We start from the raw sequence: 259,682 nt of genomic DNA, 5'->3' as shown, positions 1-259,682 counted from the left end.
TCTACGTGTCTACATGACACTTCTACTTATATCCACTCAGCTAGAACTTAGACATATGGCCACTTCTGTCCACAAGGGAAGCCAGGAAATGTCGTATTTATTCTGTGGCTATGTATCTAGCTAAAAACAGGATATCTATTGCTAAAAAAAGAAGAAAACAGATATAGGAGCCACTAGGAGTGGCAGTTAGTGTCCTCAGGGTTGGACGATATAAATATTCAGGAGGCAATGCTTTTTAAAATTATGCTATAATAGTAATAATGACTTTCCTAAAAGGTCAAGTGGCTCTCATTTGTTACTCTAGGGCACAACATTGCCACTGGTCAGAATGCAGAATAATTTCCCAGAGAGACGCAATGCGCCGCTGGAGACAGGGAGGAATGGATTTTCAGAACACAGTTGGGCCCACATCCAGCCTGGTTAGCGTCAGTGGTCAGGCAGAAGAAACACAGCCTCCTCCGTGGTGGTTCCCAGCACCAGCTGCTCAGGTCATCTGCTTCTTATCTCTTGGAATCAAGACAAATCATGAGCTTTGATGCCTCGAAACTTGAGCTGTGGGGAATTTAAAGGAGCCTGCAATGTTCAACATCAAATGAGCACATTAGGGTAACGACACAGGTTTGCGTCCTCTGGAAGACCAGTGGCTAATCCCTGCTCACTGTGCCGTGCGCCAACCTCACGTGGGGGCTACAGCTGTGTGTTTCATATGCTAGAATTTATTCCACTGAAATAAAGATGAGTGGTCAGAAATATGATTATACCTTCAGCTGGTAGTGAAAAGTGGCTTGCTTTTCAATGAATCTTTTCCCCAGATTGAACTATAATTTGGAAACGGATTCATTCGCTGGTTTGTTCATTCACAGATCAAGCATTGCTTGGATGTCTCTGAGCACTTGGCAGGTACACAGAGATGACCTTGAAAAGTTTGGTCAATTCTGATAGATTTGCAGGTGTCCAAGGTTTCTAGAGAGTGACACTATAAGTTTCTTGGCTCTTTATTCAGCTGAGAAGGCAGTGTGGTGGAAAGAGCATTGAGTCAAGAAACCTGAGTTGAAGCCCCCATGAAATCTTGGGCAAGTCTCTTAACCATTTTGGAGCCTGGTTTCCTCACCTGTATGATTTATGGTTGAGTTAGAGAAGAGGTCTCAAGTGGAATTTCTGCAGTGGTGAGGCATGTAACATCAAGACGTGAAGTGGACCTGGCTTAAGAAAAAAGAGGCAGGGGGCTGGTTTGCTTTCTTCTTAACTCAGGTTTAAGAAAAACAACAGTGTGAGCCCAATGATCAATGGTCACTAACACTCAGCTTCAACCCAGAAAAGCGGCAGGGAGCAGGGGGCCTGGGGTGACCTGAAGAGGACAAGCCCCTTCTGTGGGGGTGGGCGAGGGAGGGCCGCTGTTGCTCATCTCCAGTTAGGAATGTGGCCTAAGCACTGCCAGGTCTCCTGGATTTTCAAGAGCATTGAGAAATATGGACTGTTTTTCCTTTGTGAAATTTAATTTTTAAATTTTTTTTCATTGAAGTATAATTGACATACCATGTTGTATTAGTTTCAGGGGTACAATGTACTGATTTGACACTTACATACATTATGAAATGATCACCACAGCAAGTCTAGTTACCGTCAGTCACCATACTAAGTTATTGCTGTTACTGACTATATTTCCCTATGCTGAAACTTACACCCCAATGACTTATTTTATAATGAGAGTCTCTGATTTTTGGGTAACTAATTCAAAACTTTTAAAAACCCTGCGCCACAACAGCCAAGACTTGGAAGCAACCTAAGTGCCCATCAAGGGACGAATGATGAAGACGTGGTATATATACACAATGGAATACTCCTCAGCCACAAGAAACGATGAAATCCAGCCATTTGTGACAACGTGGATGGACCTTGAGGGTATTATGTTAAGCAAAATAAGTCAGAGGGAGAAGGTCAAATACCATATGATCTCACTCATAAGTAGAAGACAACAACAACAACAAACACATAGAGACAGAGAAGTGGTTACCAGAGGGGACAGGGGAGGCAGGAGGGCAAAGGGGATGATTAGGAGCACGTGTGTGGTGATGGGTTGTAATTAGTCTCTGGGTGGCGAACATGATGTAATCTATGCAGAAATAGAAGTATAACGATGCACACTTGAAATTTATATTATGTTATAAACCAATGTTACTGCAATAAAAATAATAGAATAAAATAAAAATAAAAACTCTGTGCCAGTCAATCTTCTATAGGCCAAACTAAAACAAGTTTGGTTTGTAGGGCTGCCCATTTATGGTTTCCGGGTTACTGTAATCACCAGAGTGGTAGTACTAAAGTTGAGATCTCTAGACCCACCAAGAGCTTCAGCAGGTCGAAAATCCCCAGAAATTACACACTAGATTACATTTTTTGAGGGACAGGACCCATAAGTTTCACTGAAGTTAAGAACCCATGACCAGCAAGCTTTTAGGATCCACCTATTAGCCCAGCACAGGTTTCCAGCATTTACTTTTCAGAATGGCAGGCAATTAATGGTGTAATCAGACACTCGGCTCACTCGCTCACTCATTCATTCAACAGCAGGTCTTGAACACTCGCTATAGTTGAGGCATCTTCTAGGCATTCGGAACAGAGAAGCGAATAAAAGAGGCAGTCTTCGTTCTCAAGAAATGTATGTTCTAGCGGAGGGACACAGATAATATCTCCAAAAGCAGAAGAGGAGCATGTTATGTCAGGCTGTGTTGAGGGCCACCGAGTTAAGAGGAGAGAGTGACAGAGTGGGGCGGAGGGCGTCTTAGGTAGAGGGAAGAGAAAAGGCCTCTGTTAAGATTTCACCTGAGCAGAGACTGAAGTCAGGAAGCGAGCCACACAATTTTCTGGAAAAAGCATTTCAGAGGAGGGTGAAGTAAAGACAAAGGCCGAGGCAGGGGCATCAAGTGGTCTGTTTGTGGAGGAGCAAGGTTAAATGTACCTACCAGTGGGGTCAAAGGAAGGCTTTGAGAATTTTTTTTTTAATAAAACAAAGAATTCCTTCAAATTGTTTGCAACCATTTTATCTCCTTATGTGGAGAAAGCCCAGTTTAGAAACAGATCTAAGAAGAGAGGCATGCACTCACTGCTGGCCGGGCCATAAACTGGCTCCGTCTTTCCTGAGAGCCATCTAGGACATTTAACAAGAGCCGTAAAACTGGTCACACCCATCGACTGGGTCACTTCACTCTGTGGAATATTTCTATCAGGCAAAAGGGGAAAAACCCCAAGTCTACCAAAATGTCCTTAGCGGGGCCTTGTATAATGCATGTGAAAAATTTCAGGTAATCCTAATCCTCAAAAATGGAATGAAAATAAGCAAAAATAAATAAACAATGAATTTCAACATTCTTAGATTCTATAAAGCTGTTAAAATGACACATGAGAACAATATTAATGAGTGGAAATGTGTTATCTGAAAAACGTAAAGTGGAAAAGTGTATTTATGCTGATCAAAATTACTGAAAAGGTATTGCGGCCCATTAACAAAGACCGAAAGAGAATTGGGAGGGATTCAGAAAATCTGTTGTCCTGCCAGCGTTCTTTCTGGGTGGCGTTGCTTACATTTGTAACATCTTTAGTTTTTTTTTTTCTGTTGTTGGGTTACGTGTCAGATTTTTTTAAGCTGAGGTTTACCACCTGTGAAGTCCCATCTCCGAGTGATGCCCTGGACGGGACAGGGCTGTTCCGCGGCGCTGAGCTCACCGGGCAACGGTGGGAAGCATGTGGGGTCCCCAGGGCTTGGTTGGCAGTGCCGTCACTGGAGCTGCGTGACAGCAAGGTGCTTCGGGTCATGGGTCTAGTGTCCGCACCACAGACAGACTCACTCACCAGGGCCGTTCTCGCGGAGCCCGCTAGAACTGTAAGCTGCCGTTTCAACTGTGGCAGCGTGTGGAAAGCTCTCTCTGCTGTGACAGTCCCCACGCCCTTCCTGAGGCTGCCCAGCATCTAATTTTGTAGTTGTCTCCTTGTGGGGGGAGGGGGTGCTCTGCTCATAGAGTTTCAAAGCAAAACACTATCTATTCCAGACTGGGCTTTCAGACACATTCTTGTCACTCAGGTCAACGTCATCTCTTCAGAGAGGGCTTCCCTGGCCATTGGATCTAAAGTAACTCCTACTCAGTGATGGAGGACACGTCACCTGCTTCGTGTTCTGTGCATTAGTCCTGCATACAGTCTTACAGAATCTTGTTAATTTACTTGTTTACTGTCTGTCTTCTCCCATTATAATGTAGGATCCTTGAAGATGTGGAGAACCACACTGTCTTATTTCCTGTTGGTGCCTACAATGATTATTTTTTTAGTGAATTAATAGATAGACTTGCAACAATCAGCAATCCGGGGTCTGTGGACCTCCGCAGCTCACCTGGATGTCATTTCTCAAGCCACCCTGAGTGAAGGATTTTACATTGGAAAATGACAACACAAAACTTGGCCTCTGCGTTCATTAGAATCTCAGCAGGAACGTCACATCATCTGGGGCCCAGGAAAGGGCTGCTCTGGGGAAGGAGGGTGCCTGCTTCACTTCCCCTCCTCGAAGAGCCCCCGTATCCCCACAACCCCACCCTGCCTTCTCCCTCTCCTTCCTTTGCCTCTTCTGGAGAATGAAGGCCAGCCGTCAGGTGAGCGATGGTGGAGGGGAGGGAAATCCCTCTCCACATCTTCTTCTCCAGCAGCTGCGGGGCCCTTAGAGAGGAGAACAGCACGCATGCGGGGTGTGATGGGGAAGTGGTCACTCAGGACATGCAGATTTGTGGTTGTTTAATTCTTGCGCCATTTTAAACAAAGAGCTCACAAAATAGCTCAAGACAAAGGAGATAACGTCTCCTTCATTCCACAAAGGGGAACCCAGCCTCCGAACGTCAGCGGGGAGTGTGGGCTCCTGCATTGCCATTATCAACACCAGGCTGGTTTCTGTCGGGTGGGCGGGGAAATGCTGTCCGACTCTCACGTGCTAAAGCAAGTCTTCACCTGACCAGCTGGGCTTATTGCTCTGGAATGTCTGATATGCTGCTTCACAGTGTGTGCAGACGAAAAATGCGGCGACTGAAATGAAGGCTAAGAATCCATGTCTTTCTACGTGTTCTTGTCAAGAGCCAAGACATTCAAGGATTTTTTCTAGTCAATCATTTTCTGATACCGTAAACTGAATTGTTGAAGATATGCATGACTTTGGTAACAATTGCTCACATTTATTGAAACCTTACTACGTGCCTGGCATTGTTCTAAGCGCTTTACGTGAACTCAACAATCCTAAGAGGTAGTCAATCTTCTTTTTTGTTGATGAAACAACGGAGGCCCAGAGCAGTTAAGCAGCTTGTCTGAAGTCATTCAGCTGGCAGTGTCAGAGCCAGGAAAGAGATCCAGAAAATTTGACTCCAGCATCCACGCTCTTATCCTTTAGAGGGAGGGCTTTACAGGGAGAACCCAATTTTCAACCATGTTGGCTTTTTATAAAGCTTGAGTTATGGAAGATTTTAAGAAAACTTTGCTACTAAGAAAAAAAGAATTAACAAAGATAATGTACATAAAGCACCAACCCTCATGGGTTGGTGGAGCTCAACCAATGGCAGCCATTGTATCATAAGGAGGTCTTGGAAAAGAGCATGTCCCTCTCCCTTAGAGATTAATTTCCTGTGCAACCAATTAAGGGCAAGTTGCCTTTTCTGAATTTTCTTTAGTGACTTTGGCATTTAAAATCATACTTATTTAGGAAACTGGGGTGAAACCCACTTTAGAAGGAATCATAAAAATGCTGCCAAATAGGGAGAAGTCAGATATACATAACGAGTTCAGGAGGATGTATGAATGCCAGACAGAAGACTGGGAGGGGAGTAGCCAATGGTGTGATAATCAATAGATGAGCACAGGGTGATCTGGGGAAGGCAGTGTGTCCCTAGTCTGGCCCCTATTTGACACTGGCTGCTACAAACATTCTTGTATGTGTCTTTTGGTGCACATATGCAAACATTTCTATCAAGCATATACCAGGGAGAGGAATTCTGCACTGTAAGAGGTGTATACCGTCATTCCTTGGTATCCTCAGGAGATTGGCTCCAAGAACCACCCCGGATATCAAAATCTGCAGATGCTCAAGTCCCTTATATAAAATGGGGTAGTATTTGCATACAACCTATGCACATCCTCCTGTATACTTTATTTACTTATTTTTTTTAATTATTATTATTTTGGAGGGGGGTGAGGAAGATTGGCCCTGAGCTAACATCTGTGCCAGTCTTCCTCTACATTGCATGTGGAATGCCGCCACAGCACGGCTTGATGAGTGGTGTGTAGGTCTGTGCCCGGGATCTGAACCCGTGAACCCCTGGCCACCAATGCGGAGCATACGAACTAACCACTACGCCACTGGGCTGGCCCCCTCCTGTATACTTTAAATCATCTCTAGATTACTTATAATACCTAATACAATGGAAACGCTATGTAAATAGCGGTTATACTGTATTGTTTGGGGAATAATGACAAGAAAAAAAGTCTGTACATGTTCAGTACAGACACAACCATCATAGTAGGTCTTTCTGTCCGCAATTAGTTGAATCTGAGGATGTGGAACCCATGGATATGGAGGGCTGACTGTGCTTCAGCTTTAGCAGATGCTTCCAAATGCTTTTCCCAAGTGGTCACACCAGTGTACCCTCCCACCAGCAGTGCGGGTTCCTTGACGACAGCTGCTTGTCAACACTTGGTATTATCAGTCTCTTACCTTCTAGCCATTCTTGGGGGTAACTAGGGATATCTAATATGGTTTTATTTGCATTTCTCGGATGACTCTTGAGATTGTTTTCATGTGTTTAATGGCCATGTTCTTCTGGACATTTTGTGAAGTTTCCTTTGAAGTCTTTGCTCCTTTTCTATTGAGTTATCTGTCTTTTTCGTACTGACTTGTAGGAGTTCTTCATCTATTCTGGATGAAAGTCTTTTGTTGGTTATTTGAATTGCCAATATCTTCTCTGCGGCCTGCCCTCTCACTCCTTCAGTGGTTCCTTTTGATCTGATGAATATCAAAGATACACAAAAATGAATTCCAGCTGAATATAGAGCTAAATGTGAAATGAAAAACAATAGAGCAGCTAGGTGAGGAGAATGTCATCATGACCTTGGGATAGATAGAGATTTCTTTTATATGATCCTCAAAGAACTAACCTAATATGGAAAGATTGATAAATTAGATTACATTAAAAATAGGAACTTCTGTGCATCAAAAGACACCATTAAGAGAGTGTGTGCACTCTTGCATTATATCATTCAGTCCTTTCAAACGGGGATACAAGTATCCCTGTATTACAGACGAGGAATCGAGGCTCAGGGAGGTTAATGAACCTGCCCTGGACCACAAAGCTTACGAGTGGAGGAGCTGGGATTGAACTCAGGTCTGACTCAGTCTAGAGACCACACTCCTGACTCCTAGTGGTGCTGTGCCTCCTTTCCTACCTCCATAGTGTCCCCTGTGGGGCCTGGCACAATGTTGGGCTCCAAACAAGTGTCGCCATTGGCTTCCCATGTGCCTTCTTTCCTGTAAACTATTCATTCCCTCACCTCTGCTTCGTTAGCTTGGTCTGATGGGAACCGTGGCTCTTTGGTCTTTTTTTTGGTCCCAAGGAAGCAAGACTCCTCTGGGCGGGATTCAAGGCAACTGCACTTGGGAAAGACTTACAGGACCATTCTGCCTCTGGGGCTTCTCAGATCCAGCAGGATGAAGGGCAAAGCCCCGGGGACCAGGGGAAGAGGCAGCTCTTGACAGGTAGTGCCAGGTCGGCCAAGCCTTGCACTGTGTAGTCAGGGGCTGCTGGAGGCAGTGAGGTCCCAGTATCTTGGCCTGCGGGCCACTGCTTCTGCCTTCATTTCCTGGTGGCAGAGGCCCTCCTTGGAGCTGGGCATCTGGACACCTGGGCAGGGCACTGTGCAGGCTGTCTTTGTGGGACTTGGAACCAGAGCTGGGTTTGGGGGCGGTGGGTGAGTCACCTGGAGTTGCTGCCAGGGTCACCACGGGCCCAGGCAATGCCTTTGACAGTAGAAGGTGAAGGTTACCTGGTCCTGTAAGAAGTCTTGTGAGAACTAGACAATGCCAGGACTGCACCCTATTTGAGCACTTCAAGGGAAGCTGGCTCCCATGATGACTGCATCTCAACATCCCCAGGTGAAGGGACTGCAGACCCGCCTCCAGGAGTAGATTTGAGCCAATCATGCTAATCATAGTGGCTACCATTTACCGAGGACTTATGTACCAGGCCCTTTGCCAAGCTTTTTATACACATTTTCTGCATACTTACAAACCTCAGAGAAATACAAGCTATCATCATTTCTAATGTATAGTTGCGGAAATGAATACTCAGAAAGACTAATTCTAGCTTCCTGCCTGCCCTCATAGCTGCTTCAGGATTCGAACCCACATCTGTGTGACTCCCAGACTCAGAGGAGTGTTTACCACGAAGCTAATGAAGCTCAGGCCTCAGAGCCCCCCATTTGCACAGGTCCCTTCCAAGGCACTGGGAGAGCCCTAGCAATGTGTTCACATGGTCATATGTTCTTTAAAAATTTGCAAAACTAAAAACAAATTGCAAAACTAATAAATTATTTTCTTAGTTATCATTTCTTTCCACTTCATCTCTCCTGCCTCAAACTCTCCTGAGTGTTGTGTGGAGCTAGGTGTTTTGGGGATCTAGTTAAGAGGAATTTGAATTGGGGATATATTCAATTGGGTTTGGTGGGATATATTGATGTGGTTCTCAATCCCTCTGCGATTGTGACGTCACTGCTAGCTGTCCCACTGAAGGAACGGCTTCCAGACATACTCTGCTGTCCATCGAGCCCACTCACTTGGCCTCATGACCCGAACGTACAGAGCCAGAGATGGGATTGCGGATAGGAACATGGCCTGCGCCTTCAGCACAGGAAGTATGTGAGAAGTGGAGAAGAAACACGAAACTTTCAAAGAAACTATTAGCAATCAAAACTAGTTTTTATCTTTCTATTCTCTCTATAGGCAATGATATCACAAAACTGTTGTCATAGGAAGAGACAATCAAAGAGTATATAGCCAAAAAATACAGGGAAAAATTATAGAGGTGTGTCAGGCAGTTAATTAATAAAAATATTATATTATTTTTCTGGATTTTGGTATGCTCTGAGATATTTATCAGTTGTCTTTTTTTTGGGGGGAGGAGATCATCCCTGTGCTAACATCTGCCAATCCTCCTCTTTTTTTGCTGAGGAAGACTGGCCTTGGGCTAACATTCGTGACTGTCTTCCTCCACTTTATATGGGATGCCGCCACAGCATGGCCTGTCAAGTGGTGCGTTGGTGCGCGCCCAGGATCCAAACCGGCGAACCCCGGGCCACCGCAGCAGAGCGCGCGCACTTAACCCCTTGCGCTACCGGGCCGGCCCCCGATATTTGTCAGTTTTTAAAAATTTGTAAATTGTGGAGGTTTCTTTTCTCATTATAAATGGTTACTTTTGTAGCTCACTTTTTGTTTTTAATTTTGTATCATTTTTCTTAAAGAGGACCCCCAAACCTGGAATTGACTCTGCCCAAACTCATGCTCTTAGCAATGGTGACATTCTGCCTCCTGCTTCGGAAGGTTCACAGTCCCCAGCATGGACGGAGAAATGGGGCCTCGAGGTCTGGACTTTACAGGACTTCCAGGACTTTACAAAGTGCCACAGGCATCCTCTAATGTCGGTGGGAGGCTGCAGGCATCCTTTGGGCAGGAGGCTGAGGAGGGTGCGACAGCACAGCGAAGCCCCTGAGAAAGGGGCACCGGCAGCCTGCAGTGGGGTACATCCCACGTTTGCAAGACCAAAAGCGGGAGGCAACTTACAAATCACTTAGCCTTTCATCACATGCAGGAGCTCTCTGCACAGCCCCATCCCAAACTGAACCTGCTGATGAGATTTCCTAGGACATCTCAGTCCAACAGGCTGAGCAGTGAGGATGCAGACGTGAGCAAGTGTGAAGGAGTGGGGCTGCGGCACACGTGGTCTGTTTTGCCTCCCCGTGGGCTCTTGGGCAGTGGACACAAAAACAAGACGGAAAGTGGTGGCTGCTGGTGCACTTGGAGTCAGGGTTGGAGCTTACTGTGTCCTCCGGGAGCCCGACGACAGCACCTCATTCATTCTGGCCCCGGGGAGGTTTGGGGCCACAGGGCTGAGCCTGCCTTGGCCTCAGGAACGTGTCTCCTTCGTGGTTTTCACTTCTCCACCTGGTGTCTGGACTGCAAATTACAGGAGACGATGATGTATCTGTTCTCCCCACCGAACAAAGGGACTGCAGTAGTGACAGGCTGACGCGGTCCACCCAGGCTCTAGGAATGCTCCTCTCCCTGGCTCCCCTCGCAGCCAGCTAGGGCACACGAAGGTCATGGAGGCCACGGTCATGGAGGAAGCTTCACGGGGGACAGGCCCACAGAGGGGCTGCTTTGCTCAGAGACTGTGGTACAGGGTGGGGAATGATGGCCCCATCGACTCCAGGGTTAAAGAAAATTATTGTATGGAGAGAGCAAGGTCTCATTTGGAATTCTAACAAGCAGAGAGGCTGAAGGAGGCAAAGAGCCACTGGTCTAAGAACAGCCGGGCTAGCCTGCCCCAGGGTGTCCCCAGAGTTATCTGTTCCTGGCTTATGAGTGCAGGGCCGAAGGGTTATTTCTCAACCTCTCTCTCTCTATGTACCCCCCTGAATGAAGGGCCCACACAAGAGTGAACACATATACACAGCCTTTGCTACTCTCCCATGTGACCACAGGCACGTTCAATCACATTCAATCACATTTTGTATACAGCATACACACACAATACAATTCTACACACACTATACATACACATAAAATAAGTAGCATTTGCGATAATGTTATGGGCTGAATTGTGTCCCCCCAAAATTCATATGTTGAGGTCCTAACCTCCAGTACCTCAGAATGTGACTGTATTTGGAGACAGGACTTTAAAGAGGTGATTAAGTTAAAATGAGGTCATTAGGGTGGGTCCTAATCCTACGACTGGTGCCCTTACTAGAAGAGGACACAGACATATCCAAGAGAAGACCTTGTGAGGACATAGGGAGAAGACGGCCATCTAAAGCCAAGGAGAGAGGCCTCAGAAGAAACCAGCCCTGTCTGCATTTTGATCTTGAACTTATAGCCTCCAGAACTGTGAGAAAACAAACTTCTGTTGTGTAAGCCTGTCCCAGTCTGTGGTACTTTGTCCTGGCAGCCCTAGCAAATTAATATAGATAAGGATAACAACTTCATCTCATGGGACATCAATAAGCAGGAAAAGATATTCCTTCAAGACCGACGTTGCATTGTTTTAACACATGGATTGCTAGGAATTTCACATTTCGGATTTTGCAGCCACTGACCCGGGCCAGGCCTGTGGATGCTTCCCTCAGACTTCACAATGATCCTTGCCAAATGCATCTGTATCCCAGCATCTTCTGGTGAGTTCCCACGCTTGCCATCATCCCCGACACTACAGGGGTTTTCAGCCTGGGGAGTCTTCTTTTCCCCTCATGTAAGATCCTCATCATGAACCAGAAGGAAAGGAAAGGGGGCAGATGGTAACTTTTCTTAAATACTGGATAGGTTCTAGATCTGGTGGGCTGGGCCCTGGAGAAAGGGTGAAGGCCTGTGTGGTGTGATGGGCTGGGTATTTCCAGTTTGCTGGGGAAAGGAAATGGGGGGAAAAAGTTGCAACAGCAAAAAGAAAGGATCTAGCGGTGCGGGGAGAGAACAAGGCCCGAGGAGAAGGAACAGCTTGCAGAGGGAGTGAGTGCTCTGCCTGCAGGGTGGCGCTATCCAACAGAACTTTCCATGATGATAAAATGTTCTATATCTGCACTGTCCAATATGGCAGCCGCTAGTCACGGGGTAATCGAGCACCTGAAATGTGGCTGAGTATGACCCAGGAACTGAATTCTTAATTTAATTTTAGTTATTTTAATTATAAACAGCTACATGTGGCTACAGTGTTAGCATGGTTCTAGAGCTCATGGCCCACTGCTACTTGCCTACTCAGTAGCTACCTTTCTCTTCCTTGCTCACTAACCCCAGTTGTGCTTAGGCAGTCAGGAGCCATGTGTTTCAGGAGAGAATGAGCTCCTTCAAACTCTCTGGGGGAGGTGAATCTTGATTAGTCTCAGCCAGTTACAATAATTATATTCCCCTTGCTAGTGACTGGTTTAGGAGTAGGCGAATGATTCAAATCCAGCCAATGAGACACAGGCGGAAGTCTGCTGGAGGAGTCTAGAATGTTCTCCTTGATCTTAAAAAGTGTCATAAAGAGGGCATAGTCTCTCTGCTGGCCCTCAGGTTTTTGTGTGGGATCTGATGCTTGGAACTGCTGGCACCATCTCACGTCCCAGCACGAAGGGACAAAAGCCAGTGTGCTGAGGATGGCTGATCTAAAAGACGGAAAGAACCTGGGTCTTCAGTGATGTGGCCAAGGCACATCATAACCAGCCTTGGGGCTGTCCTCCTCTTCTGTTATGTGAAATAACGATTCCCTTAGTTAGAAAAGATACTTGAAGCTGGGTCTTCTGTTAAATGCAATCAAAGTATTCTTTTGGGATTAGCAAATCCATAGCAGGCAGTCCATGTTTCTGCCTCCAATGCCAAGGCAATAAAATATAGCACTTTTATCTTTCTTCTCAAACTAATGTTCCAAGCAGCCACCGCCAATCAACTGAAGTTAATATGCAAGGTAACAATCTGTTTGCTATTCCTGCTCTAGGGCCAAAGAACACGAGTATCTGCTTCGCCACAAACTTCCCGACAAACATTCCCTCTCCAGTGGTCCTAGCTAACAATCGGCAAGTGTTCCCGCAAAATGAACAATAAATACCTCAATGCCCACGACATACCAGCCCCCAGAAACAATTCAAATAAGCCCGAATCAAGGGAAACAGGTTTTCTTTATGTCCAAGGACATAAAAATAGTACTTATTTTTTAAGGATCAATTTGTGCTTGGAAGGGAAGTCAGTCACAGGGTAATCTTTATTTGAATACAATGGACCAAAAAATGCTCTTTTATTAATTTGATGTACATTAAATATCTTTGCAGCTGTTACATGAATGTTAGGTATCTGGCACATAAATGTGTACACACTTCCACATTTGATAGATTTAGGCCGTACACGAGCCCTCCCGCACGGAGCATGCCCTTTCACAAGGATGCACAGGGCTGTCTTAGGACATTTGTTACAACACACTTGGTCAAACATTTTGGCAATCGGGAATCAGACACAGAGGAGCATACCAGAAAGATGAATTCACAGCAGGACCAGCTGTACTTAAGATGAAAACTCCAGAAACCTGAAACAGAGTTTATTGGGGTTCACACATGCAGCACACAGACAGTACAATTGGGGTGACTGGAATATTCACAGCAGAAGGTCTTACAGAGCAGTAAAAACAGAAAAGAAACAAGACAAAACAAAGCGAAACACCCAAATGCCAAAACCAAGGGCAGGACCACTGCCAAGATCTCATTGCAAAGGAGAGGATTGTGGTTTTAGCATGTGTCCAAAATGGAGGTTTACCTGAAAGAAAAACTCTTCTAGGACTTGGTTTACAGCATCTAAAAGTTAGTGAAGGAATATGATCTGTTCAACACGTTCCTGGGTCAGGGTGAGGATACATAACCGCATTCTGGGTGCTATGAAAGCACAGACCAAGAAAGAACATTTCTTTTTTTCTTCTGTTTGATTTAGGACCCAGATTCAGTACAATAAACATATAACGATAGTGCTGGAAATGAGATGAAGCCAACCTGTCCAGTTCTATTTAGGCAGGCCTGGTGAACATCAAAGGCAATGAAAGAGTTTCCTTTCGGATACCTACTTAGGTGCGAGAGGGGAAACACCTTTGTAACTTCAAAAGAGTTTATTTTTGTTTACACAGCATAACAGCCAATTTACTGTACATTCTCCCTGAAGGAACAATACCCATAGAAAGTGGTGGACTCTCTGCACGGTGGGTCCTATTCCGAGTCAACACAAATGTAGCAAGAAAGCCTTTGTGTTCTGACGTGATGTTGAGCTTGCTCAGTCTTCCCTTCCTTTGGGTTTAGGGGCAATGCTGGCCCACAAACCCAGGGGATTCAATTTGCTGTGGCCTGGGTCTCCGCAGTGGGATGCCACCTATCCGTCAGGGCTTTTGGTAGCAGTGTGCAGGCAAATGAGGAGTCTGATTTGTAGTGTTTGTCGATTTCTGTGGTACAAGTACTCCCACCATGGCTGATTTCAAGCTACAAATGCGATGTCACCGATCCTGGAGTTGGGAAGATGTGTACAGTATTTCTACCACACAAATACAACAGGTGTATATTACCCCAAGGTCATCCATGATACTAAAATGTAGCAATTAGAAAGGGATGAGTTTTGAATATTTATTACCCTTGTTTTAAAACACAATTTATTTAGTTGTAAGTTGACACAATTTAATTTTTATAATGGCTGTGTTTCACTGGCTCACAAAATCCCTGAAACAGTTGGCTCTGAGGCACTGGCTTGAGCTTGCTCCCCCACATCACTGGCTTTCGAAGGCTGTGGCCCCTGCGAGCAGCCTCGGCCAGTCACTCTTCAGGCTGCTTCTAGGGTGGGCCGCTGGTGGTGTGAAGCCCTGTCTGAGTCTACGCAGAGGCTGAGGCTGCTTTCTCCCCCACCAGTCCTGGGCACTCTTGGCTCTAAGGGGACAGGGCATGTGGCAGGGTAGGCAGAGAGGGGGCAACCTCTGCAGTTGCAGCATTTAAATCGGATTGGAAAGCACCCAGCCTTCAGCACCAAGTAAGCCCCTCTGCAGGCATGGGAGGTAGTCCGCCTCCCACAGGTCGATGACTTCCGAGAACCTCGCTGTGGCTTCCTTGTCTTTCAGGAGTCAATGGCGAGCTCTCAGACTTCTGCCCCTGAGATGGGCCTCTCAGATTTCACACCAGTGATGCCCAACCTATCCCCCACAGGAGTTGAGAAGCAGCTAGAAACCTAGCCCAGTACAGGGAGCCGTGGCTTTGCCACAGCCTAGAGCTCACACCCCTGCCCCTACTCCTGGCCAACACGTCCTCCGCCCTCTGGGCCTCCACCACACTTACAAGTGCCCCAGTAAAGCTCGGCCTTGCTTTTGCACACTGCTAGAGTCAAGAGGTGACAGCAGGAGGAAAGGAGGAAGAAGAATGGAGGGGAAAGAAAGGACGGGCGTGTGCACTGCCCGGGGTGGGGGTGGGGGTCGGGAGGAGAGCGCTGGGGGGCTCTGGGGGGGCGCTAACAACCGCCCTCTTTGCTCTGCCTCCCTCGGCCCCAGAACCCCAAAGGGCCTTGGCAACTTCAAGACACTTTGCAACAACCATGCACGGGTTTTAAAGTGAAATTTGAAAATCTCCTGCCACTGACTGTCAGAACCGGTTTTCTGGGTGGCTTATCTGCTGAGGGTCCAGAGGGGAAAGGGTGCTTGAGGAGATCCACAGACAGTCAACTCAGACGTCTCCACCATCAGAAAGGAAACACCGGGCGCTAGGGCCAGGGGGCGAGGCAGCAGCTGAGGGATTTGCTGACTCCGCTCAGGAGGGAGGGAAAACTCCAGCGCTGCCTGCTCTGGAGCAGACTTGCCAGACCCCGCCTCGCGTTTCAGGCCATGAAAAGAACACCTCGGAAGAAAAGGGGATTTCAGAAATGAACGTCTCCATAAAGATGGGGCTCTCTTCACAGGGTTGTTGGTTCTTTTCCTTGAATCATACCTTCGTGGGAATTCCTGTTGAGACTTTTAAAGAAATAGCACGTGTGGCTCCATTTTTCTCCTTTTCCAAGGACTAGTCATCCCTCCAACAGAGGACAAGAAATTGAGGGGCTTTCGACTCCTGTCAAAGATTTCCCAATTTCTGAGTAGTTCCTGCACTGTCCTCATAGGCTATTACTTCTTTTAAATTAGGAAACATAACACTTTGTGTTTGTGGGGAGGGGTAATGACGTCAGCACGAGGCCCCCATTACAGAGAGTTTCTCTTTGAGCCCGTTTCCCCCGCCCTCATGTAAGGGTTGACGACCTGCAGGCAGCACAGAGCCTCAAGCTAGCACAGAGAGCTGCTCCTCAAACACTTACTGAAGGATCCCACGAACTGACAAGGGATCAGGGAAGGCTCTGCCCAGCTCTCGCCCCCACCCAGCCCTGCCAGCAGTAAACAAGGGCCTAAACAGACCATGAACTTCATCCTTGTCCCTCCAAATCCTGGGGTGCTACACCAGCTCTAGGCATTGTCTGAGACAGACTGAGGAAGCGCTGGCCCTGGCGAGACACCGCTGATGGGAGGACCGGTCAGGAGCTGGAGCAAGAGGAGATGCCATGGAGAAGTGTCCTCCCCACCTGAAACAACGGGGACACACAGCCCATCTAGGGGACACGGACAGTTTTCTTTTTCTGCATTACACAGATTACGAGAGAAGCTTTACTCAAAACATACTTTGCTTGGCAGAAACAAAAACTGTAAGAAATGTATAGTCCATTCCAGGGTGCCCTATTGCGTAGATTTCTCTTTGTTGTTGCAACATGACTGGTGTTTTTGTAGGTTTGGTAACTGGGCTAAGGTCAGCGTGACATGGGGTTAAAGGAAAACTAAATACAGCCAAGATGCACCTTAACAATCAACCAGTTGTCTTTATGTGATACCAGGTAAAGGTCAAATCAGACACTCTGGCTTCAGAGCCTGTAATGCATAAACAGGTGAGGTGTTTTACAGAAAAAACAGGTAAAGGCTACTTTGATATTAAACAGAAAAAAATTGGAGAATATCATATTCTATTTTGGTTGGCAGAGGGAATCAAAAGTCATTCCCGGGGAATGTTTCTAAACTGATCCCAGGGCTTAGAAAGTCTCAACTGTGCCCTAATCTCTTCCCTGGAACCTTCTCAAGGATATCTTAGACTCTCTCTTCTGTCTACATTTCCTATCTCTCTCTTGATATCTCAAGACATCCAGAAAGTTGGCCAGGCAGTTTTTGGTGCAAACCTGAACTCTGATTTGGTGAGATTTATAAATGAAGGTGCATTTGCCAACATTGGTGAAATCACTTAAAAACTCTTGTTTCTGAAGGCCTAGGTCTACTTAAGACCATGTTTCAAGAATAAAATGGGGTACAGAGTCAGGAGAGCTGCAGGACACAGCCTTTGTGATCGTGTTGTGATCAGAGTGTTCTAACTGTGTGTATCTGGCAGGGTGGGTCCCTTTCCTGGGCAGGCAATGATAACTGTCAAACTGGCGTAGAACAGAGATAATGCTCAGGATCCTAAGAAGCTGGCAGCACAAACACCACTGGAGCTATGTTTTCTGGACTATTCCACAGGGGCTTCCCAAACAACTTCCTGATGTCTGGCATGCTTGCCTATTTCCTAATTTTTCAGTTTCTAAACTAAACCTATTTGGTGCCTGTAAAGATGAGTTGAGCATCAGAAGAAGGTAGATAATAAAATGAAGCCATTTGCATTCTAGGATCCTCTAGAATCTTGGACTAGTCCCAAGCCCGTACTCAAGAGATAGGGAAACTGAGGACCAGAGATGTTCAAATGACTTACATTCTCCCCAGAAAGGTCTGGGTCTCACTGTTGGTTGGCGGGGAGCTTGGGCTAAGACCCTTCTGTCTTATCTCTCTGGGTGTAAGGTGACCCCTGGCTGCTGGACTGAATGTGAGCTGGGTGAGTAAGACCCATTACTTGGGGTGTAACGTGGTACAGGATTTACAGTTTAGAGCAGCTGGGTTTTTTCCTACTGAGAGAACCCAGTGATAATAACAGCATTTGGGAGCATTCTGGATCCATTCCAAAGAGCTGTGAGGAAATTTTAGATAGAAAGGGAGTTAGAAATATCAGAGCAAGGAGGACTGTTTCCTAGGATCTCACTTTGCACATACTCTCATTTTCCTTCCACTGTAGATGAAATGAGAGGCTGGTTGCTCGTCCTGTGCTAGCAGCCTGCTACACTGATAGACCTGAGAGTTTCTATTTAATCGCACGGCTCTATCTTACTCCAGCTAACCCAGAACAAGCCAGACAGGCCACACCACATACTTTGGGAACAACCTGAGCTCTCTCATAGGAAATCAGGGTGATGGGAACAACGTGAGGGACGCAGAGAAAACTGCACGAAAGATGGAAAGGTGGTGACCAAGAAGGTTTGTGACCACAGACTGTCCAGGGGATTAGAATAGATCCCTCTTGGGCCACCAGGGAGGCTTGGATTAGGTGACAAGAAGGCCAAGAAGGCCCTTCTGAAGGGGAGGCATGGTAGCAGGTCTCAGGAGGTGGGGTTCTGCTGGTTTATCCTATTCTGACCCAACCCAGTGTTCAAGTAAGACTCTCGTGAACCGTGCTCTGAAGCTTGGGAGATATTTTATGCATTTAGAGCTACAACAGACACCTGAGACATTTCTCAAAGTACGGTAGTCCAGTGAGCAAAGTTAACCACCACGGAAGACCAGACAGAGCGGCATCCGTGCACATTTCTCTTTTCTTTTGAATGGGCTGATGGGGACACACATCCTACTTTTGCAGTTATCACTGCATTGCTACATTCAACTAAAAATGCTGCTCAGGTCCCCAGAGATGTCTTTTTTAAGAGAAATCAAGGGGCAGGTAGGTGGGGAAATGAGTATGTATGGAAGAGGAATAACATCCAGGGTGCCATCTGGGGTTGTCTGATGTTCTCCAGCAGATCACAGGAGGCAGAGGGGGAGCAGGTTCTGTTCTTCCCTGCTTTGCTGATAGCAGTCTCATAGATCTCGTCTAGTTTTCATTGATTTCCTTCTTCCTGCCACCTCTGCAGCTTTTGGCTTGAGCTTTCCTGATGTTCTGGCCCTGAGCCCTAGTCCCCAGGGAAGCACCCTCTTCCTGCCAGCCCCCCACGCTGCCCCCTCTACAGACCCAAACTACTTTATGGGGGAGGCGATTAATGGCTTATGTTAACAAAGGAAGCTTTTCACAGAGTCTGAACTCTGCAGTCTGGAGCTCTAGGAGGATCATTAGGAAGGGGAGGTGGGGAAAGGGAGGCAGAGTGGCCTCTGGGGTTAAGACATCTTCTAACGTAATGACTACTGGAACCGAAGGGTGTCCCTTCCCGGAGGCCCCAGGGCTGCCGCCTGCTGCAAACGCCTATAATAAGTAACGAGGATAACCGTCTAACAAGACAGAGAGTAAAAAAGGAATACTGTTTCAATACGGGATTTATTCCTGGCGGCTGGTCATCGCTGCAAGTCTACAAGGAGGCTTCCAATTTCAAAGATGAGTAAAAAGAGCGAGCTTGGAGGAGGGGTAGGCCCGAGGGGTGAGAAGGTCACGTAGCTGCCAGCCCGTGGGAATGTCCTGCTGATCTCTCTCTTCCAGGCCCGGCAGATTCAGAGGTAAAATGAGCAGCCAAAACCCACCAGGAGATGCTGCCCTTGTCTGCCAGAGGGCCCCTTGTAGGACAGCAGGCTGTGACTTCACACAGAGCCAGCAGCCAGGAACACACTGACCGGTGCACCAGCCCAGAGGAAGCTGGAGGAATGGGACCTGCTTCAGTGATGCCAGCCAGAAAGTCCAATGTCAACTACCTGAGGGCACCGTCCCTTAGGAAGGTGGTACCTTCAGGGTATCATTTTGCATTTCCCAATGGCTTTAGGTGTGAATTTCTTCCTAATTTGCAATTTACAACTTAGATGACTGACAATCTCTAGACTAGAGAGAGTTTGAATGACTAGCAGACTCAGGTAGGCAGACCAGGTTTTAGACAGTGGCTTTCTTTCCTTGCCTCTGCTCCCTGGCAAGCTCAAGGGCAGCTGGGGGTGACGTGGGGAGCTAGGGGGTAAATGGAGGCAGAAGCTCTCTCTCTCTGATATGAATTTCTAACATTCTGAACCACATGCCACAATTACAAACACTGACGGTCCCTTTTCATCATATTTTTCAGAAGTTTAGTTGGGCTTTCTGGCAGAAATCTTGCAGATGCAGCTCACTCAGATCTTTGCTGCCAACTGCACAGCCCTTATTTTTCTTGTCAGCAGAGTCACCTCAATTGTCATGCCTGAAAGAGCCCCACCCAGCTCTGTTTGGTGCCACATGGTTTTCTTTGAAAGGCCCTGCTGTCACAGCGAGAATTGCTGGGTGTCCTTTTCTACGTAAACAGGAAATATCACTCTGAAAAAAAAAAAAAAAAAAAAGAATCCCTCTCCTCAGCACAAATGCAATAATATGCCCACTTATATTTCCTGCGAATGTTGAAACAGGAGCAGGATCTATTTCTCACAGCAGCACAGTGCTCTCCTTAGCTTCTAAACCTTTAGCGAGCAGAATTATAGGGAGGCTGTAGCATCACAGTTAGGAAAAATAACACATGAAAAAAATGTGCAAAATCACACTAAGGGGGCAAGATGGCATGCATCTGAATTTCAGTCACAGCAAGAGTTAGCATTCTGATATTTGACCACCTTTCTCTATCTGAAAAATCTGAAGCCTGAGTCAGTCAGGAGGGTTGACACAGGGCAGGAGAAGGAAACGCAGGAGGGATGGCTTTGTTCCCGTTACATCAGGACCTGGGTTCGTGTGTCGGGCAGGCGCAGCCCCACCAGTCCTCCGCACACGAGCACGGTGGAGGCCAGCAGGATCGGGATGGCTTTGGTGATGCTGACCAGGGAGCCGAAGATTAAGTTTCCAAGGACGGTCGCTGCTTTGCACAGCGCATTCAAGAAGCCAAAGCCTGTTGCCCTGCAAAGGAAAGAGATATGGACACGGTTGAGAAAGTGACTTCCAAGATTCCAACTTTAGACCGAAGTGTCCTACATGGTAATTTTCAGTGATCTTCAAGTAGATTGTTTTGTATATCATAGAGATTATTTATATCATCAATAAATAAATGCTTGTGAACACATCTGGAGGTAGAGAACCCAAGCTGTCAGTATTGTCCCTTCAGCCCTCTGTTGACTTTCTCACCACCTCAATTGATTCTTATTCTGCTCATGAGTTCCAATTTATCAGGAACAGAAAGAGAAAGGAAATTTCAGAGTAAAAATGTCTCTTCTCTCTTGCAGAGTTAAATTAAAATGTATATTTCTTTAGATTATTTTTATAGTCCCTATTTTCTCTTAGCTTAATTAACGTGCAAAGTTTTAAATAATGAAATCCCATGGAATTTTCAGAGAAAAGCAAAGATGCCTGGGTTGTATTCCTCATCTCTCTGGTACCATGGAGATGAATGATGCTGCTCTCTTCCCAAGCATTTTTGGTAGCAGGCAGGAACTGGACACCAATCTGGGCGGCCCACCAAGGAGCTGGTGTAACGTTTCTTCGACCCTCATCAGAGTTCCATGTGGGAAATCAAGTCCAAGAAAATCTCACAGAGAAGAATCAGACTGTAGGCCTAGAGAAGATCTTGCTTACTCTGCTGGCATTTAGGATGTGTGGGTGGTGCATACATAAGACACATCCCATATCTGATGACAGTCTTTGCAAGAGAAATATTTTGCTATCTTCACGTGCGTTGAATGTGCTCTTACTGTGGTCTTCTCGGCAGGAAACTTCACTTTGTTTAGGGAGTACCAATACCACAGACGTCACAAGATAATATCAATTTCCTCCATCTTTATGCCAGCTCACGGTTTCTGTCTGTCCCTGGGTGCATGTGTGTATTACAGGCACATTGAATGCGGGGTAATTGTTGGAAACATTTTTCCCCTTCCAGAGGGAAATGCATTTTAGTTGCTATAAAATGCAGTGTTTCGTACACATCTTTCTTTGATTTGTAAATTTGTAAGTGTGGGTTTTCCTTGGGCAGTCACAACAACGACTCACCACTACTTGTGCTATTCCTAGTGACATTTGCTACAATGTGCAGACACTTATTGTGGTTATTATCCAGCCATGCCCCTGCCCACACCATTGGAAAGGAATAAACACGCCTCCCGCGCTGCAGGAACTAGCCCGTGCTCAGTGCAGGGCCAACGATTTCTTGGGTTAGATCAGACCCGAAAGGGGGCAGCACGCGCTGACTTTCTTTCTCGCCATGACACCCAGCAAGCAGAGCGAGCGGGTTCTGCAGTGTGGCAGAGGTGCCAGCTGTCTGAATGTGGATGGGGTGTAATGGAACCTCTGACTGCGAAACAGGAACTTCTTGAGAAGAGGGTAAAGCTAATTTTGTACTCTTCTTCTTTTTAGTTTGTTTTTAAACACAGAGACTAGTAATAACAACCACCACCAGAAAGACAAGGAGATTTAATATACTGATAACTATTTTCAAACGAAATTGCTTGAGGCCACACGTTGGGTACCGCAGAAGACTTAAGTAGAATGACATCATCATCCCTCACCTCCCCCCCTCCACGGAGACGATGCCAGGAGGCTGAACTGGCTTTTTTTTTTTTTAATTAATAAACGTTTTTGAGCTGTTTCAGGTTTCCAAAAAAAATTGAGTGAAAAGTAAAGAGAGTTCCCATACATCCCCTCACCCCCTCACCCCAATTATTAACAATCTTAGAGTGGCACACTTGTTACAATTGATGTAAGAACTGATGTAAGCCAATATTAACCCAGTATTATTAGCTAAAGTCCTTAGTTGACATTAGGGTTCACTGTCTGTGTTGTATAGTCTATGGACTTTGACAAATGTATAGCGGCATGTATCCACCATTAGAGGATCCTACACAATAAGTTTCACTGCCCTACAAATCCCCTGGGCTCCCCCATTCATCTCTCCTCTCCCCCATAACCTCTGGCAACCACTGATCTTTTTACTGTCTCCACAGTTGTGCCTTTTCCAGAATGTCATATAATCGGAATCATAGTATGTAGCCTTTTCAGACTGGCTTTTTAAAATTTTTTTAAACTACATTTTAGTTTCTAGGTTCTAGAGTCATAAATTACCAAGTACATCTTGTGGTAGTAAGATAAGCTGGATTGTTCTGGGAAAAATGGCTAGTGTGTATGTTGCTGATAAGAGAAAGGAAATCATCCTTCTGTGTGAAGAAGTCTCTCGACACTGAGACTGCAGAAGGACCCATGCAGAATTTATATCTGGGTTAAAATAACCATATTTTCCCAAGCTATAAACCTCAGGTATAACCCAGAACAGGGTATAAGATTCGGCTGGCTATCTCCTTCTGTTACTGAAACTGTAACTGAGGAATGAATGACTTCCTGAGATTCTGGGCAGCACTAAGAGAGACGCATCAGAGCATCTGGTATCTGAAGTTTCTAAAAAAAGACCATCAAGTCCTTATTTCCTAAGAATCTCTATTTTCATTTACCAAGCAGAGGCAGTTTTCAGATAAAAATCCGCTGTGGATGCAAAGCATACAGGCTAAATTAATGTTGGCATTCGAGAAAACGTGACTGTCCTTTCCTTGGATAAATAATTATTTCTTCAAATACTTGCAGCTGGAGGGTGTAATTTTCTATGCATGGAAGGCACAGCTGTATGAGAAAAATCATTCTCAACTGGCTATCCCTTGGGGGTTATCTGTTTATAAAGTAAATAAGCTTTTACTTCCTTTATTCCCTTGTTCTTACTTAAAGACAGGCCATTAACCTCTGCAGACATGGAAAGCACAAGTCACCTTGTACTCATCAAGTCCTTTGAGGGTGGGGCACTCAGAGCTTGCAAAGCCCCCACTTGCCGACTTCTCAGCAGCAGGACAAGCTTCCGCGTTCAGATCCATGTTCCGTGCCTTCTCTTAACCAACGAGCACCCAAGAGAAAGAATGACACGATCTGTTATCTTTCTATAAGCTCCAGCCCTTGTTCCCCTACCTGTGCAGCCGGAATCCTTTGTTTTCAATTCTTGCTCAATCTATCTGTTTAAATCTTTTAAGTGGAAATTCTTTTCCCAAACGGCAGCCCGTGACTGCAGCCCCGTTCCCGATCCACTTCGGCGGCCCGTCTCCCTGCACCGTGACCCCTCGTCTGAGAAGTGGGTGCTGGTGCAGGGAGCTGGCTGGCTCAGTGCTTAGCCTCAGCTGAGGGGGTACGTGGCAGCCAGAGTGTCCCCCCCCCCACCCCATCGCAGCAGGACTGTGGTTCCCTCTCCAGGGCCTTCACAACTCAGCGAGCTCGAGTTCATTTATACAATTTTATGTTAATTGGTGGCCAGGAAGAGGAAACCTCGGGCTCCATGCTGGACAGAGTGGGGATAGTTTTGCCCTCACATCCGGCCTGTTTCTCATTGGTTTTCTGACTTCGGTGCAGGGTCAGCTGTGGGGTCTTTGAGGCTCCTGGGAAGAAGAAAAGGACACCAGATAACGGCAGCGCTTAGCAGTGCCTGGCACACGGTCGGCACCAGGCCAGGATCAGCCACTGTTTTAAACACTGGCTGAAATATCTGCCCCATCGACCGATGAGATTGTTAGGGAAAAAAAGTTAAACGCCACATTTTGAAAAGGCCTGAAACGGTGTATATGCAGACTCAGCTCACGGCATGTACCTGTTAAAGGGTAAAATGTGAGCTTCTCTTTGTCTAAACTTTTGGAAAGGAACTTTTTTGGACAGCTCAGTCAAATCATGGGTAGAAGTTACTCAGTGTGGGGCATTTTGGAAAGTACAGGCTGTTCTTAAATCAGGAATACATTGTGATCTAAAGATTCATCTGGAAGTTGGCTATTTAAAACAGAATGAATTTCATTTTTCTCACAGAAACAATATTACCAATGATGGCTGGGTTCCCAGGTTAACCGAAAAAAGTGATTTTAACACTGACTCCATCTGAGCTACGGGACTAATGCCAAGAGGACTAGACAGCCCTTGCGTATTCGTCTAATAAGCAAGTTGGTCCTTAACATCGTCTTTATTTACACATTCTCCCAGGCGTGTATTCATTAAGCATCTATGTGCCAAGCACTGCACTAGGCACAGGGACCCCAAAACGAGTAAGAGGAAGTCCCCTTTTGCACTAAGGATGCAGAGAGAGCATGCTAACACAACCTGCTGGGTGCAGTGAGAAAGACACCCACGGGGCACTGTGTGTGTTGCGGGGGAGCTCAGAGGACGGGAAGGGACCTCAGGTGGGGGCGGTTGAGGGACGGCTTCTCAGAGGGCGTGGATGAGAATAGAAGTGGTTTGAAGGAAAGGGAGGAGCTTGCCAGGTGGAGGCTGGAGTGTGGGCAGAGGTGTTCTCTGGCTCTCAAAATACCCCCACATCTCCCTAACTTATCTCTGTGGTACCCCACTCAGGTCTGCCCTAGACACTCCCTCCAAAGGCTTCTCAGGTGCTAAATGGCCTGCCTCCCTCCAGTCCCCAGACAAGTCTCCCACTTTCTCATGCAGCTGTCCTCAACTTGGGGAGAGGACAGCAGTCTGGTGACCCAGGGTGCACAGACGTGTTTAACCATAGCCTCACCCAGTGGTGCTCAGACGCCGGTGCATCAGTGTCACCTGTGCAACTTTAAACATCGAGATGTGGCAAAAGCAACGCCTGGGGCCACACCCGCAGGAAGTCTGATGTCACCGCTCTGTGGGGGGCCTTCACTGTGTTTCCAATCACAACTGGATTTTTACAAATCACAGGATTTATACAGTTTTGCTTTCTACTTTCTTCCAATCATTAATAACTGTCCCAGGTTGTTCATGTTTTGTTTGAAATGAAATGACTGAGCATACAACTACTATTTCTGTAACCACAACTTTGGATTATTAGGAGCTTTCCAAATCTAGGAGAACATACATGATATTGCAATGAGCACCTTCACGTAGAAGAGCTCCTTGGTTTGGATGTGCTCATTAGGGAGCATCAGGCTGGGTGACACAGCCAAGGAGAATGTTGAGGATGTGGTGACAGGAGACTGAGGGCACAGGAGGAGAGAATCCAGTCCAAAGCTTCAACCGCTCTCTTCTCCCTGCTCCTGCTCTTAAGCTCTCCTGTTTACTCTGCTTTTCACAGCTCATTCTCACCAGATGCAATCAGTTTCTCACCCAGCCTCAATCACTTCCTTCTCGTCTAACTCTTGTTACCCAACCTCGGCCACAGGCGGGACTCTGGGCAGCCATGGAGGCTCTCCTGCTGGATGAGGCCCTCCTTCCCTCGCCCCTCCCGAGGGTTGGCTGCACCCGTCTCACGGCTCTCCTGTCGGGATGTAGCCTGATTTAGTCCCGGCCACATCTTTGGGTGGCGCCGTGTGGTCTCTACACTCTCTCATCACAGCCCCTTTCAGGATTGTGTATGATACTTGTGAAGTGAACTAAAGAATTTCCCAACGTTTTCAAAATATGTTGGAAGTAGATTTCTGTCTTGGGCATTTTAATGGGCATGAGTTGAGCCGTGTTTGTTTACTGATGCCAGATTATCATCTTGCTTTTTCAGAGGAAGAAACTCTAATTTCACATTCTTACGTCAGAAAAGACTGAATTCAATCGCTGTCTGATCTTCAAAGAAAGAGAAAGTTTGTGTCATACAAGTAGGTAGTGGGTGTAAGCGTGTGGTCTGTGTGTGCTCCTTAACCTGAGAAGAGGCATCCTACACCACTGCAAGCAGGGCTGTCCTTACACGTGGAGAAGGACTCACCTAGGGGTTGTGAGCAGAGAGGAATCCCTGGCCAGAGTGGCCCTCCCTCTCCCTCCTGTCCCCACCACCATCAAGGGTCTTCCTATTGCTTGTTCCTCTTGAAACGCAAATACTCACGGACAAGTAATAATGAAAGTCTTCGTGTCTTATCGTTTATCTGATAAGCCGAGCTGGGAAGCGAGGGCCTGGGCCAGGGTAAGCAATGACGGTGAAACTGAGCACTGGGAGGCAGCAGGGAGTTCATCTGAGGCCGTGGTTCATGAACATGGCTGTATGTCCCAACTGCCAGGGGAGCTTCTTGGAAACTGATGCCCAGAGCTCTGCCCCAGACTTCCTGGGAGCAGGTAGGTATGCCTGTGCCAGGAGTAGCATCGCACAGTCACACACCCGGGCCTGAGGCTGAGTGATCCGGGGCAAGTTACTGCCCCTCTCTGTGCCTCGCTCTCCTCACCCAAAAATGGAGTAAAACTCCCTTCTCTTGTAGGATTGGGAGTGAGAATTAACTAGGGTTAAATGAGGTCATCTAAACACTCAGCACAGAGCCTGCCTCACCCTTCATTTCCACCTTCCCCCAGAGGAGGAAACCACCCACGGAAAGATTAAAGGACTGAAGTTACCCAGCCCTTTTCTGGCAGCGCCTGCACCTGACTCAGGTCTCCACACTGTTTGTTGATGGAGGAGGGGAGGAGGGGGGAAGAGGGTTTCCAAGAGGCAGTGCTGTATGGGGAAGGGGGCGCTGACAGCGAAGGATCGCAGGTCACAGGCTGTGGGTGGCAGGAGTGGGAGAGGGACACGGAGGGAGGGCAGCCAGAGGGAGCTGAAGAGCAAGCTGCCTCATCACACGGGTCCAGCGAGCCCCCCGTGGAGAGCGGGGGCTGGGCCCACACAGGGAGCTGAACTACAGCCCACATCCAGCTGAATTTTGAAAAGCATCTTTCTTTCTGTCTTTCTATCTCATTCATTCATTCACTCACTCACCTGGAGTAATGGTAGTAAATAAGGAAAACAAAGTCCTGTCCTCAAAAGCTCACATTCTAGTGGGTGACAGATAGTAAACAAATTAACATGCACTCTACCAGCACAGGGTCTGGGCAGTAACTTGCTTTGAAAGTATATAAAGAAATTGTCTCTACACCTATAGAATTTACAACATGTTAATCACGAATCAACAGGCCAGAGACGGTTATTTAGGGCTTTAAATACCATTTTAGAAATCTGCATGAGGTCTGTTAATGAACAAGGAGATGATTTTTCACTGGATATGAGAGGTTGCTATGCAGCTGATTGGAAAGAATGTTCTGCCCTTAGCAAGATGGATGGACAAGCATCCTCCAGGCCCAGCAACCTCAAATGGTACCCGTGGCGTAGACTCCAGACTCTAGAGGCCACGGGTCCTGCACCCCGATACTTGAAGGTGCGCTCTGCTGCCTGGCCAGCCCCCGGTCTGGTGGTCCTGCTGTCCACATTTCATGATGTCCAAGGCTTGTTCAGGACCCAAGGGCAGAGAGATGGCCACCCTGGAGTCAAGAACAGGCTGGATGACTGTTTTTGTGCCTATCTGCACACCTGGTAGGATTTGCTGCCACTGTAACACCCCACCTGGGGGTGAGATGGTGGGTGAAGGGGACATGTGCTCCCCACCCCTCACTCTCCACTTCTAACTGCCAGAGACAAAAACGATCTGATATTTGCTGAATGGCCAGGGGACTCCGGTCAGATGGAATATAAACGTATAAAATACAGTGATAAGGCCTGCAAAGAAAAACACAGCAGGTACGGAGACATGGCGGCATGCAGGCTGCTTAGTTAATGAGATTCTTTCATCTCAAACCTTCAGATAAAATAAGCGAGGTCTTGATCTTCATGACCACAGATGTAGAATCTCCTCATTTTCTCTCTCAAACACCTGAGGCACAGCTCTGCTGAGTGGTCCCCCTGAGGCCACACAGCTGGTCAGCCAGCGATCCAGGACTAAAGACCCTCAGGATGGAGCTCGGGGAGGGAATGAGCAACTTCTCTGTCTAAACAAAACAGTCCTAAGAGGAGGGGCTTAGGTTGGTTAATTCTGGGCAGATGTTTTGACGTTAGTTCATCAAGGAAGAGGACCATCCCACAGCGCTGGGTGACAGCAGCAGCTGCCCAGGACGAGCAGAGAATAGCAGGTGGGAACAATCAGGGGTTTCCTCTCCAATCCTTTCTGAGGTCATGTCTGACACTGTGCGTGTGTGAGGGGAAGGGAGGAGGAGGCCAGTGGTGGGAGAAAGACAGGAGCCTGCTGCTGAGAGAAGACCCGCGACTCCGGCCTGCCGGGCTGAGGGACTAGTGCAGGGCTGGAGGCCAGCAGGGAGAGCCTGGCTTTCATCGCCTACAACGTGGGAGCTCCTTGCCCTCAGCTCCATGGACGAGGGGAAAAATGGCCACTGGGCCATAAGGACACGGGAAGTGTGAGCAGTGGAGCTCCGCCACGCCCACAGGGTGGCAAGGGGAAGTCACTGCCTGGACGCAGAAGGACACGCGGGCCAGAACTGAGAACCAAAATGAGCCAGAGCGTGTGTCCTAGTACATGAGGTGGGCTATGTTTACGACTTCCAGGGGGTTTACAACCTTGACCAAGAAGGAGAGAAAAAGAAGGGAGGTGAAAGATGGGGTCAATAAACGGTGGATAAATCTAGGTCAACCCACCATTACATATTCTCTACTCTTTGAAGATTCCAAGAGATGAGGGAAAAGTTATTATTTTTCTTCCTAGTTATAATATACGGAGTGGGACTCCAACCAGTGCTGACTGAACCCAATAAACAGAATGTCTCTTCTGTTGGCATCTCCCAGTCCTATTCCCAAAGAAGGCTGAAAGCAAATTAGGTGGTGGCAGGACCTGAGCCTGGAGAAATGATGGAAAAGGGAAGCTCCCCTCGACCAGTGTGTTAGACGGGTGGGACTCTCTTTCACATTTCTGGCAAGCTGGGAAATCTGTTCTCTCTCTGGCACAGCGTCACATTCATATTTTCCATCTATTAGGAGACTCTCACACTCTACCAGTTGCCCATTATCTACATTATGTATAACAGGCTCCCTGCTTACTTTTGACATAGGAGAGAGGCTGATGTGAGTGGGGCTGATGTAAAATTATCAAAATACTGTACAATGACTTGTATATTCAATAATGCCCAGACTTCAAAGATCTATCATTTTGCTCTGTTCTCCATTTCTTTCCTTATAATGCTTCTCGAAGCAATCCTGTCTTCCCAGTCTCAATACTTGTCCCAACCTCAAGGACAAATACCCAGACTACAGCTATTTGCTTTTCCACCTTCCCAACTTCACCCCACTGATCCCTGCAGAACTGCAAGTCTTCCTCACTCCTTCAAGGTCATGCCTCAGAATTAAGAGTCCAAGAGAGAAGTGTACTGCTTGGACCACTGAGTCTCAATTATTGTGGTAGGTCCTTCCCATTGGGAAGCTGGCCTTGGCAAGAATCCCCAGCGGTTACTGCAGAGTTGGGAGGAAGGTAGAGGATCGAGAAGGGATGGTTGGCCAGGGTGAGTGCATGAACAGAGAGGCACCTCCCTCTCCCACAATTCCCACTGCAGTTAGCTCTGCCATGTTGCCTTGGCCTTACGCTAGTTCTGGCCCTGGGGAAGAGTCAGTCCAATGAACATGGCTGGGAACCAACTGCAAGCTATTACTGTCCTACCGTCCTAAGTGGAGAGTTTATAGAGAATTCTAACTTGCAAAGCCTTTCCTCAGGGTCAAGCCCCATTTTTGCAGGTCATGACACCTCCTCATTACTTTGACCACTTGTTTACGGGCCAGCTTTTTGGTCTCTAGTCTCCCGGCCTGAGTTTCTGGCCTGTTGAACCCTTGTCTCCTGGCCTGGTATCCTAACCCTGCTGCCATGCCTGCCTAGTCCAGGTCAGTGGTAATTCTGGATCTTCTTCCCTTGATGGATTCACCCCCAGTCTTGACTTTTGCCTTCTCAGACACATTATTCCTTTGTGGGCCTCTGTTTCTGTTTCCTTTGACTTGAACTACCCCCAGGTCTCCCTAACCTACTGCTTGATCTCCGCATACTGTCACCAGCCCAGCTGCCAGAAGAGTCACGCCACAAGAGCGTGAAAGAACACAAGGACAGCTGGTTGTCTTCATGCATGCATATGCATACACTTCCTGACTGTCCCTGTGGTCCTCCCATCTTTACAAGTGGGGCCATTTATCTCCCACCTACAGATTCGGCCCTGCTTGGGGCTCAGAAGTCAACTGAACCCCAAGGTAGTGTCAAGCCCGGGCCTGTCTCAGGATCAGCTGTTGCCCTGGATGTGGGTCTGGCCACTGGGCTTTTGCCTTGATGCCAGTGAGCAGGTCCCTATCTTTACCCAGTGCCAGTAATGTAGTTGCTGTGTAACCTTCAATGCTAGTAATAAATTCCCCTCATCTTTCTGATCCATCAGCAGCATCTATCACAGCTGGTTGTTCCCTCCTCCTCGAATGCCTTTCTTCCCTTGGCTTCCAGGAACTAACACCTGACCCTCTTTACCTCACTTGATGCTCCTCAGTCTTCTTTCCTGGCCTCTCCTCGTTAACTTGACCTCTGAATTTTCTAGTGTCTCAGGACTGAGTCCTCAGAACTCCCCTCTTCTCTATCTACACTTCGTCCTTTGGTGGTCTCATCCACCATCATGACTTTAAATTGCATCTATATATAGTCATGTGGCACATAACATAGTTTCAGTCATTGACGGACCTTATATACAATGGTGGTCCCATAAGATGAGCACCATACAGCCTAGGTGTGCAGTAGGCTATATCATGTGGGTTTGTGTAAGTGCACTCTATGATGTTCACACCATGAAAGTGCCTAATGGTGCAGTTCTCAGAACGGATCCCCATGGTTATGCGACGCGTGACTGTACTGAAAGGGCTCAGATTTTACCTCCCACCTAGGCCTGTCCCCTGAACTCTGGTCCCACATATCCAACTGCCTGCCTGGCAGCTCCACTTGGATATTTAATAGCATCTCAAACTTAAACAAAACTGAGCTCCTGATTCCTCTTCCTTAACTTCCTCTTCTCACAATCATGTCAATAAAGACAATTCCAGCCTTTCAGTGGCTCTGGTCAAAAACCTTGATGTCATTCTGAACATCTTTTCCCCGCTCATACCTCACATCCAATCTTTCAGCAGTGCCTGTTTGTCTTCAACATATTTTCAGAATCTAACCAATTCTCACCACTTCCACTGGCACCATTATATCTTACCACAGTTATTGCAGTGGACTCCTGACTCATCTCCCTGATTCCACTTCAGATCCTCTGTAGCAGACTGTAAACACAAAAGCCAGTTCTCCTTTTTGACATAAATCAGATCACGTCACTCCTCTGCCCCAAACCCTCCAATGGGTTTTCATTTCACTCAGCATGAAGACCAAAGCCCTTTTGGCATCCACTCTGACCCTATCACCTCTTAACTCTACCCTGCTTATGCTGCTCCAGTCTGACAAGCTTCTTTCCCCTCTCCAACTGGTCTCCTACACTTACACCTCAGGGCCCTTGCACTTGCTGTTGGCTCTGCTGTGAATGCTCTCCTCCCAAGTATCTTCCTGGGTCTTTCCTCAAATGTCACCTTTACAGTCACATATTCCTAGACCATCCTATTAATAATGACAACTCCCCTGGCCCCAGTACTCTCTATGCCCTCATGTAGCTTTATTTTTCTGTAGCACTTAGCACCATCTGATGTATTATAGCTACTTTATTTACCTAATTGTTTACTGACTGTCTTCCCCAAACTAGAATATAAGCTGCATCAAGCTAGGGCTTTCTGTTTTATTCATTGCTGTAGCCCAAGGACCAGAACAGTTTCTGCCACGTGATACATAGTCCAAGATCACTTGTTTAATGAATTAATGAGTGAACGCTCTATGCCCAGCTCAGGTGTCTTTCCGCATCCAAGCATAAATATTCGAACGCCTATCAGACAGTGCCAGTTAACATGAAAACCCAACAAGTCCAAAATGGAGCTCACCGCATCCCCAACCCCCACCCAAATCTGCTCTTCCTCCTGCATCCCAGTCTCAAAACTGCCACTGCCATCCACTCAACTGCACAAGCAGAAACTGGAACCATCTGTGATGACCTCTTTCCTCGCCCCGACATCTAAGCAAGCACCCAGTTTTGTTTATTCTCTAAATATCTGTGAACATGTTGAATGTTGACCTCTCTCCTTTCCCGCCTACATTTTTCTAGTCCACATCACCAGCTTGAGTGTCCTAGTTAGTCTCCCTGCCTCCTTTCCGGCCACTAGAGTGCGCTCTCTAGCCCAGGACCTTGCCACTTCTCCCTAAAACACCTCAAGGGCTCCCCACAGCCACAGGCTAATGCAATTTGCAAGATCCTTCATGATCTGTTCCTTGCTTAACTCTGGCAACTCTTTTGTTTGCAGAGCTTTCCAGGTGGTATTTTCTCTGACTGAAATGTTCTTTCTCCCTCTTTTTGCCTGGCTATCACCTACTATTCTTCAGGTCTCAGCTCAGACGTCACTTCTGCCAAGAAGCCCTCTCTGCTGCTTTCAGAACACTGTGGACTTCCCTCCCAACAACCCTGACCACCCCACGCTGCACTTGATGTTCATTGTCCTTAAGCTCTATCACAAATGGATTATTCATGGTTGTATCACAAGCAATCAAAAAAAGTTGAGTAAATAAATGAACATATTAAAATTCATACTGAGATGGAGTAGACGGTCTTTCTTTTTTTTTATAATTTTATTTCTTTATTTTTCCCCCCAAAGCCCCAGTAGATAGTTGTATGTCATGGCTGCACATCCTTCTAGTTGCTGTATGTGGGACGCGGCCTCAGTGTGGCCGGAGAAGGGGTGCGTTGGTGCACGCCCGGGATCCGAACCCGGGCCACCAGTAGCAGAGCGCACGCACTTAACCGCTAAGCCACGGGGCAGGCCCTAGACGGTCTTTCTTATTCTTCCCGCTAAGTACAGCTAAAAATTCTGAACATTATAAAACATAAAGAGACTGAAAGAGAAAAAAGGCAGAGCAGCTAGAGATCACGGAATGGTGAGCTCCTTGCATATTCTTTTTGCCTCACAGATCTCAGACTTGGAACTGAAGAAGGTGGCAATGTAGAAATGCCAACAGGTACAGATTTTAAAAGAGCCCCAACAAAAGCCTGCTCTCTGTAGCCAAAGGACTAGGATAGGGGCAGCCTAGCAAGACAGAAAATGTTTAGACAATAACCTCTCTCCTCTAACTGAACACCAGAAAAAACTGTCTAACGGCCAGCCACACCAGCAGAGGCCGAGTGGAGAGCCTAGACCTCCACCCTCACAAACTCTAACAAGGTGCCTCAACATCACCATTGGGGTGGTGTCAGGCAAGGCTGAGCAGGGAGCTGGGACTTGCATCCTGCTGGCCAGTAACGAGCTCCTGCTGCTTCCCCTGTACGGTATCCGTGGTCAGGAGTGGAGCCTGGACTCCCACCCCTGCCCAGCAGTGACGAGGACACCCCTCTCAGGCGTCAATGGAGGCTGAGTGGGGAACCGGACATCTACCTCCACCTGGCAATAATGGGGCAGTGCGCCCTCTCTCCTCCCAGAGAGGCCTCTGAGAGAGCCAACCAAAACTGAAGGCTTAAATGAGATCCAAAGTCTCATTACATAATATGAAAAACACTGCTTTCAATTGAATACCACTCATCATATGAAGAACCAGGAAGATCTCAAACAGAACAAGAAAAGATAATTAATAGATGCCAACACTGAGATGACAGAGACGTTAGCATTATCTGACAAAGATTTTAAATCAGTCGTGATAATAATGTTTCAATGAACAATTATGAACACACTTGAAGCACATGAAATACAGAAAACATCAGGAAAAAATAGAAAGCCTCAGCCAAGAAATAGAAGATATAAAGAAGAACCAAATGGAAATTTTAGGACTGAAGAATACAATAAGCAAAATAAAAAGCTTAGTGACTGGGGTCAACAGCAGAAAGGAGGAGACAATGGAAAGAATCAGTGAATTGGAAGATAGAACAATAGAAATTATCCCATCTGAAAAATGTAGTGCAAATGACCGAAAAAAAATTAACAGAGCATCAGGGATCTGTGGGGCTCTAACAAAAGATCTAATACTTATGTCACTGGAGTTCAGGCAGGAGAAAAGCATTCAAATAAATAATGGCTGAAAACCTCACAAATTTAGCAAGAGATATAAGCCTATAAATTCAAGAAGCTGATTGATCCCCAAACATGATAACCCAAAGAAATCCACACCAAGAAATCCTCTGAGAGCGACCAGAGGAAACAACATCTTACCTATGGGGAAAACACTGAGATTGCTAGAGCCCCCTCTAAAAATGTCGTACCTGTTTTCAGAATCCCCACAACAGTTTCTGAGCACTAATTCCACTCTCACCCACTGTAGTTAACACTGGGTTTATCAATGTTTAAAATCTTGGCTTTTCTGCATAATAATAGAAAACTACGTATCATCATGGCTTTAATTTAAGGGGCTCCTAGATAGCTTCTGAATGGGGGCTGGACTCCAGAAAAACCAACCACGTGATTACAGGGTTGGAACTTCCAGTAACCCCCCACCTCTGGGGAGGCGATAGGGGCTGGAGATTGAGTTCAATCACCAACAGCCAATGCTTTAATCAATGATGCCCACATAATGAAACCTCCATAGATCCAGAGAGCTTCTAGATTGGTGAATGCATCCACATGCCGAGGGTGGTGCACCCCAACTCCACGAGGACAGAGGCTCCCACACTCAGGACTCTTTTGGACCTCGCCCTATGTACTTCTTTATCTGGCTGTTCATTTGTATCCTTTATAACAAACTGTAATAGTAAGTATAGCATTTTCCTGCATTCTACGAGCCATTCTAGTATATTATCAAACTTGTTGGGGGGCTGTGGGAATTCCCGAATTTGCAGTTGGCTGCCAGAAGTGTGAGTAGCCTGGGCACCCCATTTGCAGGGGCAGCTGAAGTAGGGGCAGTCTTGTGGGACTGAGCCCTTTAACTTGTGGGATCTGATGCTGACTCCAGGCAGACAGCATCAGAATTGGAGAATTGATTGGTGTTGGAAAAGACTCCCACATATTTGATGTCAGAGAGTATCTTAGAATATACCTAAATCTTCCCTAAGCTTCTATTCCAAGAAACTGATCCCCCTACATCTCCATAAACAAGTTGCATCTTACAAGGACCCCACTAAAATAATCCGGTGGGGATGCACTCCGAGCCCAGAGTTCTCATGAGTCTGTGTGGTAGGTAAAGCTGCTTGTTAGGGTCCTTCTACTCCTTTCTGTGCCCTTCAAATTATCACGTGCCGGTCACCGACCACGATCTTTCTAACCTGGGGAAAAGCAGAAGCATCTTCACCGGGCGTCTGTTTAAGGCTCTGCCATCCTTATGTTACGCTTATCTTTGATGCCGAGGTTTTGAGGATAGAAGAATGGTGGCGACATTTACACAATGGAAAAGTGTGGTATAAGAGATATATTTGGTCTTTGTCTCTGGTTCCTAGCACAGAGCTCCTAAAGCCTGAGTGATAGTAGTGTTTTCAGGTGTTCATAGAAGCCCCTTTCCATCACACCTGAGTTTACACTAATGAGGTGACTTGGTTGGGGTCCCTTGATACCTCAGGATGGAGCTAGTCACTGGAAAGAGCAAGTGATTAGAGAGTTGGAACTGAGAAGGGGGGTAGGGTTGGAGATTAAGTTCTATAAAAACTCTTGAACAACAAGATTTGACGAGCTCCAGGTTGGTGAACACACAAAAGTATTGGAGGGTCGTGCACCTGGAGAGGGTGTGGAGGCTCCCCGCCCCTTCCCCACACCCTACCCTGTGCATTTCTTCCATCTGGCTGTTCCTGAGTTGTATCCTTTATAATAAATTGGTAAACAAGTGTTTTCCTGAGATCTGTGAGCCATTCTAGCACATTATCGAACCCAAGGAGGGGTCATGAGAACTCCAGTCTATAGCCAGTTGGTCAGAAGTACAGGTGACAACCTGACTTGTGTTTGGTGTCTGACGTGGGGGCAGTCTTGCAGGACTGAGCCCATTACCTGTGGGCTGTGATGCCATCTCCAGGCAGAGAGTGTTAGAACTAAGCTGAATTGTAGGACATCCTGTTGTGTCTGCTGTGAATTAGAGAATTCCTTGGCATGGGAGAATCCCCCACATTTGGTGGCCAGAAGCAAAGAATTGAGAGTAGAGGGAGAAAACAGAGCTTTCCCTTACAAAAAGTATTTGCGATTATAGTTTTGTTTCATTTTTCAGGCACAGAAAAAGCGCTGCCCAATAAGTACATGTAATTTTAATTTCAAAATATCCTGCCTCTTTATGAAACGATTTAGGGTAGCTTATAAAAGACACAAAATTAATAAAATGGGAATGAAGGAGGGCAAATGAGGACGAGGAGGAGCGAAGCGAATATCTGGACCGTGCAGAGTTAGCACAGACACGGGCTCCCTGCCTCCTGGCTGCACAACAGAGAAAGAACAGTGGAGAAGGACCCGTTTTTATCGTGTGAAGGGAAGAGACAGAGCAGCTTCTGGGAGGGGGGTGCTGGACTCTGCAGAGAGGGAAAGGGGCACCACGACGGGCAGTGTCCTGTCCTCAGTGGTGTTTTCTCAGTGAATGCAAATGTAACCCCTAGTAAAACTCAAAGGTAGAATATCAAAGGTAAAACCTGTCATGTGGTTGACAGATGTGGTTTCCAGCGTTATAATCTCATGGCACTTGGACTATACTCAAATGATGTTCCCCCGAGATCATCATTTGACTGGGATTTTGATAGGAGTTGGCTGCTAAATGGCTCAAGAGGCTATAAATTTTAGCTTGAGCTGGAATCACAGTGTCCTATTCTGATCATTAAGGACAGAGTCTAGAAACTGGGCAAGGAGTTGGCAGTGCTCAAGTTCTATCATGAAAAGTCAGAGCCTCTAACCAGAATTCTTGTCAAGACGTATTCTATCCTACCTCCACGGGGACAAGAGGGTATTGGGCACCTGCGCATGGAACAGCTGGGGTTTTCCTCCAACAGCTGAGCCAGAGAGCAATGACTTCCTCACGTGACCCAGAGGAATAGGGCAGAGACGGGGGAGAGGGTCTGAGCCTGAAAGAGAGTAGGGGTAATTCACCACGGCCCTGGCAATGCTGCTCTGGAGGACATGTTCTTTCTCCAGCTCCGAAGGAAATGACTTCCTGCACGTTGTCTGATAACCTCTGCTTCAGCGCTGGAGAAGGTCCCAGCAACAAGCAAGGCTGTGGTGAGAACGCACCTCGGGGACCTGCAAGGCATGGCCTCTGATGTGCTCTGAAACTCACTGCCACGTTGTGCTGCTCTGGTCACTGAACGGGACAGGAATCCTACAGCAGGCTGGTTCCCGGGACAGGCAGCTTCAGACTCCTCTGAAGCTGACATTCTCAGACTGCTGGTGGGCCCGGCCCTTCGGCCCCTTTGCAGGTGCTCAGGCTTAGGCTTGCACTCAGCTCTCCCAGACTCCGTGTGCTCTCACAAGGCATCTCCCCTGATAAAACCTGGGCATGTTTAATCACACCTTGTCCTCTGCCTCTCGGAGGAACCGAGCTAACACAAACAAATTTCTGTTTTTCTCTTAGTTGATAGTTAACCTTTCTGACAACAGAAACAACAGGTCCATGTTTCTCATAGGATGGACCTGCCCAGTCCGTGTTTAGTTTTGTTTTGTTTTTAAGCCAGGTTTTTGCCATAGGAGAATACTCATCCTTCCTTTCCTTCTGGCAGAGGGGTAAGTAGCTGGTTCATCTAAAATAGTATCAAACTCGTAGATGTAAAACAAAAAAGGTAGCAGGCTATGACAGAGACTTGCCTTAACATGGAGGGGTTTATTTTAAATGTAGCGTTTAATCCACATCTGGGCGCTGTTCGCAGGAGGAGAGGCTGAAGAAAGAAAGCTGCAGTCTTAATCTTGTTTTGAGCAGCACCCTCATCCCAAGGCCCGTGGCACGCACCCCAGAAGCTTGCCCACAGAAGAGAACTAACGTTTGTTGAATGAATGAAGGAGATGCCGTACATGGGGTGTCTGGTTCCTTTCAGAGCCCAAATGTTCAGTAAGAGGTTACGGAGGGTCTGGATTAGAACTTCGATAAGCAGGCATCCATAAGAGTTTCAGATATTCTGCAGGGGGATGGATACAGGAGTACCTATAGGTTCCTATAAGCTCAGCAATAGATGTTCGTGAAGAAGAAATAGAAGTTAGAGAGTCTGGGTAGGCAGAGAATGTACCCTACTGGGGTCAATAAGCAAAAGGAGGGATTCAAGATTAGTTGAAAATGGATATCCCAAATGTCTCTGCAGAGTTCTAGAAAAAATCCTCCTCCATTTCAAAGTCCAGAGAATACTGAGGGGTCTTCCATGGTGACAGAGCACACACAAAACAAAAGAAGGCAAGGCCATTTGTCTTCACTCACGTCGAACGGCAAAATAGGGCTTCTATTCTTTTAATTACTCAGCTGCTCTACCCCAAAGCCCTACCTTCTAGCCCCTTCTCTGATATAAGGTACAAAGTCTCTGTCTCCACTTTGGGACCAGACGCATAATTTTCTTCGAATAGAAATCTTTTTTTTTGGAAACTGGAAATGTGATGGCTTTCCTCAAACAGACCAGGAAGGTCAAGAGGTACATTCTAGAGACCTCTTTATGGTTGCTTAATGCAGAGCTCATGCAGACACTTGCAAGTGTAAGGTAAGGACCCTCCCAGGACTGATCAGCAGCTCCAAGTGTGGGCCAAGAGAGGCTATTAAACCCACCCCCCACGGCTCTGTTACAGCTTCCTCACGCTGTCAGCCAACAGACTAAGCCACGGACACAATGAGATTCCTTCACTGGTTCACGGCCCTATTAACTCCTGCTAGCCACTATATTCCCCTACATTTTCTTTCTAAAAGATAAGAATGGAACCTACAACTTCATAAGCCAGATAGTTTTCGGATTTTCACTTTCTTGGGGAAATGACAGTTTGGCTTATTTTCTATGATTTTCAGTGGTGCTGTGGGGCTCAGAGTGCCTCTTCCTGGAGGCCCATTTCAACATACCTCCGGTCTGTGGGGTACAATTCCACTGTGACCACATCGAGAGAGTTCCAGGCCGAGATGGTCAATCCATTGTACAGACACAGCATGCCTATCATCATGGATTCACTGGTGCCGAACCAGAGGAAGAAACAGCTGATCCCCGAAAGCACCATAGAGCCACCTGCCAAGGAAGCCGACAAAGGCCGTGATGTTTCCCGCCATCTCAGCAGAGCCAGGAGCCTCGGGTCTTTGACATCTCGAAGCAAAACTGAATCCCCAGGGGAAGTTGGAGCCTGGGCTCCGTAAAGCTCAGGTATAGGCGTGTTCACCTGCATGAAGGTTTGCCTCTCTGCCTGCCTCCTGAACGCAGCAAGTGTGAAATGCACGTCATCAGTTACTCAGCTACTTAAGTGGAAAAATATACATCAGTCGCGCACAATTACTTTTTCAGTCTGCTAACTCACGGAAGCTGCTCAAATGAAATGTAACTAGACATAATTTTCACTAAAATTTAGTGCTAATGAAAGGTCTTAAGGGATTTCTCCTCATCTCTGCGGGATGCAAAACCCTACGGGGGCAGGGAGTACAGTGGGAAACAGGCTCCTTCTAGATTGCAGGGGCGGCTCTTTATTTTACATGAAACAGGCACATACCTAGCATCGTTAAGCGCCCGATTCTGTCCATCAGGAGAGCAGACACGATGTTCCCTGGCAACACCGCCAGTGTCCCCAGGAAGTTGACAAAATAAATCCAGTAGGCGCTATAGTCATCATCAAAGGTAATCTGGCATCCCGTCTTGTTGCGAAAAAATGAGCAGTTGTGAAATTCGCTGTCAATGAATTTATATGGCTCAAAATCTGTGGACACAAAGAAGGACAATTCGTCAGGCTCTCCACAGCTGTGCACCAAGAATTCAGAATTCAGAGAAGAATCACGGTATCGTAGGCTCTTTGAGGGCGTCAGGGCCTGGCCACAGGACAGGGTCTGGCCCAGGACCTCACGTTACAAAGTAGCTGAATGAAGGAACACCTTTGTTGAATAAAGAATACATTCAAGAGCCCAGTTATCTTCTGATTTCTTAGGGTTGGCCACTGCTCATTGTATTACGTGCTTACTCCTTTACGATGTTACTTGGTTCTAATTATCATGTTACCTAAGGACCATCAGGATAGTACTAATAGCTTCCATACTACAATTACAAAAAGAATTGGTTTCCAAATGTGCATGAGTCAGCCTTATTATTGCCAATCTACGGGACTCTGAGGCACAGAGAAGGAACAGGACTTTCCTGGGGTCCTGGAGGCTGAAATTATAAGTAAAGGCCTAGGTGGAGGAGCCCCCGGGGAACAAGAGCCAGTCTCCCTGGAAGACCACCAGCACTCACTGCTGGTGTTTCTCTTGAACTTGGATCTACCCAAGAAGGGGTGCAGATGATGGTGGGTTCTGCTAAAAGGCAGTGAGAATCAAACCGTATTGTCCTTGCTGACCAAGATCTGCCTAAAAAGCTGGCCTTCTGGGGGTGAGTGAGTGAGAAGCCAGTGATGGCACCAGCACACCTGACTCCTTTCTCATGTGGAGCTGGGCCCAGCTGGCTCCGGTCTGAGCACCAAAGCAGGAGCGGCAACAGCGTAGGCCGCTGCTCCTGCCAGTGTCGGGCTGTGATCCCGGACCGACAGGACAGGTGGACCAACGTGTGCAGGTGGGAAAGCACGGGCTTTGCAATCAGATAAACCTGCTTCAAATGTCCGCTGTTTCTAGTTCTACGATTGCGGCCAAATTACTTCTTTTTCTAAGCCTCAGCTATGGTGAAAACTCAGTGAGGTGGTGAATGTCTGCTGACCTAGAGTCGGAACCAGCATACAGTAGGTGCTCTACCAATGTTTGTTTCTCCTCCTTTTTTTTTCCCTGGGGAGTTTTCCAGACTCCATTAAATGGACTGGACTGAAAAACTGTCTCCGATTAGCACAACCACGTGTCGTCCGTCTCGGCTGACTGTGGTTCAGGCTTGCTCACTTAAGCAAACACCAGATTGTGAAACCAGGATTATCAAAACAAACAAACTACAGGTTAATTCTTTGCTTTAAAAATTATTCACCAAAGGATTTTTTTTTTCAACTTTGAACTTCAGCAAGTCCCATTTGCACTAAATCTGACAAAGACAAATAATACAAACTTAACTTGGATCCAAGCTGATCGAGGAATCCATTCATTTACACTTTAATCTCCACTTCCCTCAGAAGCCTGGGGGTCACGGTTCTGCCAAGAACTGGGCCCTTCGAAGAGGCCCCAGGCAGGGCTATGTAGCACCTACCTGTGTGGTCAAAGACAGTATCAATAAACGTGCAGTTCTTGAAGTAGGTGTTCACTGAAGTCACATCCTCAAAGGTGCAGGACTTAAAAACCGAATCTTTGAAAGTTACGGATTTGAACTTGACTCCTATGAATCTGCCCAACACACAAAAATTCATATCAATGACTATGTCCATCAGGGTTCAAAGCTAAGTCAAACAGGTTTAGAGATGTGATGCCCCACTATGGACACTCTTATTTTTAAAGGACATTGGCTCCTAGCCTTTCTAAGCTCTTAGCTTTTCTCTTTTCCCTCATGCAGCCTGTCTTTTGGCTATCTCATTGCTCACCAATATTATTTTCCACTGGAAGAAGAGATGGCATTCAAGAGAACTTCATTCAGCTTTTTGCAATGTCGGTAAGAGGTTTTCTGGGGTATGCAATTGAAGGTAGAGAGTTTGGAGATTACCCTGGCTATTGATTCTTTATTTTTCAATCCTATCCTCTTGTTCCTTCACATATACCTTTATTTGAAAATTCCCTACTTGGCGTTAATGGCTCTAACTTGAGGATGTGCTCCCATGCTCACTTTTCATGAAAGTCTGTTTCCTGAGCTGAAAACCCAAGGCTTCTTCATTCTCGTGTAGGGACTTCCGGTTAGCCTGAAGACAGGAAGTGAGAATCCTGCTTCATTTACATGAGGAATGATCGACTTAGCGGTCAAGAAATCCACAGGTCACGCTCATTTCCAAGATTTGCCTTCTCACGGCCAACAGGCATGCCTTGAACCACACAGAATGATGAGAGTTCTGCTTATTTTTGGAAACGTGTAGAATGTTGAAACCTGCTCGATACATTTTTGGGTGCTGCAAGGGGTAATTCTAGGTGGTGAAGATGATAACAGTCATAATAATCCTAATATCTTAAAGTAGTCTATGATACAGATCCGTCTGTGTTGATTGAGACTCCCAGGAGACACAGATAAATATTCATCGATGTATCTCGGTAATTTATTAAGAAACTATCAATGTATATTCAGCCAGTCACTGAGAGGAAAATGCTTGTTCAGCTGAGGAAGAAGTTCTTATACCAAATACCACTCTAATTAGGGGCAGAAAGGAACTGATCCTCTCAGGCAAGCGAGCTGGCTGACTCAAAAGCAATTCACTATTGAGAACTTTCAAAACTGTTCTCGCCTTAACGCCTGCCTGCATGTGTCAGGTCCAAGTGCACTGTGGCCTAACAGACCAACCATCTTAAAAACTCATCTTATTTTAACTCCTACTCCAGGGGCCAGAGTAAAACCACCTATAAATTTACCACCAAAGGAGGGTACATAATGGCACATTTTAAGAAGATTATCAATTTTCTGAAAGGAAACTGAATTCAGAAAGGGGAAACAATTTTATTTTTTTTTTGAATGGATAATACAAACACAGAATACATATGGTATAAAACTCAAAACGTGGGAAAAGGAAAAAGTAAGTCTTTTCCTGCCATCCTCAAGTCACCCAGTTCTTTTGCCCAGAGATAACACTGCTGTCAGTTTCTCATGTGCTCCTTCCAGAGCATTCTAGATCTAGGGTGCTGGAGACAGTTCTACACCTTGCTTTGTCTCCTGATAGCCCACCTCTGAGGTTATTCCACATCAGTACATAAAGAGTTGCCATTTTATGATGTGGAATAGGAAAGCTATTTTTAAAAAATGAGTTAGCTAGTGGTATTTCAAATTTCCCTGAAAGATTAAAAAAAAAAAATTCTATCACCTTCTAAAAGAAATGTATATGTTTTACAAGGATTTTAATCCTATTAAAATTATTAATCATTATATTGCTAATGTAAAAAATTTCTTAGTGATGACTAAATATCCAACTTAGAACTGTAACCAATATTACTAAAAATACGACTTGTCAGAGACACATATATTAGAAATTTCTAATGGAGTAACGAGACTTTTTTAAATAAACGAGGTAAATTTTCACCCTGGAATCACAGAGCACTTGACTCGTCAGTTTCTTCGGAAAAGCAAATGCAGATTCGAGTCGGTATTTTCTGTGGGAGAGGGAAGGTGACCCTGTGTGGCTTGGACAGGGATTGGCACCCCACTGAACTGCCAATTCAACCAATTATCTCCTGGTTAGTAACTCTGCTTTTCATTTCACAGACCATAAGCATCCCACAGAATTCTTTTTCATCTTTCCAAACTGGTTTTTGCCCTGGGAAACTTTGTTCAATTATTTTAGATTTTTACTTTTATCACTTCTGAAATTGGGACAATTTCCTAAGAATGATGTAAGCCATCAGGAACTGATAACGAGCAATGGACAGAAACAGCCACCTTGTCTGTCCCTTTCCCTCTCTGAAAGGATGAACCAGAATCACCTTCAAGAGCCAGTTCTCTCCTCGTCAAGAGGCATTCCAGATTCCATACTCAAAGATGTCCTTTGCTAACTTATTCCATATTTTCAACTTACCTTTGAGGACTCATTCCTGTTCTCTAATTGAAACGCTTCCCTATACAATTTAACGCCAATTCTTGATCCAGCACCATGGAGAAGGAATTCTGAGAAGTGGTCCCTTTTTCAGGGGCAGAAGACAGGCATCAAGCCACACCTCAGTTTTCTTCTCTGAATTAAATAACGCTATAACCCATCTTATTTTTGCACACTCTTCACTCTTCTGTAATTTCCTTTCCTCGCTTTCCAGGGTCTCTCTAAATTTTCTTTTCACACCAGTCAGTTCCACTACTTCATACACGTGACTGGCTCCCTGTAACATGACGAGTCATCAGACAGGGAAGTTTCAGACGTGAAGGGAAGTAACTGGCACGTGTATACCCTTTCTTTAAAGCCCATTTGGAAGTATGCAAATTCAGTCTGAAAATGACTGTACAAACTGAAAAAAAAACTACACATGGTTCAGCGAAGGGAAGGCTAATAAGAAATACATTTTTGAAAACAGGTAGCAAATTTAAGTTATTTCAAAGTTTCTGGACCTGCCATTGTCGTATTCCATTCCGGTATGAATCTGATTTTGCATCGTAAAGTTAATACTAAAATTTGCATATTTCTCTCTCGGCACATCTTTCATTGGCAATGAAACTGACTGCAGATGTTTAATGACATCAGGGAACCAAACAGACAATCCATAGTACCTGCAAAGACAAAGAAACGTGAGTTTGTAAAGACACCAGCACAGCGGCAGCGATGTGCACCTGCCTGCCATTTTCAGGGAGGTCGTGGTTCTGCAGAAGCACTTCTGAGCATGACTGGCTCCCTGTAACATGATGAGTCATCAGACAGTAATCTACACTGCGCCCTCCTCCTACGATTAAGTCTGCAATAATCAAGCTAGAGAGATGGCCTGGGGTTACCTGGACAACCAGGTATGTAATTCCTGAATGCTTCCTTTAGGAAGAGGCATCCCTAAGAATCCCATCCTATGCCAACACATGGCCTCTGCACTATCACCCCAGGCTGCACTAAGGAACCCCATCTCCTGGCCAGGTGGTACTAACTCCGAGGATCCAAAAACTGTGAGGGCCCTGAAGAATGCCCCCTTTACTAATGGAGACTCTTTCTGGATTCCTACACTACTCTGATACTGCTAGCCTGCGGGTAGAGCCTCATTTCTCAAAGTGGTTCGAAGCTGGGAAAAGGCTCTCCGGTTACTATCTGAAAATCCAAGTGATTTCCACTTTCTGCCTCTTGGCCTCTAATGGGTTATTGTCACAGGTGTGTGACTGGTGTGCTCCTGTGATCTTCAGGACTGCAGCCACTACCCACAGCTGGCTCCTGAGTGGCTGAAACGTGGCTAGTCTGAATGAGATGTGCTGTAAGTATAAATACCAAATTTGAAGACTTATGAAAAAAAGAATGTAAAATGAAGTCAATAAAAATTAATGATTTTATATTGATTATATGTTGAAATGACAATATTTTGGACTCGATGAGTTAAATAAAATATATTATTAAAATTAACTTCACCTGTTTCCTTTTACTTGTGTGTGTGTGTGTGTGTGTGTGTGTGTGAGTGTGTGTAGCTGTCAGAAAATTTAAAATGACACATGTGGCTTATATTTCTATTGCCAGTGCTGCTGTAAACTGGTGGTTCCCAAAGCAGGGTTCCTGGAGCAGCAGCGTCAGCATCCCCTTGGAACTTGTGAGAAATGCAGACCCTCAGGTCCCACCCAGACCCACTGAATCAGAACCTCTGGGGGTGGGGTCCTCCAAGTGATTCTCCTGACACACACTCAAGTTTATCCCCAGTCACACTGGGTTACACAGGGAAAGCAGCGGTTATAAGCATAAACTTTTGCAGGTGGACACGCCAGGTGTGAACCCTGGCCTGGCTGCCTACCAGCCAGGGGGATCTTGGGACAGTTCTCCAAGCTTCAGTTACTGCATCTCTAACATCACAATGATGATCATATCCACTCCTGGGTGGTTGCTCGGATTAAATGGGCTGTAAACTACCTAGCACACAGTGAGCGCTCAAATCTCTGCCTCAGGATTCCACAGATCCCAACGCCTTCTCTTCACAGATCACGAATTAATTTCTGCGGGGCGTGAGTGGTGGCCACCAAGCAAGAAATGACTCCAGAGTGCAACGTCCATCGCATTGCTCTCTAGTGACACACGTAGGACAAAATCCTTAAAAATGGCAACAACGAGGGAAGCATGCCACCCTGGAACATCCATCATCAGTGACGTGGGGAGTGTCAGCTAACTTCTCATTTGTCCAGCAAACATTTACTGAATATCCACTGAATGCTGGGCACTGTTTGAGGTTTCAGGGATATTATAAGGAAATCTTAAAGCTTAAAATGTGGTCAATAATAGCAAACAAACTAGATCATTATTATCCTGTAACTCCACATCTTAGAGGAGCACTTTCTCTTGCTTATCTTGGGACCTGGCCCAGTGTTCAGCACATAGTAGGCACTTACACATGTTAATTTTCAGCCCTCTCTTCCTTCATAGATTAATGGTTTTTCTAGAACTTGAGTGGCAGTTACTTTACATATTCTAAATCAACCTCTCAATTTAGAAATAAGAAACTAAAACTGACTAGTGTCCCCGAGTCACACAGCAAAATAGGCTGTTAGGTCTCCTGACCCCACTCTCCGGTCTCTCCCTTTGTTATCCCTCCCACACTGAGAAAGCTCAGTCATTTCTGACCACCCACCTGCTTTAACTTAGGGATGGTAAGAGACAGAACTTGCAGCATAAATGTTGGGCTGTACCAGGCACTAAGAGCCTAGTGACCTGAAAGTGTCAGGTATTAGCTAATAGCAAATTAGGCAAAAATAGAGCTGTACGCACAAATTCAGAAGTGACTATGTCAATTATTAGCAAATAAAATTCTGAAATGTTCTCCCTACCTCCTCTTTTCTTAGAGCACATACATGGTGGTTCTCTTCACTTGACAACTATTTATTGAGCACTTATTATGTGTGGGGGACATACACCAGTGAACAAAACAGTTTACAGTCCCTATTCTCACAGAGCTTCCAGAGGGGGAGACTGAGCTCCATTCTTTCCAGAATAAAAAAGCTTTTAGCGTATTAGAAGATGGAAGGTGCTAAGGAGAATAATAAACCTGAAAAGGGGATGGTGAGTGCTGAGGGGCTGTGATTTTTAAAAAAGGTGCTTTGAGGGGCTGGCCCAGTGGCATAGCGGTTAAGTGCGCGCTCTGCTTCAGCGGTCAGGGGTTCGCAGGTTCTGATCCCGGGTGTGCACCGATGCACCGCCTGTCAAACCGTGCTGTGGCGGCGTCCCATATAAAGTAGAAGAAGATGGGCACGGATGGTAGCCCCGGGCCAGTCTTTCTCAGCAAAAAGAGGAAGATTGGCATCAGAAGTTAGCTTAGGGCCGATCTTCCTCCCCCCAAAAAAAAAAGGTGCTTTGAGGAAGTGTCACTGAGAAGGTGACATCTGAGGGAAGACTCCAAGGAGGCGAGGCAATGAACCAGGTGGTGTCTGGGGCAACACAAAGGCTTGAGATGGAATGATTCTTGCACATTCAAGGACCAGCACAGAGGCCAGTGTGGCGGGGCTGAGCAAATGGTGGGGAGGTGGGAGTCATTGGGACAAGTCACCCAGGGTCTTGTTGGACTTTCCAAATACTACTGGTTTCACCCAAGCTTTATGACAAGATAAATAAAATGACTGGTTTATAAAAACCACAACTGTCAGCAAATCTAAGCTGAAAAAAATTCTTTCCTAGAAGGTTAACAGCATCCAACAGAATAATAAAAGAAAGCAGCATGATTGGTGGGAGTTACAGCGTAGAAATTTAAAGATTTCACTCACCAAGAATTTAAATATCACTTACCCAAAGGACAGGGTGAACCAAACAATTGCAAGCTTTATTGTGTTTTCCCTGACTGGGTAGTTGAAACATCTCCTAAAAGTCAACCAAATCTGTGAAATATTAGAGAGTTAGTTTTCGTCTGCTGTTATCTAGTCAACCTCACTTCCCAACCCCCTCCAACAAATTATAGAAAAGTTGAGTTTTCTTTGGGCTGGATTCATTTGAACTTAAAATGTAAAAGCTAAAGGCTATAGGAAACCAAATACTGGAATTGTCATTTATTGGCGTCCTGGAGGCCAATGGACAAAGTAACTCAAGACTTCCGTGCACCTGTCATTGCCAAGAATCCCTGCCTAACACCTTCCCTTCCCAAAGATGGAATGTTTTGGCTACCCCGCTGATCCCAAGGAGATCCTATTACCTGGTCCTATGCCAGGAGTCAGGTGTCCTGGGCAGAAGGGGGAAGAACCACATTCGTGGGAATGGTTGAGTCAACCCTGCTTCTGACTAACCTCAAATGCAATAAGTTGGCCCAAAAGCCAGGGCGGGCTTGCTACTTACTCCGTACAGTTCTGTGCGGATCCGAACAAAACACCTCCTGTACCATGTTCCTGTGTCACTCTCAATTTCGATCAGCTCATCTATTTGTTTTGGGGTTTTGATTCTATTTACCTGCAAAGAGCATGAGAGGGCAAAGTGCTGAGTTCTCTTCTTGCAGTTGCTGAGTTGAGGCTTACAATTTGTTCCTAAAGGAGCAGAAGCTGACTCCAACAAAAAGGAAGCAGGTGTTTGATAATCACGCTGTACACATATGAGACCACTGGTGTAAATATACAGACCCAAACGGCACCTAAAAGCACTGAATAAAGAATGAATGGGAGGGGTAGCAGCGAGAAAGGGCAGAAGAGCAAGTAGTAATGGAATAACATGAAGCTAAAAATGCCTCTCTCTGAATCGTCACTACGAAGGCACACATTAGCAGATAAGACATCCAGATAAATGAGCTTCTAGATTAAGAATTATTTTACTTGGACTAAAGCGACTGTACACACTTTTCTTTGGAACCTACTTACTTGATGAATTTGGCCCCTTTCTGAAAGCCTTTCCATCAAACTTTCATTCTTAGAGCATCACTCTGACCCTTTCCTCCTCCTCCCACAGGGCCTGCTCAGCAAACACCCACAGGGGGCCGTGATGCAAGGCCTAGGGAATGAGCTTGGATTGTAAGCATCAACACTGATTCCTCAGCAATCAAAAGGGGAATAAGTGATGGAGGTTCAGCATGAAAGGCCGTACTACGACTTCAGTTCACCTCCTTTTGCTAAGAAAAGAACCAAGAATCAGGAGAAGCAATGCTTTCAGCACAGAGAATGAAGTCTGAAAAGAGGAAAAAAGGAAGAATGGTTGCATTGTGGACCTGTTCCATCTTACTGTTAGTCAACATTTACCCGCTTTTGATAAATCTGAGAGAGGACACAGAAATGTTCACACGCGTTACCCCTGCCAGGGATCACTTTTGAACACATTTTTCTGGAGATTCTGCCAACAACCAAAGCAGCACTTCTATGTGAGAATCTAGGTACCAAGGCTGGCTTCTGACAGAGGTGTTTTGGGGACCCTCACTATCTTTCAACTTATACCAAGTAAGCAGTAGCCTCTTCCTATGTTAACAGAGATGCCTGTATTTAACGAAAATAAAGTCTGAGTTAAATATGGGATTCCAAATAGAGTCAGCTCAAAATAATCCATGCAGCATTATTTTGTGACACTTTAGATATTTGTTTTAATCACAGGGGTGTTCTTATCACTCAACATATTACTTCTGGGAGGCTTCCTCTTCTCCACACATCAGTGTCTGTTTGTTCCTTCATTCATTGGCCCCTGTGGGCGGCCAGGCCTGGCACTAGACCCTGGAGATACAAATGTACATCATCATACCCTCCAAGCAATTACCATACAAAATAAAAAGTTGTCTACTGGAAGTCTATGTCAGACAGGAGAGAAGTACCGTACAGAGGACCCAAGCTGACCTAGGAGTGAGAGAGAAGGTTTCATGGACTGCAGAATTTGAGCTGGGGCTTATGGAGAAGTATGTCATTTGCCATGTGTGCAAACTACTTGGAGGGCATTCCACACCACGTGCAAACGTCCAGAGGTGTGAGTGAAAATAGCATTTGGGGAAACTACGAAGAGTTTGAGATTCCTGAAGACAAGTCCAAGGGCAGAGGGCAGTGCGTAATGAAGGCTGAACCAAATCCGTGGCAGTGAGGGTGGAAAGTAAGGGACAATGAGGAGTGATATTTAGGATGGACAATAATAGGACACAGTGATTTCTTGGATACAATGGAGAAAAGAGGAAAGAAAGAAATAGGATGTTTTCAGGGCTCTGGTTTGGGTGGTGTTGGTGGTACTTGCTGATAGAATTTAGGACAAGGAAGAGGCTTGGAGAATGTTAAGGTGATAAGTTCAGATTTAGAAATTTAGAATTTGAAGGGCCCACAGAACATAGAAGGATGGCCACGAAGCCCTTCAACACGCATGTCTGAAGCTCAGGAGATTTGTCCGTCAGGAGATACAGGTAGAGGAAGTAGCTGAGAACAGCTAAAGAGAGGATGTAGGGTTAAAGAGAAGTTAGCTGAAGATAAGCCCTGGAAAACAATATTTAAGGCAGGGGCAGAGGATGAAGAGCTTAAAAAAAGAGACCTTGGAGGAATGCATGCAAATTCACTGTACTGTAGATGAAACAAAGGAAAAAACAGATTTGTCCTATCGAGTCATGTAATGACTTTGAAAGTCACATATAAAGTACTTTGAGATTATCCAGTCCTTTTGGAGTGTTCCCACCTAGTCCAGCCTAACCTTTATATGATAACATTAACATGGTTGACCATGAGTGGACTTCATAGCTCAGATCTTCTGGGAGAAAAAGCAGGCAAGCAGGACAATGAGGCCCTACAGAAACACCTTCTCAGAAGTCCTTGGAAAAGTTTACCCTCCTCTGGCTGAGAAGGATAAGTGACACTGAGTATGCAGCTGATGTCTCAAGATTCCTCCAGCCTTATGATCCTTTCATTTAAAAATATTCGTCTCTATTGTGTACCTACTCAAAAGAAGGGCCTACTCAAAGGCTTCCAGGTCCTCAACGGAGGACATCCATTACCGATCTTCATTTCTCTACTATACTGCATAAAAAATTTTGCTAATTAAGAATCCATGATAATTTGGATAGAAGCAAGAATGAAGTCTATCTTTACACTATGAAAAATAAATAAATAAAAATGAATAAATAAAAATGAATGAATAAATAAGATGTCAAGAAGACTGTTTAATCAGGGACTATTTTACATATTTAAGAACTATAATTGATATTATTTAGAAGACACTGAAGATCTTACTTATGTCCCCCTTTACTGTATGTCCCCTTAAACATTTTTTGTCTAATTGTATGCTGCATATATCAAAAGATTTAAAAACCATTGTTCCTTCCAAAAAATTCCATGCATCCAATTTTCATTAATTCAGACTAGTTTTCCCATTGAGAATACACTCTGTAGCTAGAGGATGGAAGAACATTTCATGCAGAGGGAACAGCACCTGTAACAGCAGGTAGCAGCTTATGTAAAATGGCAAGTATGAGAAACTGAAAGACAAGTGTAGTGGTGCAGAGAGAGAGGAATTTACAATCTGGCCTTTCCAGAAAAAGCTTCCTGACCCTGGCATAGGGGATTCGCTGAGGAGCAGTACTTACCGTGAAGACCTTCTCAGACTGGCCCCGTGCTCTCATGTTTGTGTCATGAATTAACTTCAGAATCATCCACGCTTCATCATGTTTTCCAACCTAAGAAACGTGAGCAGACAGTGAAGCGCTAGGAGGTGAAACTCTCATACGCCCTGATTTTCTCATAACTATCTTGTATTTTCAGATCAAATTGAGTGTAATTGTGCAAATGGATTTAGATACGACCCACTGGAACATACCGACTACTTGGATATCTTGAGTACATCAGCAGTTCAATGTGTCTATGATGAGAAATAGCACCTCTGGATGGTAAAATTTCATTTATAAAACAATAAGCCATGTTCTCTTCACTGAGCAAAAAGTTACTTGCTTGAGGAGGAACAGTAGTGCTTTCTGGCCACCAAGCAGCTTTTTCACACACTAGTTGCTGAAAACACGCCTCCATGAAACCAAACCCTCCATAGTTCCATAGCAGGAAGGAAAAATGCACCTCCCAAAGATGCAAACATACTTTCCTAGAATTAACAAGGAACTCTTTCCAGTGCACATGGCTTCCTTGAGTGCCTGTATGACAAGTGTTACCTCCAACAAGAAGCGCGGGCTTTCCGGCATGAACGTGAGGGCCACCACCGAGGAGACACAGGGGAGCGCGCAGACGATCACGAACACACGCCAGCTGTGAAACTGGTAGGCTGACCCCATGCTGAAGCTCCATCCTGCAAAGGAGGCCAGGCAGAGTGAGGGAGAGCGCCGCCCAGTCCATGGTCTGGGAAAGCGAGGACTCCACTGTCACTGCCAGCGTCTACACCGCAAGTCTATTAGCCAAATCTTACTACCCACAGAAGAATGAGTTGATCTGGGCATTAGCCACAGTGACTGGCTCAACTTGAAGACCACCAATAGCAGTGCTGAGGAGAAAGGTGCTTGGAACCAAACGGGTCAGCGCCTAAGTATGGGGGTGCATGTATGTTTCCATACAACCCACTTCCAAAGGCCAAGAAAAACTCATTTGGGATAATAGTTTTTCCAATGGAGCCCTCTGCTCCGTATCTTCTGTTTGCTCCTCCAGATCCCTCTCCTCTCTTCTCCACCCCACTATGGGCCAGGAAATGGACCTCTATGGGCCCTTCAACTGGCTCCCTCGCGCACCGGCTTCCGTTGGGTTTGAATAAAGGAAGTGCTGGCAGGAGAGCAGAGCGGGGAGCAGGGCTCAGGACATTTGTTTTCCTTGCTGCCCTTCTCCCTCCCCCTGGCCAGGTGGAGGTTTGACAGCAGGTGTGCTCATCCCCTGGAAGCTTCTCCTACAGCCACAGCTCCTGGCAGGTTCTCGAACTCCCTCCCTCCTCTCGCCCTCTGAGGCAGGGGTGGGCACAGGATGCCCTCTTGCTCCTGGCTCCGAGGTGCTTTATTATTCCTTCCTGGTTTCTCTTAACTTTCCCACATAACTCTTTTAATGGCCCCTTTGGAGGGTGTCATTGGTTTCCTGCCAGCACCCTGAGCAGTACAATTATTTAGAATTGGCAGTTGTGGTATCTCTCCACATGCACACGTTACACAACAGATCAAGAGAATTTTAAATTTCTAAATAGTATTTTTATTATAACATAATAAAAACAAGCATAATGGAAAACAGAAATCTCTTCAAGAACTAAAAGAAAGCCAATACTTAAATGAATATAAAAGGGTTGAAACCAAAATTCAAACATGATTCAAAATTAGAAATAATGAGGCATATCAAATCTAATTGAAAACAGAGAGGAGATTTATAGAGGCAAAGATGAATTATGTGAGGCAAAATTTTAATTTTTGGCTATGCTTGGTATTTATAAGGCTTTTTGTAAACAAAAGTCAGGTAGTCTACACTCCATCCCCAGGAGAGCCGTATAATTATTCATTGTTTACACAGGAGCCAAGTGAGATTCTGGAGGTGACATAACTTCCTCAAGACCAGGGAGCTAAAGTTATGTATCAGAATCTTCTGCACCAGGATTTGAGGCAGCATCTTATACCACACACGGCCTCATGTCTATGCACACTCACTCTTAAAACACTGAATTTGTTGACAAATGATGTAAACATCAATGACATGCTATATCAATCTTAGATTAATAAACATTTTCTGGGAATTTAATACATGAGGATTATGTGGATTGCTAAATTAACTACACCATAAACTTTAGGAGGGGCTGTCTACTCTCAACATCTTAAGGAGCAGAAATTCACAAGTCTCAAATATCCAAAACATGGAGAAATTCTATGACGGAACAGAGAAAACATACCTTGTTCATTTCACATTTGATCTGAGAGCTTCACATAAAGAACTCCTGTTTTAAAAGCTCTAGATCCTATTATTTTTCACACTGGATGAAAAAGAAAAGCTTTAGATGGCTGAGTTAAGCAAACGCAATGTTTTCAATTTCAGGCCACTGCACAGTACGTGGGGAAAGAGCAAAGACAACAGAGGAGAAGGTGCCTCCACTAAAATTAAGTTAGTTCAGAAGGTACGGTTTTATAAACAAAAATAGGAAGAATTATTTAACCAAGGAGAAAGTCACACTAGTGGACCAAGCAGGAAGCTTCTTGTGGTAGACAGAACAATGCTTCCTCCCCGTCCAAAGATGTCCTCGTCCTAACGCCCAGAACCTGTGACTATGTTACCTTACACAGCAAAGGGACTTTGCAGGTGTGATTAAGTTAAGGATCTTGAGACAAGGCGATTATCCCACACTATATGGTGGGCCCAGCATAAGTAAAAGTGTCTTTATAAGGCAAAGAGAGGGGCAGGAGGGTCAGAGTGAGACGAGCCATGATGAGAGAAGCAGAGGTCAGACTGGAGAGAGATGTGAAGATGCTACAGTGCTGGTTTTGAAGAAGGAGGAAGGGACCACAAGCCAAGGAGTGTAGGTGGCTTGTAGAAGCTGGAAAAGGCAAAGACATGTATTCTCCCCTCGAGCCTCCAGAAGCCCTGCCAATCCATTTAGACTTCCGACCTCCAGAATTGTAAGATGATAAATTTGTACTGTTTAAAACCAATAAGTTTGTGTTGTTTTGTTACAGCAGCCACAGGAAAGTAACATACTTCTCTTTGTAGTTATAGCTCTGTTGCTAACTTGACTGAGAGAAATTAAATTGGAAAATTTTAGCTCTTCTCTATGAAACCGCAGGCTCCTTGCTTTTGCTCGGACTTCCCCAGATGCCTCTCCAAGGACTTCAGGCTCCTTCTTGACAGCTGGTCTTAGAAATATTGCCCTTCACTCTTACTGCCCTGGAACATAACATCCGTGGGGGAGAGACTGATTGCAAAGTGATTCCGATTTGGCAGTTTCCAGCCTACAGAGGAAACTGCACTACATGTGGAATCTAAACGCAGAGGAGAACTAGCTGGTCCACAGCCAAGCTCTCAGCTTGGAACGGAGCTTCTTCAGGTCTAGAGGCTTCTGTCCAGCAGCTGAAGGTCAGCCTATTTGTTGCTGTGCAGGTCCGTCTCTACTTCATCAGCTGTGGCCCCTTACTTGGTGTGTGTGTGTGTGTCTGTGTGTGTACGTGCACGCACACATGCATTGTGGTGGTCTCACTCTATAAGAAGGGTGTGTCGTCCACCCATTTCTCTCTCCATTTATTTGCAACATGCCTTTCCTGCAGCCTCCAAAACTACTTTCTACCCTTTTCCCGTCTCTCTTCAAATCTCTAGCAGCCTACCCCACTCCTTGCACTTGACCTCACCCCATTTCTTCGAGAAAACAAACACAGAGAAAACTACATACATCTCATCTTCTCACTCATGAATCTCCCCACCACCTGCACCTGTCTGCATCTCTCTGCCTTCCCTTTGGTTACTACGGATGTACTATCCATGCTCCTATCTAAGACCAACCTGTCCACGTGGGCTCTGGAGCCCAGCCTTCTCTTTCTCTCAAGGACAGAACTCCTGTAATTATCTATCCCTCCTCTCCAGCCCTCATCATCGTGTTCTCTCCCCTTACTTCATGGGCCATTCCATCGGCACATCCATCTCCACCATCTAAGTCAAAACTCTCCCTTGACCCCCACGTGCCTCTCCAGCTGTCACAGAAGACCACTCTCAAAATAATGCTCTATAGCAACTGTCTCTACCTGCTCACCCAATATTCTCACCGCAAATAGGCTTCTGTCTCATAATTCCACAGAAACTGTGCTAGTCAAGGTCATCTGTCTGGCCAAATTTAATGGTCACTCTTCTGTCCTCATCTTACTCCAACTCTCTAAATCATGCCATATAGCTGACCATTCCCTTCTCTTTGAAGAACTTTTTTTCTCTTGGCTTCCTCAACACTACATGTGCTAGTTTCTTTCCCATCTCACTGGCTTTCCTTCAGTTTTGTTAGCTGGCTCTTCCTCTGACTGGTCCCCCAAAGTTGGTACACCCCAAATATTGGTCATCAGTCCTCTTCTCTGTCTACAGGTTCCTCCTAGGTGGACTCATGGATTTTCATGACTTGAAGTACTGTCTATATTCCATTGTTTCTGAAATACAGACTGTTTTCTTCCCAGAGCTCTGGAAACATATCTCTACCTGCCTGTTTATATCTTCACAGAGATGCCTGATGGGCTTCTCAAAGTTACTGTGTCCGAAACGGAACTTTGGATTTCCTGCCTTGCTACCAAAGAAAACTCTCGTTTCTCCTTCAATCTTCCCTATTTCAGCAAATGATACACTGCCAGCCACCCAGATATTCATGCCCCAAAGCAAGACCTCATCCTTGATTCCTCTTTTTTCCCTCACTACCCTCGATGTCCAATCTCTCAGCAAGTTCCATCTCTAAAATATGTCTCAGAGCCACCCACTTCTCCCTATCGCCACAGCACCACAGAGCTTCCAGCTGGCAACACTCTCCCCCGACCTTCAGCAGGAGCCTCTCTCTCCTGCCTCTCCTGGCCCTCCCCAGGTCACCCTCCCCACAGCAGCCAGACTCATCCTCTCAAAATGTCGACAAGAACACTGGACTCTGCTGCTGGAAAGCCTCCCACAGCTCCCAGTACATCTGGAATGAATCCAAGCATCTTCCCACAGCTTCCAGTGCCGACGGAAACTGATCCCTACCTACCAGTTGTATCTTAGCCTGCCTTTCTATGAGTTGTGAGGTGAGAGGGTTTTCAGTATATCTCACCCTCAGTGTGAGTCCCCTCAGGGTCTCTGCATTTGATATTTTCCCTGCCTGGACTGCTCTGCCTGAGTGTTTGCATACACTGATGCCTCCTTCTCACCTCCTGGGGGTCAGTTGAGGGTCATCTCCTCAGAGAGGCCCACACACTCAGTCCCACTCTCCATCACCACGGCCTGTTGGACTGTCTCCACAGCACTCACCACTGTCGAAAGCTGTTACATTCACCCATCTTTCACTTGTTTACTCTCTGCCCCTCCCCACCACTGGAGCAGGAACTCTGCTGTTGTTACTCGCCTACACCCCCGGTGCCTACGGCAAGTCCGGGTTCACCGGAAGTGTTCTTTAAATCTTTGTTAAATGAATACACAAACACACAGTGTATTAATGTGTGTACAGGAACATGTGCAGTCACAGCAGGCTACTGAGACAGTAGGTACTCAGGTTTTCTTTTGACTTTTTTCTGAATTCACACTAAACAGCAAACAATCTTGGTTTACTTTTTCAAATTAAACTAGTACTTTATATACAGTAAAATTTATTATTACTCTTGTAGTTATACAGTTCTATAATTTGATAAATGCACAGTCATGTAATCACCCTCATAATGAGGATACAGACAGTTTTATCACTCCAAAACAGTCCTTCCTGCCGCCCCTTTGGAGTGAACCCCTCCTCCATTCCGAACCCCTGGCAACCACTGGTCTGTTCTCTGTCCCTATGGTTTTGCCTTTTCCAGAATGTCATATAAATTAAATCATACTGTACACAGCTTTTTGAATCTGGCTTCCTACACTGAGCATACCACATTCATGCAGATGGTTGCACATAGTAACAGCCTGTTCCTTTTCACTCCATTTCATTCATCATGTGGATATGTCACAGTTTGTTTACCTACTCGCCAGTTAAAGGACAGCTGGATTGTTTTCAGTTTTAGGTGACTACAAATAAAGCTGTTATAAACATTTCAGACAGGTTTTTGTGCGTCCCAAAGTTTTCCCTTTCTCTTGAGTAACTACCTAGGGGTCGGTTAGTTGAGTCGTATGATAAGCATATGTTTAGCTTTACAAGAAACTGCCAAACTATTTTCCACAGTGGCTGTACCATTTTACACTCCCAGTAGCAGTGTCTGAGCATTCTAGCTGCTTTATATCCTTCTCACCACTTTTCGGTTAGTTTTATTTCTTAAATTTTTGGCCATTCTAATAGGTGTATAGTGGTATCTCATCAAAGTTTTCATTGCATTTCCCTAATGCCTAGTGATATCTTGGTTTACTTCTGTTCATTCATTCATACTTTTACCAAGTGCCTATATGCACCAGTCACAATGCTGTGACGTGGAGGCTGATAAGACTTATCCTGTCCTCCAGGAGTTAGAGTCCAGCAGGAGAGGCAGATTTGTTAACACATGATAAACAGTATGCCCCATGCTAGAACAGGTTATGAAGACAGTGCAGTGGAAATACAGAAGAGGTGGAGGGATCTATCCTAAGGAGTCTTCTCTTCTCTCAAGAGCCCTAGTCAAATTTCTTTTCTGATTTGGGTCCGTGAACAAAGAGAGCAAATTCCTAAATTTCTAACACCCACATTAGAGATGCAACTCAAATCAGCACTGAAGTAGATGAGACCAGCCAGGACTGCTTGGTCAGGCCCGATCCCCAGCTCTTTCCCACTGCATTACAACCCCTGACCCAGAGAGAGGGAGGAGAGTCCTGGGGTGGTAGGAGGGAGTCCTAGAAAGGGAGTTTGACCCTACTCCCCTTTTAGGATGTGCCCTCCTGGGTGGAGGGGTGGTCAAAGACTGATGGATGATATTCTGTGGCCTGAATGAGGGATAGACACAGGGAGGGTCTTGAGAAATGACCCTGCAGATGCTTTGTAAAACTAAAATACCATTATCTGGATTAAAAATGAATACAAGAATGAAGGGAGGAAATATGGCCCACCATAACCACTCAGCCATGAGTTCCTGGGACCCTCCCCAGCTCCACTTCAAGATGGCTTAGATTTGAATTAGAGAGTGACACAAAACCTAAGCCACGAGCAACAGGAAGTGGAGACATCAACATGGAGTGAAGGACAGGAATGTGAAACAAGCCACATGCAACCGGGAAAGCTGTTGCTGCTTTAGGATGCTCATCTGTGCTTGGTAACATGGGTTCTCTCAAATGAGCCCTGTATGTTGGCACCGCGCCTTTTTTGTCTTAAAAAAAAAAAAAAGATTCTTGCATAGGCGGTGGTTCTAATTGTCCTTTCGACTTTGTTAAAAATACCCATTAAAATGTCACACTGAGGGATTTATCTACACATAATGTAAATTCCGTGCCAGGAAGGACCTCCACTGGGGTATTGCAGAAAGCAGCTCCTGCACGGCGCTCATCAGCGTGGCGCAAATCAGAGCATTCCACGCCTCGCATAATGATCAAGGCCATTACCAGGCTCACACTGACGTGCTCTGTGCTGAAGGAGCCAGCTGCCGCCCCAGCTGTCGGACGGTCTGAAATCTTTCAAAGTGCCAAGGCAGCAGCATGTGAGGCACACAGAAGAATGCTGGCCTTCACGTTCTCTTCTGGGCGCTGTCCCAGATGCACTGCTGGACTAGCACCTACTTTACTGATCAAAACTTGGTTGCCACTTATGCGATATTGTGATCTAATGCTCTAAAACATTAATATTAATTAATTAACATTAAAAAATCGATATGTGAGACCAGTTTTCAATAGCTAAGAAGCAAATCACCTATTTTTATTTGTTGGTGGTCTTCACTCACAAGGCACGTAGCCAACTAAAATTCTCTTTGGAAAAGTGGCTCAAAATCCATTTTCTCAAGTGGCCAATAAGCTGAGGGAAGGAACAATGATCAGATGAATTTCTGATTTTATTCCTACAGAAATAAAATTGTATTCCCTCAGATTGTCACTGGTTTAAAATATAAATACTGCTTAATCAGCAGGAAACATTAATTCTTGGCTAGAAACTCAGGTTGTCATGCATCTCGTATCATTTGTGACGCCACAAGACTTAACTAGACGCAGCTGGACAGGTCCTGTTGCTGCTATCAGCAGAGAGTTTCACCTCCTTCTCGTGTGTTAAAAAAAGAAAGAAAAAAAGCAGGGATGAGAGGAATAGTTAAATAACTATGGTACAGCCACGCAATAGAATACCATTTAACTACTGGCAAAGAATGAGGTAGATCTTTCTGAACTAATATGGAAATGGTCCAAGTTACATTGCTCAGTGAAAAAAAGTTCTTTTCAAAATAGTGTAAACAATAGTGATTCCATTTTTATATACACATAAAACATATCATTATACCTAGAAAACAAAGGGGAGGAAAATACGCTAAACTATCTTAAATGGTTACTCAGGTAGGGAGTGGGAGCCAACAGGGACTTCCACTTTTGGCATTATGTCTTTAATTTTTGAGTTTTATATCGTCTTGTACTGTTTTTACCCAAAAGGGGAAAAAAACTTTTCTAAGAGTTACAAGCTGTTGATTTTTCTGAAGTCGAAGGTCTGATGGAAGAAGAGAGAGGATAAGGAAACTGGAATGATAATGGGACACTATTCAGCAACCATACAATTTTCAGAACTGAACTAATGTTAATTCTGATTGGGAGGAATCTAAACACTGATGCTACAGTGCTCATTTATGGATAGCAACGAGAAAGTGCCAGAGACTACTCTGGGTCTCTGGGTGGGAAAGAAAATGATATTCACAGACCTCTAGTCTTTAAACCTGCAGCTTTAGTCATAATCTGATTTTGGATTCTTGGGGCAGAGGGTGGTTGCATCCTGAGCCGCAATCGTGTAAGCCCATTGCCAACAGCGATACACAAAGCAATCACAATAAAAAAATTGGCAGGCTCTGCCTGCAGCACATAATCACGGCTTCAAGAAGTGAGAGCCAACTCAACTGGAATTATACATCCCTAGGAGGGGGTCCAAGGGTTAAATTCCAAGGAACTGCAGTGGTCCTCCGTCTCTAAGAGCAGGCCCAAGCAACAAGCTGGCCTTTCCTGCTGGTTTGTCTATTTCTGTTTCCAAGCTCTGGTCCTACCATTTGGAATGCACAGAGCAAGCGGCCAACAGCAGAAGGAAGTCACATGATGCCTCTGGTTCCTGAGTCTGACTGTTGACCCTAAATATGCTTTCGAAGAAGCAAATTTCTCGGCAGCTTTTGAAACTTAGAAATTCATGGGCTTATTTTTCAGGGTTATTTTCTCTGGAATATCTTCTGTGAGTGCTCCAAATATGAAAAGAGTGAATGAGAGGACCTTTCCAGAAAGAGTACCTGGTGCTAGCATGTAAGACTCATCCAAGCATGGCGCATCCCAAGCTCCGCAGAGAGAAATCCTGAGTCTGAGGGTTTGAAAAAAGCTGGCAGCATAAAATGTGCCTGTGTGCATGTGTGTGTGTGTGTCTGTTTTGAACAAAGGTCCTTTGGGATTTTCTTTTGTAGACAGACAACAATATACTATTAATATTATGATAATGTAGGTCAATTAAAATTTTATCAAATATTTTTTATACAAATATATACTACAATAGCCTATAGAATAGTCACATTTTGACCACATACAAATAGAGCTTATATCATAAATGCATGTAAAGGCAGCTCATTACTCTATAAATACACATTGTATATATTCATATTTACTACAGTATATATATAGGCACACATTAACTTTCTCTATTTCACTCACATAAATATTTATTTAAAACGAACTGTATAAAGTTTTGCAGATTTATATTAACATATAAACTCTTATATAAGCTGATGTCCATGGACGAATAACAATAAATTAATTATGTTCATTTTGTGAAAAGATATAGTCTCAAGAAACTGAAAAGCAAACAAAACCAAATACTGGGAATTCTTACATTAGGTAGAAAGTTGGACTAACAGACTCTAAACCCCATTCCAGGGCTGAAGTTCTCTCTAATTCTAAGATCTTGTGTCTGGACCAGATGAGGCCACAAGAAACTCTCTCGAGTATAGATCCACGGTAAGAAATGGAACACTTTCAACATGAAACAAAACAAACTTGTAAACCACAGGTAGTTCTGACACAAGTGCCCAAAGGTTGGTAGAGGACTTGTAGCAATAAAATACTTATTCTGTACATTAGCGACTCAGTCCATCTGCTTTCAGAGTAGCTGTCCTTACAGTACCTTTTTTCTAAACAGGGCTCCATACAAGTTCATGGTCCCTATTCTAGTCCAGATCAAGATTTCTTTTTGTTCTTTGCCCACGGCCTCAGCAAGTCTTGCTCATGATCAACAAAAGCTCTGTGTCCACTCCCAGAAGATTTTGAATGATACAGCACACAAGAGCTAAAGGAAGCCATTCTCAGGTGAAGGATCTTCCCCCTGGTGGGGGGATGAGGGGGCTGCAACATTCCCAGCGCTGTGACAACAGAGGTCAGCTGGGCGCTCTTGGTGCTGATGCCAAAGGTCACACTCGCACGGCTCGGCTAACTGCTGACTTCTCTACCTGCTCCTATTTTTCTAGCCCCATTTCTTGCCTTGTAGCCTCTGATCCACAACAAATCACTTAACACTTGACAAGCGAAACAGCTGCTTAGCTCATGATTCAGGACCAAAATGACCCTCAGAGTTTTGTCATCTATGTCAAAGAAATTCCTTCTAACGGGCTGGGCATACATGCCACCACAATGACCTGGGAGCTCCGGTTCCCTGGTCTGAGACTCAAGGAAGGGGACTTCACACCCTCCTTCCTAGTACAGCAATGGAAATACGACTCTGGAGAGGTCGGCTCTACTAGCCCACAGCCAGATGCTGCTCACTTGTATCCACTGCAACCCCGCCGAGAGAACGGCCTTCAGATCATCCCAAGTTCCTGAGGTTTACTGTCGTCAGATGCTTCTGGAAGGCCCCAGCCCAGTGGAGACACTAACCTTCCTCACAGCCTTCCAGAAATGTGGGAGTCAGCCTCTACTCTCCTCCTCCCCAGTGTCCAGTTGATCACTGAGAAATGCAATTCTATTTTCTGTATTTCTCCCAAACCTGTTTCTTTCTCTCCATCTCTGCTTTCATCGAGGCCCTTACCATCCCTCACCTAGCTCACCCTAATAGGGCTGATCTGCAGCAGGCATGGGTCTGGATGGAATCCTGAAGTACGCATGTCACAGTCAGTGCCCCGAGCCCCAAGCCCTGGATCCCTCCGCCGTCCAGCAATGGAAGGGGCAGTGCCTGGCCCAGCAGAGGCTCAGGGACGGGGCTCTAGTGCTCTGGCTTTCCTCTCTTCGGACTAGCCAACGCCCTGTTGTTAAATAATTTTAATACTACCTCTCCTTAACAGAGCTCCCGGCTTCCAATCTGCCTAGCCTGATCTATCCTCCACGTACCTTCAAGAGATCTTTATTTCTCTCCTTTTTGCTGAGGAAGATTGGCCCTGAGCTAACATCTGTGCCAATCTTCATCTATTTTGTATGTAGGATGCCACCACAGCATGGCTTGATGAGCAGTGTGTAGCTCCGTGCCCAGGAACCAAACCCAAGAACCCCAAGCTGCCAAAGTGGAGCGAGTGAACTCAACCACCAAGCCACTAGGCCAGCCCCCAAGAGATCTTTCTATAATAAAAACTGGATCACATCACTCATCAGCTTGAAACCTTTCAGTGGTTCTCCATGGCCCTTCAGGATTGAGTCCAGATTCTTCAGTGTGGCCACAAGGCCCTCCTAGACCTGGCTCCTGCCCATCTCTCCACCTCATTCCTCACAAGTCCCTCCTTCTACCCTTTGCTACCTGCTGTGCAACATCTTTGCATCTTTACCACTCTCCACCCTTGTCAATTTGGAGAACTCCAAAACTCAATCTTCTATTAACCTAGTAGAAATGAACATCATCTGTGAATTCTTCCAGACACAGTGAAAGGTCTTCACTTCCCCCACTTGGTATCCTACGCATTCCCACAGCCCTCAACACGGGGCCTGACATAAAGAAAGGCCACTTGAGATCCTCAGGACTTGTTCATCTTATAACTGAAAGTTTGTACCCTTTGAACAACATCTCCCCATTTTTCCAGCTTCTAATGTCGTCTGAAGATAAAATGTAGGGGCCCAAGTCAGTCCACTTGTTGGCGGAGACCCCATTCCCTCTTGCCCATCCCGGATTTACGACCCTGCAGGAGACGCACAATGGCCAGCCCACCCCCTTCCCTTTTGTTTCAAAACGTCAGGCGTCTACCCAGAGTTAAATTTCCCCTTTGCTCTCAGAAAGCCTGGCTGCTGGGGTCATCAATCTCGGCCTAGAAAGAAGTTCCTAGCTGCTACCGACTGAGGGAGTGATTGGTCTGGTGCACCCAGGGAAGGGCCACGGCGCCAGAAAAATCAACCAGAGCGACTGAGTCTGGGGCAAATGCAGCGGTTTGTCATTCACTATCACCTTCTCTGGCTGCCACTTGGGGGAAATGATCTAATAACTCAGGGAGCCCAGCGACAAGGCACGAGAGCACGAGCAGATTGACGCTCCAGCAGAGGCGGCTGCAGAACCAGCTCTGACTGCAGCGCTGGTTCCCAGCACTTACGGATTCACACGGGGGCTCCTCTTCTCCCCCCGCTCTGATTACAGCTTTGGTAGAGGATGGGAAGCTTTGAGTACCGACTGCTGCCTCCAGGAGGGACACTGGTGGAGTGGGTTCAAGGCCTGCAGCAGATTCCCGGAGTATTTACAGCACACCTACCGTGCACCAGGCACCTCACACACATCAGCTTGTTTAATGCACCAACAATCCTGTTGCCTACTCTCCACCCCCTGGTAGAGGGGCCAGATAAAACACAGGCCACCAACCAGCTAAATCTGATCTAAAAAAAAATTTTAGTATAAGTATGTCCCATGCAGTATTTGGGACATACTTATACTAAAAAATTATTTATTGTTTATCTGAAATTCACATTTAACTAGGCACCCTGTATTTTTATTTGCTAGATCTGATAACCACACCCCAGGGGACATGTGGCAATGTCTGAGACATTTTTGATTGTCATGAGCTTGAGGGAGGAGGGTGACTGCTGGCATCGAGTGGGCAGAGCCCAGGGATGCTGCTAAATGTCTTACGATGCACAGCACAGCTCCTCCGCCCCCAAAGAATAATGCAGCCCCAAATGTCAACAGCGCCAGCATGAGAGATCCTGCTGTACACTCGTCACTGGGCCTGTCTGTGTCACCAGGACTCCAAGTTAACAGAGCTAATGAGGATACAGAGGTTTGGAAACAGACTCTCAGGAGACTGGAGATTTCGTTCCTGCATGAATGCATTTTGTTTTTATGTTAGTTTTTGTTATTAAGTTATAAGCTCTTTTGATTTTTTTTTTTTTGCTATAAAATTGATCTATAGGGGGTTGCCATTTTTCTCCTTTATACTTTTAAATGCACCCTAAAGAATAAGTAAAGGTGGCACATAATAAGACCAACAGAGAAATGCTTGTCCCCCGGGGTTTTGAAAGAGTATAGCATTCTCCATCAAATGCTTTCTGATGACACCCACAGCTTATAAATGGTTATTACCACAAAAAAGGGGAATAACTATATGTCTCCTAAAGCGTTTGTATTCTTGTTTCATAAAGGGGAGGTTTGCTCTTAAAATTCCCTGCTAATCCTCAGTAATGGGGAACCAGCATCCTTAGTAAAAGTACCTGGTTGCACCCACGTGTCCCTGCAGGGTGACTCCAATAAAGTCGTGCGGTCACCAGGAGGGGCCCACACTGGCTTCCCCAGGACCTGCACATAGAAGTCTGGGAAGCATGCATTCTCTTCCGTCCCTCCCAGCTCCTGCCTCCTGGAGTCCACCTCTCCGTGCCCATTTGTCACCGTGCCCCGTGACATCACCATCACCAAAGTGCACTACCTTCTCTCAGCGCTCAGACCCACCATCCACGACAACTCCCCTCATCCTCCCTCCTGCAGATCTCTTCTCCCACCCCCTGCGAGTTAACCATCCAGCCTCCTGGAGGATGGCTCAGTGAAACCACACCAATAACGAAATGCTCTGCAGTCGCAACATTTCCTCCCCCTCCCACCTCCTCCAGAATTTGCCCATTAGCCATTCCCTTTCTGTGTACCTGCTAAAACAGCTGCCTAGAGTACAAGGCCCTTTGCAACCTGGCCCCACACTCATCTCCAACCTCGTGCTCCCCATGCCAGCTCAAGGGTGCAATGGAATCACAAGGGGATTGTGTTGAAAAGGCACATTCCCAGCCCCTGTTACTAGAAACATCCCTTTAGGAGGGTTGGGGTGGTAACCAGGAATCTGCATCTCAGACAAGCACCCCAGGTGGTTCTCATGCACCCCAGGTGGTACTGTACGTCTACACAGTAAGAAACACAGCTTCCAGCCTTAATGGATTACTCTCTCTGCTTGCACCGCCCTTGCCATGACACCCTTTGTGACTTAGCTCAGGCCCTTTTCTCCTCATCCCTGTTATCTGCTTGGAAAATTCCTATTAACACTTCAGGGCCCACATCAACTGTCACTTCTCTAGAGCCTCCCTGACTGCAGCAGACCTGCCCAGAATCAATGGCCTTGTCTTTGGGGTTCCTACAGTGATTTACACGACCCCCTCGTCCAGCAGTTACCGCAGTCTACGTATTTGTTTACAATATGTACTCCACCAAATTCCAGAGGCTGGAAACATAATCTGTTGAATCATCTTAAGTAGAATGGAATAAACAAAAGGGTACTTTAAATTCTAGTATAACCTCCACAGCCAAAAAGGTATGCAAGATACAAGTCATCAAGTAATTAAAAAATAGTCGTATTGTACTTGGACTTCATATATACGTATTAATTGTAAATTACACACCTGTAAAGCTTCACTTCCGTAACTATTATTTCTCTGGCTACACCAGGTATTTTTTTTAAATTGGGTTACAATAACCACATCACTCACTCATCCCCAGCTGTTATTGTGAGCTGTCCAGCCCTCTGCTACTATGTCTGGGGATGCCCAGGGAACATCTCATATGTACACAGGAATGCTGCCCCTCCAGTCACCCTGTGGTGTCTTTCGTTTCTCTCCTCTGGGAATCTACTGCCAGAGATACAGGCCTTCACTATCCAACAAAGCCCTAAGATGCCCTGCCCACTGGTGCCACCTCCTGACTTTGAAGCATCTCTGGAAAGGGTGGATAGTTCAGGCTCTGAATGGACCACCTGAATTTGAATCCTCATTCTGCTGATTACTAGCTGTGGGACCCTGGACAAGCTACTTAACTGCTTCTTTATGGGTTTTCATTATGGTAACATATACATAACATAAAATCTACCATTTAACCACTTTTTTAATGTACAATTCAGTGGCGTTAAGTGCATTCACATTGTTGCACAACCATCACCATCATCCATCTCCAGAACTCTTTTCATCCGACAAAACTCAAGTTCTATACCCATTTAATGATAACACTCCATTCCCCTTACCCCCAGCCCTTGGCAACCATCATTCTATTTTCTGTCTCTATGAATTTAACTGTCTGTAATGGAATCATACACTATTTGTCCTTTTGTATCTGGCTTATTTCCCTTAGCTTAATGTCCTCAAGATTCATCCATGTCGTAATAAGTCAGAATTTCATTCCTTTTTAAGGCTGAGTAATATTCCATTGTGTGTATATGCCACATTTGTTTACCCTTTCATCCTTTGGTGGACACGTGGGTTGTTTCCATCTTTTGGCTATTGTGAATAATGCTGTTATGATCGCTGGTATACAAATATCTCTTCAAGTCCCTACTTTCAATTCTTTTGGGTATAACCTAGAAGTGGAATTGCTGAATCATATGATAATTATATGTTTAATTTTTTTGAGGAACCACCATACTGACAACCATTTTGACTCAGTTTCCTTGTCTGTATAATGGGGCTGTGGTAAGGATTCACCTGAAAGGATTAAACCAGTGCTGTGTGGGGCTGAGGTCACTGCTGTGCTGGACACTGGTCCTGCTAACGTTACTGACAGGCCTGGACCTGAAGGCTCCTTTGCCCAGTGTTGAGATGCCCTCTCTCCTATCTCAAGCTGCATTAGGTTCAATGATATCCATAAGATTCCTTCAGGACATCTTCCTTAGTTCACTTGCAGCTCCCTCCCATTGGTGCTCATTCTAAAAAAGGACGAGCTAAAATCTGAGGGAACAGAAGCTGTACTACCTCCGATGGCCCAAGAAGGGCCATTCTCTTCCTTGACAGGCCACACGGCCAGGCTTGTCTCTCGGCTCTCTCTTTTGCTCAGTGACCTTCTATCCCAGGGGGCTTCTCCTCCCCAAGTGGTCCGAGTCCTTGTGGGCACACACTGATCAGCCTTTCGGACATGCTCAGATAACACACCCAGCTGAGGCTCCACCGGGACACTGCTACGCCCCACCTTGTAGAGTAAAAAAAGGGAAGATTTAAAAAAATCAGGCTTAATATTGAATTATCATTGTTCTATATCGTTGTCTTCAGAGAAATGCAAATTAAAACCACAATGAGATACCATTCCACGCCCACCTAGCACTGGTGAGGATGTGAGGCAATCGGAACTCGCACACACTACTGGCGGGAGTGTAAAGTGTACAGTTTAGAGAACTGGCAGCTTCTTACAAAGTTCAACATACATCTGCCCTGTGACCCACAAATCCTACTCCTGGGTATCTACCCAAGAGGAATGAAAACATAAGCAGAGCTGAAGCTGCTCAAAAGACCTGTGTAAGAATGATCAGAAAGCAGCCTTTAAAAAAATGAAAAATTATGGGGCCGACCCAGTGGTGTAGTGGTTAAGTTTGCATGCTCCGCTTTGGCGGCCCAGGGTTCGTGGGTTCGGATCCCAGGTGTGGACCTATGCACCGCTCATCAAGCCATGCTGTGGCAGGCATCCCACATATAAAATAGAGGAAGACGGGCACACATGTTAGCTCAGGGCCAATCTTCCTCACCAAAAAAAAAAAAAAAGGAAAAATTAACCCCTCTCCCCCAAAACAAACCCACAAAAAACTTGAAGCAACTCAAATGTCCATCAACAGGAGAACAGAGGAACACATACCGTGTATCTATATAATGGGATACTATTTTGCAATAAAAGGAATGAACTACTGATACTTGCAACAACATGGATGAATTTTTAAAACATACTGACTGAAAGAAGCCAGAAGCTTCTATACTTTATTTATATGAAGTTCAAGATCGGGCAGAAAAAACTAATCTTTGGTGATAGAAATCAGAACAGTGTTTGCCTCTGGGGTGGGAAGTGGAGAGACTGAAGATGGGTGGGAGGGAACTTTTCAGGGAGATGGGAATGTTCTATTATCTTGATTTGGGTGGTGGTTACACGGATGCATACAATTGTCAAAACCCATTGAACTGTACACTCAAGATTCTTGCATCTTTTCATATGTAAATTATAGCCTCAGTTTAGAAAAGAGTGGTCAGAGGACCACAAGATTACATCACCAGCAATATCCCAGAGCCCCAGGCACAGACTCCATTCTTTACACACTCATCTGATTTGAAAGCTTCCACTTGTATTGCTCTGGGCTTAGCACTATCTCAACTGGTTGCATTTGAGCAGACAACATTCTTTTGCTCCTCACAGCAGAGGTGACCGCCAGGCAGGGCTCAGGTTCCACACTGAAGCTCCTCCCACCCTCTCAGCCAAGCTGTCCCAGACTAAGGCAACTCCTAAAGAGGGAGTTCCCAGCCCAGGAGAGCGAAGGAAGCCAAGCCAGTCCTCCTTGCTAAAGGGAGATTTCCTAAGCCTGTCACCCTCTGACCACAACCCTGCTGCCCAGTGAAGAATGTAAATTATGTTAAAAATTTAATATGTTAACACCTTAAGGGGCAGTTGGGGTGAGTCTTCTATGAATAGAGTCTATCGATCCCAACTGACTCTGTTCGCGGAAGACTCACCCTAAACTGTTCAGAGAAAATTGAGAACAAGGGAGTGCTACAGAGGGATAAGTTTGGGAGGGTCGGGGTGGAGGGGGGCCAGATGGGGACATGTGTGTGCACCTTGATAGCTGTTTCGCGCCGTAGCAATTCGCGCCATAAAATGTAACTGTCTGAATGTTTTGAATTAACCAATCATGTAAAACCGCGCCAACCTTTTCCCGCTTTATGCTCCCAAATCCTATAAAAGAACTTGCCCCCTAAGGCTCGGGGTCGACCCCTCTGTCTCCTGCGAGAGACACGAGTCGACCCGGAGCTCCGTTCAATAAACCTCTTGCGTTTGCATCAAGTTCGGTCTTCTGTGTCTGTGGGCCCGCGTCATCCCGAGACCTGGTGAGTTGGGATTTCCCTCCCCTTCCCCTTGGGAATCCAACATTTGGGGGCTCGTCCGGGATCCACGCGGTAACCCCAGACTCCGAAGACCCCTTGGAGGTAGGCCTGAGTGACTGAGTGTGTGAGTGTGTGCGGCGCCGCAAAGTATTGTTTTATTGTTTTGGTTTCAGTATCGGGCAGCCGCCGCTTCGGGCCGTGAGGACCGAACGGCTGCAGTGGCAGACGTGCTAGGGACTGCAGGCTGCAACCCTGGGGGACGCCCCAAGGGATAAGGGGAGTCAGGAAAGCCTGACCAACCCCCCTTCCAGGTGGGAAAAGGAGCGATACCTTTTCCCGGGGAGGACTCGGAAACCCCTCCCGTCTGAAGCCGCCTTCGGCTGGCTTGTAGAGACGCCTTCCGGGCAGGGTTGTCTGTGTTTTAGTGTGTCTTTAGTGTTTATTGTTCTGTTTTTGTTCGTTACGTGGACTTCCTTTGACGGGATGGGACAGACTGTGACGACCCCCCTTTCCTTGACCCTAGACCACTGGACTGAAGTGCGAGCGAGAGCGCACGACTTATTGGTAGAAATAAAGAAAGGGCGCTGGCAGACTTTTTGCACCTCTGAGTGGCCCTCCCTCAATGTGGGTTGGCCCCCTGAGGGGACGTTTAATCTAACTATTATCCTCGCGGTGAGGGCTATTGTTTTCCAGGAGAGACCGGGGTCCCATCCAGACCAACGACCATATATTACAGTGTGGCAGGATCTGGTGCAGAACCCACTCCCGTGGGTTAAGCCATGGGTAAAAGCAGAAAAACTAAGCCCCCGAGTCCTGGCGCTGCAGGATGCGGAGACACGGCAAAAATCGAAATCAACTCGAACAGCGGAGTCGGAGACCCCTTCGGCCCCCCCGGGGTCTACCCTGAGATTGACCCTCCTCCCGAATGGCCCCCTTTCTCGCCTCCCCCTTACCCCTCCCCCGCTCCAGGATCGCAATCAGGACGGAGGGCGACTGGCTCGGGTCCCTCCGCTGGAACCCGAAGCCGCCGCGGAGCCACTCCGGACGGGCCTGATACCACGGTGGCGCTCCCGCTAAGAGAGTATGGAGCTCCTGCGGGGCCCAACCAGCTGTCACCCCTCCAGTACTGGCCTTTCTCTTCCTCAGACCTGTATAACTGGAAAAATAACCATCCCCCCTTTTCAGAAAACCCCGCCGGATTAACTGCCCTGATAGAGTCCCTAATGTTTTCCCATCAGCCCACTTGGGATGATTGTCAACAGCTCTTACAGGCACTCTTTACCACGGAGGAGAGAGAAAGAATCACACAGGAAGCAAGAAAGAATATCCGAGGCACCAACGGGCAGCCGGCAACGATAGCGGAAGCGGAAGAAGGGTTTCCGCACAACCGGCCCAATTGGGACTATAACACGGCTGAAGGTAGGGAGGCGCTGTCCGTTTATCGCCGGGCTCTAGTGGCGGGTCTCCGAGGGGCCGCAAGGCGGCCCACCAATTTGGCTAAGGTAAGAGAGATCCAGCAGGGGCCCACTGAACCTCCCTCCGTTTTCCTAGAACGATTGATGGAGGCTTACCGCAGGTATACGCCCTTCGACCCATCCTCGGAAGGGCAAAAGGCCTCTGTCATTATGGCCTTTATTGGACAGTCTGCCCCAGATATAAAAAGGAGATTACAAAGGCTAGAAGGGCTGCAGGACTACGACTTGCGGGATGTGGTAAAGAAGGCTGAAAAGGTGTATCATAAAAGAGAGAGTGAGGAGGAAAAGCGAGAGAGAGAGAGAAGGGAGGCTGAAGAGAGGGAAGATAAGAGAGATAGGAGACAAGAGAAGAAACTGACCAAAATACTGGCCGCAGTGATAAAGGCGACAGGGCCAGATCATAGGCAGTCAGGGAACCTGGGCAACGCCCCACGACCAGGCTCGCTCAGACGACAGCCCTAAGACAAGGACCAATGTGCCTATTGTAAGGAGAGAGGACACTGGGCAAGAGAATGCCTGGTTCCTTGCCGGTCTCCTTGGAACACCCCTCTCCTGCCTGTAAAAAAAGCCTGGAACCGCTGATTATAGGCCGGTCCAGGATTTGAGGGAAATGAACAAGAGAGTGCAGGACTTACACCCTACTGTGCCAAACCCATATAGCCTACTCAGCTCCCTCCCCCCATCACGGAAATGGTATACTGTCCTGGACCTGAAAGATGCATTCTTCTGTCTGCGGCTGCACCCAAAGAGCCAATTCTTTTGAGTGGCGCGACCCTGATATGGGGATCGCTGGACAACTGACTTGGACAAGACTGCCTCAAGGGTTTAAAAACTCCCCCACCCTGTTCGATGAGGCCCTCCACAGGGATTTGACTGACAATAGGGTTAAAAACCCTCAAGTGACTCTTTTACAGTATGTAGATGATCTACTGTTGGCGGCGGAAACCCCGGGAGACTGTGAGGAAGGAACCAAGCGCCTCCTGGCCGAGTTGGGTGAGTTGGGGTACCGGACGTCAAAGAAGAGGGCACAATTGTGCCAGGAGAAAGTAGTCTACTTAGGCTACACACTAAAAGACGGCCAAAAGTGGTTAACCGACGCCCGGAAAAAGACTGTGACTCAGATCCCGGCCCCAACCTCCGCTCGCCAGGTAAGGGAATTCCTGGGGACGGCCGGTTTCTGCCGGTTGTGGATCCCAGGGTTTGCTACCCTGGCTGCTCCACTGTACCCATTGACTAAGGAAAGTGGGAACTTTGTCTGGACTCTAGAGCACCAGAAGGCTTTTGAGACTCTAAAACGGGCATTATTAGAGGCACCCGCGTTGGCCCTACCAGATTTGACCAAGCCCTTCACCTTGTATGTAGATGAAAGAAAGGGAATCGCCCGGGGAGTCCTAACTCAAGCCCTTGGGCCCTGGAAGCGCCCAGTCGCATATCTATCAAAAAAACTGGATCCGGTAGCCAGTGGATGGCCTTCCTGCTTAAGGGCGATTGCCGCCACTGCCCAGCTGGTAAAAGATGCAGATAAGCTAACTCTGGGCCAACAGATAACCATAGTAGCCCCCCATGCCTTGGAGAGCATTATCAGACAGCCTCCAGATCGATGGATGACTAACGCCCGGATGACTCACTACCAAAGTCTGCTCCTAACTGAGAAAATTACCTTCGCCCCACCGGCCATCTTAAACCCGGCCACACTACTGCCCGAAGCAGATGATGAAGTACCTGTTCACCAATGCGGCGACATCTTAGCATCAGAAACGGGGACCCGACCCGATCTGCCAGATGAGCCATGGGCTGGAGCCCCTGATTGGTACACCGACGGCAGCAGCTTCATGGCAGAAGGTAAGAGGATGGCTGGGGCGGCTGTGGTAGACGGGAAAAAGACTCTGTGGGCAAGCCGCTTGCCGGAAGGGACTTCTGCACAAAAGGCTGAGCTTATCGCCCTGACACAGGCGTTAAGGTTAGCTGAAAATAAGACTGTGGCCCAGGTCATCAGAAAGGCACCGACCCCATAGCTCAAGGGAACCGCCTAGCCAAGCGGGCGGCACTAGGACCTATGGTCCTGGCTCTCCAGGGAGCTAAGGTCAGCAAAGCTGCCTCCGGTGGGGAACTAACTAAAAAAGAGAAAGTCCTTTCCGTTGCAGAAGGGCGAGAATATCTATCACATCTACACCGGCTAACCCACTTGAGCCCTCAGAAACTAATTGAAATTATCCAGGCCTCCCCGTACCAGGTACCAGATTTGAAAAAAACGGCTGAAGAAGTTTATAAAAATTGTAGAGCCTGCGCTCTCACAAACGCTGCAGTTTCCAAATGCAGCACGGGACACAGACTCCGGGGAAATAGGCCAGGAGCCTTTTGGGAGATAGACTTTACTGAAATCAGACCGGCCCGGTATGGAAATAAATATCTTCTAGTATTTGTAGATACCTTCTCGGGATGGGTAGAGGCTTTCCCCACCCGAAAAGAGACTGCCTCTGTAGTAGCCAAGAAGATATTGGAAGAAATCCTCCCGAGATTCGGGATCCCAAAGGTAATTGGATCTGACAACGGTCCTGCATTCGTTGCCCAGGTAAGTCAGGGACTGGCCAGTCAACTGGGGATCAATTGGAAATTACATTGTGCTTATAGACCCCAGAGTTCAGGCCAGGTAGAGAGGATGAATAGAACAATTAAAGAGACCCTAACTAAATTGTCTATGGAGACCGGCGATAGTGACTGGACAGCCCTCCTGCCCTTTGCCCTGTTCCGCGTCTGGAACACCCCACAGGGACCCTTAAAACTTACACCCTTTGAGATCCTCTATGGAACCCCTCCCCCTTTGGCACAAATAGGGATACATGACCCTGACATTGTACCTTCTATACCTTTGTCAGCCCGCTTGAAAGCACTCGAGGCTGTCAGGCGCGACATCTGGAACCAGCTAAAAGAGGCTTACCAGCCTGGTGATCTGCTCATACCGCACCAGTTCCAGGTTGGGGACTCTGTCCTTGTGAGACGACATCGGACGGGGTCGCTAGAACCACGTTGGAAGGGGCCCTACGTGGTGCTCCTCACTACACCCACAGCAGTCAAGGTGGACGGTATAACTTCTTGGGTTCACGCCACACACGTGAAGAAGGCACCCCAGAATGCAGCAGATCTTTGGAAGGTGGAAAAGACTGATAACCCTCTTAAGCTGCGTTTGCGTCATGGGGACGGCAGACAGACCGTCCAATCCTAACCCCCACGCTCCTCAACTGCTCACGTGACAAGTCGTCTCCCAGGTAGGAGATATAACCTGGTCAATCCAAAAAACTGCTTCCCCTTGGACATGGTGGCCAGACTTACACCCTGACCTTTGTAAACTGGCTATAGGAACCCCCGACTGGGATTTCATGGGTCGACGAGGGGGGGGCAAAACAAGCCGGAGGATGCCACTCCCCCCATCGCAAGGGTAAACTAAAGGCATACCCCTATTTTTGCGTGCTTGTGCAGTTAGTGCCTAGAATTTACTATCATACTGCCAATAGTTTCGAAGATGAGTTTGATCAGAAATCTATACTAAGGAAAAGAGAACCAATATCCCTCACCCTAGCTGTGCTCCTGGGACTGGGAGTTGCCGCGGGCGTAGGAACCGGCACTGCAGCCTTAGTTGCAGGAGAGAGAGGATTAACTGCCCTGAGCAATGCTATAGATGAAGACCTCAGGACTTTAGAGCAGTCCATCTCTAAGCTAGAAGAGTCCCTCACCTCCCTGTCTGAAGTAGTGCTCCAGAATAAAAGGGGATTAGATCTGTTGTTTTTAAGGGAGGGAGGGCTCTGTGCAGCTCTTAAAGAAGACTGCTGTTTCTATGCAGATCACACAGGAGTAGTCCGAGATTCAATGCAAAAATTAAAGAAGAGATTGGACATGAGGCAGCGAAGCAGGGAGGCCCAACAAAGCTGGTTTGAATCCTGGTTCGCTAAGTCCCCCTGGGTGACGTCCTTACTATCCTCCCTAGCAGGGCCTTTGTTAATTCTTTTTCTACTTTTGGTTTTTGGACTGTGTGTTTTCAATAGAATTACTGCTTTCATAAGAAAAAGAGTCAATGCAGTGCATGCTATGATGCTCCAACGCCATTACCAAGCTCTCCCACGCCATGAGCCACTAATAGTAGACACCGAAAACTAAGTTCTAAGATTAGAACTAGGGACAAAAGAAGAAGTGGGGAATGAAGAATGTAAATTATGTTAAAAATTTAATATGTTAACACCTTAAGGGGCAGTTGGGGCGAGTCTTCTATGAATAGAGTCTATCGATCCCAACTGACTCTGTTCGCGGAAGACTCACCCTAAACTGTTCAGAGAAAATTGAGAACAAGGGAGTGCTACAGAGGGATAAGTTTGGGAGGGTCGGGGTGGAGGGGGGCCAGATGGGGACATGTGTGTGCACCTTGATAGCTGTTTCGCGCCGTAGCAATTCGCGCCATAAAATGTAACTGTCTGAATGTTTTGAATTAACCAATCATGTAAAACCGCGCCAACCTTTTCCCGCTTTATGCTCCCAAATCCTATAAAAGAACTTGCCCCCTAAGGCTCGGGGTCGACCCCTCTGTCTCCTGCGAGAGACACGAGTCGACCCGGAGCTCCGTTCAATAAACCTCTTGCGTTTGCATCAAGTTCGGTCTTCTGTGTCTGTGGGCCCGCGTCATCCCGAGACCTGGTGAGTTGGGATTTCCCTCCCCTTCCCCTTGGGAATCCAACACCAGAATGGTCCAGAGCAGCCGTCTGGATGAATCAAACACCAAGCACATCCTGTTTAACCACCTCACCGTCCACAGAGGGTTAGGGGCAGAGTTACTGTTTCCAGGGGTTCAAGCCACAGAACAGGTCGTTCTGACGTTTGTGATCTCAGTGAGTACTTCACCTCCCACCATATCCCTCACAGCTGAACTCCTTATACATGCGCGCGTGCACAGGAGAATATTCAGCCCCAGAGGCAGCAATAATTGTGAGACTATTGAATAAGATTATATGTTAATTAGTAAGATTAATAAATAAGTGGGAAAAGCAAGGAATTTCTTTGCTCAACGCAGTGGCTCTCGAAGTTCGGAGCACACAGAACACTTGGGGAGGTTCTGAACACGGCCGATGCCTGGAGGTTGGGGAGCTGTGCAGTCTGACAACCTGCCTGAATAGACAAAACCGAGCTGTGCTTTGAGATCGAGGTGGACTAAGGAAGATAAAGAAAGATGCTCAGAAGTCTAGAAGTCGTTCTCATTCGGCAGGAGGCAGGTGGAAGAAGTTCAAGTGCAGTTTTAGAGACATAAGTCTGATAACAAGGAGGAACTTGTTGATCGAGTCTGTTTTATAAGTGCCTCTGCCTTCCGAGAGCAAAGTGAAGATGTGACTGGCAGGTGTTTGCTAGTTGTATGAAGGTCTCGAAAAGATAAATATGATGACATTTTAAAAGGGAGGCAGATTAAAAAAAGATTCGGGAGCGGTTGGGATTCTGGGGAGGAAATGAATTCCCGTGGAAAAGGCTCTCCTTCAATCAGTATCCAATTTGCACAAAGGCAAGCCGAAGTGAGTTTTTAAAAATACCTCCCAGGCCCTCCGACAGACAGAATTTCCAGAGGTGACAAAGGCAGGAGAAGCTTCCGGCAGGAAATTAGGACTGACAGCAATAACAAAGCTAAAGGCCTGGCTCTCATCCACCCCGGGGCTGTTAAAGAAACGGCGAGCTGTTGATTCCCCTAGTCGACACTGGGGGGCGCCCTGGGCTCACAAGAGATGGGCGCTTTACAAGCCTCTTCCCTGGTGACTTGGACTCGCCCGTCCGAGGGGAAGCTGGAGGCAGCTAAGACCGTGCCGTGCCTGTCCTCAAAGCTCGGGCAACGGAGGCTGCTGGGCCCTACTCTCTCCTCCAGGGGTCTCAAACACTCGCCTTCTAAGTCAACCACTGTACCCTTAGATTCAGCCTGGCAAGGTACCCACGGCGGGGATAAACACCGAGATTGAGATCTGAAAGGCAGGGCCTGCCCTCCAGCTCTGAGGGCCAGGGGCCCAGCCAGGCACAGCAGGGCACAGAGCAGTGGACCGCGAGGTCAAGCCCTTGGGAGCAAGGGCTGGAGAGCAGAAATTCTTGCCCACCACCTCACAAAAACACCCTTGCACATATTCTGCATCCTCACCCCTCTGGCAGGTTTGAGTTTTTAAAAACAGATTAGGAAAAAGGACCTGACAGTGTGTGTCGTTCCTACACCAGGTTCTAAAGAGAATCTCCGTCCTTCTTCTCCTGGAAGGTCTGAGATGGGAGCCAGAGTGAAGGGAGAGGCAGGAAGGACAAGATGATTCTGGACGTTTGGTGGGAGGTGGCTTCAGAGATGGGGGGCTGAAGGAGGCAGTCCCTCCTCCAGTGGCCCAGCAGCTCAGCAGAACCAGAGGGATGAGCAGGGGTGGCCTGGCATGACCCCTCTGATAAAGATCTCACAGGGTGAGGGCGTCGGTTCTCCTGGGCACGGGCGGTGCTGCAGATGGAAAGGTTACTTGAAACCAACCCCCTATCTGGGATCTGGGCAGGCCAAGTCTGACAGAGCAAAAGAAAGCCTAGCAACACGGACACAGATCTAAGCTAGGACAGAGGGCCCAGGGCAACTCCGGATCGCAGTAAAGACAGAAGTGGGAGTCTTTGAGACAAAGACGCTAAAACCAGGGGTGAGGGAGAGGGACCCATGGATGTGCCGGGGCAGAGGAGGACAGGGCCAGTGCAGGGGACAAACAGACGACGTGGGGAGATGGCCCAAGACCCACTGGTCCTGGATCCAAACCACTTGCTATAATTATGAACAGAGTACAGCAGAGAGCATTCACGAATCCTTGTCTGGGAAAACAGGTTAAACAGGAAAGATGGAGCTGGAAACATATCTTAAGAGGTAAAGCCTTATGGATCTGATAATTCCTGGCAGGAAAAAGCTTTCTTTCATCTGAAAAAAAATCTCTGGTCACTTTGACTTATTAGAAATTAGTGGAGAGAGCCACAGAACTTAATAATGGTCTTGAATGATATTGAGTGATCACTAGTAGTATACTGAACAGCTGTTTTTCCTCTTCCCGTAGGATAAGGAAAAGCTAGAAATCTTGGGTCAGCAGAGAATTTCTTGACAGTGAGTATTAAAAACTGTAGACAAACTAAACTATTGGGCAGGGTGGGGGGCTGGGGGTAGCTTCATAAAAGCAAATAAAAACTGACCCTGAGAGCCTCATGTGTCTGGAATGAGCTAGAAAGAGGGTAGACTGAAGTCACTTCACCTGCTTAGGATTCCTTTGATCATTTTCCTTTACCTTCAAATAGCAGTTTTGTTGTTGTTTTCTAGTTATAAAAACAATACATGCTTATGTGGCAAGTTCAGGCAATATAGAATATAATTTTTTAAAAAGCAAATCACCCCAAGTTTCATTACTCAGAGATAAACATAATTAACATTTTGGATTTAGTACAATTATTAGTATTTAATTAAGCCATGAGAAGATTTAGTGAGAGTTTTGGGAAAAGTAGGAGCTTCATTCACTAACATCTTTGAAATACGAATCTTGCTTCACAATATGGTGGGGGCAATCTGCGTATTTCACCTTGGATAGTCAGACATATCTGCATTAGACCTTACCTATATACCTGGAAATTTCCATAGAAAACAGACAGTTCATAAGGGCCAAAAGAGTGAGATCAAGAGAGACACATCACAAAGCTAAGTAGAGAGGCTGGAGTAACACTCGCGTTATGTGGCGCTCCAGCTGGGCTTCTCAGAACCTGCTTCCACAGCACTCTCGAGGCATGAAAGAAAAAGCAGCGACCTGCTAATGCTGTTCTTCAGCCACGCTGGCTGGCTACATCTGCAGATGCATTACATTTCTACCTCCTGCCAAATCTGATGAGGAAAGCAGTTTGGATTTTTTAAAAAAATCAATGAGAATACTCTGCAGTAATTTTTCATCTCAAGATAGGAAGAAAGTTGAGTTATTTTTTCTTCTTATAACATACCAGAATAAGTGTTCCTAAATTAAATTATGCCCATAGGTAAAGCTTAAAGATTTCAACTTCGTGATTAAAGATTCTGACACCAATTCTGATGGGGGAGGGGTGTTTCCCCACACATCCAAGCAATTCTCAGACACCAGCTTGCTGTCCTACCATTCAACTCAATTCTGACCGTATCTACCCAGAGGGAGCTTCAGATTGCACGTGTTAAGGGCTCAGTCCCACAAGAATGCCCTCCCCCAGTTCAGACACCAATCGCAAGCCCAGGTTGTCACCTGTGCTTCTGACTGACTGACCAGCTATAGATGGGAGGTTCCAAGGACTCCCTCCTTGGGTTTGAATAATTTGCTAGAGTGGCTCACAGAACTCAGAGAAACACTCTATTTACTAGATTAGCGGTTTATTATAAAGGATATAACTCAGGAACAGCCAGATGGGAGAGACGCACAGGGCAAGGGATGGGGAAAGGGCTCGGAGCTTCCATACTCTTTCCTAGAGCGCCACTCTCCCCAATTCTCCACGTGTTCACCAAGCCCGTCCTTTTGGATTTTTATGGCAGCTTCATTACATGATTGATAAATCATTGACCATTGGTGTTTGAACTCAATCTCCAACCGCCCCCCCCCCCACCTCCCCTGTAGAAGGGGAGGTGGGGTGGGGGTAGGACTGAAAGTTCCAATCACAAGGTTGGCCCCACTGGCAACCAGCCCCATCCTTAGCTGCTGTCCAAGTCACCTCATTAACATAACAAAAGACACCTTTATCACTCTCATCATTTAGGAAATTCCAAGGGTTTCAGGAGCTCTATGCCAGGAATGGGGTAGAAGACCAAATATTTATTTCTTATTAAAAATCACATCACAGTGATAAAACCAAGAAACATTCATTTCACAAAGATCAAATCCTCATGGTAAGAACAGTAAGACTTTCGGGAGATGGGAGGAGACGTGGTGGGAAGAGGAAGAGAACAGTCGCAGAGACACTCAACTCTGGGGAGGTCTGCGGCTCACTCAGTGTCAGGGAACCAGAGGTGAAAACGGAGCTGAACTTTATGCTCATCTAACCTCCAAGAGTTTTGAGAAACCATGCCCCTCCCTTCTAAATTGATATTTACATTTTCATCTTAGCTCTGGATGTATCTATCGCTAAGGGTAAAATTTCTGGCATATTATAAGTAATGGCAACCTTAAATAAAACAGTGACATCACTCTCGAAAACACAGCCAAGGGACTCTGAACACCACAGCAGTTTGGACCAGCGTCAGCCACTTAACCACAGGGACAAACTTGATTAATCAAGGAAATTTTACATGATCCCCTTTTCTCCTTGAACCTGAAACTCTATTTCACTTTCCCCACGTAATTCTAATGTAAGTATATTTTTATGCGTGAATCATGCATTTATGATTTTATTGATCAACCTATTATATTTCTCTGCAAACACATGTTCTAAATTTAAAATTCAAAACAATATCCTGTGACCACAAGCTTTCTAAGTGATAAAAAGCATTATATTGACTGAGCTATTACTACAATTATTACACAACTGATCAGTATAACAAAATGTATTGTATAGTTTGTAAGTCTGTGACAATTTTTAACTAAAAAAGAAAGCTTTATCGGAAGTGAATCTTTTAGTAACATGAAATGGAGGGGTGTTTTTTCCCAATTGGTTCATGTATCCATGGGTGAATATTACCTATTGTTAAAATGAGATAGTTTATCATTAATTCTTATTCATCTAAATAAGTGTGAATGGAGGAAGTTTTATTTTTAGCCACATCACTCAATTCTGTGAACTCTCAGTCCTCTTAGTTATCTATTGCAGGGAGCAAAGTTTGCCACCCCAAAATGTGTCTCTTTGGTGTGAGGAAGTTTTCCTTTTACCTCCTCCTTAAGTGCCTAAAAGAACGTAGAGAAAGGGCCTGTTCCAGGAAGAGCCACCACCAGAGAGATCCACAAAGCATACCAGCTAGTGTGGTCAACCGGGGGGAACTTGGCGGGGCCTGTCGGATCCAAGTCCTCTCTGGGTCCCATCGGCTCTGGACGGCCCAGCAAACATTTGTTTACCACACATTTCCTCTTTTCATTCTTCCTGTGAATTGCCTTCCTTCCCTTTGAAATACCAGACCCTTGCCCCCTTCTCCTTAGCTCAGGGTGGCATAAAAACCCCAATTGCCCAACTGTCGGGGAACCACATATCTTTGGGGTTCCTATTCATACAAAATTAAATTTTATTTTCCCTGTTAATCTGTCTCATGTCAATTTAATTCTTAGACCTGCCAGAAGAACTCAGAAGGATAAAGGAGAAATTTTTCCTCCCCAACACTATCAAACATTGTTAATGATCTACCAGCTTCCTTGATTAGTTCCTTCAATTTTAGTAAAAGCAAAGATTAAAAACCACCTGAGTGCAAAAGCATTTATTACTTGCTCATTAGAGTCATATGCTTTCCCTCCACCTACACCAGTATTTAGATTTGCCCCCTTATTCAGAATCTAGAGGTGACCAGCTGAGGGCGCTAGTGAGCACTACACGTCTCTTGCCCTGCAGGAGAAGGGTGTGCGAGATCTCAGGTGGATCAGTGTGAGGAGACAGTGCTCATGGAGGTGGAGCTTCCTAACATTGGCTTTCTTAAAACTCTCCTGGCACCTGTCCTCCTTGGACAGTGAGTCGGCATACCCTAGTCTGAAGACCACACGGCTCTGAAGTCAGCCTGGGAACAGCCCTCAATCTACTACCTTGCTGACCTCAAGCAAGGCACTCATGCTTTCTGAACCTCAGTTTTCTCTAATAATAACAACATCCTCTAATAATAATAAGGCTTGAAGTTGTCTGGAGGCTTGAATGAGGTAATGGGAGTAAAAATGCTTTGTAAACTGTAAAATTCTATGTCCATGTTAGGTACTGTTGTTAAATTTCTTCAACTAGGGGCCGGCCTGGTGGTGCAGTGGTTAAGTGCGCGCTCCGCTGAGGCTGCCCGGGGTTCGCAAGTTCGGATCCCGGCGTGCACCGACGCACCGCTTGTCAAGCCATGCTGTGGCAGCATCCCATATAAAGTGGAGGAAGATGGGCATGGATGATAGCTCAGGGCCAATCCTCCTCAGCAAAAAGAGGAGGATTGGCATCGGATGTTAGCTCAGGGCTGATCTTCCTCACAAAAAAAAAAAATTTCTTCAACTATATCAAGAAAAGTCCAGACCTAACTAGTTTAAAAATAAAATGTCTAACATGCTATCATTTAACTTGGTTTTTTGTTTCTTACATATGCTGTTAACAAAAAGACTCTTTATGTTTTAAAAAGACTTACTTTAAAGTCAACCTATCCGAGGTGCTCTGACTGAAAGCTCGCTTCTCTTCTGGAGGACACTGTGGTTTCGTGCTGTTGCTGTCACTTCACTTTATTTCCTTTGCACTACATAAGCATATGAGCTAGTGTGGTGGACTGGGGGAACTTAGCAGGGCCTGTTGGATCAAAGGCCTCTCTGGGACTTCCACAAGCATCCTGTGGAAACAGCATCCAAACCCCATTAGCCTCCAGTACTTCTGGACATCCCGCTCTGCTTTTGTGGAAGAAAGGAGCTCTACATCCACTTGGAAAAAGGGCTGCATCCTTCCTATATGAGCCATAACGGGCTGGGGCCCATCCCTGCCCCACTGAAGACAGCCTATTCTGCGTGTGATGGAGATCTGAAGAAAAGCAAGAGCCGAAACAAAAGAAGAGCCAAAGGAACACCGAATAGAGACTGAGCCAAAGACAGGGCCTCTGCTGATGTCTCTTCTCCACAGAGGTAACCTTTGAAACACAGTAGCACAAAGAAGAATTCCAGTCACCAACCATTTTATTTTCACATCTGATTTCTACTTTTCGGAGGCAGTGACTTTGAAAGAGAACAGAAAGATCACTCTACAAACCAAATGCTTAGAATAAAATGTTCTGGTTGTGTAGCCAACGCCACAGTAACCCACTGAGGGTTAACATGAAGCCAATACCATTGAAAAAACCTCATTACGAGGATTGTGGCCCAAAATTGAGCTGCTGTGTGGTTGACTGGGTCGAGACTCCGGAGATTTCTATACCCCATGGTTCTGCCGTGTCTTCAACCGGGTCTAGCTCAGTGCGACCTCTGACACCACACACAGATGACAGCCACGTGCATCAGCGACACACCTGCCTGTCGTCATTTTCCTAACAGCAGAGTGACATTCTCGCACTGTCTGATCAGAGAAGTCTGTACAAAGGGACTTCTTAATAACCAAATATATTTTCATCAAAGATATAAAACCAGTCATCTTACTGATCAAATAAAAGCAGCCGCTGGTATTCACACGATTCTTCACACCTCACGTCATACCAAACTGCTACCCAACTGGCTTTAAATTACAATGTCACAATATTTTTCAAAGCCAACACTGAATATTTATTGGATAATGGGACTGCATCATGTAGTTTTCCACTTTACTTTCCATGGCGTTTTTTTTTAAACTTTGTGACTATGAGGGGAATGTAAAATTGATAAATGTTTTGCATCTGGCCTAAGACATTTCCTGTTTGTGAGAGTGTGTTAAAAATAACAATGGACCCCAGAGTAAACAAGCTACTACAGGAGCTTCCAACCTAACGTTTTCATCAACTCCGAACAGCTGTTGCTCCATCAGCTCCGAGTCATGATATGTGATAAAAGCAGTTGTGGAGATCTGCAAGTGCACTTCAAAGACAGACTATCCAAGTCCTTTCTCCTTGGCTCTTTACAGTTAATCTAGAATTTTAGTTTTCTTCAGGTTTAATAGTGATATAACTATTTTTAAAAAACAGCTTGCTATTTTCTCAGCCACAGCATTGCCACACTTTTGCTCCTACCTGCTCTTTCCTCTCAGCACAGAACTTCTGGTTAATATGTCTTCATTCAGTCATTCAACAATTACTTACCAAACCCCTACTATGTGTAGGGCCCTGGGCTGGAAAGACGGCTGCCGTTAGGGCTGAATTGTGTCTCCCCAAAATGCACAGGTTGCAGCCCTAACCCCCAGTACCCCAGCATGTGACTGTATTTGGAGACACGGCTTTTAAAGAGGTGATGAAGTTAAAATGGGGTCGTTAGGGTGAGCCCTAATCCAGTACAACCGGTGTCCTTAGAAGACCGGGCGCCTTAGAAGAAAGGGGAGATTCGAACACAGACCACACAGACAGGAATCACCACGTGAGGACACAGCGAGAAGGCGGCCATCTCCAAGAAAGGAGGGGCGCCTCAGAAGAGGCCAGACCTGCCAACACCTTCAAGTCAGACTTCTAGCCTCCAGAACTGTGAGAAAAATTTCTGTTATTGAAGCCACCCAGTCTGTGGTATTTTGTTATGGCAGCAACAATACAACTGCCTTATGCACATGTCTGCTCTGCATTTGAATGACTGCAGATGGTCATCTGATAAAACGTGCGTGTGGAAGGCCAAGGGACACGATGATGTGGCCTTCCCTTGAGAATATGAGCAGTTCTGCAGCATTTTTAAGGCAAATAGGACATGCATATAACTTGGCCATCAGTAGCTCTGAACCAAGAACTTGCCCAGCTCTGGGCAGTTAATTTCCTCCCTTCGATGAGGCCTTGCTTCTCTTCTTCCAGGCACCTAACAATAATCACTGTGCTCAACCGCCTCATGGTGGGAGGGACAGGCGGAGACCCGCTTCACTTGCACACTTGACTCTCTGCTTATTTATAAAGTACCAAATGCATGCAGTCTTTGAATTTCAAATTTCATCTCAGAAGCTAATGATAATGGCATGGTGGGGACTTTGGGTGGTTTAACTGTTTTCAGTTTTAATATAAAAAGGAAAACTTTTGGTCCACAATTTTAAAAATTTCTGACTTAAATTCAGAATTCAAGTGTACAGATTGCCGACTTTTCTCCGGTTTTTAGAACCAACCCAGTTCACAGATGCGGTAACTGTCCTCCCCCGGTATGTAGCAGTTTTCACATCGGCTTCCGCGTGCCAGCGTGCAGCGATGGGAAGAAGGAACAGGTGTTGCCAGCGGTAATAACTCATAATCTGAAATGAGCACACAGATACTAAATAACCATGTCACAGGAGAAGATGAGCTGTCCTCAGCGAGGGTAACTTTTTCTACTTCTCTTCCACAGTTCACAGTATCCACTTCTACCCCTAGATGTGGAGAGGAGAGTTGGTTTTGAGTGAGTGACAAGTACAGACTGATAAGGAGTGAACGTGGTGAGTGAATGAGGGGCATACGAGTAACTGCAGCGTACGCCCACGGGAAAACACTGCTCAGTTACAATATTAGCCTGCAAAATTTTAGGGTCACATTGTTGCACATGGCAGGTCATCCGACACAATCACTGTTCTGACTTGGTTATTTCCTCTCGTCTTTAGCATTTCCTTAGGTCACACGGCACCCTGATTATTAGGGCATCCTTTTTCAAGATGGGTCAGCGTCACTGGCCCCCCTCCTACCAATGAGGAAACTGGGGCACTGGCACTAAAAGACTCTGAGTTTCTGATTTTTACGGTCTGGTTCTTCAATTTCCATTCTGTAAAGGTGATCAATACACCTCTCGGCAAATAAATCATTTCTAATCATTTCCTTGCTAAAGAGTTTCAAAGGGAAAGTAAGGATGCCACTTGATTCTCTCTGTAGCCTCCACTCTTACCATCCACCCACGGGTCCTAATTCTACGGGTGTTTCACTAACTCAGACTCTGATTTTTAAAACCATTTGGCTGGCACAGGTGGCTGGAGTTAGGGCAGAAAATACAAGTGCATGTGAGTGGTAGTGTGTGTGTGTGTATGTGTGTATGTTGGGGTGGGGAAGGGGGACAACGGTGGGGACACTGAGTCTTAGTGTGTACAGGGGAGAGGGAGCAGCACCACTATTTCTTAGTTGGGCATAATCTGCATCTATACAAAGTACTTCAAAGCACTCCCTTGCCACCCTCCCCTCCTGTCCTGATTTTCCAAGAAGAGTGTCCTTTCTGCAGTCTAGAACTCTCTACCCTGCCACAGTTGCAGGTAAGGTGCAGAAGGAAGAGGGGTGTGTGTGTTGCTGTTTAGGATTTGTGGAGCATGCACCCAGGAAATGCCTGTTTACACAGTCTCAATGAGTCAGAAGATTTTTCTCCTGAAAGGACTGAACTAGACCAGTTGTTTTGACAGTCTGCAGCAACTGAAAAAATATGTCTAGGTGTCTGCCAGAGTGAGGCATTCAACAATAAATAAGACAGTCTGCTGGGGAGGAAGAATACAAGACACGCTCAACACTGATGGCACAAATCAACAGTTGTTCAAGGCAATTATATTATTGATTGTCATTGTTCTATTTAGATAAACACTAGGACATTGTGACTTGCATCCTGGTTTCTCAGTGCCAGTAATTTTGGCGAAGGGAACCAGAGGCACCACAGTGCAAGGCAAGTGAGGGAATACTCAGGGAACCAGGAAGGCTGAGATTCACACGGGGGCCTTCGAGATAAGCGAAAGGAATTGCTTTTTTTGCAGCCATTCCCCAAACGCCCAGGAGCTCTCATGATGCAAACTTGGAGTTAGGGACTTGACATTTGCTGATGGTGGTGGATGCGGTTATGCAAACTTGAAAGACAAATACATGCCCTTGAAAATCCCCACCCACAATCTCTGTACGTTGGAAAACATCCTTTTACGTCCTGTGTGTACATTTTATTTTAAACACACACACACATACACACACACACACACACACACCCCCCTCCCTTGACTCATGGATGGAACTAGAGTCCTTTTTTCAGTCTTTATTGCAGTGTTTTAGTGGGCCATTTAGTAAATTGTCTTCTTTGATTAATCACCTCTCTCTTCCTGGCTCCAATAATTCCATCCTTGAAGTATCTTTAGATCAGATGCCCGTTAATCACACAGCTCCTGAGCCAGCTACAACCGCTCACGATTTCAATTAGCACAGAGACTTAACAGCTGTCATTAGTGGGGACGGCAGTACCTGGAAGGATCGAAGCTGATCAAACATTTAAGAATGGGCTCTGGTCCAGGGCCCCAGTCTACTCACCACATTTAAAATATCCACCACTCTTAAATCAGGGATGTCTGTGAACTTACGAAAAAGTGTTGAGCTTAGGTTTGCTTGAATGTCTCACCAGACGCCCATAAAAACGGTCTCCCAGTTACTAAATCTTTTCTTAGCTGTCATCCCGACTCCTCAGAAGCGCTTGACACACTGGCTCAGCTTTCTGAATGAACCGAGCTTCTGTCTTGGCCCCCAGTCACCGCATCGTTCCGGTTCCCCACTCACACCCTGGCTTCCCGGTTCTAACACGGTCAGTTCTTCCTCCTTTTCCTCCAAGGTTTGGCCATTCAATTAATCCATTCATAGTTAATTTATTCATTCCACAAATATGTATTGAGGGCCAGGCACTGGGGAATCAACAATGACAGCTTCCTGGCCACATGGAATTTACAAACTAGTGGAAAAACAGATGAAATATATGGAAACCAATTAGAACACAGCACGACAAACTGAAGGACATGCAGGGAGTGCTGAGGGCTTGCAGTTGAGGGGGCTAATCTGATTTGGGGGTCCCAGCAAAGGCTTCCTGGAAAGGCTGACATGTAAGTTGAGTCCTAAAGAAAGAGACAAATTCTTGTCAGGAAAAGGATGTGTGCCAAGGCAGCATTCGGACCTTGGATCTCTTCTTTATACGAACTCTTCACGAGAGTGTTCACTCTCCGCGTTCACAGACCTTACCTGTCCTGCTAACCTGTGCTGTGCAATGTGCAGCCACTCACCACATGTGGCTACTGAGCCCTTGAAATGCGGCTCGTGTGACTGAGGAACTGAATTAGGAGTTTTAGTTATAATGAATTTAAATTTAAAAACTGACACTCGATTCAGTTATTAGAAAACTGTCAAGTATGTTTGGAACAACTTGGGTGCGAATCTACTTTTTCAACTGTCAACTTTAAGAAATCTAAATACAAAGCAAGCATTTCCAATGAAAACTTGCATCCAAATTGAGATGTGCTGTAAACTACATACCAGATTTGAAGACAGTACCAAAAAAGAACGTAAAATCTCATTTTTGTATATTGGGTACATGTTGAAATGATAATGTTTTTGGATATTTATTAGGATAAATAAATTTTAATAAGTTATTAAAATTAATTGTATGTTTCTTTTTACTTTTTAATGTAGCTACTAGGAGATTTAAGATCACATATGAGGCTCAAAACTCAGGAACAGAGAATGCCGAGAAAACCCACTGCTTACCCTCCTACCCCTGCCAAATCCCATAGCCACTACCCTCAGAGATGCAAGACAACATAACACAGCCATGAAACAAGAAAAGGCTGCAAAAAAAGGGCCAAAACACACACATAGATTTCTTAGTAATTTAGAAAAACAGTAAGAGAAGAAATGAAAACTCAATAGAATGGTTGGAAGATAGAGCTGAAGAAAGCTCCTAGAAAGTAGAACAAAAAGACAAAGAAATGGACAGTAGGAAAGTGGAGGTCAAAATATCAGCAAACCAATCCAGGTAGTTCAACACCCAACACACAGATGCTCCAGAAAGTGAGAACAGACGGTGGGAGGTAATCACTGAAAAACATGACATGAGGGCATTCCCCAGGACTGAAGTACATAAGCCCTCAAATTGAAATGGCTCAAAAAGTCCCAAGAAAATGAGACAACAGACACACATGAAGGCATATTATGATCTTATGATCATGACACCATGGGTAAGGAGAGGAACTCACAAAAGAAAATACAGGTCGTATACGGAGCAAAGGGACTCAGGCACCAGAGTTATCGACAACACTGGATGCTGGCTGATAGTGGAGCAGTATCTTCACACACTCAGAGGCAAAGTGATTTTCAACCTAGAATTCTATTCCCGGCCACACTATCAATCTAGTATATGGTATGATAAGGACCAAAAAAAAAAAACAGAGAGAGAAAAGGGTGCAAGTCAAAAGGTCGAGGGGTCCCAGAAACAGGGAATCAAACTCAAGAGAGCAGTAAGGAGAGTCCCCGGATGACAAGTGTGCAGCAGACCCGGGAAACAGAACCACCCAGGACTCCAGGAGGAGCGTCTTCAGGAAAAAGTAGTGGAAATGACAGGGCATCTAATACATTTCAGTGGGTTGGAAACTATATGGAGAGGCTGTAGATGTGGAAAGAATTTGTGAAACACGTATAGAAAACCAGGCAAATGAAAACAATATAATTATTAATTCCAGGAAAGGCAAAAATTAGAGCAGAAAGAAATCATGCTCACAAAACACTTCTTGACTGAGCAGGAATCAGACTGATGTAAATTCTGATTACTGATTTAACCAAACGTTATGAGTTACTGTATTGAGAACGTAGGAGAAGGAGAATTTGGGGGTGGGGTGAGGGTATAATAACACTTATTCTCAATTTCCATGCTAGTCAACAGATAATGTGTATCATAGATACATCAAGGGAAAAACAGTGTATCTACATAATTTAGAAAAAAGGAGGCAAATGCAGAGGAAACAACTCTAAGAGTCGAGGAGAAGGAATGGAGGAGAGGGGAGGGCAGGGCAGAGAACTGCTACTTTTTGTTATAATCTCTTAGTGGTGTTTGATTTTTAGGACTATGGACAAATGATACTTTAAAAAAATTAACTGAAAATGACAAAACATATTCTGAAGCTCAGAAGTAACTTGTGTGTGTTTATTGCGCCACAGCGCCTGTTTTACTTGATAGTTGAGGAGTTACAGTAAAAGTCTCTGGTAAAAGCCATGGTGCTGACATGGTGAGTGGAGCATCTGCCACAAAGAAGGGGACTCATTTTATCCTAGAGGAAAAATGGCTCAGCAGAGGCAAGGGGTTTATTTCTCTGCAAGAAAACATGAGTCCCGCCACTGAACCCTGAAGCATGCAATTTCCAGGTGAAGATTACTCCGTCTTCTAAAATAAACGAATCCTTTAATTTCCCATAAAATGGGAGGCGGGGGGACAGCTCATATCACCAACTGTTTCTTCCCCACTTTAGTCAATGTAGATGCAAGAGGAGTCATGCTCATGGGTAGGAGACAATTAATGGAATGTACTAAATGTATCTATGAGCTAAATAGAAAACAAACAAATGGGGCTTTGTAAAATCATGATGTTTTTCTCTGGATCTGAAAATGGATCTGACGTTTTATTATGTTTATTATTTTTATCTTAATTCATCTTTTGCACTAAGTAAATGTCATATGAAATTGATACCCTGAGGTTTTCAATATAAGCTCTCACAGTACACCTCAATGACAAGATTCTGTGTCCTGAGTTTCTGTCATGTTGCAAACAGTCGCATTATAGTACTGTTTGTATTTAAAATTTTATAGTGATTAGATTTTTATTTTTTTATTTTCTGGAACTTCAAACTTTCCTTCCATAAATATATTTAGCATCATATTACAATTGTCCCAACTTTGAAATATTTTCTCTCAGGACTGGAATACAGAAAGCTTTGCTGTATTTCCCTTTACCAGCTGATGTATATCACGTCTTAGAAAAATCCATAACATAACAGGAAGAAAAGCTAACGAAGCCTGGTTTCCCTTGCCAAGACATTTCATGGAACCTCTGCAGTTCACTAAGGATATCCATTTATTCCTTGACTTTGTGTCTTCTGAGATATCATAAAATGTCTCATCACAATTTTCTTATTTACTTTTCGTTTTTTTGCCCTTTTCTCCATGAATAAATCTCCCCTTGTTTTGTCTTTTTTCTGACTCTTCTATGGAAAAATACTACTTACATCATACATAGGTGATTCGATCCTGAAAGGCCAAATTAATAACCACAGGAAAATCTGGATGTGAGCTGGCTTTAGAAACAAAATGAAACATGAATTCATTGCGATTTACCTATGTTAGTTCTTCCTAACTAGTAAACTGATCTTGTAAACTGATCAAACGTCCCCCTCCCAGGCAATGCGGTAAGTGATTCTGACCAAGTCTGGCCAGCGTGTGTAGCTGCTCTGGCTTTTCTCTCTTGATTACAGTCACTGCAGGACGAGCAGTGTGAAATCACTCACCGGATCACCTTTCATTATAAATCAGGGAAACGCAGGCTGCCCTTTTGATTGGCTATAATAGACTGCATAAAGGAAGCTTCCATTTCTCACTACAGCCTGCACCAGAGGGAGAAGGGGGGAAAAGAAAGCAAATCAATAACCTTTTCCCTAAATAAAACTATGATTCACAATGCTCTCACAGAGCGCCAGGACGCCTGTGCTTTAGGACGCTGGCAGGGACGCTGTCAGCAACCAGTGATCACAGAAGCCTGAAGTCAGGCTGCTATTTGCTGCTGCAACCACTGCTTTATAGAGGAAACAGAACAATATATCAGAATAAAACTTCACGTCTTTCCATCCCTCCGATTGGGAAATCAGCGTACCGCAGACACAAAGCATTTGATTCTCTTTGAGTTAAAAACCCCAACTAACTCTTCCTCTGAAAATCTGCTGTACCTTTTGTATAAGACCTTTGCAGGCAACCCTTGAATGTGCTAGACTGCGTTTGACAAAATGGGTACGTTATTTTCAATTGTGCTTTAGAATCTGAATCATAATTTTCTCCAGAAACATGCAAAACGGGTATCATAGGGACTGTATTGCTCAGTGTGAATTTTTGATACATACACTTAATTTTGTTGGAGGCCTAAAGGGGCAAATATTAAATTACTGTGGCTGGGCAGTTCTAGAAACATATCGTAGGTGCTTCTTAATTACTGGCTCCATTAAATTTAAATATTTATTGGATAACACATCACAGCCATACAATCAAACTGATATGCCCATTTACATCCTGGCTTATAACAACGCACGACACTTTAAAGAAGTAAAACGGCATTCATTTAAAAGAACTATACATGCAGAAGCCTTCCTAATAGAGCTTGTCCCTCCACATCGTGAATTACTGCAGTTTCATTGCTGTGACATAAAAGTTATTTCAATACCAAGCTTCCCAAGACCAGAAGACGTAAGACCAGCCCTGAGCTACAGCAGCGCCAGTGCACTGACAACTGTGTCCTTGAGACCAGAGCCGAAACAGCTGAGCTGGAGGCAGGTGTTCGGGGACCTTGGCAATGACCGACTTACTACATTCACAGGTGCTAGGGAACCCCGCAGATTCCTGCACTGGACAGATCTTTCATGCCGGGAGCTCCTAATCCATTCCCCAGCCTTTACAAATTACCTGCCATAGGACCACAGAATGTTCTGTTGGAATGAAGGGGGCAGCAGACATTTTCTAGCGCACTCTGTCAGGGACTGGGGCTGGGAGAACCCGAGGGCACGGGGGTGGAAGTAAGAAAGACGGCCTCTGCCTCTGAGTCCAGGGTTCCTGTGCTACTTTCTCTCTGCTCCTCACATAGCTTATGCTCAGAAAGTATTTAGTAAATGAATAATTAAAACAAACTCCAGTGAAACCCTTGACATTTTCTTTTGTTTTCCACTGAATTAATTACCCTCCCACCACCACTCAATCAACAGCATCGTGCAAATACTGTGCGTCTTTGTCTCCCCTTTTACCAACATTCCCCACTGTCATTCCCTCCACCACCACCCCCACAGCCAACGTGTTTTAATTGTAAATTCGAATTTGAATAAAACCCGTGTAAAATAAGTAGTGTGTCTTCTCGCTTACAGAATGGCGACATGCAAGAGTCCTCACTTTTTTCTTGTTCTTTTCACTCAGCATTGTTTTATGATGTATCGTGTTGCCACCATTGTTTCTCATTGAGGCAAAGTATCACCACCTTCTGCACACCCATACCTCTAGTGATGGACAGATTGATCCAACCACCTCCTTGACAAGCAACAGTGCTGTGAACATCCTTAGACATGGCCCCTTATGGGGCAACATATGAATGTCTCTGGGTATTTACCAGGGATGGAGTATGCTAGGTCAGTGTGCATTCATACATTTGACCAGCATCATCTGATTGTTCTGCAGAATGGCTGCACCAGCGCACACTCCCCACACACTTTAGAAGAATCCCAGTTCAAGGCTCCCCACCCCAAACCTCATCCTCCCCCTCACTCTGTTTTTCATCATCAAGGCCCCAGCAACAGCATGGCTCTGAAGAGGAGGGAGGGCTTTGTCTCCTGCCATGTGGCCCCCAGGGGATGTGGGCACTGTCCACATGCATCACTACTGGACACACATCCTCTCTCCTCTGCTGGGCACCGTCCTGCCTTCTCTGAACAGGAAAAGGTAGGGGTTAACTACACGTTAGCTTGGAACTTGAAGGCTCAGAACTGAAAAAGCAGGGATTTGCGTGTAGGTGAGTATGAAGAGGGGAGAGAGTCTTAAAGGAGTGAGGGTCAGCTCACATGGCTCCCGGTAACTAAGCTCCCTGGAGGGCTTGCATCCCGAGTCCAAATGAAGTAAGAAGTCAAGAGTCTGGGCTGACTGCCTGGAAAGAGCAGTTGGCCTTTGTCTATTTCACTACCTTCCTACTCACGTCTAATTGCCCAGCCCGAAGGAAGGCAGGAACTTGAAAGCTGAGAGCAAACCTCATCTGTCCGAGGAGATCCTCGGGCTCTGAAGCAACAAATGGCATTACAAAGTTGGATGGGGTGGGGAGAGCTCTGAGCAGCCAAACTGCCTTCTCTACCCAGGATGTTGATCCTCAGTCTGGCAGACACATGGGGTGGGGGTGGGGAGGGCAATGGGGTTTCCATTTTCAGCCACAGTTTATGCAAATATTGGTTCCAGAAATTTCTCTGCTCTCCTGGCTAAACCATATGGAAGATCCATCCTGGAAGAGGAGGAGGAGGAGGAGGGGGATGAAGGGCACTGCCCTTGAACTTGGAGAGTCTGACGGAAAGCTGGGCACGAGCGGCTTCCGGGTATCAGCGCAACAGAACGGGAAGCACTACCGTGAAGCCACCAAGGAGGCGGGTGTGGAGGTGTGCTGCACCGTTCTGAGCTCCTGCTGCTCCACTGCGCCAGCTGGGTGACCCTGGAAGTCACTCAACTTCTCTGGGCGTCGGCTTCCTCACCTGTAAAATGTAGATAACGATAGTACCTCCTCATGGGATAGTTGTAAAAGTTAAAGGATAAACGTGTTCACGTCTCCAAACAGTGTATGGTAAATGATAATTGCTCATTAAATGTTAGTAAAAACACTGACACCACATCTTTTTTCCAGGAGGTGAGTGGGGCGTACCCCCCCCTGCTCCCACCTCTCAGTTCCGCCCATTCTCCCGGGAGAGTGACCTCAGCCTCAAAGGTTAAACCACAGAAGTCTGGAGGCAAACTGATGGTTTTCTTGCCTCTTCTTTCTGGCTGCTCAGTTCTGGATTTTTCCATCCTCCCCACTCTCGTGGAGTGCAGCATGAGGCAGCCTCCTCAGACGACAGTTAACTTTAATTTTCCGAAGCCTCTCCACCGTGAGGTTCCTCCTCTGTGAGCCAGAAGCGCTCAGGTCACCGAGGCCCAGCTTCTGCCCCGTCACTCTCCAATCAGGCGTCTTGGTGCTCTTCAAACCCTCACCATGCTGACAGGCTTTTCTTCAAGAAACGCCAAAGTGGATCTGATTTGGCTAGAACTGATTCTTAATAGCAGGGAAAATCTCCCTGGTGGCGCAGTCGAATGAATGCCTGACACTTTACTAAATGCCACAGTCTGGATCCATTGAGCAGCCTGCAAAGGCCACTGACACAATGCTTTAGAATCGAAACGTGAGTCACAGGCCAGAAAACAAGGGGGGAGAGAGAGAAAGGGAGAGAGAGAGGGAAAGAAAAACAACCTAGAGGCTTGAGAACCACTTTCAATGACAAGAATGTAGCAGTGGCTTAGCCATGACAAACCTCGGGTAATGGGAGAGCTACTGATAAGTCTGCTATTGTAAGTAGGAGCTCCAACAGAGGTCTGAGCTAAGTGAAATGTGACGGAACAAACAAGTTCCTCCCCTTCAAGTTCCATCAGCCACAACCATTACCAAGATGGGAACCCGTTCCTAAAAATGCTGATTCACAAAGGAAAAAAAAAAAAGTAACGTCACAGCACAAGCTTATTCAATGACACTAATTAGAACGGGGAGCAACTGTCTTTAATCAGATGTGTGGAGGAGTCTACGACCCCTGTCCAGGTCTTTTATTACATGGATCTGTGACTCAATTCAACAAAACACTCATTGTGGGCTAGGCTGGGTGAGACATTGTATTTGGCACTACGGAGGTTATAAAGATGACTAAGACATGATCTCTGGCCTCAGAGAGACCAGAAATTGCTTTGAGTACTCAAGAGTTTCTTTCTTTCTTTCTTTCTTTTTTTTTTGGTGAGATTAGCCCTGAGCTAACATCTATTGCCAATCCTCCTCTTTCTGCTGAGGAAGATTGGCCCTGGGCTAACATCTATGCCCATCTTCCTCTACTTTTTTATATGTGGGATGCCACCACAGCATGGCTTGATAAGTGGTGCATAGGTCTGCACCTGGAGTCTGAAGCTGTGAACCCTGGGCCACCAAAGCAGAGTATGCAAACTTGACCACTATGCCACCAGGCCAGCCCCAAGAAATTTTTTTATTGAAGCTCTGAAGAAAATTCTAAAAATTCTGGACCCAAAATAAGGCAAAGGTGTGCACTGGGCACAAGAAGGGCGTGAGAGGATGCCCCAACGAGCCCTGGGTTAATGGTTCTTCCTATTTGGTTCCATTGGTACCACCTTTGGGTCACAAAGGGGGAAATGCCCCCTTCCACAGTCTTTCTTTCCTTTCCCTCTCTCTCTCATGGTTCTCTACGCTCTTTCCCCTGTAAGAAACATTCTCACTGGCCTGGGGCATCCTTGAGCACAAACCACAAATGGCAGAGGAAAGGTGGTCATGTGAGGAGCTGGTCCTGTGCCTAGTCACCCTGGTGTCTTCTGCCTGCCAGCTCATGTGCAGAACAAGTGGTCACATAATTTGACTTTCATCTATGTCATGAGATGATGCTTCTGAAAGTCTTCATAAGCCGCCAAGGGTAATTCTCATGTGAGATGACGATACCTGCCAATTAAACATTTTGCATCCCACCATCCCTTCAGAAGGTCCCTGTAGTTCTTTCTTGTCCCCAGCAGGCCATGTTCAGGCCCTGCCCTTCTGGTGTCCCTAGCTCACTGCCCACCTCTGACCAAAACTAAGCTCTTGCTTTCTCTTGTCACTGGGACTCTTCCCCAGAGGGACCAGCTCCACGCCCTTTGGTTTAAGGGCACAGCTGCCCTGCAGGTACCTGATGACCTGGAGTCCCACCTGCCTTTCTCCTAATTGTGAAAATCTTGCTCCCACTCAGGCTTCCAGAAAGGTGCCATCTCTCCATCAGCACAGGTTGACAACCTGTCTTCTCTCCTCCAGGCCAGCTTAGCTCTCTCTGGCTTAAACCTGACAGCTCCTGGGCCAAATTCGGCACCTGGCCTACAAGTGTGTTTGTTTGGTCCATACAGTGTTCTGAAAACCTTTTGAAAAAATTGGGTGATTATGGTAGAACCACTTTGGGAAACAGTTTAGCAGTTTCTCATCACATTACACATACACTTATACAAAACAATCCAGCAATCCCTCTCCTAAGTATTTACCCAAGAGAAACGAAAAGTTTGCTCACACAATGACTTCTACTCAAATGTTCACAGCAGTATTATTCATAATAGCCCAAACTGTAAACAATCAAAAAGTCCATCCACTGGTGAATGGATCAACAAACTGTGGTCCACCCATAATGTGGAATACTACTCAGCAATAAAAAGGAATGAAGCACTGAGACACCCAACGACATGGACGAATCCCAAAGGCATTATGCCAAATCAGAGTCCAGGCACAGAAATTACATACTGGATGTTTCCATTTATATGAAATTTTACGAAAGACAGAAAGCACAGCTTTGCTTACCAGGGGCCAGGCATGGAGTGACGGAATTGACAGCAAAGGGGCACAAGGGAACCTTTTGGTGATGGAAACATTCTACATCTTGATTGAGGTGGTAATTAAATTGCATACCTTTGTCAAATCTCATCACTTAAAACTGATGAGTTTTATTGTATGTTGTATTCATTTTCTATTGCTCTGTAAAAAATTACTGCACGCCTGGTGGCTTAAAAACCAAATTTATTATCTTACCGTTTTGGAGGTTAGAAGTCCAAAATGAATCCCATTGCACTAAAAGCAACGTGTCTGCAGGGCTGGGTTCCTCATGGAGATTCGAGAAGAATCTGTTTCCTTATCTTTCCCAGCTTCTCAAGGCTGCTCACATTCCTTGGCTCACGGCCCCCTTCTTCTATCTTTAAAGCCAGCAACATCAAGCCGAGTCTCACCCATACTGTCACTTCTCTGGTTCTCTCTTCCTCCTCCGTCTTAAGCTTTTAAGGACCTTTGTGATTCAACTGAGCCCACCGGATAATCCATAACATCCCTATTTTAAGGTCAGTTGATTAGCAACCTCAATTCTACCTGCAACCTTAATTCCCCCTCGCCATGTAACCTCACATATCCACAGGCTCTGGGGGTTAGGATATGGACATCTTTGGGGGTGTCATTATTCTGCCTACTACCGATGCAAATTGTATCTCTATAAGGATAAAACTAAACATTGGTAGACTAAAAATTGGAAAGACTTCGCATAAATATCCAGAATTTTCTGCCATCTGGTAAATCAGACCTGGCCACACGGGCTTCAATAGCTGCATGGCTAAATCTGTGGCAGCGAGTGGCTGCCAACACTCTAGAGAGGGCACAGCCTCTCCCCTTTGCTTCAGTCATCTTTCTTGCCAGCTTCACTTATTTATATCACCTGCTTGGTCGCTGAGACATTTTAAGTTGGCCATCTCAGTCTTAAACTGTTAAGTCAAATGAAACCAAGACTCTTCTGACTCTTCCCAGCTCCTCTTCCCTTCTCGCCCCACCCATTCCCAGCCCTCCACCTGACCTGTCAGGCTGACGTGCTCCCTCCATCCAGCTCATAAAACACCCTTTGTATGTTAAAGAACACAGCCCCAGCAAGGCTGAACTCCCAAATCCGTCACAGTATTTGAGAATGGGGTGCTTTCCTATAGGCTGAAACAGGGAGGATGAGAAGCAAAGCTTTAATTCAGGGCTCTTCATTGTTACTCAAGACCAGATGTTGCTCTACACTCCCACCTTAGCCTGGAAGCATCCCTGGCTTCCAACATGGGGCCAGGCACAGAGTAGATGCCCAAAAAATGTTTGTTACACCCAAAGTGCAGTGTCACACCTCATCAAGAAAGTTAAATGAAGGCTCAATTTCCATTTGTTTAGTGGTGATAGGGACAAAGTCCTAGGATCCACTTCTTTGCAGGATAATTTAGACTCACACAGAAAAAATATAGTGGTTCCATAACCCTCAATCAATTTCCCAGCCCTGGCCAGCCATCTCATTAAGATGTGCTTCGAACTGCAGAGAGGACTGGCAACGGAAGACACGAAGGGCTGAAACAGCTCGCCACTACTACTGGATTGAACAACCGGCAAGAGCGTTTTCTTGTTAGGACGGCTCGGTTGGTTAAGATCTCAGTAGCCATCCCATCCAGCTGTAGCACACACTGTGTTCTTTTGCCAGATTTCGCCTCCCTTCATTTAGCCAGAGTTAGAGCCCGACCACTGCCGTCTCCCCACCACACAGTTCTCAGGCTCACTGTTCCAATCTCTTTGCAAGTGTCCTATCGCGGCCGTCTTTTGACTCATACATTCCACAGCTTGATGGGCAGCGCGGGTGAAGAGCTCATTGAGGGCTGAGTGTGAGAATGAGAAATAAGTGGACAATGCAATTTAATCTGTCCTCAAGTGGAGACGTGCTCCAAGGTTACACAAAAGATGGGGCACTTCCTAAGGAAGAAGCACCTTCCAAACCTGAGAAGTATCCCTTTAAAAATTACTTAATTGCATAATTAGATTCCCCCACCATGGTCTCAACCTCAAACTCTGTCCTGCTTAACAACCTATTCTTCTAAGGCTCTATTCTAGGCATTAATTGTGCATCTTATGGAAATAGTGACAGAGGTCTCCGCAGGGTGGTCCAGTTGTGTTGAATGGCCACGTTTGCTAAGATGCCACACCCTGGGTCTTTAACTGGGATTGCCCTGAAACCCTCTAAAAGCAACTCAGAGAAAGTCTAAGCTCCATTTTGATAGAGAGACAGCTGCATAAAATATAAGCACTAAATCAGCCCATAAGACAGTAGGAACTTCCAAGTCATTTGGCACCAATGCCTCTGCTGGTAGGTTATGTAAAAATTAAAGTTTGGTTTACTCCTTACAAATGAAAGAATTTTGCACTTGTGAAAAACAGATGGGCAGCTCTACAACCTTTCACCTTAACAATCCAGGCAAGAGAAGGGAGTATTGCTTTTGGGGCCCCCACTATGCACATGAAAGAAAAATGATGTCCAGGGTCTGTAGCCTGTAGACTCAGAGAACAGGGAAGCCATCTCTATCTTCACAAAACTGTAACTATCTCTTGCCCTCTAAGCCAGTTCAATGGTATTGATGGAAATCTGGGGAATGATCATATGCTCAAAAAGGAAGATTTTAGAGACGATGACAATTTTATGTCCCTCCAGGTGAAAGTTAATTTAGAAGCACTGCAGTTAGTCAACAAGACTTGGTAATAGTGCTAATTGTAAGCCTTGGATAAAGGATCTAATTAGGTTAATGACGAATTCAGCCCAGGAAGGGCATTTTCACAACAGTTCTTTTCAAAGACACACACACACACACACACACACACGCATTTTGTCTAGTTCAGAATATAGAAATGTTCAGAGAAATGAGGTGGGCAGTTCTTATGGAACCATAAGGATATCATAAGGCTTATTTAAGAGAGAAAAAAGAGCAGTGTTTCTGAGTTAGGTTCGCAGTAGATATACAACAAGAAAAACAATAGAAAAAATTAATAACTTCCAATGCCTTCAAAGGGTTAGTGGAGGGGGTGCTTCTGATAACTGGGGACCCTTTATTTGCTAAGACTACAATGCGTGGTGCTATGGACAGAACTGTCTCCCCAAAATTCATATGTTTAAGCCCTAACTCCCCATGTGACTGTATGTGGAGATGAATCTTTACAAAGTAATTCAGGTTAAATGAGGTCTTAAGGCTCTAATCGGATAGAAGAAGAAGAAGGGGGTCGGGAGGCAGGAAGAGATCCCTTGACTGGAAACCAAATCGACTGGCACCTGGATCTTGGACTTCCCAGCCTTGAGAACCGTGAGAAAATACATTTCTGTTGTTCAAGCCACCCACTCAACGGTATTTTGTTATGGCCGACTGATACAGCAGACTAATAGAGGTGGGGTATGCAAGTTTGGGGTTGGAAGCTGGGCAGAGCTGCATTTCTCTGCATAAGAAAGAAGAGTGGGGTGGGCAATGCAATTAGATTCCTGGAGGAAGGAGACAAGCCCGTGAGGTCGCATGCTGTGCGGGGAGGGGGAGAGAGAAGACGAATGTAGCCTCTGAAGGAAACACTAACGTCAAATGAGGACTGATGAAGCTGTGGGTTATAACGCATGTCGTGTAAAAACCTCTATTGTCTCTTCCAACATTTTCAGAAAGAAAATTTAAAAAATTACAGAATTCTGCGTGTGACTGGTTTTTCTTATGGCAAATGATGGAGGCTTAGGTCTTAGACTGCTTGGCAAGAGGCTGTGACAGCATCACCCAGACAGAGGCGGGGACGGCGAGCTGCCATATGGCCCACATTCGCCCACTGTAGAGACCGTTACGATGGTTCCAAACAACCTCTGTGTTGCTCTTCGAGAACGTTTCTCAGCACTGTCACATCTGGAAGACGTTTTGAAGAAATGAGGATCAGAAGACTGGTTCTAATTTCCAATCTTCCGTCTTCTGTGCCACTTTGGGAAATGACAAACTTTCTATGCAAAAGGTTCTCCTTTCAAAAAGTGATAACAACACCTACTGTTTTGCTCCCAAGAGTATTAGAATAAATAAGACGATATAAGTAAAAATACCCTTCAAATATGGTACTAATTTTTTGTACTTTTTATTTTGAAATAATTATAGAGTCACAGATACTTGCAAAGATAGTACAGAGATTCCATGTACCCTTCACCCACCTTCCCTCAATGGTCAGAAATGGTTAGATCTTAAATACCTAGAGGCCAGTATCAGAAGCAGGGAATTCACAGCGGTATAATGTGTGTGTATAGTTCTACGTCATTTTATCACACGTGTGGATGTAGGTAACCACCTCCACAATCGAGACTGACACGATTCCATCAACACAAAGATCTCCCGGGGGCTACCCCACCACGGTCACACCTGCTCCCCTCTCCTCACCACCTCTAACCCCTGCCAACCATTCATTTGTTCTTCATCACCATATTTGTCATTTCCAGAAGGTTACGTAAGTATACCTTTCAGACTGGCTTTTCCACTCAGAAAAATGTCCTTGAGGTCCAGACAAGCTGTTGTGTCAATCATCCATTTCTTTTTATTGCTGAGTAGCATTCTACAGTATTGTAGGACATTTTGGTTGTTTCCAGTTTGGGGCTATTACAAAAAAAGGTGTTATGAACAATTATATACAAGTTTTTGTGTGGACGTAAATTTTCATTTCTCTGGGATAAATGCCTAGGAGTGCAACTGCGGGTCATATGCTGGTGTGTTTAGTTTTTTCAAGAAACTGCCAAACTACTTTCCAGAATAGCTGCACTGTTTTGCCTTCCCACCAGCAATGCATGAGACATGCAGTTTCTCTGCATCCTCACCAGCATCTGGTATTGTCACTAATTTTTTAAATGAAATATTTATACTATAAAATGTATCCACTATTGGTTCTCAAGGCAAACCCTAGTGTCAACAGCTCCTAGAATAGGCACCTGTATCTACAGTAAATGAAACCAACTTCTCCGGTTTTGTTTATTGCAGATATAGGTGCTACTGTCTCTACTGGAGACCAAGCTCTCCAGGATTCGTGGAAGACCCGGTCTGGTAGTCAGACTGGGATTCATATTTGCTTTGGGCAGGACGCAGGGGTCTAGTCAACTATGATCTGAGGCCCAGGGAGGTCCGGTCAGCTGAAATGCTGCAGAGGATTCACATCGGCTAGGACTCTGGAGAGCGCTGTACCCACATTATCTGAAACCAACATGTAAAGGCCACACTAGCCCAAACTGTCCCGACCTTCACACGGGCCCAGCTTCTCCGTGACTCACTCAGTGTGTGCCCAGCAGCTTATCTGAGTGAAACCTGGGACACCTTGTCTATAATGTTACCTGTTGGTAATTACCATCTTCTAACAGCAGGTGGCGCCCCTAAGGACTGCAGCTCGCATAGAAAACAACTCTCTCCACCACCTTTGAAGAACAAGTGAACCAACATAAAAAGCTCCTTGGTGCACTGGAAACCGAAGCTGTGTGAATTGAGCTAATTTTTCTTAGACTGTAAGTGTTTTCTTTGGGTCCAGGTGCTAAAATTTGAGTTTGGGCATGGCCCTGCCAGCCACTTTCTTTAAGAAAGAATTCCCTCAGCTCCTGCCGTTTTCTGAGCCTGGTTGCTGACCATCCTACTCACTCAATAGCCTTCCAATAAATTCCTGTTCTGGGTAAGTTAGCCAGAGTTGCTTTCTGTCACTTGCATCCAAAACCTGACTGATACAGAAGGGTCATACTTAAACTTTAGATTGAGAACTACATGAACATTCCTGGAAGATTTTCCAGAGGAAGAATGAGACGGAACAGCAGAGATGGCTAGTTGTCTCCCAATATTCACTTTACCCAGATTTGTATTCTCCTTGCTGCTTGGAACAGAAGACGACTAAACACTTCCAAGACCCTCTTACAGTTAGGTATGGCCTTGAGTTGAAGTTCTAGCCAATGAGATTTAAGTGATCTTGTGTGGGACTTCCAGAAGATTCTTCATGGGCCCACAGATATACCCTTACACATCCTTCCTGCTTTGTGCTGCCTAGAATGTGGTTGGAATGTGCTAGGAATGGTGAGACAAAGGAACTGGGGCCTTTGATGATGACTGTGGAGCTACCATCCCAGCCTGGACCGCCTCCATCCAGGCCTTTATGTGACATAAAACAAATTTATAACTTGTTTATGCCTGTTACTTTGTTTTTTTCTCTTATATCCAGTCAAGCCTAATATTAATTCATACAGTGGATGAAGATGGAATGTGGGGTTCTGGGGAGATCCTAGAGCCCAATGATTTCCTAGGATTAAAAAAAAACGTTGATTTCAGCTTCTACACCATACCTACTTCAAATTTACAGTAGCTACTAGACCTGTCAACAGGTGTTGTTACTTAATATGTTAATACATCTTGATAACTGTATTTTGAAACAATTGGTTTCACTTATAACCCTATTTATTTCATTCTCTGCATTTACCAACATTCTTCTGAACGGAGGTCTGTGGACCTCACCCGACTACCCGAGGGACGGGTCACAAACCCCAGGTCTGCAGCGTCAGCGGCACAGGAGCCTACAGTTTTGACAGCAACACATGAGCAGGAAAACTGCCACAGTTCTAAAACCCATTCCTCGGACTTGAGATCATGTGTGTAAGATAACTTGCCTGGTACAATGCCTGGGACAGAGAAGGCCCCCAGCAAATGACTGACACCTCTCCCTTTCCGGGGAGCTTGAAAGGAAGAGTTAAGGCCTCAGCCCCGTGGTAACTGGCTCAATGCACAAGAGAAGAGGTAGCTCCTCTAAGTTCACTATTCAAACCTCAAAGGTCGGAGCGAGAACGTTGAAAAGCACTTCGCAGAATGTGCAGAACACTGGATCCCTCGAGAAAGGAGATATGTTTTGGGAGGGGGAAGGGGAAGCTATCCGCACCCTAGCCGATAAACACGCTTCCCCAGGTGACACAGTTGGGTTGAGGACAGAGACGAGAGGGCTGGGGGTGGGAGAGCTGGCTTGTGGCTGTGTCTAAGAACGGGAGACTTCAAAACACATGAACAATGAGACATACTCACTCAAAGAAATGGCCATACACTTAAACATAATGTCTTCTTGATGTCACATCCATTTCTTAAGCCCTTAAAGACTTTATCATTATTATTATTATTATTATTATTATTGGCTGATTTATCTTATTCCTGCATGGGGAAAACTGAACCATAGAGTGAAGGAAGTCTGAGCCCAAGCGTCATTCTGTTAAAATGAAAGATCGGACTGATCCTAAAATGGACAAATTAAGAGATCATACTGGCATACCTTGATGTACCAAACTGATTCCCCTTGCAGTGTCTTACTCAGACACTTGAGATAAAATCTTCAGGGCTGTGACATTCAGTGAAATATGGCAAAGCTGGGCACCAGGGCTTGGGGCCCCCAGCACCTGCCTGTCCTGGCTGGTGGGGTGAGTGGGACCCCAGTTCTCAATTTAGGCCTCCCCTGCCTCCCTGAAGTGGAGGCAGAAGATTTGGCATGCCTCACAACGTCCACATTCCTGTACTTTCCCCTTTTTATCCATCACTACAACCTTTAAACGATAAGCGAACAGCTGAGAAAACACGGTTAGGATAGGTGAGTAAAGTCTTCACCATTCCAGTTTCTTCTTCCTCCCCTCACCTCAACTTCAGCCCCATTTGTGGAAAGACAAAGACTATACTTAATGAACATTTGGGTCAGGCACCGTGCTAAATAACCACTTTTTGTGTCAAGTCCTTTAACACAGCAACCCTATGGGGTATTATGCCCATTTTATAGATGAGGAAACTGAGGACCAGAGAGTCCAAGTAACTGTCCTAAAGGTGACCAAGCTAGAGAATGCAGCGCTGGCTTGGAACACGGTCCATCTTCCATCTGAGCCCATGCCATTAACCACTCGGCCAGCTGCCTGTGTCGAGTGTAGGCCACTGAGACAGAGCTTGGCTCTGGTGCTGTACCGGTAACCGCAGGGTCGATGGTGACACTTGCCATCAGGTGAGGGTCATCAGGTTCTCTCTACCAGGGGAGAGTGGCCCCCTGGCCTTTAAGATGGGTCTTTATATAATATGTGCCCTTCGAATATTAACTCATCCAACAAATACATGAATGGAGGGTTCTGATTCATTGGGTTCCGGGCAATCAGGGTTTTACAGTCTTATTTTTCCCTTGATTCTCTCTCATTATCTTAACTTCTACCCTGTTTTTTCTTTCCTCTGACTCCTCTGATCCTCTCACCCTCCAGGTGAAGTGTATGCAGTTTGCACATCTGGCGCATAGCTCCCCCGCCTTTTCCTGCAGCTCTGCACTCACACTGGGCTGCACGGGCAGAGTCTGGGCGTTCGATGCAGGATAGGAACCTGACAGCAATAGTAGTCACGATTTTTGAGCACTAATTATGCACTGGGTGCTCTAACATGATCGTTACGCTAATCCCCACCACAATGCTGACCAGGAAAGTGGGGCCGGGGAGACTGAAAAGCTTGACAAAGCTCACACGCCCAGCAGCAGTGGGACTGAGCCTCGAAATCAGCTCTCGCCGCCCCTCTTTCCCTTGGCCATGGTGCCTTCCTTCTTGTGAACAAAACGTACACAGCCTTCCCTGTGTCCTTCTTCACCCAGACAGCCATTTGACTATGCCCTCCTCCCCCCACCCCCGTTTCACCACTAGGGGAAGAAATTCAGTAGCTCCACACATCTTGTAACCAAAGGAAGTAGCGACATCTTGGTAATTCCGACAACCTCAGGAATACGTGTATTTTCTAAGCCCAGACATCTCACTGTGGCTGCAGGGGGAGGCTGGGGTGGGCTCGGGCTGTATGGGCACCCCCACCTCGCCCTGTGGGGTCTGCAGTGAGGGGTGGCCCAGAGGGAGGCCGTGGCTGCCCCTGTGCTGAGTGCAGCCCTGGTGCTGGGGGCTTTCAGAGGAGAGACATTCTGTGCTGAACTCAGAACCTTCCCACTTAGCTAACTGAACATCCTTGCCACACACACAGTCATGCTCTTCCGCAGGGGACAGCACCTCGTCTTACGTGCATGCGAATTTAAAAGAGAAAATGATGATGGAGGGTTTAGCGGAGCAGACAGCACCGCAATCTGGCAGCAGCTCCAGAGCCTGGGCAGGAATGAAGCTCTCAGCCAAGCAGGGAAAGCACTCGTGATGCCCCGACTTCCTTCCTGCTGGGTGACAACTCAATGCTCCGTACAGGTGGCTGTGCTCAGAGGTCTCCTGAATGACGGAGGAGGGAGGGGCAAGGACCTGCCCGCTCTTGTGGTTTCCACGGGCTGTGGCATCATTTACACACAGCCGAGTCTCAGAGGAAAAATAGAAAGCTTTTTATTTTTTCAGAGGCTGCAAGGAAAGTAGAAGGACTTTTAACCCCTTGTCTATTTTAAGTAAGTTAAAAAGATGTGTCATTGAAAAGAAGAGCTATCCAGATGTCAAAGTTATTTTTAAGTGTGAGTCTAAACCGCATGGCAGGAAGCCCTTTAGCCTGGATGAAACCAACAGTACCGAAACTCAAACACTGACAAGGCCACTGGGCAGGTCAGGCTCGCTCCTCTCTTGCTCCCATTCACGGCCCTCCCTGGATATACGTATGCGGCCCTGGGGGGCTTCGAGATCACCCACTGGCAGAGGCAGGGGAGCTGAAGAATCTCAAACCAGGCTGCACGTGAGAACCACCCAGAGGCTTTAAAAACTATCCATGCTGAATCACCAGCCCAGAGAATCCGATTTGATTGATCTGGTGTAGGACCCAGGCATGGGCGTTTTCGGGGGTGGGGGAAGTGGTGAGCTTTCATTAAAAAGTGTTTATGAGAAAGTGTAAGATCCATATACTGATGTGCACAAATCTTAAGCACCCGCTTAATGAATTTTTATAAATGAATACCCCTGAACCCCCCCAACAAGATACGTAATATCATCATCCCCCAGAAGCCTCAGCATAGGATTTTTAAAGTTAAACTCTTTTATTTTGAAAAAATTAAAACTCTTCAAGTTGCAACAATAAACGCAGCAAAGGTATTTTAAAAATCTCCCCCGTTGACTCGAATATGCAGACAGGATTGATTGCAATAACGTGCTGTTTTTGCCACACTTCTGGCCATGGAAAGCCTTCAGTGAAGCACGGGCATAAGGTTTTAATATCCTGTTACTGATTTCTTAACCAGGTCACTATCTCTCAAGACTCCTTCAGCAGAGAAATTAACGTCTGCCTCAGATACATGTAATTTCGTTGTATTGTAATGGGTTTTGTAACTTCCCATGCATTGTTTATGAACCTCCCCTCTTTCGAGTTCTATATGGTTTAGGGAGCCCTTTTTGCTATAAACAAGAATATCTTATGTGTGCTGGAGAAAAATAAAGGCAGGGATCACGCTAATGTTTTGCGGGTCAGCCACTGACTGCTGGTTGGCAAGGCCAGAGCCAGAAGCTGGAGTCCTCCACAGTTCACGGCAGGGACCTGTGAAAGGCAGGAGTCTGAGGAACTAAACACCAACTGAGGAAAAAAAACCCAAAACAAAAGCAATCAGGCCCAGGCCTGGTGGGAACGCGCAGACTGCAGAAGCCAATCTGAGTTTTGATTTTAGGAAGGCCAGAGGGAGATCTTCTGAGACACACGGGAAAGGTGGACCAGGAAGGGGACGGCAATACTCCCAGGAGCCGAGGATCTGCGCTGTCATCAGAGGCTGAGACGTAGAATGAGGCTGGCCTCAAAAGGAATCCAGCTGCCGAGTAAAGTTGCCAAGTTGTGCCCTGTGAGTACTCGGCAGAGGTGGTCATTGGGGCTGCAACTGTGTCCACCTGGACGAGGCACCTTATTTTAATTTGCACAAAGTCCACACATGGACTAACGGCAGCTCTGGGAGCAATGCTGGGGAAAGCTGGACACTGCCCCAGCTCTGCATCTCCTTTCTGCGTCCTTTTACGTAGTTCCCAAGAAACAATTCCTTACATGGCAGCTAAGGGGCTTTTCCACTCAGAACAGCCAGCTGAGCGAGGCAGGGGTTAGATGCTGCCCTGCAGAGGAAGGTTCTGAGGGAGGCTGAGGTCCTCAGGTCCCAGACGAAGGAGAAGAATCTCCTGTAATTCCTCGGATGGTGGCAGAAGGCAAGCTTCTGGTGGACACAGGTAACTGTGTATGAAGGCATCTTTGCCCCAGAAGTGACCAAAGAATCTAAACATGAGAAACCCATCACTTGAGCTTGGCACTCGGAACTCAACTTAAGTGTCTGGCAAAGAAAAGCGCTCTTCGGTCCAAGTAACCAATTCCTAATGTCTTATTTTTGTTGTTACTGTTATATACAATTTGGGTTTGCAGGCAATTTTTTCAGTTTATTAAAAGAAAGAGTGTGACAACGTGACTTTTGTAACTCAGTATGGTAAGACATTACAGTGCATCTGAATACTGAAGGCTACATGTTCTCTTCGACTTGAGTGAGGAATCCAATTCACTTAAGGTTGTTCCCTAATAGAACTACGCTTCAAAATGAAAAATTGCTCTGTTCTAAAACAAAAGCAGACAAATAGAAAATAAGCAAAGATTGAATTTTTGAAATCTAATTCTTTAGATTTTGGATAGAAGAAAGAGTGAGTTTCTGAAGTCACATGTGGTTCTAATTTATACAGTATTCCTATTTTGCAAACTTCAGCCTGTCTGCATACACACACACACACACAAACGTGACCAGAACACCTCCCCTCCCCTTTCCTTATATATTGAATTTGATTCCTGATTCTGTTAACCTTTCCCTGCATTTCACTGTCTGTAGGTGAAGCAAGTGGGGGCTTCTGGCTTCTAAGTAGGAGAATGCTGCTCAGCAACAGGAAACCTTCAAGGGTTCTGAGGTGGCGGGAACACTAAGTGCTTAGGAGAAACTCAGCACGGGACCTGGGAGCAAGGACAGTCGAGTCACCTCTTAAGTTCTGCAAACTGACAGTCCATGACAAGACAGGATTCTTCCTGCCCTCAGCCCAGTGCTGAGCTGCTTCTGGCTGACAGGGCGGGGCTGACATGGGGCTCAGCTTTGGACCAGGCCCAGAGGGGATGAATAAAGGCACTTGTGTGTGCCTCGTGTATGACAGTCCCAAGAACAACTGTAACTCACGTTGCCTTATATGCTGATTATGATCTGTGTATCCTTTCACCAACTTACATGAGACCCCAGAGTTGCCTTATATGCTGATTATGATCTGTGTATCCTTTCACCAACTTACATGAGACCCCAGAGTTGAAAGCTCAAAGAAAACAAATGAAAACAACAGCTTTAAAAGCAGCAAAATGCAACAGGATTCATAAAGGACCACTGGCGCAGTCCTACATATCTCTGTACAGGGGGAAAAAATCCTAGACATTACAAAAGGGAGAAACATGATGATGACGGTGTTGTTCTCAAACCAGCATTTACAAGAAAGGAAAGGGATGGGAACGGCTGCTCCCATGCAGCTGGTGCAAGGCCAGCCTCTTACCGTAGTGAGGGATGATGGCCCAAGCCATGGCAGAGGCGTAGATGCCGCCGATCATCCAGAACATGCAGAGCCAGCTCAGATGCTCGCCCCGCTTCTCCCGGGCCAGCACTTCAGCAAAGTAGGAGAACACGGTGGGAATGGCTCCTCCAATCCTGCCAAGAGGTACAGAGAATATATGAGATCAGGGCCTATACAGCCAACGTGAGATACGAAGGGCAGAACAAAAACAAACTCAAACAGCACATGCTCTCTTTCCATGCCAGCATACTGAGGAAGGCATATTTTCTACCATTTAATAACTTTAATATTATAGTCTCTATGTTTAATATAGGTTTATTACCTCTCAAAAAACTGGAACCTGCAATTAAGCTCTGTTACCGAAAGGTGGCAGTGGTGCCCTACTCATGTGATTTCTAGAGCTTAGTTTAAGATTCCCATGGGCTTTCTGCTCAGCGTTGAATGTTCTACATGCTATTTATAAAAAAATTACAATATTTGGTATGATCTAGTGAATATTTTAATTAACACATTATAAAAATGAGATACTCTGATATGTCCCCCATGACGTGCTGACTTTGGAAACAGCCTCAAACACTTGTGGGAGGCTGTCTACAACGGTACTAACTCACCGCTACCCCACAGCAGCTGGTCCTGCAGCCTAGCCAGGCTGACGTGTTGACAAACACAGGACTAGACTGGCCCTGGCCCCAATCCAGTAGATATGGTTCTGAAGGAGTGCATGCGAAAGGGCACTGGTAGACTGAATAAGGAGCTGCTGGTTTAGATCCCGACAGAGGGGCCACCAGCTTCCCTCCACTCAGGGTAACTATAAGAGAGGCTGGCTGAGCTCTGGAGAGATGACAGCAACAGTCACCTCCACTCAGGGTAAGGTTCCCAAATGAGCGTCTATGGAATAAAAATTTTGGTCATTCTAGGGAGACGGGCCATAGATCTCATCAGAATTTCAAATAGGTCTTGACCCTCAAATTTTAAGAAGCACTGCCTAAGAAAGTAAGGTAGTATGAGGAAAGATTACTTACTTTCATTCCAAACAACATATCTTTTTTTTTTTTTTTGGTGAGGAAGATTCACTCTGAGCTAACATCTGTTGCCAATCTTCCTCTTTTTTTGCTTGAGGAAGGTTAACCCTGAGCTAACATCTGTGCCAATCTTTCTCTATTTTGTATGTGGGTTGCCGCCACAGCATGGCTTGACAAGTGGTGTAGGTCCACGCCCGGGATCCAAACCTGTGAACCTGGGGAGCCAAAGTGGAGAGCACCAGACCTAACCACTACACCAGAGGGCTAGCCCCATATATCAATTCTTAAAATAAATATTTTTTAAAAAGATGTATAACAATATAAGCAAGTTGTAGAGACAATACCTAGTGAGATAGTTTAAAAAAATGTACTGATTCCTTTATGTTTAGATTTCTGTAAGGTAAATTGCTATTGACATTTTATGTAAATTTGATGTCAAGGAGTAAAACATATTTATCCATTTAGCAATAACTGATTTCCTTAGAGCCTTTGATATGATAAAGAAGTATTGGCAGTGACCTTAGCAAATGCAATTTAGAGAAAGGCCACATCCGTAGCAAACTGGATATACCAAACGAACCGCGGGATTCATGATGTCACTCTGTATCAACTGGTAGGTCAAAATACGGCTCCATTTCCTGTGGTCGCCCTGCTTCAGGTGAGTCGGTAGTTATCTACTGCTGGGTATGGGCAGACCACTGAGGCCAGTGTTTTTCAATCCGTGGGCTACAAAATTAACTTAGTAGCTGTAAATAGCATTTTAAAAATTGAAACAGAGATGAAACTATTTGAGTGTAACTCAGTCACTAACTGAAAGCATCTCTATCTGTTCCTCTGGCTATGAATGCAGCAGTTCTACCTAAAGTCCCTACAAATATGACTGCACAGGCTTTCAGCTGCAGCACATGGCGATTTAGCGCCATCACGCCAGAGGTAGCCAGCCAGGTCCAAGTCCATCAACCAGACCCCCAAACAAGAAACAAATGCACATGACGGGCGGTCAGAGATGGCTCTGTCCCACACCACGTCAGACTCACACAGCTCTCTGCCTGGCTTCCTGAGGACCTCATACCATAGACAGACACTTGAATTTAAAAATTCAACAAAGTTTTGACAAATTTAAAATGGTTTCATTACAACACACAATTTTAATGGGAAATAAAAATGTCTGGGTCATAAACCATTTAACGCTACTCCTTTTTTCATTTGACATGAAGAATCCGTTTCTCTGCACCATAAAGTCCCTGGTCCCTAATCTGTGCCTTCACCTCTCAATGCATAAAAAGAGGCCCAGGTTTGGCTGACTTTTCATGCCCTAATTAACATTCCATCAGGATTCTGGACATTCCGTATGTAGGAGCCATAACTCACACTTCCTGAAGGCTCATTGGCATGTCAAGATATGTCAGGCCGCTCTGAACCGAGATAAATGTACTCCAGGGTAGCTAAGATGGCAAGTGGAAGACTGTAGACTTGCCCGTTAGTTTTAAACAAATCATAAGTTGACCTTATACAAATCTCCTGCATAAGAGAATACCAACTTTTAGAGGCTTTTAAGCAATCCAGCTGGTTTTGATTCAATGCCTCTTTTTAAGGTGGTTATTTTTGCATGAATGTCTCTCAATACCCATTTGTAAAGCAGACTGCAAGGAACTCTAATATCAAGGGATACATGAGCCTGAAAAATGGGAGAGGGAATCTATTTAAATCCTTTGCGAAGTTCTTCAGACTCAGAGACCTATAAAACCAACCGAGCATTCACACATCTTACTGCGGGCTGATCATCTATCTGGGGGACAACATGACTCCTCATCTTACTGTGACGCCCCTTAAGCAGAGAAAAAACATGACAGTGAGCTATAACGTCAACTATGACTAGGACTTCACACCCCACGAGAGTTCTTCTACATTGTTTACACTGGACTGAAGGCTCCTTGAGGGTGAGGACTACATTGTGTTCGTCTCTGAATCCCATTACCTGGCCCAGTGGACGTGCACTAAGTGTTTCCTCAGAAGAAGTGAACTTCACAAAGTCTCTCCAGTGTTGGAGGTGGCACTCCAAGCCTACTGTAGGAATCTGTTCTGATGCCCTAAGCATCTCTGGTGAATGGAAACATATCTTATGTCCTGGGTCAAGATGACCTCAAGTGAAGTCAGGAGCACTGGAATGGAAGTTCTGAGAGCAATGGAGCCCCCAAAGAGTTCCTGAATTCCTCTATGTCTTAGTTGCCATCCTCCTCCCATTGTAAGTAGGTAAAAAACCCCCAAGTTTCCCATTACTATTCTACCTTAATATTTTGTATGAGGGGCTAATACATTTCCTCATTTGTTTTATTGTACTAAGATACAATTTCTGAGAATACAATTTCTGAGAATACAGGAAGAGATAAGAAATATTTAAATGGCAGATCTCAAATTCTCATGTGTCAGTGGTTGTTAATAGAGCTGAGGTTGCGCCCCCCTCCCCGCAGACATTTGGCACTGTCTGGAGACATTTTTAGTTGTTACAACTCAGGGGTGCTATTGGCATAGAGTGGGCAGAAGTTAGGGATGCTGCTAAAAATCCTACAGTATACAGACAGCACCTTTCAACAAAGAATTATCCACCCCAAATATGAGCAGTGCTGAGCTTGAGAAACTCTTGCAATGGGAATTTAATATGGAAAATATAACTTGCTTTATATGAAAAACCCACAATATAAGGCATAAAATGGTTATCTTTTACATTACCTGATAGGTAACGATCTTTAAATCCAGTTAACATGGAGACCTTTTTATTGGTCACTATATAATGATCAGTTAGCTACCACTGAAATTTGTTCAAGTTCATTTTTGATGGAATATTTACATAAATGAACAATCAGATCAGGGTGGTTTATAAAGAATTTTTCTCAGGATAAGATATTAAGTCTATTTTATTAGCTGTCAAAAGGGGTCAAATCTTAATTATTCTTGGCAATAGGAGGCACAAAGGGAATCATGATTGACATCCACACTCTATGTAGGGGGAAGACTGGCTGGATTCAAAGTAATTGAATTGACACAAATGAAACAGAATGTTGATATTTGGAATTTCAGAGTTGGAGTAATATTAATTTTAGGGCTTTACAACTTTAAGCACAGAAATATAAAGAAAATTTTAAAAAACTGTATTAAACCACATTCTTAGAAATAAGTTGGGACCCCTCCTCCACTCCATTGCACGTACGTGTGCACATGTGCAGAACACACACACCCGGTATCTCAAAAGGTCTGCAAATGACTCAATACTAGGCATCTGGTAAATATCATGAAACATATTCATTTTCTCCAATAATCTAAGACGAATTCATGAGTGAGATATTGCATAAGACAAAGAGTGTGTCAGCTTTACAGACAAAATTTCTCCTCTGTTGGGTACACGAGACATGTAAGTTAAACCAGGCTAGCACAGGAGGATGAAGGAGAATGCCAAATATTACTGTCTGCACAATCTCATTGAGAAACTGGGAGCCTGACTGTCCTACGTCCTGCAAATTTCACAGCCACCCCTCATATTACCCCAGTTCAGATGGCGACTCATGGATTACGTCTGTCCCTGCACCTCATCACACTGATTTATGCTGGCTAAGAGGCAAAGATGGGGAGGGGTTCAGGTTTCTGCAGTGAAAGAGGGAGGCTGTAGATAAAAAGACTAACTGTGCTTAAAATGGCTTGAAGTATGACATTTTAGGGGAGAAATTACGGGATGTTTGATGACTTCTTGTCCTGAGGAGGAATTCCACTGAGTAACTCAGTTGTGCTTTCTAACTTCTTTCTCCATGTGCTTGTCAAACAGTCCTCTACCTCGGTCTTCCACTGGGAAATGGGGCACTAGACAAGAACATGATTAAAGAGGGAGGAATAACCATTGTAAAGTCACGTGTCCACACAGATACTAAGCAGAGGGCAAAGTCCACCAAGAGCTGCCGCTGGCAGCTTTTATTAGGACAAATATTATGGGTTTATAGAAAGAATAATGAATGGTGAAGCCTATGCCAGGAATCACAATTACTATTAACTTGCATGAAGCATATCAGAATCAACAAAAAAGGAAGGAAGACACTAAACTGCCAGGCAAATTGCATAGCAATTCAGAACAGATTCACTGTGTTTTAAATTGGACTCAGAAATAAACAATTAAAGCAGCAGCCCCCGAGACGGACTTTTCAGTGACTTCCTTTTCATGAAAGCAAATGGACTGTCACAGACCCGAGGAGGCTGTTCAGAGGCGTAGACGAAAGAGCACAGATCTAACGGTCTCTGATGGGCTGGGCTGGCACAGCAAATACGAGTGCTGTATCGATTAGAAGACACACATCTATTATGAACGGTCAGATGGAAACAGCAGAAGAACACTCACTGGTAACCAAATCAATCATCTAATCAAGAATGGGACTCTCCTGTGCCAAGTGGCAGTGCTGAAGGATGGCTGGTTCCGGTAGCTTTAGTCTTCCAATCTCTAAAGCCACAGTTTAAAAAATAATAGTCTTTGATATGGGCAGTTTTTATTTTCTCAGTATTATACAAACTATGAATAGAATAATCGGTAGAAAACTTGACTATTTAAAAAATATTGAGATGTAAACATATAATTTGGGTAAAGTTGTGTTTCTAAGAAAACATAGCTTTGATCCAATTCCCATATCCCTTGTCTGCAATCAGGTTGGTGCCCCTAACCCCGTGGAAGCCTATGTATTCGCAGCAGCAGACCAGGCGCCACTGTGGGGGAAGGTGGGTCATAGATCAGGAGTCTAATGCTGTCTTGAAAAAAAATTAATCTAGCTATTGAGAGAGCTGGAAGAATGCATTCCCACAGCACCTAAACAGTTTCATGAATAAAGATGGTGATGATCATTATGGTGATCTGTAAAAAATGATGACAAAAACATCAGACTTTTCCAGCCACTTGCTGTATACATCTACTCATCCATTCCTGACTCACCCTCCCACCCACTCGCCCTTTACCCATCCATCCCTCATCCCTCCATCCACCCGCTCACCCAGCCAAACTCTGGGCCACGCACATCACCAGTTGCTGAAGGTACAGGCAGGAAGAATATAAGTTCCTGCCCTCAAGAGCTCACAGAGCCAACTCTAGAGCGCCGGTGGCTAATTTTTCACAATTATACATTGTGAGTCTGGAAGATCTTTTGCTGTGTACCTTTGCCAAAGGGAATACTGGGAAATAAAATGTGTCCAAAAGGTCAACCTTTATGTTGGAAATTCTTGTAAAGGGCATTGTCTAAGACAGTGCTTTCCAGCAGAAATACAATGTGAGCTGCAAATATAATTCTTAAATTTTCTACAAGAGATATTAAAACAAACCAAAAAAAAAAACAGGTAAAGTTAACTTTAATACATATTCATTTAACCTGATATATCCAAATATTATCATTTTATCATGTAATCAACATAAAAATTATTAATGAGATATTTTGCATTCTTTTATAAACCCAGTGCTATGTATTTTGCACTTACAGCACATCTCAATTTGGCCACATCTCAATTTGGTAGCTATACGTGGCCTGCTGGACAACACAGACCTAAGAAAACACTGACCCACTGTTTACAATTTGGGTTTGCCATTATTTTTGGACTAAAGATAATTTAGTCTGTCTGTCGCCTCATTTTCCTAATTGGGAAAGGTCTTTCCATTCCATGCTCTGTGTCAGAAATCTTCCTGAACTGATGTGTTCCAAACATTTACTTAGTGCTTATCATGTATCGGGCATTGTGTTGTATGAAATCAGACATTTCTCACCGAATCTGAGACAGCACAGCCTGGTGATTATGAGCCTGGGCTCAGACTGCTTGGGTATGACTACAACATTTACTGGGTGACCTTGGACAGTTACTTAACCTCTCTGTGCCTCAATTTCCTCACCTATAAAATGGGCATAATAAATAGTATCTTCCTTACAGGGTCACTGTGAGGTTTAAATAGTCAATATATATAAAGTGCTCAACAGCATCTCCCACAGGGCAAGCACTATATGGGTATTTGATAAAACACATTTTAAAAGTTTTGAAAATGATAAAATGGGTTTGCATTTTTCCAATATGATAAGGAAGTAAAACATATCTTAAGAGAAAGACTACTTTGAAAGGAAAACCTTATAGTTCAAACTTAGACTAAAAATCAGAAGACCTGGGAGTCTATCTAACATTTGGAAGTCACTTAATCAATCTGTGTTTCAATTTTCTAATTTAAAAAGGGATAATATTTTTTCATTCTTAATTATAAAAAAGTGTGGTGGGACTATATGAGATGCTACATATAAAACACATTGAAGAGTTCCAGTGAATGGTGACCGTTTCTACAAAGCCGAGGGAGTCTGGATATTGTAACTTAATACAGTTCACGGATGGATGTTGCAAATAGCTAGGAAGTATGCATTTGTGAAGCTCCATTTGCAGAGGGAGAAATGACTATTTGTTCACTTACGATACACAGACACATTGAAATTTCATTTAATTTCTGTTGCTGTTGTATTTTTCTCCTGACCTTCATGCTTAGCAGTGCCAGGCCCTCAGTGAGAAGCTCCCATCTCCGACATTGCCCGGCATCTGAAGCACCATCATTCCCATAATTAACAGTGACTGGAAACAAATAATTTAATTCTGGGGCAAATGAAAATGAATCAATGGTGTCAACTCCATTTCCCATCTTTCTAATTTTCTGTAACAAAAGAGGAAAGGGAAGTGTCTGTTCCCTGGTGTGAGATCACTTAGGAAAGGGAGAGACAGATGAATAATCGGTGATGCCCTATTCCTTATTCCCACAGAACACTGTTGCCCCGCAAGAAAATCATTCTTTGTTCTGGATAAATACTTAAAGCACATGGAATATGGCAGCTGGACATATTTATGTTTCTAAGAAGATATACTCATGACTTGGTGTGGTGAATTAAGAGGAAAGCACATTTAGAGGCAATGAAACCATAAACCCCAGTAGACCTCAGGCTAAAACAAGAGCTCCTTCCAGTCTCCCTTATATGCAGAAACAGGAATATAACACAGTGCTGCTAGTGGTGCTTCAGCAATGAAATAAGATAGAACAACAGAAACCTGCTGCATTTGCAATAAAATCAACACAAAGGCATCTTAACCTTGGATTCAGAATAGACAGTTTACTTGTTTACAGAGTTGCTAGTTCAAAAGGACTTAATTGCAACTTAAGTCCTAGCTGTGTCATTCCTGGTTCCATCACTGAACCTTAATCTGCAAAATGAAGGGTTTGGACTGTGACCCAGAAATACTCTTCCTCCTCTGAAATTCCCAGTGTGTGGAACTGGTGGACAGAAGCTGTACCAACGTGGGATTCTGTCATTTGTGATGTCTATTCCAATTCTGCAATCTAGAACTGGGAAATAACCCCAGGATGGATTCAGGGACCCACTGGACCCACTTTGAGAGGGACCTGACTAAAACTCCATTGATGACCTGATCACCATCAGCCCCTCCTCTGACTGGTGGACCACAGTGAGATTTTGGGTCTCCTGGAATTCATGTCAGTCCAGAGCTAGGGCCTAGTAAGCCTCCAAAAGTCTCATTATTTCCTTTTCCCTCCTGCACAGTTCCCCTGGTAAAAGGCCATAGGTCCCCTGGGGAAGTCTGGGAGAAAGATGAAGAGTGTAAATTTTTGTTAGTGTACTGGGGGGTCCTTCCTCAAGGGACCCGGCCTCCCCTTCATTCAAGGAGCTCTGGGTCTGTAAATTGGCTCAAGTCTGGGAATTGACTGAGGGGCCATGCCTCTCTGTTTTTATGATTCAAGTTAAACTTTTGTTCACTTGACCTAGAACTCTTCCACTTTTAGAGATCAAGTGAGACTTTAGCAAACTTCATATCTATTTCCCTTCTAGGAACACCCTGATCACATATCGCCAAAGCCACAGGTCTGTGCAAGTCAGACTATTCCGACTGCTGCTGTGACTGTGTCCTCTAGAGTAACCACCTTGCCTTGGGCGATGAGGCAGTAAAGAGCAGACAGAACTGTCTGGTCCACCCCTACCCTCTTGGAATTTACATGCTGGTGGAGGAGAGAAATAAACACGAAAAAGCAAGTATTTTCAGGCATGGATAAGCTACCAAGAAGACAAAACAGGGCTCTGTGATGAGAGCCGCTGGGGCAGGTGGGCTCAGCATGGGTCGCTCTGAGGCCGTGAGTGCTGAAGGCTCTGGGAGAAGAACCTTTGAAGCGGAAAGGATGGCAAGAGCGATGCTCCTGGGAAACACGTGGAGCGTTGATGGGGCCCAGGAAAGAAAAATTCCCAACATTCTGAAACCTTATCTCCTTGGTCATGTAGTTTTCCTCGCTTTAAAAACTACATCAGATGTGGATGGAGGGAGCTGTTTAACTAAGTAGATACAACAAGATCTCTTATTTAAGGTCTCCAGGATGAAAGTCTTAACTCTGGCTTCAGTTTTTTTTTTTTTTTAAAGATTTTTTTTATTTATTTATTTTTCCCCCAAAGCCCCAGTAGAGAGTTGTCTGTCATAGCTGCACATCCTTCTAGTTGCTGTATGTGGGACGCGACCTCAGCATGGCCGGAGAAGCGGTGCGGCGGTGCACGCCCAGGATCCGAACCCGGGCCGCCAGCAGCGGAGCGCACGCACTTAATCGCTAAGCCACGGGGCCAGCCCTTTGGCTTCAGTTTTAATAAAGAAAGTTTAAATTAAAAGGGACTATATCAGAACTTCAGCTGCTTATGTACTGAGTTCGTAAGTAATGGGAGTGAAAAGGGTTTAAACATTATATGCCTTTAAAAACAAGAAGAGCCTTTAAGTGAAAATCCGTCTCTCATTCATGATTTTGTCATTGCTTTCTCCTTCTTCTGTGAGGCTGGCAGGCCCCTAGTTGTTCTCTCTCTCTGGGCACTGACTAGTTCTTCGCAGGTGGAAAATGGGAGAGCTGTCCCTTTGTCTTCCCTGGACGACTAGATGGGAAGCATCTTGGGGCCAGGGCTCATCTACACCCATGAAAGGTCCAGCATGGTTTCAGGGGTAGAGCAGGTGCTGAAGTGGCTCTTGAGTTGAACCAGAATGGAACTGGAGAAAAAGAGTCTTGGCTGAGACCGCCCAGAGATTCAGAGGCCAGGCATCCAGATGAACTCTAGAGCTGCTGAGAGACCCCTCTGTCAGGGAGGTGGCAACTTACATGTTACATGTCGGTTACATGGCCCATAAAACTCAGCCAAGGAAGGAAGATAACTCCTCATTTTCCTCAACAACTTCATTCCTCAGGTCCCCTCAGCTGCTGGATCCTATACAACCCTGGGTGTTTTGCCACCGCAGCCCAGGTGAGTAAACTCCAGCCCCACCCCCCCCCGCAGCCCCGCCCCAGCCCAGGCTCTGTCTGTTCTGGAAGCAGGGATGCTGGATTTCAGCGCCCTGTTTTCTCCCAGGTCTCTTCCCCATGACTAGTCCTTTCTGTTTCCCTCATGGGCAAGACTTGAAATTTCAAAGCCAGAAAGAGGCCTCCTTTTCCTTCCCCCGCTGCTGTCACTCTGAGGCCATGAGCACAGGACGGCTTAGCTCCATGAATGGGAGGAAGAACAGAGAGCAGGAGATGCTAACCCATGGGGCATGTTTCTAGATATTATCCCACATTTCCTCCACTACTAGGTACTTTTAATCCACTATCTCACTTGAGCCTCACACTCCAAGGTAGGAATGTAAGGTACTGTTATCTCCCTTTTACAAGAGACGAATGAGGCAGAGAGCCTGAGTGACTTTCCCAAGGACCCACAGTGAAGGGCCGGACAGGTGGGCTTGGATCTCTGGAGCCCAGTCCTGTGCCAACTTCCCAAAGGCATCGTGCGTTACCCTCTGGTATCACAGTTTATAGAGCCTGGCTGAGTTAGCAATACACAGTCTGTGCTTTGCCAGGTAAATTATGTTCTCTAGAGGTCAGCAGCCCTGAGCCGCTGGCTAAAGATGATTTGTCTGTGACAGGGAAGAGAATGGTATCACGAATACACCCAAGCAGTCTCTGCTTCTGTGCTGCCCTTGAATTAGGTTCTGGACAGTCCATTAGTTTGGAGTATTCTGTAGCCACCACAGAGGCCCTTTTCTCTGCAGTCAATTGGGTCGACCATGTCACAATCCAGACTGGCAATTAAAATTGCCATAATAATTTGACCACAGTCAGGTACTTCTGCATCTGTGGATATCACTGAAATTTCCTGGATAAGACTGCAAATGGAAAGGACTGGAAAGTTTAGAACTGAGGCTATTAGCCTTCTCCTGACAGGCTGCTGGTATTACATAGGTAATAGAAAGCAGAAGGAAGACTTGGCCTTTCCTGGAGGCAAGAATGTCTTATCCTATGGACCCTGAGAAGGTCCTTTAACAAGCAGCCCTAAAATAACACCTGTTCTTCCTCAGGTGTCTCAATTCACTCAGCATTAGGTCTGCTGCAGCCCCCCGAATCCATGATCGAAATTACCTCCCCAAGTCGGCAGTGTATGCGGCTAATCTCACACAGAGCTCTGAGCACCAAGGGTCCCCTCTGCGGAGGAAAAGCCCCTTTCTCCATTATTACAAAGCAAATTATTGATTACCATAATCTTTTTCCAAGAAAAAAATATTTTTACACTTTCCCAAACTTTCCAACCCTCTTGGTTTACTGGAATGGTTAGTGGAACATCTTCACTCGGAGGAAAGCTCCTGAAATTTGTGCCACTTAGACACACGCTTGCAAAGTGCCCACTGTGTGCAGAATGTAGCATATGAGGGGCAATAAGAAGATAAAAAAGAACATTAGAAAAACCTGTGGATAATCCACCAATCTCAATATATGCACAAATCTTGTGGCAGAAAATGATATAAAAATTTAAAAATATTCTGAACAAATTATAAAAGTGACCCATTAGTCTACATGGGGAAATCTTTGTACTCTCGAAGTAACCCACTTACACAGTCTTATAAAAGTGACCCATTAGTCTGCATGGGGAAATCTTTGTACTCTCGAAGTAACCCACTTACACAGTCTTTCTCTCTGATGCCTTATACTCCTATTAGTCCTAGCCCTGATTTGGAAGCACTATAATATGTAATTCAGAAAGACACGTTGCTGTTCCTTGACTTTCTCTTTTGGTAAAACTGTGTTTTGCTGTGTGGGTACCACTACCATCAACAACCACAACTGATATGGTTCTCAAATTCATAACCCAGCGCTGTCTCCTTCCCTTTCTTCATTTACTTTATTTTATTTTAAATTATTCCTATAAAGTCATCTTATGCTAGACACCTCAGAAAGAATGTCTCTCATGAAAATAAAGTTCTCAAGCATGAATCAGAAATTTTATATTTTTACTATTTTTTTTTTCCTTATCAAAGCAGAGTTACTTGGACTCTCCTAATTGAGCTATTGGGTTTTCCTAAGCTGTGGCTTCACTTAATATAGTAATAAGTGCTTCAAGCTCAAAAAAAAAAGTGACTACACCATGGGCTGTACTATGCCATTGCATTTGCCTAATAGCACACTTTCTGTTAATTCAACAAAAAGAACCTACTACATCTCAAGAAGCAGCCTTCCTAGCTAGTTAAATATTCTGTTAGCACAGATCAATAAAACAACATTTGCTTGAGATACTGTCATCCTGGATTTAAGAGCCTGAATGGTTCGAATCTTTAATTAGTTCATAATAGGTAGGACCAGAGCTATTTCTGGCTTAAATTAAATTTTCAGAAGAAAAATAAATTTATGAATGTGCTCCACCACAGAAACAGCATTCCACTTAAAACAATACCCATTTCCTAGAAGTAAAACACTAAAAGACTCATCCACGAGAACACTGATGTGTGTTCCCTTCTCTTCTGGATTTAAAAGTTGATAATTATATTTCTAAGAACCAGCACTGTGGCTTGTAAGGTTGACATGAAGATAGGGAAGGAGATGTCTTAGGGGATAATTTCTTGGTAATGAGTTCCTCTAGAATGCAGAACACGTACAATTACGAAGAATAAACACATTACTATAAAATATGAAGGAGAAACCTTACCCGAATCCAGAAAGCAAGCGACAGAAGAGAAAGAAGCCATAACCTTGGACAAATGAAGAAAGGAAGGCAAAGAATCCGTTGACAGACATGCAAATCAGAAGAGACTGTCTCCTTCCCACTTTGTCTGCCAGGCCTCCCCAGAAGAACGCCCCCACCATCATCCCGAGGTACACTATGCTGCCTGCAACACACAGAAAACAAAGAAACACGTCAGAGATCAGGAGTAAACGACACACGTAACAGCAAAAGAACAACAGACAAAGTACATTCCAGCATTTTGCATGGGAAAAATTTCCTTTAAAAATATTTCCTTCAGGACACACGAGTCGGTTTTCGAGTTAGACAGTGAGCTCTGTGGGGACCTCTGGCTGCATGACCAATGGTAAGAGCAAAAGACCAAGCAGTCACATTCTCCCAGCCTCACGGGGATGGGTCCGCAGTGGGCAGGCAGAAGGAGTCTCCACAGAGAACAATCCTGGAGTACGACTCACAGTCATGTCACCTTTGGTCCGAACGCCCAGCTCAGCACCATGACAAGGTCAAGATGGGAGACTGAGCCAAGGGCTCCCAGGTCAACGTGGATTCCCCCACCTGCTTCTAATCTCTGCCTGTAGCAGATGGCCTGAGCCAAGGCCAGACTCTTGGGAACCCTCTAAAGAATTCCAAGGGTTCTTTCTCTCCAAGTCCCTTTGAAAGCCCTTCCTTCCAAGGAAGGGAAGCTCGGGAAGGTGGGTCTAGAGATTATGAGAGTTAATCTTAAAATAGTCTCAAACTCTGTTCATGAGAGAAAACTTCTTTTTGGAGTCAGGAGCTTAAGGAGCCTAAGGAGAAGGGAAATAGCTGTTAGTAGCTTGAGAATTATTAAACTTATCAGGGTTGGCTTTGCTTCCATAAGGGAAACAGATGGAAAATCAAGAGTTAGATAGATGTCCCTCTTGGTGTCACTGTGAGTCTATACTTGAATTTTCTAATTCACTTGATTCTTCTAAAAAACCAGGCTCCATAAGCCCTGCCCAGAATCTTTCTCAGGATGAAACAATATCAGGTATGGCAAACGTTACTTCAGGGAGGTCTCTAAAGGGTGTGCAATGTCTAGGGGAAATGTCATAATTAATAAATGAAAGTTGCTATATCCACATGTGGTGTCAAAAAAGCTGCTACTACATCTCTCATCCATTGCTCCTTTGTCCCTTGCTTCACCAAAGCACCATGTGAACAGTCCTTTTCAAAGGTACAGTCACCATACTCAGCAGCATCTAAAGAACAAGCTAAAAAACACTGGTTTAGCTTTACATTAGCTTGGGAAAATCCTATTCAAATATTCACTGCGAATTCATTTGTTTAACATACAGTTAATGCATCAATAGGAGACCCAGGAGGAGAACATCTGGCAAAGTCTGGTGACTCTCACGTCAATGACATGCATGGGTTGCTTTGCACATAGCCGCGTACAGACAGCTACAGTGGACGGCGCAATTACACCATAAGACAACACAAAAGCTGCTTTTATTAGGCTGGGGTACTGCAAAGAGGTGGGTGGTCATCCTTTGCCTGGCTGGGGATGGCATGTTTTTCTCTGTAGTATGAGGCTGACCATACACAGATCATCCATCTCCATAAAGAGATGCCTCATAGCATGAGGCCCAGTGCATGTCCAGGAGACAACCGAAAGGTGCCAGCACAAGGCAAAGGAATCCCAAAGCAGACAGATCCACCCAGGGAAACGCACGTGCAGCACATCTCCTATTTCCAGCACAAGAGGCTCACGTTCGACACGCAGGCTTCTCAGAAGAACAATCGGCAGCTAAGCGTCTTCATAATGACATCTGTGTCTTTAAAAAGGCCTGCGAATCAGAAAGTGAGCCCCCACAGATCCGCAGTGGCCCATGGCTGCTGCAACCTGAAGCCTGGGAATCCTCCATGTCGCTCCAGCCCAGGAGCCCCTGCCAGCTCCAAGTGCTTGCGGGAATTAACTTAATCCTCACGACAACCCTCTGAGGTTAACGCTACGGAGGCCAGTTCACTGGTGAGGAACCCAAGGGACAGAGGCGTGAATGACCTGACCACAGAACAGTGAGTGGTGACTCCATCTGTCGGAAGTTCTTTGTATGATGTGGTTGTGATTCCTCTAACCATCCTGGCTGCCCTCCCGTGAAAACATTCCAGTCTGTCCAGGCTCCTGTGTGGCGGTACCATCTAGAACTGAAAGCAGTTCCTCAAATGTCTCTGAGGTGCCTTCTCCCTGGGCACACCCTCACAGAATCAGAGTTAAGTCCAGGGTAGCAGAAAATGATAGACGGGAGTTAGGGAAAATGCTGCTTCGTCCTACCCAAGCATTGACAGGGGTGCACTAGTCATTCTCAGACATAGGGGTTGGTGTTGAAAACAGCTCGGTGGTGCCAGAGGGAAATGAAAATCCAATCTCGCTGGAAAGAACAGGCTCCTGCACCATGTTCCAAAGCAGGGCGGCTCTCTTGCTTCCCGGGTGCAGGAGGGATGATGCTCCTGCTGGGCTGGTCTCCATATTTTTAGAATGGAATCTCCATCATTCCCCTTCTTCTGGGCAGTCGCCAGCAGCCTCGTCCTCATGAAGCCACACCATAGCCAGGTGAAGTGATGGTTCCAGCACTTCAAGGGCTCATACTGGAGCTAGATTTCCCCCACCCAGCAGGAGTGTGAGGCACAGCCCCATCCCGGGGCCTCTCACAGCTCCAACATGGTAACGGCTGAGTGAGCCGGGCTCACCCTTGACTTCTGTGATGGAGATGACGTATGACTGACAAGGGGCAAAAAAACCCTCATTTATCATTAGCACTGTGTATGTAAGCCACTTGAAAATAAAACTTAAAAATAATATTTAAGGGTTTTAATATGTAGAAGAGTAAAATAAAAATGGCCCATCCTTCAACTCCCCAAGATATCCTTATTAACATATATATACATATATATATATTTTAAAAACACAAATATGCCTACATGGCCAAAAATTGAACCACATAGAAATGTACAAAATGAAAAGTCTCCTTCTCCCCTATCCCTTGACCCTCTTCCCAAAGGTAACTATTATCAATTTTTTTCTAATTCTTCCAGAATGTTTATACATATAAATATATAAAATGGATACCCTGTAGGAATCGCCTGTTAAATATAGGGTTTTTTTTTCCCCTGTGTAATGTTTTTCTTTTCTCCTCTTGTGTTTAGGATTTCTAAACTAAGCAAACCAGAAATAAATCTCCACCACAATTTTAATAACTCTTCAAAATACATTTTGTATATTTCAGGAAAGCATTCACTATCAGCTATTAAGGGAAAACCAAACAGTTATTTCTCCATCTTGCATTATTTCTATGCCTAAAATAAATACATCCCAACCTCCTTAAAAGACAGGATATTAAATTCAATTTTAAAGAATTTATGGAGCACCCACCATGCATGACTCTTCCTGAAGTGCCAGAAATATAAGGATTTATAAGTCATGATCCCTGACCTTAGAGAAGGAATAACTTGAGCCAACCTTTGTCGGATGCCTACTCTGAAACAGGAGAGGGGTGAGGCGGTTTCACACCCATTATCTCACGCAACCCTCCCAACAACCCCATCTGATCACGGCCACTACAGAGGGGGGCATCCAGGCTGGAAAATTCCATGGCCTCCTGGGGACATATGACCAGGTCAGAGCAGTGCTGAATTATGCACTCAGGAACATGGGCTCCGAGTCCCTGAACTCTCTTTCTACTCCATCAAGATGGCCTAAGGAGCCCATAATTCAGGAGGGAGACGAGGCACGTAACCTAACAAGCCCAACCATGAGGCGTGCGCTGCAATGCAGCCACAACTGGGAGCAGAGGGGCTCGAGTAGCAGAGAGGCTACTAATTCTGACTGTGGCCTTGGGGAAAGTTTCACTGAGAAAGGAACATCTGAGAGGATTCTGAAGGACAAGAAAGATTTCAAGATGGTACGAAATTCCTCCACAACTGACAGGTTTAGCAAACAAATTGTAGCATCAAGCTATATCTTCACTTCTACTCTGGTTAAAAATATGTTTCAGATCTAAAGGTAATAATCTTTTTTTTTTTTTTTTTTGTGAGGAGATCAGCCCTGAGCTAACATCCGCCAATTCTCCTCTTTTTTTTATTTTTTTTTTTGCTGAGGAAGACGGCCCTGGGCTAACATCTGTGCCCATCTTCCTCCACTTTATATGGGACGCCGCCACAGCATGGCTTACCAAGCAGTGCGTCGGTGCGCGCCCGGGATCCGAACCAGCGAACCCCGGGCCGCCGCAGCGGAGCGCGCGCACTTAACCGCTTGCGCCACCGGGCCGGCCCGAAAGGTAATAATCTTTTATGCCTATGTTGGATTATTATTGGTAATTAGACTGTTCTATTGGGCAAGCTATGGGCAGAATTAAGCCTACCCAATAGCTTATTTGAGACAAACAGCACAATTAGAAGGTTCATTTGTTGATCGTGTGATGTAACTAAAGCCAAACCTTTGAATGTCAGCCAAGGCACAATGTGAATAAAACTGGGAACACTCTGGGATTGTCTGAATACAAATTGTATTTCTTGCCTTGTTTGTTTCCATATGCCCATTTGTCTTCACCGTGTTACAGTGAGGAGTCCTTGGAAACTCAGAGCCGGGACACGCTCTTCCTGTAGACCAGTCTTCTCTGTTCTCCTCTCCATGATGCTGCTGATGGTGAGAACTAATAGGCATTTTAGTCCAAAGTCCCTTTTCTCACAGGTGGGAAAACTGAGGCTGTGAGAAGCCAGTACTTGAAATCAGGTCTTCTAGATCCTTGCTCCTCAGGGTATGACTCCTGGACCAACAGCACCGGCACCCTGGGGGAACTTACTAGAAATGCAGACTCTAAGGCTCCACTCCAGGCCTACTGACTCAGCATCTGCATTTGAACAAGACCCCCAGGTGATCTGTGTGCACTCCAAGAAAGCACTTAGGCTGGTGTGCTTTCCATTAAAACACATAACCCCTCTAATACACTGTTTTTACTTAAAGTTGGTATTTGTCTAACACATATTTGAGGAGCAGAGATGCAGGCTACAGCATATTTTAATCCCAAAGACACAGAACAAGCAAGATCTCCGTCCAGGAGCCAGAGATCGCACAGGGCAAGCAGGAGCCGTGCACTTAGGAGCTCTGCGCCTCTCCTAGGACCTGCTTCCTCAGACTAGAGGCAGCCCTCCAGTGCTGAGAGAGGTCAGCCTCTGATTCTCGGATCCTCTCATGGATTTAACGAAGATTTTAATTCAGCTGGGCCTTCAGGAGGTTGAACCTGACCTGAGAAATGAACGGGGCTGAGGTTCGCTCCACTCCTCCCACCACAGCTGGCCCGGCATTCTGGGCCAGCCCAGCCTCTGTCTTTCAGAAGACACAAAGAGGCCTCAAGCACAACTTTCCCATTACAGTGTTTTCTAACATGGGGGCTGATTCCACTTTATTTAATCATACCCTCATTTCCCCTGATAAATGTCACATTTCCACTTCTGTCTCTTTGCTAAGCTGCTTTTGATTCTTTCTGACAATCTCTAAGGAGCATATCATTTCCCCCAACACCATTTTAAACCACATTTAAACTAAATAGAACAATTTTAACAAATGGTATATGATGTTTTTCTCATAGTAATTTCTAGGCAATAGGTTTTTAAAAATTGTTTTAAGCACTTGAGTTATCCATGGCTACACATTATAATTCATTGCACCATTTATTTACAAATTGATTTTCAAAAAAACATTCTGTGGTGGTATTCTGCATTCAATGATAAATAATCTCCACGAGGCGATGATCGTGCTCACCTTTTATAAGGGGACTTTCGTAGGTTAAAACCGATTTTTAAGTCAAAGTAAAATAAAAATAAATCTTTAAGAATAACAATGACAGTTCTGGAAATGGTTGTTGAAAAGAATAACATAATATGATCTATTGTATGCACAGGATTGAGAAAAAAATACTTTATTGCCTAATTATGCTCATTATTTTTTAGATATTACTCCTTTCACGAGAGGCAGGTGAATTTATTTTCCCAAAGGTAGGGTTTTCTCCCACAAATTTGTGTTATACTTACAGTAGAAACCCACTTAGCCAATTTTCACTTAACCAACTCAATGGGTTAACCAACCCACCCACAGACACACCAAGAACCATTTCCTTGAACTCACCCCATCTTCCTTCTGCTTCCACCAGCAGTGCCTTAGGCTTCTCGTGTTTATTCCCAACCTGTTTATGTCAGTTTTGCTTGTTATTAATTATGTATTTAATTAAATATCAATCACATAAATAATGAAATGTGAATGTGAAAGGAAGGGGAGCTTCTTCTATGAAAACTAACTTAAGAAAGACTTGGGGGAGACGAGTTGTGAAAGTAAATCTGTGCTATTAAATAAATGTGAGCAATACGACTCTAAAAGATTGAGAAAAACCATAAAGAGACAAGATTCTGTGCTCAGACTGAAGCATATGTGTCTTTGAGTCCTCACTCCACTTTAAAGAAATTAAAACTGAAAATCAAAGCCACATAAGGGCTGCGGTGATGCAAGAAAGACGACGGGGTACTTCAGTCTGAAGATCGCTACTCAGAGGCAAGTCTTTGCTCCTGCATCCAAAGATGGTCACATGAATGCATGCTTACATGTTAAAACACAGTGTTTAAGTCCATATGTATATTGTACATGTTTTCCTGCTTTTACCAACTTTTACGTTAACTGACCAATTACCAGTCCAGATTTAATTAATGGGGTTTCTACCTTGCCTCAGGGGACCCTGAAGACATGCTTTGTGCTTAAAGAAATCAGGCTGGGGCCGGCCCCGTGGCTTAGCGGTTAAGTGCTCGCGCTCCGCTGCTGGCGGCCCAGGTTCGGATCCTGGGCGCGCACTGACGCACCGCTTCTCCAGCCATGCTGAGGCCGTGTCCCACACACAGCAACTGGAAGGATGTGCAGCTATGACATGCAACTATCTACTAGGGCTTTGGGGGGGGCAATAAATAAATAAAATCTTTAAAAAAAAAAGAAATCAGGCTGCATGGCCACTGGAATAGTCATCGATGACCCCCTAACTGGTTTATCTTATTCCTGAGGGCAGCACTGAGAACAGCACCCCCTGAGGGTCAGTTCCAGTGATCACAACCTCCCTCTTCCCCTCAAAGATTCCTTTTTTTTCACTGTACACCGGACAAACCCTGAAGTGAGGGCCAAGATGCCCAGGACTAGTTCCAGTCTTAAACCCTGAAGTGAGGGCCAAGATGCCCAGGACTAGTTCCAGTCTCCCTCTAACTAGTTGTAGACATCAGGCCATACTTTCAGCTTCCTCCAGGTCAAATGCTCGGGCTGGGCTAGGTGTTGTCAGCCCTGCAAATCTGGCCCAGTCTTTCTCTTCTGTTTGCGATTCTGTTTGAACCTCTATCCCTTGCTGGCCCCTTATGGAACCTCCCCACCCACCCACTGATATGGAAGCTTTCACAGCTGCTGCCCTGTGGTTGCTGCTCTAGGACCCCCAAGATGGTTGGCTAAGAGTGTGGCCACCCCTCAGCCAGACCCCACTGCAGTCCGTAAAGGCTGATTCCAGGGACCACTGTCGCTCCTCAGCTGCCCCTGCACCCACCCGATGCAAAGAAGGCAGCAGCATCTCTCTCTTTAATATCTACAATTTGCTATTTTTCATCATTACTGGTTTCAAATTCTGGGCTTGAATTAGAAAAATCTCATAAAATCTCAAGTGCAGTACTTGTTCTGTTGGATTCTTTCACTGAATGTGGTGAGAAGCGTACTTATTACTAAAGCCATGGGGTTGTGGGGAAAGAAGGAGAAATTTTTTTTTTCTAACCAAACACAATATCCTTCATCTCCATTCCACTACTGTTTACCCCTCTGAACTTTGGGTCAAGCAGCAAATAGGTAAGAGTCCACGCTTCTGAAACACAGGGCCTAGATCTGAAGTCTTTTTACTCGCTGTTTGATCTTGGCTAAGTTACTTAGTTTCTTTGGGCCTCAATTTTCTCCTCTGTATAACGGGGTTAAATGGGACAAAGCACTTGGCACTATGTGAAACACAGTTGTTCAATAAGAAACAACAACTAACATAACTGCTGGTGTGAGGGAAGGAGAGAAGAGTAGAGAACAGAACGGTGATGGAAAAGAGATGACAGGAAGAAAGGGAATGGGCTCTGGAAGGGTGCAGAAAGTGAAATTACAACTTTTGGCCTCTCTCAGCTCAAGTTCTGGAAAGAAACCACCTGTAACAGAAGTGGAAGAGTAATTTAATTTTTTAAATCTCAAAAAGTTACTTTTTCTCAGCTTGAAACTATTTAAATAATTAATTAATGGGCTTCTCCTAAAACCAACCCCTTACTTTTTCCAGTTACGATTTTTAGTAGCTACAGGTAAGGGCCATTATGTGTTCAAATGCATCCGTGGACTTTCACACAAGTAAAATAAAATAAAAGTAAAGGAAGTGATAATATCAAAGGCATATGTACAAATGAAAAAAAAAACTCCTTTCTAATTTGCAATGGAGAACACTTGCAACAAAAGTCAGCTCACCTTTGCTAGAAAGAACTGTAAATATCAGATGTAGTCAACAGCACATCTCTGACTTTTACATTTGGAAAGTCTGACATTTAAGTCCGTCGGTCCAGGCAGAGACTGAGGTAGCTGCTCATATGGGCAGTCATGCCATATCAAGTGACATCGCTACCTGTGACCTAAGCACACCTGGGCACTAACCGGCCTCTGAAGCCCAAAGACACTTTCACTGAATCCAGAGAGCCAACTGCAGAAAGAAAGTCCTAAGAAGCAAGCCAGTCTATTCCCTAACATCTTTCCTCGAATGACTAGCACACAGCATGCCCACTGGATAGGGGAAGAGACACTAAAACATTTTTGCATGTCCAGCTCTGCGGGCTCAAAGAAGGGCATTACAGCCACTTGGTGTTCAAAGCAGTAAAGGAACCAGTCTTGGGAAGCAAGAGCGCTACAGCGAGTCATCTGTGGTGCGCCACCAATACCACAGGTCAGTTCCACACCAGTGGGCTCCGTCTCTGCAAACTTCCCCCACGCCAAGGCCTGTGCTGGGGGAGAGAAGTGGCACCTGACTGAGCCCTGTCTTCAGTAACCACAATCACTGAGCCAACAAGGGAAGCAGGCCATCAATAATTCCACAGCTCCTCGTGGAGCTCCTGCTGTAAGCCAGGCGTCTTGCAGGGTATGAGGAGAGGGAGGAGAGGGGAGAGCGTGGAGCAGGGAGGGGAGGTCCACAAACAGGAAACAGACGTGGCCCTTCCTCTCGAGCAGCTCACAGTCTGTCTGGTGCAGTGGTTGTAGACAGTGGCTGCACACTAGGATCATCTGGGAGCTTTAGGAAAAAAGACAGTGCTGCCCAGGCCACACCAGAGACTCTGGTTCTGTGGGCGACAGCTCCCCGAAGAAGTGACAGCACTTCTAATCTTCCCAAATGATTCTAATACGAAGCTGTGGCTTTGAACCTTTGGCATCCTGGGAGATTAAAAACATGCAAAACAGGGACCAGCCGGTGGTGCAGCCATTAAGTGTGCACGCTCTACTTCGGCGGCCCGGAGTTCACAGGTTCAGATCCTGGGTGCGCACTGATGCACCGCTTATCAAGCCACACTGTGGCGGCATCTCATATAAAGTAGAGGAAGATGGGCACAGATGTTAGCCCAGGGCCAATCTCCCTCAGCAAAAAAAGAGGATTGACATCGGATGTTAGCTCAGGGCTAATCTTCCTCACCACAAAAAAAAAAAAAAAGCAAAACATTAATTACCACAAAATGAAATACATGCTATAATTAAGGTGAGTACCTTATGCTTAAGGGGAAAAAAGGAGTGACTTAATTAGTTCCAGGGAATTCTGAAAAGCTTCCCATAGAAGGTAATGGTGAGTTATGCTGAGTTTTGAGCAATGACTAAGAATTCTCCAAGAGGGGAAAGTCCCAAGGGAAGGAAGAAGATCATGTTCAGGTTTGGAGGTGTGTCACAGCACAAGACACTAAGGGGACTCTAGGTAGCTTGGGTGGGTGGAACGCAGAGTTCACGTGTGGGGTGAGAATGGCAAGAGATGAGGCTGGAAGGCAAGTTGGAGTCAACCTGAGGAGCTGGACTTTATCCTTGAGGAAACTAAAAAGCAGACTGGACAACATCCACGCCTGAAAAGATCATTTCACCAACTGTGTGGAGGATAAACTGCAGGGGGGTAAGATGCGGGGGTGGGAGGGACTAGGGAGGCAGCTGAGGCCTGAGGGGCCTGGAGCACAAAATTTAAGGAAGCACTCACTCCCAGGGGCCAGCTGTGCACTTGCCGGACCCTGAGAGTGAGTGCTTCCTTAAATGCGTGCTCCAGGCCCCTCCTCCTCACCCTGGTCCTGGTCCTGGTCCGCTCCGGAAGGACAGCCAGCTGCTGGAACATCACTGGGAAGGTAACTCCAGTAGCCCAGGGAAGCAACATGGAGCCTGACCCAACACAGGAGCAGCAGGCTTGCAGAAGAGGGACAGGCTGGGGGTATTTCTAGGAGTCAGAGTCCACAGTTCTTGTCAACTGAGGGGTGAGGCAAGGAGGAGTGGAAGCTGACACTGAGGATTCCGGCTTGGGACAGGTCACAATAAAATTAGTAAGGAGAGGAATACAAGAGGAGGGCAGGCCTGACAGGGCAATGTCTTAAACAAGTGAGGACGATGTTCTCATGAGTAACCCTGTTATGCTGTCTGTGAACAGGGGAGCGTAGGCCAGTACAAGCAATACGTCCAGATCAATAAAGCAATGATCTATGACACAGCTGGTCATCAGGAAATGCTTCAGGAAGGGAGCAGGGCTTGAGTTGAGCCTCAAAAAAGAACAAGGAGAATATGCATAAGAGCAGGCAGAGTGGCATTTTTGCTTCCTCTCAGACACACACAGCAGCGCGGGGAAAGGTCTGGAACCTGAGAAGTTCGGGTAGGTTAGGAGAGCGAGGAGCCTGGTTAGTGCGGCTGGGTTGGGTACGTGGAGAAAGACAAGTAAGAGAAAATCCTTAAACATGAAGCCAAGAAATTTTTAATTACTTGTGTGGACAACAAGGAGCCACTTATGGGTTCCTGAGTGGGGGATCAACACAATCAAAGCCCTAGTGTGAAAAGACAGGGACACTTTTGAGCAAGTCGGGCACACCTCCTACAAAGGGCCAGGTAATGAACATCTGCGACTGCAGGCTGTACGCGCTCGATGAGCTCCTCACCTCTGCCGCTGCAGCGCGAAAGCAGCCACAGAGGACACAGAGCAAACGGGCATGGCTGTGTTCCAACAAAGCCATTTACACAATCAGGAGAGGGCCGGGTTTGCCCGTGGGCGGTCGATTCAGCCCCCGGCTTTGAGGAGAAGTTGGCCTGTAGCAGTGCTGGGGGCAGGTGGGCTGTGACTGAACAGGGGAGGGGATTATCTGAGAGGCAGTACAAAGCTCAACACCAAGGCTGGGGTGACAAGAGAAGAGCGTGCTCGGGAGGTGGCAGCACAGAGAGGCAGTGAGAGCCTCGTGAAAGGGGATTTCTCTGCCAGGATGAAGGAGAGGAGACAGAGGAGCCACCCTTGAGGAAAAGCCACACTTAGAGAAGGAAAAGAAGTCAGAGATGAGAAGTGTGGGCAAGGAGATAGGAAGAGGGGGCGGGCAGAGGAGAGAACACCTCAGAAGACACGGAGAAGAGGGAAGGCTGCTCAGCACAGGGACTCGGGGAGACCTCCCGAAGGGGCGATCTCCGTGCAGCAGTCAGGACCAAGCAGAGATGGGGGGGACCACAGTGAGGAGGTGCAGGCTGGGTGTAGCCATGCACCCCTGCAATTCACAGGGCCAAAGGCGCACGTGGGGCTGGACCGGAAAGAAAACTGGAACAAATGCACCAGCACAGGGGAGCAGTGAAGACAGACAACAGCATCGTCAAGCATATGAACACGGATGTGACTGCCCTGAAACCACAGCCACAAACATAACGGAGCAGAGCACGGGGCTCAGCCACCGAAAGAACAGGCTGTTTTGGAAGAACAGTGCTATCATGTGTCTCATTTCCAGAAAGTGCATGAAAAACAGGCTTATGAGAGATTTATTAATCTCCTCAAGTTTAAGTAGTATAACTTCAAGCAATGAAAGGAATTTCTCAGAGAAGTCTCTTTTCTATCAGCACAAATAAAGCATAAAAATCTACAAAGAACTGTTATTTTACAGGAGCTAGTATTTTAGAGGAACAGAACAAGAAAATAATCTTTGAACTAAGTCCATATTATATCTTTAGATATTTTAAGCAGCAGAAGGCCTGGAGGGGAAGGACGCCTACAGCTTAACTGAGGCCACTTCCAGACCCGGGGATGTGACCAAGCATGGCAGGCAAAGAGGTCTGAAAACGGACTCAAAGGTCACAGCAAGCTTGATCAATATTGGCTGGAAAGCGACTACACAAGGCCTCCACGCTCCCTTTCGTGGGAAATTATCTGTAAGTTTCTTCATTGCTGCTGTTTTTTTTAAGTTTAGGTGGCAGATACCACAATAAAACCAGACTAGATCATAACAGATCCCAGGAAATGTCTAAAGAAAAAAATCAGTAGCCCATTTCTGACGCTCCAGCATGATCTTCTGTTTCCCAACATGGGCAGATACCTACGCTGTCAGCCCAGAGCCACGAGTGAATAAACATCGGGACCTGCCTTGGACTCATGGATGCTGGTCCTAATCCATTACTGCCGGCGAAGCCGAGGTGAACTCAGTGCGGCCCTTCTTGACACTTGAGATTTATTTTGTCATTAGTGACGAAACATCAATGCAAGGGCTCCTCAATCCCAAACTGTCAGCAGTACACGAGGTCTTTCAGGGAAGGTCATCCAAATGTTCAGGCGCCAACTCACAGACTGAAGCTGGTATTTAGCAGCTGATTATTCTTATTATGATTATAAATGTTTGTGTCTAGCATGAGCAGTTAGCCATCTGCTTCTCAGATTAGGAAGGGAAAAATGTGATCACTTTGAGAGTAAGAAAAAAGCAGGAATTTTAATCAATTCTTATATTATGGCTCCAAAACAAAACCATTTTGTTTTCACCTCTAAAACCTAAGACAGGGCATGTTAAAAATCAACCCACCCCCAATCCCTCAATGTCCCTCAAACACACCATAGTCATTCCTGTTTTTGAATCTTTATCCAATGAACTTTACCTGAAGCATCTTCTCTTGCTTTTCATCCAAATCCTGTCCTGGAACTTCGCCTCCACATTCTTTGTGAGAACACCCCAGACTACTCGAGTTATCACGAGTAACTTGTACACATTCTCATCCACATTCTGACTTGTATTCTTCGTCAGTATTTCATGTGCATCAGTCTTATTTCTAAAACTAATTTACAATTTGACCCTTGGTATGCACCATATCTTATGGCGTCTTATTCTGAAACTTCATGAGACTATATTGCTCTAGGCACATTTTAAATAATTAGTAAAACCTAGCTAATTTAATTTGAATTTAACCTAGGAGGTCTAACTCAAACCCTAGTACCTCTCACATACAGCTAAGCAATTGATGGAACTAACGTAAATCTGAAATTCTGACCATCAGATCTTGAGTGTCCCTGGAAAGGGTGATAAACGGCATCCTTGAGACCTCTTGTCTAGAAGAGTGATTCCCAAATGCTCATCTACAGAACAGGCTTCATGAGAAACTGTCCACCCGCCTACAGCAAAATGAGAAAAACAAGGAAAATGAGATGCCTTTTTCATAAAGATAAATTTATTCAATTGAAAGGAAGCTCCTTTACACTAAGGATCTGTCCTTCCTATTACTTTGATGTGAACATGCCTTTTGTTTTCTGAAATGAGAGTGAGTATAAAGAGTAGTGGATGTGTTATTACAATTATTGCTATTTTTAAATGACCTTCCTTAGTAAAATAAAAAGCTGACTTCTCTGTGTCAATCCTCCTCATTTTTTTAATTGGACTTTATAATCCAATCGACTGGGAGCCACTAGTATAAACTCCAAATGGTGGGAACAGTATTTTGGAAACACTGCACTCTGAAAAGGGGTTAACAGAAGAAAATTAATTTACTAAATCATGGCTCATAAAATGAACGTGTAACGTGTAACAGAATAGAGATGTCTCCTTGGTGCATGTGAGATGATTATACAACACGGTGGCAAATTCCTCAACGCTCCTCCCATTAGGAGGTGGAGTGGATGTTGCCTCTCCTTGATTCTGGGTAACCACTGGACCAACAGAGTGGGACAGAATGATGCTGCGTGACTTCCAAGATCGGGTCATACAAGGCCATGCAGCTTCCATCTTGCTCACTAGAACACTTGCTCTTGCATCCTTGAGCCACCATCTAAGAAGTCTGACTACCCTGAGAAGGCCATGCTAAAGAGGTCACAGGTCGGCCCTATCCTCAACAGTCCCAGCTGTGCCCTACCGAGGTGTCAGCCATCTTGGACCCTCCAGAACAGCCCATTTACCAGCTAACCAGCACTGAGGGACCTCCGATGGCACCACGAAGAACAGAAGGCTCACCTAGCCAAGCCCTGCCCAAATTCCTAACCCACAAAAATATGAAATATAATACAATGGGTATTATTTAAAGCCACTAAGTTTTTGGGTAGTTGTTACACCATAACACATATCTGGAATAGCATATTCCCTAAAACACTTCCAAAATCATTTCATTCACTGGGATACCCAGAGTATACTGAATACAGAATTAAGAACCATAAATCTTTCTACATTTTCAGTTTTAAGGAGGATTAAAATGGATTAATTGTTACTATTTCTTTTAGTACTGTAAATCATTTCAAAAGAAGAACATAATAAGCAAATCCATTAAGGCATTCCCCTTTCACCCCTTAATTCCAGCCACAAACTAAACAGTGAGTAGGGGGCCAGAAATGAAGCTAGAAAGCTCTCCCTCTGGCTCCTGTCGAGCCTTTTTCCAGGAAATTCTATGAAAAATTTTTGGGGTTTTTGCTTTTTGTTTTGTTTTAATGAGTGTGTCTTAAAAGCAGAGGAAAGAGAGGAATTGAGTAAATGGGGACCAGGATTGAAGAGGAGGGTGTTTTATGGCTGGTGGTGGTAGCCGGTGATTTGGTTTAAGATGCCAGACTTGAGCATGAACACAAGAAGAAGAACATGTAGAGAGCACTTTCTCCCCGGCCAAGTATGTGAATTAGCTCCAGAAGGGAGGAGCACAAGGACACACGCTCCACGTGCTCTGGGGCATGCCCACCGCAACGTGGCGGATGACTACGGCTGGCAGGCAGCGGCAAACAGAGCCGGCTCTTCTGGGGAAATTTGGGCGCAGATTCGCTACCACGGTTCTCCCCGCGCAACCGCCCTCCCCCAAACTGCCCTTTCCCATCTTGAGACTCCAGAATGCGGTAAACGGGTAAGCACTTCAATCTCACAGCACAAACTAGACTAAACGTGGTAAAATTTGACTCACTGTTGGGGGAGCAGGAAGAGAGCACCATGCACACAGGGTTGTCACAAATAACAACTGCTCCTTGGGGCCAGGCTGGAGCCTCACAGCTGTGTGTGTGGATAAGCAGAGCAGAGTCGCGTGCAGGGATGGAGGGCTCTGTGCTACATTCACGTTCTCATTCAGACCTCAGGACGCCGCCCTCGCCGCCCACCTGCGACCTGCCCATCCCAGTGGAGAGAGGCTGACACATGCGCAGGGGTGCTGCTGGACAAATCTGACACGTGTGCCCATTGCCTTTGTGACTGGTTCAACCCTGTCTCTCTCAGTGGCCCACACACCGACTTTCCCAAAGAGAATGTGACTCATTAAACCTCCAGCTTGTATGATTCATTTTCATTTCAAAAGTTCCAATTTCAGCTTTTGGAAATAATGAATTTTATGTAGGTTTCTAGATCTTATGTCTTAATTATTTAGCAATTTAAAACACAATCACAGATAACTTTTCTAAAGTTCAGTGCACTCAGGACGAGTGTTAAGAGTGTCCCGTCAGCAAATCAAGGTGCACGTGAAGTTGTCTAGAATGTGGAGAAAGTTGAGCACTATTTAACCCTTCTATGTTAGATCTGGTTTTCTCTCTGTACTTTTAATTAAAACTACATATATATATCCTCCTACTTTAAAGGATAAATTCTCTTCTCAAGTGAATTATACGTATCCCTGGGCCATATAAGGAAAATCTTCTCACGGTCAGATTTCCTTTTGTTTTATAACAAAGGGTGATAAGAGTTAACCATTTGTGTTTCAGTACCTGACTGTTGTTGGCAAACTCTAGCCTCTAGGGGGAGCCAAAGTCTCCCCCTCATTTCACCGAACAAGGAAGAAGAGCTCTGATTCTGTGAAGGACAAAAGGGAAACTCTGGAGGCTTAAAAATGAGGCCAGTGTAGTTGGGGTGGGATATGAGCTCTTCATTTGGATCATCTCTCGTCCATGTCGTGTTTTTCTCTTGCATCATCTCCTGCCCCTATGCTCCCTTCCCTTATCTCTCTCTCCCTCCAGCCTCTCTCAAGAACTGTGAGATTTCACCTTGCTTGAAAGCTAAGTTAGCCTCCCAGTTTCATGGATGCAGGTAGAAGATGTGAGGCTCCTGGCTCTGAGACAATGGACTTTCATACTCACAGCAATAGCAATCGGCAGCGTATCAGCATTTGTGCTGATCAAGAAGGAATGGGGCAGGCAGCTATAGCCTGCCTCTGGCCTTAGCTAGACCAAGAGGAGCCCAGCTCATCAGGGGAGGAGACCACATCCAAATGTGGTGACTTATCTTAGCTAATAACCAAGAGTGTACAGGTCCACAGCAGGGGTTGACAAACTATGTTTTGGTATAGCTAAGAATGGTGAGCTAAGAGTGTTTTTTACATTTTAAAAAGGTTATAACAGGGAAGAATATGTGACAGAGACCATAGGTGGCCCCAAAAGCCTTAAGTATTTACTATCCGGCCCTTCACAGAAAAAGTTTGCTGACCCCTGGTCTATAGCATCTTCTGTACTTGGGGCCCTATGGGAGTGGAGGGGTGACAGTATGGCAAACTGAGGACTCAGGATCTCTCCTGTTTCTTGCTCCATCAGATCCACAAATGGCAGGTCTGATGCAACAACTGCATTAGGAGATTATCTTGCTCTCTCATTATCACTCCCATCCCCAACATAAACATTAGAGGCGTACAGATTTCATGAGATGGAGTTGAGATGATGGCTGATTGTCACATCAACATTTTTGTCAGCAAGGGTTTTTTGACCAGCATCCTTCTTGTGCAGCTGATTTCTAATAGCTGCCACCTGGCCCTCCAGAAGACATCTCTGACTCTCTTTCAGGAAACCACTTCTTTCCTACCAGCCACAATATTTCTCCAGAAATCAACACCACTATTCCACCAGCATGATTTCCGTAGCCAGACAAATTATCTGGCTACCTAGCAAGCTGATTCACCTAGTGCCACCTTTCTCAAGCCCCTCAAATTCCATGTGCTATTGTTGCTAGGACTGGTTTCCCAGCAGCATCAGCAACATCTGGTAGCTTTGCTAATAGGTTCCACGTAAAGGAACCAGTTAGAAACATTATTATCGCCAACCTTCAGTCGACACAGGATTCAACCAAACCTTTGCTAATCGGGTAATGGTTTCATGAGGTTGATGAATTCCCTGGTGCTACCGAGGGACTTCCCAGTTTTGTTCTATCTTCTTTGATCCAGTAGCTCTCTCAGCTTTAGAAAAAAAATCCTAACTGACAAGCCTGAGATAAAATACACCTACTTAAGCCTTTCTAATACCCCTAATTCCTAGATTTTCACCACCCTGCCACAGTTTTCAGCCACAAGCAAGAAGGTTCCTCTGAATACTACGTCACGTTTAGATGCCAAGTACAATGCACTAGTCACAGAGATCTGAGCCAATCTTGTCACACCAGTAAATTGGAATGACAGCCATCATATTGCCACAGTAATTCTGGGGACTGGAATGCTTCTAAATGGAATCACTAGCTGAATCTCACCAACTACTAACCATCCAATGTTCCTGGATTAATTCATTTTTAACATATATTCAGAATTCTGCCCCAAAGGGTTTGATGGGATAATTGTTCATTATTCATCTACTTTGCCCAATAAAATATATTTTATGCTTTTATTTTGTTATGCTTTTCTTTCATGCCCAGTTAGCAGAACTGCCTGACACGGGAACAGAGTTAAGTCAGCAATACTTTAAATAACAGTTCATTAATTACTAGTGACAAATAGGGGGAGACTCACTAGAGAACTCACCACAGCTACGTTAGCACCAATGAGTTCCTCAAGATGATTCGTTACACCAGAAGAATTAACTAAGCCATCACGTCTGTATGGCAGTCTTAGCAACAAAGGAGCAGAGCAGGGGATTTTCTCTTCAGGGTTAAATTCGTCCCTAGAGCATCCCTGGACATCGTGTCAGAACTACTAAAACTCCCAGAGCCTACATATTTTCAGAAAAGGAATTGTTTTATATTTTCTGAGAAAATCGGCGAGAACCTGTGTTCTCTGAACTTTCCCATGTGCACTTATTAGAATGTAATTTAGGAGGAGAGGTGAGGGCTGACAAGGAAGGGAAGATATATTCACCTCAGGGAATCATGATGTGAGAGAGCCAGGCGGCACAGGAAATGCAGGGGAGAGAACCACCCAGCCCGAGCGCAGACCCGTGGCTGGCCTGGCATTTGGTGAGAGAGCACCATTACCCTTTCAGACGCCACCTCCAAAAGGAGATGAGGAATGTAGTGAATACTTTTTCACTTAATTACTGTTTATGGATCCGTCACACACGAACACGTCTAAAATTTTATAGAATCTTTTTATACTTTCTGCTTTTTGGCTTGCCTGCTTTTGTTTTTGTGATTAAAGGCAGTAAAGGAGTTTTAGCAGTTGTTGTCTGACCTGGATCCAAGGTGAGGATGGGATCCAGTGTGAGGAGTTCTGGTGGGCAGGAGGAGTCTGGCGAGCGAGGAGGTGAGTCAGCTAAAGCACAGAGCGACAGGTAGGGCCGCGGGGAGCAGAGGCCTGGAGTTGGGGCCACACGGGCTGTGCCGGCAGGAACCCTCCAGCACAGGACAGTCAGGACTGGGAGGAGTGACTCTGGGCCCATGGATTCTGATTCTACCAAGACGAGGTCCATGGTTTACGTGCAGGGTCGAGAGGCCCAGGGGCGTTTGGACGCTTGAGCATTTATGCAGGAAACTCAGGGACCCTTTCCCCAGCGTGTCCTAACCAGGACGTACAAACAGTTGCCTTTCATTGCAAGGAGAAAGCAATTAGAGGCTGTATAACAGGCGTACACGTATCATGGGTCTGGATACCGTGACTGTGGATTCCATGAATTCTGCCTCCAAATTAGAAGCAGTTTCCTCTGTCTCACACACTGAGCTCCTGTCTTTCCCATGTCGTTTTAGGACAAAAAGTGGTGTGAAGTGCATCCTCTAGGTTGGGATTAAAAAAAAAAAGCCTAGGAATAACTCAGTTGATAAAGATTCTGATTCCAATTCCTGGGTCTGAAGACTCTTCACCACCAGCCACTCACTGGAGTCGGACTACATGCCTTCTACCCAGACTGACACTTATCAGTCATGCAACCTTGGACAAACTAATTAACCTCTCTGAGCATCAGTTTCAACATGTGTAAAATAGAGATAATAACAGTACCTTCTTCATAGGGTTATTATTAAGATAAAAGGAGTTAAATCTTGTAAACTGCTGAGAACTGTTTCTGGCACGTAGTAAAACCTATAGAAGGGGTCCATAGTTTACAGCCTTTATTTGCCTCTATTATTACCCTCATTTCCCCATCTGTAAAGACAGGCTAATGCTGTCTTCCTCGTGCTCACAACAATAATAAGAATGCACACACTCAACTCGGAGAGAATCATGGCAACTTGGGGCTTTTCCCTTCATTCTAATCCGTCATATTCAAGGCCACCAAGACACAAAGCCTAGGAGGACATAGAGCTAGAAAGGATATGAGATGTTGAGTCAAACTACTCATTTTTCAGAGGAAAAACTTAAAAACTAAAACTTGCTATGGTCCTAGAGTCAGTTTGACAAAACAGAACCAGGAATGGAATTTAATAAAGTGAATTTGCCTGTGTCTGAAGGTGCAGGTTCGCATACTAATATCAGGTCCTGTCCAGTCAGTATTACCACTCCTTATTGTCAGCCCAGTCTGTGTTCCTTCCAGTGGCATGATCAAATGGAAAGATGTCTCAAGTTCTGCAGAAGAGGGTCACTATGTAATCATGAAGGAGTTGGCTAAGGGTCGGGCACACCCATGATGCACAACTCATTCAAATAGAATCGACATGGCCTGACTTCCTCTCCATATTCTAACTCTGCATCATGTATATCAAGTAGAGAGGGGACTTTCTGTGTCATGGAACTCCACACCCAAGCATCCTCTCTTAGGAGATGAACCCTTTACACTGGCAAACGTGACCTTGAACGCTGGATTCTATTTAAATGGCAAAAGAGCTCTGCTGTAGAAAACCTGGGCCTGTGGCGTTGAAGAGAATGGGGTCTGTGGATGCCTAAACAAGGGCTCTCTTGTTAGTCAACATAATCCAAATCACTTCTCTCGTCTTGTGGAAGGAGCATAAGTGGGGGCCCACATACTGCTACATTCCCGAACTTGAAGGTGAGGGGAAAATAACTCAGTGAAACATGTTCTGAGGTAGCATTTAACAGGTGCAGCTGTCTATCGGTTTGACCCCAGCTCACAGATATTTGCAGGATTTATTACCATAATATCAAATGATGACTTCTACAAAGGTGCCTTTTTGTTGCAAGTCCCATTCCTTCCATCACTTTACAATCGGATCTGGGCTAAGCAAAGATCTTTAACTGCTCAAATAGAGCTTTGTTGATTCTAATTATAAACTTGGAAGCCCAGTTTCTACTTCTTCCCTTTTCTCTGCCTTTAAAAGGCTTTGGAATTTGAGCCAAATCACCTCGGATTCCACCCTGCAGGGATGTGGGATGCTGCTGTGTCATTATCTGCTAGGTCAACTGAGGGCATTTCCTTTACTTTGAAAAAATGCCTAAAACTCTTGTCCATGAAGGAATTCGCATCCCTACCCCTTGTCTTCATTTCTATTCTGAGCGTGATATTGACACAAGATACCTCAAGGCAGAAACAATATCAGAGGACTCAGGGCTTCATCTAAAATCATATAGAATTTAGTGTCAAGTTTAAAAAGCGTTGGTATTTAAAAAAAATAAAAACAAAACAAACTGAACTGGATAAGTCACATGATTTAACCTGTGCTGTCTTCAGCTGGCAGACCTCAAACAGTGGGCACATAAAATGGAGATGACACTCAATTTAAACGTGTCACATTACTCAAATCAGGCTGGCTTTCCTTGTGGCAACTCTTTTCTACCATGTAGTTCTTATTCTACTGCGCAGATTATAAATTTCTCCTTGACATGAACAGCAGTCCCTAACACACATGACTATCATGTGGAATATGATCTCGAGACTCTCTGGAAAAGGAACAGGGTAATTCTCTAACAATTCATGAATTCCTGAAAGGTATCAGAGAAGCCAGTAAAAGAACCCTTAATATTCCCAAATAAGATTAGAGTATTTAAAGGAAACATGGCACCTTAAAAAAAAATTGTTCTCACATGACTTGAGTACTTCAAGGGCTTTAAGAAAGGAGGTGGATGGATTTTTTAACTTTGACTTGGCAACTGATTTAAGGCAGACAAGGTAAGGAAGACAATCCCCATCCTTATCTGCCAAGAAAAGGCAAATACGAATAAACACATCTACCCAATTCTCATAAGACAGCAGGATAAAAGTATTCATGGCAAACCTACGGATTGTGAAGACTGCAGGAGGGTGTGCCATCAGGAAGCTTTCCAGCGTGAGCGTCTGCCCTGCTGTGCCTAACTTGAGGCTCCAGGGACATGTGCTTTGCATTTGTAGAGATTCCTTCCATACGCTCTGAGCAGGAGCTTACAGAAAATCAAAATGAATATATGAGTTCACTCCTCCTTCTTAGGACAGGAAGGAAAGCATGAGGTTCAGGAGTCCAAAGAAGGCACTGGCCTTGCAGTAGGACATTTATAATGATGGTTATCATACGTCTAACTTGGTCTTAATTATGAAAACTCTTCGCGTTTGATCTGTGTGAGAGAAAGAAAGAGCTTGAAGGGCAGAAGGAGATCTGCTTGTGAGGCTGGAACTACAGGCTAATGAAGAGCCAACACCGAGCTGGCGCAGGTCAGGCCAACGACACTAATAAAGTAGCCGGTACCACTAAAGAGCGTTATAAACTGGCTGGGGTGACAGCACCCTTGAGATCTCAAACCTGAAACTCTTGGGGAAATCATTAACAGCAGAGCTCATTTATCTTATGCAAGCTTAATGCATAACTATTGATTAGAAGAGAGAATAGCTTGGGATAGTCTACCATGGACACATTTATTTGTTCAAACAATCACTAGTTCTACAAACGTTTTTTTCAATAATAACTACGTGCCAGGCTCTGGTGACCCAAGGATGAATAAACACAGAGCAACCAAAGAAGGCTTCCTGGAGGCAGTGAATTTTGACATTGGTGCAGAGGTGTCCAAGGCAGGGGCCTCTAACCTGGAGACCTCTGAACTCTAATTTACTGAAGTGTTAATATGTGCTCCGTGAAATAAAAGGTTTCACAGTTAAATCACTTTGGAAATGTTGTATTAATTGTCTCAATCTTGCATATTAAAGGTTCTGAGAAGTCCTACAGTAAAGGCTTTAATGCCTCACAGGATCCAGTCGGGGAAACAGTGCTCCCTGCATTACAGAGGTGGAGGGAGCACAGGCACCCACAGTGAAAAGATAAGGTCAAGCAAGTCATACCTCACGTCTCTTGAAACATTCCAGGGCTCAATCCATGCAAGCCAGCCAACTTCCAGAGATGTCACTGCATCTAATCGTCCAATAGGAAGTCACATGATGTGTAGGCAGGATTCTTACCAACCTTCTTCTGCTTAAGCCACACAGAGATAATTCGTCTTTCACAGAATCTCAGCATCATAGAGGGCTGGAGCTGAGAAAACTGTTGGGAAACCTCTGGTACAATCCTTTCGTTCTACAGGTGAGTCTGGACAAAGCTCTGATCTAAGGTATAGATCCTCTTTTTTGCTGAGGAAGACTGGCCCTGGGCTAACATCCGTGCCCATCCTCCTCTACATTATGTGGGACGCTGCCACAGCATGGCTCGATGAGCGGTGCTTAGGTCCGTGCCCGGGATCTGAACCTTCGACCCCAGGGCTGCCAGAAGCAGAGCACGAGAATTTAACCACTACACCACCGGGCCAAAATCCCAGCTGGGATTTTGACAGTGATTTTGTTGAATCTGTGGATCAATTTGAGGAATACTGCCATCTTAACAATATTGTCTTCTAATCCATGAATGTGGGATTTCTTTCCATTTATTTAGGTTTTCTTTCATTTTTTTCAGCAATTTTTTTGGTTCTTAGAGGACAAGTTTTACACTTGTTTGTTTAATTTATTCCTAAGTATTTTATTCTTTTTGGTGCAATTATATAAATGGAATTGTTTTCTCAATATCATTTTCAGATTATTCATAGCTAGTGTATAGAAATAAAATTAATTTTAGTATATTAATCTTATATCCTGCAACCTTCCTGCTATGGGTTGAATTGTGTCCTCCAAAAAATATATGTTGAAAAAAGGACATGTTGAAGTCTCCCAGTACCTCAAAATGTGACCTTATTTAGAAATATGGTCATTGCAGCTGTAATTAATCAATATGAGGTCATACAGGAGTAGGGTAGGCCCTTGGTCCAATGTGGCTGGTTTCATTATAAGGAGAGGAGAGAGACTCACAGGATGAAGATTTTCTATATACAGGATCATGTTATCTGCAAATAGTTTTACTTCTTCTTTTCAATCTGGATGGCTTTTATTTCTTTTTCTAATTTAACTGCCCTAGCTAGAAGCTCCCGTATAAAATTCTAGAATGTAATAACTATAAAAATGTAATGTTGGGCTTGTTATACATGTCATATGTATAACAATATCACAAAAAGGGGAGAAGGGAATAGAGCTATATAGGAGGAACATTTCTATATCTCACTGGAATTACGTTGGTGTAAATCTGAAGCTAATTCTAGGACACATTACCAAAACTGACTCAAGAAGAAATAGAAAATATGAATAGATCTATAAAAAATAAAGATATGAATTAGTAATCAAGAAAACTACCCACAAAGAAAAGCCCAGGTCCAGATGGCTTTACTGCTGAATTTTACCAAACATTTAAAGAAGAGTTTTGTTTTTGTGAAGTAGAACTTGTTTTGTGAAAAACTGTTTATTTTTGTGAATCTGAGTTACCATTTTGAGTTATTTTCTTAGCCCAATACAGCTTTGTTCCATGCACATCCTTTGTGCTGTTATTGGCAAATATGTTACATTTCTATAAGTTATAGGCCCAACATTATATTTTATACATATAGTTTTATGCAATTTTTTTTTTTTTTTTGGTGAAGAAGATTAGCCCTGAGCTAACATCCGTTGCCAATCCTCTTTTTGCTGAGCAAGATTGGCCCTGGGCCAACATCCGTGCCCATGTTCCTCCACTTTACATGGGACACCACCACAGCATGGCCTGACAAGTGGTGCATCAGTGCGTGCCCGGGATCCGAACCCCGGACTGCCGAAACGGAGCGCACGAACTTAACCGCTATACCACCACCAGGCCGGCCCCCTATACAATTGTTTTTTAAATCAGTTTAGAGAAGAAAGGAGAAGATATACGCATTTATACTATCTTTTACAATTACTTTTACTGGTGATCTTTGTTTTTTTCATGTGGGTTCAAATAACTTGCTTTCAGCCTGAAGAACTTCCTCAGTGTTTCTTGTAGGCAGACTGTTATCAACAAATCCTCTCTCTATTTTTGTTTATCTAGTACTATCATTACGTTGCTTTCATTTTTGAAAGACAGCTTTGCAGGCTATAAGATTTTTGGTTAATAGGTTTTTTTTCTTTATGCACTTTGAATATGTTGTTCCACTGTCTCTGGTCTCCACTGTTATTTTTTTGTTTTCTGTTTTTTATTGAAGTAACAATGGTTTATAACACTATATAAATTTCAGGTGTACATCATTGTATTTCGATTTCTGTGTAGACTACATCATGTTCACCACCCAAAGACCAATTACAATCCATCACCACACACATGTACCTAATCACTCCTCTCACCCTCCTCCCTTCCCCCTTCTCCTCTGGTAACCACCAATCTAATCTCTGTCTCTATGTGATTGTTTGTTGTTATTGTTGTTGTTTTTATCTTCTATTTATGAGTGAGATCATACAGTATTTGACTTTCTCCCTCTGCCTTATTTCACTTGGCATAATACCCTCAAGGTCCATTCATGTTGTTGCAAATGGCAAGATTTCACCTTTTTTATAGCTGAGTAGTATTCTATTGTGTATATATACCACATCTTCTTTTTCCATTCATCTCTTGATGGACACTTAGGTTATTTCCAAGTCTTGGCTATTGTGAACAATGCTACAATGAACATAGGGGTGCATATATATCTTTATGCATTCGTGTTTTTGTGTTCTTTGGATAAATACCCAGCAGTGGAATAGCTGGGTCATATGGTGGTTCTATCCTTAATTTTTTGAGGAATCTCTATACTGTTTTCCACAGTGGCTGCACCAGTTTGCACTCCCACCAGCAGTGTATGAGGGTTCCCTTTTCTCCACATCATCTCCAACAGTTGTTAAGAAATTTCTTGTCTTGTTAATTACAGCCATTCTGACAGGCGTGAGGTGATATCTCATTGTAGTTTTGATTTGCGTTTCCCTAATAATTAGTGATGTTGAACATCTTTTCATGTGCCTCTTGGTCATCTGTATATCTTCTTTGGAAAAATGTCTGTTCGGATCTTTTGCCCATTTTTAAATTAGGTTGTTTGTTTCTTTGTTGTTGAAATATATGAGTTCTTCACATATTTTGGATATTAACCCCTTATCAGATATATGGTTTGCAAATATCTCCCAATCGTTAGCTTGTCTTTTCGTTTTGTTGATGGTTTCCTTCGCTGTGTAGAGCTTTTTAGTTTGATGTAGTCCCATTTGTTTATTTTTTCTTTTGTTTCCCTTGGCTGGTCAGACACGGTGTTTGAAAATATGCTGCTAAGACCAGTGTTGAACAGCATATTGCCCATGTTTTCTACATGGTTTCAGGTCTTACATTCAAGTCTTTAATCCATTTTGAGTTAATTTTTGTGTATGGTATAAGATAATGGTCTACTTTCATTCTTCTGCTTGTGGCTGTCCAGTTTTGCCAACACCATTTATTAAACAAACTTCCCTTTTTCCATTGTATATTCTTGGCTCCCTTGTCGAAAATTAGCTGTCCACAGATGTGTGGGTTTATTTCTGGGCTCTTAATTCTGTTCCACTGATCTGTGTGGCCTCCCCTGTTTCTGATAAGAAGTCAGATGTCAATCTGGATCTTGTTTTTTTACCAACTATGACAATATCTACCTTTTGATTGGATTGTTTAATTCATAAGTATTTAACGTCATTGATATAGTTGAATTTACATCTGCCATTTTACTTTTTTGCTTTCTATGTCTCATGTCTTTTATTCGCTCTATCCTACCCTCATTGCTTTCTTTTGCATTAAGTTAATATATTCTAATATGGCATTTAAATTTCTTTCTCACTACATTTTTCGAATTATTTCCTTAGTGATTGCTCCCTTGTAAGTGGTGAGTCATTTTTCTCTTGCTGCTTTCAAGATTTTCTCCGTGTCAAATATTTGCAAATCATGTATCTGATAAAGGGTTAATATCTAAAGTATATAAGGAACCCCTACAATTCAACAGCAAAAATAAATAAATAAATAAGCTGATTAAAAAGTGGGCAAAAGACCCAGATAGACACTTCTCCAAAAAGACAAATGCCAACAGGTTCGTGAAATGGTGTTCAACATCACTAATCATCAGGGAAATGCAAATCAAAACCACAATGAGATACCATCACAAACAAGAATGGCTATCATCAAAAAAAACACAAAAGATAACAAGTGTTGGTGAGAATGTGGAGGAAAGGGAGCCCGTGTACACTGCTGGCAGGAAAGTAAATTCGTGCAGCCATAATGGAAAACATAATGGAAGTTCCTCAAAAAAATTAAAAAGAGAACTATTATATGACCCAGCAACCCCTCTTCTGGGTATATACCCCAAATAATTCAAGTCAGTATCTCTAAGAGATATCTGTACTCCCATGTCATTGCAGCATTATCGACAATAGCAAAGACATGAAAACAACCTAAATGTCTATTGACAGATTAATGGATTAAAAAATGTGGTATATACATAAAATGAAATATTATTCAGCCTTAAAAAAGAAGAAAATCCTGCCATTTGCTACAACATGAATGAACTTGAAATACATTACGCTACGTGAAACAAGCCAGACAGAAGAGCGAATACTACATGATCCCACTTATATCAGGAACCTAAAATAGTCAAACTCATTGAAGCAGAGAGTAGAATAGTGATATCAGCAGCTGTGGGGAGGGGAATAGAGGAGGTGTTGATCAAAGGGTACATAGTTTCACTCAGTCAAGATGAATAAGTCCTAGAGATCTACTGTATAGCACGGTGCATATCGGTAACAATATTGTGTTGCATACTTAAAAATTCGTTAAGGCAGAGGCTGACAATGGTGGGGAGATGTATTTATCAGTACTGTCTGAGTACTAGGTGCTCTTCATACAGTGTCTCTAATCCTCACACCAACTCCCTGAGGTGACGTTTTTTAACTACAGCTGGCTGTACGCTATTTGCAGTTGGCTGGTACAAGGACAGAAGAAACGTTCCAAGGCACCTGAGGCCAGTTTTAAGTTGTCCACGACTGCTAGCAGGTCACCAATAGAGTTTGAAAGTCTTCACCCCACTTATTCTTGTCTGCTTGTTGACACTCCCAGATCATGGACAGAGAATAAGGGGCTCTGGAAAAACAATGGTCACAGTTTTTTTTTTTTTTTAAATCTACAAGATAAAAATACTATTTTTCTTTTTCCAGATTAGTTAACCAAAGCTCAGAGAGCTTAAGAAACTTGCCCAAAGTCACACAACTCCTAAATGATAGATCTAGGATTCAAACCCAGCTCTGCCTCGAAGCCTTTGTCCGTCCTGTGCTTCTTTCCTGCACATCCTAATGGGAATATATAACCAGACGTTTGGAGCCACAGGCCTGGAAATCATCAGAAAAGTCTAGGCTGCTTCTATTGAATCTCTCCAGCCCTGACCTCTCAGAGCACTAACCTTTCCTCCTTAAGAATCTCCCTGGTATAGCATCTGTAACAACTAGGTGCCCTAACCTGTCACAGGCCTGTCTCCCTCTCTGGCCTGTGAGCCCCCGAGAGCAGGGACCACGTCTTCACAACTCCAGCACCTCACCTGGAACCTGGCACAGAAAAGGTGCCAGGTAAGTGTCTGCTGGATGACTGCACAAAGAAAGGCAATCTGAGTCACAAAACACACACAGACAACAAATTCCCAAGGGCTAAGTCTTGGGAAGACCCTCTGTAGGGGGCAGAGAGAAGAACATAGGAGGAGTATTAGGAGAGCTGAGAGATGTCCAGACGGACGCTGAGCTGCTGAGGTCGCAGGAAGATACAACTTCAGGAAGGAGGAGGTGGTTAACATTTTATTGGGCTCACTCTCCAGACTCGAGTCAACCCATTTGACTCGAGGAAGCTTAGGGAAAGAGCCCACCCCTTTCAGGATCTGAGCCAGGGGAAGTGCTGGGGTCTCTACCAAAAAGGAGCAGCTCGGGGCACTCCAGGGGTCAGAGGCAGCACCTTCCTCACTGAGGAGAACCTGGAAATCTCCCGGCCTTTCCTGGGTTTTCCCAGGGGCTTCACAGCGGTCCATCCAGGATGCACTCCCATGTCACAGCTGTAAGAATTTATTTCTCCCCGCGGGGGGAACTGGCGTCTCTGGGGGAACAATGCATTGCCTCGTGACTGAGAAAACGTGATCTGGGATCCTACACACCGTGTGATGTGCAGTAGGAGTCCCCAGGAGCCACCACCACATGCCTAGGGCCTCACATGGTAAATGTAGTGAGCCCAGTGTGGGGAAGCGGGCGGGGACAGGTGGCTTCTTGACTGATCCAGCAGAAACCCAGGGGCAAAGTTGTAGGGTGTGGTCTTAGAGGATCCTCTGGCTGCGTCAGCTCACCCCAAGGGACTGGTCAACTGGGAGCTGCTCTTCCCCTCTGCACCCCTGCCCTGGGCAACTCTGTGCCACTTATCATTGCTATTTGTCAGCTTAAACGTGAACATTTCAACACAGTTCATTATGTTGTTAAATCCAGAGGTACCAGTAACTCACACACGTTTTCAATTTGGAAAAATAAATAAAATGAGACAGCAGCAGCTAACCCAGTCCTCTCCTTGTTTGCCCACTTATCTCCTATATACATTCCGGATGTGATTATTGGCACATAATGACGCAGAAGGACTCGATAATGGCTACAAATCTGTAATTTCTCCCTTGCAGAAGATGATTAATATTTTTTCAGCTGCTCCAATCAATGGTATAATTACGTTATTAGAAGTATTATCCAAAACAAATATACCACAGTACCTTATAACCAATTTTTAAACACTGATTGGCTTCCTTCCCTTTAAAAATACAGATTAAAACTCAATTTGGCAGTTAATGTGACGTCCGTCCTATCCACTCTCTGGAACAGTTTTCTCGTTGCCATGGCCAACGCCCTTTCCTCAGTCATGGCCGCCTGAAGTGCTCTCGGTTACGACCACTCCTCCATCCTGAGACCCTTTCTGCTCTTGGCCTCCAGGGAGCTGAGACTTCTCTTACCTTTCACCATTTATTTTCTGCCTTTTCTTCTCTCACCCCCTAAGCATTCACTAAGATCTGTCGCTGGACCCCCTCTCTTCCTCATGCCCTCCCCTTCAACACACCATCCCCACCTGTGGGCTCTGCATCTCTACTCAAAGATGTCTCCACTGCCCATTTCTAGGGCTAGTTTCCCCATCAAGTCCCAGAACCCACTTCCGAATGCCCTCCTGGACAGTGCTTCCTGAGCAGCCTGGTTAGCACCTCAAACTCCACAAAAATACACTGGGTACCACTTACCCCCAGGCTACGCACTACGTGCTAAGTGTAGTCTGTGAATAGTTTTTGTGCTTACAGTACATGTAACTAAACTCATCTTCCTTCCTATACATGGGCTCCCCCACCTCCCCACCAGTCCCAGAACTCCAGTTTATATCTAGGGCACTGTTACCCAACAAAACACCTGGGCATGAAGCCTCAGTGCCAAACGATATGTTTCTCTCCCTTGCTCCCATTGCTAGCCAGTTGTGAGGGTCCAGGAATTCACTGGAAAACACCCTCTCATCCACAGTCCCTCTGCCATCACCCACCTATTGGCTGGACCATTCAAATGTAAATGAATCTTAACTGATCACCAGCTCGCTCCACTCCAACCCATTCCAAACACTGCAGTCTCCCAAATGAGAGTTCCCAGAATATCACTTCTCTGCTAACTCATAAGGGCTCCCCAGTGCACCAGAATACACTCATTTAAGGCTCTCCATGAACCGGTAGGGCCCCCCACAACCTTTCCAACTGCTCCCCTTTGTGTATGTTCCACTGCAACAACACTGAACCACAATCTATTCCCCACACTCAATCCAAGGCTGTCCTGCCTGTGTGCCTTTGCTCAGTCTGTTCTCCCTCCCAGAGGCACCCTTTCTCCACCCCCATCGCTGAAAGTCCCAATTCTACCCACAGTTCAAAGCCTGGCTCAAATAGCGTCATCTCCTGAAACTTTTTTTAAGTCCATGCCTCCCTCAAACAGAATGAATCTCTCAGTCCTCTGGTTCCCAACCGTTTTGACGACAAGTGTCTTGTGCACAGAGCTTTGTCTGGCTGATCTCTGTGTCTGTCACAGGGCAGAGTGTAGTGTCTCGCCCCAACTCAGCAAGGATTGGGTGAACGAATGCATGGACGAGCTGCTGGTGTCCTTTCTGTGTGAGAACTGCTAAATTTTAAAAGGTGGCATTTCACAAAGACATCTCTAATCTATTAATTATAAAAATAAATAGATAATTAAATAAACAGAAGACACTGAGAAGCCAGCCACCTCGCACACATAAACCTGCCTCCCTGTGGGTGGGTGTGTGATGGCTGAACTGATTCCCGCAGGACTTTCTTTTGTCCCTGTGAGCAGTTTGGATAACTCTTCCAGTTTTCAGTTCTTTTGACACAGTAGTACTTTTAATATTTCTGATTTAACTAGATTCTGCTTAGAAAACTAAGCTACTCTCAGAGAAACCATTTAATGTCATGTAGATAGGAGGGGAAAAGAAACCTGACGGAGTCACATTATAGTTTTATCACCAAGGCTCTGGCACTGAGAAACGATTTCCACAAAGCAGAGTCACACTGCGCCCTGCACATCTGGGGTCCGTTCTGGGATGCACGGCTGCCAATGTAGTTAGAGACTGTGATGCTCCCCACCGTGTAGGAGAAAGACCAGCATAAGGAAGTCAATACCCATTTCAGTGGAGAAAAAAACAAATGTGCATTCCTCAGCTGTCGATAAGAGATTCACTTTTTGGAAAGAAAACCTTTCCTCAAAAATGGCACATAAAGCTCCCTTGTAATGCAAGTTACTGCATATTGGTGAATAAGGAAAACACCCCCACTTACATTATTATCCCCCCTCCATTGTTTAAAATCGTAATATCATTTATAACCTTCACTATCACAGTTTTGGGGGATGCTGCAGCTTCATGGCTGAGGGGGCCTAAGACAGTGCTGCTCAAAGTGGGGTTCAGAACCACAGCTCCAGCCTCACCTGGAAGCTTGTTGGCACAAGGCCGCTCAGGCCCCGCTCCAAGAGTGCCCTATCAAAGCCTGCACCCTCGGTGGCTTGTCTGTGCATCTACAGCTGAGAAACACTGGTCTAGGTCACGGTGTTTCTGAAACTTCCCTTTGAATGAGAATCGCTTGGGATGCTTATAAAACTTATATACTTTCCCAGGGCCATCGCCCAGCACGATTCAGAAAGTCTGGGATTGGATGTGATTTAGATTAAATGAGATGGTGAAGTTAATATGATTGACATGATGCCTGACACACAGAAGGCAGAGAACGAACTCTAATCCCTCTGTCCACCGCGGTCACCACCACTGCCAGCAGGGTTGTCAGATTTAGCAAATAAAAACACATTCTGCCCAGATAAATTTGAATTTCAGGTAAACAAATAATAGCTTAATATAAGTATATCCCAAATATTACATGAGACATATTTTTATTAAAATATCTCAAATTCAAATTTAACCGGCCATCCTGTATTTTATCTGCCAACTCTAATGACCTTGATTTTGGAATATCTGGAGGAGGGGAGTGGGTGGCAGATAACACTGGAAAAGTAATTAGACCCAGATTGTGGAGAGCTTTGAATGCCATTCTAAGGAGTTTAAATCAATCTATATACTAACTGGCCAACATTTTGAGCAGGGACGTGATGTGACCCAGCCGTCCACCCCCTTCCCCCCAGGAGTGATCAGACAGCAATGTCAGGTAGGCTGCAGAGACAACAGTCTCCATCCCAAAGACCCTTTAGGAGGGGAGCCCAGAGGGAGAAAGGATCATAGTCATGGCCAGGGACCATGTCACAAAGAATAAAGAAGTTAAAATTTCAAAACCTTAAATTTATGTTATATTAATCCTAAACTCTTAAACCATTTATTTACCCCCTGCCCTGACTCATAAAAATAATGTAAACCAGCTACTTGACTTTTCTTTTTTAAGGAATAACTGGTGCACAGCTGAGCCCTAGCCTTATTTACAGAGAGCTATTTGCAATTGGAAAAAAAGATACAGAGTAACACACCAAAAGCTAAACTTCCAACATCCTTCCAAGTGCCTTCTCTGCCAGAGCCTTGAACCTGGTTTCTGGATATCCCAAATACCTGGTTCAATGCCCCGCTGTAAAGCTGAGCAAGTCCTCGGGGGCTCTCAGCTCCTTCTCATGGTCTATTTGCTCTTATGTAACATGTAATTCTTAACAATCCTAGTTATCTAGCTTCCTCATCCACAGCACCGAAACCTCAGGGGATGAGTTAGAAGCAGGTAAAATGGCAGCAGTGACAGGATGATAGAAAGGGGTAAAGGAAAAACAAAGTATTGTATAAAGAATAAAAGTGGATACCCTGAATCATCGAGAAGCATTTAAGTTGTATATGATAAATTTAGAAATCACATAAAACATTTTGATTTCCACTTAAAAGACAGGCTTAAACAAGCAGAGCTTTGACTTTTGGAAAGGTAAGCTTTTTTTATCTAAAGTAAATACCTCCCTTCTCAAAAAAGTTACATAAGCGAAGTCACGCTTCCTAATCTAATGACTATTTATTTGACTCCAAGTGAACTAAAAATTGCCTACAGAATGTTCCAGCTTATATGTTTGTTCCCCTCTGATTTTTTAAGTAGCATTATTTGTCCCCACCCAAATCCCTCCTCCACTCTCAAATACTCCCCAGGAAGTTCAACTGGAATTCAGCAGTCCAGAACATTCTTACGCAAGAGGCCAGCATGGCAAACCCATGCCCAGAATTACTCTGGAACCCCCGAGGAAGCTACAGGAGCAGCTGCTACTGGCCAAGTCCTGGAAGCCCACCAGGACCCTGATTGCTGCGAAACTGCAAGAAACAGGGCACGAAAAGCTCTGTTCTTACATTTTTATCTGTCTGGGCCTCACTGCCAGTTCCAGCACCTCCTCCAACACAGGAGACAGGTGAACCCAGCCAGCTCTGTAGGCGGCTCGGAGCACCCAACCACCTCCAAAAGGGCTTCCTTCTAATTGTTTTCTGTCTTTTCTTTTTGTATTGTGTTAAAATTTATATAGGATAAAATTTGCCATTTTAACTATTTTTAAGTGTACAATTCAATGGCATTAATTACATTCACATGCTGTGCAACCATCACCACCATCTCTTTCCAAACTTTTTCATCACTCCAAACAGAAACTCGAAATATTAAGCAGTAATTCCCCAATCCCTCTCCCTGCAGCTCCTCATAATTCTAATCTACTTTCTGTCTCTATGAATTTGCCTAGTCTAGATAATTCACATAAGCAGAATCATACAATCTTTTGTTCTTTTGTGTCTGGCTTATTTCACTCAGCATAACGTTTTCAAGGTTCATCCATGTTATAGCATGTGTCAGAATTTTTTTTCTTTTCAAAAGTTCTTTTAAAAAAAGAATGTAACTTATTTTCTGTATTGATCTTTGGTAATTCAAATGCTACAAAAATATTCCCAAAATGCTTGTTTCTCTGAAGAACAATAAAAAACCTTAGTCTCTTAGAAGAAAGCTTGAAAGTACCTTATTAACATCCCACGCTACCACCCAAGGGCACCTCACCCTGGCCTCCGCCCAAGGACCCTCCTTCGGAGGCTGAAGGGGGCACTTCTTTAATATGCCCATTCCCCTAATTTTAGTTTTGGCCGCACTTCTTGCCCCTGAGATGCCAGATACAGAGGTTACTGTTGGAAGGAAAACCCAGCTACGATCAAGATCAGATCAGATCTGGAAATCCCCTCCCATGCTGTCCTCTGAGCCTTGGGGCTTCCCAGCTCTCCCCCCAGTCTCTGGAGCACCAGCCTGTCTCTGCAGGATGGGAAGAGGAGGCTTATGCTGCCTCACTCAGCTCAACACAGACGGCGGCTGGTCTCCCTACAAAAGCCAAGTGCCACCAGTCCTGCTGAGCCAAACAAGCCCCAGGTGGAAGGGACTCAATCATACTGCCTTACAGTCAAAGGAGTTTCCCTCCCATTCCTTAGAGAGAAACTTTCTGGTGTCAGATTTTGGAATAAGTAAAATAGGAACCTTAAGACAATGAAATCTATGATTGATGGAAGTTGTAAATGTCATTTCCTGGTAATTTTTTTTTTTCCCCAAAACAAAACTCAGCAATTTCTCATACACTCATGCTCCCTGGTTGGAAGCAGGACTGAAGCCCTCTGATGAAAGCATTTTTCGTAGCCCCAGAGTCCCTTCTAGATCCATTCTCTCCAACTCTATTGTTCTGAGTCATTAAAATGCAGTGCAAATATCTTCTCCCAATTCGGCGGTTGTCTCTTCGTTTTGTTGATGGTTTCCTTTGCCATGCAAAAGCTTTTTAGTTTGATGTAGTCCCATTTGTTCATTTTTTCTTTTGTTTCCCCTCTGGGCAGACAAATTCAAGAAGATACTGTTAAAACCAAAGTCAAAGAGCATACTGCCTATGTTTTCTCCTAGGATTTTTATGGTTTCAAGTCTTACATTCAAGTCTTTAATCCATTTTGAGTTAAATTTTGTGTATGGTGTAAGATAGTGGTCTACTTTCATTGTTTTGCATGTGGCTGTCCAGTTTTCCCAACACCGTTTATTGAAGAGACTTTCCTTTCTCCATTGTACGTTCTTGGCTCCTTTGTTGAAAATTAACTGTCCCTAGATGTGTGGGTTTACTTCCGGGCTCTCAATTCTGTTCCACTGATCTGCGTGTCTGTTTTTCTGCCAGTATCATGCTGTTTTGATTACTACAGCTTTGTAGTATACTTTGAAATCAGGGATTGAGATGCCTCCAGCTTTGTTTCCTCAGGATTGCTTTGGCAAATCTCTTGGGAAAAGATATCTGCAAATCATATATCTGATAAGAGGTTAATATCCAAAATATATAAAGAACTCATACAACTCAACAAAAACAACAAAAAAACATGATTGAAAAATGGGTGGAGGATGGGAACAGACATGTTTCCAAAGAAGATATACAGATGGCCAACAGGCACATGAAAAGATGTTCAACACCACTAATTATTAGGGAAATGCAAATCAAAACCACAATGAGATACCATCTCACACCCATCAGAATGGCTGTTATTAAAAAGACAAGCAATAACAAGTGTTGGAGAAAAGAAAAACCCTCATACGCTGCTGGTGGGAATGTAAACTGGTGCAGCCACTATGGAAAACAGTATGGAGGTTCCTCAAAAAATTAAGAATAGAACCACCATATGATCCAGCAATTCCACTTCTGGATATTTATCCAAAGAACACAAAAACACCAATTTAAAAAAATGTATGTACTCCTATGTTAACTGCAGCATTATTCACAATAGCCAAGACTTAGAAACAACCTAAGTGTCCATCAATGGATGAATGGAAAAAGAAGATGTGGTATATATATAATGGAATACTACTCATCCATTAAAAAGATGAAATCTTGCCATTTGCAACAACATGGATGGACCTCGAGGGTATTATGCTAAGCAAAATAAGTCAGATGGAGAAAGCCAAATACTGTGTGATTTCACTCCTATGTGGAAGATAAAAAAAAAAACAACAAGCAAACACACAGACACAGAGAATAGATTGGTGGTTACCAGAGGAGAAGGGGGCTGAGGGGAGAGTGAAAGGGATAAAAGGGCACATGTGTACAGCGATGGATGGAAACTAGACTTCTGGTGGTGAACACAATGTAGTCTACACAGAAGTCGAAATATAATGATGTACACCTGAATTTTATATAATGTTATAAACCCACATGACCTCAATAAAAAATAAATTTAAAAATAGATAAATAAAAATAAAATAAAATTCAGTGCATTTACAAACATGAAAGTCCTTCATTTCTCAAAATTTCCCAAATATTTTAAGCTAGCTAGATACATGATGTGCTAAAACAAACCTCTTACTAATCTGACTGTACTTAATAAACAACAACTGTAACTGCTTATGTGAGCATTTCCTGAGTTATATTTGCACGTTAGTTACGTTTTCTCTTTGATCTTCTCCCTCTTATGAAGATTCTGAATCTGCCATAAGTTCCTGGGAAGGGTAAGACCAGGGTTTCTCATCTCCCTCTTCCTTTTGAATCTCCTCAGGTACCCCACTCCCTGATGTTGAGCCCCAAGTCACAGAGCCTCCTGGCACAGAAGGCACCTCTATGTTCACTGGGAAAAGGTGCTCATCTGGGAGGGTGAATGACAAAAAGGAATCTCCTCGAAGCGGAAGAGTTAGCAAAAATCACCCCTTCCTCCAGGCAGGTGGAAATAGCCCCAAGCCAGGGGGAATGGCGTGGTGAGTAGAAAGAGGGCTGGATTCCAGCACCCCCTCACCACCAGCCAGGTGCCTTTGGGCAGATCACAACCTGCACAACTGTACATGGCAGTCTCACAATGTAAGTTGGCTATGGAAAGTGCTTCCATTAGGATTCAGCAGTTTCTCAGCTGTCAGCTTCTCTGTTTCCAGGCTCTGCCTTGAGAGTGGAAAAAAAAATTTAATGGCAGAAATAAGCAATCTTCCAATATTTAGAAATATTTGCCCATTCCTAATATGCACAGGAAGACTGCATTTTTTTTATTGTGAGAAAATACACATAACATAAAATTCATCATCTTAACCATTTTTAACAGAGAGATGTGAAAATAATTTACAGGTCATTACATTTTATTTTTAAGCAAATTCCTTACATTAAAAAATTTTAATGGGAAGAAATCATTGCTTCCTCATCACTTTGTATTTGACTAGAGACCTCAGTTTTGAAATTGGAGGTAAGAACTATACTCAAGGATCTCTTTTTACTCTTTCTTTAGAAGGCCAGTAAGAAATTTCTAAGAGGGTAAGGTAAAAATGTCAGGCTGCAAATACATGGGTTGGGAATATTTAACTGCAGTAATTTATCAGACTAATTCCTCAAGATGACTGTAATCAATCAGTTTCCTAGTCTCTGAAGCCTTCTGCAGGCAGCTGAGGTCCTATAAAGCTTGTGTATGTGGGAATATTGAGAAGTTGGATTTCCTACAAAAGGGTGCAACTGTGTCTTGATGTTTGGAATTCAAACCTACACGTCTGTATTGTTTGTATGTGGCTCGATGCAGCTGTTAGATGATTAACAATCCAGATTGCCTTATTTAAACCAAAGTCCACAATTAACAAATTATCCAAACTGACAACACATCAGCAAGTTCTCCAGTGACTTCAGGGAGAGTCCAGACTGAATCAGGATGTGTAGGCCAGTACTCCCAGTGAAGCAGAATCCTCATCCAGGAGTTCCCTAGGATGTAGGGATATGGGGATTCGGGATGTAAGAATCAGCCTCAGGTTCAAAGCTGTATTGTGGGAAGACCCCCAGTGACCCCCAGGTGACAGAAGGGCTTTTACTATCACACCCAGTCTCAGGACACTGCTTATTGGCAAGATTGAGGAATGCGGCACGGGGTTTCTGCTCCCTTCTGTCCTGTGAAAATGGATTGCTGACTCTCTGGATGGAAAAATCTTTTCAAACTACTGGCCCAACTCCATTCGGATGTCAGAAACTTTGCTTCTCTCAGGAGAATGTGAAAGCCCAGAGGAAACAGGACTCAGGAATATAATGGTGATGAATTATTGAGCCTCCTTTTCCAATTTGGCAATAATGAATCCAAATAAGATTCTGCTAGTGTTGGTGGACGGGATGTTCTCTAGGAGCCAAGAACTTTGTAATTCCAATTAGGACCACTGTGACAGCTGAGAAGCTAAACAGAACCCGAGAGAGCACACGAAACGGAGATCAAACCTCCCTCCAAGATCCCGAGGCAGCCGTCGGTGACGAAGGGATGGGCAGGGTACAGAGCTGCTGGTCCTGAAACTTCAGCCTAGACTTTTATGGTACAAAGCTCTGGGTCTTAAAATTTAAAGCACACTCAGATGCCAAATGATCAAAATCTTGGAATAAAGCTAAAAGGTAAATTGCATCACTCTTTGTTATCAGCTTGGCTACGCTGGTCTCCCTGGCAGCCCTGGGCAGGGCAGATGCCGCCCAAACAAAGACGGGTTCGATGCTCAGCGAGCCAGTCGCTGCACTCTGTCTGCAGTCTAGTGGCAAACGACAGTCAAGGGGACTAAAAAAGGAGATCTCAGAAACTTGAAGCTGGGTTTTAAAAAAATACAGACAGCTAGAGATAAAGCAGCCAGACATCCCCACAGAGTATTTCTTGTGTTAATACCTAAAGGCATAGGGAGCATATGGAGGGATGCAGAAAAAGAAATTAGGTACGATGGTTCAGGCCAGATCCATCCAGCTCAGCCTTTAAGGAAACCACTCTTTCTATATGTGGCAACAAAGTGAAAAAGAGAGAGAGAGAGAATTCTGCATGTTCCAAGGAATTCCACCATCCAGGTAAAAACTATAGAAAGAGAGGTTAAAAGACATGCTTAAGGTCTACCAGAGACTGTTTTTCATTTTACTCACTATTATATCTTGAAGGTCTAAAACAGTGCTTGCCATATAATAGGTGCTCAATAAATCTTTGTTGAATGAACATTATAGTTGTCAATAGAAGATATGGCTCCATTTCTAGCCAAAAATGTGTCCTAAACTCACAAAAATATATATTTATTTTAGAATTATTTAGAAATATTTTTTAAAACTTTCAGGAGTTTCTAAAATTGAAAAAAAAATGTCAAGTAAAATTCCATTCATATCTACAAATAAACTCTTCCTAAAGCTTTGATGTTCTTGGTCTACCTCTGTTTTTGCCCAATATGCCAATCACTCTAGCCAATATTGTAGATGTTTTAAAGGAAAACCAGTATGTACTGCAGATGGGATATTTCTTTGGGAATCCCAGGTGACCACCCAGGTAGGCCTCTGAGGGTGCTAGCCACTTTGGCCCAGTCCTGGTCTGGACCTTGGTCCTACACATTCAGAAACCGGACATGTCAGCACACTCAGGACAGATCCATCTGAGAAGGAGACTCCTAATAGCCAGCCTCACCAAGACAGAAAAAACCGGAATGCCAACTGGTTAATTAAAATGAAAAACAGAATTGCCAAGAAGACTGGCATCCTTTGGCAAGCACATTCTTGATGGGCAAACTCTAGAGAAAGCTGAATTTGAAATCTGCTAGTTGCTTTGAAGCACTAGAACGAGAGGTCTTTGCTACGGATTCATGTCTTCATGGACTCCAGGCCTAATGCCCCCTTCCTTACAATAGGGATACATGTGGCTTCAAAACCACATAGGTTAAACCCTCAGTTCAGGGAACCCCAACCCTGAGAACCATTTAGAAGGGTACTGCCAACATCTGCATCTATAGCTTTCCATTCTGTGTTCCTCCACTACTGATGAATTCCCATTTGAAATAACACATTCTTACTTTAAATAAAATCCCATCTATATCTTCAATGAGGTCTCAAAGTATTAATGATCTCAGAGGCTGTCATTCATTCATTCAACCAATATTTGTTGAGATTCTATTACGTACCAGGCACTGATCTGGGCAGGGGGGACACAGTAGTGAACAACACAGACAAAACCCCTGAGCCCATGGGGCTCACATTCTCTCTCTTTATTTTAACTTTTGCTGCTCTGCCCTTTTAAGATGACTTTGCAAAACGGCTGATTTTATAGGTTAAATCTCAGAGGCAATCAAATTTCTCATTTTGTGACTGTTGCCATTATATACTGCCTATAAATACAAAAAACAGGTGATATCTTCGATTAGGTTTTGGAAAAGGGAGAAAAATGTGTAAGTTCAAGAGGTGATTATAATGCTGGAGTCCACAAACAAAAGGTGAATTTCGAGGTCACTGCTTGAGATACTAGCATGGTATATTTTCACAAATAACTAAGAGTCTTGTATTCTCCCAGGAGTAAACCCAGTGAAGAGGACTTTAAATGGAAATGGGAAGGAACATGGGATTAAGAGTTGGGAGAGTTGGGATATGTGTTCTACAGTCTGCCTCAGCCAATACCCAGCCATGGAGGAGGCAAGTCACCCACAGTCTCCAGGTCTCCTACCCTCATTTTAAGATGACAAGGTTTGCCTAAAGTACTAAGGCACCAACAGCTGGAAAATACCATGATTTCCCCTGATAACAGGAACCAATCCTTACTCATCTCAATCTCCCTTACAGGGCCTTGGGCCACGCCCCACACATAACGGCCACTCTATAAATTCTGCTTTATCAAACACAGAACCTATTGTAACTCCAGAGTGGCAGCTGAAGTCACTGATATTCCAGACAAGATGTTTAAATTTTTTGTTGTTATTTAGCTACAGAATCCTTGACTCACCTCTCCTTGCTCCTTGTGTTCTTCTTAAGAGCCATTTGCAGCACCAATAACTTCTTAAATGCCAGACCTGAGAATCCCGTTTCAGCCTTTACTGCAAGCCTAACAGTTACGTACCACTTCCTTCTTCCAGCAACTTCCAGACCTCCCCTCTCTCCTGCCTGCTCCTCCTTCTAGCTTCTCTTTCTCAGTTCCTCACCACCAGCCCCATAAATAGTGTTCAGCAGGAAACCGCCCTTTCCCTGGTTAAGGTCATGGGCAGTTTCTTCTTAAATGAGATGGCTCCCAAATGGAGCCATAGCCCACTGGGCACTCCTCTTTGGACACCCCCAAGGGTCTCAAAATGAGAAGTCTAAAACTAAACCTTTCATCTTTCTCCCTCATGCTAAAACCTACACTCTGCATTACTTAATTTGATGAATTGCCTTCCTTTCATCAACCACTCCCTTCCTCCCCCTTCCAAACTAATTGGTGACCAAATCCTTGTTGACTCGACTCCTGGAACAGCTCTCAAATCCATGCCTTCTCTCCATGGCCTCAGTCAGGTCCTTGCCGCTTACATGGTCTCCCAGCCTGAAGTCTCTATGTACACTTCTCTTATGGCTATTGATACACGCTTCCTTGTCCTGGCAATCTGCAGATATCTGTGAATCCTCCACACTAGACTATAACTTCCTTGGATACAGAAACCTTGTCTCTTTTTGTCCTATTATCCCCTGCGGTAACACTGTGCTCTGTACATAGTAAGTGCTCGATAAATAGACTTTGGCAATAGAGAATGGATTACCTTAGAGTGACTGTGCTTAATGCCCCCAAAGAGCAGGTCATTAGATCATTATTTACCCTAACTTCTTCCCGCCCAATTAGCAATGTTATACAGACACCTGCACACATGGTGTGCCCTTAGACTCCTTTAAGTCAATCTACCAAACACAAAGAGAGGCTCTATCTCCCAAATAATTAAAACATAAACTGGTTCATATTTTTTGTTTCTGGTCTTCCTTGAGAAAGTGACACACTGCTCAGTAGCAAATGGGAAATTATTTTGCAAATCTATATCCCCAAAAGCCAGCAAACATGGGTCACGCATCTTTCTTTCATTTTGATCTCATTGCTGTGACTTAGTGTGGTAATTATATTACAAAGCTATTATTCGATGAAATGAATATGGCAAAACAATTTAAATGCTTGTCTAAAAAAGACTGTGTTAGAATGCAATTATAAGTGAAATTACAATGGCAAAATAATTGAAATGCAAGTCTGGAAGGCACAGTTATAAAACCATTAAAATGCCTCTGCTGGGGACTCACAACATTGAGTGAAACTAGGCACTCCTGGGGACACATTTTTAATTCACTAAAGCAGGCAACATTTATGGACAGATGAAAATGTCTGGGCTCCAATTGTTCCACAGCATTATCTACACTTCTGAATGCCACCTGGGGTACATAACAACATGAGGGTTTCCAGGTTCATGGGACAGACTGATACAAGAGAACCACATGCGACCCTGTGCTTCTATTCCGTACCAAGAAGATACAGGCACAAGGAGAAGCTTAGCTTAGATTTTTCTGAAGTGTTTCCAATACAAAAACTAGGATCATAAAATGAAAAGGTTTTTATTCTAAATGTAAGCCTGCAGTTATTAAACATTTGTGTGGATGTATTTCTAAGGATCTATCTTCTTGAAGTATTCTGCTGATATACTCCTTAGCAAAATCTTTGCCCAAGCTTACGATGGGAATACTTGTTCACTAGAGGAAAAAAACAAAATACAGTGCTAGATACAAAACAGATACGCTGAAAAGAATGGAATTTGACAAATGAGGACACTCCTTGGAACCATGTTCTGCATTTTGATGGTTGAACACACAAATGATTCTACCAGCAAAAATATGCCCCCTCCCACCCCTTCGCCCCTCAGAGTCTGCTTTCGTGGCTCTGTCTCTTTCAGTAAAGTGATTAAAGAAACAAATGCTAGGAGAGGATCATGTAAAAGACACATGTGTTAAAGGAATAAGATGCAAACCCTTTTCTCATTCATGATTCTCTCTCTTGTCACAGGGCAGGTTAGGAACTGGTATTTAATTTTTTTTCAGACAAAAAATTTCTCAGCATCCATGATTATAACATCACTTAATAAAGTTACCAGGTTTCCATAAAGAGCTGTATATTTTTGTTTCTCAAGCTTTAGTTTTAAAAAGTCCCTTGGAAATAAAGATACTAAGTATTCTTACTCTCTTTCACAGACTCTGAAACACATAAAGATTGAATATGCTCATAAACACGTTCTCTGAGGCATGCTTAGCAAAAGGGGTTTAAAGTCCTCGTGACTTCGTGTACCGAGTGTCTGCAGTGGACTCTTACGTCGTCGGGGATATCCCGCTGTGCACGTGTTTCTTGGCCTTTTTATCTTCCCTCCCACAAGGGAAATAAGTGGGAGTGTTAACTACAGCTTTGTAGCAATATGAGCATTGAGTGCACGGTAACTTTAAGACAAAAATCAAACCTGCTATCTAGATATTTTGTAGAGAGGTCACATTATTTTTAACGCATATAATTTAAATATTAATATGATTTGAAATAGATTTTTAAATCAGATGAGGAAATTAAGTTTTTCCAGTTTAGGCACAAAGGTGCAAACTTTGAAAAGGACAGAACAAGTCATCTAGAGAAAATTCTATGAAGAAGGCTAACTGAAAAAATCAACAAGCAAACATACACACAGATTATAGTAAAAATAAAAATTAGCAGGTTCTGCAAAGTATTTAAACCATAGTATTATACATAAAATTTGAAATTTGGAATTTGAAATCACATTTGTCAAGGTTTTGTAGAATTAACCTCTGTATTTAGACAGGTGTCAAATAAGTTTCATATAAAGCATTATTAACTTCCAAGGGTATATCTTTGGAAGTTAATAAAGGAGAAACCAACGCAACATTTATAATAGTATAAGTTAAAATATATTGCTGTAACTTACTTTGAAATGCACAAAAATATAAGTTGGATTGATGGATGGATAGAAAGATAGATGGACAAGCAATAAAGAAAATACTGTAAATGTTAACTATATAATCTAGGTGGTGGATATATATGGGCATCACTGTACAATAGTTTTTATTCTTTTGTATGTTTAAAATTTTTATAATAAAGTGTTGGAAAAAAATGCAGCATTCTAGATGAAAAGTATTTATTCCATTTGTTAACTGCTCAACAAATAAACCAGTTTCAGAATTTGTCTCACTGACATGAGGCACTCACCTAGCCAGCCGGATCCTGAATTTGGTATGCATAGGTCTGTCTCAGCACTGGGCAACACGAAGCCAACGACAAACACCTCCACGCCATCCGCCATAAGGGCCATGCCCAGGACGAAGAAAAGGGCCCACTGAAAACGGCCGTGACCACACTCCTGGATTATCAGCTCATACTGCTGGGCTAGTTCTTCCTCGTCAGCCCTCCTCTCTGACTCCAGCTCCCGGCGGTCCTTGTACTCATCGCCCTTGGGCTGCCTCACCGACACGATGCTGTCTTTCTCTTGGCTCATACTGGGGATTCCCTGATACTCCCCTTCGTAGATCTCATCATCTTCATCATGACCCTCAGTAGCTTCACTGGAGCCTTCATCATCATTGGCCTCCCCATCATAGGTTTCTCCGGGCGGGTAATAGTCATCGTCCTCTTCTTCGTCTTGGAACCTACTGTAGGACCTCTGGGTATATTCATCCTGGGCCCGGTCCACTGCTTGATTCACCTTCTTTACTGTTTGCTTCTTCACCTCTCTGGCAATGTCCTTGGCACCCTTCATCAGTGAAGTCCTGTCCTTGTAAGAGTCTTCCATCTTATCTCAATTGATGGCCAACGAGAAGATGGGAGTTTTTCAGACTCTGGTCAGTGGTTCAGCCCTGACAGCATCATCCACTTTGGGTTCAAAATGGAACTACAAGAGAAGAAAAACCACCAGAGAGATTATTCTTCTTTTCTCTGCCTTTTTCACCATCTATTTCTTGGTCTCTTTTCACTGCCCCTCAGACTAAGACACAGACTTAGCTTTTCCTGTCTTTGATCTCACGGTACACAGGCACACCAGAGGCTGGTTCTCTGCTCAAGGGTCATCAGCACTTGAGTATTTAGGGTTTTTACTGTTGTTATTATTGTTTGTTTTTAAGGAACTCCGCCCCCCAGGTAACTTTGCATAGAATGCACAGGCATTCCCCCGAGAATACAACAGGGCATCTGGCACCATTAAAAGTACATCCAGGGGCCGGCCCAGCAGTGCAAGCGGTTAAGTGCACGCGCTCCACTTTGACGGGCCAGAGTTCACAGGTTCTGATCCTGGGCACGCACCGACGCACCACTTGTCAAGCCTGCTGTGGCGGGGTCCCATATAAAGTAGAGGAAGATGGGCACGGATGTTAGCTCAGGGCTGATCTTCCTCACACACAAAAAAAAATTTAAAAGTAATCCAACACATATTGAAAGTGCTATAAAGGTATACTCTGACTGAGAAAAATAATATTGCTCACAGGCACATACACACTGCAAAGGCAAAACCAGAACACAAGAAGAATCCTGTCTGACCTTATTTCCTTATGTTGAAAAAACCAAAACAGCAGGCAAGCAGCCCTATATACAATGCTAGCAAATCATACATATTTATAAAATGCATTTCCCCTCTACTTTCACTGTATCTCCTTCCAATAAATGGTAAGAGACTCATATGCACCCAAAACTGACAATGAGTACCTCCCCTAACACAGCAGTCGCATCTGTAGGAAATTGGCAAAGTTCGTCAAATGACTGCACAGATGCCTTTGATAACCATTGAACTAGAACATTTGGCTTGTCTAGTGGGGGTCTGCCCTTCCAGAAACCACCCCCAGGCCAGCAGGGACAGGTAAGCCACATGCGACCACAACCCCACCCTATAAGTGCCCCAGACCTTGTCTCTACCTTCTTCATCTCTGGACACACACAAACACACACACACACCCCTGTCCTACTCCAGTTCACTGCTGTCCGGGATACCAGAGTCGGCAGTCTCCCATAACCCATCACGTGGTCTCTTTCTCACTGATGGCCCCTATGTCTTGGTTCATTACGTTTGGGCTGACCTGATGGTAGCTGATCTTTCACTTGTCTATTGAGCATCTCCTCTGGTGGCCCAAGTGAGCCAGTGTTAGGCCGACCCTTCTAGATAGATGATATAAAGGGGAGAAAGTCATTTCCCCCCATCATTAACTCCCAAAGCCCTATACCACGGCAGCATTCCAAACACTGATTTATATAACAGTCATTTCTACTTTTTCCTTTTGTACCCAGTGTAAAATACTTGGTAAGTGGCTATTACAGACATATATTTAAACTGCTTGTTCACACATCACAAACAAACCCAGCAATAAAGAAAAAAAGATGTTTGTTTATAAACGGACTGTGTGTCATTACCACTGAATACCTACAAATGCCCAGCAGGCAAAACAGAGGCAGAGCTCTGCACAGGCCTGGGTTTGGAAGACAACAAAAGGAAGTTTAAAAAACGTAGGGATACAAGGCTTTTTGCCAAATGTCTTAATAAAGGATTTCTCTGTTTGTTCTCCCTTTTTTTCTTTTTAGAGAGCTGAGACGCAGGGAAGGGAGAGATGGGAGGATCCGTGAGGAGAGTAAGAAAAGGTGGGAAAGCAGTGAGAAGCGGGCTGAGGATGGTGTGCTCAGAAACTCAAGAGGAAGGTGGAAAAAAGAGAAGTGAACGGGAAGGCAGACGACCACAAACAGTGTTGGAGATGGAGAGACGTTTGCTACTTCAAAAATTAAAAGCAAAATTAAAACATTTCACACAATAAATAAAGCCAACTGCTCTACTATCCATAAATTGGAGATCATAACAGACACGGCACACCAGCTGCTTCCGTAAACCCCGTCCGTGAGACCCAGAGACGGGGTGTGAAAGCAGAGCCCGAGCCGCCGCGAGGCACCGTCCTGTGCGGGTAATGGAAGCTTCCACAAGAGCCTGTTCCAATAAATAGTAAATAAAAATTGACTGCATTTGGCTTTCCTGCTTGTGTTCCCAAACACGACTATTCTTACCACATGCTCTAAGAGGCTCTCAGCCCCAAAAAGGCCCTTGTGTGGGAGCCGCCTCTACGAGAGAAACATCATGCTTAGGACTGGAAAGTGGGTAATTCTAACTCCCTAAGTAATCTAATCACGTGAGCAAGGAAAAAATAGAAAAGAATCTTACAATTAAACATTTCAGTTTTGAAATAATGCTTCCTGTAAAAGTCTCAGTTTTATTTCTGGGCAAAACAAGGAACCTGTGTACATAAGTTCTCCTTTGAATCAAGGTTCCTCACGCCCAAAATCGAGGCTCCAGTGGATTTTCAGATCCTTGAAAGACACTGGGTCTTGTAGTCTGACTACAGCAAAGAAGATTTTTTAGTGCTTTTGTATAAGGGCAAGTATGAATATTTACTCAAAAATTCTGTTTAAAATCAGATGTTTGTAGACGTTGCCATTGGGGAAACTGGGTGAAGGGCACAGGGATCTCTCTGAGTTGTTTCTTACAAGTGCATGTGAATCTACAATGATCCCAAAGTAAAATGTTAAACAAGAAAACAAGTTTGTACCATCTTTACTAAGCAATCTTGGCAAATGTGCGAGATGCCTAGCTAGTGGACAGATGATCCAGGGGGCAGAGCTGTATGCTACGGCCATTCCTCTCTCTGGTAAATGGAAAAATGCTAAAAGCTTGGCTCACTCCAGAGATCGCCAGGAAGATGGCAGATTGGTGTCCGTGTAGGAAGGCCACACCTGCAGTGAAGCAGCAGTTCTCCAGGTGCGGCCTATACAGCAGGCGTGGCCTGCGAGGAGGTCCACGAGCAACTGCTTATCGCTTCACCAATTCTGCAAACAGTGCACCTCTGTTTTGGGGTGAATCACTGTGTTACACCACGTAATATGTGTCACGCACCATTTTAATGAAAAACAGTTTGATTTAGTGCTGACTCTATGCCAGGCACTATGCTGAGAACTTTATATACATTCTTTTCTTTAATCCTTATTTCAATCCTACAAAATAGATATTATAGTCTCCATTTTACAGGTGAGAAAATTAAGGTTTAGTGAGATTAAAAAACTAGCCCAAGATCACAAAGATTGTCAGAGGAGATGCTGGGACTCAAGCTCAGATGCGTCTGACCCCAAAGGCTTGCCCCTTCTCCCCGTCTGCCTCACCCAGCGCTCTCACTGAAGTCTTATTAAATGCAGTAGGTTCTTCCTAGTCATTCTGGTAACTTGTTTTTCCTATACGAAAATGGTTTTATAGCCCCTTTGCTAAATTGTCTTGTAGTTTCCGAAATAAGGGGAATTATTGTGATATCTTTCATCAGCGATGCACTTTATATGGATAATAATTCAAAATATGGTCTTGTTTGTTCAGATAACCTACCCTAAGGTGGTGGCTGTACTTCAAAAGATAACAAAGTCACGTTAAATAAGATGTCAGTGGGCAGGAGGGCAGGAAAGAAGGCAAAGCCACGAAACTCTAACCACTTCTGGCGAAGTTCATGCTGCCCCTTCTCCCCCTTATTCAAGTCGGTGCACTTCTCCACAAAATAAAGGTAATGGTAACTACTTTACAGCACCGTGAGGACTAAATGAGTTGGTGTCTACACTGTGTCCAGGACAGAACGTGACATATGTTTCCTTCAGGTTCCCCAGAGGCAGACGCTGTGATGAGGCGGCAGGTGCGAATCATTTATGGAAGAAGGACTGGTGGGGGTGGAGGGAGCAGGGGAGGGAGGGATAGTCGAGGCAGGACTGCAATTTCAGGCAGGCCTGTGGGGCGAGCTCCAGCCTATCCTAGGCCACTCCTGACAACGCAGGAACATACGTTATGCCCCAGAGCTATTCCCACTCGAGGCAAAGGTGCTGGGCCCTCACACTCCCACACCTGTCCACTGCTGGCTCAGGGCCACCCAGGGCGAGGATGGAGCCTAGGCACTTCCAGCTCTCTGCACCCAAAGGCAAAGCAGTTCTAGTCGCCCAAGGCAGGCCTCTGAAGAGTACCAGGTGCTGGTGGAGGCAAAGGCACACTGGAGCCAGCGGAGGAGAGCTCAGAGACAAAAGGGATCCAGGAGGCGCTGGGCAGAGTGTTAACCATATCTCCTACAATCTGCATTTAGTAAATACTTGTTTATATGCCCTGCTAATCATGCTGAGCGGTAGGTCCCACAGCTGATTAGAAACTATATTTATAGAAGTGGTTGTTACAACTGAATAATATTTACAGCAAAGTTAATCTGATATATTTAATGATATGCAAAATCATTGTGTATGTCAATAATTCTGTACAAATAATGTTATACACATAAATCAGAGTTATCCTGGAAAAATACAGTTTTACTTCTTCTTTTTTCTTTGATGGTTCATGCCAAACAGCATGGATCCACGAGCAAACACCACACACTATTTCAAAACCATCCTACACGTTCCCATCATGCACAACCCACATGTACACACACCGATGTTCCTCTGTTTCCCCACACTGTGCCCCAACCTCCAGTCCTTCCTTCTGCTTTACCCCTCATCATCAAAAGATCTTGGATAGCTCCTCCTTCCCAAAACATTCTAGAATTTTCTGGAGGCTGGGAGAGTCCATCGTTTTAATAACTGTATTATGCAGCTTTAAAGCCCTTGTGCACTCACAGAGTAACGAGAGCAATAATAATAGCTCACCTATTATTATGTCAGCCACGTGCTAAGCACTTCAGATCTCTTACTGCCTAAAAATAATCCTCACCACAGTCACATGTGGTAGGTACTTTTAAAATCCCCATATCATGGGGCTGGCCCCATAGCATAGTGGTTAAGTTCGTGCGTTCAGCTTTTGTGGCCCCGGAGTTCGCAGATTTGGGTCCCGGGTGCGGACCGACGCACCGCTTGTTAAGCCATGCTGTGGCAGCATCCCATATAAAGTAGAGGAAGATGGGCACAGATGTTAGCCCAGGGTCAGTCTTCCTCAGCAAAAAGAGGAGGATTGACAACAGACGTTAGCTCAGGGCTAATCTTCTAGATAGATAGATAGATAGATAGATAGATAGATAGATAGATAGATAGGTAGGTAGGTAGGTAGATAGGTAGATAGATAGGTAGATAGATAGGTAGATAGATCAATAAAATCTCCATTTCACAGATGGGGAAACTGAAACCTGCCCAGTAAGGATTCAAGCCTAGATAATCCTTCTCCAGAGCCCAGCCACTTACTCACTACATCTACTACCTGTTAGTAGAAATGGGAGCCTGTGGTGGACACAGAGATCTGAAACAACAAAGCTGCAGTAGAAGACAGCCCCCACCTCCCTCGCCAGGACATAGGGATCCTCTAAAGCACTTGCTGATCACCGGAGTGTTGGGATTGGGGAGAGGAGCTCACTGTAGAACAACCCTCTTCCCCTCCTAAATTTGGACCTAATGGAGACATTCAACACAGCAGACAAATGGCCATCAATTGCCAGCTGATGGAGAATCGTGCCCACACTTCATCACTGACGCCACACCTTCTTCCCAGTGCAGGCACGCTGGACCACGCAGGACTCCTTGTGTGTGTTGGCCGTTGAGAGAGCTTCCCAACTCCGCAGACCTGCAGAGAGCATCTCCCCCTGGGCTGAGGCCAGCAGCCCAAGGTCTTCCCCCCAATTCACCAGAGAAACCGCTCCTTCTCTCCTGGGGAGGAGTGGGGGTATGTGTGTGTGTCGGGGGGGAGAAGCTATACGTGTTTTACCCATTTTTGTCTCCCTGGGGAGCAGCGGAAATTCCTGTACCTGAGTGGAAACCCGAGAAGTGGGGAGTAATGTTTCGCCTTAACTCAGTGCTGTATGATTCTGATCAAGACTTGAACAGAGCACACGAGCTGGCTGAAGGAAAGCCAGATCACTTTCCATCTCTTAGGGCTATAACATAAGACTGACCATATGTGATGACATTGTAGTAATGTCACAAAATAGGGCTGCATTAAGATAAAAAGGCAAGGAAGTGAACATCTAAAACTTGCAAAAAGTCCAGAAATATTTTGAGGGATACTGTAATGCATTATTCCAAACTAATACACATTTTAACGTATGATTAATGTCCGAAAGAAACACAATATTTACTCTTCACCACCCACATTGCAAGGAGGGCTGATTATAAACAACTAGACATCTTTTTATTAAGGCTGTTTCATATATGTCTGAAAATGGTGATTTTTTAAAAAGCTTAAAATCAATTTTATTGATGTATAATTTACATTCAATAAAATGCTCTGGTTTTGTATGATTATTAAAAGAGTCCAAGAGATTTGGTGCAGTACACCATCTAGATTATGAATATGCTTATTCTGGCAAGAAGTGTTCGTTGAAAGGCTTATTCAGCACAGATTTGAAACCTCTGGCCCTTATATTAACTGTCCACAGAAAAGATCAACATGCTGAGCTCTGGACTTTGATGGGCTGTAGACAGGCTCTGGAGAGAGCAGAAAGATAAGAAGATGGACATGGCCTTGTAAGAGCTCTAAGTGCTTCATAAAAACATCCACATTGCTACTTTATATAGCCTAATCTTGTGAATAGCGGCAATATTTGAAGGTGACCAGCATTAAATGCAAAACTCCATACCTGCAGTGAGACAGCATTCTAAAAAGAAGCTTTTGGGAGAGAGGAGGGCACATTTTGAGAAGAAAAAATAGATACTGACCCATCATCCCAGCCTGTCCAAATCTTTGACAGCAGACTTTTATCATTTAAGGATGCCTCTTGCCCTCCAAACCTCTAAACTTATGTGTAAATTCCCATTCTTCAAGGGGCAGTTCAACAGCCACTGCTTTCATGAAATGATTTCTTTTCATTACTGCTTTAACCTAATCACGTTCCCAGTGAAGCATAGTTGGTTTCCTCCTGACACTGAATCATGTCTTCCCTTGTAGTTATCCATGAATGCAACTGGTTATCCATGAATGCAACTGGTTATCCATGAATGCAGTTGGTTGACCATGAATGTGACTGGTTATCCATGAATGTGACTGGTTATCCATGAATGCTATTGGTTATCCATGAACGTGACTGGTTATCCATGAATGCCATGATCTTCCCTATCGGAGTGTAAGCTTCCTGAAACCAGGAACCTAGTAAAATAAAACACTATAGAGCAATACTATTAAATGAGGACACAAGCACCATGAGGGGCCAACTCTCTGATCCCCCTTCCTCATGAGGGAGTTGTCTGGATCAGCATTTCACCAAAGTGCAATCCACAATACGTGGTCCTACTAGGTGCTCTGAGAGGAAAAAGTTCTATGGTCAAATAAATTTGGGCAGTTTCCATCTCATACTTCGTATGTCCTTCTCTAGGAGAGTCACAGTGCAAAGCTTGTTCTAAAGAACCTTGTTTAAATGTTACCCAACCTTTCCTAATGATACAACGTCCCCACCCTCAACATGAGAATACTGTATGAAGATAAAAGCAAAGATCCTTTAAAATTCTAATGTCTCTATTGTAAAATACCATAAAACTCACTAATTAGAATTAATTGAGGGAAGCAGGATGAAAGGCAGAAAGTCTACATTAAAATAATATTTCTAAAACGAAATTCAGTATTTATTTCAAATCTATCAAAAATTGAAATTATGTTTTCAAAATGTAATCTCTTGTGATTTTTAAACAGACTTGCTACAAAAATAAAGTGTATTTAGCATATCTGCATATTTTTAAGTAATAAGTCATTCAAAGAGCCTGGAAATTTTGATTTTAAGTATGTTAACACTCTTTTTATGCAATTTGACACAATTAATTTGCTTTAAGCAGAACAGATCTCTTAAACCAGGGTCAACTTGGCCTCAGCAATTGTCTAAATCTCTAGAAATTCCAGATTAGTGAAATTCAAAGGCGTTATCCAAATAACTAACCTATTTACATATAAGAACTTTTCAGAAGGTCCTCGACCTCTTGATAGGAGGAATATTCTCAAGTGAGTCAAAGTGAGCAATATTCTCTTGAAGAAGTATCTGAATTCAATTTAGTACAGCAATATTCTTTCTGATTACAAAACTAAAACATGCTCAAGAAAGAAGTGGAAAATTCAGAAAGTCACAAGAATAAAAGGAAAACCGTATGTATTTCTACCACCCAGAGACCCCCTACTCTTAACAATTAGCAATTATGCTTCCAATCTTTAGGCTATGCAGATGCTCGAGCATGTGATTAATTCAGATCATACTGCACAGCTGAATCTGAAGTCCTTCTCAGATTACTCAATTTTCTCTAACTCTTTTGGTGGGAATTTTCCCATTCACTGGGTTGGTGGACCATCTCCAAAACTACAGGACTTCATTACATGTTTAGCAATTCTTGACTACGAGCATTCTTCTACAGCAGTGGTTCTCAAAGTGTGGTCTGGGGATCCCCTGGAAAACCCCAAGACCATTCAAGGAATCTATGAGGTCAAAACAATTTTTACAGCAATCGAAAGATGTTATATGACTTTTTCATTCTCATTTTTTCATGAGTGTATAGCGGCATTGTCCAGAGGCTACATGATGTGTGGTGACATCACTGCTCTGATGGTTCACAGAATGTATACTTGTAGGTTCTTGTGTTTTAAAAGTTTCTCAATTTTTATTTCTAATATGATAAATAACAATAGATATAACCCAAAAAAAGGACAGCTCTTTTGTCCCTAATAATTTTTAAGAGTGAAAATTGGGTCCTGAGACCAAACCAAAAAATTCAGAACCACTGTTCTCTAGGAATCCTCTCTGCTTGGACCTGGAGTTGTTGAGCGTCCCTGTAGGAGTTTTTCCCCTCTGGGGTTTGGGGTTTGCCCCTGCTAAAGCCCCATAAGTTTCACAAAGGCATGAACTAGTTTTTCTCTCAGTGGCTCTGTTCTGATTTCTACCCTGTGTGGAGACACTGGGTAGGCTCAGGGTTTCCGTCTCAGGTGGGTGGCATCCCAGCCCTATCCACGGTGGACAGTTGTGGACTGCCCTTTCCCCCAGGCGGGGATGGACAGTGTGTTCCTGGCCCCCTGTTGCCTGCTGCCCATGTCCTGCTCACAACTTGGAAGGCACAGCGTCAACTCCCACACACTGCTGTGTCTTTTCTTCCATTTCTGGAACCTGAGGATTTCTTTTTCTTTGTTTTGAGGTGAGCTACTTACTACCAAAATAATATTTTGATATATCATCGATGTATGTGGAATAGGGTATATGGGGTCGGGGACGGGGGATTTACCATGTGCTCAATCCACCATCTTCACTCCGGTTGGCACCTTTATAACCTGCTTAAATCATACATTTTATATTGAAAAATTCCTTATGCTTTTAGATATCCTCTACCACTTCTAGTTATGGTATACCATAATTCACTTAACCTGTCTCCTATCATTGGGCATTTAGGTTGTTTACACTATTTTAATATTATTAATAATGTGGTGATGCATACCCTTCGGTAGATCTTATTGAGAATTCCTGAGGTCAAAGGGAGGACCTACTTTTGATGATTTTTATATATAATATCACATTGTCCTTCAGAAAGATTGTGGCAGTTCATAATTTCCAGAAGCAGGCAGGAGAGCCCCTATCTCCTTGTGGTCTGACCTATACTAGAAATTAGCAGTTGCGATTTCTGCCAAATTAGAGAAAAGTAGTGTTTTATCATTTTAAGTTGCATTTGATTACTAGTCAAATTTAACATCTCTTTCCTTGCAAAATCTTTTGTCCTTTGCCCATTTTGTACTGAGGTTTGCAGGGTTTAATGGTGCCCCCGAGAAAGATATATTCACGTCCTAACCACCAGAACCTGTGAATGTGACCTTTTTTGGAAAAAGGTGTGATTAAGTTAAGAATCTTGAGATGAGACCATCCTGGATTATCTGGGTGGGCCCTAAATCCAATGGCAAATGTCCTCATAAGAGACAGGAAAGAAGACACAGAGGAGAAGGCCACGTGAACATGGGGGCAGAGACCAGAGTTATGCAGCCACAAGCCAAGGAATGCCTGGAGCCTCCAGAAGCTGGAAGAGGTACGGAAGGGTTCCTCCCTCTGGAGAAGCACGGCCCCACAACATCTTGATTTTGTATTTCTGGCCTCCAGAACCGTGAGAGAATAAATTTCTGCGTTTTAAGCCTCCCAGTGTGATAACTTGTTAGGCAGCCACAGGAAACTAATACAAGGTCTTTTTATTATTGAATTTTAAGAGCTCTTTATATAGTAAGGATCTAAACTCTTTTGGATCTAAACTCTTGTTCTGTATATTGTAAATTCTTTTCTCTGATGGCCTTGTCTATGGTGTTTTTGCCATGCAAAGCTATTAAACTATTTTTATATAGTCTATTTAAAAGGTTCTTCTTTGATGTTTGCTGCCTTGTGTTAGTTTATTAAGGCCCTCCTGAACTTCCAAAATATTCATTTATATTTGTGCTAATTACTTTTAGTTTCATTGTTTAATGTTTAATTCTGGAATTTATTTTGCTTTATTGCACAACAATGGGATTTTTTAAAAAATAGATAACCAAATATTCCAGAAACATTTATTAAAATATCCCTTTGATGAGAGACAAAATTCCTACCTGTATTAATAGCTCTTCACTTCTGAATTCTGCTCCACTGGTATGTTCATCCACTCTTGCCCTCAAACCGTTAGCTTTAAGTTTTATCACTTTGCTCTAGGTTTAATATCTATCAGTGCATGAACCCCTTGTGACTCATCCTTCGCAAATATTTATTGATTATTCTCATCCACTTTCTCTTCCAAATGAACTTTCCAAGAAAATTGTCATTAGAATTTTAGATGGAATTGTACTAAGTTTGTAAATTAATTTCAGGGGAACTAAAAGTCTTAAAATAATCATCTCATCCAGAAATATATCTTTCTATTTCTTCAAGTTTTCTTTCATGTAACTCAGTGAGGTTAAGATGTTTTCTTCTCATTGTGCCAGTTATTTAATGAACGAGATTCATACATACAATATATGAGTATATTTTTTTAAATTTTTTAGTCATTTGTATATTTGTTTATTGGTTTCTCTGAACCATGATATACATTCTGGCCACAAACTTTAGTTTCTGTCAGATCCATTCGGTGGGCCAGCAAGTGCACTCTCTCCTGCAGCACAACACAGGTTCAGTGGGGAATAAACTCACTGAACTCGGGTGGTGGAGCAGAGCAGACGAGCTGCAAGGATTGGGTCAGACGTGCTTGAGGGTAACTCAGAAAGGGAAGGAAGGTCCAGAACCATTCGACAGTCCTGGCTCAGCTTTCCTCTCTAGACCCTTCTGTGGACCTGGGCCCTTCTCTAGGAAAGAGTTTAAAGGACCACCTCTATAGGGAAAACTGGCAAGCGGACTCGGGATGTCCTCAGTGGAGCCCAGAAAGAGTGCTCCTGGATTCCGTCCCCAAGTGGCCACCAGCATATGTCGCCCCCTGAGGAAACCAGATGCCTGAGAAACATCAGAACCACCTGCATCATTAAGTATAATCAGTCACAAAACTGTCATCCGCAGTCCCTACTCTTATGTAACAGGGCAATATTCTCGTCCACGAAATGACCAAAGACATCTCCTTGGCATGACACAGAAGCTGCCCAATTTGAAAGGGCCCATCTGGATGGTGGCAGCAGCCACTCAAGGTGAATGTGCTCGGCTCTGCTTCTTTCACTGGGACTTGTGAACCATGTGAGGGAAACTCGAAGAGAGACAGAGCCAGGATTCCTCCTGGCAGCACACGGGTTAACAGGAAGGCTCTCAGGGATGGGAAGGGCAGAAGGAGAGCGACTTCCCTCAGCAGCTCTGCTCATCTCCCCTGGGATTAAAAGAGGCCCCAAGATCCAGTCATCCACTTAACAAGCAGTTATCATGCACCCATGATGTGCCAGGCACTCTTCAAAGAGCTCAAAGTAGGAGATCGAATAAAACACACAACCTCCCTGACTATATGGAGCTTCCTTTCCAGTGACAAGACAGATAACCAAACAAATAAATAAATAATTCCATGTAGAGGTGAGTGTCACAAATAAAAATAAAGCAGATAAAAGTTTAGAGCAGTGCTGTCCCAGGGAACTCTCTGTGATGGTGGAAATGTTCTATGCCTGTGTGTTCAATAAAAACATGGCAAAAATTTAAATTTAAATAACCACACATGTCCAGTAGGTACCCTACTGATAGAGGGTTAGAAAGTGCAGGGGGCTGCTAGTCAAGGTGGGAGCCTCGGGCCGGCCCCGTGGCTTAGCGGTTAAGTGCGCGTGCTCCGCTGCTGGCAGCCCGGGTTCGGATCCCGGGCGCGCACCGACGCACCGCTTCTCCCACCATCCTGAGGCCCCGTCCCACATACAGCAACTAGAAGGATGTGCAACTATGACATACAACTATCTACTGGGGCTTTGGGGAGAAAAAGGAAAAAAAAGGAGGAGGACTGGCAATAGATGTTAGCTCAGAGCCGGTCTTCCTCAGCAAAAAGAGGAGGATTAGCATGGATGTTAGCTCAGGGCTGATCTTCCTCACCAAAAAAAAAAAAAAAAAAAAAAGGGAGCCTCTGAGCAGAGGACACCTTCAAAATAAAGGCAGCCATTTATTACACGGCTTAGAAGACAGGCTCGAGGAAGGAGGAGGACAGGTGGAAGAAAAGTTCCTCAGTATGGACAGAGCAATCAAAGAGAAAAAGCCACCCCTCCGACGTCCCTGGCGGGTGCTTAATAAAGATCTGTGATCATTTACTCTTCTCCTCATTCACTCAGCCTCTCATCAGAGCTATTACAAAATGAGACAAGCTGCAGTCGCCTCTGCTTGCCCATCACTGGAATTAGAAGAAAAAGAAATGCATCCAGGCAATTTATAAATTAGGTAGTCCTATCTTGCACATTTAAAAGTTGGCTATGGAGCCAGTCAAATGCTGGTGCCGGGAAATTACTTAGACCCACGACGGAACACTAAAAGAGTCACGTCATCCATACACCATGTAAGTGCAACAAACACACGGCGGTTCCTAAATTTACACAGAAACTCCACGACACCCCTCAAGCAAACAGGTGTCCTAGACATATTAAAACAACCTAAATGATTAGACACCAACAGTGGTCTCCCTGTGAGTCACACACACCCGGGTTCCAATACTGCTGTGCCTCTTACTCGCTTTGTGACACCAGTTATTTATGGTCTTCAATCTGTAACTGCATCATCTGTAAAATGGGAAATAAAAGTGCAGTTGGGAGGATTAAATAAAATAACATCAAAAGACAACACTTGGTACATGGTACCTACTCAGTAGGTGCTAGTTTACTTGACATTAAAGAATAGAAGAATGTAATTTATAAATATAATTCACCGTCCAGGAGCTACAATGCTGGCAATTTCCTTTTTTGAAAGGAAAAATGACCGTTAAACAGGTTGGCCTGCTATTCTCTCTCCAGGAACACAGGCTGGGGAGTCACGAGGCAGCTCTTTCAGAAAAGACTCACGCACGGTGTTTGCGTCTTGTTCACGGCTGTTGCTGAGATACACACCCTGAGGTTTTGCTGCAAGGAAAGCTCCAAGAAGAATGTCTGTCGGTCTTTTCTGAGCGAGTCAGGCAACGTGATTAGCAACCTCGCAGAGTTTTAACGCAATTTAAAGGCACAGCTGGATTCATCAAGTCTGCATCATTCATATTACATCAATAACAGCAAAACACTTGCTCCTGGACTTAGTTAACTCCCTTGGATGTCAACAGAGGAGGGAACAGACCCCCCCCAAGCCTCACACTGTTCTCCCATTAACGTATTTTCTCTTTCTGCTTTGTCCACATTTTACTTAGGGGCAGCTTTGAGGCCGAGGCATTTGAGTAGTGCCTGAAGTCCTATGATTCCAAAGCAAGAGAAGTGGAGTGTTTGTTCATTGACTCAGCGGTCTATGTTCTGCCCAGGGTTCTTTTAGTACAAAATACTGCCACGTGCTCAGAAAGTGCCACTCAAGGCAGGTCTCTAGTGCCACAAACCCGGTGTGTGTGTGTGTGTGGGTGTGCGCGCGCGCGAACGCGTGTGCACGCCTGTGGGGAGGGAAGCACCAATGTGCAAATTAGAAAGAGGAGCATTCAGGAAGAGATCCAGGTAGCCACTGAAGAATGGGTGCCCTCGTCTCTTTTCCAACAAAACCTTCTCCTTTACTGTCCCTGGGAAAAAGAGCTGCTTGACTAATTCACACACAGCACATAAACGAAGAGCTAAGGAGTTCCTGAAGTACCCTCCCTGTCCTGAGGTATTTCTCTTTAATTCCTTAGTCCAAGGAAATGTGTAAATGGTGGAATTCAAGCTCAGTAATTGGGTTTATAAGTTAGATGTTGGGGAACAGGAGGGACTTCTTGATTAAAATCCTCCCAAGTGGGGCCTACTAAATATTCCACCAACATGTTTGAGCAGACCCGGGCTAAACAGTCACAAGTCAGAATGCATCCAGACACTCCCCAGACCACCGGTTCTTTCAAGGAAGAGACGGTGTTTTGTTTCATCTTGTATTCTTAGCGCCCAAGGCAACCCTGGACACTCATTCATTCACTCTTTCAACTAACAGCTGTTTTCCACCTACTCAATAGCAGGATCTAGACTGCCCCTGACTCCAAGCATACGGAAAGCAAAGGCCCAGGGCTTTGCCATCAAGGAATTTTCCATTTAGTGGAACATCCAACAAACTCAACAGAAGACTGTCTTCCAATGTGGTAGGAGCTATGCGCTGGCACATGGCATTAGGATATTATGGGATAGAGTGGGGTCTAAACTGAGTTGACCAGGCAAAAGGTGGACACGGAAAGCATTCATAGACCAAGGACTTCGCTTATTTAAAGGCCATAGTAGGAACTCAGCATACATTGAAATAAAACAACACAAGCATGCAATGAGAGCCTTTTGCACACCTGCACCTGTGTCAGATCTGGAACAAACAGAAGTGAAACCAAAAATGGATTTCCAATGCCTTCTCCGAAGGTCACACCTCTGGGGCCAATAATGAGAATCATGACCATATTTGCTAAAATTCAAACGCTCAGTTTCTTCCATTAGCTTTTGGTGTCTCAGCTCTCTCACATTGTTATCCACGATGAGTTAGCACCAGGGAGGGGGGTATAAAAGCATTTTCCTGATTGACAGAAATACATGATCGACATCTGATTATATACAACAGAGTTTTCAAAAATGCATTCCAAGAAACATGAAAAAGTGTTCCTCAAAAGGAGAGTTTATGGCCAAATAAGATGGGGAAACACCTGTCACTTTCTCACCACCTCCACTGCTGGTCTCCTGGTCCCAGACACCATCTTGTCTCACGGGGCACACTGGAATGGCCTCCTCACTAGTCTTTCTGGTTCAATCTTTTTCCCTTATAGGCTCTTCTCCACACAGCAGCCAGAGAAATCCCTTCCAAAGGTAAGGCAGACAATACCACTCCCCTGCTAAAACCCTGCAGGGGCTTCCTTCCCACTCCCTTTGACCCTACACAGCCTGGCCCACCTCCTCTCTGGTCTCATCTTCCACCACACCTCCTCACTCTACCCCAGCCTGCTCCAATATGCCAAAAACTCTTCTGCCTCAGGGCCTTTGCACGTGCTATTCTCTCTGCTTGGAATGCTCTCCCCCCAGACAACTGCTGGCCTCCCTCCCTCACTTCCTTCTGGTCTCCTCTCAGATGTCACCTCCACATAGAGCCCTAGACCACACTATCTAAGACAGTGCCCCTACATCATCAAGCCCCGACTCTTTATGCTGTTTTCTTGTGTGTCATCTACCACCATTTGACAACATATTATATATTTTTGTATTTATTTTCTGACTCTTTCCAAAAACTATAAACTCCATGAGAAAAGGAACTTTTCTGTTTCGTTCTTGGCTAAATTCCCAGCACCTACAAGAATGCCTGAAACATCCTAAAATTATCTGCTAAACAAATGACTGAATGGAACACTAATTAAGCGAAATCAAATCTTTTGGTTGTCCTTGTTTTTACAGGCCTTCTCAGAGCCTTTGATGTTCTGGCGTGCATTGTGTGCATCTTTCCTCCAAGAAAAGGAAAGAACGACATCCTCCAAACTTATCTGACCCTGCAGCCCAAAATATCTTTCCAAACAAGCATTCTCAGGACTAGCACTGGGGAGCCCTCACCAGGGGAGAAATGCATCAGGGGTGAAAACGTTTCTTCTGGTGCCACCAACAAGGAGCAGGCTCCCTCCAGACAGACAGGGGCCTTCTCTTGCTACCAAATCCGATTCCCACAGTACAGGAGCAGGATGGACTCCACTGCCTCTCAATGCAATCCCAGGAAAGCAAATTAATTTTCATGTTTCTTGGTCTACTCTTGGGAAGGCAAATTAGTCTGATGCATCACAGGGTAGGGTAGTCTGATGCATCACTGTTCTGTCACAGCCAGTGTGGTCTGCAGAGAGATGCTGGTCTTCGTCCTCCAGTCTCCATCAGTTGCAATGGAATTTAATTATAACCGTCCCAGAGGCCACTCTCCAAATGGAAATACACTGCTGGAAATACTCAGGGTGAAGGGAGACGACAACATACATTTCTTTCTGGAAAAGTGCCTTACTTTACCCTCTCAGTCTTCTCATATAATTCACACACGGTAATTTTAAGTATTCATCATTAATAATCACCTTATAATTCACATGCAGTAATTTTAAGTATTCATCATTAATAATCACCTTTGCTATAGTCATGAGGAAATCACATGTGATTCTTTAAGAAAGAAATGTCTAGATTCTTTAAGACAGGTCGAGATGAAAAAGAGGAAGAGTTAGTGAAGGAATTCATCATTCAAAGGGCCATTAAAAAACCCCACTCCCTAGGCCATGGTAACAGTTCATCTAGTACACATTTATTGAGTGCCTGCAGCATGCAGAACCAGGCAGTGGGAGAACGTTGGTAGGAGAGGGATGGGTGGGAGACCAGCCTATTCCCCCTGAAGTCACTCTCTGGTGAGACTCCAACCCCAGTGCCACTAGCTGGAATACACAGCACACTGCGGGGTGTGCTGAGCACACAAAAAGCCAGGACAGGAGGAGGAGGGAGGATGCATTCTCTAGCCTGCTGGAAGGCAGAACAGTCTACGGGCTCAGGGGGACTCTACCTTAGATTTGGTTCTTTTTTAAAGCAAGCCAGCAGGTGTGTGAACCAGACTTGGAAAGACTCCTCACAAAAGTGACCAGTGACTTGGGCTTTGACAGACTATGTGGGACATCTGGGCTTTGAGGACTAGCCCTATGTGTCTGAAAGGAAAGAAAAAACAACTGCAGTAAGTGGATTATCTTCTTCCTAGCCGGAAATGGTGTCATCTATTCTAAATTGAATTTTTTACTTAAGTGAGAGCTTTTGGTCCTAGTGGTTTAAAAGATCCTAAAAGGTTCTCCAAATGTGAGCAGAGTCAATCAGGCTTATCTGCCAACCCCCCTCCCTCCCCCAGGGGTCCTCCCTTGGTGCAGAAGGCAGGCGGTGCCACACAGCAGCAATGCTCAACACCAGCCCTGGGTATTCAGGGAGGTGCGGTCACGGCGTCTCATGTGTATAGCACATTAACATTTATAGAGTAATTTCACATACATTATCCTGTTAGATCCTCCTTTGTTCTTAGAGTGGATTTTATAGACAAAGTTGAGGTTGAGAGAGGCATTGGGACTGGCCCAGAGTCACAAGAGCCAGTTCAAATATGAAGCCAAGACTAAGACTTCGGGCTCTGAATTCTGTTCTCTTGCAGCTGCTGAGCCATGCTGAACTTCAGACACTCCTGATCTTTGCACCTTTATGGCAAGCAAGCCATGCTGTGCCTGCTTTCTGATGTGTTTCACCCCACTCTGGCTTCCAGAATTCAGCTTCTAGTTTCTCCATGAAGTGCCCATGAGGAGGCAAACTGAGAGCAACAGAGCATCCACGGTGCTGGAAGGCTGCGAGGCCGGCTCGCTCCCACAGCTCGATTCTGCACACCAGCCTCGCAGCCCTGTGGTCCATTAGCACACTTACTACAAGTCAGAGGCCTGGGGGACTGCTTTGACTGTCCATTCCCAAAATGTGAACTCCACAAACCCTGAGGGTCTGCTGAATTAGATTAGCAGCTCCTTCAGGAGCATGCCTTTGCTGGAGGGAGCACCCTGCCTACTGATTTTACACGCAAACACAGCAGTTCTACCCACGCGCACTCCTACTGATGCTGCACTGCGAGGATATTCATCCCCCACTTGCTGCAGGCACAGAGGAGGCCTACCAATGCCACTCCACGCCCTTGACTTCCAGCAGGGGGCGCCCCCACGCCTTCCCTCCCACCTCCTCTGCCCTCCTCTAGTGATTCTAGAGATTTCTACAGATGCCCACAGCTTCTCTCCTGTTCAGCAGCGTTCTCTTCCTAAAGATCTCAAGAAACATAAAAGTAAGTCCTTCCTGACATGTACGTCTGAAAACACTTCACTGTTTGATACAGACAGACACCAGGTAGCAGTTGCTAGGCGATTAAAAATACTGTGGGTGGTCATTCCTCTGAAGAACAGTTGTAACTGTAATTAGGTAACAAAATATAACCCCTAATTGTTATTTTATTTCTATGGAAAACTGAGTTGACTTTAGTCATTGTGTCTTAAAATACCTTTTCCAGGCACAAATCATTGCATTAGTTTCCTAAGACAATATATCTTAGATACAGAAAATCCTAAGGACTCCACTAAAAAACAATTCAAACTAATAAGCAAGTTCAGGGCTGGCCCCGTGGCCTAGTGGTTAAGTTCGGCTCTCTCTGCTTCAGCCACCCAGGTTCGGTTGCCAGGTGTGGACCTACAGCACTGGTTGGCAGCCATGCTGTGGCAGTGACCCACATACAAAACAGAGGAAAATTGGCACAGATGTTGGCTCAGAGAAAATCTTCCTCAAGCAAAAAGAGGAAGATTGGCAACAGATGTTAGCTCAGGGTGAATCTTCTTCAGCAAAAAAACCTAATAAGCAAGTTCAGAAGTATATCAGTTTCCTAGGGCTGCCAGGACAAAGTACCGCAGACCAGGTGGCATTAAACAACAGAAATTGATCATCTCAAAATTCTGGAGGCTAAAATGTCTAAAATGAAGGTGTCAGCAGGGCCATGCTCCCTCTAAAATCTGTAAAAGAGAATCTTTCTTTGCCTCTTCCTAGCTTCTCATGGTGGCCACCAATACTGAGCAGTCGTTGGCTTGCAGCTGCATCACTCCAATCTCTGCCCTGTCGTCACATGGCGTTCCCCCTGTGTGTCTGTGTCCAAATTTCCTTCTTCCTATAAGGACACCAGTCCTATTAGGGTCCATCCTAATGACCTTATCTTAATTTGGTTACAGCTGCAAAAACCCCACTTCCAAATAAGGTCACATTCACAGGTACCTGGGGTTAGGATATATCTTTGGGGGGGGGGATGCAATTCTATTATAATTATTATTCTATTCTAATTCCATTCGGTTAGAAATCTGACTGTATATGAAATGAACTCATATATTTGATTATACTTAAGAATTGTAACGTATTTCATTAGTGTTTTCCTGTAATCATTCCTCTCAGATCTCTAAAATGAGGTTTGCAGATGCGTGTCTCAGAGAGACAGTGTCCATCTGACATAGCAAATGGCACAATTCTTATATCCTTATACTTATATCCTCTATACTTAGCCCTTTACATCTCCCCTGATATTAGAGAGAAAGAAGAAAAACAGACTATGTATGAACACACGTGAAACACTCCTGTCACTCTCCTTTCTCTCATGCCTCCTCCTTCACTGCAACCTCCATGGATCTTACAGTCATATATAATATTACAGAGAGTAATTACAACTTGAAAATTAGTTTTTGAACACAAATTCTTCTTTTGAGTCTCCCCCTCCAAGTGGTTGACAGCAAAAAGGCTGGTTCCATAATCATAAATTCACAAAGACCCTCAAAAGGAAAACAAGTCAGCCTGCACACACAAACCCAGTTCCTCAGTTACCAGCTGGGGGATCCCGGGGGGAGTCACTTCACCTCTATTGTCAACAGGACGACGGCAAAAACACCACAAGCACATAGCTAATTAGTCAGTCAACCTCTTCTTTGTCTACACAATGCTAGGCAACCAAATCAATTTTGTTTTCACCACAATCAACCAAATTAACAAGTTCTCTCTATTTCCTTTAGGATGAGATTATATCCTTGTTTATTCCTTTTTTTTTTTTAAGATTTTATTTATTTATTTTTTCCCCCGAAGCCCCAGTAGATAGTTGTATGTCATAGCTGCACATCCTTCTAGTTGCTTTATGTGGGACGCGGCCTCAGCATGGCCAGGGAAGCGGTGCATCGGTGCGCGCCCGGGGCCGCCCGCAGTGGAGCGCGCACACTTAACCGCTAAGCCACGGGGCCGGCCCTATCCTTGTTTATTCCTATGTAGGGAACACCACTCCCATTTTATCTCTTTTAACTGATCACATTACAGAACAGAAGTTACTTTAATATTTTCATATTATTTTTTAATTGTATGTCTTTGTTATTACCTTTTAAAAGCAAGAATTTTTAAAAATGCTTTCTAAATACTTCAAAAAAATCCTTAAATTGCTTTCACATCACGTGATCTTTAGTTGATTCCCCACCTTCTGCCAATCATGGGTCAGTGGTCCTAAAAAAAGGTTCCCTATGCTCAGTGGTAGACAAACATTTCCAAAAAAGTATCCTGAAAAACAAATATCTTCAACATTTGCCTGCTGTGTTGTGTAGACTAAATGGGAGTGACCTTTTCTTGAAACATGGTTTTTGCATACTTAGGTGTAATGTAAAGTTTAAAAGGATCTGTAGATATTCTACTGATTTCAAGAATTAAACATTATTTTAAAACTGCTGATCTTAACAAAACACTGTAAAAATGAGCTCTTTTGAGAAAATTGCTCCTTTATGGGTCTTCAAATGCTCCTCATATATAATATGTAATGAATTCTTAACTGCCAAACATAGTATCAGATGAAAATGTAATTGAAAATAATCTGGAGGGCCGGCCCCGTGGCTTAGCGGTTAAGTGTGCGCGCTCCGCTACTGGCGGCCCGGGTTCGGATCCTAGGTGCACACCAACACACCGCTTGTCCGGCCATGCTGAGGCGGCATCCCATATACAGCAACTAGAAGGATGTGCAACTATGACATACAACTATCTACTGGGGCTTTGGGGAGAAAAAGGGGAAAAAAAAGGAGGATTGGCAATAGATGTTAGCTCAGGGCCCGTCTTCCTCAGCAAAAAGAGGAGGATTGGCATGGATGGCATGGATGTTATTAGCTCAGGGCTGATCTTCCTCACAAAAATAAAATAAAATAATCTGAAAACTATAGGTATTATTTGCATGTTATATCTAAACTATATATGTGCAAAATTTGACCTTGTGCCCGTCTGTTATTCTATGGCAGCATTTCCTAAATGTGTTCAGTAGGTCAGAGGAATATTAATAGGTGTTATTATATAGTAAACATTTAGAATTCACAAAAGCAACAAGGTCTCATTGCTTTCAAATTGTCGGAATTAAGCAAAAAGTTTATAATCCTCACATTTTGCAACACTCTGTTGCTCTCGAATTAGAATACTTCAAAACTTGTTACTTATTTCAGTTTTGGATCACTTATTGATTTTCCTAAGAAGCCTAATGTCAGCAGTGTTTATTTTTCCATTGGATTATTTGGTCATTTCTGGTAGGATTTAATTCCTCTGTGTACTATTTTTTGTGGTCAATTTAACCCAAGTGTGCAGCATACTTCTTGAGCTTCTGTTGGTAATCTATGAATACTCTCATTCTTTTAACATTCAGCAGGGATTTACTGCCTTTATGCTGTGTGTCAGGCACTATTCTAGGCAGTTGGATGCAACAATGACAGGCAAGACCCCTGCCTTGTGGAGTTTTCATGCTAGCATGGGGAGAAACACAATAACCATACTAAAATAAATCACATAGTTTATTAGAAGATAATCTATGCTATGAAAAATAAAGAGCAAGGTAAGGGGGACTGAGAGTGGGGAGGGGTAAGTTGTAGTAATAATTAGGGTATTCAGGGTTGACCCCACTGAGATGAGATCTGGGCAATGACCTAAAGGAGGCAAGAGTCACCCAACAGGATATATGGAGAAAGAACATTTAGGGCAGAGAAGACAGAACAAAGTCCCTAAGTCAGGACCATGCTTGGCTTATTAGAGGAACAGCAAGGAGACCAGCCTGTGTGGACAGAGTGATAAAGGAGAAGAGAAGGAGAGGGACTCAGAAAGGCAACGAGGGGTCAGACAATGTACAGCCTTGTGGACACCTGTAAGGACTTGGACTCTTATGCTGACTATGATGAGAAGCCACTGCAGGGATATAAGCAGAGAAGGGACATGATCTGACTTCCTTTTAAGAGATCTCTCTGGCTGCTATGCTGAGAATGGACTCTAGAGGACAAGAGTGGAAGCAGAGACCAGGTGGGCAGCTACTTCAGTAACTGCAGTGGTTCAGACAGGGGTCAGGAGAGCAGCAGTGGAGATGTTAAGAAATGGTCAGATTCTGGATATAATTTGAAAGTAGAGGCACAACGACTTCCTGATGTGGAGTGTGAGAGGAAAGAGAGGAAGGGGAAGGATGGATTTTCCAACAAGTGAGATGGAGTAGGTTGCAGAAGCAGCAGGTTTTGGTGGGGGGTGGGCAGAAGGGATCAAAAGTTCAGTTTTGGGACATATTAAACTTAATGTATTGATCAGACATCGTATTGATCAGACATCCTATGGGGATGCTGAGTACATAGTTGAAGTTCAGGGGACAAGGGTTTGGGCCAAAATTATATACATTTGGGATTCAACCGCATACAGATGGATTTTAAAGCCATAAGAATGGAGGAGATCACCAAGAGAGTGAGTATAAGTGGAGAAGAGAGCAGAAGAGAGGAGAGGAGAGATGGAGAGGAGAGATGGAGAGGAGAGATGGAGAGGAAAAGAGATGAGAGGAGAGGTGGAGAGGAGAGGAGAGGTGGAGAGGAGAGGTGGAGAGGAGAGGAGAGGTGGAGAGGAGAGGAGAGGTGGAGAGGAGAGGAGAGGTGGAGAGGAGAGGAGAGGAGAGGCGGAGAGGAGAGGCGGAGAGGAGAGGAGAGGCGGAGAGGAGAGGAGACGTGGAGAGGAGAGGTGGAGAGGAGAGGAGAGGTGGAGAGGAGAGGAGAGGTGGAGAGGAGAGAAGAGGTGGAGAGGAGAGGTGGAGAGGGGAGGAGAAGTGGAGAGGGGAGGAGAGGAGAGGTGGGGAGGAGAGGAGAGGTGGGGAGGAGAGGAGAGGTGGGGAGGAGAGGAGAGGTGGAGAGGAGAGGAGAGGTGGAGAGGAGAGGAGAGGTGGAGAGGAGAGGAGAGGTGGAGAGGAGAGGAGAGGTGGGAAGGAGAGGTGGAGAGGTAGAGAGGAGAAGAGGGGAGGGGAGGAGAGAGGAGAGGAGGGGAGTGAAGAGGGGAGGGGAGCGGAGGGGAGAGGAGGGGAGAGGAGGGGAGGAAAGGAGAGGAGAAAGGATTGCACCCTGGGTCATTGAAAGTTTAAGAGATTGGAGAGAAGAGGATAAACCAGCAGAGTAGATTGAGGAGTGACCTCATTGGCAGGAGGAAGTCCAAGACAGTGTAATTTCATTGGAAATTCATGATGAGAGTATCAGGGAGGTGTGTATCAGTCAGGATCCAGTCAAGAGACTGAAATGAGAGAATTTAATGTGAACAATTACAGTCATGTGTCGCATAATGATGTTTTGGTCAATGACAGACCGCGTATATGACAGTGGCCCCATAAGATTAGTGCCATACAGCGTAGGTGTGTAGTAGGCTATGCCATCTAGGTTTGTGTAAGTACACTCTATGATATTTGCACAATCACAACATCGCCTGTCACATTTCTCAGAACGTATCCCCTTCGTTAACCAACGTGTGACTATATATAAGTATGAAATTGTTAATCAGGTAACAAAAAAGATGAAAAGAGAACTCTAGGGCATCATGAAGGTAGGACCTTCAAGAAAAAACAACCACCGCTAGGACTGGAGAAACAAAGGAATGAGGTTTGAATCACTAAATAAGCTTAAAGGAAGGGCCCCACATAGCGGGGCTCAGCCCCAGAGAAGGAGGTGCTGCTCAGCGGGTGCTGGTGTTTCTGAGCTCAAAGGAGGGACCCCAGGGGTCTGGGAACCATTTTCTAAAAAGAGGCTGTCAGCCATCTGGTGCTCGTGTCTCTGAGGGGCTATGACAAGGCGGTGGCAGTTTCCCAGGGCTGCCATACAATTACCACAAACATGGTGGTCTAAGACAGCAGAAATTTATCCTCTCACAGCCTGGAGGCTTGAAGCCTGAAATCAAGGTGTCAGCAGGGCCACGGTCCCTCTGAAGGCTCTGAGGGGGAACCTCTTCCTTGCCTCTCTCCTAATTCCTGGAGGTTTCCAGCAACTCTTGGGTTCCTTGGCTTGAAGACACATCCCTCCAATCTCTGCCTTCTTATAAGGACTTCTTAGAAGGACTCCAGTCATTGGATTTAGGGCCCACTATAATCCAGTACGACTTCATCTTAACTAATTACACCTGCAAAAACTCCACTTCCAAATCAGGTCGCATTCTGCGACCTGCAGAATGTCTCCCCCGGACCTGCCGGTTCCGGGGAGACACGAATTTTGAAGGGACACTATTCAATCTAGTACAGGCAGGTTCTGTGAGTGTTGGGAAAACTGAGAACTGGAATCATGTGTGGGAACAGGAAGGACGGTCACTTCTGGGCTGAGGAAGTTTTTCTAAGCCGTGACACTCACAAGAACCACATGCAGACAGGAAGCCCACCGGAAGCAAATGAGAAGGAGCAAGCCCCTCCTTCCTCCTCCAGCGTCTCAGTCTCTCTCTAGTGTCTTCCACGGGCAGAGCCCAGCATGGAGCCATCTCAGAAATCTCATGCAGCCTCATCTCCAGCATCACAAATAGAATGTACAAAGATGGGTTTGGAGCTGAGAGACAATAGCTTAGTAGTTAAAACAAGGAAGAAACAGTCAACTGTGTCAAAAGCTGCTGACAGGCACAGAATGATGAGAACTGCGCACTGGATTTAGCTTTAATTGTTCCATGATCAAATAAGTTCAGGAAGTGCTGTTCCAGGACTTTCCGTTGGACTGGCCAAGCATTTCAGCACTTTGGCCAGTTCCTTTCCAAACGAGTTCAGCCGATTCTGACTGACAGAACAGTTAGTAGCATCATATCCACGCGGACATCTAGAAAATGCTTACAGTGCTACCCACAGCCACCATACATCCTGTCACTCCCCTCTGCTGAATTTCATTTTGATATTTGCAAATGAGTTACAGTCTCCTTGGAAATGAACATATTCCTAGGGCAGTCCACAGACTACACAGAGAGCCTATCAAGTAAAATCCGGCCACAGACCTAAAATAAAATGAAAGTTTAGTTCCCTCCCTCTTCACTTCACCTCTGTAATTTCAGTAAGAAGTCCACGGATGGCTGAAAGCAGGTGTTAAGGATCTCTTAGTCTATTTCTTTGAAAGGTGACAGAAGCAAGTAAAAATATAAAAAGAAATTGTTTTGGTAAATGTGAAGCAACACCATGCACATTTTAGAGAACAAGACGCATCCTTGATACCTCATTTATTTTTCTGAAAACACTTTCTGCTCTTATTTAAATTAAAACTTATACAACATGCTGATGTCCTGAATATTTAAAAATTACATAACACAAAATAAAAACAAAGAGGAGACAATATAAAGACAGCATTGAGCTACGAACGAAGCAGCTCGCATTTCAACACTGCCTTTGTTACTAACTAGTTATGTAGCTTTGGGTAAGTGTTTTAACAGTTTTGATCTGTTTTCTTCATCTATTAATTAGAAGGCTGGCATAAAAGATCTTAAAAAAGCTGTCAGCTTTTGACTTGTATCATGTAACTCCTAAAGCTAGCATGTATGGTTATTATGTGATTACTATCAATTTTGACAGTGGAAATTAGTTGAGGAATTTACTTCAATATCTAAATTACTACTTTTTTTGCATTTTTCACAGAAAAGTGACAGTAGTCAACAAATGTACAAGCTAATAGCAAACTAAAACACTGAAAGTCAAATTTGAGAGAGAATGCCCCAGTTGTCTATTACTGTTATTTATTACTTATTCGCCATTAATAACTTTCTCTTCTTTCTTAGAAATTAACTGGTTACTGTGTCTAAAATAAATAGTAAAACAGAACCAGAAGCACCTAGTGTATATCTGCATTTGTCCAAAACTGACAAAAGGAGATAACAATATGGACAAGGCACAGAATAAATCCATGTAGGACAGGCCATTAATCTAATTCAGCTCTACAAGGAAATACAGAGTCCTGACTTCTTTGTGTTGAGTTTCTATGTGTCTAGCAATTTCATTTTTTACATTTCTGATTCATCTCTCAGAGTCTAGAACTATCCAGAAGAGCTTCCTCTACACTGTGCTAAATGCAGAAGGTGTGGGGAAATTGATCCAACTAGAATTCCACTAGAACATGTATCTAGTCGCACACAACTGACAGAGAAACAGTAACCATGGGTATTACTTAAATATCTTAATTTGGAATAGTATGTTTCCTGCTGTGTGTTTTTTTTTTTTTTTTGTGAGGAGATCAGCCCTGAGCTAACATCCGCCAATCCTCCTCCTTTTTTGCTGAGGAAGACGGCCCTGGGCTAACATCGGTGCCCATCTTCCTCCACTTTATATGGGACGCCGCCACAGCATGGCTTACCAAGCAGTGCGTCGGTGCGCGCCCGGGATCCGAACCAGCGAACCCCGGGCCGCCACAGCGGAGCGCGCACACTTAACCGCTTGCGCCACCGGGCCGGCCCCTGTGTGTGTTTTTAAAATAACCATTTCCATTTGGTGATAGTTATCAACCTTTAATGCAAAGTTATAATAGAGGTTATATTCTCATTTAATATCTGAAGCAGAAAAACATTTTCTTTAAAATTACTTGAAGAGAAACTGCTTGCAATAATCCATTTTCTTTTTTGTGCACAATATAACTATTTCCTTCAAGCTTTCTTACACTAAAGAGAGGCAATGAATGGTCCTATCTGCCTGTGGCTGCATAGATCTCATCAAGAAATATAGAGAGTAACTTTTTCCCTATTATTTTTATTTAATTTTCCCACTATTTTATTTAATTACTATGAAGCAACAGATCTCCATTCTAGTGTCTCATTACTTGAGTGTCTAGCAATCAGATGCGCAGTCAGGAGCTTTGTGTTACCAACAATCCAAGTTCCCAAACTGGCCAGTGACTTTCAAAGGTCTCCCCTTGAGCCTTGCTCCTCCAAGACGGGTCTGTGGACCAGCAGCACTGGTATTATCCGGGAACCTGGTAGAAATGCAGAATCTCAGGTGCCACCCCAGACCTACTGATTCAGAATCTGCATTCTAACAAGATCCTCAGGTGATGTGCATGCACAGTAAAATTTGAGGAGCACTGCCCTAAAGTATCAACACTCATATTCGTTTCCATCCTGATACAGCTCCTTGAGTAGGAAAAAAAGGAGCAGAATTATAGGTATCGACCAGGAATTGTAGCTGAGTATGCCCATAGCAGTGTGCAAGCAATTCATGAATAAAAATGAAGAACTGCTTATATAGCCACTTCTAACTTAATTTAAAAGTGGATATGAATAACTATTGGCTATCTGAATAGTATATCTGTGCCATGTAATTAGGGCCACCACATATCTCAGATTCCTGGGACGGTCCTAGTTTACACCTGATATTCTGGAATAATTATTAATAGTACCCCACTCCCTTTTAAACTAGAAAACATCCTCATTTGGACAATAAATTATATGGTCACCCGAATTATAATATGCTGCAAAATTCATCCATAACAACTTCCCAAAAAGAAGATTTAATTATAAGAATATATGGTATTTGGGCTTCACTAGTCACCAAATTCTGCTCCTGTTTAACATTGATGAGCTGGAGAGAGATGGTCCACTGCTAACGCAGCAAGGCAACCATTTCCCACTTGACAGAACGAAAAAAGGGTTGGTTGTAATCTTCTCATCTTAACTTTTTATTAATTTTCTTCTTATACCACTAGTATTTGATACGGCTTATCATTACTAGAATCTGGTACAGGGTCTGACTTAGGACAAAACTGCATGTTTATTTATTTTAATCTTAATATATCAATATGTTTACAGTCTTGCAGAAAGAGCACCATGACTTCCAACTAACAGAACTGTTTGGAGAATCACAGCTTCCGTCTCCCATGAGCAAAAACACCACTCAGTAAACTTCCCGTCTGGGTATGCTAAATGGACGATAGGCACACCGTGTACACTAAAAACCCAGATAAAGAACAAGAAAACTGGACACCATCGTTCAGTGTCATGGGTGAGCCTGGGGAAGCAAACAAATGTCAAGGAGAAAGATGGAGGGAATCTATCCTCTTCCAGGTAGACAGGTAAAGAGTAAGAAACTGCCATTCTCTGGCTTCGGGCAGAGTGCAATGAGATCGAAACAGGGGTTTGCTAGGGATTAGCTCTGGGGAAGTCAACTCTGCCCAACTGATCAGAGGAGGACAGTGCCTGGGCGGAGCCAGGTAATTAGCAAGAGCTAGAGTCCATTCAGAGAGCAACGTGGGGAGCCAGGAGAAGAGCCAGTTACTGAAGACAAGGATAGGAGGCGCCAGGGAGCAGGGAAACCAAGTCACAAACAAATCTAGATTATGTGGAAAAGCAATGTGGAGAGACAACACGTTCAACTGTTTTAAAATCTTTTGTTAAGGTACAATTTACATACAGTAAAATTCACCCCGTATGGTGCATAATTCTGCAAGTTTTGATGAACAAACAACACGTCACAATCAAGATACAGAACAGTTCTGCCACCCCCAAAATTCCCCAAGTCCATCTGCAGTCAGCTCTTCCCCGGACTCCAGCCCCTGGTTACCAATTTCTTCCATTTCCAGAGTGTCATATCAATATAATCATACAGTATGTAGCTTCTGTATCTCGCTGCTTTCACCTTGCATAATGCATTTGAGATTCATCCTTGTTGTTGCATTTATCAATAGTTCATTTCTTTTTTATTAACGAGTAGTATTCCATTGCATAAATGAACCACAATTTGTTTATTCATTCACCAGTTGAAAGACATTTGGTTGTTTCCAACTTTTGGACACAGGAATAAAGCCTATATAAACTTTCACATACAGGTTTTTGTGTGAACATAAGTTTCACTTGAGTAAATATCTAGTATGGGGATCAATGGACCATATGATAATAGATGTTAAACTTTATAAGAAAGTGCCAAACTGTTTTCCAAAGTACCATTTTGCATTTCCACCAGCAATGTTTCCAAGTGCTTCCTATCTTTGCCAGCTCTTAATATTGTCTGTTTGTTTTATTTGAGTCATTCTAGTAGGTGTAAACCTCAGGCCACACCTGTTTTAATCTCCCGTGAATGAACACCATACAATAAATTCCCATCTGTATGTGTGAAATGGGCAACAGGTGCATGTGTGGTTTTAATTTGTATTTCCCTAATGAGAATGATGTTGAACATCTTTTCTTGCGTTCATTTGTCATCCATATATCTTCTTTGGTGAAGTGTCTATTCAAATATCTTGCCCATTTTTTTACTGGGTTATTTCCTAATTTATGAGTTTTGAGAGTTATTTATATATTATGCATACAAGTCTCTTATTGGATAAATATTTGGCAAATATTTCCTCTTAGTCTATGGTTTGTCTTTTCATTATCTTAATAGTGTCTGAAAAGAAGTTCTTAATTTTGATAAAGGCAAATTTATCAAGTTTTTCTTTTACGGTCCATGTTTTTTATTTTATATCTAAGAAATCCTTTCCTTACTTCACATCACAAGTATTTTCTCTTATATTTTTTTTCCAGAAGATTTATATTTATGTTTTACAATTACTTTTAGAATCCATTTGGAGTTAGTTTGTGCATACAGTGTAAAGTATGGATTGAGAGTTTTCTTGTTTTGGGTTTTTTTGTTTTTTTTTTTTTTGGCATTTGGATATCCAAAGATTTGAGTACACTTGTTAAAAAGATGATTCTTTCTCCATTGAATTGCCTTTGCACCTTTTTCAAAAATCAACTGGTCATATACGTGTGGGCCTATTTCTAGCATCTTTATTCATTTCCATTCTTCTATATGTCTGTCCTTTTGCCAATATGACACTGTCTTGATTCGTGTAGCTTTAGAGTCAATCCTGAAGTCAAGTAATGGGAGTCTTCCAACTTTGTGCTTTTTCAAAGTTGTTCTGTCTATTCTAGTTCCCTTGTCTTTCCATACACATTTTAGAGTCAGCTTGTTGATTTATATAAACAAAAAAAAAATCCAGCTCAGATTTTGATTGGGATGCATTGAATCTACAGATTAGTTGAGAGAAATTTACGTCTTTACTGTATTGAGTGCTCCAATCCATGGACACAGTATAATTCTCCATTTATTTAGAGCTTTGATTTATTTCATCAATGCTTTGTAGTTTTCAGCATAAAGATATTACACATATTTTGCCAGATTTATAACTATTTCTTTTTGTGTGCTATTGTAAGTGGTACCGTTTTCTTAAATTTGATTTTCCAACTGTTTGTTGCTAGTACATATGAATATGACTAACTTTTGTATATTAGTTTTAGTAGCTTCTTGTGTGGATACTTTGGGACTTTCCATGTAGATAACTATATCATCTGTTAAGAAAGACAGTTCTATTTCTTCCTTTCCAATCTGCATGCCTTTTATTCCTTTTTCTTGCTTTATTGCATTAGCTATGGCTTCTATACAATTTTGACTAGGAGTGGTTAAAGCAGACATCCTTGCCTAGTTCCCAGTATGAGGGGAAAAGCATTCAGCCTTTCATCATTAAGTATTATCTTAGCTGTAAGCTTTTGTAGATGCCTTTTATAAGGAAATTCCTGTTTATTCTGAATCTGCTGAGAGTTTCCTAAATCATAAATGGATACTAAATTCTGTTAAATACTTTTTCTGCACCTATTAAACTGCTGATATGATACATTACATTGATTAACTTTCAAAAGTCGAAACAGCTTTGCATTCCCAGGATAAACTTGGTCATGATGTATTATCATTTTTATAAATTTCTGACTTCAATTTGCTAGCATTTTGTTAAAGATACTTTTGTCTATGTTCATGAAAGATATTGGTCTGAAGCTTTCCTTTCTGGTAACGTCTTTGTCTAGTTTTATTAGTAGGGTAATGTTGGTCTCACAAAATGAGTTGGGAAGTGTATCCACCTTTGCTATATTCTAGAAGAGCTTATGCAGAATTGGTATTACTTCTTCCTTAAATGTTTAGTAGAATTCACCAGAAATTAAAACTTAATTGTAGCCACCCCATAGAATTGTGAGCATTAAATGAGATAGTGTATGAAAACAGCCTATACCAAACAGCACCCAGGCAATAATAAGTATTTGCTATTATTATTAGTCTGTTAATCCAACTTAATATAGGCAGTTAGCGTATTGCTAGAAGAGCATGCACCTGCCCAGTGAAGAAGCTTATATGCCGCAGGCTGACATGCAAACCCATCTAGGTTGGCCAGAAGTGATAATGCCAAAAACCCCAGAGATTAGCCAAGATTTTAAGGAAAAGAACATTAGGTTTCTTTGCTACAATCATTATATACCCATTTAAGGTACACAGTGAAAGGGTATTAATATTCAAAAAGAATTTCAGCATTATACTATTTAAAATATTTTGTTTTATAATTGTTCTTTAAATTTCTATATGCTCAAGAAATACATGTTACTATTTACTAGAGTCATAAAATTAGGAATGCTTAGATGCAGATGAATAGTATAACAAAATTCCTCTCTACTTTGTACACTTTGCATTTCAGTGACCACAAAAAGGCATGAGGACTAAATAAAGAATGGTAAATAATGAACCAAAGGTGCTGTGATTTTAGAAATCTATTAAACAACATACTGAATATTTTAGTGGTTTCATTTATGCATTATTACATACTCCATAGTTTTTTCACACATCCTTACATGTTTTTGCAGACTAACATTATAACAGAATTGGGAGGGGGCAGTGAAGCATACCAGGTACTGTAACAAAAAGCACTTGTGTAAATGTCTAATAGAATATTAATGAATTAAACCAATGAAAAACAAAATCTAGCTCTTCCAAATGCTAAGGTTTCACTGGACAACGGACAGAGAGGACTCAAGCCTTGGCAGTCGTAGGCTGGCAATGGTCACAGACGCACACAGATGGAAGAGACCGCTAAAGTCAGGGTCTTGTCTCCTGTTTGACTAATAATGAATATTTATTGAACATCTCTCAGCAAGGCTGCAAGAGAACCATCTAACCAAATGAGCCTCTATAACACTCTTACAGAGCTCCACAGAATACACAGATTCCCCTGGTGTATGGAGAGAACCTGGGTTTTTTAGCCCCACAGGTATAAATCCACTATGTATTTATAGCTCTGTGACCTTGAGTAAGTAACATTTGCTCTCTGGGCATCAGCCTGTTCATTTCTGAAATGCATTACCCCCTACTGATTCATCCCACAAACATTTCTTGATTGCACCAGGCCCTGTGTCACCTGCTGGGTCCACAAGGGTGGTCCTTCAACAACCCAGGCAAAGAAATGAGCATTCACAAAACAGAGCAGCGAGTGTTGTCACTGGATAAGGAGAAGGTGCGCCAGCCGCGTGATGGAAGGACGCCTAAACTGGGCCTGGAAGATCAGGTAAGACTTCCCTAAGGAAACCACCTTTAGCTGAGTCCTGAAGGATGAGTGGGAGTTAGCTAGGTGAGCTGTAGGGTGAAGGGTGAGGTGGAGAGCCTTGAGGCAGGCAGAAAGGCTCAGAGGAGGCAGAGGGAGAGCATGGCGCCATCAAGGACCTGAGGAAGTTCACTGTGGCCCTGGTAAGGAAGTACTATCTGATTTTAGGGCAACAGGAAGCCACTGGGGATTTTTAACATGAAAATGGATGTGGTCTTTTGTGTTTTACAAAGCTCACTCGAGTAGAATAATGGATTGAAGAGGGACAAACTGAAGGCCAAAGGGCCTGCTAGGAAACTGCTGCGTTATTCCAAGTGTGAGATGATGGCGGCTGGACTGGGGTGTGACGAAAACTAAATAACAAGGGCCAAAAGCATAGCTGGCATGTGCTGGGAGCCCAGCAAACGTTAGTTGCCTTCCTTCTTCTTTCCCTTGTAACCTGCCCCACTGTTCTACAAGGGATTGTCCAAATGGCCCAGGAGCCACTCAAGCAAAATCCCTCCCCGATGAACACATTTACAGAGAGAGAGTCTTCATAGCAGATACTTTCAGATGTCAACAGGGAAGAAATACATTCTATTTTATGTCTATTTTTGGCCACCTAGGAATGAGATTTCTAATAATTGCTGAATGTAAATGCAATTTCATGGCAACACAACTGTTAGTATGTCTTAGTTAATTAAAGTAAGTTTCATCACTAATATTAGCAGCCTCTCTAGTCACTGACCATCACATCAACTACGTTACTATCTCCGTACAGTTTAAGCACTATTTTAAAATCATTTTGACGGTTTCATTTTTCTTTGTTTGTTGTGTGTCTCCTCGCCCTCTGGAATGAAAGCTCCCTGAGAACTCCCTGTCTTGCTATCTGTTCTCCCTCCAGCAGCTGGAGCAGTGCCTCGAAATAAATAGGTGTGGGCTGATCCTCCACAGAACGGATGAAGAGTAGGGTCATCCACATGAAGTGACTGAAACTGGCCTCTCCTAACGGGCACCTCCACCTCAAGGCTCTCCCCTCTCAGCCATTGTACGCCTGATTTCAAATTCATCTTTCTGAACGTGTAGTTCTGACACAGATAATTCCCCGCCATCAAATTGAGCCCAAATGCTGCATCTGACCTTCAAGTATCCCCACCCACCTTGAAGCTCCCTCTCCCACCACTGCCCACCTCCCCGTCCTCACGCAGCCTCTCTCCCAGATCAACAGGATCACTCTCCACTCCGCAGCTGCCCCGAGTACGCTCCTCCTCCGCCTCCAACACCCCACCTCTCCCTGTCTGCCCAGTAAAATCGCACCTCCCCTTCAAGGTTCATCTCAAATGTGATTGCTTTCAAAGTTTTTCCTTATTCCTTACGTCAGTGGTCCTCAACTGGGGGATTCTGAATGCTCTCTACTCCTACCCGGGGGACTTCTGGCAACGTCTAGAGACATTTTTGGTTGTGACAACCAGAGGGAAAAACACTACTGGCATCTAGAGGGTAGAGGCTGGGGATGCTGTTAACCATCCCACAACATACGGCACAGACCCCTGCAACAAAGAAGCATCTGGCCACGTGTCAGTAGTGCTGAGATTGAGAAGCCCTGCCTTAAGCAAATGTCCCACTGCCACCTTGAAACCACCATGGAGTGTTGGACTGTCTTCCTGAGCTCACACTCCTTGTTTTACAGTATGTATAGCCCCTCTCCCCACCCCACCCCCCGCCACAGGTCTGCATGCTTGAGATCACCGGCTATATCCCACCCATATCCCTTTTCCTAATGAGCACAGCATGTCCCTTGTATGAGGGAGGTGATCAATTTGTTGACTGAAATTAAATTGAAAGTGATCAATTTGTTAACTGAAATTAAATTGAAATTTCTATTTCATTTTTTGAAGTATTTCAATTTTCTACTCAAGTCTATTTTCTCCTGTTTCCTGTTAAGAAGAAAAGAAAAGGTAGGCACCATCTTTTCTGCATTTAACCTTTAAATACTTAGAGACTGTTACTTAAATAACTTATCTGTCTTCTTATCTCCAGATAAATTCGAGTACGTTTTATGATCTCATAGGAAAGAGTGCTCTTTAAGAGCAAGAATTGGTGCCAACTTGAATTAAATGTAGTTTTTGTTTTTGTTTTTGTTTTTTGGTGAGGAAGATTAGCCCTGAACTAATGTCTGTTGCCAATCCTCCTCTTTTTGCTGAGGAAGACTGGCCCTGGGCTAACATCCGTGCCCATCTTCTTCCACTTTATATGGGAAGCAGCCACAGCACGGCCTGACAAGCCAGGCGTCGGTGCTCACCCGGGATCCCAACCTGCGAACCCTGGGCCGCTGCAGCGGAGTGCACGCACTTAACCCCTACGCCACAGGGCTGGCTCAGAATTAAATATAGTTTTGATGCTAGTTTTCATTACATACGGTGAAGCTGCATTTATTTCATTTAGTATATCTGTAGCTTTTGAGCTAATCCACGAACAAATAAATAGCGAACTTGACGTCCAGTTGAGTTAAAAGGCAGCTTTATATGAATCAGGACTAAATAATAAGTGCTATGATTTATCCAAAGCTCGTCCTTTTATTATTATTCTAATATTTAACAATGCTAATAAACATTTGCTGATTTCATAGTTAACTGACATTAGAAATATTTGCTGAGCATTTTACAAATAAAATATTATGGCGAATTTGCTGGCAGGGCTGTACATTTTCACTTTTGGCACATTTATAAAACTCAGCTAAGAGCCAGAATTCACATCTGATCACCAACTCCCAATTTTATCTCTTCTGAGACATGAGAAATCTATAAGCCTAAGAAATATACACACACAGACACATGCTAGTTCTTAGAATTAAGTCTGGAATCTTGAATGAAAATTCAGCTTGGGTGAAAAGAAGGAAAATCTGGTATGATCAGAAAAGATCACCATAAATTCCTCTCACCGTTCCTAGGAGGTAAGCTGAACTCTCTTGAACATAAACCCAAATGGCCTTCAGGCTGAGGACAAGTGCAGGGGCTGGCCTGAGAGGCTGTTACACCAAGAAGCTGGACACGCTGACTCCCAATGCTGTCAGTCAAAGGCAGTGAAAACCCTCATGAAAGAGAGTGTCGTGCTGTCATATGTCAGCCAGACGGAAAATCAGCAGGTTACTTATCCTTTGAGGGAAGGAGGAAACCCCTCCAGGCAGAAAAGCACAATGTGATCAGAAGACCCTGAGAAGGCACTTATGGTTTCTGGAGTGAAGATGTCACAACCCATCACTACTGGCAAGAGGAAATGAAGACATACACACACACACACACACACACACACACACACACACACACACACTCCCCCAATAGACACACACATACCAGCAAAAGAAAGCACTCATCTGGCCAGCAGGAGGTGCAGAAGTAACTTCAAAAGCATCACTGGGAGCCCCAAGAGCTCAGGTACATACCTTATTGCACCTCAGTCTTAGGCAAAGACAGTTCATGATCTGATTTTTTAAATTTTGCAGTACCCAATTTCAAAATCATCTACTAAGTGAAAAAAAATTTCTAAGGCAGCAATCAGATAGAGCATGAATTGTTATTTTCCATCTGATTCAGGAGCTTTATTAAATGGAATATGATGTTACACCAAACGTTTGATATGGTAATCAACACAGCAGCTGTGTCACATGGTAAGAATCAGGGAGTGCATAATGCCAAGAAGTTGGAAGGAAATGAAGGAGTTATCCATCACAAAATATCCCTTTAATCTTGGCTCGGCCCATCAGTGCGCAATTTAGGCAGAGCTCAAATGCCTCTAAACCCGCCACGGCCAGAAGGTTCTATTGGTGTCAGCCCTTAAGAAGAATCACGTCATTCTCCTGGTGTTAAGAAAGGCTGCAGGTACAAGATGGCCTGTATGCCTAAGTCTCACATTCAGTCACATTAATCACTGGCTTTTCTCCTCAGGCTTGCTGGGAAGTGGAAACCTTTACAGGTTTGGATTTTTTTTTGTATTTACTGCCTTTAAACATAACCAAACCTTCTTGTACACACACATTTGTATCCCAAAAGGCAGGCACAATCATTACATATTCAGGTTCACGGTGATGAAAGTTTGGGAAAACAATTAGCTGTAATGTATTTATCAATAAATGGGGCGAGCTCTGCCCCAGCAACAATGTCCTCTGCACATCGTAGATAAAGAGTGCGATGACCTTATCAATACTCCACTTTAGTTTAAAAGGCACACAGAGTGGCATATATTATTCAGTCCTGGCTCACTCTTTCAGTGTCTTCCGATTTATTCCTTCTAAACCCCCCTTACATCAGTTTCAGTTGATAGGAAAATATTCATATCCTTGAACTATGGACCAGGACAGGTCACCAAGCTTTCACTCCCTCTTTTGTCAGAGTCTCTTCTGGAAGCAATTCAGAGAGCTCCCACTTTCATACGCAGAAGACACTGGCAGGGGAATCCCACAGGGAACATTTCTGGCAGTGACCTCAGAGAATAACAGGATTCTAAAAATGGTTAGAAAGAAACCACTAGATTCCTACTGGGCACCTCCCGCAGTTGTTGGAGCAGCCATCTTTGAACACATCTGTTTGTTTCTTCTCTCCTCTAAGCTTCCCCCGTTCTTACCCATCACGAATCAGATTAGAACAGCAGAATAAAACCTCAGCGCCTTCACAGCCCAAGTCCCCAGACTACTAGCGTTTAGGGTGAGTCTCAGAAGTAGAACTATGGTAGAGGCTTGTGTATTCTCTATAGACACACCCCTTCTGTAGGTTGGTCCAGATCACACTCCACCCGCCTCACAACCATGACTCTCTGCTAGAGAGAGAGTCATGCGGCAGTCTTCACAGAAAGAGCACGGTCCCTTCAGACACAACGCTGAGATGGAAGAGGCCCCTCTGTGTTACAACCTGCACCTTCCCACCTCAAATATAAATCAGCTTACTACATGTGGTGCTAAAATCTAGAGAATTTAGAGCAGTCCAATAACACCTACTAACAACATATATTTGGCAATGCCTTATTAAATAATTTTCATAGATAAAATAACGTACTTGCACACATAAATTTAAAATATCTATATAATGCCCTAACAATAAGAAATAATAATAAATTATGTTTTTTTAACTATGTAAATGTTCCAGTGTAACAACTCTAGAATACAAAATGAAGACATGAGATGCTTGCTTTTAAACGTAGAATCACCATGAATGCGGCAAACACCAGTGTAGACAAATACAGGTGAGCTTATTAGCAACGTAAACATCACAACGAGTGTCTGTCACCACTGTGATGTGCTTTTTGGAAATGATGAACAACTCTGGTAAGAGTTTAAACAAAACAAAATACAATCTTCCCTTGACTTACAAGTAGTTTCACTACTGGAAAATACATTATATGTAAAAAATATGCAAAAAATACTTGTGTTTATATATAAAACAGAAAAAATCCTAGGCTTAAATTATTAGAAACGAAATTTTCACCTAAGTGGATATCTGATGGGACACTGGAAAGTTGTGCAGTTTTGGGGCAATGCTTTGTTACGTGGAACTGTCCCATGCATTATACATCTTTGGTCAATGGAATGTGGGCTGAAGTGACAATGCACCAGTTCTGAGCCTAGCTTAAGAGGCAACACATTTTTCCACTCACCTTCCTTGTACTTCTGCCATCTCTACGCAAAAAATATGAACTGGGTAGCCAATTATTCCAAGCAGGATTAAAAACCTAAACCTAATCTGTAGCTTGGAGAAAACCCAGGAAATCTCAACCTAGATCAGCCAGCCCTCAGCCAATCCACAGAGGCATGGGTGAAAAGGATGATTATTACTAACTTTTGGAGTGGCTGGTTAGGCAGCACGATGTAGCAATAAATGCCTGACAAATACATGCCCACCCAGTATAGGGGGGGCAAGTATGGCTAAAGGAGGAATAGAAAAGTCAATGAGAAATTCACAATGCTGGACAGGGAATAGATGGATATTAGGAAAAAGCAGGAATGGGTGGGATCCAGGGAAAAGGCAGAAGTTGACCAGCACTACAAAAACATACAATGCTGAGTCACTAGCTGTACTAGAAGAGCCCTCCAACAAACCACACCAGTGTATATATTTCACAAGCTCATCCCCTACAATCACCTTGAGGGAGAGAAAATGCAAAGTCTGCTACAGCCTGATGGAGTCATGTAAAGGCAGGCAGAGATGTCATAAGGACTGAATAAGGCCTGTGGTTGTCACAAAGTAAAACCTTTTCATCACAATTCAAATCATGGTTCATTTATCCTTTCAGATTATAAACACATATAGCATTAAATAACCAGTAGACCCACAGCAAGTCCATGAGTATTTCATTTTTACCAATATTTTTGCCTTCAAAGGAATTGGTATCTTCTACAAACCTGGCTTCTATCATTTAGATATTTTTAAAAGTAATTAAATGTATCTGTCATTCTACTTAGTTACTAATGTTCTGATTTTTTTAGGGTTGTTATTTAATGATAAATAAAAGAAATAATGAGGAAGTTTTTTTTGGTGAGGAAGATTGGCCCTGAGCTAACATCTGTGCCCATCTTCCTCTATTTTGTATGTGGGACGCTGCCACAGCATGGCTTGATGAGTGGTGTAGGTCTGAGCCCAGGATCCGAACCTGAGAATCAGAGTGCACCAAACTTAACCACTGTGCCACGGGGCTGCCTCCAGCAATGAGTTTTTTAAAACGTGCATATAACCAGAGGCAATGATTCCATGTTCAAACAAGATAGGAATGTATTTTAAATAATACATATATATTTTTAAAGATCTTCAGATAACGTCACATGACTCTGTAAAGTTTCTAGAGTCTATACAAAAAATTGACTGAGCTTCTACGTGGCCAAAGCAATGAAGAAAATACTATTAGATACAAGAATCACAGAGTTCACAAAATAAACACAAAGCAGTGATTATAAGTAACTATGCAATAAATTTGATAAACTTGATAAAATCGACAAACTTCTTTTTTTAAAATGTAGCTTTTCCAAAACTGACATGAGAAGAAATAGAAACTCTGGAGCCTTTATCTGTTAAAAAGAAATGATTTTGTAATTAATCAGAGGCTTAAAAGCATTAGATGAAATTTCATACACACTCGTTCGAAATTTTAGCAAGTTAGAAACTGAAGGAAACTTATCCAATCTGATAAATATGGAGGCCAAATGACAGAATTGCTCATGAGGGGCTTCGGGTCACAAGCAGAGCTGCCCTGCAGCCCAGAGTAGTGCTGAACAAATTAGGGGCCATTTTCGCTGCCTCTGGCATCTTGTGGACTGGGAGTCTGGGCCTCTAGAGACAGTATCCTGGGCATAGTCATGAGATTCTCCCATCCACCAGCAGTAGTAAGACTCTGCCTAGCTGTTTCCCAAACTGAGGTATGAAAAATGGGCATCTGAGCAGGACAGGGAGAGCTTTGCGGGCAGAGGTCTGAAGTCAGGATAGTGGAAGTAGGTTATGACCAGAAGGGACATGCAAGGGGCTTCCAGGTGCTGGGAATAATCTCCTTCATGACCTGGGCGTGGGTTCAAGATACGTGTTCAGTTCGTGAAAACCAATTTAGCTATAACCTTTTAACATGTGCACTTTCATTTCTGTATATTATACTCAATTAAAAAGGTTTAAAAATTACTTAAAATATTTTCAGCCCCTGTGTGTCCAGCACCAAGAGTTACAAAGGTCTCAATGACTTGGCCTCTTCCTCTGAGGTTCAAGGGACTCAGAATCTAGCAGGAAAACCCACGGAGAGAGGCTACGACGACAAAGTGAGAGAAGTACTCCTACAGTGGTGGCTGCAAGGGGACTGAGAGAGAGAGAGAGAAAGGGCCCGAATTCTGCTGTAGAGGGTCATGAAAGTTTAAGCTGAGGCTTGAAGGGCAGGTAGGAGCCTTTCCCATAGATAAATGAGCACACGTTGGGAGTGGGGGAGGATAAATGGTGGGAGGATCAATGGCCCACGGGAAGAGAAGATAAAAAAGTGCCGATCTCCAATCCCATTAAAATACACAGTCCTAGTAGAATGAAAAATGTCCCTAAAATATTCTGAGTAGTAATATAAGCTTTTGACAGCTACTGGACACATAAGATTCATTGAGAACAGGGGTAGGGGAAGGGAGAGGTCCTCAGCTACGTCAGCAATGAGCAGTCCTTCTCAAGGGCCATTGTATTAAATGTTTATAAGTGGGTTATTTTTTTCATTCAAAATATACCAAAATAATTTATTTTATTATGGACTAGGAAAGCATCCATGGGGAAAACTGACACTGCTTTTTAGCCACTAAAACATTAATATTTAGACATATTTGAGAAATAGCATCAGAGGGACATCTCGAAATTAATTCTTACCACCTTTACTGATGCCTTAATTACAAAAGTAATATGTGCTTATTGCCAAAACTCAAACAATTCAGAAATATATAAGTGGAAAATGTAAGGTCCTCTCTATCTTATTCCCAAAAGATAACCATTTCGTCCTTATCATTCCAGACTTTTTAAGGTACCTTTTTTTTTTTTTAATAAAGACATGCTACATATTCTGGTCAATAAATTGCTATATTTTCAACTAATAAAATGTCTTCAAAATATTTCCATGTTAGCACATATAGGTTCACCTCACCTGTTTCAATGGCTGTGTAGTATCTCATTATTTAGATGAACCATAATTGATTTGATCACCCTCTGATGGACATTTAGGTTGTTTCCAATTTTTCACTACCACAAAGAATGACACAATGAACATCCTGTATCAATTTCTGATGATTTATCTGAATATTCTGATACCTCTGAGCATGTCTGGAAGGGAGAGACTAAGAAGTCTCCCAGGAAAGGGCTCATCTCAAGCAAAAAGCAATTTGAGACCCACTATTTACAGTCCTGGGACAACGGGCTGGTGGGATTGTGAATACAGGACACTGTGTCACTTGAAGTGTCCTCTCACCAGCCCCCATGCATTCACACATTCTCTAAACTCTCCAGGGACATTAAGAGCACATGTGGCCTCAGCAGCTTCTACAATACTAGAGCCAGGCCATCCTGGGCAGTGGGAGGCAGGTTCAGCACCACTATAGTGACGTTGCTGCAGGGGAACAAGGACCGCAGGAGCGATCCCTGAGAAACAAACAGTGAGGAGTCACGATTTCCACAAAGAAATAGTAACGCATCTTTGAGGAAGGCTGGGAATCCACGATAAGGGTAGGAATAGAACCACAGAAATGATTGTGGATGCTACTGCGGGTCTGATTTCTACCTCCACACTGACATGGCCAATAGGAAACCCAGGCCACAGATTTAATTGAATACTTCAAAAAATAATAATCTTTATAATTAAATTACTCTTGTGTTCAGTGCAGCTCATAATGTGTTTAATGTGCATTAACTGGAGCATGCTGTCATGTGTTGAAAATAATAATAGTATGAGGGCAAACACGAGAATGGCCCCACAGAATTATTAGAAGATCACTTCCTAAATACAAACACACAGAAGCACAAAAATGGAATAAAGAAAAAATGGCATGCTTAGAACTATTAAAAAGTAATATTAAAATGAGTATGTTTTAAAACAGGCTAGTCAGAGCTTAAAATGACAAATTGGGTCACCATCTCTACCCACTGCCAAAATGCATGGCTCTTCTCTGCTGCAGAGGCTCCCGGGCTGCGTGACTCAGCTGAGTAATTTAAAGCAAAGAACAAACATCTCAGATAATTCTCTTAGAACGATTCCAACCCTCCAAGATCACTATTTATCTTGTGTGAATCTGCAGATTTTAATACCTGAATATTGGAAGAGATGGCATCTACAACAACTGCTGGTGTTCCTGGTATTCCTACAAAGGCAGACCTAGAACGTCAAGATCCAGTCGTTCAGCAGCCGCAGGAGCAGTGATGGGAGGGAAGGCCCATGGAGGTGACCTAAGACTAGGAGACCTAAGCCTAGTTCTTTCAAAGCTCCTGATGCTCACTCAAAGGTCTGGCCACACTGGGTGGTTGTAACCAGGTGAAGAGAGTCATGGTGTACTGGAAAAGACCCTGCACGTGGTTCAGTCCGTTATAAGCCACGTATCTGGGAAAACCACAAGTTCTCTGAGTAACGAGAGGCCTGGGGTCGTTATGACAACTATAATGCTCCCGATGCATGTGCTATATACAAATACACACAGGTTACCAGGACAGAGACGTAATTAGCAGGGCCCATTACAAAATGAAAACGTGGGGACCCTTGTTCAAAGAATTTCAAGAGGTGAGGGCAGAGCATAAACCAAACACAGGCCCTTCTAAATGTGAGGCCGTGTGTGACTGCACAGGTCAAAGGCCCATGAAGCTAGTGCTAGGTGTTGCCGTTCCACAGATGGGAGCTCCTTAGAACAGGACATTTGTAACTGCACAGCTGAATCTCCAGAGTACCTTGAGTTTGGTAAATATTCATGAAACACTTGACTGCTTACAGAATTGCATTATAATAAAAAGGAAGTAGGATTTCAGACATTCGATTTTCATTTCATTTTACAAGACAAACATTGAGAGAAGAGAGAAGACATCTTTAAAGTACAGTGCCTATAAAGTAACATGCTAGGAGCTTTAGGTATATTTTCTCTATTTAATCTTCACGCACAATCCTAAAAAATAGATATAAAAAGCATCTTTTCACAGCTGAAGAAATTAAGGCTCCAAGAGGTTAAAAACTCGTCCACGGTGTAAGGGCTCACTAATTGATCTGGTAATGTTTACTGAGCTCCTACTATGCCCCAGATACCACTTTAGACACTAGACAAAGACAACAACCTATCCCTACTCCTGTCCGTGGCCTCCTGGAGTCTACAGTTTCATCAGCAGAGATAGTCATTAATGAAACTGATCTCATTTTTGAATAAAAGAAAATGGTAAAATTAATGAGCTTGATACACAGAGTTGCCAGATTTAGCAAATAAAAATACAGGATGCCCAGATAAATTTAAATCTCATATAAACAACAAATAATGTCTTAATATAAGTATGTCCCATGCAATATTTGAGACATATTCATATTTAAAAATGTTTTGCTGTTAATCTGAATTTAAATTTAACTGAGCCTCATGTTTTACTCCAACAACCTTATTTATAAGGAAAAGTACACCGTGAGAGGAGAGGGAATTTTAACCTCACAAGAGAGGTTTGGGGGCTCCCCAGAGAGGGAGGACTGGACTGAAACCTGAAGGACATAAGGAGTTAACATGGTAAAGGTAGGTCAGAGCAGCTGATAAGGCTGCCGAAGCAGGAGGAGACTGATGTTGGAAGGCTGTTAGGATGGGAGAGGTATGGGGATTATGCAAAATGAGGTTACAGAAATGAGCAGGGACCAGACCATCTAGAGCCTTGAAGGCCTTGAAGGTTAAGGTTTTCAGCCTTAAGGCCACTAGACTGACTGGTCATATATGATGTTCCTTCTGCGTATGCCCTTCCTTCTTTGAAACCATTGACATAACTGTCTCCAGAGTCCTTCCCAACCACCTACCTCACTCATTTTACCTCTGACTCTTACCAGAGAAGTCAGTCATCTTGAAGTCTGCCTTGCCAGTGAGAGTGTGATTTCTCTGAGGGCTTCAAGTAGACACTCAAGAAATATTAAAGACAACAACATAGCTTAGAAGGTCCATGCATTCTGGATCCCTGCTGCACTGGCTCGTGCCAGTTCAAGGGATCCTGCAACTATGGTCCCGTCACGATGACATCCAGCCCGTATTCTGGCTGACCCACTGAACCACTCACTCAGGACCTCTAGGATGGGCTCAGAAATCTCCATTTGAACAAGCTCCCCAGGAAAGTAGGATACACACAAGTATTTGAGAACCACTGGTCTATTTGGCTATTTTAGGATTCTAGTTCATAGGATTTTGAAATAGTGGCAAATGACAAGAAAAAGCACTTGGTCTAATTTGTCATACATCTCACTGTGCTCTTGAACTGTAAGACGGCCCAAGAGCTGTGAGAAGACTGAAGCCATCAATATAGTTCTTAGTGTCCGCTCTTAACCATTTGCATTACATACCGCCCATGGGAAAAGATACAGCAAGCATGGTGTGCATTAGGTGGTCAACAGAAAACACTGAAAATGTTGTCACGTTAATTGATTTGAATATCTGCTTTACATGAAGCGGAGATTATTATTTTTCAAATTTGGTCATTTAAAAATGTTTTAATAACATATTCCGAATGGCACAATACAAAATCTAATAGACTATTTACTCTACAAAAACAGAGTCCATAGCTCCATGTAAAGTTTCAACATGAGTTAATCAAAAACCCTTCTTATATTCTACTGATAAGCAAAGTCCAAATTTAAAATATAACTCATCATATATTTCTGTATTTCATGGAGGGAAAGAATAGAACCGGAAAAGACCAAACCATCCAATCCACCCCTTTCCATTTATTTCATTTTGTTCAATTCTTCCCAATAGGGGAAGCCATCATGATATGCAACTATTACTGACCGTCCCTAATTACAAGGGGTGTTTGTGATCAAACCAAATGGTGTCTTTATATCCCATTAAGACATAGTTCCTGAAAGAATTAAAATAGTAACTTCAACCCCCACTGTGATTTCATCTGTGTCAAATAAAGAAAGAAGCTCCAAATTCTATCCACTGCCACATTTTACACTGGTTGCTCAATAGGGCTGCAATTGAAAAAGCAAAGCAAAAACAAGTTTGCAATGTTATACCAAAACTGCGCACAGCTGGGAGGCCGCCTCTCCTAGGTTTACAAACAGACTTCATCTGAATGATGAGTTTGTGTCAAACAGGCAATGACACACGTGTAGTAAACAATGGGTCAGACAGAAACCTCAGCAACATGGAACCAAGAAGCACTGGTGAATCGTGGGTTTTCCCCTGATGCAGCCACACAGAATAAAAAGGGCATTTTAACTTTCACTGTGCACAGAAATCTACCCTTATGTATGAGTAACATGAATAACAACAGAGTGAGCTGGTTAGGAAGGCATTTTGACAAATCAGATTTTTTTATTCACGAAATATATCATCAACAAATTTACCTCAGAGTAAGAGCTAACATTCCCAATTACAGGAAATGGATTTTCTGGTACTTGTGGTCACATGATATACTGCACGTTATGATGCCTTTCTGATAATCTCCTTGAGGATGGAAACTGCATCCTGTTCTCTGGGGCACCTTCCACACTTAAGGAATAGGATAGGGTTAATAATGAGGAGCATTTTTAGCTAAAAGCTCATAGGCTCTTTTGTGGCTCAGACCAGAGAAGCTACTTTTACTGTCATTGGGTCCTGAAAAATAAATTTGATTTCTCTACTACATCACCAAAAACACTCAGATGTAATCCAGAGCTTTTTATTTTTCTGCAGACAGCAGCTAATGGCATCTGATTTTATATTAGACTGCTAGGGAAAGTCTATTGTCTGCATTTACGGACACTGAAGGCCAAATTTCATTAAAGGAACAGTGCTGGGGAAAGTCTCCAGAATTTTTTAAAAGATAAAATTGTGTTCTCTTCCCTGAAAGGGACTCTGTTTCATTATATTTTCCATTCACAGACAATGTGTATGTCCAAAGCTCTGAGACCATCTTGTTTGTCCTCATAACAACTTCGTAATAAGAGCTAGCCTGAGCTACTTGCACATTTCTCAAATGTGGAGGATGAACCCCCGAGGGTAACTCACTTGCCCAGGGTGACAGGACACAGTCCCCGGGGAAGTGAGGACTAGGGTCTTTGTCTCCGGGCTCTCGGTTAACTGCTTTGCTTCCTTCCTCCCCTCCCTCTCTCCTCTTTCAGGGAGGAAAACCCTGGCCATTAGGTTTCCAGAAAGTGGGATCTTTTTTAAAAACAAATAAAATAAATAGAATGAAACGTAGATTGGGCTTTTTATTTTCTACCAGGAAATGCACTTGTAGTACCGTTTTTAACACACACTTTTATGTGATCAAAGAGGAATGCGACACACTGTTTTGTAAGCCATTCTCAAAACCCGCTTAGAAGCCAGGCCTCCCAACAAAACTCCCGAAGAATGGTGAAGGAATGGGTCAGCACTGCCGGATGTCATGAACCTCAACATCGGAGCTTTCACACGAAAACTTGCCAGGAGCGCGAGGCCCTTCCGAACTTGCCACCGAAGACGAGCGAACGCGGAAGAGATTAACGCCAAATTCTCCTCCAGGGTTAAGGATGAGAATTAAACTGAAACAACTTTCTCGCGCTGTCAGTCAGCTAAGTACGCTGGAAGGAGGTCCAGGGAGAGAGGAGACCATCAGGGCATCCCTGTCGCGGCGCCTTAAAAGACGCGCCATCTTTTAAGGAGCCCCGGGGAGCGCCGGGCCGAGGCGGCGCCTTCCCGGCACTGCGGCGCACTGCGGAGCCGCCTGCCCGCCCGCCCGCCCGCCCGCAGCCCCGGCCCTGCGGGGCTTTCCTCGCCGCCCGCCGCCCGCCGCCGCCCCCCCGCCGGTCGCCGCTGTCCGCGCCGGGTGCGCCGCCGGGCATCCATCACCCGAGAGCCTTTGACGCACACGCGCGCGCTCCGACGGCGACTCCGCCGCCTCCCCCGCACCCCCACCCCGTCTCCCCTCCACCCCCCACCCCCGCCCGCCCCTCGCGGGTCTGCGTTTGCATCACTCGCACACGTAGCCGGTGACGCGCGCCCCCCTCTCTTGGGCCGTCCAGGCGGCACCTCCAGCCCCTGTGACTCAGCCCCCCGTCCGCCCCCGCGCCGAGCGCCTGAGGTCCCCGCACGCCCACAGAGAAGCTCTGGGCTGTGCGTCTGCGGCGGGGTGCTCGCTGGCCCATAGCAAGTTTATTACCATATTCCGCAGTCCTCGAGGGCCCAGCCCGGGGCGGTCCCCGCGACGCGCTGGAGAAGAGTCTTCCCAGTTCTAGAACCCAGACGGAAGGGAAAGAGCCCGCCCAGAGAAAGGGCCAAATGGGTTGGGTGTTGGCCTCCACAGCCCCATCGCCAGCTGCAACTACCCCGGGAGTTGGTCTGCTTACGGGTGACGGCCCCTCTGCCCCCGAGCCTCGCGCCGGCCGGTCTGTTTCGCGGCGCGCGGCGCACAGCAGGCGCCGGGCAGGTTTTTGCGGAATGGAGGCGTCGTGGAGGGAGGCGCAGGCGCTGGGAACGGAGCCTCCGCGCCGCGGGTTCCCTGCTCTCCTCCCTCTCTCGCTCTCGCGTAGACATCAGACAGGGCTTCAGGGATTTACGTGGAAGAGTTTTTACACCCCTCGTGTTTCTTTCAGGCTGCCGCAGCGCCCACCGCGGCCGCCTCTGCTCTCCCGACACCCGCACGTCTGCAGAGGGATCCTCGCCGAAAAGTTGAGCCAAGGCTGGGGTAGGGGGACTGGTCCGACACCCAGCCGGGGCCTCGGGGCTGCTTGTTTTGAATCTGCCTCCCCCTGCCCGTCGAACCACGCCAGCAAAGGACAGTGGAGGTCCCGGCAGAAGGCGGGCGCGGCCCCCGACTCCCCGCTGCTGCCCACCCGCCTCCCCTGGGAATCCGGGATAAAGTGCGCCGGCACCCCTGACCTAGCATAGGGCAGCCGGGGGTCACTCCATCTGCTCTACCCGGACTTGCGCGGTCCCGCCCCAGCAAAGGCGCCCCGCCGGGCAGCACCTGGCACCCGGGGCAGGCGGGGCAAAGTTGCGCTTCTACCAGGCAGCAAAAAGTTCCCCAGGCTGCAGCGCGTCCGGAAGGGAAATTAAGCAGGGCCGGGAAATCCCGCCACCGCTGCCGGGGTCCCTCACTCACCACTCCAGCCGCCGGGGTCCCCCTGCCCCGAGGGCGTCAGCGCTGCAGCCGCCGCCGCGCGGGCGTCGCTCCGGCTCGCTCCCCGGGGCCGCCTCCGTCTGCCACTCTCTTCTGCAGCGCGCAGAGTGGTGACTCCTCGGAGCGTGTCAGCGGCGAGAGGAGGGGCGGGAAGGGGCTCCGGGCTTGCCTGCTGCGGTGCTCCGGCCCCTCCTCCGCGCGCCTCCTCCCCGCGGTGCTGCAGTGCCGGGCGGCGGCGGCGTGGCGGGAGTGCGAGCGCCGCGCGGGAGGGAGTCACGGCGCGCGGGGGAGGCGGGAGCCGCGCACGGCTCGGGCGGGGCGGGCTGACGGCTCCGGGAAGCCGGGTGCCCAGCGCTGCGGCGGCGCGGGGTGGGGGCGGGGCCAGCCCCGAGTGGCAGGTGCCTTTGGAGAAGGCGGGGCTCCGAGTTTGTAGCAGGGGGGAGGAAAGGGGCGCCAGTCCTCAGTGGGTCACCGAGTGTAACTGTGCGTTGCGCACCTGGGGCCGGCGCCCCGAGTCTGGTCCGGCGAGACAACAGGAATTCCGAGTGCCGGACCCGGCTAGTGCCGGGAAAGAGGGTTTGCCCCCTATTTCTGGGCCTGGGACTGCCCTGTGCGCCCTGACTCGGCTTCCAGGGAGCATCAGGCAGGGCTGGGTTGACGAGTCCCCCCGCCCGCCACCCCGCGCTGGCAGACGAGTCGTCGGGAAGCTTGGGGCGCAGTAGGAGGAAACTTTGCCGAGTGTCTGGGGTCTCCCCAATGCCAGGCGGGCCAGACAGCGGGACCCCCAGGCAGACATTGGAAGTAGCCCTTCCCGGAGAAACTACCGAATATTTTTTTTAAAACCACGGGAATTCTGCTTGTATTCTGGAGAACATTTCGCCCGTTGGCGTGCGGGAGACCCCAACTCGAGCTTCCCCGTTCCAAAGCGGCGAGGCTCGGCGGCTCGGGAGAAACCTGCCCCCGCGACGCCACACCCGAGGCTGGCGCGGCCACCCTGCGGCGGCCGGGGAGGGCGTCGCCTTCCGCTGGACTCCAGCCGTCGCCCCTCCCGCCTCCCGCCCCGCACCGCCACCTCCCCCGCGGCCGCCTAGACTCTACGGGGAGCTGGGCCTCCCCAAGTCCCTGAGCCCGCCAGGAACCCACAGGGCCTATGTGAGGTGGGGATCGGCCACACAGGCGGGTGCTTTCCCCGCGATCGCTGCCCGAGCGATGGGTGACCCGAAGCGACACAAGGCGCAGCGCCGGTGCGAGCTGCGCTGGGTGGAACTCACACACACTCACACACACACACACACTCACACACACACACACCATCTATCTGCCAGTGTGTTCTATTCGTGTAAATATGCCTGGACACTGAATGGATGAGTGTGTGGATATAAATGTGAGTATTACGGGTCCATGTGCCGGGCAGGGGAGGTATCAGGCACCTGAGGCAGCCTCCTGCCCGGAGAAGCTGGTGCGGATGAGGGATCACGCTGAGCGGTGTTGTAACATGAGCTCTCCGGCTTCGTTTGTGAAGCTGTGCAGGATACTGTGGAGAGAAGAACAGAGCCATTCCCAGACCTATAAGGTTCTCTTCTCTCCGTTAAGTTATGATTCTCGGGTCCCAGTGAGCCTACACTGTTAGTCTTTGAAAGCCTGCCCGGGTCTTATTTTGGTTAAAGGCTTTGCAGTTTGCAACCATATATGGTGCTGTAAGGTGGTCAGGTAGCATGAAAATTAGGGACCATGCTCATTTGCATTTCATGGATCCTTGTCCATAAAAGACATTTAAATTAAAAGATTATTTAGACTAAAATTATTGTATTGTTACCATGAGGAGGAAAATATACCCTAGGGAGTGCCTATAAATCCAGCACTGGAAATGAAAGTGTGAAATTAAAAAAAATCATAAATCTTATCCAGATTGCCCACATATATAAAATTTTGAGCTCTGCACTGCAAAAATGTGCTGGTAATTCTGTGAGTTCCCAAGTGGATACCCTCTTGAGAACCTCTCCCCAAGTTTGGCAGAATAATGGATTCTTTCTGCAATGGTAGAAGTTCAGAAAACCATGAGACAAACCTTAAAAATGATCAACGTGGGGCCAGCCTGGTGGTGTAGTGGTTAAGTTCCCCCGCTCCACTTCTGTGGGGTTCGCAGGTTCAGATCCCCGGAGCGGACCTACGCACCACTTAGCAAGCCATGCTGTGGCAGGCATCCCACATAGAGGAAGATGGGCAGGGATGTTAGCCCAGGGCCAGTCTTCCCCAGCAAAAAAGAGGAGGATTGGCAACCGGTGTTAGCTCAGGGCTAATCTTCCTCACAAAAAACAAAACAAAACAAATGATCAACGTGCTCTGTACTATGCTATCTCTTCCTTAAAGCATTCCCCTGTGCTGTCCATGAAAGATACTTAACAAGTATATAAATTTTCCTAGCTACTGAGTTTTCATGTCTTGATGCATTTGAAGATAACAGCTCCTACAGGAAAATTCCTGCTTGTGTGTTTGTAGGAAATGTCTGCTTTAAGACCAGGTTGTGTTGAAGGAGGGTGTTTTAATGTTGTGTCTTTGCAGCACAGCAAACATTTTCTCATGATGATGTGATGCAGAAGTTCCTCAGCTTGCCCTCCAGAGCCAATCCCATTTTAGGGTCCACCTGGTGCACCCCTTGGCCCCAGGCCTGTTAGATCCAGCACTCAGGATAGTCTCTTCACACCTTCATTATAAGGATATGTTTTCTTCCCTTGGTCTTATAGTAGCTGATGGAAGGTAAAGGGGACACCTGCCCTGTCCCCACAAAATCCCAGTGCTCTAAAGTTGCTACTCTCCTAGAAATCAGGAATTTTATTCCTCAGTGCAGTGTCTGCTCAGGATGCTAGAAAGCAAGCCATTAAACACACTTAAGGAAACTCAAAGATCTGTCTTCACATCTGCAAAGTGGTTGCAATAAAAATAATTCATACTAAGTACAGATGCTGCGGTGTGTAAATTTGATAACATAACACAAGAAGCATAGTGCCTAGCGCATAGTGGGTGGAGAATATAAACGCTAGTCCCCCTTCCCGTTTTAGTAGCCAGAGTGAGGATTTCCAAAGGCTGTGCCATGGAGCACCAGCCCTGTAAGATGCTCCTGCAAGCTCAGGGTAACACCTGGCTTCCAAAACAGGGATCTAGAGAGAGCCTCATACACTTGGACCAAGGCCACACCTCTCCAGCCTTCCTCATCTCCATCATCAGGGGTCAGTATCGAGGCACAGACACCTGCCCTTCTTACCCCAAATACTTACAGCTTCCCCAACACTCCATGTCTTGAGTCTACCAATGTTAATCTCAGTAAGCCCTTAAAGCCTATTTATATCAGTTACCACAATCAGCCCCAAAATCTGAAGTGCATTTCTTATCTCTTACATTCTAAGATTACGAGGCTCAGCATGTCCTATGTTCTGTCCCATTCTCTGTATCCAACTCCTGAAAGCCTTTGACCAGGCTTCTAGAATGCACAGTCCACCATTAGCAAAATGTCCTATATCCTCAGTCTCTTCTCTGAATGTTCCCTTCCTGCTCTAATTGAAGCCTCCCCCAAAAGAGGCTGCTCGCCCACAGCCCTCTCAAGTGACGGCTATTTATTTCTTCTCTAGCTCTTGGAGGTGGGCAGGTGGTGTCTTTCTTGTTCCTCATTGCTGCCTCCAGACCATTTTTTGTCCCTTCTCCCTGAAACCTTACAGCTTTGAATCTCACTTCATCAGGTTATCTCACCCACTACTTTTAAACGTTGCTGTCATGCCCATACCCCCCACTCTGCACCTTTCCTGACAATTTCAGCCCCTGACTCAAGGTCACTCCCTTAACACTAATCCTGCCTTAATCCTTGCAAATTTAGCATACACCAAGACGTTCATTCCAACAAGTACTACCCTTAGTCCTGAGCAAGAGCCCTGTCCCCCACTCCACGGCCTGTGTCTGAGGGGGCTTGTGCCTTAGAATGCCTTACTTAAAAAATTTTAAATCCCTCTCTGGAAGCTGGATTTGTGGCCCCAAATTTTCGTTAAACTGTGAATTCAATTTAATATTGGGCTGGTAATTTCCAGGGCCCTGGCAGAAGGAAATGCAAATCCTTCCTGGAGGAGCTCTCCTTCATCCTAGACTTTAAAAAAATTCCCTCAAAAAAATTTTTTTTATTCCTCAAATTTTTAATGAAAGTTAGAAAATAATGAAGCGCACAAAACAACTGAACACACAAGGAAGGACGGCACCATGAAAGAGAGCCAGCAGATATAACAGAAGAAACATCAGTCCTTCCTTGAGGAAAGACTTCGGATGTTGGAATTATTGGTCACAATGCTTACTTTACTTGAAGAAAAATAAAAGACAAGCTTAAAAATATTTGCAGACCACAGGAAATTATAAGGAATGACCAATTGTATTTGAAAAGGCACCAAATCAACCTTCTAGCCAACTCTACTGGTTGCCTTACTGACATCCAATCCAATTTCCACACAGAAATACACACCTTACTCCCCTCTTAAAGAACCCTGATTTTATTTAGGGATCCACCATTTTTGTATTGCACACATATAATCAACAATACAGTTTTACACAGAATGCTAAGAGCACTTTTCTTCATATTTTACAGAAGGGCTTGAAACAATATGGACCTTCTATTAATATTCATACCGTAACACGAGCAAATCTAACTCCTAAATAGATGCATTACTATTTGTTTAGAGTTTAAAGCCTTATTGGCAATAATCAGGGGAGGAAAAGAGTATGTAAGTTTATTTTACATAACTGACTGGAAAATAAATTCAAGAAATAGTAAACAAAATTTAATGCGGCCTCATGTGCCCTGAAGGAGGTGGTGCCTGACCTGGAGGAGGTTTTGCTGTGTCCAAACAACCTCCTGTTTGGAACTTCTGTGCTGCAGGGTCACAACTCATCAGTCCCCTTTCTGCAAGACATCATGCTGCCAATCTCCTTCACTCAACGGCCAGGTCTTTTAAGATCTGTAAAAACAATTACCAAATTGAAGTGTATGCTCTTCTTTCTAGCCTCTGGGTAGACTTCTACTAAACTAGTCGCTTCTTTCAAGGTTGCATCCATTCAAATGTAGATCTGCAACTTGCTGGACCTCAGGAGAACTGGTCCAATCCATCTGGTCATTATTGTTGGTGAAGACCCACAGCAGCAGAAGCTGGCATGTCTTCTCCAGGGTGACTCCACCACCATCTTCCTCCTACTGACAGCACGATGCTTGCTCTGACCTCTGACCTCTGTAGGAAGCCAGCATCCACCATTTTTCACACGGCCCCATGCTTCAGGGGCTGACCTCAGTACCTCTTGGTTGGTCCAAACCAGTCAGGTAATTCCATTCTCCTTTCCAGTGACTGTTTGGGCATGGACGTGTTACACAATTCTGACCAACGACATGTGACGGGACACTTCTAGAGAACTTTTGGAAATGGTTTCCTCACTTCGGAAAATATGAACGAAGAACAAAAGTCCCTTTCTGTTTTTAGACATTATCATGCCTAAATGTGACATATAGAACTTCAGCAAATGTCCTGGAGTCGTGCAGGGGAGGTAGTCTAACGACAAAAGACGTGAAGGATGTAAGAGCCAAGTGATTTCACAGAAGTGGAGCCAGAGCCCTGTACCACCTGGAACAGCCCTACCTCTGCTGTGTGGTAATGATTCCTTACGTTTTAAAAAGCTACTTTAAGTTAGAGTCTTTTACTCACAGCTGAAAGCATTCTTACACTACCCCCAACTCTAAAAGAGTCTCTGGCACACAGTAGATTCTCCACCAATGTCTACTGGTTTAAATGGAGCTGTGTTGAGTTCATTTCTATTGAGAAAATAAGAAGGATATCTCCATCTGTTGGTCCCTAGATCATAGAAAGTGTTTGGCAAATATTTGCTTGAAGCCAGAATGGCTTCAGGATCGTAGCAAGCAAAAGAGAAACTGGAGGATTCCAGATGGAAGGCTGAAAATGAAAAAAAAATCAGCTCAGTGAAAACTCAGATTCTGGAAGAATCTTTCCGCTCAAATTGCCAGGGAAGAAGCTGCCCCAGGCTGAGTCAGGAAAAGAGAACCTGCAGAGGACTCTAGCCTCCTCTGGTGGCTCAGAGGGGAAGGCAACGTGTCACTCAGGAGTCTGTGCTGGGGTGGAGTGGGGAAAGGGGTGGAAATGCCCAGAAGAGACACTCCTTGGTAAAAGGAGGCGGAATTTGATGTCTGGAAAACTCTCTCGTTAAAAAGGAGATGAATTAAAGGAAACTCTAAGCTATTCAGGGTTGTACCCTAGGCATACCCCGGGGGCCTATAATTGTCCCCCTCTATGTCGTTTGTTCCCATAGGTATCTGCACATCTAGAATAAAGTAGATCTGTCACTCAGAAAATGCCTAGCCTCCGTGCATGTGACTACTGACAGACACAGGGGGAGGTTGTGTTCCTGAGTCTCAGTCCCAGGAGGAGGAGCCCCTGGTACCTGGGTGGTGGCAGAGCAGACGGGAGCCATCTCACACAACACTGTGGGGTCCTAGCCATTGGCTTGGAGATGCCCAGGAGAAGCGCTGCTGCAAGTAGCCACCTCGCCTGCTCCAGATCTCAGTGACCACACAGGGCCTCCAAATGAAACGTCAACAGCTAGGCCTGTCTGCATGTCTCATGCCAATGTCAACCAGAGAGCCTTCAGCACAGAGGAAGCACTGCACGATGAGATGGCCAGAGTGATGCAGCCACCCCAGGGCTTGCACAATGGGCCCGTGAACCCTCAACCAAAGAGGGATGGGAGGTGAGGGATACGTATTTCAGTGTTCTTGCCCATGGAGGGACAATTCCAAGGAATGTTCCATACAGTCTCTCAGAAGGTTTCTGGTGGGATAGCGCCCAGTTGCCCATAGCGGTAACCAGCTCATTAATCAACCAGTTACTGACTTTCCCCCCTACATTGTCTCACTTCCCCGCCTGCTCTCTGTACTTCATGGGATCACTTCCGGGTAAACTGCACATACTCAAACCCTCAACTAGAACTGAGACGACCTGCTGTGCAAAGCCGTCTGTAGTCTGGCACCGGTCTTCCTTTCCAGCCCTTTCCCCAGGATTCCCAATTTGAATCTTATGCCTCAGATATTCTGGACTAAATGCCATCCCCCAAGAATCACCAAGTTTCCTTAGCTCTGTGTAAAGCTGCTCATGCTGTACCCACTCACTGCCTGGAAGTCCCAGTGCCACCTTCTCTACTGTACCTTTGCCAACCATTCTAGGCAAAAGTGTCCTTTCCGGCTCTCTAGTCTGATAGCTCTTAGGTTCAACTGCACGTATGGCTCTCATCACTTACCAGCTTGGTTAGAAGTAATTCTGTCTCGTTTCCTGTAGCGGCACAGCTTTTTGAAAGCCCACAAACTCCCCAACACAATGCCTGCCATAGAAGAGGTGCTAAATTCTGTTTGAGTAATTGTTCAAACATTTAATTAATCTTTTACATTCCTTTCTGAACTTCTCTTTGCAAAATGAGACTTATCAAGGGTCTTTCTATATGAGGGACTTAGAGCTCCAGATTTGGCAATGCCTTCTTTGGAGGGGTAATGGTACAAGAATGTCCCATATTCCTATAGGAGGGTAGGAGAAACCTCCAACATTCCCATAGTTTTAATTTGATTTAGATAAAAAAAACACAGATGCCCACTTTATGGCAAGAGTAATCTCTCTGAATTTTTTCCTTCTCTTTTTCTTTCAGAGACTTCTGCTGCAGCTCTAAGCTCTGTAACAGGTGGTACGGATCCTCTGTATCCAAATGATTTATAGCCCAAATCTGAATATTCCCACTGGGTCTTCCCAGTGGCTGGATTTTCCTCTTTAGCATTCTACCACAGGATTGTTAATACATGGAATTCTATTAAATTATTTTCCTGCTCAAGGGAGAATTATTGTTTCCATGTTCAGAATTTGTTTTGCATAATCTTCCTGCTGCAAATTAGCGTTCTAATACTCAGCATTTCTATTTTAATAGTAGACACGCTGATTTCCCCCATATGATCTAGTTATTAAAAATGCATGTGGTAAGCTCTCAGGAAGGTAGTTTTGCTTCTATTTTTAGCATAATCCATAGGTATTGGTGCTGACCAACTTTTGAGTTACAATGGCTTTTTATTTTAAGAGGCAGCAACACCATGAATTTTAATGATGGAAACATTTGGTATTAATAGTTTGTCTAATTCATGTTTTCTCTTTCTCTGCCCTTAGACTAAAGCCATTCACTGCTGTTAAAAAATATTTTTTAAAACTACTCATCCCCTTGCTCCACTCCCAGTCCCAAGAAGAGTTTTCCAGGTGCCGTTTCCTGCATAATGATGCTTCCTACATGGACATTAGATCTCCCATGATGCACTTGAGCTCATTTCTGTCTTCTTCGGCAGCACAGAACTATAGGTTCTTTAATCAGGGGGCCCAAGGGGTCAGGTGAAGCTTAGTGCCTCTTCCCCACATGCTTGCCAGGAGTTCTCTGCAAATCCCAGGAAAGTGGATCCCACCTTTATGACTGAAATAAAGTCAAATCAAGCTCCTCCTAGGCTACTGTCAATTCCAAGAGAGGGAGTAGGAAGTCTCATTTGGGCATTAGGTCTACACTATAGTTGACCAAAAGTTCTGTGTTTGGGGCTATGGGGCACTTGCCTGCTCTCTGAAGTGCTGGGAAAGAAGCTTCTTCCCTTCCTTCCACCCCCTTCTCATTCATCCCACAAGAGGCAGTCTGGTTACTAGTAGGTGCCATAAGAGTGTGGTGGGCTCCATTTTGTCTCTCTGACTCACTACATCAGGTATCACATTAATGCTGTGAAATTCCTGTTTCCAAAAGAGGAAGCTCACCTCTGAAGTCTTTGTGGGGATGTAGGCTCAGAGGCCCCTGGGAAGAACAGAAGTTAGCCTAAGATTTCCATTGAAGAGATCTCAAAAACACATTTCTTTAGGTTGTCCTAGAGGCAATGCAGAAATGGTACAGCGAGTATAGTCCAGATCACTTGTTCTTATAATACTCAGTGAAGAGATTTCCATCCAGATAGGTTAAGACCACGGGATCACAGAACACAGTTTTTATAAGGTACCAAAAGGTGGCTGCAACTTACCACATAGGCCTAATGTCATCTTGGTAAAATACAATTTCCAAGGCTGCCATCTATGCATCACCCTACCAGAAGAAGACAAGATCTAGACACCCTGGAATGAAGAGCTCAGCGATCAGTGGGAATGGGCAGTGGTCTTAGAGGTGACTGTGCTGAGACCTTGGAGTCTTGGAGAAGGCAGGGCTCAGTATTGTTATTTACAAAGAACATCAGGATTCTCATCAAGAAATAAGAAGAGACTGATGCGCCACCATCACACATTGCTGTCTGTATCCTTACAGAGCCTTGGCCTAAGCGACAGTAGACACTCTCGTGGTGGAACAAGGCCTGGCCATGAGACCAAAAGCACAGTTGTCTCTGTGGTGGGAGGTGAGGGCCCCTCCTCTTCCTCTTACAAGGAAACACCTGCACATAAACAGGGCACTTGTTGAGGATCCCTGGAGCAGAGGAAGCAAGTTGGCAGAACTCAGCTTAGAACATGGGCAGGTGGACAGCAGAGATCTGATAAGAGTCAGGCTGGTGAAATCCCCCAGGAACTCAGGGCACTGTGCCTGGTCTTCTCTGCCTGGATGAGAGAAGCCTAGCATCCTGGATGTGGGCTGGGGCCCTGGGGCCCTGCGCTGTCTTGGAATTGGGGCAGGACTAGATTCCAAGCTGCAGAGCGTGGAGGGTGATCTGATAGACAGCTTCCAGAATGCCGCCAAAGTGACAGCCAACAGATAGTACAATTGAAGCAACAATCCAAAGGGGCTCACAGAACTAGAATCCAGATATGAGGCCTGTGACAGCATAGGGCCTGCAAACAACAGAAAATGAACCTGAGAATAACTTAGGCCAAAAAAAGGTGAAAGATGGAAGAAAAGTGAGTCAGTCACAGATTCACAGGAAGAACTGAAGAGCTGGGAAAGACAGGAGCCATGAGATGCTGAACTCTGAGAAGCTAGCTTCTTTTGGGCTCTGCCTTTGGAAGATTCAGCTGCCTCTGCCTTTAGTCCTCGTGTGACTAGCCTGGGATTCTTGGGAGAGTCTGAATGGCCCAGCTTGGGTCACGTGGGCAAGTAGAGCTAAGGGCTCCTGGTGGACCACAGGGAGTCTGAGAAAGGCCATTTGGCAAAAGGAAAGTAGGATGTGGCTCCCAAGGAGCAGAGAGAAGGGGGTTCCGTGCAAGGTGAAATGAGAGATCCACTTCAGGACAGCTGGACGACAAGCACGGGTGTCAGAAGCTTGAGCAGAAGGTAGAGAGGGCAAGGTGGAGAGACGGTCTGAGGCAAGGGTCATTCTACAGCACTGTCACAGCCCCCGCTAGGCTGAGGGGAGCTGCTCAGACACACAGAGCTGCCATCAAGTCAGACAGATGGCCTGTGAGAAGACGGCAGCCACTTTCCGCCTTGGTTGAGTCTCAAAGCATGTGGTGTCGACACAGAAAATCTGCACCCCAGATTCTTGGCAGAGGGTGGTTATAACTTCAAACCTTCTACTGCTCATTTCTGATCAAAAGCTCGGTTGTGACTTAAAAAATATTTACAAAGGGCCCACACTAATGCAGATGGAATGCATCCATCTGCATTAGTGTGAGGGTGGTGGTGAGGGCTCTGGTCACTGACTCAGGCAGCAGAGCCTTTAAGTAACACCAAGGAACTTTTCCTTCAATTTTTAGTATCAGTAAAAGTTGTGATCCTTCTATGCAAATAGTTTATTTTGTCCTAGAATAAACCTATATAACTTTATTCTGTTATATATGTTTCGGAAAAACTCCCCAGTTCTTCTTGGAGTGTTTTAGGTTATAAATAAATAAGAATAGAGACAAAATTCTTTCTTCAACCTTTTTAGATCAGATAATTGCTACTATGTTAACTATTTTGAAGGGTAAAACAAAGTTGGAAGCTATCCAATTAATTATGAAACTAGAAAACCATGATATAAAAAAGCCTCACAGCAATAATACAAAAAGTACAGACCAATCTCAATCATGGATATAGATACAAAAATCCTGAATAAAATGCCAGCAAATTGAGTTTGGCACAATGGAAAAATAAAAGTAAACCATGACCTCATAGGTTTTATCAGGATGAAATCATAGTGTAGTATTAAGAAATGTGTTAATAATAATCATAAGATCACATATGAAAAGCCCATGATTGTATCTCAATATATTGTTGAAATGTTAATCCTTAAAATTTCACACCCACTCTTGACTCATTAGAAATCTAAGTATAGAGAAATATATTCTTAAAAATATATTTATATCAAACCGACAGCCATATTATTATTGGTGAAACACTGGGGGCATTCCCATCAAAATCAGGAATGAAATAAAGAGGCCCATTATGATCAACACCATTTATCTTGGTTTTATAAGCACTGGCCAATGGAATAAAAATATGGACCAAAGATTTGAGACGTAACCATAGGAAAACAAGTAGAAGGATCGGGGCCAGCCAGGTGGCGAAAGCGGTTAAGTGCGTGCACTCCACTGCGGCGGCCCGGGGTTTGCTGGTTCGGATCCCGGGTGCACACCAATGCACTGTTGGGCAAGCCATGCTGTGGTGGCGTCCCACATAAAGTAGAGGAAGATGGGCACAGATGTTAGCCCAGGGCCAGTCTTCCTCAGCAGAAAAAGAGGAGGATTGGCAGATGTTAACACAGGGCTGATCTCCTCACACACACACACACACAAAAAAGTAGAAGGATCTATCACTATATGTAGTTTTTAAGACTGTATGTGTATAAACATCAAGAAAGAAATTTAAGCAAAATGGCTGAATAGAGATAAATGTCCAAAAATCCGTAGCTACTCTATATATTGGCAAAAACTGTTATAAAGTATAATGGAAGAAGATCCTATTCGCAAAAGCAAGAGACAATATAAAATACCCGAGAGTAAACTTAGCAAGAAAATTATAGGAACTCTATAAATCTCAAAGTTTTACTAAAATACTTAAAAGAAAACTCGAATACGTGGAGACACATACTCTTGAATGGAAAATCTGAATATTGTAAAGATATGTGTTCTTCCAAAGTCAATTTATAGATTTAATAAAATGCAAAATCCTTAAGGAATTTTGGAGGATGTTAACAAAACAATTGTAAGTGTATCCAGACAAACAAAATAGGTAAGGACAGCTTAGGCATTTTTGGTAAAAGAACAAGATGGAGCACCCCTTCCCCAAACATAAGGTGCAATAATGAATTCATTTTGGCACTGGCGTTAAATAGTTTGCAAAGCCAGTGGAGTGTAAGAGATGGCCAACACAGATCCTATCATATAAGGATTTTAAAGAAATCACAAATAACACTGCTACCAGTTCATTGACTGAGTGCTCCCAAAGCCTGCTGTGGAGAATTTGATTAAATAACAAGGGAACTTGTTACTTAACTTTTAAAGTTAAAAAATGACACAAATACAATCAGAAAGAATATTTGCAACAAATATGAAAAAGATTGATAGCGTTGCTAGCCTTAATACACAAGACACTCATACAAATTAGTAAGGGAAAAAGTAAGGCCACGGTAGATAAACAGGCAAAGGAAATAAATTGGAAACTACCAAGAGGGAACCACAGATGGTTAATGAACAAATATTCAATTTTGCTAATACTCAATAAAATACATTTAAAGCAGCAATATATTTTTCATCATCAAAAATATTTTAAGTGAAAATTATTTACTAATTAACTTAGGTCACACCTATTTTCTTTAAGAATTTAAAGCAGTTTAAAAATACAATCAATGACATAAAAATTATTTTTAAGGTAAGAAAATCAAATCAAAGCCAAAATATGGTCAAACAATAAACCTTCTATGACGCGGATAATGAGCCACAGCCTGGCTTCTGAAATCCCTAGTGGCCAAATGGAGAAACACGCAACTGTAGGGCTTCCTTTGACTAAGATACCAGTGGTTTCCAGGGGCACTGTTCTCCATGGCAATGAAATCAGAGAGCGATTTCTCCCTGACGTTTTCCCCAGGGGTTTGTAAGTGACAGACCATGTCTTCGACAACACTTGTTTAAAGAGAGTCACGTGTGGTTTTTTTCCTCACAGCACACCTTGATGTGAACCAAAATTCGGTTATTATTAAAAAGGGGGAGGAGCATATGAAAATGAGACGACACAGAACACTGGTTATGGAACATCAAGAAATGTCCTTTCTGAAAAACCCCTGATGGCGGTTTAAATTGGTGCCCCTATTTGAGGGTTTAAGAAAACAATTTTCAGTACCTGCCAGGAGCTCTAAAGCCATTCCTACTATTTGATGCTACAATCCCCTGTCTGAATCTTTCCTAAGGTGGAAGCCTAAAAACAGGAAACCCTACCTACAAAGCTGCTCAATGCGGTATTATCTATAACTGGGCAAAACTGGAGACAACCTAAATATCCAACAATAGAAGAGTGGCTTAGCACACTGTGTGTACCTGTACACCACACAAATGCTTACAAAGTATCATGCAACCATTCAAATGATATTGATGAATAGTTCCCAACAACACAGAGAAATCATTAAATTATATTAAGAGAAAAAGATGGCATAAAACTGTATACGCAGTATGATCTCAACTACACGTACTAGATGTCTAAGGGAATCACATGAAGGAAATATTCAAAACGTTAGCACAATTTTATATTTTTCTATACTTTTCATTAAATATAACATATTTCTTTTTAACCAGAAAGAATAACTTGTACAGTTCATAAGAGACAGATGGCTTACTAAATAGACGTAATGATTGTGCCCGCTGTACCCACTTCGATATCTTCCAGTCTCCATGCAGAGGGAGCTAGAACAAGTGTTTTATCATAGGTCTCTGATTTTTAAGATTTCTGGTCTGCCCTCTTCTAACAGATGTTCAGTCCTCTGGCCTGGAGGTTTTGATGCAGGACACTTAAACATTTTAGTTTTTAAAAAAGTATATTCTATTTGATATTTTTAGTCACAGGTTGCTGTTAGGTAATGTATTTTAAGAAAATTTCATCAGGCAAAGGATATTGGGATATAATATTTTATTATATTTTAAAAACCATAAATGTTCCCATTTGCTGAAGCTACATACATTCAGATCAGTAATTTGTTCTTCCTTGTAATCTTGTTTTTATATTATATGCAATAATTCTGGGGGACCAAAACATTCAGAGAATTTTGTTTGCAGTGAAGTTTAAAGTTTGACATTAAACAAGACCTATTAACAACATCAAAATCAACCTTTCACATATCAAAGACAGTAAAAAATTATAAGGTTCTTTTTCCTTTTTAAGTTTCTTTTAGATCTAATACTTATGAGGAAAAAGAAGAGTCAAAAATAGGTTTCCATGTTGTTCCTTTGATATTCATAAGTACATCATTCTTAGAATTTTGTTGTGTTTGATCTTAAAATCACTCTGAGAACAGGAAAATATATTAACAGTTAATAGAGCATTTTGATGTTCTCAAAACACTGATATTTAAAGGAGGAAAGGTTAGGGAAAGGCTGATCTCAGCCTTCTGACCATCTCAATCCAGTTCCTGCCAAGATATGAACTGAGTTTCTACTATGAGGGATCAGGTGAAGGAGGGTAAGATGGAGGCCTTCCTTCAGATATGAATTGTAAATGCCTGGTAGGCAGGAACAATTTCTTCCTAATTTGCTCTGAGTAGGACCTAGCAAAATACTCCATGAAGAAGAGCATTTAATAAATGCTTTTGAGTGTGGTGATGGAGAAAGTGATATACTATATGCAAAACTAACATAGAGATCTTTAAACCAAGGGACTCACTCCAAGTCGAAACAACTACTTACATAACAGGTGTAATGCATACATTGTTGATTCTTCCTTTGTGTTGTTTTGTTTTTGCCACGGTTGCTCTTCAAGGAAGGCTCTTGCACCCTGAGAGGAGTCCTATTGAAGGCCTGATCCCACCTCCTCTCATGTCCAGGGTCTGAGTGCCGTGGTTTCTCTGATGAAGGACGGTACTGTGTGATTTCCAGTCTGCTTTCTCCTCCAGTCCTTTCTCAGATTTCTATTCCACAGTCTCCTCCCCTGTCCTGAAGTCTAGTATTAGCTTTAATTTCCCCTCCACATTGTGCAGTAGTTAGGACTTATTATGTAGTCGTAGGGGAAAAAGACAATTCCTCCACCCTCTAGGTCCTTCTGGCTGGTCTAAGAATTAAATTGACATGAGACAGAATAACAGGAGAAAATCAAACAAAGTATAACAACATGTATACATGGGAGAAACCCAGGAAAACTGAGTAACTCCAAAAATGGCTGAAGCCACCACCTTAAATACCATCTTTAGCTAAAGACAAAGGAAGATGTTGGGGGCAGTGGTTCGGGACTTCAAAGAGGAGGAAAGCAATTTTCTTGGAGATGGAAAAGCAAATGTTTGATAAACAAGTGTTTGCGGGGCCATCTATAGACAATGTGACTTGAGAGACAGAACTTTGATAAAAAATGGGTTTAGCAAGGACCCTCCCAGTCTACCAATACCCAGAGTCATCTATGGTGATGGCCTGTCCTGGGGAGAGGGCTTCTATCTTAAATTCTTTTAGGTAGTTTATTGGGGGAAGGTCAAAGTTTCTTTCAGAGTCTTTTGTCCTTAAAAATAATCAAGCCAAACGCACACACTTTGAGGTGGCAAATTCTGATCACTCACAGTCCCACTTTTGAAACTTTAGGAAGTTTCACAGTCTAGAAGCTGAGTTGGTAGGTTATTCCATGTCACTGAACATGTCTCTTAGTTCTGATAATAGATCAGTCCACTTGAATTCATTTTAGAAGGCGGTGATGCAGGTGGGCTCCCAATGTTAGGCCTATATTGTGTAAGCAAGCAATCAGGTATTTAATAAGAAGCATTTCTATGGAAACAAAAAGAAAAACAAATTTAATGGTTGAAACAAATTATAAACCAGTTTCTGAGCCCAGGGGACAGCCAGTCAAGAAGATTTCTAGATGTCAGGGTCAAAGCATCTTTTGCAGTTTGAAATGTCTCTGATGATGTCATTCAGTGTTCAGGTATCTTTTTGAGTGGCTTACACAGTAATAGGCATGTTATTGTGGTGATTGCTCTTAAGTTTATACCAAGTTGTCCAGCTTTAGTTTGCAGGGCTTCAGGAACAAGGGCGGTTTCAGTTCTCAATGGTTCCAAATGAAAATGATGGAAAAAATGAAAAATGTTAGTTTAGAGATCTGTAGTCAGATACTTCAGGAGGCTAGAAGAATTCAGGATCCAGTCTAGTTTACAGATAGAAAACAAAAACCTCAAAGACAATTAACAGAACTAGAACCTAATATCCATGAATGTGTATTATAGTTTTCTATTGAAACATAATTTTTCTTTCTAAAATCACTCTCATTTTTACCAAAGATGGCCAAATTAAGACTCATTGGTTTGTAAAATAAGTCAACTTTCAATAAATTTGGGCCAATTACTTACATAAGTACAGCAAGAATAGCAATTGATCATATAGACTCTTTTAAATGCACTTTGCTGAAACTTTTTATAAGGAATCTCAGATTGAACTTTAAAGGTATCTTTCAAGAAAACAAAGCCAAAGACTTGTCATTAGATTCCACCTGCAATACCCATAGATTTGGGTGAATTCCTCTCTTCTTGAGGTCCCCAAAATATCTTGAGTTTCTTTGCACCTGCCAGGGAAGTGATCTTCTTTACTCACCTGGTAAGGTTGCTGAGAACCCTTTCAGTAAGGTACCAGGCCAATATTTCCAAGTGGCTTTATTTGTTTCGTAAAGTCAATCTTTGTCCCTCACAACTGTTTTGGTCATATCTGAGTCCATGCATGTTTCTCTCAAATATGACATTCCAGTCAAAGCTCTGGTTAATATAACCAATGTTTCCAATTGTGTCCTGTTATAAGGAGAATAGATTCTTTTTTTTTTAATCAGTTTTATTTATTTATTTATTTTTATTTATTTATTTTTTGTGTGAGGAAGATCAGCCCTGAGCTAACATCCATGCTAATCCTCTTCTTTTTTGCTGAGGAAGACCGGCTCTGAGTTAACATCTATTGCCAATCCTCCTCCTTTTTTTTTTCCCCAAGGCCCCAGTAGATAGTTGTATGTCATAGTTGCACATCTTTCTAGTTGCTGTATGTGGGACATGGCCTCAGCATGGCCAGAGAAGTGGTGTGTCGGTGCGCGCCCGGGATCCGAACCCAGGCCGCCAGTAGCGGAGTGTGCACACTTAACCACTAAGCCACGGGACCGGCCCCAGGAGAACAGATTCTTATTGAATTTATGCAAACAACTATATTGTCATGAAAATATGAATATTCACTCACTAAGAGTTTCCAAATTCTGCAGGGATCAAGTAGCAAGAAAAGATAAATGTTTCAATTCTGCTTACAAAGGTATAATTTACCAAATTGCTATAAGTCATAGTTAGCTTAATAAAAAAGAGAAAAATATTTCCTTAAATCTGGAAAAACAAAACATTAAAAAGTCAGCAATATTTCAAATGAAGTCATCAAAATTATAATCATCCTCATCAGTTCATTTAGTCTCGTGTAATCAACTTTTGATCTTGATCTTCTGATAGCAGTTTCATGAAGTCATCAGTCTCCCCATTAGAGTTCTGTAATTTTTATTACCCAGCTCACTTTTCTTTTTTTGGTGAGGTAGATTGGCCCTGAGCTAACATCTGTGCCAGTCTTCCTCTATTTTTTATTTGGGATGCTGCCATAGCATGGCTTGATGAATGATGTGTAGGTCTGCACCCAGGATCCGAAGCCATGAACCCCAGGTGCCAAAGTGAAGCACATGAACTTAACCACTATGCCACTGGGCCTGCCCCCCAGCTCAGTTCTATGGTCTGAAAGGTTGTCAGAAACTTGTATTCTAAAGTAAATGTCAGAGTCCTTTCCATGAATCTCTCTGAAGATAAAACATATTTGCGAAAGCAGAGTAAAACCAAACAGTCTGTAAATGACAAAAGACTTAAAAATGGCAATTGACAAAGAAACTTGGCTATTTCTGTGACATATAACACTTAAAGATAGTAACTAGAATTATGACTGACAACCAAGACAGATCAGAATTTTAGGAATGTTATATAATTTTTAAAACACTTATATAAATAACATTTACCCACACAGTATCATAGGTCCCTAAGAAACAATGCTTAGTTATCCAAAATTAAATGTTTCCAGGTGAATGCAGAAAATCAAATAGCTGTAAGAGAAACTTAGCACTTGTGATTAAAGTCTTGATAAAAACCATACAGGAAATTTATTCTGATAAAACATAAAATCCTCACCCTTCTGGTAGACTACTTAAAGAAAAAAAATCTTTCATAATCTCTTTATCAAGAGCAGACTAAAAGTTTCAGAAAATTATCCTTTTAAGAGGGGGAAAAAACCAAACTCTAATTTTGCACCAGCTTACTGTTAATATTAAAACTGATTCACTTAATTAAATTTATTTTAATCTTAGCCAACTTGACTATGGAGAAAATTCTTTCCTCAGGGTTCCTCTTCCACAAACCTTCTATAATTTTCTTTTTATATTCAGAATTTGCCCCATGCCTTCTTTCTTCCCTCCTAGTATTTTAGAACAAATTTATCTTTCTTAACAAAACAAACAAAAATATTTCCATTCTTTATACCTTCTTTAATGAAAATATACACCTTACTTTCCTTGAGTATGAAGATGTTTTCCTTATTAATTTTTAGTAGCTTTAATTACATTTATTAATTAGAATTCTTAACCCTTACAGACCTTAATTTTTAGTAAAAACTAAGAAGTAAGCAATTATGAACTTTTACATTAGCATTCTGTGGCTTGGCAAGTTTATAAATACTTATAATTTCTAGAAATATGCTACTTTACAGTATAATTTTATAATAAAGTACAAGACATGTTTACTAATAGACTCAAACACTTCTTAGTTTTTCTATAATAAGACAAAAGTAGGTAAATTTAGACATGTTTAGCAATTAATGTTTCAGTATTTTATCTTATTTGGAAATGATCTAGATACTCAATGAATTTTCCATCATTTAATTTAACCTAGCAAAAGTTCAAAGTTTCAAGTTACTAAAGAGATTTTGGATGAGATTTTAAATACGCCTTAAAATATAATTATTGCTAAAAAAGATTACCTAAAAACTTTTGTCTTACTTACATCTATTTAGTTTACTTGTTTCCAATAATTATGCTTATATTTCCTACAAGAACTTCCTGAGACATTAGATAACATCATCTATCACTCTACGCTATTATTTTTGTTGACAAAGATAAAATGAGCTTATTTGACTAGTAAACCCAGACTGCATGTCTGCATCCTATCCAATGTTGATAACTCTGAGGACATGCCTATTTCAACCAAATCAACAAACTTAAACAAACTTGTATTTACCAAAGATTAATTTATATCATGTTAGCTTGAAAAACATTTGAGTTAGTTTCTATTACATTTAGGAATAATTTATATAAGTGCTTACTTTAAGCCAATTAAATAGAGCTTTTAATTTTGGCCATACCATCCAGAGGTAGAAAAATATCTCACTTTTACAACATATACATGTAGACATACATGAGCACACAGGTGGACAAAAACATAGCTTCCTTTAAATTTTTGTTATGAATCAGGTGCAATACAAAACTCACCAGTATATGAGAAACATTTGCATTTCAAAGAGTGGCTCTCAGGTCCTAGAGAAGATGGGAGCAGAAAATCTACATCACAAACGCACAGAGAAAGCATCCAAGTTTCCTTCAAGATGGAGTTTCTGGGGCATATTTGCCTTATCAGTTTCTAATGTCTCAACATCTAGGATCATTTTGAGAGGAACAGGGGAGGCTTTGGGATTGGCAAAAAGATAAGTGAGCTTTGAACTGCCTTCTAGAGCCACACATCTGGACTTGCAGAGATTCGCAACATAATGACGGATGCTTCCAGCTCCCTAAAGAACTGGATTACGGTCTGAATGATAAAAGAGGTCGACCCACCCTTCCAGCTATATTTTCCCAATTGCTTCTTTATATTAGGGAGATTTTTAACTTAAGAGGTGAATCAAAAGATTTCTATGTTTTAAAACTTCAGGACAATGTATTGCACCTTTAAAAAGTCTGCATAAAGTGTTTAATAAAGGCGCTCTTTCCAAGAGCACAATTCAACTCTAGTCCAATTTACCCTGTGGGGGCATGGTGCAGCTTTCATTAGCATCTGTAATACCATAAGAGGAAGGTGAGACCCCAAATCTGATTAAGTTCTTAAGACTAGTCATTACAAGAGCTCTCTAAAAATTTTTCCAACTTAGAAGTTTTTCCAATTTAAGGATCCATTGTCTGGCCATTGACAAGTAGAATCTTAATAGTGACTCAAACCAATAAGCCTTTTATGGCTTTACCGTGGACATGAGAATCATCCCCAAAAGACAGTGCAAAAGAAGCAGCCCTCACAAGATCCAGAAAGTTCACTCCCAAAAATAGTCCAAGAAAGCAAAGGCCTTTGTTGCACAGGTGGTAGTGCACTAACAAGCAATGAAGGTTGAGACAACAAAGGCCCCCGGTGGACTGGAACCCCTCATGACAATCTCCCCTGAGAGCTGACACAGCTGGCCAAAGAGAGTACATCTTGGAACCTCAGTCTACTCAACTGGCCACCAAGATGCACACCAGTACGTTCATCCTCTGCATGGTGGGGCCCAAAGAGGTCACAAAGCCAAGCTCTGAAGACATAGAACAAGACAAAAGAAATAAAAACCTCATCTTATATGCACATTAACAGCTTTAGCTAAGCCTTGGGTCTTGAGCCAAACTAATACCTATGGGGGAGGTGCTGCTGGGTTGGGGATTGTGTGTGTTTTACAGAGTACTTTGTTGCATGGAAATTTTTTTGAGGTTGGCCAGGGACCTGTATCATATTACCCCATTCCCATTCCATGACCAACTTATCCTATCACGGGAGACTTCTTGAGGTGGTGAGCACTGTAATGACTCTTAACTGCTCAACCCATGCCCACAAATAATGCGGCCCTTTTGGCTTCCAAAATGCCCCTTAGCAACAGCTTTCACCTCATGTGCATATTAACCCACAGCCAAGTTTACTGAGGGCCATCCCAGACAACAGGCTTACAAAGATGGCTGTGTCTTATCCTATGGTTTTTCCTTTTTATGACAAATGACACAAAAGACAGAGACAAGGAAAAACAGTGACCATCTCCAGGCGGGGAAGGATCAAAAAACCAATGGGTACTCAAACCAAATTTCCCAGAGTCACTGGATCCAAGAAGCTGGCTTCATCAATATTTTCTCCTGCTAATATAAATTTAGAAAAGGAAAAAACTCACCGCTCTCTCTTCCACTGGACCCTGCAGGCAGAGATCCAGGAGACTGACATGGTAAGAACTCTTAACCTCCTGCCAGCTCTTCTCAGGGGTCCAAGATCTCTCAACTGCAGTAGTCCAGGAGTGAGCAGTGTCCAGCCAGTGAAGTTTTATCCCATCCTCACCACCAAACTGTAGGGGAGGAAGATAATTCCTCTACCCTTGAGGTCCTTCTGGCTGGTCTAAGAATTAAATTGACATGAGACAGAATAACAGGAGAAAATCAAAGTATAGCAACATGTATACATGGGAGAAACCCAGAAAAACTAAGTAAATCCAAAAATGGCTGAAGCCACCAGCTTAAATACCATCTTCAGCTAAAGACAAAGGAGAATGTTGGGGGTAGTGGTTTGGGACTTCAAAGGGGAGGAAAGCAATTTTCATGGAGATGGACAAGAAAATGTTTGATAAACAAGTGTTTGTGGGGCCATCTATAGACAATGTGACTTGAGAGACAGAATTTTGATAAAAAATGGGTTTAGCAAGGACCCTCCCAGTCTACCAATATGCAGAATCATCTATGGTGACGGCCTGTCCTGGGGACAAGCCTTCTATCTTAAATTCTTTTAGGCAGTTAATTTGGGGGAGGTCAAAGTTTCTTTCAGAGTCTTTTGTCCTTAAAAATAATCAAACCAGGGGCCAGCCCGGGTGGCATAGTCATTAAGTTCACACACTCCGCTTCTGGTGGCCCAGGGTTCACAGGTTTGGATCCCAGGAGTGGACCTACACTCTGCTCATCAAGCCACGCTGTGGCAGGCATCTCACATAAAGTAGAGGAAAACGGGCATGGATGTTAGTCCAGGGCCAATCTTCCTCAGCAAAAAAGAGGAGGATTGGCAACAGGTGTTAGTTCAGGGCTAATCTTCCTCACATACACACAAAAATCAAGCCAAAGTGACACATTTTAGGGTGGCAAATTTCAATCACCAGCACGGTATACAAAATACTACTGCAGAGTGAGAGTACGGTCTCATATTTATGCTGCAACACTCTTCATGCTCTTCTGTTATTTTCCTTCCTTATCCTCCCACTCCTTTATTGTCACTATTACCTTTCTTCTTCTTCTTATTGTCTATGTGTGTTTTGATTAACAATGCTCATAGGCATCCAGGGTACATCTGCCTTTCTGAATCACTCTCAGGATATCAGGTAAAACTGTTTAAGGTTGTTTATATCTCTTCAAATGTGTTTTAGAAACAGATTTTAAAAAATGAATAAGTCCCTTAAGAATTAAATGCAAATCTCTGGCAGAGGCAAAGTTATAAAATGGCAGTATTGAATAAAAAATCTTGTTATAAAAAGAGAATGAGACAACTCAGTCAGAAAAGGAATCCATTAAAGGATATTAAGTAGCTCACAGTACCTTTGAGAGGACCAAATGATCAGATTCTTCAGAGCCTACATAGTGGGAGCTAATGTCCACATTATGGGATTCTCCAGTGAAGATTTCACGGCCACCAAAGTTGGGCACTGATACCATAACTCCACCACTGATGGAGAGCCAGAACCTTCACCACCACTGCCCTCAAAAGCTAGACACCTTCACCACCACCTCTGCTAGGAAATGGCTACAGCTGGTGTTTGCTTTCCCACATTCTTTTCTTCTGAATCAAAGCCTTTCACAGAGATGCCCCAGGACTGGCAGAACCTAGGACACATACATGTGCCTTTGCTGAAAGAGAAGCCAGGAAAGAGTTCCTATCTTCTCTCTAGGGGAGGTGGAACACAAGATGTAGGGAATCTCGCAAACACATGAGACAACGGAGCAAGACAATTCAATGGGGTAAACAATTCCTCAGCTCCAGGAAGGAGAGGAGCCCTGTGGAGGGGCAATCGCCTTCTGATTAGATGAAGGGGATCGCACATGATGATGCGCTGGCTCATTCGTCTTCCAATGTAAAACAGGTCATTTCAGTGGGCTGGGTAGAGTGTTCAGAGAGTTAAGGAAACTACATAGCCTGAAGGAATTGCTTATTGTGTTGGGAGCAGGGCAACGTGGTGGATAAGTAGGACGACTTTTCACGTTTCTCCATAGTGTATAAATCTGAATGCTTGCTTCGCAGTCGGAAAAGCCCATGCAATTCAGAAGAGATATTCCTTTGTTCTCTCTAGCTCTGTAAGAGCTTATTTGGGTTTAATTAAAAGCAGCTCCAATGACTTGGCTGACTGCCATGGTAAGAAATGTAATATTACTTTGGATACCTTCATCTTCAAATTGACCCAAGCATATGACATGATCCTCGATAAAGAGCCTTTCCGACTCTTCAGGATTTTTTACCAAGTCACCAGAGCAAAGAGCTATAAAACACTAATAGAAATTGAACATAGGAAAATTACACAGTTTTCTTTTTCAGGTATGATAAAACTCTGCTACCCATATTCACGTAACCATCCATCAGACCTCTCCCTTCTTCCCCCTTTCCCACACTCTAAAAAATGCGTCACATAAAAAAGCTACCTGGTTTTTATTAGACAAAGATGACAGCATGTTTTACAAATATTTTAGGGGCCACTAGGCTGCTAGCCTCAGGGATAAAGAAAACTGAGGAACATTTGAACTATTTCAGTTAAACTATTTCAGTTGAACTATTTCAGTTTCGTATACTAAGAGGGTAAAAAATAAACCAAAATATACACAACTCCCTGTAAAGAAAATATTGTCTTTGTTCTGCATTTGACATGAATATCATCCTGTAGGTTGACCCTTTTTTGCAATCCTCTTGATGTACATTTATTTCAAAATGTCCATTTTAGAAAGAAAGTTTCAAATGAATGAACACAGTAGCATAAAGCTCAGGGGGCAAGTTTCTATGCCTCTGTGCATCGTATATAATCCTGCATATGGCAGGGCCTCAGTATATGTTAGCTGATAAAGACAATGATGTTGCATTCTCTATCCCAAAAATGAGTGTAAAGAGAAGAAGGTCTGCTCTATTATTCCACACACTTAGATATAACTCATATCCAGAATACAATTTGGGTGGAGCGAGGGCAGCGTTTTGAAGCTGGGTACCTGAGGGTTACTGTAAATGTTCAATAAGATTACCTTCCGACCTTGTTCCCAGCACAGACATAGATGAAAAGAAGTTAATCTTGTCAATTTGCTGTTTTCTTGTTTAACCTGAGGGGTGACTCAAGGGTCACAAGGATTTATAAGCTTGTTTTATAGAAGAAAAAGAATGTCTTCAAGGAAGTTACAATCACCAGCTAACCAGCCCCCAGCTGCTGTTGATGCCCAGAAGTCAGATTGCCCAAGGGCTTATTGGGAGTGAAAGAAACACAGATTATCCCTTTGTTTCCCGGAAACTCCTCCTACCAACCCCCTGAGCTCTATGAAGACCCCTGCTTTCTTCCCCTTTCTTTTTTTTTTTTTGTAAGGAGGACTAGCCCTGAGCTAACATCTGATGCCAATCCTCCCCTTTTTTCTTGAGGAAGATGGGCCCTGAGCTAACAACTGTGGCCATCTTCCTCTACTTTATATGGGATGCCACCACAGCATGGCTTAACATGTGATGCGTCAGTAGGCGCCCGGGATCCGAACCTGCAAACCCCAGGCCGCCGCAGCGGAGCGCGCACACTTAACCACTTGCGCCACCGGACTGGCCCCTTCCCCTTTCTTGTCAAGGGGAATTTGAGAGAACCTTCTCCTTTTCACCAGTTTGAATAAACCTTTCTCCATCTCCAAGCATCAATGTCTCACTGACTGGTTTATTGTGCATCGGCACACAAACTTGAGATTTAGAGGTTCGGTATCAGTTTCATCTCTTTCTTTTTGACATGGCTATCTCCTGAACCAAACCAGGTTCCTTGCTAGAATAAAGAGGACAAATCTAGGCTTTGAGGAATTATTAGAAAATAACATGGGGAAATGATTTTAGTTATTTGTTTCTGGTAATAAAAATAATAGAAAACATTTACGTAATATAATGTACCACTCTTTATCATAAGTCGGAATATTTGTCAGAATATTTGTCATAAGTCAGAATTCGCTTACAGAACTTTGGAAATGATTTAATACACTCATACTAAGGCATTCCAAATCTGAATAGATGCACAAGATCATGGTAGAGTATTATAAAAGAATATTGTAATGGAGTTTTATAAAATCTACATACACCTATCTCAGTATTCTGAAGTGATCTTGAAGTATTCTTATTTATATTTTAAACTGTGATTAAATTTGCTTTGTAATACTAATTTCAAATCCCAACTTCTAGTCACATTCATAAGGCAAATCATCTCCCAATTTATTCTGTTCCAAATTTAATTTTGTAATAATGAAAAAATAAAATATTCACTACTTGTTGGAATATCCTCCTGCAGCTCTTAGGAAGTTCCTAGGGTGTATCTATATTCTAATAAGCATTTAAAAGTATATCTTTGCCAACATTTATTTCTCTTCACTCTAAGCTGTTGCTCCATAGAAATGAGAATTTAATCAGCCATGACAGTTGGCATAAATAAACCTGACTTTGTTCTGGGCTGGCTTCAGATGTGTAAGGACAGGATACCGTTACCAGACACATACCCAGGTTCTTTACTCGCCACACAAGAGGGGCCAAATAAAGCTAGAACACCAGGCTTATGGCAAGGAAAGAGTTTTTATTTTGGGTGATGTCAGCTGGGAGACGAGAGCTCGTAAATTTGTCCCGTCTCCCCAAAAGATGGGAGGCAAGGGGTTTTAAAGGTTGCAAGGGGGAGCATGTGCTGGGGTCTTAGGTAGGGGAGGGGAGCATGTGGCTGTGCTGGCTGGCACCTTCCTACCAGCTTGCATTTGACCTTGAAGAATGAATTTCTTTCCCTTGACTGTCTGGACTTTTCTGGGAAAGTTTTCATCTTCAGCCTGCGTTTGGCCTTGTGAAGCTGAACCTTGATGTCTGGACCTTGATTTCCTGGGAAAGACAGCTCACTCATGTACTGAGGAGGGACAGAAAGACCTGGTTAGTTTTAAACAACAGTTGATTATGCTGAATATGCACAGCTGCAGTTAGCAAAGCTTATCTCCAAGTTTTTGCTAACTTCTTCTAGCCCAGGGAAGGTTTTTTAACCTCTTTGTGCTCAGTTTCAATACAACTAGGTTGGAGTTGTCCTGCCAGTAGACCACCCAAGTGTTGCAATGAGCTCGGACTGATGGGGGGGATTTGGTGCACGCAGGCTAGATCAGAGATATGAAATGGGCTCCTCTTGGAACAGGGCATAATTCTCCCCTCAGTCTCAGACTGTGCCTGGGTTATTCACGGTCATGTCAACTGAGGTACCTCAGGTGAAGAGACAGTTTCGGGGCCCTCCTTGGTACCTTTTCTCTCACCATCACCAATCTCCTGTCCGCACCTGCACCCCTGGCATTAATCCAGACATAATGCCTGGCTTATGGTAGATTTAGCAAATAAATAAATGCAAACAAGAGGAGAAATCAAACACGCCATAGTGGTACCTCTGTGTGCAACAAACTTTAACCATACCCGAAAGAAATGTTTTCTCTAAAATAAAGATATGGCCATTAAATCGTCCCTATAAAGCACTTCTCCAGTCAAATAAAAGATACAGCAAAAAGAAAAATTACTGAATAATTCAAATTACTCACGAACATTAACCTTGTTTCAAGGAAAAATATTTTTTTGTATGCTATAATTTTTCAGAATGGCCATAAACCTTGATCAAAATTATTAGGCCAATTATTGAGACTTTAACCCAGAATAATGATAATAATAATTGCACCCAGTCTCATTGCTCTATACTTTTACATACATTATAGTCCTGAATACTCCCCAAAACTCTGAGTAATAGGCACTGGTATGCATTACAGGTGAGGAAACTGAGTCTGAGAGATTGAGTAGCCTGTCCAAGGTCACATGTCTAGTTAGCAGCAGAACCAAAATTCAAACCTACTACGCCTAGCCTACGAGAGAAGGACTGCAGCTCTGGTTACACTATAAAGCTAATTTTATATAAAAATTACTTCAAAATTTTTTCTTCTCGGTAATTATTATTAATAGTTTCCTTAACATGTAATATCACGTTTGATCCTCACCACACCCTCTGAGATTTGTAGGGCAGCTAGTGGGACCTCTTTTTGTGGACTAGGGAAATTGAAGCTCAGAATTTTTGTCTTTCCAGAGTCACAAAGCTGGACCCAGAATCCAGTGATCTTTTCATGACACATGCTGCCTCCTTGAAGCACGTCTCAAAATTAACTGAAAATGGGTATTAAAGAAGCACAGCTGAATTGCCTAAAAACAAAATGAAACCAAGCAAAAAATACCATGGATGTTTAACAAAACCGTAGTTCCAGACTAGAACTAGTGATGGAAACCATTTCTTTTAGATTGTAAAAGATAAAGCCATTGTAAAATTATTTCCTGCAAAATGATTTCGGACAATGGAAATGTCACACTTGGTCTTTGACTAGTTTAGCTCAGATAAGAACAGATCAACCTCAGTGTCACAGGCTAATCAATTAACTTTCTCCTGGTCCATGGCTAAAGGCTGAATGATACGTAACCTCTAAACCATAGAACAAAATATCTGCTATTTGATCTGATGGCTGGCACATTCCAGGCTAAAAATATATTTCTCTCATTTCAATTCCAGAAGCTAGCATTGTATTCCAGAGCTTGTGTCAATCAGGGAGTTTTCTTGAGCAATGTGACATAGATTCATGACCCGAAGTGTCGAGCTGAAGAGACAAATGACACCTGAAACAAAAAAGGTCAGCTTTCTTCAGGAACAGATGCTTGTTATAGACTTTAGAATCCACAAGAGTTATCAGCAAGTCTGGAGCGTTCCACTCTTTTTTGGCCCATATTGAAAAATTAGGAATTAAAATATCTTATGCAGCCTTCAGTCTAAGCCAGCCCTATAACTCAGTGGAGTGTGATATAGAACGTGTGCAAAGCCCTGACTCCTAAAATCTCTCCCCCACTAGTTAATAACAACGTCTGAAATTCCATTGTAATGTTTTATTTTTCTGGGGCTAGTATTTTAAAACAAGTATAATATTAATATATACTATTATAATAGTTCAGTATAATATTAATATATACTATTATCATAGTATAGTATTATTTTATATATAAAATATAATTTACAATAATCTAAACCCTCCAAGACAGGTTAATAAGCATTATTACACTAGCTAGAATTCATTTCTTATATTTTATTTTGAAGTAATAGCTACTTTAGAACTGGACTCTGTTGGAAGACAGCAGATTTCAAAGGGGAGAAATTGCAGCGATTGAGTTTTGATAAGATCTTCTGGTGGTGAGGACAGACCTTGGTTGGGACCCCACTTAGAGAGTCCAAGAAGTCAATGGCATGATGTGCTGGGCACAGGCAATGTGTAACCTGACCACCCTGGCCATCAGATGGGCTCAAAGGATAAAACACAATAGATATGCTTTCTTTCTAGTACCAGGTCCAAGGCCCTGGTAAGATGGCCCTGGGACTTCAGAATCTTAGGAGGTTTGAATGATGCACGATGATGAGCTCATCGTGCCACAGAAGTCAGCCTTTTATAAGTCAGACACCAGCCTTTTATAAGTTTTAATACTGCAGTACCTTCTTCCTTCACCTCCCAGTGATAGCTGACCTTGACGAAGGCAACTCATGTAACAAATGAGACAGGAGGAGCATTTCATTTTACGCCCAGTGTCTTCACATGAATATGCTTGAGGCTTTCTCTTTCTAAAGCTTGGTGCTCTGAAAATGCAAAAGGTTTTGATTGGATTTAATGGATTGGATTTAATGTTTTAGAAAAACGAATTTTAAAAATTTCTCATACTTGATTGGAAGAAATAAAATTTCCCAGAAAATCAAGCACTAAAATGTTCGGAATTTCCTTTTAGTTTGTAATATGTCTGCAAATGACTTTTAATTTATAATTTTATTTATTTATTTTCCCCGAAAGCCCCAGTAGATAGTTGTATGTCATAGCTACACGTCCTTCTAGTTGCTGTATGTGGGACTCGGCTTCAGCATGGCCGGAGAAGCAGTGCGATGGTGCACGCCCAGGATCCGAACCCGAGCCGCTAGCAGCGGATCGCGCTCACTTAACCGCTAAGCCATGAGGCCGGCCCCAAATGACTTTTAGATGGTATCTTGCAGGCCAAGATGCCACAGCAGGGAAACTTGGCAGAAGACTCCCAGAAGTAGCATCTACACTCCACAAACTGACCTGGGGACCACAATTCAGAGACAATAAATCAAACGATTACTCTGCAGAGAAAAAACAAAGAAAAGGTCCCATATTCTCTTTTCCTCACTTGTTCACTTTTCCAATTACCAAAAACATTTTCCAGTATAAGAGGTAAACATCCTTATTGCAGATGATTTGGATAATTTATACAACTGTGGATAAATCAAAAGAGGAAAACTTTATTCCTAGTCCTACCATTCAGAAACAACTGTTTATTTGCTATTTTGATTTATTTCATTTGTCTTTTTGTGTGATGTCTAGATTTTTATGGATTTTTAAAACTTAGTTTTTACCATGGTATTTACATAATTGCAATCATTTTATGACCTGCTTCCCTCATTAACATTATTGCAGAACTCTTTTCTATTATATTGCAGATTATGTAAACATTATTTTTTACTGCTGTATTGAATGGAATACATAATCAGTCTTCTAATTTTGAGTGATTTTAAATGTTTCCCTGTTTAAGTAATGCTGTGATGGTTATCATTGTTGACTAAGCTTTGCTGGATTTTTGAACACTTACAATGGATTTCCAGAAGTGGGATGATTGGATCTAAAGGCATAAACATCTATGCGACACATAAGCCAAATGAAATCCTAAAGGATTGTCCCGAGTTAGTCTCCCAGCAACATATTTACCTCCTCCATCTTCCATAGCTCTGGGTATTATCATTTAAACATCTGCTGCTTTAGTAAAGAGAAACGTTATTTTGTTGTTTCTATTGGCATTTCTTTATTACTAGTGCAGTGGAACATTTTTTTGGTATATTAGCTAAGCAGTTATATGGCACCTTCAGTGAATTTCTTACTCATATTGAACATTAAAGTCTACATTTTTTCTTAATGATTTGCGAGAATATTTTATAAAGGTAACTTTTTATTTGTTACATTTGCTGCAAACTTCCGTTGCTTAACTTTGTGTTAATTAAGCTTTTAATTTAAAAAACCACAAACAGTTTAAGTTTGCATGTAGTCATATGTATTAATGCTTTACTTTGCAATCTGGTTTGCTTATTATCATTTTTTTGTGTGTGTGTGTGTGTGTGTGAGGAGATCAGCCCTGCACTAACATCTGCCAATCCTCTTCTTTTTTTGCTGAGGAAGACCGGCCCGGGGCTAACATCCGTGCCCATCTTCTGCCACTCTGTATGTGACGCCGCCACAGCACGGCTTGCCAAGCAGTGCATTGGTGCGCGCCCGGGATCCGAACCAGCGAACCCCGGGCTGCCGCAGCAGAGAGTGTGCACTCAACTGCTTGTGCCACCGGGCCGGCCCCTGGTTTGCTTATTATCATTTTTAATCCAGACAAGTAGTAGGGATGTTGGGGTGCTTTCCTCCCTGTGGCTTTCCCGTAGAGAAGTAACTTACCTAAATTTGCTGAGCAAGAAGTAAATCACATGTTTCCAAACTTAAGATTCATCCAGTTTTACTCTATTACTTGGTATAATTCCGAATTGTTACAGATCACTTTCTTTTGGGGCTTTATTCCAGTGCATACAGATAAAAACCCATCAATGAGAACAGAGGTTTATCAACAGATTTAAATGCCAGAGTTTAAAATGCTCTGGAAAGCATTTTAAATTGCAGGAGGAATACTAAGACCTTAGTGTTAGTATTTTCCTTTAAATCTTTTATAGGAAAAAAAAGAGGAATAAAGGAATGGATGAATGGCTAGCCAACAAATGAGTGAAGGACACTGTCTTACCCATACAAACGTCAGTGTCCCCCAGCCTCAAGGGTGAACTCCATCTTCCCCTGGGACTCAGCAGTTCAAGATCCTCAGGCTCTGACTCTTGAGATCCCCTAGAGATAATCCCCAGGATTTTTCTGCACTTTCTCTCTCCTGCTTGCCAGTGATGTCTTCCTGCTGGGTTTGCATACTCCTCCTCTCTAACCTCTCCGTCTTCAATGATAGAGAGGTTTAATCATGGAAGAAAGAGAACACCATGGTATTTGCCCTGTGTCGAGACCTAATCAATAATACCACTTACAGCATCTCTTCAACCCTAAACATTTTTATGAATATGAATGGAATAAGTTGGCAGCATTTAACCACTACAATATGAGTGATGATACTTATAACAACAGCAAATACTAATTGAGTGTTTGCTGTGTGTCAGGCATTCTTTCAAGTGCTTTATCTATATTAATCTCTATGCTGACTCTATGAGGTAGATACCATTATTGGCTGCATTTTGCAGATGAGGAAACCAAAGCACAGAGAGACTGGATAAATGGCCCTGAGTTGCACAGTTAATAAATGGTGGAACTAGGCAGGCTTCAACCCGGACTGTCTGGCTCCCGAATTTCTGCTCTTCGTGGTTATGATATACTGTTTGCCTGAGAAATCTGTTCTGCCTTGAGTAGAAATGATAAGATCACTAAAGCCATGTGACATAACTATTGAAGCCTTTGTTACAAAATAAACATGAAAATTAAGCAAAATAAATGTATAGTGAAAGCCGCTACTTACCGAAACACCAGCTTCCTCTGCGGCTCCTGGGAAAGTATTTAATGTGGTAAACAGAAAACAAAACCAAATAAAAAACCCACCAAAACCAATAACCCACAAACAAAAAAATAAATCAAAACAATTTGTTTCCTTATGTTCTTACTGACTTTCAACGGAAAGTGACGTCACTTGTGTAATGACATGTTAAGTAGAATCCTAGCTCCTTAGAACTGGGCTCATGTGGTCCTACCTGCCACCCGCCTACTGCAGAAATTCCTTTTACAATAGTCCTGCAAACCATCACTCAGCCCTTGATGAAACACCCCCATTGACATAAGCTCATCAATTAGTAAGATGGCCTCCTAGGTGGTGTTAAAAAGAGAAACAGGCATTTTAGAAATTTTAAGAGTTTATATGAGTAAAAATCAGTTTAAATCAGGTAGCATTCAATCTAGCAGATAGAAAGGAGCTCCAAGAACTCCTGCAACAAAGGAAAATCCTAATTGAGGTGGAAGAGGCAGAAACTCCCTTCTGGAGAGGAAAAACGCCGCCTTCACAAGCCACCAGCTTCACGGCCGCCCGGGAGCAGCCCAAAGGTGTGCAGCCCTCCCTGGAGGAGCGGGGTCCTGAGCCAGGGAGCGGCCCCGCTGTAGGCATTGTGTGGACCCAGCACAATCGAGACCAGTGGCATAATATCTGACTTTGCCTGCTACTAAAACATTGGGGAGTACCCCCAGAAAACCTGGTTCACAAAGAAATTAAAACCGGCTCTTAAAGGGCCCGCACTCAAACTCACCCATTTCAGAAAGCATCCTAAAATCACCAGAAAGAAAGGTGCACAGTGCTTTGGTGAAAAGAGACTCACCTGATAGGCCCTGAGTGCATCTCGGTGAGAGGTGAGACCTCTCCAGGGACTGGGACATTGGCGGCGGCCATTGTTGTGGCCTGGTGTGGGCGTGCTGACACAGATGCCATTGGAGTTCTCCCTGGGGCCTGCTAGCCCAGGTCTGCCCCACCCACTAGAGCACTCTAGCTCAGCAAGGGCGGGCAGCCCACACTAGAGACTGGCCCCACCCAGCAACTAGCCCTCAGGCAACTTGTGGGCCTGCATAGATTGGTGACTGGATTCTCTGCAGCCTGGCAACTGAGCTGGAGAGTGTGGGGCAGTGATGGAGTGTGTGGGGCTCTTGCTGGGGAGAGACTGGGTCCACATCGGGAGGTCAGGGCGCACACATGGGGCAGGACTGTGTTGACTGTGTGTGTGGACCTGTGGGCGGCAGGGCTTGACAGCTGCAGAAGACTTGTGCTTCTCAAAGACCCACATAGAGGGTTTGCCCCACCTTCCAAAGTCTGAAACAATTGGGTGCTCCTGTGCCTGAGGCCAGCCCCATCCAGCTGCAATCCTCAGGGAGCTGACAAGAGACCTAAAGGCTGGAGGCTTTTAGCCTCCAGCCCCTGTAAGCCCCTGAGCCTAACAACCTGCCACTATGAGGGCCTACTCACTTAAAAGAAATACTGCAACACAAATGTGGTATTAGAAATTGCAGCCAACTGTGCTGGGGCTCCCCACACCTGATAAAGAGACTGAAGGGCCCACAACAACTACAAACAGCCGAGCATTACAACAGCTGACCAGGAGCATAACTTGGCCTACCTGGGCGCCTACAGGGAGAGCAAACAGACCACAACAGAAGGACACATGTAGCCCACATAGGGGTCACCCCTGGAACATTGAGAACTGAGGGAAGCACACTGGAAGCCTCCTAAGGCATCACTTACATAAGGTCATCTATCCAAGAGCAGGAGACGTAGCTGACCTACCTAATACATAGACACAAGCACAGGGAAAGAGGCAAAATGAGGAGGCAAAGGAATACATTCCAAGTAAGGGAACAGGACAAAACTCCAGAAAAGCAACTAAGTGAAACAGAAATGAGCAACCTACCCGACAGAGAGTTCAAACAAAGAGTGTTAAGGATGCTCACTGATGTGGGGAGAAGAATAGATGAACTCAGTGAGAATGTCAACAAAGAAATGGAAGATATAAAAAAGAACCAATCAGAAACGAAGAATACGATACTGGAAATGAAAAATTTGCTAGAGGGACTCAAAAGCAGAGTAGAGGATACAGAAGAATGAATCTGCGAGCTGGACGAAAGACTAGAAGAAATTACCCAAGCTGAACAGGTAAAAGAGAAAAGAATTAAAAAGAGTGAGGACAGTCTAAGGGACATCTGGGACAACACCAAGCGCATTAACACTCGTGTTATAGGTGTCCTGGAAGGAGAAGAGCAAGACAAAGGGGCAGAGACTCTATTTCGAGAAATAATAGATGAAAATTTCCCTAACCTAAGGAAGGAAGCAGACATCCAGGTACAGGAAGCACCGAGAGCCCCAAACAAGATAAACCCAAAGAGGCCCACACCAAGACACATCATAATCAAAATGTCCAGAATTAAAGATAAAGAGATAATCCTAAAAGCTGCCAGAGAAAGACAAGTTACATACAAAGGAAACCCCATAAGGCTATCAGCTGACTTCTCAACAGAAACCTTACAGGCTAGAAGAGAGTGGCACAATATATTTAAAGTGCTAAAAGGAAAAAACTAACAGCCAAGAATACTCTATCCAGTAAAGTAAGATTATCATTCAAAATGGAAGGAGAGATCAAAAAATTCCCAGACAAGCAAAAATTAAAGGAGTTTGTCACCAATAAACCAATGCTACAAGAAATGTTAAAGGGACTGATTTAAGGGGAAAAGAGAAGACCACAAATAGGAAAAATTATCTATTTCCATGATAAGAGGGCAATGGAGACAAATGCACAAAAAAGAGGTAAGATATGATATCAAAAACATAAAAGGAGGGAGGAGGGGAGTTAAAGAGTAGAGCTTTCAGACAGAGGTTAAACTAAAGAGACCATCAATTCTGTATAGAAGGAGAAAGGAACAGAGAAGGACTACTAAAACACTGAGAAAAAAAGTTAAAAAATGGCATTAAGTACATACTTATCAATAGCTACTTTAAATGTCAATGGACTAAATGCCGCACTTAAAAGGCATAGGGTGGCTGATTGGATAAAACACCAAGACCCATATATATGCTGCATAAGAGACACAATTCAGACCTAAAGACACTCACAAACTGAAAGTGAAGGGACGGAAAAATATACTCCACACAAATGGCAAGGAAAGAAAGCTGGAGTAGCAGTACTCATATCAGACAAAATAGACTTTAAAACAAAGACCGTAAAAAGAGACAAAGAAGGGCATTACATAATGATCAAGGGAACAATCCAACAAGAGGATGTAACACTTGTAAATATCTACGCACCCAACATAGGTGCACCTAAATATATAAAGCAATTATTAACAGACATAAAAACAGAAATAGACAGTAACACAATAATAGTAGGGGACTTTAACACTCCACTTACACCAACGGATAGATCATCCAAACAGAAGATCAATAAGGAAACGTTGGCCTTAAATGACACACTAGAACAGATGGACCTAGTAGATATATACAGAGCATTCCATCCAAAAACTGAAGAATACACGTTCTTTTCAAATGCACATGGAACATTTTCCAGGATTGATCACATATTAGGCCACAAAATGAGTCTCCATAAATTTAAGAAGATTGAAATAACACCAAGCATCTTTTCTGACCACAATGGTATGAAACTGGAAATCAACTATAGGAAGAAAATCAGAAAAGCCACAAATAAGTGTGGATTAAACAAAATGCTACTGAACAATGACTGGGTCAATGAAGAAATCAAAGAAGAAATCAAAAACTACCTGGAGACAAATGAAAATGAAAATACGACATGCCAGAATTTATGGGATACAGGAAAAGCAGTTCTAAGAGGGAAGTTTATAGCAATACAGGCCTAGCTCAACAAAGAAGAAAAATCTCAAATAAACAATCTAACAATGCACCTAAAGGAACTGGAAAAAGAAGAACAAACAAAGCCCAAAATCAGTAGAAGAAGGGAAATAATAAAAATCAGAGCAGAAATAAATGAAATAGAGACCAAAAAAACAATAGAAAAAATTAATAAAACCAAGAGCTGGTTCTTTGAAAAGATCAACAAAATTGACAAACCTTTAGCTAGACTCACCAAGAAAAAAAGAGAGAAGGCACAAATAAGTAAAATCAGAAATGAAAGAGGAGACATTACAACAGGCACCTCAGAAATACAAAAGATTATAAGAGAATACTATGAAAAGCTATATGCCAACCAATTCGACAATCTGGAAGAAATGGATAAATTCTAAGAATCATACAACCTTCCAAAACTGGATCAAGAAGAAGTAGAGAATTTGAATAGACTGATCACCAGTAAGGAGATCGAAACAGTAATCACAAACCTCCCCAAAAATAAAAGTCCAGGACCGGACGGCTTCCCTGGTGAATTCTACCAAACATTCAAAGAAGACTTAATACCTATCCTTCTCAAACTCTTCCAAAAAATTGAGGAGAGGGAGAAGCTCCCTAACTCATTCTACGAAGCCGACATTACCCTGATACCAAAACCAGACAAGGACAACACAAAAAAAGAGAAAATTACAGGCCAGTATCACTGATGAACATCGATGCAAAAATCCTCAACAAAATACTAGCAAATCGCATACAACAATACGTTAAAAAGATTATACACCATGATCAGGTGAGATTTATTCCCGTTATGCAGGGATGGTTCAACATTCACAAATCAATCAACGTGATACACCACATTAATAAAATGGAGAATAAAAATCACATGATCATATCAGTAGATGCAAAGAAAGCATTTGACAAGATACAGCATCCATTTATGATAAAAACTCTGAATAAAATGGGTATAGAAGGAAAGTACCTCAACATAATAAAGGCCATGTATGAGAAACCCACAGCTAATATCATCCTCAATGGTGAAAAACTGAAAGCTATCCCTCTAAGAACAGGAACCAGACAAGGATGCCCACTGTCACCACTCCTGTTTAACATAGTACTGGAAGTCCTAGCCAGAGCAATCAGGCAAGAGAAAGAAATAAAAGGGATCCAAATTGGAAAGGAAGAAGTGAAACTCTCACTATTTGCAGATGACATGATTTTATATATAGAAAACCCTAAAGAATCCACCAGAAAACTTTTAGAAGTAATAAACGAATATGGTAAAGTTGCAGGACACAAAATCAACATACAAAAATCAGTTGCATTTCTATACACTAACAACGAGGTAGCAGAAAGAGAAATTAAGAATACCATCCCATTTACAATTGCAACAAAAAGAATAAAATACCTAGGAATATTCTTAACCAAAGAGGTGAAAGAGCTGTACACGGAAAACTATAAAACATTGCTGAAAGAAATTGAGGAAGACACAAAGAAATGGAAAGATATTCCGTGATCTTGGATTAGAAGAATTAACACAGTTAAGATGTCCATACTTCCTAAAGCAATCTATAGATTCAATGCAATCCCTATCAAAGTTCCAACAACATTTTTCACAGAAATAGAATAAAGAATCCTAAAATTTATATGGAACAACAAAAGACACTGAATAGCTAAAAGAATCCTGAGAAAAAAGAACAAAGCTGGAGGTATCACACTCCTTGATTTCAAAATATACTACAAAGCAATAGTAACCAAAACAGCATGGTACTGGCACAAAAACAGACACACAGATCAATGGAATAGAATCAAAAGCCCAGAAATAAACCCACACGTCTATGAACAGCTAATCTTTGACAAAGGAGCCAAGAACATACAATGGAGAAAAGAAAGTCTCTTCAACAAACGGTGTTGGGAAAACTGGATAGCCACATGCAAAAAAATGAAAGTAGACCCTAACCTTACACCATACACAAAAATTAACTCCAAATGGATTAAAGACTTGAATGTAAGACCTGAAACTATGAAACTTCTAAAAGAAAACATAGGAAGTACGCTCTTCGACATCGGTCTTAACAACATATTTTCAAGCACCATGTCTGACCGGGCAAGAGAAACAATAGAAAAAATAAACAAATGGGACTACATCAAACTAAAAAGCTTCTGCACAGCAAAGGAAACCATCAACAAAATGAAAAGACAACCTAACAGTTGGGAGAAGATATTTGCAAACCATACATCTGATAAGGGCTTAATCTCCAAAATATATAAAGAACTCATGCAGCTCAATGACAAAAAAACTACCAACCCAATTAAAAAATGGGCAAAAGACCTGAACAGACATTTCTCCAAAGACGATATACAGATGGCCAACAGACACATGAAAAGATGTTCAAAATCATTAACTATCAGGGAAATGCAAATCAAAACTACAATGAGATATCACCTCATGCCCGTCAGAATGGCTATAATTAACAGGACAGGAAACAACATGTGTTGGAGAGGATGTGGAGAGACGGGAACTCTCATACACTGCTGGTGGGAGTGCAAACTTGTGCAGCCACTATGGAAAACAGTATGGAGATTCCTCAAAAAAGCAAGGATAGAACTACCATATGATCCAGCTATTCCACTGCTGGGTATTTATCCAAAGAACTTGAAAACACCAATGCGTAAAGATACATGATCCCTGTGTTCATTGCAGCATTATTCACAATAGACAAGACTTGGAAGCAACCTAAGTGCCATCAAGGGACGAATGGATAAAGAAGATGTGGTATATATACACAATGGAATACTACTCAGCCATAAGAAACAGTGAAATCCAGCCATTTGTGACAACATGGATGGACATTGAGGGTATTATGCAAAGTGAAATAAGTCAGAAGGAGAAGGTCAAATACCGTATGATTTCCTTCATTAAGTAGTAGATAATAACAACAATAAACAAACACATAAAGACAGAGATTGGATTGGTGGTTACCAGAGGGGAAGGGGGGTGGGAGGAGGGTGAAAGGGATAATTTGGCACATGTGTGTGTGTGATGGGTTGTAATTAGTATTTGGGTGGTGAACATGATGTAATCTATGCAGAAATAGAAGTATAATAGTGTACACCTGAAATTTATACAATGTTATAAACCAATGTTACTGCAATAAACAAAAAATTAAAAAGAAAAAAAAAGAAAAAGAAAGGAGCTCCAAGGAGCTGTACAAAATGAAAGCCTTTTATAGGCAGAGGGAGCAGGACAAGGAAGTTATACGAGACAAAAAAGTGGGTTGGTTATTGCAAAGTTACTTTCCCTTAGGGGCTGGCAGGGATCAATCAGGCAGATTACCTAACTAGGTCTGATCAGGCCATTCTTAACTGGTTTAAGATTCCATTTCTGGGAGAGCCAAAACTGTAATTAAGTCTTGGTTTGGTGATATGGGGCTTTAGCTTAAGTGACTCCATTTTGGGCTCATTATCTCGTTTTTTTAACAGTGGGTAGTTTTCTTAACTAAAGTTGAAATTTGCCTATTTGTAAAGTTCATTTATATGTTCATCAAATGTTTGCTGAACCCCTCTGCACGTCAGCCTCCACTGTGATACAGGCTCTGAGAATCCAATGGAGACTAAGATATACACCTCATTCAAGGTGCTTACACCTAGAACAATTTTTTTTGTTAGAATTTTGCTTGTAATGATAGAGTATCCATTAATAACATAATTTTTCCTTATCAATCACCCGCAAGTTCCATAAATTGTTTTTAAAGCAATCAGCTAAGTGCTTTAGCCCCATATTGGGAACAACTCAAATGCCATCAACAGCAGAATGGAAAGATACAATGTTTCTCTATTCACTGTATGGATACATATGGACAACTACACAGCCTGAGAACGTACAACTGCAACCACTGGCAACCACAGGGATGAATCTCCCAGACACAATGTTGAATAAAGGAAGCCCAACAAGAAAGAGTACATACTACATGATTCCACTTATAATTACATAAATTTCAAATCAGGCAAAACTCATCAATGCTATTGGAAGTCAGATCATGGTTACCCTTGAGGGTGGGAGAGAGTGACGAGGAGAGACATGAGGAGACTTCTGGGGTGTTGGAAAGGTTCTGTTTCTTAATCTGGGTGCTGGCTACTTAAGTGTGTTCACTTAGTGAAAATTCACCAAGCTATACATTTGAGATTTTTGTACTTCTCTGTATGTGCATATTTATACTTCCATCAAAAGTATACACACACAAAAACGCTATTAGAAACATTACAAAAATATCCATCAGACTTAAGAAGAATAGGGTCAGATAATGGAAAAAATCCAATTCATATTCTTCAGTGGAAGGCATATAAGCATTCAGTTCAGAAGATGGATTGGAAGAGAGCCAAAGCATTACCATTAATAAATGCAGTCTGGGGAAAAAAAAAGTAGCCCCAATTTCCGTAATGGGAAAAGTCGCTGGCAGAGCTCTGTGACGTAAAATAAATGAACAAGGGCGGTCACATTCAGACCTTCCTAAGATCTGCGCAGTGCTGCTGCTGAGAGGCCATCTGAGAGAGCACCATGCGGGAGGCTCGGTCCTGACCCCCCGGCTCAGAGCCATAGCCTTTTTTATTTTAAAAACGCTGACGTGGCAGCTCAGGTCCTCATTACGGGAGAACTGCCTGCTGTTCTTTGCGTTTTATGTGAATGCTGTGGTGCTGTGGAGTGCATGTCGGCTTTTAGAAAATAAGTTCTCATTCAGTAGGAAAACTTTGGAGATTTTATGTTTGAGATAGCAAAAACTTCATATAATCATGGATTTGAACTGAACAGTCAATTGAAATAGATATATACTCATGTATTCAGAGTTCCCTCAGTGATCATTCTGTCTCCTTTTTTCTGCTCATCTCTTAAGACCATCTCAAGTGTCACCTCCTCCAGGAAGCCTTCCACAGAGCCCCTTCAGGATTCACTGTTTTCTTATTTTCTTCCACTGAACTTCATGTCATTACTTTAGCATTTCTAAAGGGAGATAACACGGTATAGTGGTATGGTGGCCTTTGGATTACAGAGATTAAAGTTTCTTAATTTCTCTAAGTCCAAATTTTCTTATTTTTCCAGTTACAGGATTGGGTTACTTTGATGATCAAGAGCATCTGTATCACACCTGGTATATAGAAGAGACTCGAAAGAAGACACTTGCTTTCCCCTGACTCTGCTCTGTTTGTTTCCGCTAACATGTATCACCTTCTAATATGCAACAGCTCTCATATACAGCACTAAGTTTATTATTTAGTGTTTGAGCGTAAGCTCTATACACTCATTGTCTGTGTTCGCTGATGAGCTCCAAATGCCTAAAACAGTGCTTGCAACATTGTAGGAGCTCCAAAAATATTTGGGGAATGAAATGAGTGAATAATTCCTTCTAACCTTTCCTGCTGTCTCACCCAGAAAGCCTGATGGACCATCACTAGATTTAAACTTTTTGAGGGTAGGAACCCCCCTCAATGCAGCTTCTTTTGAGCCCCCACAGAGCATGCATAGTGCTGTGCACACGGGAGGCTACTGAGAAGTCAACAGCAAGTTACCATGCTATTAACACTCATACATAAAAGTAACACAATACAGATTTAAACAATAAAGTTAAGAGCAACAAAACCTTGGCATTCCCAGCATGAAAGAGCATAAACACCTTAGCCCAAGAGCAGCATCCTGGGTCCCCATAGATTAATTTATGTGTTGTTTGGCTTAAGATTGCAGCCAACTCACTCAATACATATCAGTATAGAAAAGTGAGAGAGAAGGAAATAAACCAAAGTCAGAGGAGAGAAGCACTTGATGGTATTAAATGGAACTTTTTTCTACTTTTTCTGGTTTGTTTATTTTACACTACAGAAGAAGGAATGGCTCGCAAATGTACATAAAGAAATGAAACCAAATGCTTGGACACTGGAAACTGTAAAATAAAGTGACTATACGCTGTGTATTTGGCGTCCACTAATGAAGTTTGCAGTACAATCAACCTAACGCTGCCTCACCTAGAAAGTGAATGTCATTGGCTCACGTATGGGAGTGGGGTGGGGTTTGGGGATTGTTACTAAGCAATAAGAGGGATATTTCCGGCTCTCCTGAATTCCAGGGGTTTATCACCCGGCTTTGAAATCCTGCAGCCTGAACTTGAATCTTTGGGTTCCAGCTCTTACCAGCCGTGAGTGATTTTTACAACTTACTTAAGCTCCATAACAGCTGGATTTCTCCAGAGCAAGTGATGAGAGAGAGAGAGAGAGAGGAAGAGAGAGAGAGGAAAGCTGCAGTCTTTCATATGTTAATCTCGGAAGTGACATACCAACTAGTACTTCCGCCATGTGTTGTTGGTCACATAGACCAAACTTAGTACAATATAGGAAGACTACACAAGAGTGTGAATACCAGGAGGTGGGGGTCATCTTGGGAGGCTGGCTACCACAGATAGCATACAACAGCTGGGGGCCGGCAGGCATCTCTCTCTCTCCAAATGGGCTTTCCACATAGCTAGCTTGGGCTTCCTTATGCAGGGAAGTCTCAAGGTAATTGTTTCCGACAAAGCAATTTGCCTTACCCAGGGTGAGCATTCTAAGGCAAACATGGAAGCTGCCAGTCTTCCTGAGCCCGGGCTCGGAAATACTGGCAACCACCTCGACCACATCCTGTTGGTCAAAGCAGTCAGAGTCCACCCAGTTTCAAGGGTAGGAGAAATAGACTCCACCCCTTGGCAAGGTCACGTTGCAACAGA

The 259,682-nt window shown here is 44.0% G+C and overlaps 1 protein-coding gene across 1 annotated transcript; it reads right to left on the bottom strand.

The window, feature by feature from the left end:
- Positions 1–16,643: 16,643 nt before the first annotated feature.
- On the bottom strand, positions 16,644–217,236 carry SV2C (synaptic vesicle glycoprotein 2C). The gene is made up of 13 exons (XM_058565464.1): positions 216,954–217,236; positions 167,689–168,367; positions 123,274–123,454; positions 110,208–110,359; positions 52,527–52,660; positions 51,954–52,043; positions 48,767–48,877; positions 48,227–48,315; positions 44,887–45,045; positions 41,914–42,047; positions 40,256–40,459; positions 39,624–39,783; positions 16,644–20,745 (listed from the first exon to the last, which is right to left on the bottom strand). The coding sequence occupies exons 2-13, from the start codon at positions 168,266–168,268 to the stop codon at positions 20,562–20,564; spliced, it is 2,178 nt and encodes a 725-aa protein (XP_058421447.1). The 5' UTR covers positions 168,269–168,367; positions 216,954–217,236; the 3' UTR covers positions 16,644–20,561.
- Positions 217,237–259,682: the final 42,446 nt, after the last annotated feature.

The sequence above is a fragment of the Diceros bicornis genome, chromosome 1, assembly GCF_020826845.1.
Source record: "Diceros bicornis minor isolate mBicDic1 chromosome 1, mDicBic1.mat.cur, whole genome shotgun sequence".
Taxonomy (NCBI): domain Eukaryota; kingdom Metazoa; phylum Chordata; class Mammalia; order Perissodactyla; family Rhinocerotidae; genus Diceros; species Diceros bicornis.
This window is presented reverse-complemented; position numbering and strand designations above follow the sequence as displayed.

Coding starts and splice junctions, on each gene's coding strand:
- SV2C (XM_058565464.1), bottom strand. CDS start 168,268: ATGGAAGACTCTTACAAGGACAGGACTTCACTGATGAAGGGTGCCAAG. Junction 52,044..52,526: donor GCCCGCGCTTCTTGTTGGAG/GTAACACTTGTC, acceptor CACGTTTCTTAG/GTTGGAAAACATGATGAAGC. Junction 48,878..51,953: donor AGTCTGAGAAGGTCTTCACG/GTAAGTACTGCT, acceptor TGCTCTTTGCAG/GTAAATAGAATCAAAACCCC.